Source organism: Typopeltis vanoorti, chromosome 19 (assembly GCF_054136105.1).
Source record: "Typopeltis vanoorti isolate ZY-2024b chromosome 19, IOZ_Tvanoo_1.0, whole genome shotgun sequence".
NCBI lineage: Eukaryota > Metazoa > Arthropoda > Arachnida > Uropygi > Thelyphonidae > Typopeltis > Typopeltis vanoorti.
In genome coordinates, this window is record NC_143567.1 from 90,349,631 (window position 1) to 90,637,988 (window position 288,358).

The window sequence follows — 288,358 nt, forward strand, 5'->3', positions numbered from 1 at the left end:
TATATGCATATATATTATATATGCTTATAATATATAAATGTGAAGGATATTAAACAACTTTCAGGTGTAGGAAACCGTGATGAAGTTATAATTAATTTAACATGATTTAAATTTGTTGCATAGTTCATTTTTTAAGAAATAAATACCAAATAGACAAATGTGGAAGGGTCTGATTAACTAAGTGATCAGACATCAGTTAGTTAATCAGACGCAACACAACTTCAAAATTGACCAAAGTGTTTCTTTCTCTAAAACTATTATTACCATCTTTGGAACAGAAAGCATCTTATTTGGATAACAGCAAATTTGTGGACAATTCATCATATAAGACTCATGATTAAGCTATATTTTATTAAATAAATAAATAAATCAGCTAACATCTTTTATTCCCTTATAGGGAGTAGGCGAGGCCTTTATACCCTATCTAGCTTTTGGAGACTGAGTGGGCAATTCAATCTCCACTGGCAGCCAATCAGAGATAGCTGGCCCATATCTATCACTAATTATAGGCAGCCACCAATGAAGAGGCTGTCAAACAAGTGCTGCCATCTCTTGGTACCGAACCCTAACAGGATATGTTACTGTCTGAAATAATGTGGGTACTATGGTCAATTTTCTTGAGTTTATGGAATGAAAAACCCGACTTTCCAGGAGAAAAAACCCGCTTGCTCCTGCCAGAGATCAACTAACTTGGGAACCAGTCGAAGATAGGCTTAGAAAAAGTTCCTCCAGTCGACGACTAGACTTAAGCTTAAGTTTAATTTCAAGCGACCAAGTGCAGAGGATGCAAGCACCACTTCCACTGAGCATTAGCATTTTAATGTTTAGATTTTTTTATCTCGCAATCTTTGTTGGTATTTCACTTGTGTTATGCACTTAAAAAGAATTCCAAGAAGATGAAACTAGTTGTGCAGCTTATTTAACAGAAAATAGTGTTTCTATTTTTTATCTCTCAGCTTATAGTCATTTAATCTGTTTCAAAAATATGTCTCTCAGCCAAGTCAATCAGTTATATCATATATATATATATGTATATATATGCTCACTAATATATGTGACAAAATACTATACCTGAATCCAGCCACTGGTTGGTCTAGGGCTACTATAGTACTGCCACTATCACCTGTAGTTACTGTTGTTCCCATTGGTTTGGATGGCCATACAGGTGATGAATTCACTATTGTTTTCTGCATGAAGAAAAAGGTAAAGTCATTAAAATAATAAACTATTTCTCAGCTGAACTGTCATTTGTTTCAAGTAAAGAAACTGGAATTCTTATGCTGTAACTATTACATATTATTATTATTATCATTAGAGACCTCCATGGAGTCAGGGATTTATTGAGGAAGGCTATGCCTCACCCACACCAGCTGTCATTCCTTTTCTTTAATTCATTCACACTACCTGCACTCACCAACTCTAAAGGCAAGCCATTCCAATCACAAACTGCCCTTTCTTGGCTGCATTCTTACTCAGCTTGCTTCCAAGGATGCCCTCTCATCTAATCCTCATCTTCCTCAAAATGAAAAATTCCAGCTGCCAGCACCGTGTGACCCTTTCAGACATTCGTAGGCCTCTATCATATCACTCCTCTTTCTCCTATTTGCTAATGTCTGCCATCCCCAAATGCTCAATAGATTATCATCGGTATTCGATGAATCCTTCAATAATCTTTAATGCCCTCTTTTTTATCATCATCTAGAAAACTAAAAGACCATATCAATAGTCCAGGTGAGGTTGTACCAAGTCCTTATAAAAAGGAAAAATGACAGAAGGAAAGGGAGAAGTCATTAAAATAATAGTTTCTCATCAATTGACCTAGACCAATCAGTTTCTTCTAGCATAATGTAAATGTAAAGTGCATAACTTTACATTTACAAATATTGAACAGGCATCCTTTTTCACATGCTGACAATTCCAGCTTATTCAGATCAATCTGTAAGCCAGTCACATTCTTAATTACCCTGCCTATATCCCTGCATCATCAGCAAACAGCTGCATATTTCCTGTCAAATCCTTCCCAATGTCAGCAATGTACTACAGATTGAAAATCAAGACTGATCCACATGGTACACATTGATTTTTGCAGGCTTGCACCCACACCACTTTTTGATGACTGTCATTAAACCATCCTCTCACTCAAACTAATAACTTATAATCCAAACCCATAACCTCCAACTTATGCAGCAGGCTTCCATGCTATATCCTGCCAAAAGCCTTAGCAAAGTCCAAAATTATCGTGGTGCATCCACCCCCCCTTTGTCTAACTCAAATGTAACATTATTTTAAAATGTGAGCAAGTTACTCAAACAACCTTCTCTTAGTCAACCCATGCTATTCATTGCAAAGTATAGATTCTCTGTCTATATATCTATTTCTGCATGTGAGCCAACTTTTCCAAAATCTTATCCACCACTCCAGAGATACTGATAAGTCAACAGCTAGATGCTTTGCACCACCTGTGTTAAATCAGATTACCATACATTCTTTCCATGCCTGCAGAATCTTCTCTGCTCTAAGACTCATATTATACAGCCATTTTGGCTGAACTCTTTTAGCATCTATACTGATATCCCCTCAGTCCCCCCATTGCCACATATTCAGCTTATTCAACAGCTCCAGTATGACTATATATACACATATAACAACAGTAATAAGATTTTTTAATATGTTCTAAGTATTTTTTATATTCGTTCTAAGTATCATTGGACATCGTCTGTACAGTTAATTCAAACAAAACTAGGAATCAAATCAGTTAGGATGCATGATAAATGGGACATATATATATATTATATATTACAATGGCATCCCTCTATGAGTGCAGTAGCGTGTTATAGAATTAAATTAAAATATATCTGGAGAGAATAAAGAAAAAGATTACATTAAAATGAGATAACATATATAAATTATTTTACACAATTTAGGATGACAATTTCCCAAACTTTAGGGATAGTAAGAATGTCATTACAGTTCAAATTGGGTCTGTGATAGGGCTTCAGCACTTTATATAAATGATCATGTTTATATAAAGATCTATGTAGAAGTTTGGTCTTTTTCCAATGGATCCTATAGTTTGGGTTTTCAATTCTGCGTTGCGCAAGGCCAGATTTCTGCAGTTTGATAAGACGGATATGGTCTTGATGTTCCGAAATGCGTTTGCTAATGGATCTACCTGTCTTTCCATAGTAGGACAATTTACAATAACATGAGACCTTGTACATGCCAAGTAGCATCAGATTTAAGAGTGTGTCTTTAGGTGAAAGTAACCAATTGTAGATCTCATTGATTGGTTTGTAGGTAGCAGCCAATTCATATTTCTTCATAATTTTTGAAAGACGTTCGAAGATGCTTTTGACATAAGGTATGGGAATCCTACGGGCTTGTTCTTGTCTAGGTTGATGTGTGGGGGGAAGTGACTGATGATTTTTTTTTTTTAGTTGTTTTTTGGATTGTATCCATTTTGTATGGCTGTATTTTTGATTATTTCCAATTCTTGGATTAAAGATTCTTTGGAGGAGCAGAATCTGTGTGCTCTAGTTACTAATGATTTAATGATGCCAAATTTTTGAGATGAATGATGAGCCAAAGAAATGTGAATGTAGCACCCTGAAAATGTCGGATTATGATAGACAGAAGTGGAGATAGAACTATCTTCTTTTCTTTGGATGTGTACATCCAGGAAGGAGATACCCTGTGGAGATTCTTTTTCTAGTGTGAATTTGATGCAATAATGAAGAAGGTTGAATTTTTCTAGAAACAAGTGTAGTCCTTGTTCAGAATGACCCCAGACAGCAAAGACGTCATTCAAAATATTATAGCCAGATTTTTGGTTTAGGATTAAACGTGGAAAACTTTTTCTTCAAGGTGTTCTAGAAAAAGATTGGCTAAGTTTGGTGATAAGGGAGACACAGTTGCTGTTCCTTCTTCTTGCTTGTATTTATCTTTCCAAGTTAAGTATCCAAAAAGAGAAAGAGGGAAAGAGAAAATTTATAAGCAAGAGGAAGGAACAGCAATGCGGTCTCTGTTATCACCAAACTTAGCCAACCTGATGCTAGCTGGCATGTACAAGGTCCCATGTTCCTGTAAATTGTCCTACTGTGGACAGACAAGTAGATCCATTAGCAAAACATTTTGGAACATCAAGACCATATCCGTCTTATCAAACTGCAGATATCTGGCCTCACACAACACTGAATTGAAAATCCAAACAATAGGATACATTAGAAAAAGAGCAATCTTCTACATAGATCTTTATATAAACCATGTTTATATAGTTAGTAGTTGGAAGGGACCAATCGTTCGATGCTGTTGGCACACTCTCCCTCGATGAGTCTTTGGATCCCTGGAGGTGTCAAATAATAATAATAATATAAAGAAAGTGCTGAAGCCCTACGTCACAGACACCCAATTTGAACCATAATGACTTTCTTACTATCCCTAAAGTCTGGGAAATTGTCATCCTAAATTGTGTAAAATAATTTATATATGTTATCTCATTTTAATGTAATATTTTTTTTTTCTCTTCGGATATATTTTAATTTAATTCTATAACACACTACTGCATGCATAGAGGGATACCATTGTAAGCATGTGTCCTAACTGTATGTGATTCCTAGTACTGTTTGAATTAACTGTACTGATGATGTCCTATGATACTTAGGATGAAATATTTAATTATTAAAAAATCTTATTACTGTGTATGTTTAGTCATGAATGCTCTACAGGTTTCATTATACAACAGCTCTATTTGTTTATACTGGGTTGATAGCTTTTAGCAAAATGAGTGCTCATTAGTTGAATAATCTCTTCTGCATCTGTCATTTATACTATCCATTCAGTATGGCTATTTTTTCACATTCATTCTTTCTTTTACTTGCAGCATAACAACAGAATTGTCCTTGGTTCATGGAGCTAATTAGTTTTTCTTACAATACTAGCAACTTTTCTGGCCTGAATTTTGCAGTTGTCATAACTGAAGCCATCCCTAGTATTTTTTCGTGCTTCCCATGTACTGCCAATATCCTTCCCATCCAGCAATTCGTACCTGGAACTGAGCTCAGTATTCTCCTCAGTTAGTCATAATTTTCTGCTTTAAAATTCAGCACAACTTTTTGTATAATGTCTGGGTTATTGTTTAATATAATCATTGATTGAATTCTGAGAAAAATTACAGGTGTAGGAAGAAGAATTAAATTATTATGATGATGACAATGATGATTCAGAATGTCACAGGCCTCTATGTGACTCCATAGAGGCCTGACAAGACTCACTGTGGAAGATCCATCCTAGAAAACACAAAGACTATCATATCATTCCTGGAACGCATTGACTGTTCATGCTCTCACCACTCTATCAGGCAATGCATTCCATGGTTCAATGACCCTTCATGCAAAGAGACCATTCCTCACCCTCTTGCTCACAACTTCCTTTCATAACTTCCAGGGATGGTCCCTTGTCCTTGCTCCTTCTCCCAGTTCCACCAAATGAAAGACCTCCCCAGTGTCAATTCTCTAACTACATCTCAACAATTTAAAAGTCTCAGTCAACAATTCAAAAGTCTCAATCTACTAAACTCTCCAGTCCACATTCCCCTCAGCCTATCTTCATAACTAACATGGTATACAGTCCTGATAGAATCTTTGTTATCTGCACTCTTTCCATGGTTAATTTATCCCCCCCTTCAAGTCATGGGATGGCCATGACTTGAAGGGGGGGACCAAATTTGAGGAACCAAATTTGAGCACAACAGTCCAAGTGTGGTCTGATCACAGCTTTATACAATGGAATGACAACTCTATTATCTCTGCAGGTCAGAGTCCTTCTTAGTATTGCAGCATTGCTCTGAATTTCAGGCTTCTATCAATCACCACACACAGATCTATTGCCTCTTCCACTTCCACCAAATTTGAGGAACCAAATTTGAGCACAACAGTCCAAGTGTGGTCTGATCACAGCTTTATACAATGGAATGACAACTCTATTATCTCTGCAGGTCAGAGTCCTTCTTAGTATTGCAGCATTGCTCTGAATTTCAGGCTTCTATCAATCACCACACACAGATCTATTGCCTCTTCCACTTCCTCCAGTACAGTTCCTCCAACAGAGAACGCAGCCTCCATCGATGTATCCCAAACTTCAAGAATTTACATTTAGCTGCATTAAACTGATACCCTCCATTCATTTGCCCATCTGTCCAGTTTATTCAAATTCTTTTGCAGGGCTACCACATCTGCACTATTACTAATAACCCTTCCCAGCTTCACATCATTTACTAACAACTGAATATCCCCACCCCCTGCAACCCAGTACTGAGCCCTGTGAGAACCCACTTATAACTTTCTGCCTCCTTGATACTGTTCTTTCATACACAACTCTCTGATACCTATCAGATAGCCAATCCTAAATCCAGTTCACTAACCTGACATCTAAATCCATGTGCTGCAACTTAAATAACAGGTAATCATGTAGTACCCTGTCAAATACCTTTGTAAAATAAACTAATATAATGGAAGCATTAAGTCACACAATGTTTGGTGGGGGGGAAGCATTTGAAAATTACAGTCAATATTCAAAATCAGTGTTCATTGAAACTCTATTACCATTTTTATCCAACAATGTCATTCTTTCACAATCATTTCTCCTCTTCTTACTGGCTGCATAACAAAAGAATTCCTTAGGATTTTCTTTGGATTTCAGGCCCAATCTCTTCTCATATTCCAGTTCTGCAATCCTTACCATACTAGTCACTCTCCTGGCCTATCTTATATTTTTGCATGAATCTGCTCTCCACCCCTCTCCTTATATCTCCTCCATAACCTCTTTTTTATCTGCAGTTTCCATTTGATACTGTTTGTCATCCACTTGTTTCCAAATTGTGTTCTCTTCTTTACTCGCAGTATACAGCTTGCTATTGCTGCTAATAAACATTCCTTCACAAATTCCCAAGCACTGAAGGTATCTTGCCCTTCCAATTCCTCCCTGCATGGAACTGCCCGAAGTTGATATCTAAAACTATCATAATCACCTGCCTTATAATTCCACATATATTTCTTTCTCTTTGATACTCCTGCATGTCTATTCATCTTCCAAGTCAAAACCACATAATCACTCTCTCCAAATGGGGGCAGAGATGTCATTTCAGTTATAATCAGCTCTTCTGATGTTATGACCAAATCTAAAACCCTAGAATCTCATGTTCCTTTTTCTACATGTTGCCTAAGACATTTGTCCTTCAAGAATTACAGAAATTCCATTCCCTAACTACTATATGCAGTTTCCTCTGCCCAATTTATACTGCTGTAGTTAAAATCTCCTATAACAATCATTCTTCTTGCACTTGCCTAACACAATTGCTTCACTAAATATTCTATCCTGCCCACCTCTACCTCACAGGATATGTTATCAAAACCATTAGTGCCATTGGTTTCCAAATCCTCCACTCTGAGAGGACATAAGTCATCACTTATCATAAGCAGTACTCCACCACTTTATTTTCACTTCCTATCCTGTAAAAAAATGCTTTACCCTGCTAATTTTATTCTGTCAGTATATCATCTTCTGTCAACCATCTCTCAGAGATCCCAATAATTCATTTTAGAAATTATGGACTTTACAACCGTGTTATAAATAACTATTTTAATTTCCTGACGTTTCAAACTTCATATTAAGATCATCATCTGGAGTATACACAAATATACAAGGACAAGCCAAGTTACATTTCACACAGTATGCTAAAGGGTTATTCTACTGGCATGACCTTTAGCAAAAATATAATATATAAAATTAAATAAAAAATACAAATAAAATTAAAAAATTAATTAATTAGAAACTACATCAAAGCTATATTCTATTTAAGATAACATCAGAGAAACATTCTTTAATATAGATATAGATAGTTTTCTTACAGTAACAATGATGTACTAATTTAACATGACAATTGTTATATTAGATTTAAGATTCTGGATTATCTACAGTCCTGTTTATAGTTAACTCTTAGGGAGAAAGGTTCCATGGGTAGAATATGAGCCTTCCATATGCTTGGGATTTTTAGACCATCATTATTGTTAAGATTACGGTGGTTGATGAGAATCTCACGGGCTTCCTTAAATTTATGTTCATACCATGTTTTGGTGTGACGTAAACAACTGGTGCTTTTCCGGTCAATTCTATGTAAAGTGTTCAGGGCATGATCAGAAAGGCCAACTTCACCGTAGTTATTATATTTAATGTGTCGTTTATGTTCCTCTTGTCTGACAGGAATTGTGCGTCCTGTTTCCCCTATATGTGGTATGCTACAGGTGCAATAAATATGGTATACTCCAGGGTGGGCCAGCAGAGGGAGTGGGTCTTTGGATGAGTTGAGTAAGCTTTTTAATTTTGCAGGAAGTTTAAAGGTGGCTTTATATTATATAAAGCTTTATAAAGGTGTCTAATAGGAATTGTGCATCCTGTTTCCCCTATATATGGTATGCTACAGGTGCAATAAATATGGTATACTCCAGGGTGGGCCAGCAGAGGGAGTGGGTCTTTGGATGAGTTGAGTAAGCTTTTTTAATTTTGCAGGAAGTTTAAAGGTGGCTTTAAGGTAGGCTGTATTTCTGTAGTATTCTGTTTATTTTATCTGATGTCCCTTTAATGTATGGAATAGTTACAGTTTTATCGTAATCTAGTTTTCTTTGTTTTTTAGTGAGGTCTTGTAGAGAATTTTGTTGATAGTGTTTTGCCTGTAACCATTTTTTTAGGAAAGTATTGGTGATAACTTTAAATTCATCTTTATCTTTAAACTATCAAGCACAAACTTGGCTTACCTGTTTGTTTGTTTGCTTACCTGGAAAAAAGGATTATAACCAAGTTTATAAAATTGCTTGATATCTTTAACGTATAGTATGCTCAAGGTAAAAACTTTCTACATCTTTCTCTCATCCTGAGATTTTTATTTAATAAGGTCAAGCACTTTGTGGCAACTCATATAGGTAAAAATTATAAGTTCTGCATTACTTCAACCTTGGTATCACTACCTCAGGGTCTGGCTCTCACTGATGAAACCTCAGTAAAGGTCAAAACCAGTCTGGGTAGTGGCACTTCTTTTGATGCATAGCATCATACATCTCTGCAAGGAGATGTGCTTTGCATTATGGGAGATACTAAGGCGATCAGAGCTTATTTCACCTTTACCACGAGTTGCCTCAAGACCTGAAAATACTTCAGGTGCAAACTTGGCTTACTTGCTTGTTTGCTTACTTGGGAAAAAAGGATTAAAACCAAGTTTATAAAATTGCTTGGTATCTTTAACACACAACACACACATATATATATTATATTTTCACTAGAAGTGATGCCAGTAGAATAACGTTGATCAAATCATTGTCGCTTTAGCATACTGTGTGAAATGTAACTCAGCTTGTCCTTGTATATTTGTGTATACTCCAGATGGCGACCTTATTATGAAGGGCAAAATGTCAGGAAATTAAAATAGTTATTTATAACACGATTGTAAAGTCCATAATTTCTAAAATGAATGCTGATTACCGTGTAACACTAAAAGAAAAGATCCCAATAATCTTTGGATGGTCTGATGCTATTAGCACCACTAATTCATCTCCTTGTTTCCAGATGCTCTTGGCATTAGAATTCCATTATTCCAGATACTCTTGAAATGGTTAAATATGACTAAAATAAAATTCTTAAACTAAACAGAAAATGCCACAAAGAGATCAAAATCAATCAGCATGTGCTACAGAAAAAGTTTAGAATTTTACAAACTTGGGTGCAAATGTAGATGCTGAAAGTGGAACTTACAGGGATATAATGCAGAGACTGGCAAAAGCTAATACTGCTTTCAGAAAATTAAATAGTATATGGAAATCTTCAAAATACCATAATAAAACTAAAATGAAGATCTTCAATAGCAACATTAAGGCTGTTTTATTATATAGATCAGAGACACGGATGCTGACCAAAAAACTGAAAGCCAAATTAAACAGTTTTCAAACCAAATACCTGCATAAAATATTACAATATTTTGGCCCCAACATATTATTATTATGTTAGACCTCCAGGGAGTCCAAAGACTCATCAAGGGAGAGTGTGCCAACAGCATGGAACGATTGAGTCCTTCAAACTACTAACTGGGCTCAAACTTGCTTAACTTGTTGCGTGAACCATTAGTAGCAGAGGCTCTACCAATTGACCAACCTTGCTGGCTATATATATAACAAATGATGACTCATGTAAATTGACTGTGCTAAAAAGCATCACTGACGAAATTAAAAAAAAATGAAGATGGATTGGACACACACTGATAATGGATAGCAGAGAGAGATTCCTAAAGTGACTTTGACATGGATCCCAGAAGGTATATGAAAAAAAATAGGAGGAGGCCAAAATTGACTTGACAGAGAATGACAAAATAGGAAAGAAGACTGGCTGGCTGGAAGAGCTGGAAAGAAGCTGAACTCGTGTGGCTCAGGATCCGATGCTTTCAAACAGAGCAATCTGGAAGCATTGGATCTTGGCCTTATGTATCATTATTATTCGTGACACCTCCAAGGAGTCTGAAGACTCATCGCAGGAGGACACCTACAACTGTCTCAACCACTACACCGAACCTCTACTACGAATCATCTCCATCAACGCCATCTACCGCTCACCTCTACCACTACCACAACTAGTATTTTTTGTCTGTAAATTGCGTGTGTTCTGAAGGGCTGATTTGTCTGTATACGGGATGAAAAACCCGAGTTTCCGGGAGAAAAAACCCTGCTACCTCCGTATGAGATCGGCTAACTCACCTTTGATTGAAATCATTCAGATAAAGATTCCTCCCGTCGCAACGAGAATCAAACTTAGGCCTATTTCAATCGAAGGGCGCAATGTACCGTTGTTCTTCCAATTGCGCTACGGAGGCGCTGAAGACATGACAGTATCATGAGGCACAAAGAGAATAAGTAAGTAATGTAACCTTTTTATGAATGGGATATCCATATACATAATTACTTCCCAGATTAATACATTATGATCACTGTCACCAACCAACTGAAACTACCTCTGACACTATAATCAAGTCCAACACTCTCTGACCATGGGTTCCTTCTATCACAAGACGAATGAGGAAGTTGTCTTGCAACAGTTCAATTTTTTTTTTTCTATTTTGAGATAATTAATATCTCAAAATAATTATTCACCTGATGCCAATCAGGCTAATTTCATCTTCACCAGCAACTGATACACCAGGTTTGTAACAACATCCCACCATGTATTTCATCTCGTTAGACCCACCTCACACTAGATAGCTTCAAACTCATTACATGGAACACGGTTACTAACAATGCATTCATAGTCTTCTACCCTAACCAGATTCAAATCTTCTGTCATTAGCAGCATATCTCACTGTCCTTCCTAAAAATACTATATCTTTTATACTTAATTCCAGTTAGTATATCTGTCTCCAAAAGCTACATTACCAGTATTTTTCCACATACTGTTTAACAGTTCCTTATACAGACTACAGACATTTTATAAGATCAAAGCTAATTGTCCAGTGGCAGTCATCATGTCAGGAAGCAGAGACAAACAAATTGCATGATGTTAAGCCTGAAATTAAGCACTGGCAGTGTAATCAATGTAGAAACAGAAGTTATTCTTACTAAGCTCTGCATAGGTTACATTTATCTTACACACATTCTTATTTACTGAGGGATGATGACCCATCTGTGTGTGAAAAATACAACACGCATCTTACCATTTGTCATATTCTTGTGGGGTGTTAGCACTTCACATTAGAGAGGAATGAAATTTTTACTTATTTGGCCGAGCCATAAACACTCAGACAGATGTTATTGTTGGCTTGGTGTCTGAGTGAAGTACATTCTGTACTTCACTCACTTTACTCGGACAAACTGCATGAAATTTTTAACTTTTGACAAAGAATTAATTTATACAAGTGCCTTTGATTATAAATTCTATTTATATGTAGATACTGCATTGCTTAACTTAATTTTATGTACATACATATTATTTATTAATTTATCTCTTCATAACTATTTAGTAATACCTTGTGTACTGCTGTAACCTTTACAGTATGACCTTTGCTGTCCTTGTGCCAATAAACCTTAAATCAACCAACCAACTAGGGCAACAAAACTCAATCCCTTTGCTCCTGATTCTCCTGGCATTTGGATAACTTGCAGATTATATTCATATCTAATGCCTCACAGTGAATATCCTTATACATACCTAATAAGTCCGAACCTGGTGAGCACACAATCATCTTTTCATCATACTCATCTCCCTGACTAAGCACATTTGTATCATTATCACAATTACAAAACTTAGTCATTCTTATATATACATATTCCTCCTCTCGTAATCTAGTTTCTCCATCTCTGCACCTGCGAGAGCTACTCTACTTTTTACTTTTCTATTTCTCTATAGCATTTGACGTAGTAACAAGATTATCAGTGGATATACCCTCTTTTACCTTGCGACACCACAAGGTAAAAGAGGGTATAAGGAAGATGAGATGAGATAACTTCAACAAGTACTGATGGTAGGAAGGTAACAGAAGCAAACCATCTGGCACTGCAACATTTCCATCTCCACACAGGTGGAGATGTTGCAGTGCCAGATGTAACATTGATTGTGAGAATAGAAATAGATGAAATGGAGGTGCTTATCAAATTATAACACCTTAATGCAAATATGGCCATAGGATTAGATGTCATATTAACCTGTGTATTTGCAAGGATGTGCAAGAGATCTGACAGCTCCTCTGGCCAAGCCATTTAACTTAAGCCTCAGTTCTGGGAAGGTGTCTCAGGTGTAGAAAGAGAACAAAATAGTTCCTTGCATGAAGGAGGTTCCAAGATAGAAGTAACAAATTATAGGCCAATCAGTATCTCAGGAGTAGTGGTTAAAGTATTATAGAAGTTAGCAAAGGACAGAATTCGGGATTGGATGAAATGAAACATGACACTCTTGCCTTAGTAATCTGCCTATGTTTTATAAACAAGTGACACCTTAGATAAAAGAAATTGGGACCACTCAGTGATACGGCTGGATATGACAGGATACTGGGACTCTGTTGCATAAACTGGAATAAATGGAGATGGATATGAAGCAGGTAACTGATGGATAGATATCAAAGAGTAGTATAGGGGAGATGAGGTTGGAAGAAGATGGGTGACTAATGGTGTACTGCAAGGTTCTACTGTTTAATTTATACATCAGTGATATAAGAAATGATTCAAGGGGAAATATTCAGTCGTTTTTGCCAATGATGCAAAACTAGAAAAGCAATAATCAATGAAGAGGAGATGTAGAGATACTGCAGATTGTGACTATGGGCAAAGGATAATGGCTACCAGTATAATGTGGCCAAGTAAGGTCATGCACTTTAGGATGAAGAAATCACAAGCTGTGTACTACATTGATGTGGCAACTGTGGAAAGGGTGTTGAAATTTAGAGGGCATATTGGAATGGTGGCCAAAACAGCACCTCAGATCACATGGTTGTTGAAGAATACATTGACAAGAAGAGATAGGGAGGTTGTTATTCCCCCTTCATAAGGCTTAATAAGGCCACATGTGGACTACTATGCACAGATTTGGTCACTTGGTTTTTCAAAAGGATGAAGGGATACTGGAAAGGACAATTGATCAAGGTGATTTCTGGTCTCTGGAATAGTGAGTATCCAGAAAGGTTAAGAGAATGCAATTTGCAGAGTGTAGCAGATAAGAGGAGAAGGGGGTGGGGATAGGCAGACATATAAGTTGGTAAGGGGCTTTTATCAGATTAATATTGAAGAGGTTTTTCATAGAATGGTGGGAGAACAAGAGGTCATCCCTGGAAGCTGTATAAGGAGGATGTGAGAAGCAGATTTTTTGCATTGATAGTGGTGAATGATTAGAATGCATTGTATGTGGTGACTGCAGAGAATGCAAATGTATTTAAGGCATAGTATGATGGGCTGTGTGTGACAGAAGGACTTCCTATGATGATTCTTTAATTCCATGAAGATCTGAAGATAATAATAATAACCAATATCTTCAATGAAAAATAGCTTCTCAGAATCTACATCACTCATTGTTTTTGAACATGAATATGTTCCAGAACAATTATGAACTAAGCACCTATAAAAAATACAAATTTCTAAGCTATACTTCAATACCTGTTATGAAAGATGATTAAGGTGTTGCACTTCTTTTCAAAACTACTTTATACACTCCTGATGACATTAATATGAAGGTTTACACATGAAATTAATAATTTCAAGTTTTAATTAAAATTACTTTACTCAGAATGGTAGTTGTTTCCGAAATGTTACAGTGAATGATGCACATAACTTAATCACACTGACAGGTGGTAGTGTGCATTTCAACAAATATTTAAAATTTTAGAATATGTAACCTGCTGCATATTCTAAAATTTTGGCAATGCTGCACATGGTTTAATAAATGACTCAGAGTTCCAGTGGCCCAGGATTTATTAATCTTTGGCAGAGGGGGGGGGGGAGTTGAATGGATAAAAATATTTTTAATACAATGAACTTGCATTAAAAATATTTTTATCTGTTATACTAAAATCCGTTAAATTTCATTCATTCAATAAAATTCATTAGGCGATTATAAAAATTTATTTAAAGAATAAAATCCAGTTTTCTTTTCTTTTCACAAAGCTCTTGAATTATTTCAGTCATGGTTACATTAATCTCTCTCTGTGTATGTATATATATATAGCAAAGCCAGTTTTTAAAAGGTGTAAGTTAGAAAATGATCTTTCACTGACGCATGTTGTTACTGGAAGCATTGCAAATATTTTTAATAAGTTATAGATGTTAGGATATATCATTTTGTCACACTTTGAAACTGCATCAACAGCATTTGTGCATGGAGCTATTGCAAACGGTTTTTCAAATTTCTTACACAACAACTTGAATTCGGCATTCAAAATTGCTGGATTTGTATAAGGCAAATCACCAGCATAAAATTCACACAACTGACGAAAATCTTCCATTGCACTTGCTGTTGGAGCATCTTTTTCATTTGGTAGAAGAGAAAAAAATATATTTCAAAATGTTGCAGTGCTGAGTGAAACGATCATAAAGTTGAGTCAATATTTGGTCAACAAATGTAATGAAATAGTTCTCCTGAAATACTCTTCTACAGAATCGGCTGGCACATTGGACTTAATGTTTTTTTTGATGAAGTCCTCGGCTTTTTAATGTCAATATTAAAATTACTGGCTTTTATACATGCTTCATCATAAATATCTTTAAATGAAGACTCTGGTGTTTCACGAACGTATTTAATTGAGCCACAACATCATCAACAAAATTTGGGGTAATTAAGAGGTCACTGTCAGATTTTTGCATTATTTTAGACAATGGTAAGGTGCACGCAAATATTTTTTGCAAGCTAAATAAAGATATTATAAATCTTAAAAGATATTAATATTATAATGTTATAAACAACAAGGACGTCCTGTCTTTTAGGGGTATTGAAGAAATTGTGTACCTTTTCAATTATGCCAATGCAATTTCTTACTTGTCACAGATATAGCATTTCCAAGTGCCAAATTCAAACTATGTGATGCACAATGAACATATAAAGCTTGTCGATATTATTATTACATAACACCTCCACGTAGTCCAAAGACATATCGAGGAATAGCACCTACTCTACAACTCTCCGTCTTTACCAACCACAACTACGATCATCACCATCATCTACCAATGCTGTCTACCGTCGACCACTGCCACTGGTATTTTCACAGACAATCACAAACATCCATGTCCACGGCAGATTCGAACTCGCAGCCTTTTGGCTAGCGAGCCAAAATTAAAACAAAGCTTTAATTTTTATTAAACAAATAAATAAAATGATATAATTACGTTACTATTTACTTTTAATGAGATGGATGAGCTTCTCAACCTTGCAGAGTTGCTGGATATCTGGCTCAATATTGGTCGACTTCAGTCGAAGATCGGCACACACACACTAAGACGAATTCTGTATTTTGTTTTTAATTGAAGGAGCGATAAAAATCGTTTCTCGCAAAGATAGGTTGTAGAAAACTGCATGATGATTTTCGACTTCTTCGAATAATTTGGGAGATTCACTTCTCACTGAAGGCGAGATCCAGAATCGAGCCAAACCATGATCATGGAATTGCATTTTAAGCCCACTGTCACTTGAAAGCTCAATTAGCTGTTCTTTTTTTGATAACAAAAGGTCGTTCTCGTGACTGCAAGCCTAAAATGGATCGTGAAATCACAGAAATTTCTTATAAAAAGTTATTTGGAAAATGTTTCCAAATTCTGTTTAAGAGATTCGAGGTGGACACAAACCCTTTCCCAGTGGTTAAATTCTAAACTAATAAGTTTCGGGGCCCTATACAAAATAACCAATTCTATTTACCTTTTGAATACTCCCCAGGGAAGCTTCAAACCACCCCATCCCTTTCATCAATCGTTTGTAATTAGGCTACTTTTGATATTGACTTTATATACACATTCAAAACTGTAAACAATTGTTGAATAATAACACAATAATGTAGGCATAATTACCGTAAAGGTAGAAAAGTCACAAAACACAAAAATGTTCCTACAAACTGAACAGTTGCATTTACCTTTGAATGCGATCCACTGGTCGAGTGTCCAGCAAGTCAGCAAATCTTTCCTTTCGTTCAGCGTATTAATATTATTGCATTGCAACTGATGGGAATTCTGTGTTTCTGTGGATTCGTTACAGACCTCTTTCTCTTCAGAAACTACACACAAACTGACATTACAAACTCGTTTTGTATTATCACTGTCATCTGAGATCTTTTTCCATTTAAAGAAGGTACCAACGTACTTATCCATAATTGAAATACCATACTTACTTGCATATAACTCTCACCTCTCATTTTACTTTTTGAAAAAGAAATTAAAAAGTTTCGCATATATTTTACAAATGAAAAAAAGCTGAAACAAGTTCAGAGTAGGGTGATAGTAACTTGCTCCCACAGTAAACAACACACCCTCCCCCAATAGCCACTATATTGCAGAGGTAAGAAAAACAAGTACTTTTATTATGTCAGTGAATAAGGTATAAGCAGTCTGTGTAATATATTTCTCAACAAATAGTGCAATTAGAGACAACTGGGATAAAAACGTCGCTAATTAATAAATCACATGTCCCCCTCATACAGAAACTATGCTGTATATATAGAATGAAGCAAAACCATATGTTGCACCGGCAAACACAGTATCTAACTGAAAACTATTGTTATTAACGAGATTGTGTGAGTTCGCTTGGCAGCAATAAAATTCAACTGAAAGTGTTAAAATCCATAAATGTGTTAAAACTAAGATATATATATATATATAGTGAATGCCGTTATGGCAGTTTCACATATTATTGGAATTCGGTTGAAGAGAGTTAGCATTTCAATTCAATTGTCAGCTTGCTTTTCACATGATTTCCGAAAAATATATAAATACTGGAGTTAACTCACAACACATTTTGTCTAAATATTACTTAACACTTCTAAAGATATATCAGCCTTGATTGAAGGAGGAAACCTTCAACAATAAAAATCAATAAACAACAAGCAATTGGTTGAAATGTAGATAACACGTTCACTTCAAATCTGACAAAACAGCAAAGGAAGGTGGAAGCAATAAAACCATATTGTTTTTCACTTCACCCCTCTTTTATTACTTGTCATTCTGCTGCTACAAATTAAAATAGTGGCAGAATGTTAATAGAATGAACATTCTGCCGCTATTTTTTTTTTAAGTATTCATTTTATTTTAATCATTTTTACTTACTTATTCAATTTTAATTTGTTTTGTTTGGATAATTAAAATATATAGATTTATTTGGTTAATTTAAGCCTGTGGACCACTTGTCCCATCGTCGCAGACCACCTGTGGTCTGCAGACCATAGGTTGAGAAACACTGCAGGGTTCTCTCACCTTATGTGACCCCTAATTCATAAGCATTTCTGAAATAGAAGACATGACACAACATAAATAAAAAATGAATTTTAATTAGGAAAAGTATTTTGGAAAATTTTCTAGCGTTTTTTAACTTTTTTTGGGGGGGGGGCTTGACCCCTTCCCTGGGTGCACCAATGCTCAGTTCACTATATCATTTTTTAAATAATCTTATTTTATCACAGCCCTATATAAGAACAAAATAAGCAGTCATTTATTCAAATACTGATATTTTGTTGCAATCAAAATAATGAAATAGTGGCAACAACAGGAATCATAATCAAAAATGTCAGAACTTAAATGCTAACATGTATCCTCTAGAGGGCAGAATGTGGTCATCAAATAACAGTTCAGCAGTTGGACTACTACAAAAACTATTTCCACTGGACACTGTAATGTTATTTGAGCATTGCATCAGCAACATATTCTTTCCATTTCAAGGCAAATTCTTCATGCAGAAAAAAGCCTAGCAGCAATCTCATTATCTCATCTTTTAGTCAACTTATTTATGGAACTGTTTGAAAAACAGGCCTGGGGGTGGGAATTACAAATTATGACTTCAACTTTGGCTACACTATCTGGGTGATGTATTCATTATAATACTTGGTAAAACAACTACAAGATTTTATTGCACATCTTAACAACATTCATTCCCCCATGAAGTTCAGTGTCGAATTAGAAGACATATCTCTGCCATTTTTGGATGCCCTCATGGAAGTATTTAAAAAAAAAAAAGGCAGGATCTGTCTAAACAAAATATTAGCTATTCAGGCTAGAGAAAGCCAGCTTACACGGGAAGATACCTCCATGCAAAGTCCCACGACAATCTCACAGTCTGTAGTGAGACTTTGCATTTCAAAAAAAAAAAAAAAAAAAAAAATGCTGTTATAAAAATCCTATAAGACTGGGCACATAGCATTTCTATTAGACCAGAGAAAAGAAGCCAATAAAATTTGAATACCTCAGGCTTATCCTTCCAAAACAAAATATTCTGGAGGTTGTTGAAGAAACTTAGGAATGGAGGAAAGAGTGCTGTAAAAGGAGTTAGAGATGATAAAGGTGACATGAAAACAGGAGAAAAAGATATCCTTGAAGTATGGAGTAATTACTTTGAAAAACTGCTAAATGAAACAAGCAGTGATGACAGCACAGTGATAAAAAACACTGACCAGGCACGCAGTCAGGAATACATATCCATACTTGAAGTAGAAAAAGCCATCAAAGGCTTGAAATGTGGAAAGGCAGCAGGAGTAGATGATATTCGACCAGAAATGCTGAAGTATGGTGGTATAAGAGTCTTACAGTGGCTGCACTGCATAGTTCAGAAAGCCTGGACAGAGGGACGAATTCCCGATGATTGGAGTAGAGCTCTCATAGTACCCATATATAAAAAGGGAAATAAAACTGAATGTGAGAATTACAGAGGTATTTCCCTACTGAGTGTTCCTGGCAAGATCTATGCAAGTATACTTGAGAAACGGTTGAGAAGAATTGTGGAAGAAAAGCTTGGTGAAGAACAAGCTGGATTCAGGCCAAACAGAGGCTGTCAAGATCAGATCTTCACTTTACGACAAATAGTCGAGAAAGCATGGGAATATAACAAAGATCTGTATTTAAGCTTTGTCGATTTGGAAAAGGCATATGATAAGGTGCTGCTAAGAGAGAAGCTATTCAATACGCTGCAGTTATATGGTGTCAATGGGGCATTATATCAAGCAATACTTAGTGTTTATTTGAGTTGTAAGTCAGCAGTTAGAATTGAAGGAAGTACAGGAAGATGGTTTAATGTTAAATCTGGTGTGAGACAAGGATGTACATTATCCCCTCTGTTATTCATTATCTATATGGATCACATTATGAAGGAAAGTGGTATTAAACCTGATATCAAAATTGGAGATGTTAATGTCAGCTCTTTGCTTTATGCGGATGATGTTATACTTCTAAATAAATCCGCTACAAGTCTGCAAGATTCTCTGACTAAACTGAATAGCTGTTGTAATAGATATGGTATGAAGGTCAGCAATAAAAAGACAAAGACAATGCAAATAGGCAGAATCATTGAAAATGTCAACTGTGTTGTGAATGGAGAACCTGTGGAACAAGTAAAACATTTCAGCTACTTAGGCACGATTTTTACTGAAGATGGTAAATTAAATATAGAAATAGACAACAGAATCAGCAAAGCTGGTATGGTGGGAAGTCAATTGAATAAATTCATATGGAATAAGAGAGAAATTAATCGGAACACTAAATTAGCTGTATACAAGACAGTGTTCAAACCAGTTTTAACTTATGGATCTGAGAGCTGGGTCAGAAGTAAAACACTTGACCAAAGACTAGAGACTGCAGATATGAGAGTCCTGAGAAAGATTAGAGGCGTAAAGAGATGGCATCAATGGCAATATCATATTAAAAATGAGGATATTAGGAAAGAACTTGACATTGTCAGCATCCAGGAATGCATTAGCAGAGCTAATCTCAGGTGGTATGGTCACTTAAATAGAATGGGAGAGGAAAGATTAGCAAAACAAGTGTTCTCTGCCAGGTTGGCAGGAAAACGACCCAGAGGAAGACCAAGATATAGGTCGGGTTGATACGGTACAAAGTGCCTTAGACGATAGAAATATAAGATCTGAACATTCTAAATATAAGAACATTCTAAAGAAGTCCCTAAAGAAAATGATGGACAGAAAAAAAATATAGACAAGATCTCAAAGATACCATGTTGAAAAGGCTTTCTTCCCAGTAAACAGGATTTCTCATCTTCATTTTCCAAAACCTTCCCATTCACCAGTCAAAAAACCAGGAATATACAAAATTAGTTGTTCTGTGGGACAGATAGGCTGCCCAAAGAGATATACAAGACAGAAAACATAAATCAGCACATACAATAGACACAAATCATCAAGTATTATGGCAGTGGACAGAAATGGCCTATAATGATTACAAATTTTTCGTCCGAGTATTTAAAGAGACATTAGAAACATTAACTCTTCTCTTCTAATTAAAAGCACTGCAACCTAGACACTGTTGGTTCTAATAATGTCATGGTTTTGAGCAATGTGATAGCTTAAACTTTTTACATAGGTAATACCTAACTGTAGCAGGTTTGTGTGCTGTACCACTGTTTAGTTATGGTTTCTGTTTCAATGGGCAGTCTAGCTGTTTAAATTATTAAGAGAACAATTAAGCATAATTGAAACTGACTTCAAATAGCAAAAATATTCATACATAACTTAGCCAATTTTTTTTTTATTTAGAAGCACAATCTATGGTTCATTCTTGGTATTAACATTATAACTGAGTTAGAATTATAGGTGTGCATGATTTTTCTTTCAAAGAAATATCATATAAATATGTGTTCAAGATAATTCTGATTATACTGTATTTGTACAAGAAAGTCTTAAATGTTAATATGGAAATTTTCTTACAGCTTACTTGTTTAAAGTCGTTATTAATTCGTAATAACTGCCTATAAGCTTGAACACCTCTCTGATAGACAAGAATATTGCAATGGATGGATTGAAGAGATCTGTCCACATGTTCCAGAGTAAAGGAACAGTGTAGATTGTTCTGCCGCCCACTCCAGACATGTTGGAATGGTATTTCCTGTTTAAAAACAAAAAAGTAGCAACTAAAGTAAGACAAACATTTACTGAAAAATATAACTGCATAGTCATTATTTATACTCAAAATTAACTGTTAAAAACTGACACATCTCAGAGAGAGAGAAAGTTGACAAACATTAATGGTTAAAATATTTATTGTTAGTAGTATAAATAAAACAATATTTGAATTAAACAAATGGACAATATCGTGTAATTAAACAGCACTGCTGTACCATGAAGACCTTGTGCGAAATAATGTGCAAATGCATCAGGTGTCGACGCAGCTCATTGTAAGTCCTGAATGCATGTTTTATCTGTTCCAGTCAATCATTAAATTAATTAGGGCTTGTCATGCAGATGAGAAGTTGTGAAAGTTTTTCATTACTGAAAAATTTCCTTCTGCATTAATACTATGACCTGTCCCCCCCACCCCTTTGGTAACTTGTTTCTATCATATCCACTCTTTTCTGCATCTCAACCAATTTTTGTAACCCACAACCAATAATAGCTTATCACCAATCCACCCCATTCATTTCAAGACTACATTTTACACAGCATACTTCGGGATTTTGTGGTATGGGTTTGCGGCATGTACACAACCTGGCAGTTAGAAATGTGGCAGGTGATGGATCAAAGAGTACATGTCTGCAGAAAATGTAGAAAACGGGAAGAACTTTGTGATTTAGAAATTAGTATAATGAACCTCAGCAGTGTTATGTCAGAAACAGATGAATACCAACCGAAAGAAAAATAGCAGAATGGGAATGGTAAATAAAAGTAGGGAGTGTAGAAGATTTGAAACAATGTGGAGTTTTCAAAGGTGGTGTTAACTGTGTGAACAGAAAATCGGTGCAAACATTTACGGCGTAAGACATTTTGCATTAATTTTTGTAAATAATCAATGGATGATAAAGGGTATTATAAAATCATTAAAAACGTAAATCTTTATTAAGTGAATGTCAGCGATACATAACATAATGGAATCATTTTAAAATTGTGCAAATTAAAAGAGATGCTGCATAAATAATTAACTTTTTCTGCAGATCGTCAATTCAACAAATCCAGTAACTTTGCTCATTGGAAAAAATGCTAATGCTATGAAGCATTTAATTTTTGTGTTGAATTCAGCATCTGTTTGATAGTGTAACTTCAAACCAATAGCAACAATTTTGCAATAAAGATTTTGTGCCATATGAAATAAACAAGTTAGAAAAAGTGTTGATAGTTGCTTTCTGGAAGTCAACCGTTAATGTTTCGGAATCTAATGATGAATGTAAGCCCTTTAAGGCACTGAATAATCTGCTGTAAGTTAATTCTGATTTGCCAGGAAGCAAAGCAAAAAGCCGCCATGGAATCCTTAGGGGTCTCGTGTCAGTCCTAAGCCTGGATATAGGAGGAGGGTCAGTTAAATGAGTGTTGATGCTCTGACCATAAAGAAAAAACGTGATTTTTATTTGATGCTTATACGAACAACAGCTACAACATGCTGGCTCGGACATTGTCTGGATCAACCAGGTCCTCGATACCAATCAGGCGATTGGCGTTGGATCGAAAAGTGGGATAACCAAAGGAAACAGAAACTGAAACTAACAGAACTATTACCAGTAGGAACATGGAATGTATGGACACATTGGATGGCAGGAAAACTCAAATTACTTTGTGAGGAAATGAAGAAATATCAGTATGATATATTAGAACTGGTGGAATTGCGATGGACATCAGCAGGAAAGATACACGTAAATAGATGCGACGTCATATAATCATGGAATGATACCAAGCATGACATGAAGCAGGAGTTGGTTTCCTTCTTAACAAAAAAGCTAGAAAGGCACTCTTAGGCTACAAACCAGTCAATGAACAAATCATAGCAGCAAGATTTCAAGCAAAACCATTTAATATATCAATAGTCCAGATATATGCACCCACATCTGACAGCACAGATGAGGATACTGACTTATTCTACAAAGATCTGACAGAGACAATAGAAACAATACCAAAGCAAGATGTACTAATTATTGAAGGAGATTAGAATGTCAAAGTCGGAATATATAATGATGGTTGGGAAAGTGTCATGGGAAAATATGGTTTCGTAGAAAGAAATGATCGAGGTGAAAAAATGTTAGAATTTGATGTGGACCACAAGATGATGATCTGTAACAAAGATTCCAGCAAAAGAAGTGTAGAAAATGGACATGGCAAACAAATGATAGGAAAATCATGAACATGATTGATATGATTATGATTAAAAGAAGATGGATAACATTAGTACAGCAGTGTCGAACTTTTCAAGGAGCGGATATAAACTCGGATCATAGTTTAGTGATTGCAAACATCAAGTTGAAATTAAAAAGAAAATATAAATTCCATCATCAAAAATGAAGAGAGCAAGAATAAGCGAAGCACAAATAGGAAGAAGGTACAGAACAGTGTTAGAGGAGAAACGTAGAAGTGTGGACAAACAAAAAAATTTAATCTAAGAGTGAAAGGAGTAATGAAGGCGATAGATGATACAGTTGAAGAAACAGTACCAGAAGAAGAGAAATCAAGAAGAAATGGATTAGACAAGAAACACTGAAGTTAGTACAGGAGAAAAGAATGTTGAAGACAAGAAGGGATACATCAGAACAAATAGAGGAGCAATATAGAAGATAGTGTAATGGGGTGAAAAAAGCACTCAGCCAGATAAGATGAAATGGTTAGAAGCCCAATGCAATAATATGGAACAGTACTATGGAGAGCATAAAACTAGAGAGGTGTATATAATGATTAGAACCATTAAAGAAGGTGGCAACCAAAACAGAACACAGTTAAAGACGAAAAAGGCAAAATATAAACTAGATTTAGATAGCGTTGGGAAACTGACTGAAGCATCGAAGCAGATATCACCACCAGGTAATGAGTATGATATGGAATCGCTCGATTGGTATCGCAGACCTTGTTGTTCCGGGCGAGGTCTGACCGGCATGTTGTAGCTGTTGATTGTATAGACATCAGATAACAATCGCATTTTTTCTTTACGGTCAGAGTATCGACACTCATCTGACCGACTCTCCTCTTATATCTAGGCTTGGGACTGACATGAGACCCCTAAGGATTCCATGGCGGCTTTTTGCTTTGCTTCCTGCAAAGCAAAAAGCCGCCATGCACTGAAAACAGCAGATTATTCAGTGCCTTAAAGGGCTTACATTCATCATTAGATTCTGAAACATTAATGGGTGACTTTCAGAAAGCAACTATCAACACTTTTTCTAACATATTTACATCAACAACTATAACAGGTTGTTTATTTCATATGGCACAATCTTTATTGCAAAATTGTTGCCATTGGTTTGGAGTTATGCTATCAAACAGATTCTGAATTCAACACAAAAATTAAATGCTTCACAGCATTAGCATTTTTTCCAATGAGCGAAGTTACTGATGGATTTGTTGAATTGGCAATCCACAGCAAAAAGTTAATTATTTACGCGGCATCTCTTTTAATTTGCACAATTTTAAAATGATTCCATTATGTTATGTATCGCTGACATTCACCTTAATAAAGATTTGCTTTTTTAATGATTTTATAATACCCTTTATCATCCATTGATTATTTACAAAAATTAATGCAAAATGTCTTATGGCGTAAATGTTTACGCCGAAAATGTTTGCGGTGAATTTTCCTATGCTGAAAATGTTTACAGCAAATTTTCCTAGAACCGTTAACTGAGAGGATAAATATCAAGCAAGAGTACACAGCTCACAGAGAGGAGGGAGGGAGGGAGGGAGAGAGAGAGAGAGAGAGAGAGAGATGTGCTGAAATAAGAAGTGGAACGTATCAGGAACAAGTTGAGAACGTGAAAGAAGAGATTAGGCAACTGGAAACAATGGATGCAAAGCGAATCAGAGTAGGAGTAAGAGGGAGTTATGGGAATGAAGGAAGGGAAGAGCTAAAGAGAACCAGGATAACAGAAGGAATGAGAGAAAGGCAAGAGTGCTGACACCAGGGATGGAGAGACGACAGGTAAGTTAGAAGAAAAAAGAAAGAAAGTGTTAGAGGAGAGAGAGTTAGGGATGGGTGAACAAGGAAGAAACAGAGTGGTAAAGGTGTAATGTATGGAGACTTGATGATCTGTGGTGTACAGATAGAATGCAAGAGGAATGTTTGCCTTTAGGAATGATAGATAGAATGACTATGGCAAATTAAGCGAAGTGAAAGGATGGATGAAATTATTGTGATGATGGGTACGAATGACTTGAGAAGTGATATGAATCAAGTGGCAACAGATCTGAGGCTCATGTTTGAGGTTGTACAGAAGAAGAAGACAGAGAGGGAAAATAACGAGTGCATTGAGCAGGTATGATAATGCAGAGCTGCAGAGAAGAGCATCAATAATGAATAGTATAATAGCCAGAACGTATCAAAAGAGAGGCTTAGATTATGTGTATGCTTGAAGGGCATTTGAGGACAGAAAGAAACTGTATGCGAAAGATGCATTTGAATAAGGAAAGACATGGGCATGTGGAGAAAATGTTGTTCTCTGAAGAAGTCAGTGTGTCAATGCAAGGAAACTAGAATTATCAGGATGGATGGTAGTGGGGTGGTCTCTTGTGGGAATAGGCACTAGGGAGAAGGGTGAATACATCAGATAATGCTGAATTTATTGGAGTCTGAAGGGGATAATGATAGGTAGAGAAACAGTGACAATGCCTTGATTCTTTATAATTAATGCCAGGAGTATCCAGAATAAAGGAGATAAATTGCTGGCAATGAGCATCAGCCTGTTCAAAGATTATTAGGATCTCTGAGACATAGTTTACGGAAGATAATATGCTGACAGGAATAGAAGTAGCAGGGTATAGCATTTTTCAACAGCATAGGAAGGGAAAACGCAGTGGTGGAGTATTGCTCATGATAAGTAATGACTTATCTCCTCTCAGTGGCAATTTGGAGGGCAATGGCACTCATGGTTTTGAAAGCATATGGCATGAGATATAGGTGGCAAGGACAGGATATTTAATGGAGTGTTAGTATAAGCTAGGAAGCATAGAGGGTGAAGAAAAGGATATGTTTAGGAAGTTGAGCTTGGCAAGTACAAAAAGAATGATTATTATGGGACATTTTAACTACAGCAATATAAACTGGGAAGGGGAAACTACATGTGATGGTAAGTGAATAGTATTTCTGGAATGCTTGAGGGACAAATGTCTTAGGCAACATGTAGAAGAAGGAACATGAGGTTCAAAAGTTTTAGATTTAGTCATAGCATCAGAACTACGACTAAATCTAAAACTTAAAATCAGTCATAGCATCGCTCTCTCTGCAACTGACATGGTATCTCTACTATCTCAGTTGGAGAGAGTGACCATGTGGTTTTGACTTGGAAAATGAATAGGCATGCAGGAGTGTCAAAGAGATAGGAATGTATGTAGAATTACAAGGCAAGTGATTATAATAGTCTTAGATATAATCTTGGAGCAGTTCCACAGATGGAGGAAATGGAAGAACAAGATAATCAACAGGGCTTGGGAACTTGAAGGAACATTTATTAGCAGCAATAGCAAGTTGTATACTGTGAGTGAAGAGAACACAATTTGGTGTAAAGTGGATGATGGGAACTGCAGATAAAGAAAAGATTATGGAAGAGATATCAGGAGAGGGATGGAGAGCAGATGCATGAAAATTATGACTCAGACCAGAAGAGTGACTAGTATGCTAAGGATGGCAGAACTGGAATATGAGAAGAGATTGGCCCTGAGATCCAAAGAATCCTAAGGAATTCCTTTGTTATGCAGCTAATAGGAGGAGAAATGATTGTGGAAGAATGACATTGTGGATAAAAATGGGAATAGAGTGACTGATTCAAAGGACATAGTGGAGTTGTTCAATAAACACTTTAATGGGGTATCATATCCTGGAGAAGTAGGTTTTAATACTAGAGGAATAAGGCAGATTTGAGATTTAGAAGTGAAGAAGAGGACAGTGTATTTCAAATACTGAGTATACTCTGGATGTCAATAAAGCAGTGGAGACTAGATGGAATTTTGCCATGGGTTTTGAGAGAATATGCTAAAAATCTGACAGCTCAATAGACTGGCTTTTCAATAAAAGTCTCTGGCCATGGGAAAAGTACCGAAGGAGTAGAAGGAGGGTAAGATAGTGCTATTGCATAAGTGTCATAGCAGACTGGAAGTGTCAAATTGTAGACCTTTGTATTTCACCAGTAGTTGTTAAGATCTTGGCAAAATTAGTGGGGGATCATATACAATGTTGAACAGATGAGGTATCTGTGAGAGTCAGCATGGATTTGTTAAGGGGCACTCTTGCTTTAGTAATATGATTGCCTTTTATAATAAAATGATGAGTGGCTGATGAGGAAAGGCATATTCTGCCATTTTTTTTTTTTTATTTTACAAAGGCATTTGACAGATACCACATGATAAGCTGATATTTAAGTTGCAGCACATGAGTTTAGATAAGGTTAGTGAACTGGATTCAGGATTGGCTCTATGATAGATATCAGAGAGTTGTGTATGAGAAAGTAGTGTCAAGGAAGTAGGTTATAAGTGGGTTCTCACAGGGTCAGTACTGGCACCTGTATTATTTAACCTTTATATCAATGACATTGTCGATGGAATGCAGGGGGGATATTCAAGTTGTTTGCAGATGATGTGAAGCTGGAAGGATTATTAGTAATAGTGCAGATGTGGTAGCCCTGCAAGAGGATTTGAATAAACTGGAGAGATGGACAAATGAATGGGGGTATCAGTTTATTGCAGCAAAATATAAAGTGTTGAAGTTTGGGATACATTGATTGGAGGCTGCATACTCTGTTGGAGGAACTGTACTGGTGGAAGTGGGAGAGGTAAGGGATCTGTGGGTGATGATTGATAGAAATCTGAAATTCAGGGAACATATTGGAAAAGTGGTGAAAGTAACCCAGAGGAATACTGCAAAACTGAGAAGGACACTGACCTGCAGTGATAAGAGTTGTCATTCCATTGTATAAAACCTTGATAACACCACAGATGGAACTATTGTGATGTATGACCTACAGGATTTGAAGGGAATAAATTAATGATAGAAAGAGTGCAGAGGAAGATAACAAAGATGATATCAGGACTGTACAATATTAGTTATGAAGATAGACTGTTGGAATGGACTGAGGAGTTAGCAGATAAAAGGAGAGGTGATACGATTGAGAGTTTTAAACTATTAAGATGTAATTACAGGATTGACACTTGGGAGTCCTTTCATTTGGTGGAACAGGAGCAATGACAGGGGGGGGTCATCCCTGGAAGTTACAAAAGGAAGTTGTGAGCAAGAGGGTAAGGAGTGGTTTAATGGAGAGTGGTTGAACCATGGAATGGATTGCCTGATAGAGTGGTGAGAGGGTGAATTTGTTTTCTAGGGTGGGTCTTCCGATGAGTCTTGTGACTCCATAGAGGCATAAATTATAATAATAACAATTTAATGGAAATAACCACAAAAGGTTGCACTCAACCAAATTAAAAATAAAAAAAAGACAATGTATATGTCTAATAAAGTCTGGGTTCGATTCCTGTCAGTGGCCTAAGGAACATTTATCTGGGTCTCTTTTGACTAAAGGTGAGTTAGCTGGTCTCCTACGGAAGTAGGGTTTTTTCACCCAGAAACAGGTTTTTAGTTCCCCAGAACAAGCAAACTGGCCCTGTGAAAACATGCTTCTACAGACATAAGACCTCCAGGAATAAGGAGTAACCACCTATTCCGTAGGATTTCAGTTCCAAATGCCTACACTGTAAAATATGTAGGTCAATGGGTGAGTGTAAATTAGGATAGGATAGGAATTTAGAAAGACCCTCAAACAATTTCTGTTTGCGTATTATTTATACATTCTGACCTGTTTGGGAGTGGAAAGCTGCTGAGATGCTCAAATATTTTGTGCAATTTTATTCTTCATCTCATCTATATTTATTTCTGTAAGACTCAGATAAAGAATTATCACTTGGAAATCTATATCTGAATGTAGACAGGATTTTGATCTCGTACTCTTGTCACATGTACTTAGTTATACATTTCACCACATGCACACTTCCTTATTTTTTAAACTTTAATACACTTTTATTTTAACTAGTGATATGAAATATATTTGCATTAATTGCCAATATCCATTTTGGGGCCCACAAAATGTTTTTTTTACTAAGCTAAAATGCAACCTGCCTGAGTTCTTTTAATAACAGTGTGTGTTTGTTTATTTTATTTATTTTCAGTGAATAGATTAAAAACTACACTTGTGAGCCAAAACATTATGAACCATACAGCCTGTTTCTGGTCAACCAGACTGCATGATTGGTCAGAAATAGGCTGGTGATGGCAATATCCTCGTATGGAGATTGTTCTTACGTACATCACTGGGTCTTTTCATCCCCCATTGAAAACACTACTAATTCTTACCTGGGAATTATTTCAGACTAGGTATTGCCTTACATGATGGCACTATGGCCTAAGGAACCTGAACTCTATCAACAAGACAATACCCCATGTTACAAAGCTCATTGTGCAAGGTGGTTCAAACAGCATATCGAAGCATTGTGTGTTTCCCTGGCTGCCTAATTCTCCTGCTTTGAATCCCAAATGTTTGTGAGATCATGTGAAACACAGCTGCAACCAGTTGATGTGTCACCTGATCACGGGTCTCTTGAACATTATTCTGTCTAGTTGGTCCAGAATTCTCAGGACATCTTTCATGGTCTAGTGAAGTCAATATCGAAATGGGTGCAAGTGTTTATCTTGGCCAAAAAAGGACAACATCATACCAGGTAGGTGATCATAATGTTTTGGCATTAAATTCAACTGATATTAAACTTTCAATCTGTATTTTTTACTTACTTTTAATAGTTAAAAAAGCAAGTTTAATCATTGTTGGCATGAAAAGTTCAATTTGAAATTCTTGACAGGATTCAAAAAATTAATTTCAGATGTTTGCCGATTTAATGTCAAGTTGACTAGCTCAATACACCTAATGAAATGGCAATTAAATAGATAAAGCATTTACTAATATACAAGAGATATGTAAATAAGGCATTATATTGCAGTATAAAGCTTATACTTAGTTGTAAATCAGCAATTAGAATTAAAAGAGGTACTGGAAAAATGTTTGATGTAAAACAGGTATAAGACAGAAGTACATGCATTCTGTTTCCATTGCCATTCATCTATATGGATTACCCTACACTGGAAAGTGGCATTGACATTATATTAACAGTAGAGACATTCAACTTAACTTGACTTTATAATATCATGTTACAAAAAAGATGTTATACTCTTAAATTTATACAAACCTGAAAAGCTCTTTAACTGAATTATATATAGAATAAGCCAGGGGTCAGCAACCAGCGGCCCAAATGTGCATTTTTGGCGGCCCATAAAAGGTTGACCATACTTACATGGCACGTGGCCCATATGTTGAATTAGTTAAATAATACATTTTATAATAATGAATAATAAATTAAAAACAATTTTATACCTATACTTCATGATATCGCCGTGCAACTTGGCACGAGTCAACTGTGTGAGTCATCAGGAGTGGGGATAACATAGGCGACTTCATCTGACGACAACCGAGATTTTGGCGCACTTTTGCAGTCGCATTCCTTGGTCCGTATTTTAATATAATTTAATAATTCAATAACATGAACTATTATTTTCAGAGGATGTATATTTATTAGAAATAATTTTAAAACTGGGTTCAAGAAAACATAAAATTGCAGCTGAAGGAAGAAGGTTTAATGATGAATGGAATAGCAAGTACTTCTTTATTGAAAATGGGGGTAAGCCCCTTTGTCTTACTTGTCATAAAAGTGTTGCTGTTATGAAAGAATATAATATCAGACATCATTACGAGAATGAACATGAAAGCTAATACATGGATTCAAACCGTGAACTTGTAAAAAATAAAATTAATAAATTACAAACTTCTTTGACTGCTCAGCAAAACATATTTAAGAAGCGAAGTATTCATAATGAATCGATTGTTCGTACTAGTTATGTTGTAGGGGAACTTGTTGCGAAAGAAGGAAGGCCTTATACAGATTCAGAATTTATTAAATGATTTTTATTAACTGTAATTGAACAAATATGTCCAGAAAAGAAGACATTATTTCAAAATATTAGTTATCTGCCAGGACTTGTACAAGGCGAGTAGAAGAAATCGATACCAGTTTATTTGAGCAGCTTAAATTTAAAACAAAATCATGGATGAAAGTACTGAAGTAATAAACACTGCACAGTTAATGATATTTCTTCAGGGTATCGATAGTGAGTTTAATGTTCATGAAGAATTGGCCAGTTTGCATGGTTTAAAAGATACTACAACTCGCAATGACTTGTTTATAAAGGTAAAAGAAACCATTGATTCTTTAGAATTGGACTGGATAAAAATTATATAGTGTGACAACCAATGGTGGAAGAAATATTTGTGGCTCTAACACCAGTGCAGTAGATCGAATGTGTGCAGAATCACAGAATTTAGGTTATGATAATCCAATGGTGTTCCACTGCATCATTCATCAGGAAGCACTTTGTAGCAAAATTTTATCATCAATGAAAGACATTATGGACATTGCGATAGCAACTGTAAATTACATCTGACGCAACGGTCTGAAACACCGCCAATTTCAAGAATTCTTGATAGAAATAGAATTGGAGTATGAGGACGTTATCTACTGCTCAGCTGTTAGATGGTTAAGCAGAGGTGCTGTGCTAAAAAAGATTTTTTTAATTTATGTGAAGAAATAGATATTTTCATGATGGAACACGAAAATATACTGTCCCACAACTATCGAATAAAAAATGGATTATGTCTCTTGAATTTATGATAGATATTACAAACATACCTTAATGAACTTAATTTGAACCTGCAGGGCCAAGGTAAATTACTAGCAGAACTGTTTTCTGACATAAAAGCTTTTGAAGGTAAACTATGTCTGTTGAAGAAACATATGATGGAAGAAGATCTACATCAATATATTTGTTGCAAATTTGCATCTACAGTTGAATGGCAAACACAAAAGGAAATTTTTTTTGTTGGTACTATTGAAGATTTACAAACGGAATTTTCAACAAGATTTGTGGATTTTCATAAAAATAGCATTTAAATGCGATTATTTCTGAAACCTTTTAATGTCGACATTGATGACGTACCAATCCAACTACAGATGGAAGTTTTGGAATTACAACACAATGAAACATTAAAGAACACATTTTCGTTAGAAAATGTCCAAAAATTTTATTGATGCTTACCAAAAAAAGTTGAAGGATTACTCAGTTTCGCAAAGAAGATGATAGTTGCATTTGGAATCACATACATTTGCAAACAAGCATTTTCTGCCACGAGTTTTAGAAAAAATAAATTTTTCTTCTCGACTGACTGATGAATATTTGCATACTTTGATTTGAATTTGCACCTCGGGTTATAAAGTGGATCTAGATAATTTGGCTAAGAGAAAACAATCACAAAAGGCACATTAATCAGGGTGACACATATTGTGACCCCCATAAACTATCTTACTTTGTTTTTAGGTGATGATAATTTTTCATTGAGTTTCATTTTCATGCTTGTTTCATATCTTGTACTTGAAATATTTCTGTGTTTTTCAAGATTGATATCATAAAAATTGATAACTTAAGTATTTTTTTTTCACTCACTATTTTCTCTTAATTAAAATGCTTGCAGCCCGATTATTAAAAATAAAAGTTGAATGTGGCCTGAGAGTTTGAAAAGGCTGCCGACCCCTGGAATAAGCAATAAAAAGACAGAACAATGAAAATAGGCAGAGGAACATGGAAAACATCAACTGCGTTGTCAATGGAGAATCTACAGAACAAGTAAAATATTTAAGATTAGTTCACAATGAATTGTAAACAAGATTTTTTTTTATCTTTTCATCTTTCATTTCTTTCTATCTTTATAAATTTCCTAATTATGTTTTTTTACTAAGGCAAATTTAACATTTTAATAAGAGACTTTTGCCATAAACAATCAAACAGTTGATGTTTTCTGAGTTTATATATTCATAATTCATAAACCTTATAAAAATGTGAAACTGTTTTTCCTCATTAATTAAAGAGCACATCATAAAAACTGAGTCATGTTTAAAAAAATATCAAGCAACATAAGACATTACTTGGTAGTTAGCACCAGGTTTACATCTCCATCCAGGTCCAATATCTTCTAGACAGAGGCATAGGTGTGCTCCCCCATCCTGGAAAGGCATTGATTTTGGATGGTCTACTAATCTACCCCCAAGTTTCTGCTCCACTTGTACAACACCCTGTTGGTAAAATTTAATAATTAGAATGATAACTGAAACAGAATAAAACAAATTTACTTCATTGACTTTCCCACAGTTAAGAATTTTTCTTAACCATGTTTTATTACAGTTCAGTTAAAAAAAAAGTCTGAAGCTCACTTTATTTTAAATGCTTGATCATGTCATCCAATGAACATCTTTGTTCATATTTCTTCAAAGACCAGTAAATTAAGCATAACAGAATTTGCACAAACTGATGTCAGTGGACTTTTTAGTTCTGTACTTAAGTCTAGGGAAAAAATCTACTCCTTACTCTTATACAACTTACAGGGCCATTCTCACAGAGGGAGATTCTGTTGAACCATCTGGAAAGCAACTGGTTCAACAGAAAGTGTATCAAAGCAGTCAAAGAATAAACTCAGCTTACTGCAGATGGCTTGCATCAAGAACCACAACTTCATACTCTTTATGTCAAAGCACAGAACAAATGCTAAACAGTCATCAGCAGATTTAAATATAATTTCATAAAGGCTGACAGCAGAAAGAAAACTTGCCTCCTGTCAGAATAGAAAGTATGCTTTCTGGTTCCCTGCTAAGGTCATTGGTTGCAGCTTCTGCTCACCTGCACTTCCACCTCTCTCTCTCATTGTGATGGCACCACTGTTACTTCACCCAAGAATAAAGCTAACTGCCTAAAATCACTCTTTTTCCTCAAATTCCTGAATAGATGATCAAAGGAAATCACTTCCTACCATACCAGAATCTAAGCAAGTCCTGTAGTTTTTCAACAAAAAAAACATGAGAAAATTACTGAACAACTTAGACACCAATGAGTCTTCTAGTCCTGATGTCATCTTTCCAATTGTCCTCAAACAATGTGTTCCAGAGTTAACATTATGATGGAAAATGATACTGTCCTGTATCGTCTCTATAATTTATTATACATAGCAGATGCTTATCCCAATGTGTGGAAGTAATTCGATATCCAGCCTATTCCAAAAAAAAAAAAAAAAAAAGGGAGAGAGAAGTCTACTGTCAAATTAACAACCAACTGCCATCACCTCAAACCTCTCCAAAATAATGGAGAAATTCGTCAATAGCCAACTTCTCCACTACCTAGAAACCAACCAATTAATCAGTGACCACCAATATGGATTCCACCATTCAAGATCCAAACTGACCTCTTACCTTACATCACCAACCACTGGATATGTGCTGTGAGAAGGTTCAGAAAAACTTTTGCTTGACATTTCCAGAGCTTTTGAGTGCATCAAGGCCTGCTAAACAAACTGCCATCCTCTGTGATTAGGTTGTCAGCTTCCTCTCTGGTGGTTCACTGAATGTCTCATGGTAGATAGCTCTCTCCCTCTCTCTCTCTCTTTTCGAGCTTTCACCACTAGTGCAGGAGTACCTCAGGGCTCTATTCTATCATCCATTCTCTTTCTCCTGTACATAAATGATCTACTTTCAATCACCACTAATCCTATTCACAGCTTTGCAGACAATAATACTTTCCATTAATTTGACAAACCTTGCAGTGTGCTGACATCCTGAGTATGAAGGTTATCTACAACCAGTGCCTTAAACATTGATCCCTGTATCATCCTTCAATGGGATGAGGGTAATTTGGTCACCTTCAATGCAGTCTTGCTTTTCTCTCACTAAAGAGATATCAGCTCATTTATCCTTACTCTCATTAATAACAAATCACCAGACAAGATCAGATATCTCTGCTTGGACTTACACTTATTTCCAGTCTTCTTGCCATAAACATATCATGTGAGTAGCTTCATCAGCATCCAAAAAATTAGGCATTCTCATCAATGGCATCTCTCCAATTGTCCTCAAACATTGTGCTTCAGAGTTAACAACTGTCCTGTATCATCTCTATAATTTATGGTCATCTCTATATTAAATGGTCATTGCTCCAAAGAACTGACAACCATCATTCCTCCATATATAGTAGTAGCTGCCCAGCACCCCCTTTACCAATCATTAACCTGGTTCTCTTCTTCCTCTTTTATTCCATCTACATCCATCCTCTGAGAATACTTCTTGCAAAATGAACAACCGCAACTTGCATCTTTTCAAAAAAAAAAAAAAAGAAAGAAAAAAGGGAGCAAACTTTTGTCCCAGTGCTCACCAGCACTCCATATGTGGTACTGATGTGTTATTGATCATATGGCCTCTTGTGTAGAGAATCGATATATATAAAATAGTTTTTTGTAGATCTACAGGCTACCAAGAAGGCAGCCAAGCATTTATTATTATAATTTAATAACTTATGTGTTTTGTTTTTTCCCCTTAAAAAAGTGATATCTAATTTCCAACACACAAATTTAATCTGGTCCACAATCATTACGTTTTCTCATATTAGCTTATCCATATACTGTGTACATACACACACACACACACACACACACACACACACACACACACACACACACACACACACACACACACACACACACACACTAAATATCACTAAAGAAATAAGAAAGAAAGAAAAACACATGTGTACTTACTTCTAGAGCAGCTTGTGTATCTTCTACACAGTAAACACGAATATTAAAATCGATGGCAGAGTGAAGAGCTGGAGCAAAGGCAGCGAGAGTCAGTGATTTAACTGCTTTACATTCTGGAAGTGACTCGCCAACAAGAGTATAACGAGCTAGTTGTTCTATCATAAGATGGCAATGCTGCTGATCCAGCTGGCAGTAGATTGATGTGTTAATTGTTTCACAGCCCAGGGTGACTACATTCTGGTATATATATAAAAAAAATGTATGTATTTATTTAGGAAGACTTCTACATTAAATACAGGTGGCAACTCTATTTAACCACTTGAGAGAGGGATGGAATGGTGAAAATATGCATGCAAAAATCTTTTAATCTAATAAAAAAACAACAGCATAATAAATTTATAAAAACTGTTAGCTAGAATCGCATCCCATCAATTTATACTGAAAACAGATTCTTCAAAGAGAATGAATATAAAAATGGCTAAATTCTAAAATAAAATAAAAAATTTAACATATATCATTAAGTATTACTTGAATAAAGCATAAAAGTTGCATTTTAGAAACAAATTATATGAGCATGTATGTCTATTTCCATCCTAGATTAAGACTTTTTTTAAGACAGCTTGTACAAGAACCCCTCTTCCCAATATATATATATATATATATATCATCATCATCATCATCATACATATCAAGGATTTAGGCCTAGCATGGCCTGTTCCGGCCTTAGAAGTCATCGTTGAATCGTTTAAGAGGACGTCCTGAATTTCTTTTTCCTAATGGCTTGTACTTTAAGGCTTGTTTTGGTAATCTTTCTGTTTTCATTCTTTGAACGTGTTCCATCCATTTATGTTTATATTTTTTAATTTTTTCTATTACTGGTTCTTGGTTTAATTCTTTCATAATATCTTCATTTCTTTTGTGATCAAATAGGGTATACTTTGCAGTTTTTCTCATAAACTTCATTTCTTATATTATATATATTTTATAATATTATTTATAATTTTTTATAATTTATAATTTTATAATATTATTTATAATATTATATATATTATATAAAATTTATATATATATATATATGTTAAAAATACCAAGCAATTTTAAACCTGGTTTTACTCCATTTCCCAAGTAAGCAAACAGAAACAAGTCAAGTTTGCGCCTGCAAGTGATGCAAGTCTAGCTGATCCTACCAGTAGTGCAAGACCAAGGCAACTCGTGGTAAAGGTGGCATAAGCGCCAATCACTAATCTTAATATTTACCCTTAATGCCAAAACACATCTCCAAGGAGGGGATGTTATATATATGTTAAAAATACCAAGCAATTTTAAACCTGGTTTTACTCCATTTCCCAAGTAAGCAAACAGACAAACAAGTCAAGTTTGCGCCTGCAAGTGATGCAAGTCTAGCTGATCCTACCGGTAGTGCAAGACCAAGGCAACTCGTGGTAAAGGTGGAATAAGCTCCGATCACTAATCTTAATATTTACCCTTAATGCCAAAACACATCTCCAAGGAGGGGATGTATGATGTTTTATATTAAAGGCACTACCCAGACCGGTTTCGACCTTTACTGAAGTCTCATCAGTGGGAGCCAGGCTAGAAATAGCAAGATTTAGTAATACAGAGCTTATACGTATTTTACCAGAACAAGTTACCATAAGGTGTTTTAACCTTAATAAATAAAAATCTCTGGAGGAGATATAAATGTAGAAAGTATTTTACCTTGGGTATAATAAATGTTAAAAATACCAAGCAATTTTAAACCTGGTTTTACTCCATTTCCCAAGTAAGCAAACAGACAAACAAGTCAAGTTTGCGCCTGCAAGTGATGCAAGTCTAGCTGATCCTACAGGTAGTGCAAGACCAAGGCACTACCTGTAGGATCAGCTAGACTTGCATCACTTGCAGGCGCAAACTTGACTTGTTTGTCTGTTTGCTTACTTGGGAAATGGAGTAAAACCAGGTTTAAAATTGCTTGGTATTTTTAACATATAATATCCCCATGGTAAAATACTTTCTACATATATATATATATATATAAATTTTGTATTTCATTTAACCAGGTTGTCTTTTTCTGGATAGCACCAAACATTGTTATGGAAGCATTTGATTACTACTCCAAATGCAGCAATAGTTTTTAAGGTTGGATCAATTTGGGATTTACATAGAAGGTGTACAGATTAAAAGTGCTGTCTTGAGCAGAAAAGAGCTTTACTGGAGGCCACTAAGGTGGATACGGTGTGTTTATGAAGGGCTAGAAATGCAAGTCAATCGAAGAAGAATAACCTGATCTCACCCGGAGATCACAAAATTATCAAACATAAAGGGAAATGAAGTGAGATCTCTCATGAGATATAAGACAAGACTGCATTCTAGTAGCATTAAAGATCAGTTATTTCAGAAATTATCCTCATCTCTTTTTTGTCTCACTGTAGAATGCAAGGAGATAAGTATCTAAAGCACTGGTTATGGCACATTTTATATTGTCATTATAGCAAAACTATGAACAGCTGAGATTAATAAAAAATGATCATATTGTATAAGAAAAGGGCATCAGAGTGGAAAGAGTGGAAAGCAAACACAGAAGCTTGGTACCTATGCCAAATTAAATCAAATGGCCCGGAAATTTCAAGAGAAATAACACAACCTTGTCAGTGATACCTGTATTCAAAGGTAAATACTGCTGACTTGGAGATCTGCTATGGACTGAGAGTGACATAATTTATATTGGTTGGTGGTCACTAATTAACTGGTGGGCCTCCAGGTGGTAAAGAAGTTGGGTGTTGTTGCCCTACATTGAAAACAATGAGGACAATAAGTAACAATAACAGAACTGTTGTTGTTGAAAGAAGTAGCACGAAAATATAAAAAAATATGAAAGAGATAATGATTGCCTAGCAAGTGATATAGTGTGGTGATTCAAAATTATTTGAGGAGTGGTTAATGAGAATGCACAGGATTTGTTTTCTTGGCAGTAGATTGAGGTATACAAGGAGTAAGCAAGCAAAAGAGTTGGTAGTAATAGAAACAAATGACTTGGTTGGAAACAAGAGAATGGATATCAGGATGTTGTTGAGGAGAATAAGAGATAATACTATGTGTGACAGGAAAGCGTGTTAACCAGGTATGACAGTGATGAGCTGAGGAAGACAGCAAAGGTTAGAAATGATATGTTAACTATATATGTGAAGGAGTAAAATTTGTGAATGTGTGGGATGAGTTTGAGGGACAAATGGAACTGTATAAAGAGATGGAATGCATTCCAATGGTTTTGGCATGAGTCATTTAGAGAGGATAATTATATAGAGAAACATGTGGAGAATTCATGACTAAGTTTAACACACGTGAACCACAGTAGTAGGATTTTTTATTACATAAATATTTCGTCCTAGATATCTTAGGACATCATTAGTACAGTAATCAAAAATTATTTTTGCTATTTCTACTATTTTGAAATAGCAAAATAACAGAATTTTGCTATTTCTGCTGTTTTGAAATAGCAAAAATAATTTTTGATGCCAAACCTTCAGTTTTAAACATTCCTCCATCAGAATTGAAAGCTCTTACCTCCTTAAAAAATAATAAAAACATAATCATCACCAGAGCTGACAAAGGAAATACTACAGTAGTTCTTGATACTGTTTCATATGACCAAAAAATGAATCTACTACTCCGAGATTGAAATACTTATGCAAAACTGTACTATGATCCCACAAAAAAAACAGCTGAAGAAACTGAACAAGCTACTCGATGAAACAACGTCATTAGATGAAGAAACTTCAAAAAAACTCAAAACATACCATGCCAGACCCCCGAGAATATACGGTTTACCCAAGCTTCACAAAAACAACATCCCACTCAGACCTGTCATTGATTCAATTAGCAGCCTGACTTACAAGTTATCAAAATTTTTATCAAACCTGCTCTGTCCCCACATAGGCCATTCAACCTCTTCAATAAAAAACTCCACAGATTTTCAAACCAAAATAAAAGACATTAAACTGCTGATAACAGACATGCTAATTAGTTTCGACATAGTCTCTCTCTTCACCAATATCCCCCATAAAGAAACTGTAGACCTATTAAATCAAAAATTTCCTTCAGACATTGTTGAACTGTTCAGATTTGTTATTACTTCTAGTTACTTCACATAGAAAGGAAAAATCTACAAGCAAGAGGAGGGAACAGTAATGGGGGTCTCCCTTGTCACCCAACTTGGCAGATCTGTTTATAGAACATCTAGAAGAAAAAATCCTTGCATTCAAACCCAAACCAAAACTCTGGCTTCGATATGTCGATGATATCTTCGCAGTCTGGAATCATTCCGAACAAGACCTACTTCAGTTTTTAGAAAAAATCAACATTCTTCGTCCACGCAACAGATTTACATTAGAAAGAGAATCCCCACAAGGCATCCCCTTTCTGGATTTACACATCCAAAGAAAAGAAGAGGGTTCCATCTCCACCTCTGTCTATCGCAAACCGACATTTTCAGGCCACTACATTCACCATACTTCAGCTCATCATCCTTCTCAAAAATTTGGCATCATTAAATCATTGGTAACCAGAGCACACAGATTATGCTCCTCCGAGGATTCTCTAAAACAAGAATTGGAAATAATCAAAAACACAGCCACTCTAAATGGTTACAATCTCAAAACAACTTAAAAAATTATCAGCAATTTCTCTGCACTTCAACCTAGACAAGAACAATCACATAGGATTCCCATACCTTATATCAAAGGCATCTCTGAACGACTCTCGAAAATTATGAAGAAATACAATCTTGCTGCCGCCTACAAACCCATCAACCAGATCAAAAACTTGTTACTCTCGCCTAAAGACAAACTTTCACCTATGCTACTACCTGGTGTATACGAGGTTCCAGGCTCCTGTAAACTCTCTTATTTTGGACAGACAGGCAGATCAGTTTTTAAACGCATTTCGGAACATCAAGACCATATCTGCCTCATCAAACTACATAAATCAGGCCTTGCTCAACATGGAGTTGAAAACCCAAACCACAAGATCCATTGGAAAAAGACAAAACTTCTACACAGATCTTCATATAAATATGAACGCTTATATAAAAAAAGTGCTGAAGCCCTACTCCACAGATCAAATCTAAACCGCAGTGATGTTCTTGCCATCCCTAAAGTATGGGAAATTGTCATACAAAATTGTGTAAAATAATAACTTAACTGTAATTAATTTTAATTTAATTTAAGTTCAGGCCGCAACGTGCCACTGCACGCAATTTGGATTCCTTTGTACGTACGCGCTCTTTCTTTTGTCATTCCTAGTATTGCCTTACTGTACTGATGATGTCCTAAGATACCTAGGACGAAATATTTACGTAATAAAAAATCCTACTACTGTGGTTCACGTGCTAAACTTTTTCATTTAGAGAGGATGCTGTTGGAAGGGAGAGTAATGGCTGTGATAAATGGATCTGAGCAAGTAAGAAGTAATGTGAAAGAGCAGAAGGAAAGAGGGAGGACTGAAGGAGTACTTATAAATGGAGAAGTAGCATGAGTGATAAGAAAGAGACCAGGAGTGAAACAGACAGGAAAACAGGAAGAGTTAGAGTGGGAAGGTGGCCAGATCATAAATAAGGTCAATGCTCTGGAAAGAAGAGGAAATGAATGTGTGTGAGCAGACAAGAAAGAAATGGGATGGCCTGGGATGTGGAGGGGGGGGAGAGCAACTGCTTCTAGAATGGATAGTGAAAGAGAAATGGTTGGGTAAGGAGTCAGACCTAAGCTAGGAAGTGATATCAGTGAAACCTGTTATAGACCCAGAAATGAACTGTTATGTTTGCATATGAATACTAGAAATAAGACGGAATGAAATTGTTGTGCTGATTGAGTTCTTCATCCAAAAGTTGTTGGAATAATTGAGATGCAGTTGGAGGAGAACAACATCCTGAAAGGAATAGAAATTAAAGGACAAGATGTTTTCCATGAAGACAGAAAGGCAATAAAGGGAGATGAGGTGCCATTGATGATAGAAAAGGAGTTGTACCCATGCAAGGTAGAGGTGCAAGGGGCAAATAATTGCAATGGTTTTAAGGTTGTATGGTGTGAGTGGGGTAGAAGTGGAAAGAATGAAATATTTAGTTGGATGTTACTTTAGACCCTGTAATGTGGAGGGCAGTGATAATGAAATGTATAAACAAATTAGCAAAGGAAATAGGAAAAGGGTGATCATTATGTGTGACCTTAATTATGATAATATAGTTTGAGATGACAGGGTAGCATCCGGAAGTAAAGAAAATGAATTTCCCATGTTTTTGAGGGAAACTTCCTTAGGCAGTGTATAACAGAGGGTAAGTGAAGATATCATTATAAATGAGGTGCCAAATCTCCCTCCAGTGGTGAGAGTGATCATGAAGTGATTACCTTGGTGACTATCAGCTATATGAGGACTTTTATGCTAGTGATTCTAAAATGTCAGGAGACAGCTTGCAGCTGTACATTGGAATGATATAAGATTACATATTCCTATGGCAAAGCATACAATGGTCAAACTGGAAGAAGTTTTGAAATCTGTAAAAAAAATAACAATTGACCAACATATAAAAGCAAAGGTAAAAGTAGCCTCACCTCACACATTTCCTCAGAACATCATGAAATGAATTGGTCATCTACTTCAATGGCTTGCCTAGAATACAATCTCTTGTTAAGAATGTTTAAGGAATTCTGTATGGTACATGTGATCAGATAGATTCTTACATAGGAACCAGAGCCTCATACTACATGACATTTGGAAGTCTCTTACGAAACAATGCAAGTTATCAAACCATACATTAATAACCATCTAAAAGCCTTTTGGATGGTTATTAGTTCTTTGCACAACAAAGAACTTATGTTTGATAAGTCAAATGACTTAAGTGGCAGTTAATCCATGTTATTAGTATTTTGAATTTCAAAAAACTCAATTGCTGTTCAGAAGTTCTCAGATGTGTTTTGCACATTCTCCAGTATGTTAATCTTCCTGACAAAGCTGTTAATCAGCAGACAGTGAAACATGTAAAAAAGTTTATCTTTATTTTATGGCTATCTTATTTTTGATGTTTCTCCAAAGTGGGGGATGTGTGTATATAACCTGAAGATACAAACAATTTGATGATGATTTTCAAGGAAAAAGGTTGAGAGAAATGGAATAGTTTGGCTGATTTTTTTTATTTATTTATTTTTGCAAAATGGGCTGAATACAGACTTGATTATATGTTGTAAGGTAAATGCCAAGAGTATGAAAGATTTTAAAGACTACACAGAAGCCAAAATTCTGGATACTTCCAGTTCCATTCATAATTAAGTTTAATTGAATGAATACCCACAGATAAAAATAAAAAGTTTAAGAGCTCTATATTTTGACTGGCACATAAACATCATCAAGGATACAATATTAAAATTGTAATAACACACACAAAACAATAGGTGGAAGAGACTAGAAGCTCTAAGAATTAAAGTTTCCGAAATCTTGGGAAGCTTAAACTAACCATATTTATTTAGATGGGGTTAGTTTTTAAAATCTGCTGCTGATTCTAAAAAAAAAAAAAAAAAAAAAAAAAAAAAAAAAAAAAAAGTCTTTAAAGTTTGTACTTGCTTCATGCATAGTAGTTCTTTTTTCCATTTTGTTATTTTCAAAGTATCCAAGGCATGGTCAGCTAGACCTGACTAACCATAGTTGTGGCAGCAGATGTATTTCATGTGTTCTCCAAGGCAGATGTTGGCAGATCTCCCAGTTCGACCATAATATGATAAGCTGCAAGAACCTTGTACAGGGTGTTCGGGATAAATTTGACAGTTTCGTAAGGAAAAAGAAAATCTTCTTTGTATCTATTAAATTTAATGAATTGACAAAAAAACATTACAGGCAGAGTTAATTACAATACTATCAACAAGATTTACTCAAAATAACCACCATTAGCATCGATCACAGCTTCAATTCTGCTTCGGAACCTCGAACAAGCTGATGCTACAGTCTCCCTGGGAAGGGCCGCAAAAACTGTTTTAATTTTATCCATTAACTGGGCTTTTGTATTACTGGAAGTGCGATTGGTGTCTTTTTCAACTGCGCCCCATACAAAATAATCCATGGGGTTAAGGTCTGGGGAGTTTGGAGGCCAAACATTTGGACTGGTGAAGTCGTAGAAATTTTCAGACAACCATTTTTGACTTTTCCCAGAGGTGTGGCAAGGGGCCGAATCCTGCTGCCATACATACGGCCTACCATTGGCTACCCTTGTTATCCAGGGCTTGACTACAGTTAGCAACTCCACGAACAAAGCCCGAATTCCAATGCCAGGGTTCTTCAACACCTGTTCCTGCAGATTTGCGAGGAATTCTGCTGTACGAACACAATCAGATCGTCTGCTAGGGATCTTTCTTCTTGCTACATCCTCGTAGTCACCATTGCAAGTCTCTAGTTCATGCCTGATTGTTTTTACTGTATTCAGGGAGCATTGGGCAGCAGTTGTAATATCCTTATTTTGATGGCGGGCACGAATCATCATGATACAAGTTATTCTCTTCCATGATTCAGGTGGGTTCCAGCTATCCATCCTTTCTGACATCTTGTATATGAATGAAGAAGGGTCCAAACTTTTAAATGAAGAGAAGTGTGTGTTAATACATGTAACTTACGGAAAAATATAATTAATTATAAATATGTCAAATTTATCCCGAACACCCTGTAAGCACCTGGAAACAGAGGGAAGGGGAAGGAATAGATAGCAGATAATAAAGCCAGCTTCAGATGAAGTTTGAAAGCAGTGCAGATATATTTCTTTAAAAATTTTTCTCCATTATCCACAAATGGATAATGGAGGGAAAAAAATGCCAGTCTGGTTTGCCAAGTGATTAGCATACTTACACTCCAACCAACAGGTTGTGGGTTTGAATGCTGCCATGAGAATGAATGTTCGTGATTATCTTTAGGTGGGAGATGAATTTCATCGTCTGATGTGAGACCACTGCCCTGCTTATTGGAAGTCTGAGGTGGCTTGTAAAAGTTCCATGTTTAGTCTCTAGAGCAGGATTTCTGGACTATGTAAAAAATAAATAAAAATTACAAAAGTGATAAACAATAGAAAAATATCCTTAGCCCACCACACAGTACAAGACATACTATAGGTTTTTTCAAATAACCTTTAAAATAAAATAACTAATACATAAATAAATATAATAATAATAACATGAAAACCTTTTTTTTGGGGGGGGGGATCTACAACTGCTTTAAAAACCATCCATGCCTTAATAAATAAAAATGCATGTTGTTATGTGCCATCCAGTCATTTTCAATTCTTCATGATCTTGTTAACAAAGGCTCTCCATCCCACTCAGCCTCTTTGTCCTTTCTTTCAGCAATTGTAAGTTCAAGTTGGTAAGTTCTTTTATGTTGTCCATCCAACTCTTTTGTCTTCCCCAACATAACTGCTTTTACTAATGATTCATCAGCTCACATAATATGTCCAAAGTACATCAACTTCTGTTTAGCCATCATCACTTCCAAGGAGCATTCTGTCTTTATACTCTCTAAAACCTTATTGGTCATTCCTGAAGTTCATGGGAATCTTAATAGTCTCCTCCACACACATAATTTAAATGAATCAATTTGCTTTCTGTCTTTACACTTAATTCTCCAACTTTGACATCTATACATCACTACTGGAAATACCATATTTTGACAATTCTAACTTTCATAGCCTTACTCACTTTCATAACTTTTGTCAGCTTTAACATAGCTTTTTTACCCCATGATTACCCTTTTAATTTCATTTTCACATTTACCATCACTTCTGATTCTGGACCCCAGTAAACAGCTTTCAGCGATTTCTATTTTATCTCCCTCTATTATAAAATCACTTAAATTGCCAGAAGCCATCAAGTTTGTTTAGCTGATGTTTAAATTAAGCCTAGCGTTGTTATTTCCCCTCTTAACCAATAGAATAAACTGCTCCAGATATTCTTTAGTTTCTGCTATGAGTGTTGTATCATCTGCATATTTTAAATTATTTATTTTTCTACCACCAATCTTAATTCCAGCTGGATCTTTGTCTAAGTTAGCCATTCTCATAATATATTCATTATAAATATTAAAAAGATAGGGTGATAATATACAACCCTATCACACTCCTTTTATCCACTCGAACACAGTCTTTTCTCTAAAGACTGTTTTTACTGAAGCTTCTAGTTGTCATACAGCTCTCTTATCAAGAGAATTAGATGCTCAGGTATTCCCATTGATCTCGTTACAATCCCCAGTCTGTTGTGATCCATGCAATCAAAAGCTTTCTTATAATCAATTAAACAGATAAATACTTCCTTCTGAAATGATCTTGTTCTTTCCATAATTCATCTCATGTTTGCTATTTGGTCTCTAGTTCCTCTGACTCTCCTAAAGCCTGTCTGTTCTTGTGGCATTTCTCTATCATACATGGCTCTAGCCTTTGTTGGATCACTTTTAGCATAACTTTAGTTGCATGTGAAATTAAAGTGATTGGTTTGTAATTCTCACAATCTCTGGGATTTGATTTTTTTAGAATTGGGATGAATACTGATATTTTCCAATCTCTAGGCCAGTATATTTTCTTCCAAACATTGACAAATTTCAGTCAATATATTCACTCCTTCAGCCTCATCCTTCATACTCAATAATTCCACTGACAAGTCATCGGCTCCAGGAGCTTTTACTTTTGGCAGATGTTCCATTGCTGATATCACTTCACTTTTCATTATCATGGGTTCTTCAACAAATTCTACTTTAATAATCTTTCTTGTAAAAATCCTCTACATATTCTTTCCATCTTTTTTTCACTGCTTCTTCTTCCATAAGATATTTTCCCTGAATTGCTTTTTAAAATTCATAATCTAGGGATAAACTTCCCTGTAACATTTATTTTTCTAAACAGATCTCTTGTTCTATCCATAATACTGTTTTCTTCAATTTCCGTGCACTTTTGTTTAGATATTTTTCTTATCTTTTCTAGCCTGTCTCCACAAATCTGCAATCAGTTGTCTAACCCTTTCTTTGTTTCTCTGAAGTTTCATTTTTCTTCTTTCCTCCTATTTCAATAGCTTCTTCTGACAACATTTAGAATCATTCTTTTTTGTTTCTTTACATTCTGTTTCTTCCCACAGTTCTGATAATTCTCTTCCTGTCTTCTCCAAACTTTTTAATTTCTTTCTGACTTCTACTTAATGTTTCATTTATATGATTTAATCAAATCTATATCGTCCTTTTGTTTCTTCTTAGCCCTTAATTTCAATTTAGCTTCAGCTATCAATAATTCATGATCTGTCCCACAGTTTGCACCAGGCTTGGATAGCGCATCTCCACCTTCTTCTGGCAACAATATAATCTAACTGATTTCTGTATTCACCATTAGGTGAAGTCTATATGTACAATCTTTTTTTATGTTGTTGAAAGCAAGTGTTCACAATAAAGCAACTGTTCTCGACACAAAACTCCAACATTCATTCCTCAGTCCTAAATCACAAATTTTCCAGTAATGCCTCATTCTTCTTTTTCTCTCATTTTTGCATTCTAATCACCTAATATCAAGAAAAAAATGGGTTTATCAATACTGTATATAACTTGTTGTATACTGATGTAAAATTCTTTGCCCTCATCTTCACTTGAAATTTTTGGTGGTGGGTGCATATACCTGTATGAGTGTAACATTCACTGAATGTACCTTTATTCTGATTAGAATTATTCTATTGGACACTGGGTTGTAACCCAAATTGTATTTTCTATATTCTCTTCCAACTATGAATGCTACTCCATTTCTTTGAAGGTTTCCATGTCCAGAGTAATGTACCTTGAAATCATCAGTATCAAAGTGATCTATTCCTGTCCATTTCAGTTCAGTGATTCCTAAAATCTCATCTTGAGTTCTTCTCAATTCTTTCTTTACCAGTTCTAGTTTTTCTTGATACATTCTTATTGAATTCCATGTTCCTATTTTATGTAAATCAGTAAAGCGGAGGCATCTTCTTCTTCTGAGATTAACTCTATCAGAAGTTTTACTTCCAGGAGGCTTTGATCCAACTTCATTAGAAGTGTTCATCTGCTATTCCCCAGGAGCCATTTTGATGCCTTACAGCCTGGGTGTCCCATCTTCCAGCACTATAATCACAATAACTTAAGCCTCTGTTCATGAGATTTTCTTGTCAAAATATATACAGAAGTGGCTTGCCATTTCTTTCTTCCTGGGCGAGAAGGCAGACTTCCACTAAAAGAGATGAAGAAAAGTAAAATAGGAAAGATGCACTCCTAGCCCTTGAATACTCTAATAGTATTGGGTGAAAGGAGCAAGCAGGAAAGAAAGAAAGAAGTGTATAGACAGATAATATAACAGATGTATATTACATGAAATAAGGCATGGTCCAGCATCAGGTACATTGGGTTTGTCACTTCCATGCTCACTAAAGTGAGCTCTTGAGGAGGAAAGATGAATTATCATTATCATCATCATCTGATCTCCATGGAGTCAGATCATCGTGGGAAGTACACTATTCGACACAATGATCATCCAACCATGCCTTAAACTGATTCAATGTGTCTACATTCATAACACACTCAGGCAATGCATTCCACTCACCAACCACTCTCCATGCAGAGAACATGCTCTTCATGCCTCTGCTCATACCCTCTTTATAGTTTCCAACCTTGTTCTACCTTCCCTCTAATTCTATGAAAAATCTTCCATGTCAACATGATAACAACCCCTGACTTAGCTTATATGTCTTAATCATATCCCCCCCTCTTCCTCTAATTCACGAGGCTTTGCAACTTACATTCTCTCAATACTCCATATTCCAAAGAACACTGGCTAACTTTGTGAATCTTCTCTGGACCCTTGCCAATGTATCCTCGTCATCACAAAAACCCAGCAACCAAATATGTGCATAATAATCCATATGAGGCCTGATCAAAGCCTTATACAATGGCATCATAAGATCTCTATTTCTGCATGTCAGGGTCCTCCACATCATTGCCATTATCTGATGTGATATGTTCACAACTTGTACAACATGGCACCTGAATTTCAGGTCCATATCCACCATCACTCCTAGATCTCTCATCTATTTCCTTTAAAGTTTCCCTACCAAGTGTATACTTCACATCTCATTGTTGTTTACCAAATCTCAAAATCTTGCACTTTGCAACACTGAACTGACAAGTTCCACTTACCTGCCATTCATGTAATCTATTCAAGTCTTCCAGTAAGACCATAATATCCCAATTTTATTTCTGTATCCTGCTTCTCACCAATCTCTCTAGTACCCTCACCACAATCCAGATATACAGATTGGCCTATAATTTGAAGCTACAGCCTTATTGCCACCTTTATGCAGTGGAACAATTTTACCCTCCTTCCACTCCCTTGGAACCCATGCTATTGTAAGAGTCTTATTAAACAGGCATGCCAATGCTATTGCCAATTCCCTGGAACATTCCCTTAACCCAACATTAGTAAGGTGGCAGCAGTAAGGATCTTTGGGGCCTGTGACACCCCACCTCACTAATGCCGGATTAACATGTGTAGTGATATGTCATCAAATCCTATCGCCTTATTGACATCAAGATTATTTATTTCCTCAAATACCTCCTGCTCACTCACAATTAAGCCATCCTCTACTATGTTCTCTACACTTAAGTTCTTCATGATTCCACCCTGATCAGGATGAAATACCCTTATAAATTGATCACTGAATACCTCAACAAAGCCTTCTGCAGCAGTTACCATTCTACCATTTTCATCATTTTACCATGATCATGCTTCCTTCTACTTGCCACATATCTAAAAAAAACTCTCTGGGGTTTTTCTTCACCTGATTTGCCAATTTCTGCTCATACTGCACTTTTGTTTTCCATACTAACTGAGTCACTCTCCTGGCTTGTCCTTTATACTCTTCATGTAACTGATTATTACCATTATTCATCTTGTACTGTCTCTAGAGTACCCTCTTCCAGATTCATGCTTAAGCTCCTCATTCATCCATTTTACACCTATCTTATTCAGCCTTTTGGCCTTTGGAATACATTCACACATTAATACTGTTATGTATTTTTTTGTCAGTTCCCAAGCAGCATTTATTTCCTTACTGCTCAAATCCTCATTCCATGCATTAGCTCCAAGCTGTCTCCTAAGCTTGTCATAATTACCACCCTTATAATTCCACATATATCCTTTCTTCACAAAAGTTTGCATATGGCTAGCCACAACCTAGGTGATCACTCTTACCAACTGGAGGAAAGTGTGAAACCCAACTCACAATTATATCCGCTGATGAAATGATCAGATCTAAAACTCTCGCTCCTCATGTGCCCCTCTTTATGTTCTGCTGAGATAGCTATCTCTCAAGAACTTGAGAAATTCATTTTCCTTATTCTCTTCATTCCGATTTATACCACCATAATTAAAATCACCCATAATAATTACCCTTCTTTTGTTCATTAATCCAAGTTGTTTATACATTTCTTCATTACTACCCTCCACATTTCCAGACCTATAGCAACATCCAACTAATTATGTCTTCCTTCTCAACCTCCATTTTACACCACCCTGTCTCATAATCATTGCCACTATTTCTCTCTTTCATGTCTGTCTTATGTGGACATAATTCCCCTGCTATCATAATTAGCACTTCCCTGCCCTCCCTTCCTGTCCTTTCTATCCTCATGAAAAATACTGTATCCTTCCATTTCTATTCCCATTAGAATATCATCTTCATTCAACCATGTTTCATTTATTCCAATGACCTCTTCAAAATACAGGAGAAAATAATTTTAAGACTTCCCAGTCAACAACAAAGGCAACTCATATGATGATGCTCTTCCTAGATTTAAAATCTAGGTTTCAGTATGGCATTTCCACTTCCTTAGTACTGTCGTTGTATATATTATAGACAATGCTGAGGAACTGGAAATGAGCATATGATGTCTCTGTGATAGATAGAATACTGGAATCATTAGATTGGTTTGTAATAATATTATATAGATACATAAGTTTAAAAAAAAAAGGAAAAACAAATATGAGGTATACTCCTGATCCCCAAAATAATCAGATTCTACTCTATTATCAGGGACACTGTCAGAAGAAGTGAGAACCCTTATCTTTTAAATCCATATTTGTCCTAAAAATTATATTTTTTAATAAAGTTCAAGCACTAAGATATCAGTAAAGAATTACAAAAAATATCCTACTGTTTAGCACACATGCTTTCTTCACCACCTCTTCAAGGGAGGAAAAAAATTTAAATACAGTTACTTGAGTACTCAACAAAACAAATCTTGACAAGCCCTGAGTATTATATATGGCTGAAACTATCTTGAAGTTAGCAGATAAACACTTACCTTCCACACTGGACTTTCCTCTTCAGTACTGCTATCACTGCTGTGGATAGAAATGTTCCAGTTGTCTAATTTCAGTGCAGCACAATGTTGGAAACTAATGATAACTGGTTTCTTAAACCGAAGGCTTGGAGGGCCACACAATACAACAGGACTTAAAATAGTCTCTTTATCTGCAATGTAAAAGTTTTATTCACTCTTTTTTAGTTATATTATTCATTCAAAAATATTAATATAGTCAACTTTCATTATAGCAAACTCACAAGGGCTACAGAAATAGTTTGTTGTAGTGGAATTTGTAGTTTTCTTTAGAATATAATTGTGCTTGTAGGGATTTAGTCAGCAATTTTTGTTAGATTGTTATAGTAAGAGCTGGCTATAAATAAATTGCAATAATCCACATATTTATAAATGGAGTGAATTGTATATATTTATTTTTTTTTATGGTAATCCCACACTTGAGATATTCAGTCCCTGATAAAAAATAGAAAAAAAAAAAATCCTTAGCTCACCCAAGTATAAAATGTACTATAGGTTTACAAATTATCTTGCATGAGAGGGAGCAACATAGAAAATAATAAAAAAAACACTAAACATCTTTTTTGTCACACATCTACTACTGCTTTAAAAAATCATCCAAACGTTAATGAATAGATGTTGAAAATTTTTTTTGCTTGGTTACATGGCAGATTGGTTACTATAAATTAAAGATGCCAAGAAATTATATTCTTGGTTTAATCCTTTAGCGAAGTGTAAAAAAACAAAGTTAGTATGTGAAGTATTATAAAAAATGTATTGTAAAGGTAGGTTTTTATGTAGTTATTATTTCTCAGACTGCACTAGTTAAAAAAAAGATCTTGCTTATCTTATATTTAGTCCTCTATACTGAATCGACTGCACTGTTTCATAAAGCTTGTCTACACTACGATGTTATTTCCCACATCTTAATTTGCAACCCCCCCCCCTTATCTTCCAGCTCTAGCCATTTGTTCCTATTGTATGTGTAGCAGACTCTAAGTATAGTTATCGCTGGCTAAACGATTGCAGTTTATTCAATCTCTCACACTCTCCAGTCTAACAAATTTATTTGATTTACGACTGTGCCAGTCAGACTGAATTAACTGAGAGTGAGGAATCGAAAACTTGATTAAAGGCAATATCTAGTCAAATTTCTCTTATCCATATAGCAAGTCAAGGCAATATCAAATTAACACACAGGTTCATAATTTTTATGAGACAGTGCATTGGCAATGATCAGAATCAGAATGTTGTTCAACAAAGCATTTATTCTAACTAGAAAAATTTTAATTACATACTAGACAAGTAATGGGAAATAACTGTTTCTCCCAGCATAGCTAACTCCAGAAAATACATTACACAATTAAAACATATACATTTCTGCCTTCATGTAACTCTAACACACTACTTAGTACTATACAATTTCAGGACACACTCTTGCTTAACAAATACATACAGTTGCACATATCTACAACCCAAGGATATCAATATGATGTGGTTACTCACAGTTTTTCCCTTATGAACAGTCCTTTACTATGAACAAAGTTTCCATCAGAATATCTCGTATCTTTGCCTTGATCTGGACACTTCTTTTCTTAACTTGGATGTTTCAGTACTCTACATGCCACTGCTGTTGTTCTGGCCTGAGTAAAAAAAGATATTCATCCTTCTTTTTCTTTCCTTTTTTTTCCCCTCAGCTGTGTATAATACTATGCATTATGGGAAGGGCCACTATCAGACCGGTTTCAATCTTTATTAATGTATGTTAAAGTGTGTGGGAATACCTCTCCAAAAACTCTGAGTGATCAACAAGCTTACATGGTGATTCAATCTTAAAGTTTGCGTTTGCTGATGGGATCACCACTTCTAGTTTCCCAGGGGCAAAAATTAAAGATATGACAAATGTAATTGAAAAACAAAAGAGAAAAGTAAAAGAAATGGTAGTTCTGGTAGGTACTAATAATTTAAGTGGCAACAAATAGAGTATGAGAGAAGATATGAAAGATCTGTTGGAAGAAGTGAGAAAGAAATGTGTGAAAGTAAAAATTGTACGTTTGCTACCCAGATATGACAGTACTGAGTTGTGATGATAGCAAATGATTTCATGTGTAGGCTGTGTAGAAAAAATTATGTGTGGAGTGAGTTAGATGGCAGAAAAGACTTGTATAAGAGGGATTGCCTGCACTTGAATTCAATTGGTCAGGAGTCTAGAAAAATTACTTTTTGGTATGAGACCTAATGCAGAGAGTCAGGGAAACTAAATCATTAAGGGAGGAATAGGAAAAATGTGTGTAAAAGTTCAGCTATGGTATACAAACATCATAAAGATATGAATGTCTTTGAACATGGTTATGCATGTGCTGAATGGGTGGAAAAATATGCTTTGGGTTCCGATCTTTTAAGTATGTCTGGAGGGGGGGGGGAAGAGAAAGTTCTACAATAAGGCCAAATAGATTGCATATCTAATTATAAGGATAGATTAGGTGTAATTTATTATGTCTACACACAAATGCCAAGAGCATCAAAAACAAAGGGGTTTAATTTGTTGCTTTATTGAATATGATGTGGCCTAAGATTGTTGGCATCAGTGAAACTGGCTATCAGAATCCGATATGATAACTTAATGGGTATACTATTTTTAGCAATTAGAGATAGGAAAGGAGGAGTATTAATGATATCAGATGGCTTAAGTCCAGTTAGCTCAACATAAAAAATTATATGTTAAAAAACGTTTAATTTTCTTGACCAAAAAGCTCTGGAAAGACTTTTATTGGGATTATATTGATCAAGTGCATATAATAAACAACTATGTTATACCAACTAGTTTCACCAACTAAGGCTGTTGGCATCTTCAGGGTACATAACTGATGTAAGGCACTAAAAAGTAAAAAACTGTTGCAAACTATAATCAACCGATTCCAATTATATTAAACAAAGAACAGAGTGCATACAATACATGCATAGAGTGTGCATGATATCACTTGTTGTTATTTAGGAATGTTCTATAGTTGGCACTATAATTCAGTTCTGGTGAGTTGAAGGATCTGATAAGGGTCTTCCAGATCATGGGCAAGATTAGTCCTTAGTTCCTGTTAAGGTTTTGTATACAGCGGGCAACTGTTGTGGCCTCCTTAAAAATTCAGGAGTGGAAGTCCTCCTCCATGTAACGAATTGTGCTTCTATCCCACTCTATGGTATGGTTCGTTCTTGAGCAATGAAAAGCTAACCTCGATTTTTCTTCTCTGTTATTATTGATGTCACCTATGTGTTCTTTTTGCCTAATTTCAAGGCTCCTTGAAGTTTGGCCGATGTAATTCAAGCCGCACAAGCAGGGTATGTTATAAACTCCAGCATATTTGGAGAAAGGGTGGCTATCTTTAGGAAATCTTAAGAATTGTCTAATTGTTTCTGTGGGTTTAAAGGTCACTCTTATTTTATGTGGTCTAAGGAGTCTAGCAATCTTATTGGAAACTGTCCCTATGGAATGACGATGGCAGAAATATAACGTATATCATCTTGTTGTCTTTGTCGGGGTTCAGAAAAAAGTATCTCGTGGACGAATCTTCGAGGAAATCCATTCATGGTAAGGTTGATAGATATCAGGGATAGTTCTTCCTGGAGGTCTTGTTGATCTGTTGTAAGGAGAGAGGCATGGCTCTTCAACATGTGTACAATACTAAGTTTCTGAGAAATGTGGTGACAGGAAGTGAAATGTAAATAAAGTCCTGTATTGGTAGGTTTGCGGTAAACTGAGAGGTTGATACCATCATTCGGAAGCTTCTTAATTAAAGTGTCCAGAAATGATAATTGGTTATCTTTTTCAAGTTCTAGAGTGAATTCGATTGTGTGGTGTAGAGAGTTGATTTTGTTAAGAAAGTCGAACAGCTCCTTTTTTGTGTGGTTCCAAATGATAAAGATATCGTCCACGTATATCTTTATCGTTTGATACTGTGGGTTTTCACCATACTGTTTGAGTTAAGATTTTACTTTCAAAATCCTCCATAATGAGATCAGCACAAGATGGAGAGAGGGGGCTACCCATTGCAAGGCCAGTCAATTGCTGATATATGGTTTTATTCCATAAGAAAAAGTTTGATGTTAAACAATGACGGAACAGAGAAGTAATGTCTTGTGGGAGCAAACTTCCTAAAATGTTGATGACTTCCTCCACAGGGATGTTAGTGAATAGAGATGTAACATCCAGGCTGGCGAGTAAATCTGTATTGGAGATAGAGATGTTGTTCAGTTTCTCAACGAAATGTTGCGAATTTCGTATATAAGTATCCAAATTATGGATGTGTGGTTTGAGGAGGCCTGCCAGGTGTTTAGATAACAGATAAGTTGGCGAATTGATTCCATCCATAATCGGGCATAGTGGTATTCCATTTTTATGTACCTTAGGAGCGCCATATAGTCTTGGTGTTAGTGGATGTATGGATTTCAATCTTCGTTTTAAGTCTATAGACTAGTTCACCATGTGACGTATTAAATCGTTGGTATCATTGTGGTTCTTTAGTGTTGGGTCTGTGACTAGGACACGGTAGGCTGATATCCAACAATAAGCTGTTAATCTTATCTTCATAATCACTGGTTTTTAAAATCACTGTTGAATTTCCCTTATCTGCCTTCAATATAATAATGTCTTTCTTTTTCTTCAAACTATACAATGTTCTCTTTTCCAGAGTAGTGATGTTTTTGTTAGGAGTTCTGGAAGATGAGAGGATGATACTACTTTTTAATCTAATATCATTAGCTATGGGTTCCAGTAACGACGAGACTGCCTTTTCTATATTACAAATGATATCCACTTTAGGGACATTATGAGGTGTTATCGCAAAATGAAACCTTTTTTAAGTATATTGATCTCTGGTTTTGTTAATACATGATCCGATAAATTAAAAATAACTTTGCTGTCTGGTAGAGAAGGTTTTGACTTAAAAAACGTTTTGTATAAAGATTGTTAAATTTTTTTATTTGGTTTTGTTTGCTTGTTGTAAAGGCTTTATCATAGCTAATAGTGACCATTCTATCCAAATGCGACCATATATCTTGGTCTAAAGTACTAGAAATATCTTCATAAATCTGATAACAGTCTAACTCTATTTGGCTTAAAAGAAATCTGGTATGCTGTATCCATTCACGTAGAAGTGCCAAAGATGTTTTAAAATAAATATGTTTCGCTCGTCTTGAATGGAATTGTTCTTTTAAAAATAGAAACTTTGGAATAATCTTCTTGTCTCGACATCTTTTCAAAAAAGTGAGATGATTTAATAGTTGGCTTTTTTACGTTTAAGGAGTTCAAAACGGCATACCTTTCTTTTGGTTTCCCCATGGATTCTATTTATTTTAAAAAACGTTTAATTTTCTTGACCAAAAATCTCTGGAAAGACTTTTATTGGGATTATATTGATCAAGTGCATATAATAAACAACTATGTTATACCAACTAGTGTCACCAACTAAGGCTGTTGGCATCTTCAGAGTACATAACTGAATGTAACAACCCCTTACTAACTTGTTAGTCTCTATCATATCTCCCCTCTTTCTCCTGTCCACCAGACTTTTCAAGTTGCATCTTCTCAATCTTTCCTCATACTCGACATTCCAGAGGTTAGAACTTAGAAACTACCTTAGTTAGTCATCTCTGGACCCTTTCCCACATCTCTTCGTCCTTCTGAAAAACCAGGTGACCAAATCTGGGCACAATAGTCCATGTGTGGCCTAATCAAAGCCTTATGCAATGGAAAAGAAACTCCCTACTTCTACAAGTCAGTGTCCTTCACATCATTCCCAGAAACCTTTGTATTGTCTTGACAATTTAGGCTATGTGTCCCCTAAATTTCAGATCCTTATCCACTATCACTCCCAGATCTTTTATTTCCTCCACCTTCGACAATATATCCTCAACCAAGCATAAATTCTGCATCCCATTTTTGTTTTCCAAATTTTAAAACCTTACATTTTGCAACACTGAACTCACATCCCCATTCCTGTGCCCAATCACTCAATTTATTCAAGTCTTCTTGTAAGGCCACAACATATTCTCCACTCTTCATGGTTCTTCCCAACTTTGCATCATCTGCAAACAACTGAATATCTCCATTCAAAACTTCACCAATATCATTAACATATAAGTTAAACAGCAATGGCCCTAAAACATGCAGGATATTTCACATAGAAAGGGAAAATATACAAACAATTAGATGAGAAAGCTATGGGCTCTCCCCTTTCCCCCCTTTAGCTAACTTCTACATAAAACACCTGGAAAAACTAGCTATCGATACAGCCACTCTCAAACTAATGCTTTGGCTATGCCATGTTGACAATGTGCTTGCTATTTGGCCACATGGCCCAGGCACATAGGATACATTCTTAGCACATTTAAATAACCAACACCCAAAAATCCACTTTACAATAATAATAACTGTCTGTCCTTCCTGGATACACTAATCACATGTTTTCCAGTTAGTTCCTTATCATTCTCAGTTTTAGAAAACACACACATACAGGGAGATATGTACACAAACAATCACCCTTCTCAACAGTATGGTATCTTAAAAACGCTAACCCACAGAGTGAGAGCAATCTGTTCCAATGACAATGCTCTTACTGCTGAACTGGCTCACTTATACCACACCTTTTTGGCCAATGGCTATAATCCCCATAAGATAAACAAAATACTAAATGCTCTCAAGAAACCCCTCCCACTATCCACCACGGAGAACTACAACAAAACAGTTACCATCCCATACATTAGACACACATTGGAAAAGATATCTAGAATTCTCAATAAACATCAACTATGTACTGTATTCAGATCGTGTGTCAAATTAGCAACTCTCATCCGTTCACCCAAGAACAACATCTCTCCTTTATCACATCCAGGAGTCTATGGAGTACCCTGCTTGTGTGATCAAGCTTACTACGGTCAAACAGGAAGAACTGTGGGCATCTGCATCAGTGAACATAAAAGATACATCTGGCACTATCGCTATGGCAAATTGGGCCTAGAAGACCATGCTTTGGATACCCCTGCACACAGGATCAACTGGAAAAAAATAAAAGTACTGCACAGAAGCTTTTACAGGTGAAATGTACTCCGAATCTCAACAAATATGGCTGTATAAATTTACCTAAGATTTGAGAGACAGTCATCTTAAGACATAACTAGGTACCTGCTTTCTGTTTTTTTTTTTTTTTTTTAAGATAGAGGGCACCTAATTAGGACTTTAGTCTGTGTTGTTGCTACAATTTTTTAAACTAGTCCCTTTGTTACACCATGTTGTTGTAGTCTCACGTAATGTGACAAACTGTGTTTTTGTGCTCTGAAGATGCTAATTATAACACCAGCAAAATATCAGCAATAAGTCAATAAATAATTGATGAGTCTATCTGCAGTGAGTTTGAGTCTATCTGGTGTGAAGTGGAGGCTAATAAAATGAACTATATGGTGAAGTGTTGCTACAGACCTGGCGGCTCAGTTGCAGGGGATGAAGAAATGCATCATTAATTTAGCCTTTGGGTACCAAATGAATGATCATTATGGGTGGCTTTAATTTTCCAAACATTGATTGGATAGATGAGAAATCTTGATAAGAAAGAAGAGGAATTTATTGAATTGTTGCGAGACAACTTTCTCAAGCAACATGTGAAAGAAGGAACTTGAGATCAAAGAGATAAAAAGCTGGAAATTATGATCAACTTAGGAGAATACTATCTTTGGTCCCAGGATATCAGTTACTGAATGGGAAAAATTACAGCAATGCATGGAAATCTTTGAAAAACTGCTTAAATGAGGTAGTATCTGAATGTATCCCTAGTGTTCGAAGAATAAATTGGTTGGAAGTGAAATGGATGTGAAACCTTATTAATCAAGAGATCCACAAGAAGAAGATGATGTCGAAAGCATATCGTGAGAATAAGAGTGAGAGAATTTATGAAATACATAAAGCTCAGGCCAGAAAAGTAACAAGTATTGTACAGAAAGTTAAATCGGAGTATGAAAAGAAATTCAAGAGAATTTTATCATTATGCTGCAAGCAAAAGAAATGAATGAATGTGAAATAATGACTTTATTAAATTCAGATGGTACTCTAGTGTCAGATGCTAATGAGATTGTTCAATTAATGAGCACTCACTTGGATAAGATATATCAACCAGGTGTATTTGGTGCAGAGTGCTACTGCTAATTAGGTTTGTCAATACAGACAGATGGAATATCAGCACGTTTGCTAAAGGAATGTTTGGTGAATTGGTTAAGCCTTTCACATATTGTATAACTTGAGTCTCAGCTCAGGAATGATACCACAAGAATGGAACAAATGTATGATAGTTCCATTGTACAAGGGTGGTATAGAAACTGATATGTCTAACTACCGACCTATCAGTATCTCTGGTACTGATAGGTCGTACCAGAGATACTGATACAGATACTGATTTTTCAAAATAAGGTAGTGAAGATTTTAGAGAAGTTAGTAAGCACTTGCATACAGAAATGGGTAGACAAACAAGCTATACTCTGCAAGGAGCAAAATGGGTTTACTAAAGGAAGATTGTGTTTTAGCAATTTGCTCATATTTTATAACAATGTTATGGCTGAGTTGAATAAAGTGAATGGATACACTATGATAATGTTGAATTTTGCTAAGGCATTTGATAGGATACCATACGAAAGGCTGTGTTGCATAAACTGGAGAATATGGGATTGGAATATAAACTCTTGACTTGGATCAGGGTATGATTGACAGACAGATATCAAAAAGTGGTATACAGTTGGTGTGAATCTGGCAGATTTAAGGTGACCAGTGGTGTATCTCAGGGTTCAGTTCTTGGCCATTACTGTTCAATCTATACATTAATAACATCAGGTGGGGTCTAACATCAGATGTGCAATCATTTGCCGATGATGCAAAGATAGGCAGAGCAACCGGGGATGCTACTGATATTCAGTGCTTGCAAATTGATTTGGATATGCTGGAAATGTGGGCAAACGAAAATGGCTATCAGTGTAATGTGAGTAAGCATAAAGTTATGCACCTTGGCATGATGAGATTTCCAGCAGCATGTTATATTAGCAGGGTTATGCTACAGGAAACTGAGGAGGCAAGGAATCTTGGTGTATTAGTGGATAGGAATTTAAAGTTCAAAGGTCACATAGCAAAAGTTGCAAATACAACTTAGAGGATAATTGCAATGTTGAAGCGAACCTTGACATCTAAGAAGTCATTTTGTCTTTTTATAAGGCCTATAAGACTCCTGGATTGTTGTGCGAGGATCTCCAGGGCTCCAAGGGAATAAAGAAGCTGTGGAAAGAGTGCAAACAAGAGTTACAAAGATTATATCTGGATTATGGGATTTAGATTGATTGATAATGAAGATTAATTTAGATTAATGTGATATGAAGACAGATTGCGAGTATATGGATTACAGACCCTGGTTAAGAGGAGAAAGAGGAGTGATATGATAGAGGTCTATAAATCTTTGAATGGGTGTTACAGGATATCGTCTGATGAAACTTTTTGTTATATGGAAGGTTGGGAGAGAACACAGGGTCATCCATGAAAGATAAGTTTGTTCAGACTCAAGAATGGGGTAAGAGCTAGGTTTTTCTCTCACAGAGCAGTGAGAGTGGAACAGTTTGCCTTTAGGGGGGGTAGTGAGTGCATCTAGTGTGAATGAATTTAAGGAAAGGTATGCTGGTTTGGATGATTTATAGCCTCCCTCGATGAGTCCTTGACTCCCTGGAGGTCTTACATAATAATAATGATGATGATGATGATAATAATACATCTCATGCTGCATTGGTTGTCATACAGAAGTATATTACAGATTCGTGAAGAATGTTACAGTCTCCAACCAAAGTCAGTGATATTGTGAATGAGGAAAATACAGAAGGTATAGGATTAATCTTAAAGGGGGAATTTTACATAGGCACATGGAATGTTCAGAGTCTACAGATGGGTACTCCTGAGATTGTTTGTAAAGAGATGGAGAGGAACAAAATTGATATCCTGAAAATTACAGAGACCAGATGGAATGGAGAAGGTCACTTCAAATGACATGATGGTAAGGCTGTTTACTCAGGAGGTGACTCAAAGAATCATGGAGTGGCTGTGATACCGAAGACAGTTGAGGCAAGAACCCTTCTTGGTTATAATTCATTAATGACAGAATACTTTGTATTAGACTTAAGGCTCATCCTATCAACGTGTCAATCATGATAGTTTATGCACTCCACATGGATAGGCCCGATGAAGAGAGCGAGGAATTCTATGAAAACTTACAGACTGTTTTGGACTGCCTACCAAGGAGAGATGTACTTATGGGATTTTAATGCAAAAGTGAGAGTATGAGAGTTCAGCATAAGTGTGGCATGTTTGGTGTGGGTGAACATAACACCCATAGTGAAAGCTGGAATTTTCATGGTAAATGCAAATTAACAATTTGCATTTACCATGGGCAAATTTTGCTTTGGAACTTCCTGCACTTAGGCATGAAGTTGAAAGAGCAGTTAAGCAGCTTAACAGCAATATGACTCCAGGTGCAGATGGAATCCCTGTTTCACAGATTGAATACAAGAATATGGGAGACAGGATCGTGGCCTAGAGACTGGAAGATGTTGGTTCTCATATCACTACATAAGAAGGGAGATATGAAGGATTGCAAAAACTATGGAACTACTAATTTAATATCTCATGCAAGCAAGATTTTATTGAAGATACTAAATAGGATTGAGATCAAAGCTGAGGCAGAGATGCTTGAGGAACAAGCAGGTTTAAGAAAGATAAGAGAGCAGAGATCAGATCCTTGATCCTTCCCTTACACAGATCATAGAAAAGTATAAAGAATTTAGACTTCCTATAGTAATGTGTATCTTAGACTACTCTAAAAGTTTCTGACTGTGATTAGCATGCTAAACTGTGGGAAGTAATGAAAAGAATGGGTTTTCCTGCACTACTTGAAACAGAACATTGCACTTAATGGTTCTGACCCCAAGACAATCAGAAAAATTCTTAATACATCTCCTGCAACTCCCTTACTTAAACAAGATTTCAAGAATTCAAGAACGCTGCCTTACATCAAGAATGTTCACAAAGTTGTTGCATTGCTCCATGAGTACAACATAAAAGAGGCTTTTTTAACTTGGTTAGACTATAATAAATTTAGTTTAATCCTTTATCCAAGTGTAGGCAAACAAAGTTTGTACCTGAAAATATCTTCAGGACTGAGGCAAGGTGGTACATCTGTTGGCAACTCGTAGCAAAGGTGAACCAAGCTTTCATCACTCCTTGTCTTAGTATCTCCCATAATGCAAAGCACACCTCCTTGCAGACATGTATAATGCTATGCATTAAGGGAAGGGCCTTGCCTCCTCAGTTTGATATTACCAAACCGGTTTCAACCTTTACTGAGGTCTTGTCAGTGGGAGGCAGACCCAGAAGTGGTGATACTAAGGCAGAAGCAATGGAGAGGTCATATTTACCTATACGAGTTGCAAAAGGGTGTACCACCTTATTATTAAATTACTCTGGATTTAGAGAAAGATGTTGAAAGTTTATTTTGCACTTGGTTAGACTATAATAAATTTTGTTTAATCCTTTATCCAAGTGTAGGCAAACAAAGTTTGTGCATGTAAATATCTTCAGGACTGAGGCAAGGTGGTACATCTGTTGGCAAATCATAGCAAAGGTGGACCAAGCATTCATCACTCCTTGTCTTAGTATCTCCCATAATGCAAAGCACATCTCCTTGCAGAGATGTGCACATATATAAAGCATTATACATGTACATGTATAATGTGATGCATTAAGGGAAGGGGCCACTACCCAGACCGATTTCGACCTTTATTGAGGTCTCACCACTTCTGGGTCTGCCTCCTACTGACAAGACCTCAATAAAGGTCAAAACCAGTCTGGGTAGTGGCCCTTCCCTTAATGCATAGCATTATACATGTCCACAAGCAGATGTGCTTTGCATTATGGGAGATACTAAGACAAGGAGTGATGAAAGCTTGGTCCACCTTTGCTACGAGTTGTCAACAGATGTACCACCTTGCCTCAGTCCTGAAGATATTTTCAGGCGCAAACTTTGTTTGCCTACACTTGGATAAAGGATTAAACTAAATTTATTTATGGCTTTTTTAACTTTACAAAAAATATCAAGATTCCCACATCCACCAAAACCTCCACATCCATCTATGAAAAACTAAGCATCTATAAGACTCATTGCTCTTGTGGCATTTGTTATGTAGGACAGACAGGAAGGTCAGGAAAGATCCATGTGTCTGAACATGTAAAAGACATCAAAAAAAGAAGAGAGCATAAATCAGGCCTGGCATTCCACACCACTATTGGCCATCAAGTACTCTGGCAACGACAAAAATGTCATATATTGATAATAACTGTTTTACAAGAAAATTTAAAGAAGCCTCACAAATGTTTAGGATCCCTACACAATGCAATAAAAATCAAGGCTTAATATTACATCAAGTATGATCTGCTTTCATCAAAAATATAACTGCCACAGACCTAGGATACAGCATATGTGATACCACAGAACATGTTCCAACACACATACAGTAATGATATCATTTGTATTCTGGTTTATCAATTATATTTAACAGTTGTGAAGTTATCAAAAACATCTAATAAGTGTAATTAATTGTGAGGCTTTTGTTCCATAAAACTTTTATATACCACTAACCCTGATGATGTAAGTCTTATGCCGCATGAAACTTGTCAGGCTTATTTTTAATAAACTCCTTATTTATATCACAATGCGGTCTTCTCAATACTGAAAACTTCCTACAATATGTATCCATGTCTATATCTGATTTTATATCAAATCATCTTCTATTCCTTCAATTCTAATTGCTAACTTGCAACTTAAATATAGACTATGTATTGCTCTGTATAATATTCCACTGATACCATATAAGAGTTTTAAAAAGCTTCTCTGTTGGTACTTTATTGTATGCTTTTAAGTAGATGATTCTCGTTATATGTTGTTAAGTAAAAATCTGATCCTGATAATTCCTATTTGGTCAGAAGTCACTTTCTTCTCCTCCAGGTTTTTCTTCCACAATTTTTCTTCATCTATTCTTAACTGCCTTTCCATATTTCAAGTTTCTGATGGCCTTTACTAGTATTGATATGTTCTCTTGATTGTTTGAATGTTGATTGTTTTCTACCACTATTCTGTCATCTTGTTTCATTTGGCAGTCTTTCAAAGTAATTCACCATTATCTATTATTCCTCTGACAGTACTCTATCTGCCAATTTGTAGTTTCTTCGATAAGCTATATAATATTTTGCCATTTCATGATATTTGTTTTCCATATTCTTACCAGTCTTCCCATGACTTTTGTCAACTTTTGTACACAACTTAGCTCTCTTACATTTTCTCTCTATATTCTGAGCATCTGCAATAGTGCTTGCTAGGGACTTTTGATATTATTATTATAATTATTGTACGAGCACTTCCATGGAGTCTGAAGATTCATTGTGGGAGACCCAAAGTATGCATACAATCTATTATACCTCTTTTTGGACCCATTAGACAAAGCACTCCCAACTAACTCTAGCAACCATTCCACTCATTCACAACTCTCTAAGCAAAAAATCTAGTCCTCACACATCTACTAACCACACCTTTATTCAACTTCCAGGGTTGACATATTGTTTCAGCCCTTCCAGCCAAGTGGTGAAACATTTCCCCTGCATCAATCATATAAAGCCTTTAAGAAACTTACATTTTTTATCATATTCCCTCTCTTTCTCCTATCAACCAACTTCTGCAATCCACACACCCTCAATCTCTCCTCATAGAGAACATTCCAACAGACCACTCACTTCTTGGTTGCTCACCTCTGAATCTTCTCCACTGCTTCCTCATCTCCAAAGACCAGACCTGAGCACAGTAATCCAAATGTGGACATATCAAGGCCTTATAAAGTGGAATAACTTTCTTATCTCTACTTGTTAGTGTGTTCTTGTTCTTCAATGGTCAAGTAATCTTATAAACTACTTTAGCAATTTTGCAATATGTCCTCTAAACTTTGACTCTCTGTCTACCACCATCCCTAAATCTCTAGCTTCATCTATTTCCTGGAGTACAGTTTTATTGATGTGGTACACAGCTTGTAATCTATTTATCCAAAAATGCATAACTTTACATTTCTCCATATTAAAGTGACATCCATTATCTTTTGCCCATACCGACAATCCTATTTAAATCATCCTGCAAGCTCTCTGCATCACCTTGATTAACTATTACTTTACCTAATTTCATCAGCAAACAACTGAATATTTCCTTTCAGGTTATTTCCTATATCATTTATGCACAAATATTTCTGTTTACTTATGCTTTCTTCTTTTCCACGACTGCCTCTAACTTCTTAGAGGTAATGAATATATTTTCATATATTCATTGTCATGAAAGTAACACTATCAACAACAGTCAATAACTTTTCATTTTTCTTGTGTCTTTTCTCCATATGAATTTCTGCACATCTTTATGCTGAAACATGGTGTCAGTGATGACTAGTTTGTAGGATATCTGCTGTTTAGCTATATCAGATTATAGCTAAACAGCTGTTGCTAAAATTTTTAGCAACGGCTGATTTTTCTTGAACATTTCTTAAATGTATAGTAAAAATGCATTATTTTTTGTAATCAGAAATTTCTTTACTGATGTTACATAAAAGAGAAATCTTTATATAGTTATGGCTTGTTGAAAACTATCTTTTTAAAGAAAATATGTTTAACTGCTATATATTCATTTGCAAAAAAAAGGACACACTCCTCTTATTTAGTTTTTATATATATATATATATATATATATATATATATATATATATCTGTAACTTAAAAAAACCTTGAAATAAGAAAATATTTAACTTTCTGATGATGTTTTCATGCTGTTAACTATAGTCTTGTTTACAACAAACAATGATTTTACTTTTGTCTCACTGCCATGTTGCTTTCCATGCCAGCTAGTAATGTGCTTGTGTGAAGTTTGTACTTCCAAAAAATAGTGTGAAAATAATAGAATAAATGTTGTTTAACTGCTATATATTCATTTGCAAAAAAAAAGACACACTCCTCTTATTTAGTTTTTTTTTATATATATATCTGTAACTTAAAAAAAACTTGAAATAAGAAAATATTTAACTTTCTGATGATGTTTTCATGCAGTTAACTATAGTCTTGTTTACAACAAACAATGATTTTACTTTTGTCTCACTGCCATGTTGCTTTCCATGCCAGCCAGTAATGTGCTTGTGTGAAGTTTGTACTTCCAAAAAATAGTGTGAAAATAATAGAATAAATGTTGGTGTTGCAATGGATTAGAATGAAATATGTGCCTTTAAACTCTAGTTTAGGGAAGAAATAGAGTTTAAAGGAATTCTTAAGCCAAAAACTTGGAAAGGAGCATTATAAGGGAAACAAACAGTTATCCCAAAATTATTGGATGAATTTTTTCAAAGAAGCTAAATTGGAATCTAGATAAAGGTGAAAAGAAGAATTACATAGCTTCTCCCTAAGCAATGGACAGTTCTTTTTAATAAGTCAAATAGCAAACTTATTCTGGTTACTATTTAATACTTGAAAGGAACTTTTTTGTGTTCAATGATAAAGATATTTCCACAAGTAAAAGGAACTTTAAAATTATCTTTGTATTTCAAGGAAATAGAAAAGGAACTGATATTAAAGAAGATAAGAAGGAACAAAAACATATAGAAATACATCTTAATAAAAGCTGTGCACAAATTATCTTTTTGCTTTCAAAGTAAAATAGGTATGAGCTAATTAGTGTTAAAAGCAGAAGAAACTGTATTTTATAAGTTTGAAGTTAATTGCTTTTGTTTGTGTATTCAATGGGAGGATAGTGTGTGCGCTGCCTCGTTTTGACAATTACGAGTTAAGTAGACGAGCGATGATAATGAATGATATGATTGCAAGAATGTGCAAAAAAAAGGTCTGAAATTTGTTGATGTTTGGAGTGTGTTTGAAGGAAAAAGACAGTTGTATGCTAGAGATGGACTGCATCTGAACATGGAAGGACATAAGCAATTGAAGAAGTTACTGTTTTCTGAACAAGTAGAAGTAATTGGGCAAGGAAACTAATATTGAAAAGGTTGAGTGTAAGAGAGAAAAACTTTAGCACCGATTGTATATTTATTGATCCTTATACGCAGAATAAATTGCAGAAGAGAGGGGATGAAAATCGGCATGGGACTACTGAAATTAGTGACTTATGTTTATGCTAACAAAATTGTTCACATTCTAAATGAGAATGCTATGGGAATACTATAGCATTCTCATTTAGAATGTGAACACTATAATAAGTAAAGTCTATAGAGATAAAGGTGAAGGACAGTTCTCTCCAGAAAACCAAAAATAACTGTTGCAGTTTATTGTGAATGTGCCTATAAGACCTATAAAACCATGTGTAAATAAATCTTTGGTTCATTTCAGATAATATTCACTTTGAAGTAATAACTGTCACATATTTCATTGTTACTTAATCAAATATATACCTGAGAGCCGAGGTCGATCTTTATCATCTCTTAGTACTGCCACATATACTTCCACACTACAACCTTTCTTCAGAGCACCTTGAGGAATTGTTAGAGTAATACCTATGAAATAAAATTTTAGAATTAAATTTATAATCAACTGGCTTTAAAAGGCATAAAAATTCACAGTATAACAATTTTAATTAACAATTAAAAAGTATAACAAATAAAAAATAGATATAAGAAATATGCTGATTATTAAATGTGTAATGACAATGAATCACACTAAGTAGGAAAATAAACTTTATCTCTATTATTAAAAAAAATTCTGCTAATATTTCATGGCTGTGACAACCAGATCTTCAAAGCACACAGACCAAAACTAACATTAACTTGTATAGAAAATGTGTAGTAAAATGATATTTACAGAAAGGAATTATCAATTATACTTGCCAAAAAATTACATTCCTTTAATCCAAGTGTAAGCTAAAAAAGTTTGCACATTAAGTTATCTTCATGACTAGTCTACTTGTATATAGAGGCTGATGAGTTAACATAAATTATTTTAGTATCGCATATGGGAATGATGAAAGAGGAGAGAATATGATGAATAGGATAAGTGGAAGAGAGGGAATGAGAGAGAGTTATGGGAATGATAGAAGAGGAGAGAATGGAAAAAGTAGGAGAGAGGGAATGGTAAGAGGTGTAATGTACAGTGACTCAGTGATCTGTGGTGTGCAAGATAGGATTGCGTGAGGAGCGTTTGCCTGGAGGAACAATAGAAAGTGTGGCTATGGCAATTAAGAGGGATGAAAGTGTGGATGAGATGATTGTAATGGTAGGAACAAATGACTTGAGAGGTAATGTAAATTGGGCAGCAAGAGATATGAGATTCTTACTTGAGGTAGTATGAAAGAAGACGCAAAGAGGAAAGATAATGTGCATGTTGCCTAGGTATGATTGTGATGAGCTGAGCAGAGAGCAGTCATATTGAATAACATAATAGCTAGAATGTGTCAGAAGAGAGGATTGGCATATGTGGATGCTTGGACAGCGTTTGAGGACAGAGAGGAATTGTATGCAAGAGACCTCTTGCATTTGAATGAGGAAGGACGTAGGCATCTCGCGAGATTGCTGTTCTGAACAAGTCAGTGTGTCAATACAGGGAAACTAGAATGACCAAGGTGGATGGTAGCAGGGATGGCCTCTTGTGGGAAAGGGTACTTGGGAGAAGGGGGACAATATCAAGTAGTGGTGAGCCCAGTGGAGTCTAGAGGGGATAATGCTGGATATAGAAATAGTGGCATTTTTATGCTTTATACTAATGCCAGCAGTATCTGGAATAAAGGAGCAGAATTGGTGGCACTGATATCATCAGCCTGGCCATAGATTATTGGGATCACTGAGATGTGGTTGACAGAAGAGGATATAATAGCAGGAATAGAAGTAGCAGGGTACAGCATTTTTCGGCAGGATAGAAAGGGAAAGGGTGGTGGTGGAGTACTGCTTATGATAAGCGACGACTTATGTCCTCTAAGAGTGTAGGTTTTGGAAGGCAGTGACACACTAATGATTTTGAAAGCATATGGTGTGAGGTAGAGATAGGCAAGACATATTTAGTGGGGTGTTGCTGCAAACCAAGGAGCATAGAGGGTGGGGACCAGGAAATATTATTATTATTATTATTATTGTTCCGGGAAACTCCAAGGAGTCGACAGACTCATCGAGGGAGGCCCTAACATCATGTCTGGAACAACTATTCAACATTCACACAGTATCTATCATATCTTGCATTGAACTCATTCACGGTCGTAGCACCCACAACAGACTCTGGAAGCTTATTCCACTCATTCACCACTCTCCAAGTAAAAAACCTAGCTCTAACACCCTCACCATTGTCAACCACGCTCTTGCCCAGCTTCCATGCATGGCCCCTAGTCCTCCCACCACCAGTCATATTTTCAAAAATATCTTCTGGATCAATCTTATAAAAACCCTTCAGTAATTTGAATGTCTCAATCATATCACCCCTCCTTCGCCTATCGTCCAATTTCTGCAACCCACAAATCCTCAACCTATTCTCATAAGGTTCATTCCACAGACCTGCTATCATCTTGGTCACTCGTCTCTGGACCCTCTCCACTTCCTCCCCATCAGGAAGAAACCCTGGTGCCCATAACTGGGCACAGAAGTCCAGATGGGGTCTTATCAAGGCTCGATACAGAGGAACAATAACTTGTTTCTCTCTGCATGTTAAAGTATTTTTCATAAGCCAGGTGATTTGGTGAGCTGTTTTAGTTACTTTTGCAATGTGCCCCCTAAACTTCAACTCCCTATCCACCAGCACTCCCAAAAACCTGACCTCATCAATCTCCTGGAGTACGGTTCCGCCTATGCAATATACTGCTGCTGTTCTTTTCACCCCAAAGTGCATAACCTTACACTTTGCCACATTAAACTGACATCCATTTTTCCTAGCCCAGTCCTCCAAACTATCCAAATCATCCTGTAAAATTTTGACATCCTGTGCACTCACAATTGCTCTACCCAACTTTGCATCATCAGCAAACAAGTGAACACTTCATCTCAAATCCTTTCCAATATCATTGATGAACAAACTGAAAAGCAGTGGTCCAAGAACAGAGCCCTGCGGCACTCCACTAGTCACAAGACGTCTTTTTGACTCCACTCCCGAATAAACCACTCTCTGGTATCTCTCCTTCAACCACCCTCCTATCCATCTTACCAACCCTATATCTATCCCCATCTGCTCCAGTTTACTGATTAGGATTCCATGTGGTATCCTGTCAAAGGCCTTGGCAAGGTCCAGTAGTATCACTGTAAACCCATTATCCCTATCCAGTTCAGCCATCACTGTGTTATAAAACGTGAGCAAGTTACTGAGGCATGATCTACCCTTCACAAATCCATGTTGTCCCCCACACAATATCCCATTTTCATCTATCCAATCCTGTATTCTTTTCTTGACTAATTTCTCTAAGACCTTGACAATGATTCCTGATATGCTAATCGGTCGGTAATTTACAACAGCAGTCTTGGAACCATTTTCCCCTCCTTCCACCCGCTCGGGACTAACCCAGACCCGAGACTCAAATTAAACAAAATGGTCAAGGGTACTGACAATTCTTTAGCTGCTTCTCGTACTACATGAGCTGGTATACCATCCAATCCCACAGATGTATTGGCATTGAGGTTATGCAATAGACTACTCAGCTCCACTTCATTCACCACAATTCCCGTATAATCTACTGGTTTATTCGTTTCTGCAATGTCACCACCTGGATGACATATTCTTGCAAAGTGCTCACTCAGTAACTCAGCTATCTCAACTGATTCAGTTATTTCCCTACCATTGGCATTCTTTAAAATCATTCTGCCATGTACATTTTTCCTTTTACTTGCTACATATCTAAAAAACTGTTTAGGATTCACTTTAGCCTGCATGGCCAATGTTCTTTCGTAATCCTTTTTTACTTTTCTTACCACACTCGTCACCCTTCTGGCCTGCGCTTTATACCGTTCATGTGCCTGCCGGTCACCTTTCTCCTTAAATTCCCTCCATAGTTGTTTCTTTTTTTGCAGCTCAAGCTTAATGGTGTTATTCATCCATTTAACCCCTACTTGATTTATTATTCGGACTCTAGGTATACAATCAGCCATTGCTTCATGCAAGCACTTCTTAACTACCTCCCATGCACTATCAACTTCTAGTCCTTGCAGTTGTACATGCCATGGCACTGAGCCAATCAAACTCCTAAGCTTGTCATACTTTCCAACCCGATAATTACACATGTACCCTGTCTTAATTGAAAATTCTACACCTTTAGCCACCTCCCAATTCAACACCCTATGATCACTCTCACCGATTGGTGGCAATGTGGTCATATTTGTTACTGCCAAATCCTCAGATGTAATTACTAGGTCAAGCACTCTCTGACCCCAATATTTTCCATTACATGCCATCGCAGATAGTTATCCCTTAATAACCGCATAAAATACAATTCCTTCCTCCCGTGTGTCCTCTCCTCACTCCAATCAATGCGACCATAGTTGAAATCTCCCATAATAATCACCCTCCTTCCACTCATTTCTTCTATTTGTTTGTGCATACTGTCACCACCATCTTTTCCATCACCTGGTCTATAGCAGCACCCAATTGTATATTTAGTTCTGCTAGCCACAATCTCACACCAAATGGCCTCAAATGTGCTCTTTTCTCTATCCTGCAATTCAACTTCTATTCTCCTTGGCTGTAGCTCATCCGCTATCATCAACAATACTCCTCCCCCCATTTTATTCTCTCTGTCATTCCTGAACACACTATACCCATTACATTCAATCCCACTAGCTATATCATCTACAGTCAGCCATGTTTCACTAATACCAATAACCTGTGGTCTGGAAGTGCCAACCATGGCCAAAAACTCTTCCTTCTTGTTCCTAATACTCCTAGTATTACTGTACATGAATTTAAGACCCCCCATTAGCCCCAACCCTACCTTGATGCCTTATATTAACTATCCCACTCTGGTTTGTTGTCCTTATTTGCTCTAGCATATTATATTCATTCTTACATTCAACTGCCTCCCTAAGGACTGTATATCTACTCCCCCCCCCCTTAACAAATCTAGTTTCCCTGAATTTGCACATCCACTACATTCAGCAACACTTTCTCAAGTCTTCTTACACCATAACCATTCAAATGCAAGCCATCCATCTTATATAGATCCTTTCGCCCATCAAACTCACTCCACACGTCCACAAATTCCACACCACTCATCATACATAACCCATGCATAAAGTCATTCGCAATTATGGCCCTCCTTTTAAACATTTCACTGTCATACCGTGGCAAAAGACTAATCACTCTCTCACTCTTTTCTTTTGCTACCTCAAACAATTCATTCAGGTCTTCTATCATTTCCATTTTATCTCCTTTCAAATCATTCGTACCTGCCACAACAATCATTTCTTTCACCCTTTCCTTTTGCTCTCTAATAGATTCAGTTACATCCTTTATGGTCACACCAGGTTGGTACGATTTTGTCAAATCCTCTACTAACATACCTCATACTAACGACTCTCCATACAGCACTCTATCCTTCATTTTGTTCATGTTCACATTCATACGCCTATTTTTCCTGTCATACCTTTTATTATTGGTTGGTTCATTCAGTCGACTTTTGTTCATGCACTCTAGCTGCTGTTTTGCCCTTTCTATCGCACCATTCAACAACGTGATCTCACTCAATGCATCTATCTCATCTTTTTTATTCTCTGAGAAACCATTAATACTATCATTCACACTCTCATAATTCTCATGTACAACCTTGCCGTTTCTTGTCATATCGCTAATTTCTTCATTCTGAAGTTTGACAAAAATATCACACTCACGATCCAAAATACACTTCAATTCCTCATTCTCCCTACATTTTCTACACATATTCAATCCTTTATTATCATCTATCCACACTCCAACTGCACTCCGCAAAGCGTACATTTCACAGCTAGTACACTGACTCATTTCTTTTATACTACCGTTCTTTGATAAAGATGGCGAACCATCATTACTGGCCGCCATTTTCCTTCGTACAGGTGCCATAATTATTGCAACGTGTTTTATCAAATAATAAGTTATAACACACCAAAAACACACAAATAGACGCACTAAAATACGCAAGGCAAACAAAACTATGCAATATTAAGTAATTTTATCATCGATAACTGAAAATAATACTTATCTTATCAGGAGCTTGCATGAACACTACACACTATGATATAACCTCAAACTCAATTATAGAATTTTTTTTTTTTTAGTTAAAATTTAGGGAGGATAAGAAAATTAAGCTGCAAAATAAGAAACAGCAAATCATGGAATCAGGTAAGTTACACTGATTGTAAAAAAGGATATCATTTGGTATGGTAACTATCATAAAATATGCTATTAATGAGTGGGTTACAATTTACCTGATTTTCTTTACTTTCTAATTTACCTGATTCCATGCTTTATTGCTTCTTATTTTGCAGCTTAATTTTCTTATTCTCCCTATTATATTTAATAGGGAGGGAAGAAAATAATCATAATCAAGTTTGCCCAGAGCAAAAATTAACAATATAGTACATGCAATTGAAAAAGAGAAAAGAAAAGAGATCATAATTGTAGTAGGTACTAACAACTTAACTAGTGATAAGTTCAGCATGAGAGAAGATATGCAAGGGTTGTTGGGAGAAATGAGAGTGAAGAGCAAGAATGTGAAAATCGTAAGTATATTACCTACATATGATAAAAATGAATTGAGAAGAAGAGCTATGATGGCAAACAATTCAATGTAGAGGCAGTGTAAAAGGAATGGATGTGAGTTTTTAAATGTGTGAAGTGAGTTTGAGGGAACATTAGATTTGTACAAGAGGGATAGCTTACACTTGAATGCATTTGGTATCTTGCATTTTAGTAGTCTTGAAAAATTGTTAATTGGTATGAGACCTAACACAGAGAGTCAGGTAAACTATATTATGATGGGAGGAATGATGAGAATCTGTGTGTAAGAACGACAATGTTATGCCACTGTGTTAATAATGGGAATGATTATGAGGAGGGAATGAATTAGATTTTGTGTTCATCCAGTTCGGACCCATCAAGCATGTGCAAAGATGCCTGCATAAATAAGATGTTACATAAGAACAGAGCTCTTCAGTTTGTCCAACTGTGTCATGCTAACTACAGACAAGAGTATACAAAAAAAAAACATGTAGGTAGCTTATTATGCATGTACACAAATGCTAGGGATAGCTATTGCTTTCGTCAATAGGTTGGGATCTCAGATTGTAGGCATTAATAAGATCTGGCTATCTCAGAAGTAGCCATACTAACTGGTATTGAGTGTAAAGGGTACAGTATTTTCAGGAAAGCCAGGAAGATAAGCGAGGAGGGGGGGGCATGCTACTAATTGTTACATTGTTACAGACCTAGTGGATCAGTTGCTAGTGTTGAAAAAATGCATCACCAAATAAAGATGATGGATGCAAAAAGAGTAATAATCATAATGGAGGACTTTAATTATTCAAACATTGATTGGGTAGCAGTAAACTCTCACGAGAAGAATGAAACTGAATTTATTAAGCTATTGCGAGACAACTTTTACAATCAGCACGTAGCAGAAGAACTCGAGGTCACAGTGTTAGATTTGATTATAGTGTCAGAGGGGATTTCAGTTAAAGGCATGACTATTCTGCCTCCAGTTGGTGACAGTTATTTATTTATCATGTGATGGTAAAATACAGCGAGAAACATAATACACCAATGTAACAGATGTATGACAACTAAAAACAGCATAAAAGTTTTACAAAGCAATTTTCAATTTTTCAAGTCAGTTTATAGCTTCTATTGTAATATTATGTATATCCTGTATAGTGCCCAGGGCCTCCTTATCCATTGGGCTAAATGGGCTACAGCCAAGGGGCACCATTGATCCAAGGATGCTTAAGAACTGAGTAGCTTTTTTCTATTGTGTGTATTTTTATAAATACAAATAAACTACCTTTATTATATTATAAATATTGTTGAATTAAATAAAAATGTACAATGTTGACATATTTTAAAATAAATTTTTTTGCAATGAAAATTATTTAATTAATTATGTGTATTATTTAATTATTGCTCAATCCAATGTAATTAAGGTGCCAAATTTTTTTAGCCCAGGGCGCTCAAACTTGGTAAGTGCCCTCAAAAGCATATATAGGGCAATTCGGTAAAATATGATCAATAGTTTGAGAGTGATAACTGCAGTCACAAGCAGGAAAATTGGTCTATTTCCATTTATGTAGATGGCGTTTACATCTACCATGACCAGTTCTTATGTGGTTTCAGGTTGTCCAAAAATGAAATGGTAGTCCAAATCCAGGTAGTTTAGATGTAGGGTCCAATATAGCTAAGGATTGTTATAAGGATTGTTATCTTTCAAATTGAAAGATTCACCTATTAATTCCTTTGCTGTTCTGCAACCAACTAGGATTTCTTGATTTTAGTCTCCTTGTAGGGAGATTTTCTGTCTTCATGGATTAGGTAGGTTAACATTCATGGTTAAATTTGTCCCTAATTTAGCAAGAGCTGCTTTTCTATATAAGTTAGGTGGTGCAAAGGTTACTGATGGCAGGAAGCCAGTAATTTGGTGTAGATCTTATAGTTCCAGTTATTCTTCTCATTGATTAAGTTGGGTGTCCATCTTAGTGGTATGAATACTATTGAGTCAAACTGGGGAGCAGTACTCCACAGTTGAATAAACCAAGGCCAAAGCTGATAGATGTAAGGTTTCAGCATCTGCACCCCAAGTTGAACCAGCCAGCTTCTGAATTATGTTATTACGAGTTTTTATTTTCTGAACTACTTTCACTAGGTGGTCTTTAAAGGTGAATGTTCTATCTAGGGTAACTGTTGTATCTCTGAAGAATAATGTATCTCTGAAGAAGACAGTAGGTTTGAAATTAGCCTGATGGTTATTAAGATGTAAGGTAGACACTTCAGTTTTTGATAGGTTTGGGTTTAGATGCCACTGTTTGAAATATGAGTTCAGAATTTTCAAATCATTTGTAATTATTTTTTCAGCTTCATTAAACTTAGTGCTTTGTGTGATTATTGCAAGGTCATCTGCATAAGCAAATTTCCTTGAACTGGTTTGAGGGAGATCATAAATATATATAAATTAAACAACAATGGAGATAGTACAGAGCCTAGAGGGAGTCCATTATTAAGCTTCCATGGTCAACTTTTTTAATTGCTTGCAAATACCTGTATCCATCTGTTATTAAGCATATGGTTCAATAAATTGGCAAGTCTTCTACATGGAATCATCTTTAGAAATTTAAATAGCAGGCCCTTTCTTCATACTGTGTCATATGCTGATGTTAAGCCAATAAATACAGCAATAGATTTCAAATCTCTCAAAACCATTCTCAATCATTGATGTAAGAGCCAGTACTTGTTCACAACATCCTCCTCCTGATCTGAAGACTACTTGCTCAGGAGGTATTAGGTTGTTTATGATGGGAGATATTCTGTTGCATATAATCCTTTCCATAAGTTTAAGAGTGATAGATCATATATCGTGATTCGGGACGTTAATATTACTTGGTTCTTAGTGTGTCTTATCACTACTTTTTTTGTGGTCAGGGATTGTAAGATTTTCCCTGGGTAGCAAACCCTAACAAATTTATATTTATACTGTGCCAGTTAGAGTTATTATGCCTTAGATATTTTTGGACCCTCTCATAAAATGTTGCAGTTATGGCCCCTTCTCTTTCCTATTGTAATATCTTTCCTTCCCCTTTGTCATGGTTTGTAGTTTAGTGAGTGGCAAATGTCGGTCTCAAACACAAATCCAACACCAGGATTTTAAATGATTAAACATAAAGTTTATTTTATACTAATAGGATACATTAAACATGAAATAATCAACTCGTCAGTTATCTTAATTAGATCAAACCACTTCTAAATAATATCACATGAAAATCTCATAAATTGACACATTTATCATCCCCAAAGAAAAGCATGCACTTGGGCAATTGATACAACTTTATCTAGACAAGAATCTCTGGGAAAAGAGCTAAGGTAACATTTACATACTAGATTTAGCAAGAATCACTTGACATGGCTCTTTGGACTACCAGTCCAATGTCCTTAAGGTTACTCCTACAAATAAATTAGTTTCAGTTTTCTTTTCTGCATCACAACTTAACATGTTTTCCCTCAGCGCTCTCACTTAACTTTAGAAAGGACAAAATTGTCTTACTGTTTCTGGCTGCTCACTGTTTCACTGAATCACCACGTGTGAGTCACGTGTGCATCCTGGTTGGATCCTTGTTCACACTATAGATTTTGTCTTCCTGTCTCATGGATTCACATACACTGATATTTCACTGTCATTGGGAACATCTGAGGTGCTTGTCTGGGATTTTTCTGCATCCTTCAACGGGAAAACATCCTGGTTCGGGTTTCACTTAGACCCAAGCGTTTCCCTTCTGGTCGGAGATCATCCTCACGTCCTGCCTCGTTTCCCCTCACCCACTTTCCCACTTTGTGTCTCTCACTCTCTGTCCCCACTTTCATCTCCCCTTTTTTGATCATCCACTCCCTTTTTCTTCCAAGGAGCTTACATTTACGTTCGCGTCAAAATGCTTCATTGCGAACGCATGAGAGAGCTCCTCTCAGAGAATTAGCTAATCCTTACTTGTAAGGATCCAATATGGGCTTGTCAAGGTCATGTCCTCAAGGCTCTTAGTCTTGAGGACAGGACCTTGACATTTTCCAGAATTTTTTAAGAATTTTCCAAATTTTTTAAGAAATTCTGGAAAAATTCCATCTTGTTCAACAGCTTTGCCATTTTTAAGTATTCTGATAGTGTCATTTACCTCTTCAATGGTAAACAGTCTGGAAAGGGTAGTAGGGTTTGGTTTTAAGGATGTCTTCAATTTCAACAGTTGAGTGTTGATGTGTTTGTGTGTTTCTTGATGTGTGTTTCATCAAGTATGGTCTGCAACAAGGACCATGCTTGTCTACTTGAATGTATAAAATTGATATTTTCAACAGTCTCAATCCATTTCTTTCTCCTTGCATTATCCAAGGAGTCCAGGAGATCCTTAGCTACTGTCTAGTCTTCTTTTTCTATAAATCCGTGATAGAGGTTGTTGCTATCACTATTCGAACCCAGAATATGGTGAGAGTGACCATACGGTACTCATTTGGGAAGTGGCTAAGTTTATGGATATTCCATTTAGGATCAAGGTTACATGCTAAACTACAAAGCAGGAAATTATGACCCACTGGATTCTGCACCATGGAATCAGTTGTTTGATGGCAAGGATATGGACAGTGCATGGGAAGCATTTCAACATACTTAAATGATGCAATATAAGAATGTGTCCCGAGAGTTCAAAGAATAAACAGAGTTGGAGTCATATGAATATGTACTCTTAGCAAGTAAGAGATTTGTAATAAAAGGATCATGTGGAAGGAATACAGTGTACATAAGGATGATGTCTGTTATGAAAATTATAAGCAGTGGACCAGAAGAGTCACAACTGTTGTACAGAAAGCTAAGTCTGAGTATAAAAAGAAACTGGCTTTACAAGGTAAAGAATTCTATTGATATGCTGCAAGTAAAAGAAAGAATGAATATGAAAGAATAACTACTGAATGCAGATGGTGTGAGGGTGAAAAGTGCAGAAGAGGTAGTTCAAGTAATGAACAACCTAATGAAATGAATATAACCATATATTCTGGCTCATTAGCAGTTGGTCGAGTGATTAGAACCAGCAAATAGGCTGCAGTTTTGTATGCCACTGTGAGCATGGATATTTGTGATTCTCTTTAGGTTGGATAAGAGTTTCATCATCTGGTGTGAGATATATGCCCCACTTACAGGAGGTCTGAAGTGGCTCAAAAAGTTGTTTGGTATCTAGAGATGCAAAGATTATGTCAAAAAAAAAAAATACAATCTCTTAGCCCATTCACAGTACTAATGTACTATAAATTTGCTACCTTTTGTAAAAAAATTAAATTTACAATTATTCTTTGACTGCATGGGCAATCTATTTAAATCATCCTGCAGAATCTCTACATTCCTATATTAACTATTGCTTTCCAGTTTTGTATCATCAAATTCCTGATATGTGTTTAAAGAGTATATACAGGATACTAAGATAGTAATAATGTAAACTTTTTCATGTGGTACTAACTTCCTATTGATAATTTTCCTCCAAATCAGACAGTTATCTATCAGGACTCCAATACTGTCAGTTCTTACATTTCAATCTTCTAAAGCACTTGGTACTGCATTAATCCATCCAGAATTTGCAAATATCTTTTTCTCAACCTTTCTTCTTCCATTCTTTTTAACTAACCATATCACCTAAGATTAGTTCTGCTCACACATTCCTGCATGCTAACAATGTTTAAGTCCCTTCCTAATATTGTCCTTTTAAGGATTCTACATTGATGCATCTGTTCACTTCCCTATTTTTTTTTCCGAACTCTCACATCTGCAGTCTCCAGTACGTGATCAATTGTTATTTGTAACAAGCTGTCATAATCCATAAGTTAAAACTGGTTTCAACACTGTCTTGTATACAGTTAGTTTGCTATTTTGACTAATTTCTCTCTTATTCCATATCAATTTATTCAGCTGACTCCCTACCATACCAGTTCGGCTAATTCTATTGTCCATTTCCATGTTTAATCCATCTTCAGTAAATATTCTGCCTAAATATCTGACATTATTATTATTATTATTATGGGCTGCTCCATGGAGTTCTTAAACCCATTGAGGGAGGCCCTAAACATCATGTCAAGCACTATCGTGCAGAAACTACCATACTTTGCCTCGAACTCAACCTATTTCACTCATTTACTACTCTTCAAGCAAAAAATCTAGTCCTTATATCACTGCTAACTACAATCTTGCTCATATTTCCAAGAGTGCCCCTAGTTCTCCCACCATCAGACCTGTTCTGAAAGATTTCCTCTGGATTAACCCTGTAAAAACCCTTCAGTAATTTTTATGTCTCAATCATATCACCCTTTTTCCACCTGTCAACCAATTTCTGTAACCCACAAATCTTCAACCTGTCATCATAAGGTCCATTCCGTAGACCCGCTACCATCTTGTCACTCACCTCTGGATCCTCCTTACCTCCTCCTCCTCATTGCCAAGAAACTCAGGTGACCAGATCTACATGCAGAAATCAAGATTGCATCTTACCAAGGCTCAATAAAGAGGTATAATAACCTGCTTGTCAAGGTATTCTTCAGTAACCAAGAAATCTAATGAGAAATCCATTTTTGCAATATGCCCTCTAAGCTTTAACTTCCTATCTGCTAACACCCCTAAACCCTGGCTTTGTCCATTTCCTGGAGTACAGTTTCATCAATGTGGTACACAGCTGGTAATCTTTTTGCTCCAAAATGCATAACCTTACACTTTACTACATTGAACTATTCTCCAAGAGTACAAGCTGACTTATTTGCCAGGAACGTTTGATATGCTTTCTTCTTTTCCTTCACTACCTCTTTAATTTCCTGGTTCCACCATAGAGTTCTGAGTTTCCTGTCCTTATAGACAATCTCACCATTCCTCTCTGGCTGAATCAATCAGTAACTGTAAACCCATTACCTTTATCCAACTCAGTCATCACTGTATTATAAAACAAACATGAACAAGTTACTGAGGCACACCCTATCCTTCACAAAACCATGTTTCCCCCCTTACAGTACCATTTCTATCCATTCATTCCTGTATTTTACTCTTGGCTAATTTCTCTGGTACCCTGACAACAACTCCTGATAAGTTGATCAGTTGGTAATTTGCTACATCAGTCTTGGAGCCTCCTCTATGCAATAATCCTGCAGACTTGTCCTGGATTTATTTAAGAGTAAGCATCATCTGCATAAAGTAAAGAGCTGAGATTAATATTTCCAATTTGATTTAATGTCACTCAATTCGAGCTTAATGCGACTTCATAATGATTTCTACCGATGGTGGAGATAAATGCACTCTCATCAGATTTTATGTTAAATCATTTTCCAGTACTTCCTGCAATTCTAACTGTTGTGTTACAACTCTATATATAATATAGACTATATATTACTCGATATAATGTCCCATATAACTGTAATGTTCTGAGTTGCTTTTCTCTTGGCACCCTGTCGCATGTTTTTTCTAGATCTATAAAACTTAAATACAGATCCTTATTATTTTCTCAATTATTGGTCTTAAAATGAAAATCAGATCCCGATAACCTCTGTTTTGCTTGAACCCAGTTCTTCTACAAATTTCCTTTCCACAATTTTACTCAGCCTTTTTTCAAGAATGCTTGATGCTTGATTTAATCTTACTTGAAATAAGAAAATACAATAAGGAAATTCCTCTGTGATTCTAACATTATGTGGTCACCTGTATTATGGAATTTATTCCGTCATATATAACTCTCTGATTGTAGATGTTTTTTTTTGGGGGGGGGGTTTACAAAGTAAATGATAGTTTCACAAGTAGGCTGTTTGTATATGGAGGTAGATGACTTCACATCACATTCCCTAGTATCCCATAACCATTAGACCTGTGAAATATTGAAAGCTAAATCAGTGTAGAACTCATATTTTCTGCAACAAGAAGCAAAATAGTGTATCAGTTGTCTAACCAAAAAAAAAAAAAAAAAACTTTCTACAATTATCTTTAATCCAGTGCATATTAATGATAGGGTGCTTTCCACCCTCCCGCGATGAGTCTTTTGACTCCTTGGAGGCCTAAATAATAATAATAATAATATGGAAAATACTATGTTAGAGGCTTAATGAAGTAAAACAGCACTACGAAATGATTAAAAATATTTAATTCTTCCAATATTTCACCTTAGTCACCAAGGCATTGTCAATGAGTACAACATGAGACCTGTAACACACACAAAGGCAATACAAAACTAAGTGAAACACAGACAAAAGACTAGAGTCCTAACTAGGTGGGGAATCCTCTGTGGGCACCTATTTGGCAGCCTAGGTTGGAAACCGAGATCTCAAAGTATTAGTGCTCCCATATTTTGGGAATAATGCAACCATAGTTATTCAAATTAGGCTGATTTCTAAGAAATTTTGAAGAGAAAGACTGTTTTTAGAATCTATAGCTGTTTTCCTAGACTGAAGGAGAAAATTACAGATGAATCTATATCATGAAGGGTAGTAAAGGTATTAGAGAAGTTGTTTAAAGACAGAATTCAGGAATGAATGGATGGGAATATGATACTCATTGGGAGACTGTATGGCTTTGTGAAGGGGAGGCTTGTCTTATTAATTTACTTTCTAAAATAAGCTCTCAACTGTGACTTTCTAAAATAAAGTGACAGCTGAGTTGAATAAAGAAATGGTTACATGATATTGTATACTTTGCAAAGGCATTTGGCATAATATTGAACAAAATGCTATGTAAATTAAAGCAAAGTGGAATGGATAAGGGATAACTAAACTATTTCTTATACATTATGAAAAACATGGAACCAACTACCGTGTTAGAGTAAAACACTTTCGTTTAATATAAACCAAAATAAACACTCAACATGAAGGAAAGGTAAATTATTTCTTCTGTGATCTCCCTTCTGTCATTCACCTTCCTGTTATCAGCATTCATTAAATTTATCCTTCCATAATCATTCTTCTTTTATGTGCTATTTCCTCTTGTTTCCTCTAATCACATCTCCTCTTATTTTTATGCTTCTTTTTCAAACTCCCCATGTTTAATTTGTTCATTAATGATATAGGAAAGGATCTGAGAGGAACAGTTCATTTGTTTGTGGATGATGCAAAGTTGGGTAGGGCAATAGTGAATGCAGATGACGTCAAAATTTTGCAAGATGATTTGGATAGATTGGAGGTCTAGGCTAAGGTGAATGGATGTCAATTTAATGTGGCAAAATGTAAGGTTATACATTTTAGGGTGAAAAGATTAGCAGCAGATTACTACATTGGTAGAACTGTACTCCAGGAAATTGATGAGGCATGAGATTTAGGAGTGTTGGTGGATAAGGAGTTAAAGTTTAGGGGGCACGTTGCAAAAGTGGCCAAATCAGCTCATCAAATCACTTGGTTGCTAAGAATATGTTGACAAGCAGAGACAAGCGGGTTATTGTTCCTCTGTATCGAGCCTTGATAAGATCCCCATCTCGACTACTGTGCCCAGATTTGGTCACCTAGGTTTCTTCTTGATGGGGAGGAGGTGGAGAGGATCCAGAGGTGAGTGACCAAAATGATAGCAGGTCTGTGGAATGAACCTTATCAGAACAGGTTGAGGATTCTTGATGGGGAAGAGGTGGAGAGGATCCAGAGGCGAGTGACCAAGATGATAGCAGGTCTGTGGAATTAACCTTATGAGAACAGGTTGAGGATTTGTGAGTTGCAAAAATTGGTTGATAGGCGGAGGAGGGGAGATATGATTGAGACATTCAAATTACTGAAGGGTTTCTATAAAATTAATTCAGAAGATATTTTTGAGAACAGGGCTGGTTGTGGGAGGACTAGGGGACATCCATGGAAACTGGGCAAAAGTGTGGTTAGTAAAGGTGTTAGAGCTGGGTTCTTTACTTTTAGAGTGGAGATTGAGTGGAATGAGCTCCCAGAGTCTGTGGTGGATGCTGTGACAGTGAATGAGTTTAAGGCGAGGTATGACAGATACTGTATGAATGTCGAATAGTTGTGATGAATGTGATTTGGGGCCTCCCTCGATGAGTCTAATGACTCCCTGGAGTTGCCCATAATAATAATGACATTTCCCACAGAACGTTCACGGAAAAATAAAACTAACATCCTTTCCTTGTAGTTCTTAAGCCATGACAGTGCTCTAGGCTACCTTCTAAGTTTGTCACAATCACTAGCTCTGTAGTTCCACATATCCCTTCTTAACTGAAGATTCCATATTTAGCAACCTCTGACAAGTAAGCATAATATCTTAGGAAGGACCTCCCACGATGAGTCTTTTGACTTCATGGAGGCCTGAATAATAATAATAATCTATGGAGCACTACCTTGGTTAAGGATACATCTGATGCTATTACCAGATCTGGCACTCTTAAACCTAAGGTCTCCACATGTTATTTCTGGTAATTATCTGTGGTTTATCAAAATAATATAGTTTTTATTTAGATTCAGTTTTTTAAATAAGCACAGCAATTAAGTATTCTCATGCTTAAAGTAGTAATCAAGACTTCAGGGTATCACAGGATATTGAAAATAAAAGAATGGCTGACTGAGAATACCAGATAGGCATATTTATTTATTTATTTTATCTTTTAACTAAATAATGAATAGCTGGCAACATGTTGATGACAGCTAATACCTGTTCTTCAAGAAATACTTGTGCCATGAGAGGTTTCTTTTAATTTTTAAATAGCTAATGAAAAATTAATATTGCAATATTCCCTCAGTTATACTATTGCATTGTTTTATGTATATCACACGGCTCTTACTTTTTCAAATCAATCAATTATTCGCATTCTACCTTGTAATTAACTATCATTGCCACTGATAATGGCCTAATATTCAAGCTGAAGTATATGGCCTTAAATAAATAGTATTACTTATCCCTTGTGTTTTTCATGTTAATTAAAAGAAAGAAGAGACAGGTAATGCCACTGATTAGTTTAGGGAAGCTCATACTACTGTAATAAATAACTTTGATAACTTTATTATGATATGAAAATGAACTACAACACTGTAATTAAAATTACTAAATTGAAACTAAATATATCAAAACAACACCTACCAGAACCAGGCACAGAGATCAATGCACCTGCCTTGGTCACAGTACCCCAAGAGACACATTCAATGTCAAGATTTGATGGTAATGCTGCTGACTTAACAGACTGTCGTCGAGATGGAGATAATGATTCATACAAAGATGACTCAAGAGATCCTGCAGACAAAATTAACAAGATATCAGCTACGACACTAAGAAAGAATTAAGGATAAGTTAGGATACTGTTTCTCCAAATAGGAGAAATAATATAGAAACAATATATCTATAATTACAGATATAAAACAGGTCCATCTGTCAGATGGACTCGTTTCAGTCATTTATAAAAGAAAAACTTCAACATACCTACACATATAAAAAATGTGAGAGAATGTTGGTAAAAAAATAACTGGAACTGCTTGCCTTGATAAAACCCTTTATGAGTGCTGAATTTATAAATGCAGAATGCTACAGTATCTCAGCATTCAAATGACATTTAAAAGACAATTCTTTTAAATGCTATGAATGATATATGAATGAAGAGCATGAATGATATTTAGTGTGAATGGCCTTGGTGTTCTACTTGAAACACATGATCTCTGGGAACTCCTTTAATTCTACCCTTATCTCTTGGTATACTGTGCAAAATTTTGCTGCATTAATACAGTACATACTCTTCGCCACCTTATGTCACAAACATATGATCCTTCTTTCTCCTATCCACCAGATTCTGCAAATGGCATTCCTCAAACATGTGTCATATCCAAGATACCAGAAATCTGACACTACCTTAGTCACTCTTCTCTGGACCCTTTCCAAAATCTCATCTCCTCAAAGGAGGCTTCATAGCTCGTTTGGTATCAATGAAGCCCTTTGGTTGGGAAGACATGGGTTCAATTCCCATCTGTTGCAAGGAACCTTCATCAGGTTTTTTGACTAAAGGTGAGATAGTTGGTCTCACATACTTCTTCTTTTAATCCTTTTTATAGCCACTTCTGGGTATAGGTGTCTCCCAATTCTCTCCATCTATTGATCACATATATCTAGAGACAAAGAATGCTTCAGGGAATGACAGTACCTTCCCCCAGCTAACTTCAACCCAATACCTCATCTTGGATCCAAATGCCAATACTCAATACTCCCACATGCTAACAACATCTCCTTGAAAAACCAAGTGATAGAATTTGTGCATAGCAGTCCATATGTGGCTTCATCAAGACCATGTCTAGTGAAACTATACAGGCTTTACTTTCAATGTCCGTCTTATCATTGCAATAATCCATTGTGTTGTCCTCCAAAGTCTAGCAATGGAGTGCCTAAATTTCATGTCCTTAACTATCAATATCCCCAGAACTTTAATCTTCGTGTTATTTAACACATTCCCACTAATTTTATAGATTCCATCCTTGTCTTCTATATTTCAAAACTTTGCAATTTTATAGATTCCATCCTTGTCTTCTATATTTCAAAACTTTGCAATTTTATAGATTCCATCCTTGTCTTCTATATTTCAAACCTTATGCTTTGCAACACTAACACAGTGTTTTTGCACTGTGTTAGTGTTGCATGTCATAAAAGCAATGGCAGTCAGTTCCTTAAAACCATAACAAAATTTTGGTCATCTAAGTTGACTTACTTTTGTCTTCAGCAAGTGGAGCAGTAGATTTCTTCAGGTGGAAGAAATGAGTGTTTGATAACAACCAACTTTACAGAAGATAATTATTATTATTAAAAGAGACCTCCAGGGAGTCAGGAACTCATCGACAACACCACTCTATGAGAAAAAAACTAGATCTCACCCCCTTCTTAGCGGCATTCATTCTCAGCTTCCAAGAATGCCCTCTTGTTCTTTCCCCACCCTCCATAAAAAATTTCATCAACTGAAATCATGTATGACTCTTTCATAAGTTTGTAAGTCTCGAATCATATCACCCCTCTTTCTCCTGTTTGTCAGCATCTGCAGTTTACAAATTTTCAATCTGTTTTCATAATCAGTATTTCACAATCCTGATATCATTTTTAACACTCTCCTTTACATGCTCTCCATCATATCAGAATCACAATTGAACCAGACCTGCACACAATAGTCCCCAAATGAGGTCTTTTCAAGGCCTTGTAAAAAAGACAAAATAACATCGTTATCTTTACATGTTAAAGTTCATTTCAGAACTGCAATTATCTTTTGAGTTATATTTGCAATCTTTGCTACATAGCCCCTGAAGAGTGTTAGTTGACAGGAAGTCAATTAACACTCCAAAATCCCAAGCCTGATCAGTTTCTCCTAGCATAATTTCACTAATATAATATGACATTGGATATCTAATCACACCAAAGTGAATGACTACATTTACTGACAATGAACTGACATCCATTTTCCCATTCCCACAATTCCAGTCTATTCAAATCATTTTGCAAGTACTGCATATTAACTGCATTCTTGATTACACTATCTATCTTTGCATCATAAGCAAATAGCTGTATATTACCTGTCAAAACTTTCCCAATGTCAATGCACAGATTGAACAACAGTGGACCAAGGACTGATCCTTGTGTGAATTATTATTATCCACGCTAATATTTTATAATCCAAATCCATGTTCTCCAATTTATGCAACAGTCTTCCATGCTGTATTCTGTCAAAAGCCTTAGCAAAATCCAAAAGTACCATGGTGTATCCATTTCCCTTGTCTAATTCAATGGTAACAATGGTAGCAACTTGCTCACATTCTATAATAATGTTGCTTCCCTTAGTAAATCCATACTGTTCATTGCAAAGTAGGGATTCTCTGTCAACACATTTTTAAGTGCGAGCTCTAACCAACTTCCAAATCTTCACCACCACTGCTGAGATAATGATTTGGCTGATAGTTGATTACATAGATCTTTGCACCACCCTTGTGCAATGGGATTACCATACATTCTTTTTACTTCTGCAGAATCTTCCCTGTTGTGAGATTCAAATTATATAGCATGATTAAAGCAACAACCAGTTCAGATGAACACTCTTTTGACACCCATGCTGATATCCATCAGTCCCTATTGCTTATTCAGTTTGTGCAATAGCTTTAATACCTTCTCTTCATATACCTGAGTTTCTTCATCTAGTGAAGAGGTAGCAGTGAGTTCAACATTGCATATACCAAGTTGATAGCCAGGTGCGCACCAGCAATATGTGCAATGTGTGCGATGCACACAGGCACCAAAGATTTCAGGTGAGAGAAAATACTTTAAAAAATATTATTCATTAATTATATCAAAATAAATTACATTTTTGTTTAAATTTTAATTATATTTCATAGATTTCTCTTAAACAAATGATTTATAATCACTTATTTATTATTATTCCTTAAGATCTTATTTTATTCTGATCATAGTTCTAACAGGTAGTTTAGCAAAAACAAGTAAAAACTTGAACTTGCTTGAGTTTACTGTTTACAGGATGACGCACATTTGAATTTGTTTAATCTTGTTCACACTAGCATTTGCTCTAAACATATATAAGAAAATCTGCTGCAGTTTTTAACTTTATTCTATATTCTGTTGTTATCAGCAGAATATAGGCAACATCTTGCAATGTACTTGAATCGACATGAGAAAAATTTAAATCCTTTGAACAATTACAAGAAATGGACAGAATTAAATTACATCCTTAAAAAATAAAACTTGTATCGATCATTTGCAGCAAAGTTTTAGATAATGAAAGAAAATGTTGATATGAAGTTATAAAAAGAATAATTTTTGTAGTAGTTTTTAGACAAACAAAATCTAGCTCTTTGTGGTAAAAGTAATAAACTTTACGATCGCAACAATGGCAATTTTTTAAAATGCATTGAGATGTTAGAAAAGTTCATTATCAAATTCCTGCCATGTACTCTCAAGGGATGTACAGGATATGATAGTACTACATGAAAAATTTACATCATTACTAACTTCCTATCTACAATTTTCCTCCAAATCAGTCTGTTACTTGTCAAGACTCCAACATTACTAGATTTTATATTTCTATCGTCTAAGGCACTTTGTACCGTATCAATCCACCTATATCTTGGTCTTCCTCTGGGTCGTTTTCCTGCCAACTTGGCAGAGAACACTTGTTTTGCTAATCTTTCCTCGCCCATTCTGTTTAAGTGACCATACCACCTGAGATTAGCTCTGCTAACGCATTCCTGAATGCTGACAATGTCAAGTGCTTTCTTAATATTCTCGTTTTTAATATGATATTGCCATTGACGCCATCTGTTCACGCCGCTAAGCTTTCTCAGGACTCTCATATCTGCGGTCTCTAGTCTTTGATCAAGTGTTTTACTTCTGACCCAGCTCTCTATCCATAGGTTAAAACTGGTTTGAACACTGTCTTGTATATAGCTAATTTAGTGTTCCAACTAATTTCTCTCTTATTCCATATGAATTTATTCAATTGACTTCCTACCATACCAGCTTTATTGATTCTGTTGTCTATTTCCATATTTAATTTACCATCTTCACTAAAAATCGTGCCTAAGTAGCTGAAATGTTTTACTTGTTCTATAGGTTCTCTGTTCATAACACAGTTGACATTTTCAATGATTCTGCCTATTTTCATTGTCTTTGTCTTTTTATTGCTGACCTTCATACCATATCTATTACAACAGTTATTCAATTTAGTCAGAGAATCTTGCAGACTTGTAGCTGATTTATTTAGAAGTATAACATCGTCTGCATAAAGCAAAGAGCTGACATTAACATATCCAATTTTGATATCATGTTTAATACCAATTTCCTTCATAATGTGATCCATATAGATAATGAATAACAGAGGGGATAATGTACATCCTTGTCTCGCACCAGATTTAACATTAACCCATCTTCCTGTACTTCCTTCAATTCTAACTGCTGACTTACAACTCAAATAAAGACTAAGTATTGCTTGATATAATGTCCCATTGACACCATATAGCTGTAATGTATTGAATAGATTATCTCTTGGCACCTTGTCATATACCTTTTCCAAATCAACAAAACTTAAATACAGATCTTTGCTATATTCCCATGATTTCTCCACTATTTGTCGTAAAGTGAAGATCTGATCCTGACAGCCTCTATTTGATCTGAATCCAGCTTGTTCTTCACCAAGCTTTTTCTTCCACATTCTTCTCAACCATTTCTCAAGTATACTTGCATATATCTTGTCAGGAATACTCAATAGGGATATACCTCTGTAATTCTCACATTCAGTTTTATTTCCCTTTTTATATATAGGTACTATGAGAGCTCAAATCCAATCATTGGGAATTCGTCCCTCTGTCCAGGCATTCTGAACTATGCAGTGCAGCCACTGTGAGACTTTTATACCACCATACTTCAGCATTTCTGGTCGAATATCATCTACTCCTGCTGTCTTTCCACATTTCAAGCCTTTAATGGCTTTTTCTACTTCAAGTATGGATATGTATTCCTGACTGCATGACTGGTCAGTGTTTTTTATCACTGTGCTGTCATCACTTCTTGTTTCATTTGGCAAATTTTCAAAGTAATTACTCCATACTTCAAGGATATCTTTTTCTCCCGTTTTCATTTCACCTTTATCATCTCTAACTCCTTTTACAGCACTCTTTCCTCTATTCCTAAGCTTTTTGAACAACCTCCAGAATATTTTGCCACCTTCTTGATATTTATTTTCTATGTTCTTGCCAAAGTCCTCCCATGACTTTTGTGTAGCTAGTTTTACACACTGTTTAGTTTTTGTACATTTGTCTCTGTATTCCCTAAGAGCACAAGCTGACTTATTTGCCAGGAACTTTTGATATGCGTTCTTCTTTTTCTTCACTGCCTCTTTAACTTCCTGTGTCCACCATGGAGTTCTAATTTTTCTATCCTTTCAGACAACTTCACCACATGCCTCTCTAGCTGAATCAATCAGGGTTTTCTTCAAGGCTTGCCACTGAATCTCTAAGGTTTGGTTCCTGTTCTCAAACTCTTTCATTTTTCCTTCAATAATCTTTGTGTATTTTAGTCTACAGTTCACATCTGAGAGCTGCTTAACTTTTATTCGCTTTAAAACTTTCTTACATGTTATTCTTTTCAATATGAAATTCAATTTTATCCTACTCAAGACTAAATAGTGATCACTTCCAATTTCAAATCCTCTGTACACTCTGGTGTCCTGCACCAAGGAGAAAACATCACTATCAACAATAGCATAGTCAATGAAACTTTTCTTATTCCTTGTCTCTTCTCTCCATGTGAATTTGTGCACATTTTTATGTTGGAATATGGTGTTAGTAATAACCAGTCCATGTCCTGAGCAGAAATCCAACAGGTATTCACCATTATTATTAGCTTTGCTCTTTTCTCCAAATTTTCCCAAAACATTTTTGTATGTCTCACAATCACTTCCTACTCTGCTATTTAGATCCCCAACAAGGACCAACTTTTCCTTTTTCATTATGTCAGTAGCTTTCTCTAGAACCTCAAAAAATTCCTCCACTTCTACCTTAGTAGAACCTTCTGTGGGACCATAGGCCCAAATAAGTCTCATTGTTCAATTCCCCATTCTGATATTTGCCCAAATCACTCTACTTGACACTGCCTGCCATTCTAGAAGATGAGCCTCGTATTTTGTGTTGAATACTATGGCTACTCCTTCTTTTCCTTGATTGTCATTACCTGAATATAACATTTTGTATTTATTGCTCAGAAAGATCTCACCAGTTTTTGTCTTTTTTATTTCAGTCACCCCTGTTATGTTGATCTGGTACTTATCTAATTCCCCGCTGGCTCCATTTCTTTGCCATTCGGGCATCTTATGTTGATAGTACCGATCTTTAACTCTGGTGATGTTGAGTTGGGGTGTGTTTTCAGATTTGTTCCAGTAACTGACTTTTTGCTGTTCACTCTGGTTCCCTGGTGAAAACATGGGGGCCTTGTTTAACTGGGCGACGCTCCAGCCGGCATGATTTGTCATGTTGTACCATCATTTTGTATTTTCGTTTAACCAATAGGAATACAATTTGGTCGGCTAAATCCCAAATTGCCAACCCATCCTTGTTCGTTCAGTATCCAGGCAGATACCCAACAGGGTGCCCCACGAGAAGGTGAGGATTGGACATTAGGTCAGATAGAAAAGTTTGATCCTTTTATATCAGAAAACACGTGACACGTAGCTAATGATCCTGACTTTAAAAATATGCCCTCCTATTTAGGAGATAAAATTCAAAATGAAATACTCACTTTATTGGCATCAAATATTAAAAATAACGTTTTTATAAAGTGACATTCTGATATATTCTATCATTTAAGCATTTTTGAAATGCTTCCCATGCATTGTCAATATTCTTCCTATCCAGCAACTCATACCACTGTGCTGAACTCAGTATACTCCTCAGTTGGTCATAATTTCTTGCTTTGTAGTTCAGCAGGCAATTATGTAGGATTAACTGAAGAACAAAGTTCAGGTCCTTGTGTGTTTGTCCTTTCAACTGAAAGAAAATGCGTTCTTGGAATGTTAACTCACCATCCCTTTTTTAATGAATAGCTAGCCCAGCACACACAAAAAAAATCCATATCTCAATATGGACATCCAGGTTAAAATAAGTCCCAAGAAAATAATTATTAAGTTCGATCTTTGTGTACTTGCCATTCATTTTTAATATTAAAATAAATGTGGGCACAACCCACATTTATTTTTGGCTTTCAAATGACAATTGAAGAAGGCCTAAGAAGGTGATATAGACAGTTTTCTGCAATATCCTGCAAAACAACAAGGTGGTAACCAAACTGAAATGGATGAGATTGGATTACAGACTAAGTCTGATAAGTGATTGGCTATCAGATAGGTATCAGCTAATTTAAAATTTGGGTGTAGTAATCCTGAAAGAGAAAAGTCATTAGTGATGTGGCACAGGGATCTGTTTTGAGACCACTGTTGTTCAACTTGTGTATTAATGATATTGGGATGGGTATAACCAGAGATATGTAACTGATGCAGATGATGCAAACAGTTGCTTGTCTATAGTTCAACCAGGTAAGTGAAACTGTTAGTTAAATATTGCAAAGTGTAAGGTTCTGAAATTTGATAAGCAATGATGGGATGCAAAGTATATAATTGGTGGGGAAACTCAGAAGGAGGTAGAAGAGATCTGAGAGTGGCTATGGACAAGGACCTGAAATTCAGGGCCCACACTGCATTAGTTGTGAAATCATCACACTGGATTAGGGCCCTTCTTCAAGCAATGATGCAGAAGACCTTGACATACAAAAATAGCAAGGTTCCATTATAAGGTCTTGATAAGGCCTTATAATGGATTATTGTGTATGAATTTAATCACCTAGTTGTGATGAGGATATGTCAGAAAGGGTACAGAGGAGATTCATGAAGGTTGTAACTGGTCTTTGAAATGTGAGATATGAAGACACATCAAGGCTTTGTAAATTCCATTCCCTCAGAATGAAATTTGCAAAGCCTCTGTGTCTAGGAGGGGGGGATAGAGAGAGAATATGATTGAGACATATAAGTTGATCAGGGGCTGTTACCAAGTTAACATGGAAAAAATTTTTTATAGAATAATAGGGAGGATAGAACAAGGAGGGAAGAGCTGGTCCTTTGCATGAAGAGTGGAACACATTGCTTGAAAGTGTTGTGAATGCAGCTGCATTCACCATATAAGAATGGTTTGATGCTTTGAGTGTGACAGTGTGCAAATCTCACAATGAGTCTTTGACTACATGGAGGACTGGCATTAATAATAATAAATATCTTGAGTGAATTGGCTTCACCTCCTGTAATGAGTTCTGCACCTCCACCATTGGAGGCACCACATAATAATATTTTAGGAAATTATAATATATTTATATTGTATTGTATTATATTATATTAGGCATCTCTAGAGAATCATTAAGGGAGGGCCCTGAAAAGTATAATTACTGGTAGCTAATCACATCTATCCTTAAAAACATTCACCAAATTCATTCACTACATGCCATGAATTCACTGTAGACACATTGAATCAGTTTAAAGTACAGTTGGAATGAGCATTGTGTGCAATAGTATGTACCTCCCATGATGAGTCTCAGACTCCATGGAGGTCAGCATTAATAATAATTACTAAACTCAGCTATTGACACCATTCGACACTTCTCTGCTGTCTGTATTTACTGTGGTTATCCTATGATGTTATTCTTTCCTTTTACTTACTACACAGGGAAAAAATTCTCTCAGATATCTTTTAACCTGTTTATCTAACTTGTCCTCGTCTTATTTCACCTATTTCATCACAGCTGTCACTCCCGTGGCTTATTTTTTGTACTGTTCATTATGTTTAGCATGACCATAACATTTTCATCTATACTATTTTATTATATAATTTGAAGCTTTTAGGACTCAAAAATTAGCAGTACTAATGAAAGCAACGAAAAGCTTTGCGTTCACAATACATGTTATTTATTTTCACGGCAGTGATGAAAACACAGAATGATAAGAAAATAATATTTATTAACTTATTTGCTGATATTTCGTTGGTATTATATCCAGATGCCGGATAATATAATACCAGCGAAATGCTCGTTTTTATGAAGCATTTGTTCATGGATGGGAAATCCCTAAAAAAAAGTCGTAAACATCATTCATTTCACTCACTGTTTGTTTTTCTCAATTACACAAAGATTTTCATTTACTCAATCAGTAGTAAATGAAGACTGAAATGGCACCATACGCTCTTGAAGTGAACCCAGCTTGTCAGATAAGCAATATGTCAGAGAGAAATCAGTAGCAGTACATATACCTATTTTCTGAGAGAAGGTCTAATCTTCATAAGAATGTTTCTGAAGGGGAGAAAAAAATCACGGTCACACAACTTTCTAACAGATTTCTCAGCAGTGCCGTAACGAGGGTGCAGCGAAAGAGGCGCCCGCCACGGACGCAACTAGTTTTGGGTGCAAAACGTAAAAATGTAAAAAATAAAAATAAATAAATAGATATAAGTCTGCTATTTTATGTTGTATTTTTAAATTTCGGCAATACGCTGCTTTAGACACACAAATTCTGCACACACTCCAACTCATTTCGATGGGGTTAATAGTAACTATTTAACATATTGCATTTAGTAAAATTTAACTTATTACATTTAAATTTTTCAAACATTTTGTCATTTTGGGATTGGGGGGGGGGGGAGTTAGATACTTGCCACAGGCGCTTCATACCCTCATTACTGAACTGTTTCTCAGGATTTTCAATTTGTCTTTTTGACTTCATGAGAAACTGTAATGAGATGGGAGTAAGCTAGCCATTGTTAAATTAGTCTCATGAAATCAAAGAATGATATTTACAGCAACTTTTTTTTTAGCCTGCTACAATTTATATCAGAAAATTAGGAATATTATCATTATGTAGTATTATCATAATAGTTACTCTTGTTGGAAAATACACATCAGGAATGTATCATAATTATGACTATAAGAAAACTGTAACCATCTCACAAATGAATCTCCAAAACAGCTAAAATTCTAAAATATCATTATCAATATATCTAAAGATCAAGGATTTATCCAGTTTCCTGCAGTTACAGATTTGTCTTCTGGTAGGACTACAAGCATTCTAATAGCAGATCATATGGATTTTACAGTTCCACAATTATATAAATTTCAATGTTTTTTTTTTTTTTTCAAGCTGTTTCAATATAAATTTATATTGGAACAGCTAAGAGAGAAACACTATTATTATTATTATTATGAGACACCTCCAAGGATTCATTGCAGGAGGGCACTCTACAACTCCCCATCTCCACCATTTAATCCACCAACTACACAGAACTGCTGCTACCATCATCTATGCACACACCGCCATCTACTGTCTACCACCACTTATTTTGTAAACTACATGTTTCCTAAGGCCGATTTACCTGTATGCGGGATTAAAACCCCGAGTTTCCACGTGAAACCCTACTACTTCAGTATGAGATCGGTAACTCACCTTCAAATGGAAATATATATATATACAGTGGCGCACCCAGAGGGGGGGAAAGGGTCTTCCCCCACTAAAGAAAAAGAAAAAAAAACTAGAAAATTTTCCAAAAACTTTTCCTAATTAAAATTCATTTTTATTTTATTTGTGTTGTGTTGTGTCTTCTATTTCTATACTACTTATGAATTAGCGATCATTGCAGATGCTCAGTCATAGGTTGAATTGTATGCGATGCATAGTGTCAGTGGTGTAGCTAGAGCTTTTGCCGCCCCTCTCAATACACACCAAAAATACTACAAAAAAATAAGGAAATAAATTAATACACTATGTTTATTTTTGAAGTAAAACTTTAATTTCAACATTCTAAAATGTTATTTTTCTTGCTTTTCTGTTAGCAAAATCGTCGATGATATTGGCGAAGTCTATTTCATAATAATGTAGGTAATTCTTAATCTATTTTATTTAGAAAAAACTCCTCTCACAACTAGCAACACCTATAGCAATTGTGAGGAAAATTCGCAGTAGTATTACAATATTTGGAAATGAATTCTCGAGACTGTATATTAGAATTAACTGCAAAAGGTTCAAAGTGCCGTCCCTCCTCTCCTCTCTAGCCACGCCTCTGCGTAGTGTGTATTCTCAAATCGTTTACTAAGCTCGTCCCCCCCCCCCCCCCCAAGATTAAATCCTGAGTGCGCTACTGTGTGTGTGTGTGTGTTTGTACACACACGCGCGCGCGCGCGCGCACTTCGTCACGACGAGAACCGAACTTAAGCTTTTTCCATCCGATGGGCGCAAAAGTACCGTTCCTCCATGCACCACGTAGGCCCTTTTATAGGTATGAAAGATTGCAGAAACTCATCAACAAAAAATACCACCCAAATCTCAACAAAATTTGGATACAAAAATAAAGTGCAACTGGAAAGATGAAATTAATTTACGCATGTTTTTGCAAGAAGATATGATAGGCCTACACCATATCCAGCAATAACTAATATAGCAGCGGTACATATCACAATATCAACGAAATATATAAGTGCATAATAACAGTCACATATCTATGAAATACTCATCCTAATTTTGCCAACAACAGCATGCGTTTTTAAAGATGCCCAGATGGTTCCCTTTAGGACTGAACGCTTCGTTTTAAATTGTATCAGACCTTCCTATACTGGCGGGTGCAAGTTTCTACATACCTATAAATGTTTTCTGATGATTTCGCTTTTGACTTGACATTTTGATGAAACGAAATAGAGTAAAGAATAATTAAAGTTTTTTTTATAATTACTATATATATATATATATATTATATTATATATTATATATAATTGTATATTATATAATGTATATTACAAATATTATAGTATATTATACAAATGTATATTATATACATGTATATATATATCAGCTTGAAAGAAGGCATTACTGTTAGGAATTTAAAGCGAAGATCATTTATTGCATGTAATGATGTTTTGGAATTACGGCTGAAGCAACTGGGGCTCTAAGATCAATATGCTATGCCTGTTAATTACTAGACATTGGGTCATTAGTTTATTACGAACTGCAAAATTAATAATAATCACTAATAGTAAAAAATCCCTAAAAACAACCAAATTTCAAGCCAAAACAAAACAAAAAAATAATAATTTCCACATTCATTTCACCAACATCCGTGGCCTCAGTGCGAATTAACAAAGTGCACCACTACTTACAAGCATTAAAAACCGATCTGTTATTTCTTACTGAACGTTATTGACAACATATTACATTTCACCTCATCTATCCAAACTACACCCTGGGCGATGGCTTCTGTAAGAAGAATGGAATATCTACTATGTCATGTTTGGCATTCCGTTCTACACCAAAGGTTTCTTAAACCTTGAATCCTATCTATATAATCTATTCTGGTTGCCTTGCATTACTTTGTTGCCTTCCTTTAATGACCTGACTACTCTCCGAAGTAAGATGATTATGCCCTCTTCGATTCATTATCTCTGAAAGTTTATCACATATAGTTTAATTATACAAACAGTGAAATATTCCTTGGAGACTTCTGGTGTTTATAATTCAAACTAGTTCCTCTGTCCTCTAATTTCACAGATCAAGCTGGAAGCGAAGGCAAACTATTTGCGATCAGTAATGATCTAATAAAATTGTACACCTACCTACCAGAATACCAAAATAATACTCCTCATTCATCCAACATCCTGACCTTTACATAACCAGCTCTCCCTCTGAATACATTGCAGATGTCTACTCTCTTCTTGGCAACTGTTCAGAGCCTTTTCCACTCCATTTCTACAGTTCGATCTGTTCTTTTACTCATGTCCTATACCATTACAACGGCGCCAACGGGATGATTTATAGATTTATATGCCTCTTTCCTCGTGATCTAAAGTTGTTTTCGCTCTCTTAATCCAAACATCTCGCTCGGCCAAATAATGAAAATAATCCTTGCTGGAATGCGTACCTTCATTCCTGCCAGAGGATGATATGCACACTCAAGTCAGACTTCATAATGGTATCATATGTAAAAAAGCTTGCCTCTTGCTTAAATGGAAGTCAAGTCTTTTCCAGTCCTTCCATAAGGCTGTTGGTCGCAACTTCATCGGTTACCTATTTCTACCTTCTCACATCCTAATTGCACTATGGTGCCAGACATAAACAAACAGTAGACCTCTTGTATCAGACCTTTATCAGATCTTGTAGTAGACCTCTTCCTCTAACTCTTGTACAGATGAGCAAGACAAATATCCTCCTCCTCACAGGAAGGATAGCTGATCAGAAGTAAATTTTAGTCGATCATAGCAATTATTCATCTCCTGACGGAATTCTTTATTTCTTATTCAGAGCGGGGTCAAATGGTAACAGTGTCATCGACAAAATGCATCCACAAACATGACGAATTTTTAATGGAACTTGTGGCATGATAACATGTATTTAGACATACGTATTCTCAAGATATAGTAATTTGATTACTGCAAATATTTCAACCAGAAACTAACTGGTCATCATCAATGCATCAGCATAATCACAAAACAAAGCTACATTCTGAACTGAGCCACGTGCCGAATGCAACCTAGTGGATGGTTACAATAAAATAAGATTACAATTAAGGCCCAAATTTAAAATTACGTGATTTGAAATAAAATTAAATTTAATTAGATAATAAAATGGCAAAGCATTAAATTAAATTTAAAAAATAATAATTAATTAAAATGATTAAAATACCATTTATGAGGATGACACTCTCCCAAATCTTGGCAACAGAGAGACAGTCATTCCGATTTAAATTTGTGCGGTGTAGAATAACCGCTCAAACTCATACCTGCACTGATGTAAAAGGCGCTTATTGGACTACCGGATATCATATACAAAGATATCTGGTCTTGCTTAGTATGGAGTGGACACTCCATACTGAGCAAGACTAGATTTTTCAGGTTTATTACTGTTAATATAAGATCCTACTTTGGACAAAGGGGACATTCTGTTGAAAAACGACTACAAGAACACCAATATAACTTGTATTCTTATAGTCGTTTTGGTGTTCTTGTGTTCGACTACATATAGCGATATAAGATTGGTGTCTTATAGTGGTTCAGGTATGTTCTTGTGTTTGACAGCAAGAATACCAGTATAAGACTGGTGATCTTGTAGTAGTTTTTCAACAGAACGTCCTGTTTGTCCAAAGTAATCTTATATTAAAAGCTAACATCAATAAACCTGAAAGATCTGGCCATGCTCATCATGGAATGGATACTGACCACGATATCCTGTGGTACAATACTCTCCTTTTATATCGGTGGATACATTTAGGTTTGAATGGTTACTAAAGAGAGTACTGAAGCACTTCTACACCACCCAAATTTAAATTGGAATAGATATCTCTCTATCGTCAAGATTTGCAAGAGCCTCATCTTCATAAATAATAAGCAATAGTGTTTTCCCATTTTAATTATTATTTTAAAATTTAATTTAATATAATACTATCATTTCACTAACTAATTAAACTTACTTTTATTTCAAATTACTTAATTCACTTACTTAATTTTAAATTTTGGCCTTAATTGTAATCTTATTTTATTGAATCATCCACTAGGTGGCACGTGGCTCATCTCTGTAAATAGGATTAACATTCTTTGTTACAATGACAAATCCTTTGCCTTGTAATTATATGATGACCCGTTAGTTTCTTGTCGAAATATCTGCAGTAATAAAATTACTAAAATCTACGAATATGGTTGAGGATATATAACTAAACATGGCTGATCGTTTCAACGATTTAAATAACAATTTGCTAGAAGGGGAGATAATGGATTTCTTATCGCGATGCTCATGATTTGTTCAAAATTTTTCTTTATCAACCAACCAGAATGCATGGCAGAAATCAAAAATATTAACTGAATCAAGTGTGAAATCCTGAGAATGAATATGAAAAGCGTTTGTTAATGGTATGTTAGTAAATGATCAATATCAAAGACTGGTAACTCAAAAATGAGCTGATTTCTTGTGAAGTAGTAGAAATGGCCAAATGATGATCATGAAAACCGCATTAATGCTTTCATTTTATTTAAGTGAGATAATGTATGCAATTCACGATCAGGTTTAAAGGGTAATCATCCTTTTGATCTATCGAAGGCCAGCGGACGGATTTCCCAAAACGTTAGCGCTTAAAGAATGTTGTTAGTTCTTTGAGAAGACGTTTGAAGATTTATTATGCACTCTTAAAGACTGTAGTTCGGAGTTTTATTATATTTTAATCTAAGCATGTATTTGTTTCTCAGAAATGAAAAAGTATACACAGTAACATCACTTGACTTGGCATTCTCTTTACAATCAAATACTAAGAAATTTATGCCTTACCAGAAGAAGATGCTGACAGTACAGATGCACATGACCCGGTATGGGGAGGCTTGCCTGTTGAACTCGGCGTCTGAGATCGTTGGGCATCTAGAAGAGGAACTCTACTTTGTGCAGGACTAGGTGAGATGTTTGAAGGGTAATGAGCGGCAAGCAAAGGGGTGATAGAACTGCATCCCAATCCACTTAAAGATGCTTTTTCATTAGTAATATAATCACTCTCAGAAGCTACATGTCCCAGGAGGTGAGGAGAAATGTTCAGGACATTCTGCGTGAGGTCGGGTTGGACAGGAATTACTTCTAGAAAAAAACGAATTTTGTCATTGACTCAAATAAATTCACCTTCATTCACAAACATCTAACCGATACGAATATTAATATTTTAGAGAACAGGAAAAAGTAAACCAATTATTGCATCTTATAGTCGAATTCTACTACGAAATAATAGAACTCAGATAGTTGCTACAGAATACATAATCATAAGGTGTTACTTTTTCAAACCAATTAAGCAGAATGATTAAAGTGCGGAAGATGAAACTCTTCTACCACCCACAGAAATGTAAAAGAAAGCTTTGAAAAAAAATATTGAATTCATGAATATGAAAAAAACGAATCTTTTTACCATCTTCTGCATTCTATATATAAGAAAAAATGAACATGGAGTCAATTTCTTTTTCACACATACGCACACGCACACACTTTTAATTGGCAAGTCAATTATTATGGCAAATAATCTCACCTTATAATATGAAAAGAATTAAGAGCACTGAAATATTTTTTTATTGTTAAAGAAAAAACAACGACAAAGTTCATCGTTCATATGAGAACGATGCAGACTGCGCGAATGAGGATTAGATTGCTTGTATTTACGGATGAAACAACTAAAACTATTAGGCCAATGTATTAGTTGCTAATTGCATGGTTTCTTTTAGTAGACTGACTCCTATTTGTTGGATAAAAAAAGCCATGTCGGTATCAGAATGAATAACCCAGTTTAATCCAGATATTTCCAACAGAGAAACAAATGTCGCAATATTCTCGCGAATTGCAAACAAGGGACAGGATAATCATTCCTAAACTTGCCCTATCTGTGAAGAAATGAAAATCATTAGATTGGTTTATTAAGCTAGGAGCTGGTAAGGTGTCAGTAGGGGCTCTCCCGATTCTGCAGTATAAAAGAAAAAATGCTGATATTTAACACATATGCGACCGATTTTAAATTAATCGGCCAGTAAAAAAACCTATTTGCATTTTACTAAAGGTGAATTCACTAGTCTGAACTAATTATCGTGCTGTGATTTAAACAGCCATGGGGGAAAGTATGCAATACTTCTTCAACATTATGAAATTAGAGGAGGTTGCTTTTAGAACAGATATACTGCTTGGGGAATTATGATCTATAAGAGGGATGGAATAAAAGAGAATGAGAGAAGCTAGTGAAGATTTGAATTTCAAATGTGAATGGATATTTATTAGCAACTACTTGTCTTTTTTATGCTCAGAGAAAATTGGAAAAATATGAAAGTTAGGTATAAGTATGAGAGCTAGTTTTCTACTGGTATTTTTATTTGTGAAAATGCCTCAAATTGTGGCTGGAGGAGGGAAAGTTACTGGGATAGAAAACCCCGACACTTCTGTATAAGATTAGTTAAAAGGGATGAAAAAAAGATGAATTGTTAGGTAATTATGTTTGAAGGATTTAAACTGATGATGATAAGTGGTTGAAGAACAAAAATTTGACCTCTGAGGAAACAGATGAAGCGAGATATGCAACCTTTATTGTGGCATATATTTCGAATCTATCTTGAACGCTTTTCTCTGATTTGGCACCCTGCCAAATTAAACACTCGTAATAATGACAATGAATTGTATCATTTAGTAATGGTATTCTTCCCCCCGTGTGAGATCACACCCGAAGAAAGACTTGAGTTCTAGTCTAGTCACTTACTAAAGGAACTTTTTATAAGCCTTTCTTCGATCGCTTCCCGAGATAGTCGATCTCTGGCACGAGTAAGCAGGTTTTTTCTCCATGAAAGTAGGATTTTTCGTCCCATAATACATAAGAAAATCGATCGCAGAACGCATACAATTTCAGATAATAACATATTGTATTAAGGTTAGGGCCCGCGAGATGGCGACACGTGGCAGTCATATCTTCGTCGGATTTCGCTTATAATTAGTGATAATCTTGGGGTAGCTACCTCTAATTGGCTACCAGTGAAGATTGAACTGCCCATTCAGTCTCCAAAAGTTAGATTGGACTAAAACGGCCTCGCCTACTCCCTTATAGGGAGTAGGCGAGGCCGTTTTAGTCCAATCTAACTTTTGGAGACTGAATGGGCAGTTCAATAAAAGGCATTAGATGATTTTTTTTGGGGGGGGAGTTAGACCACCTCTGCAGTTATGGAATAGTTGAAGTGGATTGAAAAGGCTCCATGTAAAAATAAATAAAAATACAATAATGTATATAAAAATGGAATAAAAATTCTTAGCATTTTTTCTTGCCAACAGTATGAATGAAGGAGAGCTTTTCAAAACCTCTCATGGACGGAAGCCACAGAGAAAAACTTTCGCTGCAGTATTTGCATTTAAATTGCGATAATTCTTACTTATTCCTCTTCACCAGATATTAAAACACTAGACATGTCACTGAATAATTCAATTATTCTCGCTACTGAAGTTACTTTCCTACTAATTGCATAAAAACTACATTTAAACTAATTACAATCTTTTAATCATTCTCTTTCTTGCTTGTTGCATAATGAAATAACTCCCTACGAGTTTTTTGGCCTAATCAACTAATTTTCTTTAAATCTGATTTGACAAGAATCTCAGGTGAATGAATCAGAGATCATGTTTAACACAAATACCAATTAAGATACTTCTAAGGAATCTCTGACCACGAGACAAGTGTACTGTCTTTTATTATTATATTTGATAGCTCTATACATTTGGAGAACTCACTGTAGAATGTCACTCCACAGTCCACCAACTTTGTTCCACTGCATAACATTAAATGGTTTGTTATTTTCTTGTAAAAATGAAAAAGTTCCTGGGAGAGAAAATCCTGTCACCTCCACTTCAAACTGATTAATTCACTTTCAGTTTGTTGAAATGACATTCAATATACACGTTCTTCATGGCTTAGATGGATTTTGAACACATGTCTTTCTCGTCAAGGAAGAGAAAATTGTTTCTTTAACGCTTCAAGGAAATAACCAATTAATAACAAAAAAAGAAACTTAGAAATATCTTGAACCAATTGGAGATAAACTAAATGAAACTTTTACTGCTATGAACTTTTTATAACAGATTACTAATCCTAACCACAGTCGTGGTTTCATGATAACACAAATAGGGTGGCTCATTTTGTTTGAAAATTGCTTTGCAAAGTACTCTACAATTTTCAGAGGTCGCTATGTTAAACACGCAGTATTCAAGCATTTAAACGGATTTAATACTAGTAGCTTTTAATAGTATTTGTTTCACAGACAGTTAATAGTGAATTAATATTGTCCACTGGTTGTCCCAGGCGTAATTTTAATTACAGATTCGTAAGACAGACGACTTTAAAACAGGCAAAAAAATTTTTACATTAACAAACTGAAAGAATATGCATAGCAAAAGTAGAAATAAAACAAACACGCTAAGATAATAAGGAAAAGCATACAAAATGTCTTTGTAGCCTTTTGGAAATGACGTTTTTTGCATCATTAGCGTTAGGTTCGGATCTCTAGCATGGTAGGGGGATTTCCCTCTTGGAAACTCGAGTTTTTAATCTGACAACTCAAGGAAATTAACCGTAGAACTTATAATTTCCTATAGTAATATATATAGTTTTAGGGCCCACAGGATTGAGGTATTTGTCTGTCATTTTCTCCTACAGAATGTCTATTAAAATCATTAAAATAACCAACTCGTCAAATTTTTATAAGAATTCAAATTTCAATAATATTCTCAAACACAGTTACATCAGTTATAACTTGTATACTACTAACGCTAAGTACGGGAATATGCATGTCGTATCAGTATTATATAAAGAAAGAATAACCTTCTTATCCCCACTTATCAATATCTATCTCAATGTCGGAGTTATTGTTTGTACTGTCTTTACCACTTTTGCAATACACTTCGAACTTCAACTCTCTATCCATAGAGCCTCCGTAGTCCAGTCGGTTTCGATGATGCCCTTCGGTTTCGAATGTCGTCTAGGATGAGAAGAACGTTTATCAGGATTTTCATTTGAAGGTAAGTTAGCCAGTATCATACGAAAGTCCAAGAATGTTACAGTTGCTTTGAAAATCCGAAACAAACTATCGACAATTCCTAAAAAGTGTCTCTCCAGTTTTCTATAATACAATCACACCAATATTAATACAGACAGGCTGCATTCTCTTGAAATGGATTTTGCTGTTTTAAATTATGGCCGAAGCAACTAAGGCAGAGAGACCAACATATTATGGCTGATAACCGCATATTCTTCTGGCCGTTTGCAGAAGGAAAAATCCAATGTCTTGAGCCCAAATGGCAAATCTTCTATTTGTAAACAATGATTGTCATCCATTCTTTTCTACCTACAATAACAAATCAATTATTCTTCCAGAAGACGAAAACTATATTATATTATAGTCATTCATTCCGAATCCTCTTTTATAGTAGTCTATAGACTTTTATAGAGAAACTTCTGTACATTGCTTTTTAACAATCCTATACAAATTAAGCAACAGGAAAACAAAGTAGAATTCGGAAACCACGCTGGCAACCTTCATTGTTATATATTTGATTCTGCATCTTCGTGCACTACTCTGTCAACCAGTCCCATTCTTCTCATGCAACCAACTTGTTATCCGTTCCCGGTGCCTCGACTTTATGCAGTAGCTTCCCATTATTTATTTCCACGAACACTTTAGCAAAATCAAGTGATGTTTTGCCCAATAACATTTCAATTTGGAGGGATAAGGATATTCGCAGTGAAATTGTTACTTGATTATGAAATACGAATAAGAATCATAAAAATAGATTACTGAAATAAGCACACTCCTCTTCATGGACGCCTTCTATTCTAATAAATAATAGTAAATTGTAATTTTCGTATTACAATCAATGTAATTCTTAATTCTAGTCCACTAATATCTTAAAATACTTGTAGTTCTGGACTACAATTTTCTGGCTCAGTATTGGCGTCGGCTTTCTGAGAAACTGTATTATTGAGTTCATTTTTAAAGCATTGATATCCCTTCCCTGCATTTACATCGATTCTACAATCTCTTATTTCTTTTATGCTTTTCGCTATATATTTCCTGTTCAGTATCATAAATCACATCATTCCAATCCATGTGTAATCTACATTCATCAGTTATTCTGCCTCTTTATTTTTTAATGAATCCCATTACGAATAATAATAATGTAAATCCCATCACTATAAATGTATAGTGCATTTGTACTATGGGTCAAGTAAGCTAGGTATTAGATAACTGGAGAACTCTACTCTAGAGACAACCTCGAAAATTTTCAAGTGTCTTCAAGCCTTTATAACCAGCATAGTAAATTCAAGTATCAAATAACAGTAGTAGTCGAAATAAATAATCCTTTAGGATTTGGGCTTGATGAATGCATGTACACCTAGTTTTCTTTCACAATCTAATATTACCTTCCTTATCATAATTATTAATCTTCCAACCTTCTCATGCACAACACATTTTTCTCTAAATTCCCTTCCCACAAATATTTTTTAAGTAGTTGCTGCTTCATTATTTCTTTCATTCAAACAGTTCTTAAGCTATTTATTGTCGTAACTCGAAATGCAATCTGACAAAGCTACCATTAACCGTTTCTTCAAGGCGTTAGCGGATTTATTTACTGCGTATTTTATCCTCATGCACCTGGGATTTCCTTCTCTAGCATGATTTGGTACTTGGCATCGATCCACGCATCCTTCGATGTTTTATAATTTCTTGCTTTGCATTTTCAAGCATATCTTTTTAACTAAAACTGTCACACGCTTAGCTTACCCACTGCATTATTTGAATAAACCTTTCGTGGGTGGAAGCCACATAGAAAAAGAAAATTTCAATTGCATTCACTCATCACAATATTTTATTTATTTAAAAAAAAATTACGTGTTACTGGAATATAAATAAATAATTCGCTAATCAGATTAAATATTTACAAGCCGACGTTTCACCGTCGCAAGCTAGCATTACCAAGAATATTTACAATTTTGATATGTCCAATTTTGATGCAGTTGTATTATGGTCCCTGTTGTATGTCTGAACGTACCTTGGGTTGGAAAGATTTTGTAAAAAATAATAAGAAAATAATAAAGCTTTTCGTAAGAATTCAACTGCACAGCTGTCTAACGAACCGAGAAGTAAGATATGAATACTATATTTCCATTAACGTGTTGTGTTGTGTTGTTTAGAATTAACGTGAAGGAAATTAAAGCCATTACATGAATCGCTTTACGTAGCGGCTGTACATATGTTCAGATCGGTTCGTCTGTTTTGCAGGAAAAAAAAAAAAACTGCCTTAATTATGACGTGGGCATTAACAAGCAGAGACGGGAACTCAACACCAAACACACAACACACTTTTTTTATGTGTGTTTTGCAAAACGTATTAAGCACTTGTTCGATTGTTTTGTCTGTTACACATGCTATTTTTCTGCACTGATTTCTATTTTTAGTAAAATATATTTGAGACCCTCATTCGTTGAGCTCTCTCAATTTTGCTTGTAATCGAACCAATTTGAGTGACAAAATTTGGCAAAAACCTATTGAAATGATAAAGAATAAAGCTTTGCTCTTTCTGGCTGACATGAATGAAAATAAGTATTTAGATCTTTAGTTGAATTTATGTCGACTTGGTTGGCCGAGTGGTTAGCGTATCTTCTCTCCACTCAAAAAAGCTACGGGTTCGAATCCCACCCTGGACACAGATGTTCGTGATTGTCATACTGCGTGAAACGGTCAAGTGCAACCTTGCGATTTTTTGTAGCAGAAGGCTTCGCTCGCAAAAAAAAACCAAGTGAAATGCGGGATTGACCACACGGCGTTCGTCGAGGTCACATTATCCAATTACTTGAAATTTTGGTCTTAACGGAATCATGTTAGTAGTTGGGAAATACATGAAAAAGTAGGAAATTATGTTGTAAACAACAATAATAGACTACACAAGTCTAAAATGGCTTATGTAAATTTAAAAATAGATAAGCCATTCTTGGTGAGTTAAGTCTGAACATTGGATTAAGTAAGTAATGCAAATTATTGGATTAACTAATTCATAGAAATATAAATCACGATAGCCAACCTAATCATAATGTCAGGAAAATATTATGAAAATTCCTGCAGAATTACTAAAAGTAAATAAGTAGAAAGAAAGAAAAATTAACTTAATATTACGAAGACAAAAGTTATTTCTGGACATTACCAGAAAGTAAATAATAACGCTATTAAACATTAAAAACAAAACTAGCAGTGGCTGGATAACTTTCGAAAAAATAAGCGATTTTAATAAGAAAAAAAGAGGAAGAAAAATGTCCTGAAATAGTTCTATTTTATTTCTAAAAATGTTAAATTTTTTTTCCACCTTCACCTTCGTTTTGACGGAGAGAGAGAGAGAGAGAGAGAGAGAGATACCTTCACAAAGAAGGTAAAATAAACTGGAGAGCACGGGAAAACAAGAACTGACTACGTTTTTCACACTCCTCTGCACTAAAAAAAATAATCTTGTGTGGCACATCCTGTAGCATACGTAACCTATATGCACGGTACAGACAGGTCTCGCAAGAGATGTGTAGGCAAGAAGGTAGATCATTAAACTTCTGCCAGTAAAGAGGACAGCACAATTTATGACCTATCCGTCGGGTGACACCGGGCATAAGGCAGGAAGTGGCCCGCTGCCACCTTCCTAATGACTTACAGTTTGAGAAAAGCTTAGCGATGGGTTTATCTACCCACGTGATTTGGGTCAATCCCAGCATTCGGAAACGAGTGTTGGGAAGTGATAAGAATTCTTCATATATTTGCTAAACGTCTTTTTTTGTCCTCTCCGTCTGTATGTTCCCTCCTGAGACCAGGTGACTCAGTTGAACAGAGTTCGAGTAATTTCCAGTTAGAACAGCTGCTCTAGTGTCTAAACAAACCGGAAAAGTTCATTCGACTAGCGAAACTAGCTTACCTGCAGAAACTAGTATGGCATACTAGTTTCCGTAAACTTCTTTTAAAGAAATATTCATCAATGAAATTTACTTTGCCCTAGGGAGAAGAGTAAAGGATGTGAAATGCAATTTGGCTGTGACAAAAATTATTGAGAAAATATCGTTGTAATTGTCGCTATTTTTCCATTATTATATTTGTATTTGAATATTCCGCTAGGATATTGATAAACACCAGACGAAGCGGTGCAAATTAAAATAATTTTCTACCAAAAAAAAAAAAAAAACGATTGAAATTCCAATTTATTTTCAATAAGAATCAAGTGTGAATATCAGAAAAAAATGTCAAATAATACAAGATGTCAAACTCATACCTGTCAAACATGGTTTACATTCGAATAAATTATTTTGCTTCAGTTCAAGCACAATGATTTAAAAAATGGCTATTTGCAGTGGGAAAGGGGAGTCATACAACCATACGTGTTTTTGACGCATTCTCTGTCGTATGAAATAAATAATATTTGTTTTATATTTTCATCCATTTCGTCATTGTTTTCTTCCCATTTTTTATACTTCACCTTCTATTTTATACATTTCCCTAAATTAATCATCACAGAAAACAACGAATTCAAGTCAAAATGTGATATACAGTTGATCCTTGAACTGTGCAGATCCTTATACGCGGATTTTTTTCAATAAATAAAAGTTAGGTATGTCGTGAATGCATAAAATACTAGTCTATTTTATCATTTAATACCATAAAGTATACACAAATCCATTGGCGCACCCAGGGAGGGGGCCAAGGGGCCCTGGCTCCTCCCAAAAAGAAAAAGAAAAAAAAAAAAACTACACAATTTTCCAAAAATCTTTTCCTAATTAAATTTTTTTTTTTTTTATTTATGTTGTGTCTTCTATTTCTATACTATTTACGAATTAGCGGTCACATAAGGTGGGAATACCCTCTGGCTCCCGGAAAGCACAGCTGTTGTGAACGCAAGTCGAACGAAGTAGTGCTCGGGCGATACTATGTTCGCCCGAGCCAGGTCAGAGATCACAACAGATGCTCAATCATAGGTCGTATGCAATGCGTAGTGTGTATTCTCAAATCGTCTACCCAACTCGTCCCCCCCCAAGATTAAATCATGAGTGCTAGTCTCCCCCCCCCCCCTTAAGATTAAATCTTGAGTACTCGGCCCCCTCCAAGATCAAATCCTAAGTGCGCCACTGTGACAAATCTATTATAAAAAGTTAAGATTTATCAAAACTTACTCGCACAAACACTTACAGACCGTACATGGCGCCATTCTCAGAGAGAAATGTAAACAAACGTAAAGATGCAGTATTAAATAATCACTACATAAAATTAACCGTTATTAATAAATTAGTTAAATTTATCTAATAAATTAAAATAAAATAATTTTATAACGATTCATTTATTAATATAAAACAATCACATTGCTCCTTCTTTGTTATCAATGCATGAATCGTTATCCATCCATTCCATCCATTTTCAAGGCCCACCTTTCCTAATTGGGTTGTGGGGGCAGCAGCTGCAAGAGGGACTTCCAATGGTCACGATCCTCCGCCACCAAGCTCAGGTGTTCTGGTGGGACTCCCAGATATGTCCACCCAAGGTTTTGGATATAATATATCCAGCGAGTCCTTGGCCTTCTACATGGCCTCCTGCCCTTTGGCTTGGCAAAGAGGGCCTGCTTAGGGAGCCTCTCTTGTGGCATTCTGACCAGGTGCTCGTACCATCGTAACTGTGATCTCTCAACGCGGAGAAGCAGCAGTTGAGTATTGAGGGTTTCTCAAATTGCAGAATTCTGACTCTGTCAAGTCGTGTCAGCACCGCAACCCCCTCGAAGGAACCTCATTTCAGCCGCTTGGATTCGTGTGCGCATTCTTTCAGTCATTACCCAACTCTCATGACCATAGGTGAAGATGGGGACATAGACTGTATTGAAGACAGCCAGCTTTGTCTTCTGGCTTAACTCCAACTTCAATACTACCGAACAGCCAAGCTCAAGCAATATTGCGCTTGCTGAGCCGATTCGAGTATCAAGCTCTATGTCCCACTTTCCATCACTCGTGAATATGGCCCCAGGGTATTAAACTTCTCCACCTGCCTCAGTGGGACTTCACTCACATATAAAGTGCACTGGGATGGTTGTCTTGAGACCACAAATGTTTTCGTTTTGGCCACACTGATCTTCATCCCTGCTTCTGCACAAACAGCTACAAACCTATCCAGGGTCCAGTGGAGGTCATCTGTGGAAGAGCTAAGTAAAACTAGGTCATCTGCAAAAAGCAGACGTCCAATGCTACATCTTCTCACTGTTTCGGCTGTGTCTATCAATCCAGTCCATAAATATTATGAAAAGGAGGGGTGACAGAACACACCCTTTGCAGAGACCAACAAAGAGTGTGAAAGGTTCAGACTTTGTGCTGTTTACCTTGACACAAAACTCCGGGGATTCATACAGGGACTTCATGGCAGCTAATAGTTAGCCATCCACTCCATACTCCTGTACTACTTGCCAAAGCTTATCCCAATGAACCCGGTCATATGCCTTTTCCAAGTCCACAAAACATGTGTAGACATTCTTGGCATATTCCCAAGATTTCTCAAAGACTTGCCTTAAAGTGAAGATTTGGTCAGTTGTGCTTTAACCAGGACGAAAGCCTCATTGTTCTTCTTGGAACTTTGATTCAACTATGCTCTTGCACCTTCTTTCCAAGCACCTAGCATATATTTTCCCCAGCAGGCTGAGCAGAGAGATGCCACAATAGTTGCTGCAATCTCTCTGGTCTCCCTTCTTGAAGACTGGCATTATTATGCCTGTCTGCCACTGTTTTGGTGCTGGCTCAGATATCGAAGCAGCTTGACGCACATGAGTCAGCCAGAGAGCACCATCTCAATTTTGGCTTTTAGCATTTCTGGCCGAATTTCATCATCACCAGCAGTCCTGCTCGATTTTAGCGATTTTATTGCTAAATGGACCTCTTCTGCTATGAGACTAGTCATCGCCCTGATCTGCACCACTTGAATGTCTTGAACTGCCAGGCCATCCGGGTTAAGAAGGCTTTCCAAGTATTCCCTCCATCTGTGGAGGATATCCCTCTCGGTTGTTAAAAGTGCACCATCAGCGGCCTTAATTGCCCTTGCTGTGCACAATTTCCTCCCTTGAAGGTGGTAGATAGTCTGTCAGAATACCTTGTTTGCATTTGCATCGGATGAGTTTAATCTTTCTCCTAAGGATTCCCAAGCCTTTTGCTTTGCTGTCTTTACTGCCTCAGCAGTAGCTTTTCGCGCCTCAGTGTACCGGAAACGCATCTCAGGTGACCTGACCCTAAGCCATGTTAGGCAGGCCTCCTTTTTTGCCAGGAAAAAAGGAGGCCTGCCTAACCTTTTTGGACCTCTTAGTTCCAAAAAGGTGTCCTTTGCTCACTGGCCATCGCCACACCGAGCCGCTTTCTGCCACAGCATGAGCGTGCAGAGGCAGTGACAGCTATTCCGAACAGCTTCCACTCCTCTTCATTTGCAGTATGTCTGAGAATCTCTTTGAACCTGGAGGTGATGTTATCTGTAAATTTCTTCCTTACAGCCTCATTTTCCAATGCCTCCCATTTCACGCGGTATAGCTGCTTAGGTCTACCAGCGTTGATGGTAGCATTTAGTTTTTGTAGCCGTAGAGTGCAGACAACAAGGTGGTGGTCAATTGACAGTTCTGCCCCTCTCCTCACACGAACGTCCAGCATTGAAATGAAATGAAGCGCAAAGAAATAGTTCTGAAAAAGAACGAAAAATGAATCGTTCTACCTGTAAATAAATATGAATAATTTCTTTTTCACATTATCATTTCATTTTTGATGTCTAGTATTAGTAATACGTATAACATGTACAGCGTTTTGTATCATATAAGACAATATTAATATGGGTACTAACAGACATTCGATTTATATTGTAAACAGACGACGTAAACTTACGGTATCGATAAATACAGTACTATATTTATATCAGTGGCGAATTCTCCACGCTTGCTATGCTTACTGCACAAGCCCATTAATTGAGAAAGAAGTAATATTTATTTGTTAATAAATGCATGCATTTATAAGCACATCATTTAGGCTTTTATTTATGTAGACAGAAGACGTTTTAAGCTTGCGCGACAATAATTGAGCTTTGCGTTGTGTATCGAAGGCCGACGCTAGTCAAGCTACCTTGGCTTGCTCGGTTGTGGGAGCATCCAGGTCCTCGCTTCAGCACTGTGATTTCATGTGCGCGCATAGCCATTTCCGCTCCCTCCACGTCATCTCACCCTGTTGCTTAAACACGGGCCATACGCAGTCAAAATAGCTCTAGCCAGTGAGCTTCAGCCAGCCTTTACAAGTGTGCGTGTTGCTTGGGAAAATTAAATTACAACCAACTTTTTATGACGATGTTATTGACTAGTTCATAAAGAAGAACTGTAGGGTAGAATTTGTATTCAAATAGCTAAATTGAAAAAGATAGAATATCATTTGTAAAATAAATGTTGTATTTGTATGATTAACTGTGCATAAATTTCTAAACACAGTACATAGTTTTAAACAGTCAGTAATTCATTATTCCGCTAACCATACTTCAATCACACCTCTCATTCCCTGAATCATAACAAGAGCAAGATTGAATTTCAAGACCAGCATTCGCCCCTGGTGTTAATCGGGCTTCCGGTCAACAGTAGGCTATTAGTAGTTAAGTTTTTGGGGAGGCAAAAGTTATACACAGATTGTCGAACAACGCGTGGGGTCGGCGTGCCTAATCCCCGCGTTGTTCAAGGGTTAACTGTATATTGATTGAAGCTTTGAATTATATGTAACAGCTACTTTAAGATTCTTATTTTTAATGCGAATAGTCGAGAACTCATAGGAATAAAACAGGATTCTGTATATTTAGGTTTTGTAGATCAGAAAAAGGCATATGAGAAGGTACCGGAGACAAATTCTTCCAACTTCTACAATTATATGTTGTAAATGGGACATTAATGCAGTGCAATACATCATTTAGAAATTTAAAAGCGACTAATGTATAGGATGGTTTGTTGTGAAATTAGGTATACATCAGGAATGACCATTAAAAGTTATCTCCTCTAGTGTATATGCTAAATGCTTACATAATAGAAAACAGAAATAACATAACATTCATAATCAAGTAGGATTTTTATTATGCTCCGAATAAATAAGAATATATGTATGTGATTGCAAAAAATAGTTGTCATTTTAGGAGATGAATTAATAAATTTACAGACTTAAAATACTATGGGGTACAGTTGTATGCAGATGGAGACAGTGGTTTATGTGGCGAGTGCCCTCTCACAATAATACTAAATAATATCCTTAAAAATTAAAAAAAAAAAAATCCTGAATTACCGTACACCGTAAAATATTATTTTTATTTGTCATCTAATTCAGCCATAGCCGGTCCCCAAGCCCGGTTGAAAAAGGAGGAGGGTAGTGGGAGAAACCTGAGTGGGGGAAAAATACATTGTTCCCGTCTCAGAAAGTAGGGTAACCAAAATATTAAGTAGCCTGATCTTCTTCCACAACAGCGAGTATCGCTGTTGTGGAAGAAGTTCAATGGTAGACGCTGCAAAGACGGGCACCTCTGCTATGCTAGAACTCTTTATGCCATTCACCTGTGAGATCGAATTGAAAATGATTAAAAGACTTCAAAGCAGACACCAAACCGAACGGAACTATAGGATGACGACCTGGCGAGGTTTACGGACGGAACGTGGAATGTTCGAATGAGAAGATGAAGTTAAAAAGGCTTTGAGAAAGAGAGAGAAGTAAAATGGAACAAACCAAAAAACTCACACAAAATAGGAAAGAATGGAGGGCGGTCTACAAAACCTCGACAGTGTAAAGGTAGAAGAGAGAGGAAGATTAAGTAAGTAAAAATTTGTCACCTAGATGTGTGTGTGTATGAGGCGAATGCCATGTGAAATACAAAAGTAGTATGGAAACAAAATTATTATTATACAACACCTGCTGGAGTCAAGACTCCCCAAGGGAGGCAATAGCAAGATGCATTCTAACAGAGATAATGCTTATCATACCTCATTTTAAATTGGTTCAATGCTTGTGCACTCACCATCTCATTCGGCAAAACATTCCACTCACCAACCACTTTCATACAAAAAAAAGTCTTACCGCACTCTGATGCACTACACCTTTATGCAACTCCCAAGAATGACCGCTTGTCTCTATCCCCTTCCCTCCTTCAACCCTCTGAAAAATATCCTAGTTATCTATTTGATAAGTATCCGTTAACAATGTATACGTTTCAATCATATCGCCCTCCTAATCCCTCTTCCCAATTTAGCGTCATCTGCAAACAGCTGAATATCCGCTTGCAAACCACTCGCAATATCATTAATAAACAAATTTATCAGCAATGGTCTTAGAACGGAAATCTGCAGGAGCCTTCCACTGGTAGCCCTCTTCCTCAGAGACATGGCACCTACACCACAGTTTGATATCGATTAGAAAGCCAGTTCTTATCCAATCAACCAAATGATTATCTAATCCCATTTCCCATAATTTACACACCAATTTATCATGTGGTAACATGTCAAATGCCTATGCAAGATCCAGAAGTATCACCGTATATGAATCGCCTATATCCAGAATTGTAGTCATCGTATTATAAAATGTAAGCAAATTAGTAAAGCAAGACCTCCCTTTAACAAACCATCTTGGCCTCTATACATAATCATTTCCTTATCCAAGCAATCCTGTATTATATTCCTAACCACTCTCTCTCCAAGACTTTTATGAAGAAATGCAAATTGGCAAATTCATCTAGTCCAATTCACATCAAAATGACTTAAACAATTATAGACTTCTACTTCATTCACCTTCAAGGAACTGACTTGAAGTACTGATTCCTCAACTCCTGCTTCCTTAGAAGAGTATCATTGCCATATGAACCACCTTAGCAAAATGATCACCGAACCACTCCACAATAACTTCTTTGGTCACTCTTGCATCATCTCGATTCAGCAGAGTTATCCTCCCGTAATCATTCGTTCTTTTGCTAGTTGCGTAGAAAAACTCCCTTAGAATTTTTTGCTAGCCACGTTACCGGTCATTATGGATCAAATACGCATCCTCATAAGTTTCGTATCCATCATATATTTCAATGTAATATCAACGATATTACAATCTTAATATGCATCGCATCCATGATAACCTTGACGTTTCTAGACGTCTTGACCGGTAGTCTCCTCTCATAATCTAATTTTCTTGTTATACTAGTTAGGCTTTGAACTTGGGAAAATGATTATAAACGAACGTCGAATTTATTTTTTACTTCAAAATAAACTAAAATACCAAACTGTAACTTAAAATACAGCAATTTAGGGGGAAAATGATGATTTATCAGTTATTGATGCGAATCTTTAAGCTTTGTGATAGAAATGAGAAGGAGGAAGATGCATATATTCAAATATACAGAAAGCAATGAATCATATCAAATATGTATTTCTAGAGATTTGTAGAATTGATTTCATTATAGTAGTGTTTTGTAAATAATCAGGTAATGTTTGAAGGTTCTTCACAAATGGATGACTACAGACAAATCTTCGAAACAGTAAGTGGGTTTATCTCTAGTCCATCAGCTGGTCACAGTTTCCTATTAAAAGATCAAGGTGTTAATCTTATTTTCTACGATTAGTAGGACCTGTTCGACCTCCAAAAATAGCGAAGAAATGATGATCATCTTGAATAATTTTTGAATATGATTCTCAAATATCGGATGGCTATTTCTGGCATTTGTTTTTCACTGAATCTATTATATGATATTTTTGATTAATTAATTATGTCGAGGATGGAAAAAAAATGATTTCCTTAAATAATTGATGATCTTTGTTGCAATCTTCTTAATACACTTCACATATATAAGGAGTCAGCAATATCATCTTCAATTGACAACGACAAGTGTGGTTTCACGTATCTTGAGGATGACACAATGACAAATCTGTAACAGAAACTAATGATAATGTACTTGTTGAAGCTTTTGAAAAATTGGACTTACAACAAAGGATGGTCACTGATACGATTAGCAAAGTTCTCAAATACGGAACGCTGATCTACAGATCAAACAGTGTATACTTTTAAAATATACTTCCGACCTTAAATAGGATGATGGTCTCACACCGGATGACGAAAATCATTTTCCAACTGATGACTTTCGCAAACATCCATGCCACCGTCTGATTCAAAATCAACTGTTCTCGCAAAATTGAGACTATCTACTCGGTCACTCGAGCAGGCCATTTTGAATGCATGCATGTACACTTAGCATTTCCATTTCCCCGACTTGACGCCACAGAACGATTTTGATATTCTGTCCATCTCAAATAAAAAGATTAATAGCTTGTAAAATTATCTTGCCACTTATGAAAGGTCATTGAGAATTGCTTTTAAGTTAATTCAATCCATCTCTTTCTATCTCTTTTCACAGAATTTACAACAGATTTCATTCGAACAAGAGAAATAAACTATATCTTGTGCATATTTATTATTATCTCTTGTCTGAATAAGGAAACGACTGACAAATAAAGCCAATACGCATATTTTTATCTCAATAATAAATGTACTACAGTTCGTCTCTGAAACCTTCCATTCAAGTAATATTAATTCCACTTTACAGTCCCTGCTCTGTGACGTAGTTGTGTATTTACGAGAACCCATGAAATTTTATTAGCTGCATTTTAAGTAGACAGGGTTCCTTCCTTATTTAATCTATGTGAGAAGGCAGAATAACCACCAAAACCTTGCATCCCTATTCCTTGTTATTCGTGTTGCCCCTTTATGTGCGATTACTATCTGGAAACTTAATGGGCACAGTTGGATACATCAAGTCCGAGTAAAGTCAGTCAGCCTGATAGTCCGGAAAGTGCTGTCTCTCGCGCGCTCTCATAACACTTTTCGTAGGACTAGCTAGCCATAAGGGAAATGACGTGTCAGCCATACAAAGTCTGCTTTTCATGAGTTCTTATTCGATGACATCCACCACTTTAGTGGGTACTTGCTTATGCTATATGGAGCTTCAAAGGAAACATGGTAACGTTCAATAGTTTGGGGGAAGGCGCACTCCATTATCATTGTAGACATTCACAATACAATTGGGCAAGAATACCAAGACCTTGGTTCTTTGTTTCAGAGGTTCGCTTCTCATTAATGCGAATTTGCAAAGAGCAGCTATTAATAGGGTTTATATAATTCAAGATAAATGTCGCATAATATGCTAAACATATTTTAACCTAATATATATTTTAATTATACGTTTTAATCAGGGGAGGCTCGTGCATAGGAACTGCGGAACTGCAGTACCCCCAATTTTTCTCAATATATAAATATATTTATTAATTTATTTATATTTGCTTGTAATAATACTTAATTTTATCATCAACAATCCCATACAATTCTCTTATTTTGTATAAAAAATAATTAAAATTCATCTCGTAGCATTGTGTTTACCAGAGTGTCATATTGCTACGCGCGCAAGCATATGCACGTCATAGTGAGATGCGAGCTATTAGCGTAATGCGGCACTGTCCGTCACGCTGTTCCACTGTTGTTTATATGCAGTTTGCGCCAGTAGTAGAGTGTTCGTAGTGCTTATTGTGTTTACTCTGTCTCTTTAAATATTTGAACATTACAATTAAAGGATTTATTCTAATGTCCAAAAATTGAAATCCATTCCTTTAATTACAATTAAAGGAATGGATTTTATTTTTAAGTAATTTTGAATTATACTAAACTGTATAATTTCATTCGATAATAAACAATATTTTTTCATGTTTAATTTTTTTTTTTTTAATTTTTACCATAATTTTGATATTTTATCCAAACACGTATACACTGTACTTACAGTGTGTATGTATATTTTGCAGCACCCCACGATTTCAAGACACGAGCCGCCACTGGTTTTATCATCATTAACATAGGTACAATTAGAAGTGACTGATGAGCTTGCTTTTACAGATACGGCATAAATAAACCATGACTTACAACCCACGATGAGAACTAAAGAGGATCCAACGTAAATGGTGTTGTACCATAGGTGAGAAAGAGTATAAAAAACAGGACCTATTTTTGAGGTTGGATTCGATTCGAAGAGGATGTAAACCTCTACCCCATTCATGTGAGACCAGCTAACTCACGTTTGGTTGAAAAGCCCTTTTAAGTCTTATTTCTCAACTGCTAGGCGGGAATTTAACTCTGGTCTTTCCAACCCAAGGGTATCACCAATTCCGACAGAGCTCGCAGGTGTTTTATGATAATAAAACTGTGTCACCCGCAAAATTTTCTAAGAAACTACGTTTTAACATACTTAAAAAGATTGCTGAATACAAACAATCATTTTAGCAATCCCACCCACGAAAAATTTGAAACGATAGGACACATTAGTACTACTAGTAATCCGATTCTTTCACTAAAGACTATACCACTTTAGATTTCCAGTAAGCAGGACAAGAATCACCATCCTGCTTATTGGAACATCACTGACTCTTGTTTGTTTCAACTGGTACCAGATTCGACCTTTAGGCAGAAAGACGAACTTTTCAATCTGACTCTTCTTGAAGAATCAATCCTTCAAGAACTCGATATTCGCCATCGACTAAAAGGAATTAACAAAGAAAGAAAATAGCCTTTCACTTTGCCAAAAAAAAAAAAAAAAAAATTAAACGGAACAGTTCTTATCAAGTAAACTATCTACCTAAAGAAGTCAAAATGTTGGGCCACATACGGGTTCCAGTAGTAAAATGGAAAGACGTACAATTTATGATAGGGTATTGTAGGTTCAGTTCTCATCATGTAAACTACACGAAATGATGGATAACAGCCCCAAGAAGAAAAAAATGAGTTTAAATAATTTATGTTTTTTCTCTGGTCAATTACGATGGTTACGCAAAATTTAATGGTGATATATGCAATGCATCTTAGGATATATGGTGATAACTACATAAATCAGAGCAAGAGATACTACGATGGCCCGTAATCTTCGGGTAATGAAATGTGGATGCCACACAGCGTTTAGTAGAGGCAAGTGCAGGAGGTCCAGAGAAGAAGAAACTTCTATAATTCAAGAGTTATCCTCCAAACAGGAGGGAGGAAGGGTTAACGTTTGGATTCCGGATAAGCTACAGTGTCCCTACTCAAAACGGAGCTGTATTAAATTGTCGTAGGCCCAGCGTTGTAAATTTGTAAGAACATTTTCAAACATTTATGAAATTAGGACGAAAAGCTTATTATTAAATGATGTGTCAAAAATGTTTGTAGGGAGAAAATTTAGATACAACTGACAGGGAAATTTACTACAATTGATTTAGTCATTTTTGAATATATTTATATCAAATATCCAAGTTTCATTTCAAAATATGTGGATTTGTTGTCTATACCATTGGAAGTTGCACAAATAGAAAGAAACAATGTCATAAAATGTTCATTTCTTCTTAAGAAAAAAAAAATCATTTTATAGCACGTGCAGCCTGAAGCGCTACCTACTGTAATAGATTTTCTGACGTCAAAAACCTACTAAAAAAAAAGGAGACATCCTCAAGATTCATTGCAGTTAAAATGAAATGGATATTTTTTTTGCATCCTAATTCTCGAAATTACAAAGCTTTTAAGGGGCCCAATAAGAATTATAAAGTACTTTACTTTTTATTCGTTCAGTAATAACCATTTAAAAATAGGCTCATCTATATAAGAATTCATTTCTATGAAAAATCAAATATTTCGAATGTGAACAAAAATTCATTTATGAATTAATTTTGTGAAGACTTTCCAACATCAAATTTCGTCGCCATCGATTCAATTCAGCAAATGTTGAGGATGATAAACTTTGCATTTGTAATAAGATGCTGCACGTTGTTGCAAAACGTACCAAGAAAGAAAGTAAAAATAGAAATGGGTTCTCTTTAATACAGGGTGTTTCAAAAAGAATGTCCCGATTTGAAAATTGCATATCTCTGCAACCACGAACCACAAATGAATGCGACTTGTACTATGTGAACGGCCTTAGCCCAGAGTTTGATATGACGACCGCTAGATGCCACTACCAGCGCCCAAATAGTCGCTACGCTTAGTTAATGAGAAGATGGTGTTTTGCAACTGTACCACATTTTCATTATTAAATATAATTATTTGAAATGGAGTCATTATTTTTGAAACACCCTCTATTTCGCTAATTTTGTAATATGCTTTGTTTATTTTTACACTCTACATTATTTGAACGTAGACTCATAGTTAATCACTAAAAGGGACATATGGATGAAACATATCAAATAACTTAGGCTTCATATCCAGGTTATTCAGAATTCAACTGTTATTTCAGTTGCTATGGAAACACGACAATAAATCCAGGCATTTATTCATATGTAAACTTTTCAAAGCCAGTGGGATGTTTGATCTATTATTGATTGAAAAGACTCATAGGGGACAAAAAATGAAATAAAGACATCTTTCTCTGCATTAAACTTGACAGAGAAACAAAACTGTCATTTATGGAACGGAGGAAATGTTCTCTAGAAATCCGAAGGGAAAAAAAAAAAAAAAATCGGCTTTACTTCAAGATTGTCTATATTTGCAACAAAATCGCAAATTGAAAGGAATATTTTTGAAAATATTCCTTTCTAAATGTTGTTTTGAGATAATTAATAGGTAGAATTAATACTAAACATATTTTAAAAGTATAAAAAAAACAAACGAAAAAAAAACTATTCCAATGATTGAGATTGAGTCGCAACCTTGAAGATGACGAAAGAAAATTTATTTGAGTAGAAAAATTTTTTTATTCTCGGCCTCATCAGCACGAAAATGGAAACTGATCTTCGTGCGTCATTTGCAAATGGAAAAATCTTTTTTTTTTTTTTTTTGTTGCTAAGGTTTCTTCTTTGGTTGAAGGCCGTGGCTCTTTTGACAGAAACCGTGACCTTTTTAACATGCCGAACATGTTTATTATTTATGTGTGCCTCTTCCCTCCCCTCTCACTTGTCATCAGCTAGCGCAAGTCTTATTTCTAAAGTATGGTAGAAGAAACGGTTTGACGGTTCAGCCATTCCCTCTCCGACAATCCTTCACGGTTCCGGATAGCAGTGGAAGTCAGCATTTCTTCTCAGCAAATAAATGACGGAGCCATCAGTCCAACAACATACAGCAGTAGCGTCATTATCCCTGCGAACGCTTCTCTCATCGTTCTTTCTTACCCGCTCATACTCTCTCTTTCATCCCTCACTCTCTTTCTACTGTCTCGATTCCGTCGCTCCGACAATAGTGATGCGGAGGACAGATCCCGCCCGCATCACTCAGCATCCCACACCATCGGCTTTTCCTTCCTTCCGGAGCAAGGGTCAGTAGCGTCAATAGACTCTCGCATCCGAGGCACTTCTTAGCGGCTCTGTCCTATGCTTACAGTTGATGAGCCCAAACAGGAAATTACGGGGGCAGCGAAAGGCTCGTGCCAGCTCTTGCAGCTACACCATAAATTTGTGATCTACAAATGGGTCTCGTGGAATGAGCCATGAAATTTGAATTTCAGATGGCCAAGCTCAGCCGATGGTGGCGTCGCTAGATTCGCCTAAGTCGAGTAACGTAAGAGGTGCAGAGTAAATGAGCTAAGTAGAAAGAAAGAACGAACGAAAGAAAGAAAGAAAGGTGCATCAGAACAGAAGCAATAGAAAAAGCATTGGAAACTGGGAAATACTTTTAACCGTTGGTCATTATTCCAGCGCCCTTGGAAAAGAATAAAAAAACAGCATTGCAATACTTGCTCACTCGCAATACGAATAATACAATACACTGGGTTTTGTTAAAAGTTAAACAATGGAATTTATACGTTAATTAGAAACGCGAACTTGAAATAAATATTTTTGCCTTCAAGATCCTTACTTGCATTAGAAAAATGGAATCGTTTTTGAATAAATGTTCATAAAATAAATTAAGAATCGAAAGATGCTTCTGGTTTGATAGTTATATCCGAATTTTATCCTCATATTTCCTTATCCCCTGACTTTTGTGTTTTGTTTTGATTTCTATCTACTAAGCGGTCCATTTTTTAAGATCTTACAGTGGTTTTCAACATGTCTAGAAAGTATATAGAAATTACATAAAAGGTCTCTGATAGATACAGAGAAATCAGCACAATATATTTGTTGGTATTTGGTTTAACAGTGGCTCGAAGAATCAACTCCATTTCACTTGCCTGGTAACTTAGGGTAGTTTGCCTCTGTCTGAAAGTGAATAACTATAGACGTCATGTAAAGACATGTAAAAACATTTCATTCTGCCTGGAAACATGTGCAGTTGTACTATTTGGTATGAAACAACGTTCCAAAGATTTTAAGACTTCTTCAAGCGGCCTTAAAATATAATGATTCATTGAAATGATTTTGGAACAGAAAAATTAGATTAGAATTTCAAACTTCCATCGGTTTCAAATGATACTAGATTATTCCAAAAGGATTAAAAAAAAAACGAAACTTCCATTTTCTGTCCTCATGATAAGATGAATCACTCTAAAATCATCAACAGGTGTGTGTTAATGTTTATGTTAAATCAATGGTAAGGGGAGGAAGTATGCTTACTTCTTAAAAGTACTCGTATTTTTGAGAAGGGATCCAGCTAGAAAATATATTTTTTTAACTTGATAGTGACCTGCGATGTGGCTACGTTTCCAAGTTGTTAGAATGTTGATCTGTAATTGTGGTACACAGAGCTAAGCAGACTGATAATGGATGATAAGCATACAAAGAAGCCATGGTTGTCTAGCTCCTCTTAACGGAGGGACTAAACACAATCGCGAATAATCAATGAATTAAGAAAATGCCATTTTCTTAATTCATTGATTATTCAATGAATTAAGAAAATGAACAGTGAAGGTTGTCATGTGATGCAATATTCTTAGTATGCAAGTTTTAAGATTTTCGCTTACCTGCAATTGTTCCACTGTACATGCAGGGGTCCCGTCCTTTCATACGACGAACAACCATCACCATAGCAACAACCACCACCAAAAATACAGCTACAGCCACGAATAATCCCACATAAAGTGCAATATCGGCATCAGCTTCTGCAGGTGTTGCTAAAAGAGGTAAAGAAACAGGGGGAAGATATGTAATTGTGGATTACAGATGCAATAATACATGCACAGGACAAAATTTTGTATAAAATAATTAAAAGAACTATTGCATGAAATGCTTCTTCAACTATTCATTGTCCTTTTAAAAATCTATATCTGGAAAAGCGAAACATTTTTTCTTATCTAGAAAAATTTTATAGGCGTCTTTGCACTGCATGACAGCCTTTCTGCAGTTTCCATTACATGCGAGTCTTTCTCTGCAGAACGAGAAGGGTTTAGGATCCATCTTAATGTCAGGAATTGAAGAGGGTTCTTTGTTGAAAATTAATCACCACCAAGCACTTCGCGACCACTAAATAAGTATTGACTATTGGTTAGTCAATGCTCATTTAGTGCTGCAACGTAAACGACAATATTATGCTAATGGTATTGCAGAGCAGACAAGAGAAGAGGCACATTCTGAATATACTACGCTAATTAATACTTCGTAGATCAATAATGAAACAGAAATGTTGTTGAAATCCGACAAGACAGAGCTACAATATTAAACAGAACGTGATATCACAAATCCAAGTATTTCTGTATGACAATGTACAATATAAAGAAATATAAACTATCTTAATGATGTATCTTTTTAGCTATGCCAGACAGCCGAAAAAGATAAAAGCTTAGAGATCTAGCGATTTTCTTTCTTTTCTTTAATCCTCCGGATCCCACTAAGCATACATTAAAATACTTTCTTGGAGGTTATCGATAGTTGTTAAGTCAGAGAGAACTCCGAACATTATTTGTTAACAAAGAATAGAAAGATGAGAATCAGTCTTTCCTTGGATTTAATGGTTCATGATGATAGTTGACGAAGTTGAGATACTGGAAAGCATCGTAGGATTTATGTTAATTTCAATACAGGAGTATTGGATGGGGTTGGTTGGAATTAAGTCAGTATATGAATATCATCGCCCGGTGTGAGACCATTACCTTGCCTATTAAAGGCCTGAAGTTGTTTGAGAAAAGCCTCGTGTTTGGTCTCTAGAGTAGATTTCCGAAGTCTCTATCCTTCACACACCACCATATATCCTTTACACACCACTGTTGTACTAAAATATACTATAGGTGTCTAACCTTAAGTGGTTAGACATAAAAGGTTAGACATAACCTTAAGTGGGATTGACATAAAAGCAAAATGACGGCTGAACCAGTTAAGGCTATGAAGCCAGTGCATTTCTCTTGTAATTGCTTCTGTTTTGCGGGATAGAAAAGCTCACCATTATTAACAGTATAAAATCGGTTATCCGTCCACTGTACTTGAAAAGCTTTTGTAAAGTTTCCTTACATCCTAGGCGGAATTCCAATCCAGGTCTTTCCAATCCAAAGGGAAATGCCGCGACGTCCTTGAAGACTTTGCCAAGAAATCAGGAACGGAGTAAAATGATATTGAAAAGGATGGTGAAAACAATGTAACGTAAGAAATAGATTGACTTTTGAGTATAGTTTTCCGGCCATCTCTTTAGAAAGGTTTTAAATTAATATCTGATTTCGCGTTCATCATAAGGATCGGTTGTGTATTTGTAAGCATTGAGAAACTGACTGCGTATAACTGCTATTTTATACAAAGTAGGTGCTAAGAATTGTAGTTCCCAATTGATAATTCTGGACGTGCAGAAGTTTCGTTGGTTTTATGGCAATGTTGGTGAAGTTATCTGAGGTTTAAGTGTCAAATAAGAATTTTCTGTGCGTAATTGGTTTTATTTGGTGAAGAGGCAGTGTGTTGAGGAAAGGTGTGCGAGAAAAGGGTCCACCAGTGGTCTTAAAGTTCTTCCTTCGCAAATAGGACAAACCTGTCTGTAAATTTGGTTATTGAAAAGAAAGTAGTTAACTGAAACGACTGTTCCATGCAGCTGAAAAGCATCATCACTTGAATGCAACTTGTTGCGGTGTATTAAGTTCTTATTTTTCAGGGAGGGGGGATGTATGATGTTAAGAGCAACCCTGATGTAGAAAGAGTATTAAATTCGGAATGTGGTTGATTTATTTGTTGGGCTTTATTTATTATTTTATTTATTTATTGCGTTATCACGGGATGGCGATTTTTATTATAGAATTTGAAATGACAGACAGTAGAAGCTGAGTTATATCCTAGAAAGAAATCTGGATAAGAAGAAGATGGATAGAAGTTTCCTTTATTTTTTCTTTCAACCAATCACTTTCTTTCCCTTCCAGTATCAAGTCACATGGAAGTGATTCCCTTCTTCCATTTATCTTCAGATCTGAAAACGCTACATAGAGAAAATTTCCCTCCTTACCTCTTCCTTTTCTAAACTAATGTCTTGCCATAATCCTTCCTTTCTCTTTCACTTAACCATCTTTCCCTCTATTCATTCTTACCCGCTTTCCAATTTTCTTTACAGAATTCTATTTCAGATTAATATACGTCCCATCATGTTTCCCATTCTCCCTGTTTTGTATATGAGCGACATGGATCCTCTAATCCAAGGTAAGATACTTTATCTTTCCACATTCTTTTAATAAACGATTTAATATAAAGCTAGGGAATTTCACTGTAGGGTGAACCTTCAAATATTGCGTTCGGAGGATATGACTTAAGTGTCTTCTACTCACCATAGTATTATGTACTGTGTATGTATACTATGCACGTGAATGTTTAGAAATTTCTTTCTTTGTATAATAAAACAATAACAAAAAAAGATAAGGGTGAAGGTTAAGCTTTCACGCGTGCTAGTTAATATTGATAGCATTTTTTTTTTTTTTTTTTTTTTGCTTGTTGCTTTAGGCTTCACAACAAGCAAAAAAAATGTTGCACTAGCTAGCGAAAATTGCATCACGTTTTTCGGCAACAAACTTTTCAAAAGCGGATGAATAGCCTTTCAAATGCAGTGGTAGATCACTTCGTGTTGTTCTGTTAATGAAGCAATAGAGTATATTCACTCTGCATATTATTCTGGTTATCCATTCACAAAGATCCAATAATATTACGACTAATAAACCTGTATGATATCCTTAGAAAATACACATAAGAAAAATTAGAATTTATTCTTAATTTATTCTAAATTTTCTAATTTTATTCTTTATTCTACATAAATAGTAGTTATTTTTTTCCCCTAAACACTCAAGCTTGTAAGTTTGAACATTCTTGAAGAATTAACTCCTCTTGTAATTGCAATCTTAAATTTCAGATAACATATGTACACTATTTTTTATTCAAAATTATGTGCAATAGTCAATCTCAACAATTTTTTCGAGTTAAATAAAAGATTAAATGACTCTCGAGATATAAGCAAAAGCAGCGGTCAGTTGTTCTTCACCAAAAACGATTGTACAGAAACCAAACGTGTGCAGGCGCATTGGCAAGATGAAACAACCATTTCCGTGTGCTGCAAAATTGGTTGCTTTTTTTTTTTTTCCTGATTGTTGTTTCGCAAGCATTTTACCTGAAATGTCTAACGCCTCCAATGCAAATTTAGCCTGCACAAACAAATCACTTTCACTGGAATAAAGTAATTCATTATTATATTTCAACCAATATTATTATTATTATTACGTGACACCACCAGGGAGTCCAAAGATTCATCGAGGGAGGACAGCTACTCTACATCTCTGTCTCCACCACTCAATCCACCAACTATAACTAACCGCAACTACAGCAACGCCCCCACCACCTATCTGGATTTCTTTAGACGTGATGATTATTTTACTTTTTTACTGAATTTAAAACAAAAGTAGATGCAAACTTTTCACTCGTTTACAATTATAATAAATAAATAAATATATATATTATAGAATTCCTTCTGACTTTTATTTCCTTGGTTTTGTAACACTAGTTCACATAGGAATCTCTTTAGTGATTCTTCTGCGCACGCGCAGTAAAAGTGTGTGGAGGAAGAAAGAAAAAGGCAAAAACTATTATTAAATCACTTGCTTTGCTAACCATGACACGTACTAGTGCAATAGCAAGGCTTCCAATTTTTATTTCAAACTTAATCTCGTTGCATTTTAAAAACTTAGTTCTGTCACAAGTATCTCAAAGGAAGGCTCCAAAAATTCATTTAAAAATTTCCTTAGACAAAAATAACAACGTCATACTATAATCTTTTTTTTTTTTTCAAGACAAACTGCTTTGTTGTCAGAAGCAGTCGAACACCAAGAAGAAAAATAAAATTATTGAATGTGACACGTTTATTTTACCAGCTGAATTTTATATCCGTGTTTTTCAATTCGGGTACTGTATTGTATATCGTAAACGAAGTCCGAAAGTTACGAAATAAATTCAATGTGGCTTTCCTATTTGTCTTTAAATTACAACATCACAGCTTTGCGTCTGCCACTTCGCTGACGTAAATGAAATGCGATGGCAATGAATAAGTATTGTCATTTAGCTTGACAGTACAGATTTCAGCGACATCTCTTGGTGAGTAAAACCGATAAGCGAAATGACTTTCTTCACGAACAATTTTACTTATTATTTTTTATTGCAAAATTGACAATATTCATGATTAATGTCTTTAATTTCAAGAGGTGTGTATCTTCAACAGCGTTTGAATTCAGACATGAGTCAAAGCAGACGATATATTAATGTCTTGAAGATAAACAAGGTTTTTTCTAATATGTAATTTAGGATGTATTCTGTTAATTGTACCGATAGGGGGAAAAGGTGGTTAGTCAAAGTTTTATTAATATTTTAATTTAATTAAAATATTAATAAAATTATTAATATTTTATTATAATTTAATTTATTAGATTAAAAACAAATATAAAACCATTATAAACAGATACAATTTTTAACATAACAACTGAATTTTATTCATGAATAAGCATATTACGTCTGTTTATTTATGAAAGATGAAACGATTTAAGAACTTTATTTGTACGACACTACGATGCAATCCTCGAATTAAGGTTTAGATAGCATAGAATTTCTTAAGTACATTTAATAACAAGCAATTCATATCTAAAATTAGAAAAAAAGTTACTTGCATCTACGATATATTGTTTATCTATTTTTGCGAAAGTGTTGATTTATTTTTGGCAGATGTGTTTCTAGTTATGTTTTTATGCATGATAAGAAATTAACTTTTTTTTTGAATAATAGAATAATTCGTTATATTATGTGATATAACAGACGCTTTGTTACAAAAACACCGATCACATGGACGTGAAATAACAATGGCTGAAAATGATGATAAACAAAACTACAAATATGATTTCTAGAAAAGCAAGTTTAATGGACAGAGCAATAAAATCTTTTTTTTTCTTTTTGGTTTTTTGCAGAGATCGATAAATATATTACTGTATTAAAACATTTTAATAAAATGTATTAAAATTTTATTACTTAGTAATGAAGGATTTTTTTTAAATTAAATACTCTGGAAGAATATTGTCCACTTTTTTGCGAAACCTCAAATTTTTATGGCCAATAAAACCTAACAAAACAAACAAAAAAAAAATAGAGGTAGGCTGTCAAAGACAGGTGATCAAAAGAAAGAAAAGTATGGTTCAGGAAGAATAATAAAAAAAAACACTTCGCAAACTAGGCTGAAAGAAACTGCCAAACATTCACCTTACACTCCATTGACACTCCTCACCGACAGACTTGGGACCGAATAGATACCAGAAGGAAAGCGGGTATGGTGATAGTGTAGTTTGTCCTGGTTGTCCCAACATTAGTCATATATGTATCAGTGCATTGTTATTTGTGATCTTTCACAGCCCGAATTCGAGCCGATTTCTCGCTTCACTGCTACCAGTCAATGGCCACCCACTGAGAGTGTGTTATCAAGTTTACGCCTGGGAGGGCGAAGTCGGTAGTGATGCACGTGCCAAAAGAGCATTCTCTTCTACTGCCACCACCAACTGGGCCGTAAGTATGTAGAGAAATGACAGAGAGATGCTGAGGGAGATTATCCGGAGTGATGGCACAGAGGAGCAGAGATGGCGAGATACGGAGTTCATTAAGGCTACGTTCATGTGCAAGCTGGCAGTTACAGACACTGATAATTTCTCATGTTCTGGTTTTCTTACCTCTCTTTCTAATGGAGTTTTGTGGGATTTTTTTCTTTTTTTTTAAACAGTTCCACTCATACATATGTGTATATAAAAAGCGATAGCAGAATAAGATGGAACGAAGAAAGTAAGAGGGAAAAGTTTTTGCAACATAAATAAATGTTAAGCAGACCAAAAATTGAAATCACAAAATGAATCACATCGGATATGGAAATAAAAACACATTTTTCCCCTTTGTACGAATATATAGAAGCCAATTTCCTAAAGGTAACCATGCATATTTATTTCCAATCTGATTTATATAAAACTTTAATCTTCCAAGTAAGAAACCGTAAAGAAAGATTCTTAAATGCCGAAAATTTTTTTAATGTAAAACTGTTCATTTTTAGGTAAGATTTCATTTGCATCAAATGAGGATGGCAATACAAAAAAAAAAAAAAAAAACATAGAGCTAAGCTTCTATAATTATCCTAGATATGTTATAAAACAATTCATCTTTCTCTCTCTATATATAGAAAAGTTTTGTTTGTTTGTTGTAGATTAAGACACGTGACATCACTCTGTCATTAAAGATTCAAACAAATAGCATGTACAAGACAATTAACGTTATCAGTAACGAAATAGGTGAAAGATGATATATTTGCAACATCCTATCACCCTTTTATTCATGTGTAGGTAATTGCTATTAGAGCGCTGAAGATCTATATTATTATTATTATTATAGATATATTATATTATTATACTATGATATTATAGAATAATACTAACAAAAAACCCGATCTAGAATGGAAAAATAGCAACTGCTTGATTTGATTACAATCATTTCAGTAGAATTGTATAAATATAAATTGTTTATGATGTTTCTGTTGCTATGAACAGGATGTTAATTACAATTTAGTCCGCAGCACACTTCTTTTGCCAGTTAAACTATAAGGTACAAAAAAAAAAAAAAAAAAAAAAGCATAAACTATAAGGCACAAAAAAAAAAAAAAAAAAAAAACATGGAAATATTGACTAGTGAATTCTACTCTGATTTTGACAATAAGCTTAAATGTTGACATCGCAGATTTAAGAGACAAATTGGATTCGTATTGATGTTAATTTTGAAAATATTAAAGAATTTTGAAGCAAGCCACTGTACTACTAAACTATCTTCGACATAGACTGAATGTCCGTGAATTAGTCAACTTTTTATGGCCGCTTATTGTGGATTTGCGATACTCGTACATTCTATCAACTTCCAGGAACAAAGAAGTTTACAGTGAATCCTAATCTAGCATTAACTTTAGGCTAAATACAAGCGGTGTTGTGTGGGATACTTGCCAAGCAACACTACAATATAAAATATCGTTCAGAGTTACATAGGCAAAGTGTATGTTAGATCCAACATTATTTCAAAGCCGAATGTTTGCAGAAACTATGAAAGTTTCGTAAAATTGATCTGAGAGCTCACGAGAATACAATCCTCGGAATCGGAGTTGCACTACTTAAAAGACACGGTCGCTGCCCAAGCGTCAATATATTCGCCTTTTATTAGTGCATTTTTAAGGCTTCACTGGCTGATAGTCGTTTCGAACTGGTCGGTTCTCTTCAGAGACCAGGCAGTAACTTTAAGAGATCAAAAACTCTCATTTAGTACTAATGAAATCAAATGTCAGATAAATGTATTTCTCGTAAGTGAACTCACGGTCGGCGCGTAAAAGTAACTACTTAAGTTCATAAATTTAATTTTAAAACTGAAATTTTTAATTCTATGGAAGATGAATCTTCTAAATCGAACCCGTATTGGCCCTTTTTTTAAGTAAATGGTTCAGAGTTGTTCAGGGCAATTCTAAATCACAAAGCAATTCAAATAATATTTTATATTTAATATTTTTTTAATGCTTTACGAGTTGAAAAGAATTTTATAAAAATTTAATTTTAAAACTAATTTTAAATTTTATCGAAAATGAGTTCCCTAAAATCATTGAGTTATATTTTCATTTTAAAATGAAAATTTAGATCAAAAACGCATCTATATATACTTAATAACAGAACATTTCTAATATCTCTATTCATTTCTCTCGGTGAAATAAAACAGTTGTTTATTGGTTGGTTAGATTAAGATGGCTGTGACGCGTAATTACATGTTTCCGTGACCAAAATAAGATCATGTACCAGGCGAGCTGTCTGTTGCTCACTAGTTAAGATACTCGCCTGCTACTCCCACATGTTTGTCGATCTAACTTTATCACGTAATATGCAGAAAGCGCTTCGAAGTAGTAGGCACTTATTATAACAGTGATTAGGGAGAATTCTTCTGAATAAATATAATGGAATTCGAGATTCATTACTCACAACCTAATTTTAGTATATGGATACGAACATTTAAAAACATTTTTTGAAACATTCAGCTACGAGCACTGTCTAAACTCTAATATACGATTACAGTTTCTTTAAAGCAATTCAACTATTATTCTTTAGAAATATTCGGTTTCAAAATAGGAAAGAGAGCTTAGAAATCCTCTATACTTGTGCTAACTGAATATATTCACTTGAATAAATGATGTAGTTAATTATTTAGCTTTAATTAATTTATTTATTTGCTAATTTCATTACAAAACAACAACAAAAAAAAACACACACACGAAAAACTAATAAAACTGGAATACATGCATTTTTGTGAGAAGTATTATTTAATTAACATTTCATTTATTATTATTACTATTTGCATATTTGTACATATTTTCACTATTTTTAATAACAAACATTTTTGTTATTTTTAATAATAAACATTTTAACAATTTTAATAACAAACAATTTAACATTTTTATTTAGTATCTCAGCAGAAGACAATTTTCGATGTTATCCGAAATATATTCACTTCCAAACTTTCTAGTATATTTCTATCATTCTATAACTATAGCTGATAGACCGATAGTTTCTGGAGTGAATATACTATGCAATTAGCAGACGACATAAATTTTGGCGGTAAAATTAAATTAAATTCTCAGAATCATAGACATTCGCATAATTATATTCCTACAACTAGTAGGAAAGTTTTCAAAAGAAATCCGATTTGTACTTGCTGTCGCATTCCAGGAAAAGTTTTCAATTGTTTAACATAAATTTCAATGAATGGTAGAGGGCGTTGTACAGTCAAACTACACAGTTCGACTTAATTAAAGTGTTAATTTTGTACCTTAGTCTAACTTCCTCCCACCACAACCAATTTCCTGAACTTGTTCTGTACGATTAAATCCGAGATTTATCTGAGGTGGCAATTTCACCAATTATGTGAAAAATTAAAACAATTTCGCTAAAGGTTCACCTTCTTCGTTCAGTTCGTAATTTGTCTGCTACTGAAACCAGCACCGCCTAGCATTAGATATTCTGAAGACTGTGGCTATTCTAACATGTTCTGCCACTCCCGCTTCATTAACTCTTGTCATTAACAAGACTGGTGAAGTAGACACAACAGACGTGATTTGTGTGCTAGGTGGTTGTCCCGCTGTCGTTGTGCTCGAAGCAGCCGGCTTTATTCCGCAAACAACGTGGATAATCTCGAAAACACGATCCATTTAATGCTTGTTTGTTATTGGTTGTCCGAGTGAAATTACGTTGTTAGGCAAGACAGTCACGTTGATTATGACAACAGTAGTTTCTTGTACATGCGCAGTCCTGCTGATTATACTGACAATATAATACGTAGCACTAGTTGGGGAAAACTATTAGTTATCGGTTAAATTAGGTTCAGTGACTGGAAGTTTTTTCAGTATAACAGAAAATGGGATATAGAAATCCGTGATGTTGAAATCCGAGCACAAGATAAAGGCTTAATCATATACAGTGAATCAGCGCTGTTTACTGAAATTTTGGGATGGGAGTGGGGGGGGGGGGGGAGTTAACTGCATTTATTATTGATAAAGTGGATATTGAATCCAACTTTATTTCTTAGCCGAATAAGAAACTCAAAGATAGAAAATCTATCCAAGAGTTTCATACCGAATATAGAAAACTATAAAAGTTCGGCGAGTCCAAGCCAATTATTAGAGTTGCCCCAGCATGAACCCACCTGTTGGCTTACGCTTGGACTCGCCGAACTTTAATAGTTTTCTATATTCGGTATGAAACTCTTGGATAGATTTTCTATCTTTGAGTTTCTTATTCGGCTAAGAAATAAAGTTGGATTCAATATCCACTTAATTTGGATAAATTTACTTCGCCGAAGTGAAGCCTATTGGCTCTTTATCTCAGTAACATATTCAAAATATAAATCTATTATTCTGACGGGCATTCTGTTTCTTTTTTTCATACAACTGCCTCTTCTGCAAATTTTTCTGCTTCTCTCTTCACAAGGGCCAGTCTCTAAGCATTGCTACTTAAAAGTTTCGGTTGCACGAAAAATATTTTAAATTTGTTTCTGTGAAATCTCTTTGGGCTTGTCAGTGATTAAATTTTCTTCATATTCTTCAGGATCTTCCCGCTGTGCATCTAAATTTAGCAGGTCGGAATCACTCAGCTTCTCAGAGTGAGATAACTTAGATTCATTTGAAAAGCCTCTAAAATTATTTGTACAATGTGGAAGAATGTGCTTCCAAATGGATCGCATATTGCTAGCAGTAATTTCATTCGACTTTGCGACTTTATAACCAAGCTAAGATTTCTCCGATTTAGCCAGAAAAGTCTTGGAAGGCATTGGCTTCCAAAAGAAAAGGGCCAGTCTCATCGACATTAAATATTTGTTGTCACAATAGCCGCCTTCTTATACAGTTTTCTTCAAATCTCTGGATAATTTGCGGCCACCTCCTTATCGGCACTTGCAGCTTCGCCTGTGATTAGAACATTATGTAGGCTATTTCTCAAACCACCCAGCACTGACGTGGAACTCTTCTTTTCCATCATTGATAGCCCTTTCTTTCCAGGTTACAAAGAGACAATGCTTTTGATTTAATAAGGTCAGTGCTTAGCAGGATCCGTTTTTGGTTACAATCTTCGATCCGTGTACAAAGAAGTCTCTCTAATTCAATCATTATAATACTTTGTATTTAACAGCTTTGCTTAAAATTGCTCTTGTAGTTGATTCGCCCATTTTTGTGTTCTTGTCTTATCTTTGCTCTGGACTCGCCTTGTTCACTCTCTTTATTATTTCAAGTTTTTCTTCCAATGAGATTACTTTTCGAATCATTTTCACACTTTCACTTGTTTGCTCACTGATTCTTTTACTCATGATGAAAGGTTGGGAAAATACTTTAAAATAAAAAATAAAAAAATGTAGGAAAATAATTGCAAAGGAGGTACGAGATATGATCAGGAAAATGCTATGCAATTAGTAGACGACATAAATTTTGGCGGTAAAAATTTGGAACATAGTATTCATAACGTACATGGAAATAGTGGTATGCCATTAAAAATAACTTTGTAAAATGTTTTAAATCGGAAACTAAATTATTTCATCCTGGTGAGTGATTTTTTAAAATAGTTAGCCATAAAAAATGTATAGATAGAAAAATTTTTAAAATCTGCAACATTTATTTTTACGAAGTATATTGGCACACTAATCGAATTTGGGTATCGAAAAAAATCACTCACTAATCGAGGCGCATTAATCGAGGGGTTGTTGTATACGTGTTTGGATAAAATATTAAAATTATGGTAAAAATTAAAAAAAAAACATGAAAAAAATTGTTTATTATCGATAAAATTATACAGTTTGGTATAATTCAAAATCACTTAAAAATGAAATATGTTTTTCTTGTTTTGTTTCATGAAAAAATATTGTTTATTATCGAAAAAATTATACAGTTTAGTATAATTCAAAATTACTATAAGAAATGTAATGTCTTGAATTGTAATGTCTAAATATTTAAGGAGACGGAGTAAACACGATAAGCACTACGAACACTCTACTACTGGCGCAAACTACATATAAACAACAGTGGAACTGCGCGACGGACAGTGCTGTATTATTCTAATAGCTCTCATCTCACTATGACGTGCATAGGCTTGCGCGCGTAGCAATATGACACTGTGGAAAACACAGTACTGATAGTGTCCTTCGCCCTTCTAAGTGCTATAGGGATGGATTTTTATTATTTTTTATACAAAATAAGAGAATTGTATAGGATTGTTGATGATAACATTAAATATTACAAGCAAATATAAATAAATTAATAAATATATTTATGTATCGAAAAAAAATTGGGAGCGCTGCAGTTCCGCAGTGCCTACGCACGAGTCGCCCCTGCAAATAATTCACAAAGAACTGAATCTATTCGCTATGGAAGGAAGACGGGCTAATTTTAAACATCTGAAGTAATACTGATGTAAAATCTGTGCGTATATCCTCTGTATAATGATCTCTGCCAGACGTTTAGCGGTATTATGCTCTTTTTTATCGATTGAGTAAAAATGACATCAAAAAATGACATTTTCCAATATTAAAAGATAACATCAAAACCATACGTCACCCCCTTGTAAAAGACGGAAGTGACGTTTGTCACCAGTGGAACAAAACGTACAAAATGTGCCACCACAAAGCATGAGCCGAAGCACAGAAAACCAAGAAGCTGTAACGGAGAGATACCAATGGTAGAGCCAATCTCCGCGTGATGGTGGTGGTGCGTGTGTGTGTGGGGGGGGGGATTGCGGTTAGTAGCGATCAGGGAGGTTTTATTCTTAATTTAAACTTTAAGTTCGGGGCGATTAACTTCATTTCTATTTAGACCAGTCAAGTAGGAATAAAAGAGCAATTATAAAATTTGGGGGAAATTATTTTACTTTAGTTTTCAATTTAACAAAGCTTTTATGTTGCGCCATACTAATTGTAAATACTGAGTCTACGAAAGGTTAAAAACCTATAATACGATAAAAAAAAAGTTGGGAGAAAGTTACAGGTGTGGGATGAAAATGATAAGTAAATGTAGGTTGCAGTTTTCGAGAAATACTGAGGGAGGAACTTTGCAGTGAGATGAATGAAAAAGAGAGTCAGCACGGCTACTTGGTCATATTGGATGGTGATAAGTAGCTGCTCGTGTAGTGATGAGTCTGAAGGAGAGGAGAGGGGCTAAAGATGCCAACCGAGTTTATCAATGCCCAAGGAAGTATATAGAAAAGGGAAGGCGAATTGTACGGTGAGTAAGAGAGCGGGGGAGAAGGGTCATTAAGCAATCTTTCAGAGTCAGTATCTCTTAAAGCATTGTGAAGGCTTGAATCCCCATTTTCAGATCACGTCTTATTTAGGAATATTGTAACTCAGGGTGTCCAGCCTGCGTAGAGAGATCAAATAATGATTTTAATTCAGCCCTTGAGAATATATTGATTATTATTATACAGTCAAATCATCAAAACACGCAAGAGTATTAAAATTTTTCTGGTATGAATTTGAGAAAATATAAAGTCGGGAATAGTATATCAGAGAATCTTCGCTTGGTGATTGAGAAATGTTTCATATTTGAAATTTCAACTTTAAAAATTATCTCAAACATTCCTTTTTATTTTTATTTATTTTAAACAGAATGGTGATGAGTAGTTGCTAGAGTTACATTCTGATATCTTTTAATCCTTTAAATGAATTTTACCAATGGGTTGATTTTTTTTTTTTTTTTTTTTTCGGTTATGAATATCGTAACCCATTTGAAAATATGGCCCTCCTGTTCCCAAAGTAAACTGTGCCGGTGTGTTGTTTACACTTTTAATATTTTATTTTTATCAATAAATGTCTGAATGAAATATCAAATGAACTCACGACATGATGTATACTTTAAAAAATTCAGTGAAAAACAGCGGATATTTTAGAAACATTTAGATGATGGGAGGGAATCTTCTCATAAACGTTTTCATTATAAATTTTTTTTATAATACTTTACAACTCTCGCTTAAAGCAGAAGATTATTATCTAAAGTACAATAAATTCACTATAAAATCCATTTGTTTGTGGATCGGAAGCAACCCGTTAAAGCAAAGATTAGTCAAAGTAAATGATGACGTGTTAAGCCAAGAAAGGTCTAGACAGATAGAAGCAATATTGACCAATCACGAACAAAGCCAAGGCTTGTGACAGTTCGCTTTAGTGAAGTGTCGAAACTATTTATGGGACGAATAAGCAATTAACTATTTTTCTGAATTATGCCTCAATGACTAGAATGCGTGTAATGAAAATCCAGGTGTACAGACGGATTGCGAAAATTTACTTTTTAAGAAAGAATTAAACTGGATTAAGGTGATGATTAAGTTAAACTGCTCGTTTCACAGAATGATATGGAGTTTGGCAATGGAAGCATATTCCAAGTTGGGAGAGAGGGATTAACTATCGAGTGTAATAGCAACCAGAGAGGTGATGTGGAATATCCAACTGGACAAACCTTAGCGCCATAACTAGCCGAAAGATGCTTTGGGAATTTCAAAAGAACAACCTAAGATTTTTTTTTTTTTTCACAACTTTCCATTGCATCAAAGCGGTGCTATAAGCAAGATGTCCACCATGAAGCTGTAAGAAGCTCCATGCTTCAGTTACACAGGGTGGACGAAATGAGGAGATAAATCGTTGGATTACAGATCTCTCCTTAGTGCGAATGTATTTATGAAAGGGGGTAGGCTGGATGCGACAAATTTCCAAGCTCCTCTAGAACTAAGGTTTTGAGAAGAGATGCCATCAAGATTCACAATTTTTTATATCCAGATTTCTCTAAATTCCAATTTCGTGTTTCAGATCACTGAAAAGTAATCAAGGCTATTTACGAATCTACCACGATTTTAAAGTTTTAGAATTTTTTTTTTAGTTTAAGATTTAATATATTAAGTTTATAGAATTTAAATTAAGTATAAGGTTTAATTTTTTTTAAAGCACTGGAGATGAGATTATGTTTCAATTTCCCATTCAAAATGTTACTCAGTCCACCATGTAATTATGTTATTCTTCAAAAATTGCGGATGTTGCCAAGATCTCTTCGTAATAAGTTACTTCTCCAATATATCCATATTTTATCCGGTGAGCTTATAAACAAGATAACTAATTTGCTTGGAGTTCTCCTTTTAATTCATGTTTGATTAATGATTGTCAAGTAAGGCTAAGAGGGGCAAATATTATGACTGTTTGGAAGGAAAACTAATTCCAGGAAGGGGGAAAAAACTCTCTTCGCCTTATAAGACAAGTTAACTCACCCTCAGATGAAAAGTATTCATGTTTCCTCGTACTTACGACGAGGTACAAACTCGAGTTTCTCCAACCAAAGGACAAAAGTCATTCTTTACAACTGTGCAGAGTTGTAAAGAGTGACTTTTGTTGTAAAGTATTAAATGGAGTGCGACTCCATATTAGCTACACTTTCGATTTCATTGACTTTTGTAGGACATTTTCAAAGCTACAGTCTTGTCTTAAACTTAGTAACTTAATTCAGGAAGTTTTGTATGTTGGTTGCATCGTCATTGAATGAAATTTATGCCACTTATCATACCAAGCAACCAAGATAATGCTTAAGTTTAGTTTGGACAGCAATTTATAACCATCTTTCTTTCATATTATAAGGTAGAAATATTTTGCATCTATCAAAGGGATATTTCGTGGTTAGAAACGTAATAGAGATGTTAGCTAGTCACTTTTACAGTGTCCTAGTGTCATTTTGAGTATTGAAAATTCAAATGTGGGATGTTTACAAACTCGATATCTGCAGTTTGCCACAGTAGCACAGCCTACTTCAAGTGTTCTAGTTATCTTATAAACACTATACACAGTATATAATATAAAGTAAATCAAACAACCAATGTAATTCACTTAGTCATAAGAAATAATCATTTACTGGCGATATCCAATGAAATTTTCCAATAAATGTTTAGTTTAACATATAGGAGTACAGTGTGAAGAACTTTTGAAATTACTCTCGTATTGGCTTATTGTTTATCAGTTTAATTGGATTTAAACATTAAAATATTTAAATTAAAATTTAATTGGATTTAAATATTAAATTAGTAATTCAAATCGTCAATATTTATTCATCTGAACACAGAAATGGGCTATTTTTGTATAACTCATATTCATAGCTTTTAAGTTTTATTCTTAACACAGAATAAATAAATTTAAAACAGTGTGAAGTTCTAAATGCATGACTGAAGGAGAAATATGTGCTTGATGCAGTGGGTATACACACAAGCTGAATGAATGTTTTTCCCAAGTCGGATATTACATAAGACGTCATTAGTACTGGCATTAACTCAATGCGGTCATTAGCCTGATAGCTTAAAAGCCACGACAGTTTCATGTACTGCTATAAGCGATGCCTTAGAAAGCGGTTTAGCCTGGAGCTTCATTCTTATTCGCCTTGGCTTAATTTACTACTTTATATTAAGGAACAGCATTTTAACTCTTTCTTTTCTTTAGGATTTTGTGTTTGCAAGCTTCGAGATCGTCTCTCTTTCCTTTATTTTATCTTCTAATACTCTGTTGGTGAGGAGTATTTCATAAAAGTCCCGCTAGAAGGCGGTTTATAAATCATTCCTACAAAAAAAAAAAAAAAAAAAAAAACCACTAAACTTTATGCTCTAGCTAACTACGCAGTTACTAATATCCTTCTGTATAAAAGTGCTATCAAAAGGCTTTTTATCGATGAAGTATGTAATAACCGGCAGTTTAAACGACAAGGTCAAAGGCAGGTATGATATAAACCGCTTTCCTAAAGGTTTATATCTAAATAAAAGCTTTCTTAATTCCGCTTCGTCTTCAAATACAACAAGTGATTTATGAGAAATAAAACTACACTAACGCCCTCTCAGTGATGTGATACAATAGTGAATTAATGTAGTAATAAATGGTGTTCGCTATAAATGGCCACTTGGTAAGTTTATATCGCCTTTATTTGACGAATCTCTTGTCCATCTAGTTTCTTTCTTTATATTCTTGTATAATATGACAGGGTGATCACTTTCCTGGCTGCGATATAAAACAGCTCCAGGGTGGTGTCATCCAAACACTCCGTGCTTCTTTGTTACTGTGTCATAGGTCTATCATGCAACGCCCTTGGATATCAACTGCATTTTACAAACGAGTATTTGTGTTGCTTTTTCAACTTGACTTTGATGTCAGTTTTTACCAGATTCCATACTCAAGGAAGAAAGATTGAATATTAAATGCTACGTTACAGTGGAAATAAAACCCCAAATAAAATAATCATGATGTAGTAAAAGCCACAACATTATCGGAGGGTTGGAAACCGAGAAAATTCTACATTTGAAGTAGCTTGGTTCCTTCTGACACTATGAACCATGGGTGCGTCCTTTCTCTCTCTCTCACACACACACATAGTCTCTACTTTGGTAAAAGCAATTGGAAGCTGTGCCTAGTAGAGACGGTAATTGACTGCAGGAAAGATTCATCTCTCTCCCGTGCCTCGCGACTGAGAGTGAAAGGCAGTCTGATTTGTTTACACCACTGCCTGCAATGTCAAGGTCTTAAGAGGATCCGGAGTTCCTTAAGGGAATACACCTTTAATTTATTTTCATTAGCTTCATCACCGAATCCTAGAAGTAAAAGGTGGAGCATTTTGACACGTAATTGGATAGATAGTTGGGATTTTTTCCTATAGACCAGCTTTGCAATAATCAATTCTACTGGTTTTAGTCTCCGTAACGAGTTTTTGGAAACTTTTAAGTAAGACGGTTGGGAATGATGAATGATATGAGGCGACACACGGCCGACACTGGCAATTTGTTCATCTTCACAACCTGTCGCCATTTGTGCATAACTTAAGGAGCAACTATTCGGATGGGGAAAATACCGAGCAAGATAATCCTTACAATGAAAATAAAACGGTATGTAGCCAATAGAAATTCAAGTAATTTATTCTCTCTCTCTTTCTTCTGAGAGATGGTTAGTCTTTAATAAAGACAATGGAACGTGTTTAGAGTTAAATATTTATTTACAGTTATTTAGAGTAAACAAAATTTATCTAAAAATCCAACGGATTTATCTTACAGGTACTATTGTCGATGACCTATTGCTATAATTATGTAAGAAAGCCTAAAATGATTCTTCGCTAACCTTCTTTGATTTCTTTATAAACGGGGAATTTGCCACAAGAGAACAGAGCAATAAATCTTTCATGATGCAATTAATGAATTCATGATTGAAAACAGAGCTTTGTACCAAAAGATAAACATGAACACGGAGAAATTCTGTGGCTTCTGTTATAGAATCACACAAGACATTTCAGTTGTCAATTTTTTATAATTCACAGAGATGCAGTCTTAGATTAACTTCCATATTACGTTCATATTATTTCATACGATTGATAAGCAAATGAATATTGCATTTTTCCTGATGATCAGTCAACTTGTAAGTGGAATACCAGGAACTACAAAGGAATGGAGAAGCAGAAAAAACATCATGGCCATTGAAAATTATTTTTCTACATCGATCAAATAAAAGCGCTTCATATAAAATTCACTATCACGTATGATAGAGACAACTATCGAAGAATCAATCCATTACATAGATATTTTTAATGGATTCCTTCGCGAGTTTGTGTTGAGACTTTTATTATTTTTCATGTGAAACTATAATCCACGATGCCTTTTACTGTTATAAATTCGCAACTCAATTTCAGATTCATTTCTTAACCTCAAAGTTACCAGAACAGTGGTTCTCAGGCTTGCATCGCTATTTCGCAACGAAAACTATAACTGGAACATAACGATGGCCATAAACCGTGATATAAAAGGAAGAAAATGCTCCCAAAAGGTATATGAAAACAAATCCCTCATCACAGGTATTGATGGATTTATTTATGATGGCGTTTTTCTTTTTAAAATAAATGGAATTTCTAGCAGTTTCTGACATTATCAAAGAACAAATCAAAGGGATGTACACTCAAAATAAGTTTATATAGACAGAAGAGTAGAGTCTCAGTGCGCGCTAAAATATCACAAATTTTGTTCTTAAAAGTGCATTCCGCTTAAATAGAAATAAATTAATTTCTATTTATTTATTTTTAAAGTGCGGGAGTTTATCTTGACACTGATCTACGGATGGCTTGCCTACCTCGCTCTTAACGAACGGCAGCGGAATTCAAACGGTTAGAATCGAATATATTACTAGATTGCCAAAAGTATTGTAACACCCAAGGAATACACACAGGGATTAAAATACTAATTTTTTTATAAGGTGTACCTTTAGCCCACGTCACAGCATTTGGTCTGTGCGATATACTCTGTATAACGTTTCATGGAAATTAATCTCCGGAAAATCAAGAAATCAATCATGCCGAAATATCTTGAGTTCTGAGGTGATTTTTAGAGCTTGGGACAACTGCTTATACATCATTCAATTTCGTTTCATAATCAGATTTATACCGAATAAGCAGACTTACTGTTCTAGGCATAGTTATCCATGAACGGTGTCACAGTAGACAGCTATTTCTGATAGAGCAATAATAGTCCGATACCTTAGAATTGGAGTGTTATCTAGAATGTGGGAATACATCCTACTATTCATGAGAATGCTTATGAAACTAGTGGATGAATCCCTTACCACTAAATCCATCTAATATAATAACATTCCACCAGGGTACTTTACAATCGAGACAAATGCAATTCTTCGCGTAGCGTTTTCTGGGCTGTCGCCATGTTCAGGTTCATCCATTCGATGAAAACAGATTTTAGAAAGATTTCTTCACTGCAAAGATTTCTTTTCCAGTGGTTCTAAGTCCGCTTTCTGTGGTTTAAGAGCCACCGTGGTTAATTACAGATTCTTACATAGTAGCTCTACGCACTATTTGCATATGATTTAAAAGCATGAGGAAAATTTACACATTCTTGGATCTCGCAGTGATTTCATTGTTGGATCTTTTTTTCCCTGAACTACAAAACAAATGCTACAGTCCACAGACGTGATATTTCTAGTGAAGATACAATATCCCACACTGTTGTGTAGGAAAGTTTAGCAAACCATAAATCCGTCTTATTTTCATATATAATTATGTCTAGAACAATAAGTATTTATTCGATCTATATCTGATTGTGTTCAATCAGATTTAGATCGAATTTAGATTCGATCTAAATCGAATCTAAATTCGAACGATGTATAAGCAGAGAATAAGTCTTGCCTTCCTGGTTGGCCGAGTGGTTAGCGTATCCGCTCTCCAGCCAATTGCGGGTTCGAATCCCTCCGTGGGCATGGATGTTTTGATTGTCTGTGAAAATACTAGGGGTGGTGGTCGGCAGTAGATAGCGTTGGTGTAAATGATGAAGGTAGTTGCGGGTGGTGGATTGGTGGAGACGGAGAGTTGTAGAATAGGTGCCCACCCTCGGTGAGTCTTTGGACTCCCTGGAGGTGTTACATAATAATAATAATAATAATATACCATCCAGCATCCAACATGCCATTTTAGTTCTAACTGAACTTGGCATTTACTAGCGTCTTCCAAGACTACTCCGTACATCATTTGCACACCATTATTTGAATATCTTTTCATCATTTACATTTCCAGACGTGCTAAAATACAACGTGGTGTACTGTTGCCATGGAAAACACAAAGCATAATAATAATCACATCCAACTTAGTGAAACGCCAAATTAACGAAACTGTATATTACGGATAGAGAAAACAGTTAAAAGAAGGCTAATCAAAATAAAGCGAAAAACAAAATGTTAGGTTGTATTGCAGTAACATTCAAGTATTAGTTCACACCATTTTAATGAATGGGCGATGCACCGCATTTGTATCAGTACATTAATCTTGTACAAATCGGATTTTTTAAACTGCAAAACCTATTCGATGAAAGTTGCAAAAATTTATTGTTAAGCTAGACTACTTTATTATAATTTTGTTGGTATAAATTTCACCAATGATGTATGGTGAGGAGAATGAACCTTTTTATCTTTTTTGGACATAATTATTTTTAACGAAGTATCAAGTTTAAAACTGGATTGAGATCAGGACTGGGGACGTTCCATTCATGGATGACACGTACTCTTACATGCACCCTACTCTGTTCGGCATGGTTATTCAAGCAGGTTACACCATTCTGTCCCTCCGGTACCAAGTGGCTTAAGTGTTAGGAAAACATGTTTAGACCATGAACCTTTTCGATACCGAAGACTCTTTCTGCTGGGGAAGAGGGAATGGCAGTTACTGTGTTGATAGTAAACTATGGTTACTTGTGATTGAAAAATCAACAGCAACAACCCCCCCCCCATACAGAGTCTGTAAAAGTCGGGAATTAAAGTAGTTGGAGTTTTCCCATCCCAGCATGACGTTCTGAGTTCTCATAACGGACCAAAGCGCAGGGATGGTTAGTTGTTACCTTGACAATTAGTATCGAAAAAACTACTGTTACCACGATCCTGGACAGGGTTTATAGAGAAAAATAGCATATGACAGAAACCCTTCAGAAAAAGAAAGTGAAAAAAGAAATAAGTTGATAACATTTAAATACGTGAAATTATTCTGTTAAAACTAATCGTAAGCAACGATATTTACATAAGGCTAAAGGAAATAATGAAGAACACAGCGGTTCAACCAATTATCATGATTGTTTTAATTCAATGTATAATCCAAACTTTTGCTCATTTAATACATGAAGAAACATGTCTCTTAATTAGTGCCAATTAATCCGATGGTGAGGAATGTATTCTCATAAGCTCTGATATTCTCATAAGTCAAAAATTTCGTCAAATTTCTACATCTATTTGGCTTTGAAATAACGTTGGATATTTAATATTTTTATTTAAAACTTTCTACTGTCTTTTTATTCTTCCTATTTATGATACAATGATTTAAGCTTCACATAATACAACATAGAATCATTGCTTATTTCATGTTCGATGTTTCCACTTTTCTCTTCAATAAATTTACTCCAAAAAATGTTTAAGTTTATTTATGGTTTATTATTTAGCAGTAAGTTTGACATTTATATATGAGAACCGGAAAAAAAAAACCACTCTACTGCTAGGCGGGTCTTCCCCCCCCCACCACCCAAAAAATTCTTATGGTTTCGGTGGGTAATATTAGTAAAAATTCAGGAAGGCTTCCATAGCTCAGTCAGAATCGACGATGCTCTTCAATGAGAAACGCCTGAGTTCCGATTCCGTCTTCAGAAGCGAACAACCTTTATAAGGGTTGATGGGTTAGCCAGCCTCATACTGGTGGGACGAGAAGATTTTTCATCTCACAAAAAAAAGGTAAAACAGCCAGAAACACACACACACACACACACACACACACACACACGCATAATACACTGAAGTCATAAAAATTATCTAGAACTGTCCTAAATATCTTTAAGTTATGATATGCTGTATTGTTACGAACACACTGGATTATAAATATTTCATATCCAGCACACGTCTCTTAGTATTTCTACGATTAATCAGTTCGTTTTATGTAAATCTCGACCACGAAGGGCTGAAATTGCAATAACACATTATTATTGTAGGTAGGTTAAGGGGGGATAATCCGAAAACCCTACTCAGGGACCAAAAATGAAACTTTTCCAAGCCACTTAAAGTCTCCAATAAGCAGGGAGGTAGTCTCTCGGTAGGCGATGAAAAATATTACCTAAAGGCATTCGCAAACATCTGCACATGAAATAAACCCTGTGGCCTGCAGTTTGGAGTGCTACTGTTCACTTGGCCAGCCAGATCGGCAATTGCATGTCTGGTAGTCATGTCCATGACTAATTCCAAATATGAGACGATCTGGCAGTAGGATAATAGTACAATATGCGCTATTGCATTTTTAGGAATGATCTCCATCAATTCATTTCCATAGAAAGTAAAGCGGATCAAGCATGCTCTGTTGTAATTCTGACTAATCAGCTAAATCTCAGGATATATAATTTCTTCTGGACCAACAATGACTATACAGATTACAGATTGCCAATACATGTGACTGCTGATCGGTTATTACAGTGGAAAATCGAAGCTACTTGTCTATTATTTAACAGAACATCTCACAAATCTCATGGGCCTCCATAGCGAAAGTCCATTACTTCTTAATCGAAGTCCACTTATTTTTTATATTATCTTCAACTTTTATGCTGACTACTTCATTCCTCATCCACTTCCTTTATGACATTAGGATATGTGAATTCTTTATAGGCTTCAAATATATGTCATTAGCGTCAGTTTATTTCCCAAGTTGGTTTGCCGCAATATCTGATATACCTGACCTCTGGTGACCATTTATAGAACTAAAATGAAATTAAGCCGTTATAACTTCGTAAAAAAAAAAATATACGATTCAACGTCTTTCATAAAAAAATATTTAACTTGTGTATAACAGTATTTCTAAAAGAATTACTTTTTTTCCAAAAGTTCGAGAATAATCTGACATAAACCAGAAAGTTTTAATAGTTTAGTTACTCTAGTAAGATAAAAAAAAAACTTTTCCCATTTTAATGTGGACAATCTAGTGATTGTTACAAAATGGTTCTTTCATCACGAAGTATTCAGTTCTCGTCAGTTTTGCAATAAATGGAACATCCTGCCACTCTCGTGTGAAAGCTGTATGTTTAGAAATGCCGAGAGCTTGGAAATAAATGTAAGGAGGTCTAATCGAATGTTAGAAAAGTGATGACCTAGTTGGAAAAGAAAGAAGAAGAAACTGCCTATTGTTAAGTCCGAAACTATCAGTAATGGCTGATAATGGTTCTCAGTCAATCTTTGATTTATTGTCGATACCTTGTTCCGTCTTACCCATCCCCCACTTCGTTTTCTGCTTAATGTTATTTCTATGGGTTTGCTGAATCCAATAATTTCTTTCATTTTTTTTTGGGTGTTGTATAGAAGAAACCAAAGCTAGCAGTCTTTTTTTTCCCCCTAACGGTTTCTGTTGTATTTCCCCTCTTACTTCGTAACTTGTCTCGTCTCTGTAGCCTCTCTTTCTCTCCCAGTGTACGAATCCCCCATCGCTCTCTCTTGGCGTCCTGCGGGACGCTTTTGTAAATCGCATCCCCGACTAGCCGTCACTCCGATGGTCTATCCTCCATACATCTCCATTACACAAATCAATAGCACTTTGTCATAAACCTCGTTCTACGGTAATCGCCTGTGTCCTGTGACAATGCGACCAACATGTATTGTAACATAGGCTAAATGCTCCTTACTGTCGTGAGCGCACCCAAGAATCTTTTGTTTAGGCGTGCATGGCCGTAAAAAAAAAAGTGCTTTAAAGTTTTATGGAAGAAGCCAAAGACGAACGAACAAGAAGAATAGAGAAAAAAGAGAGACGGTTGATAAATTCTAACTAATATGTCAATCTCAAGGTGTGCTAAAGACGGGGGGGGGCATTCTTTCACGCACACATAAATCAGAAATGCTGGTCCAAAGAGTTGAAAATCTTCCACACAGTTCAAATTGCTCAAATCTCACTGGAGGAGGAAACGATTCAGCTTAAGAGCAGAATTTTTTTGCATCCTAGTTATAATATCTCTCCAACACCCACCCATCGATAGACTTGCAAATGGAGATTGAAATACTTGAAAAAAATTTCATCTAAATCAATCCCGATCATCAACCTCAATTCTTACAGATCTATCACGCATTGTGATACCAACGGTTAAAATGAAAAATACTTTATAAGGATTCGCTATTGACTATGAATCCATTACCGAGCTTTGTAGTAATAATTTAATTAACTTCTACTGTGGCCAGAAAGGTCTAAAATTGCAATATGTGTGAATATATCTAGAATATCGTGATATTCTTTTATTAAACGCAACAGATGAATTCAAACAAAGCTTAAACTTACTTTCGAATAATTCTATTTTAAAAAGTCAAAAATAAACAAGCGACATTTATAGATATTAAAAACAACACAAATTGTTGTTTATGGTTTGTGAAACTGTAAACAGTTATCTAACTTTATCAACCTACATGTCCACGTAGTTAGCCTAGTGGTTGTGCGCTTCGCAACCATATGACTGGGGAAGGAGTGTCCTAGGTTCGATTCCCGTCAACGACGTGAGGAGTTTAACGATCTTCCTTAGCCATAGCCAAGTTAGCTGGTCTTGGGCGTGGACAGTAGGGTTTTTTCCCCCAGTTTTACGGGGGTTTTCATCCCGCAAAGCAGGCAAACCAGCCTTGAAAACTCAACATTACAGAACGTAGGATACACCGGGGCGTAGGGCTGACCACCTTATCCTGTTTCTCGATGCCATGATTAAAAAATAAAGGTCGTTAGGGGGTACGTGGCAATTTTAGGCTATGCATAATTAAAGGAGTCATTATATTTTTCAACAAACAGTGCAATTAGAGACAACCGGGATAAAACGGCACTAACCAATGAATCACATCCCCTCTCCAACAGAAACTGCTGTATAGACCAAGCAAAACCATATGTTCCACCGGCAACATATGGTTTTGCTTGACACCACTCCCGTCGTTAACGTGTTAAAACTAAGAAATATATAGTGAATGTGTTTCAGATGTTATGGAATTCGGTTGAAGGGAATTAGCATTTCAAGTCAACTGTTGAAATGCTAATTTGTCGTTGGTTCGCGCGATCTTTTGTTAATACCGCACCAATCATATGCAGTTCTTCGCTGCTCTACGTATCTCAAGTCTTGTAAATTACTGGTGATTTTTGCTTGAAATAATGGGAAAGAAGATAACGCTATTCGTGTAGATGACTTTGACGATGCACGCAAAGAAACTGTTCTCGATGCCAAAAGTAGTGATAGCGAGTAGGAGCTTCTTGGTAAGTTGCACCATTTTCAGTTTTTGAAAATGGTGCGACTAAAAACTGAAATTGGTGCGACTAAAAAATCGCAACCCAATTTTTTAGCTTTAATTTTGGGAAAAAAGTTAGAGTTATATTGATATTGCATCTGGATCAAATGAAATTGATAAGAGTGTGTCGTCTGACATCACTAGAGAACCAAAATTTAAAAATAAATCATATTTTTTTGTTTACATGAACATATAAATTCAAATAAATAAATATTTAATTTTAATTAATATTTTAAATTAATTTATTAATATGAATTAATTAATTTATTTATTTTTAATTAATGAATGGATTTATTTTTTAATTAATAATTAGGGGTACTTGGTAATAACGAAAATTTAAGAAGGGGTACGCGGATATCTGAAGTTTGAGAAACTCTGCCTTATAAGGATAAATAAATCCAAAATATTTGTGAATTATTCTATACGACTTTTATGCTACTCAACAGAGCAAATATTCTAGTAATACGATATTTTGTTCCCTCATTTAGTAATAAGTTAACACAATTAAATATTTCATTTGCTTTATAATTGTATCGCAGTACCAAAACTTATCAATGTCAGAATTTTGCATGCTCTCAATTATCCACAAACATAAGAGATTTGTATCTAGGTATGAATTGACCAGCAAATTATAATGCACATAAATAATTATAAATAAATAAAACTGAATACACAAAATCGGGACTTTTCCACAATTGTAGGAGTTCAATTTTAGGTCTTTAATTCTTTTATTTCTCATTGGATATTCTTTCAACGAAGAATGTCCGTTTTGACTGATGGGGAAAAGTTATAAAAGAACCCTCAGAATCTTGTCATGGTTTGATGATATCACTACCACGAAACGACCTAAACTCCCGGAACGAACAAGATACGAGTTCGCATTCAAGAGGGCAGACGATCCTCTAATATTTCTCTTCTTATCTCATTCTTGAAGCGACCCTCAATATGGTTGATCCGATCTATTCACCCTACTTACCATGCAAATATCCAGCTGTAACACAGCTCTTGACTTTTGCGACCTTGTTTCAGATACACACACTCAGCCTCCAACGATACGCTCACTTTGCAGATGGAAGTTACTTTATGATAGTCGAGGACACTCTTCCCCCATTTAGGGCAGTGATTGCATTCCCCTATTTTCCCTAGAGGCTCCTTTATCTTACCCTCCTTAGAGCTCTTCCACGCAGCAGACAAACTACTTTAGTTGCGCACTGTGGTTAGATAAACCACGAGATATAAGAAAATGAATCACCCACAGCAAACGTTAAGCATACGTCTCTTACGAAATCCTAGGAATTATATTTGACACGAGTTTAATTCAACTAATAAAGTTATTCGTACTCGCATATAAAAAATTAAGATACAGAATGAATTTAACTACTCTTAAATTCAATTGGATAACATCGCTAATTATATAGGATAAGCCTTCATTATGCCAGTCTTGAACATACTATTTGCAGATTTTTTTTTTTCACTTGGTTACAAAGTAAATCATATTTGACAAAAAATTGCATTTCTGTTTAAACCTTAACCCAAATGAAAGCAAACGATGTTTGTGGGTGTAATATCTTCACGACTAGGCTACTTGTATATAGAAACTGTTCACTTCACATCAACTGCCTCGCATTCTATAATACAAAAACTTTAAGGTTAAAACCCAGACCTTTCGACCTTTATTGAAGTGTCGTCAGTGAAAGCCGACCCAGGAAATATATGATTGAATCAGTACAGAAGTCAATATGTTCCTTATACAAGTAGCCTAACCGTTAAGATAATTCACATATATGCTTTAATATTTTGTCCAAGTAAGCAAAGAAATGAGAATATAATTACTCGTCAGATAAAATTTAGTGTCAGAATCAGTGGAAAAAATCTTTTGTAACTGGCTTTAATCCTGAGAATCTGAATAATATGATAATACACCTTTATTGTTACTATATATAAGAAATATATGAATTATGAATTGATTCAAATGTGTAAAAAAAAAAAAATGCTAATTTTCTCCGTGTGGTGGCCGGGATAGGAATAGCTTCACTGCAGCCCATGTATGTCGTACGAGGCGACTAAAATGGGTTCCCAGGGAGGGCAGTGGACGGCAATGCTGTAGCCAATGAAATTCTAACTGACGCCCGGCTACTGCTGTTACCCTCCTGCCATGATCAGAGCTTTACAGCTAACGGGGAATTGAAAAGCATTCTTGCTAGTCCTTTTCAGGACTTTGAGGAAATGTGTAAAAAAAAAACGTGTGCGTTTTGTGGGCCTGCCTTTCCAATGAAATTATACCACGGTATAATTTCACGTGCAAATTTGCTTACACTTCAGTAAAACGTTAAACAGAACATAATTTCGTTAAATGTTAAATATTATAGTTAACATTTAACAAGAAGAACCTCTGAAGCTTCAAAAATGTTTCATAGGCGTATTATTTGGGCTACAAAGGATAATTATTATTTCTCTTTAACTTTTGTATAACTGCCATGTGATCAAGAATATTAGTTACACGACCAATAATGCATTATGCATTTTAGTCTTATACGTTGCTGTGGCTATATTTTTAACTGTTCCTGTTTATCTATCGTATGATGATACAATGGCCATGTTAAAAGGTGATGGATTAAATACACGAGATTTAAAATTTCATGCCAGATGAGTCCATTAACAGCCTTAAGACCCCAACCACAATCCAGTTAATGTACTCTCGGATAATGCAAGCTTACCCAAATGTATTGTACTACTCTTCCTAGCTTTGTTGTTGTCAGTTTTCTCATTATCACCAATGTCTTGCATGACTGTCGATATTTATGCAGTTCACTCAGCATGGCAACTGCTCTTTCGCTGAACCAGAATGTATAACTTTTAATATTGCCATCTGTTCAGAACCCTGCCGTGAAATTAAAGGGATTGCCGTAAAAGTTGAAGAGTCATTTTGGAATAAGCAATCGTCTTAGTCAGGGTCACGTGCCAGAGGAGAAAGGGGGGGGGGGCGGAGAGACACCGCATCATTCGAAAACTCGGAGTGTGTAACGGAATTCATACGATGACTCACTAGGACTCCGTCGGCGGTCCATTCGCGTGGAACAACTACTATTCTATCGGCGCTCTCTCGTACATATACAAGCACAGTAGCCTTTACAGTCCGACTCCTTTTCTTCCCCCCTTTAAATCCCCCCCATTGATTCGGCGGAGTAGTAAAAGCAGTACTGTCTAATGATACATAGACAGCTGGAAAACGGACCCTCCCGGTAATTAAGAGGATAGCGCGGATTAACATCCATAATGCTTCCCATCTCTACACACACGTGCATGTAGAAATATTGACAATCCTGAAAGGGACTGACTTATCTCTCATTACCTAAAGCACAGTTAATGCTATTGCTTTAATAATTCCTCTAAATGTGCCTCTTTCTAATCATACAAACACATGTCAGATGGGAGTGTAGTTCCCTTGACATTGGGGCATTACAAACCGGAACTATTTCAGTTTGCGAATTAGCATTAATATCACAAAGGGGGACATTGGTTTGGTTTAATAGTAAAACTCGTAATCAACACTGTGCGTAAGTATCATTGTAGGAAACTGGTATTGGCTAACAATTCATAGGAACTTCTCGATAGGCATTGATTTAAAATTTGTGTTTAAAAAAATTTTCTAAGTCCTATTCATGCGATTTCTGTAGCGAAGTGTTAAGAGGAATGGATTAAGAAGAAATACTTGAGTGTGTGTCCGTTCCTTTTAAAAATAAATAAATAAATAAAAGGGTATAAGGTTGAGTCTCTCCCTTGCACAACCGATCTAATATCTGCCAAAGGCAAAAGCTAACGAGATTGCTTTCAGTGCTCGGAACCTCAATGATAGAGAAGATAATCACCATCCAGTCAACATTCTGGCTAGCTCAGCATCACTAGAGTTACAGGTCAATCAAATTACTTTGTAACTGGTCCATATAACTCTTCGCAATGCTGGTGATTAGCCGCTAATCAGATACTGTAGATAGATAACGAAATTGTTTAATCCGTAGTTATAGGATTATATATGATGAGTGTGGGGAGAAATACGGCGATTAATTGAGGGGAGGATTGAAGTAGTTTGTAGGATTAATAAAGGAACAACCTGTCACCGGTTAACTAAATGCGATGGAATGGGAGATCGTTGCATTCAGCCCGAAGTCTCCCATCTACCCGACCCGAGGTACTAATGTGTGATAAGTTTACAACTTTTCGTACGTGAGGTTAACATTAAAAAAAAAATTGGAGAAGTAACAGCTTACAAGTTGATGATATAAAGTAATAAAACTGATTTTAATGATGATACTGTTTAGAATTGCGTTATGTTCATCTGGATAGGTTCCTATTTTTAGAATTAGAATGTCGAGTTTCCGGGAGGAGAAATCTCTTAAACCTAACTCACCTTAGAGTTTATTGAGAGATTATATCAGTGCTGAGACCTGTTTTAACCCATTTCGATTTTCTACAGAAATAATGGCATATTAATACAATTATTATCTCGACCTCCGCATGCGACCGGCTAACTCACCTTTAGACGAAAGAGACCAGATAAAGGTCTCTTAACATCATGGACGGGAATCGAACCCAGGTCTTTCCGACGAAATGGTTTCGTCTATACAGAAGAAGAAAGCTCTCATAAGGCAATAGGCAACAATGTTTCAGAGGTAGAAATGCATCTGTGATATAGACAGTAGTGTCAACATTCGATAAAAGATGGCTCAGCCCCAGTTACAGAAAATATAATTTGAGGGAACGACGAAGTTGTATTCTAAATATGTAAAAATCGTGGTTTGTTAAAATGAATTTCTTTATACAATGTATAATATCCTATAATTTTCATTGTGTTCAATGGTCGGTTTGTCTGTATGTGAGAGGAATCTCTTACAGCCTCGGTCCCCCGAGACCGATTAACTCGGTATCAATAAGAAAAAAAAAAAAAAAAAAAAAAACAGCTAAATTTGCATCTAAGTCCTTTCGCTTAGTTATGCTACCGGGGACGACGTAAAACTTCTCACTTTGGTTATTTGTACTCACACTTCTACACGGGTAAAAGCACAATCGTATTTGAGATGTTGCCTCGCAGTATGCTGTTTGATAATGCAGAAGAGCCAGCGCAATACAACTGCCGACACAAACAGCATCCCAGAAAGAATTTCAAAAGTGTTATTTGGTTAGAATACACCAGTTTTGATTAAAAGAATGTACGTTTTTGTATAAATCGTGTTTTCTACTGCTTAATTTATTTTTTAAATGAAAAAAAAAAAATCCACTAACTCTGACAATATTATAGCGCCCTCTCACAGTCAATGCCCACACTACTAAGTATAAAAAGTAATATTTACTGATATAATCGAATTAAAATAAATCTGGTTTCCATACAGATTTATGGTTAAGTCCATACATGCAACATTATTGAACTGTAATATTCTAATACGTGAATGGATAGAAGATTGGGAGAGAGAAAAAATTAACCTTATTAACACATTAGATCACAGGGTTATACGTTTAGAAAACTGCTCATCTGAAATATCCAGGAAAAAAATATTAGTATTATAAGGAAATAAAATAACAGTATCTTCCTTCCATTGATATTTAGTGGGCCTGCAGCTACTGTATCGTACTCCATTGTATATTCGGGGCTTCTAGAAATTATTTCCCCTTCAGGGTGTTTTTTCAGTGGGGAAAGCGGAAGCGCAGGAAACTCTATAGACGCTACTACACTTTGATAAGAATTTCTGACACCCACATTACGCGTTGTGGTGGTGTAGCATCAACACACATTCTTATTTATACTAACAGTAAACTTGTTAAGGGTAGTGAAGCATTATACTGTACTTAATAGTAACTAAGAAATCCGTCTGATCATATTCTAATGGATTATACCGTAGAATGTGAAAATTGTTTCTATCCCGTAACCCCCCATCATTTCCAGCTGGCGATTAACCGCTTTTCTCTTTCGACAAGTCCACTAGCACTCAAATGATTTATACACCGAGTTTTTGTTTATGTTCTTCATATTATCGTTGCAATAATCATTTGAATTCAAGTAGTCTAAAATCTATGGCTACAAAGCAAATATTTTCCGCATATGCTGATTCAACATGTTTATAAGTAGCGGCAATTATATTTTCCTTGACAATTTCAGCCACTCACTATTCAAATCTGTTGAATGTGCAACCTACTGTAGGAACGTCACATACGAAACGAAATTATTTTATTAATATAGAGGGCGTGCTGACCTCACTTCTCTCTTCTTTAACGCACAACGTTAACAGGTAAATATTGAAAAATATTCAGGGCTACAGTGAACTAAACTGAGCTTATCGACAGTTTTTTAAATCAGTTATAAAATCAAAATAAAATACCTCAAGAAAAATTTAAACTATATTTGCATGCCAGCTGTTACACAGTAATACATTAGCATTATTTCTTTTCTTTAAAGCGTTTGTTCCAAAAAATGTCGAAAACTTTGGAAAAGTTTCCTGAGAAAGAAGGCTATGCAAATCTTATTATAAATTCAAGATGGCTGCAAACCTCGCATATGGTGTGTCGTCTGCATTATGATTATAAGGGAGATTTTACGATTAATATTTAACGATTAACTAATGCTGAAAAGACTCGTGTCACATTGGAAAGAGAACCGTGATATGTAATACTATGAGAACGAGAAGAAAATGTATTAAATATATATAAAAATAAAGCAAATATTATATTAATTTTATCCTATATAATTTTCAATCTGTTTGACGAAGTTAAAATTATATTTTGATAGTTTTAGCTGCACAGCATTTATTCAATAAAAAAGATAATATTTATATTTATGTTTTGTGTGTATTAAACTCGGGTCCAGAAACCTGTTTCCAAGCCTGATCGTTTGCCTGAGGACATTATGGACCTGAAAAGAGCAGAGCTAGGAAGAGATTTCATAACACTCGCGCTCCTCAAGACAAGACAGTGCTCAATAGATTGAATGGAGCAGTAAGAGATGCACTTAAAACTCATTGAAACCAAGTTTGGGATAAAAAGTTAGCCTCTATCTCACCTATTGATCACTCTATCTGGGGACTACTGAAAAACATCAAAAATAGAAACAGAATAAGGCAGAAGCCATACTAAAAAATCTTGAGGATCAGTGCAAACCTTCTTATAATAACTTAGATTTCAATCATCTGTACAAAATCCACAGACAGGTCAGGCATGCATTAAACCTCCCAGATACCAGTGCTGACCATATTGCACCCGCATCACCTGTTGAATTATATATTATTAAAAAACTTAAGAACAATAAAGCTCCTGGACCACACAGCATCTCAAACAGGGTGATCAAGCTGCTGCCTCGAAACGCTATAGTGCACCTGACCAGTGTAATAAATGCAATCTTAAGACTTCACTATTTTCCTTCCACCTGGAAACTGGCTGATGTGATTCCTATACATAAGCCCACACTTACCGCAGAATTATCGTCCAATCAGTCTCATCTCCAATCTGGGAAGGTTGCAGAGAAGGTCATCCTCTCACGACTCCAAACCTCAGTAAATGACCTAGCAGTTTGGTTTTCGCCAACACCATAGTACTACCCAGCAAATCCACAGAATTGTCGAATATATCACCACCAGTTACAACTGGCGCCAGTGCACAGGAGCTGTTTTCCTAGACCTATCCAAAGCATTTGACAAAATCTAACATTTTGGACTCCTGCACAAACTTATCTCAGCCGGTACCTTACCAAAAATGATTCAGCTAATCCATTCATATCTTCAGAATAATCAATGCAAGTAAAAATCAACGGTTCTACATCGTCCCAGCGCCATATCTTTCCAGGAGTGCCGCAGGGATCTCTACTGGCTCCACTGCTGTTTTCTGTATGCATGTCAGACATCCCGCACAATCCGATGACTTCCATTTTGGCCATGTATGCAGACGATACGGCAATACTAACCAGATCTCTCAGATCCCATTTCATTACCAGAAAGCTTCAAGAAAACCTTCTAAAGCTGGAGGCTTAGTTCTCCAAGTGGAGATTGGAAGTCAACCCCCTGAAAAGCTCAGCCGTTCTTTTCTCAAAAAGGCCAATGTCTCCTGTAGGAGATGTGTTACTATTCAATACTAAAATTCCCTGGCAGACAGAAACAAATTACCTGGGTGTGATTCTCGATAAAAAGCTATCTTTCAACCAACACATCAAATCTGCGTGGGCAAAAGCATCTAAAGCCATAGCTCAGATCTATCCGCTAATTAATAGAAATAGCAAGCTCATCAACGGGATCAAATTGCAGCTATACCAGATGACGATTAGTCCTATAATCACGTATGCCTCTCTGGCCTGGAGCCACACCTCTAATGCTAACATTATCAAAATACAGCGAGTGCAGAACAAGTGCTTGAGAATGATTCTGAACGCCCCGTGGTATGTTAGAAACAATCAACTCCACAGAGACACAAATATTCCCTATATTCTCTCTTTTCTACAATCTTTTGCATCCAAGTTTTTCCTAAAGACGTCCACACATTCCAACGATTTGGTTCAACAAGCTGCAACATACGAGCCAACGGACATACTCAAATATAGAATACCAAAAGCTATATTAGCCTCCTATAACGATGCATAATCTCCATGCCCATTCAGAGCGAGCAAACTGCTCGTAAATTTTACCCTCACTGTAACCACAACAGATAGCGGGGAATATGAAAAGCATTTTGCTTCACCCCTAAAGACATAAATGTCAATTGTCAATTAAACTCAGGGCATTGGATATTATTTATGAGGATAGTGAATAAGTGCAGACAGTGTTCTTCTCAGGCAGCAGATCAAGGTTTTCCAAAGAATAGGTAACTCGAAGAAACAACTACTATCAACCGGAACAGCAACGGACCACCGTGATCAAGAACTAAAAGTGTAATGAATGCACCTACCAAGGGAAGGTTTAACGAATTCAGTTTAAGCTCTGTAGATATAGAAATTTGCAAAAACATCACAGCGCCAAATATATGTACACGCTAGAAATGGAGAGCGTTAAAGACTTTCTGCAACACGTGAATAGAGGCCAAGCTTTAGAACTATTTAAAATACTTCTACAAAAATTCGACACGGAATGGCCGAGCTTCCTTAAACTGTATACACAGGCAAAGGAAGATGAAGATATCACAGAATGAAACAACACGACCCTCCGAGGACCACAGACAGATAGAACCCACAGAAGAACACACAAGTAAAAGGTGCAGGACCGCGGACAAACCCACGGAAGAAACGCCCATACAAGCAGTCTCGGGGAATAAAGAAAAGGTACCCCCGACAAACAAAAGTGGACCTTAGTTTCGAAATCCCTCAGAGAACAAAACATCAACTTCTTCTGGGACAAAAACAGTGTGATAGAAACACAGATGAGAGAGTAAAGATCCAGCCTGAAACAGTCACCGATTACCGCATGATGACAAAAATGCTGGACAACTCCATGCTGCCTTTTCACATATTTGCACTGGCTAGTGAAAAGAACCTGAAAGTGGTGCTCAGAGGGGTTGCCGAGGGAATCACGACCAACAGACAGACAGTAAAAGTGAGCAGAATGCTGAGATCGTACAGAAAACCGATGCCACTCGTATTGGTGGAAATAACCAACATCCAAAAAAGAATATACGAACTAAGAAATATATGCGGGCTCAAAATCACAACTGAGCTGCTAAGAAAGAAGGCATCGGCAGGACAATGTCATAGATGCTAAAAGTTTGGGCACGCCCAAAAACTCTGTAAAGCAGCCTACCGATGTTTAAAATGCGACGAGGAACATCAGACTAACACCTGCAACAAGCCGAAATCAACACCGGCACGCTGTGCTAACTGCAGACAACCCCACTCCGCCAATTATAAGGGGTGCATTTCCCATCCGAAAAATCGTAGGATAGCAGGAACTAACCTCACTTCTTCTCCCCACAAACGACTCCACTACCAGGCAGGCAACTTACCCCATCTCGAATCACCTCAGCAACACAGGAGAGAATACAGCCAACCAACACGGCAAAAACGTATGCAGAGGCTGCACGATCTAAGACCCCCACATCCTATGAACAGCACGGCCCCAACTTAGAAACAATCTTGACTCCCTCGCTCGCCACCATGCTGCAAGAATTCAGCAAGACAAGCCCCTCACCATCCTCCCGAAAGAGATTCCTACAAGGAACCCAATCCATCTTAACAGCCCTCTGCCATGAGTAGAAAATTCAAATCAAACTCACTGAAGATTGTAGCTTGGAACGCAAATGGAACAACAAACAAATCCTGGAAGTCCAAGACTTTACGTACAGATACAAACCTGACATCATTTTAATTAATGAAACGCACTTTAGACCAGCAAATAACCCAAGACTCCGAGGCTTTACCATGTACAGAAATGATCGACTTGGCGCAAGAGGTGGAGGCACAGCCGTCTATACCACAATACGATACCCGACCCCCCAACTACGAACCGAGAGGTGACCAGAGTGGAGGTACACACCAGCAACGCAGGTAGTTTAAAAATTTATGCAGCTTACAACCCTCCTAGTATCCCACTACTGATATCTGACCTGGACTCTATCCTTGGATCCAAAGACTCCATGATCTTAGCAGGAGACCTCAACTCCAAACATACAGCCTGGTTTAGCTCGTCCATTAATACTAAAGGTCACACATTATATAACTATGCCATGCTCAACTTTGCCGTCGTGGCTGGACCTACTGGAGCCCACTCATCACAGCCCAACAGGAAATGCAGATGTTCTGGACATCGTAATCAAAAACACCCCATACCAATATCAACTAGAAACAATATAAGAACTTTCGCCAGACCACAACCCCATCCAGCTCAGGCTAGGCACTCAAGAACAACTCTCACCCCAGCGCTCCTTTATAGCATGGGACAAACTCACAAAAATTCTATTAGAGTACATCGCCCACCGTCCATCATACACAAAAAAAGAAGAGATAGACATAGCCATAAACAAACTAACAATCCAAATGCAAAAACCAATAGCCACAGTAACAAACCACTGTCCACCACTCGACAATAGAATTCCAGAAGAAATCATGGACATGCTTAGAACCAAGAATAAAGCAAGAAAGAGATACCATAATACTAGAGCCCACAGGACAAAACAACACCAGAAAAGCTCTGTAAAACTCCGAAATCATGAATGGAAACCAAATTAGCCATAATCAACTCAGAAGACCACTCCATATGGAAATTCCTAAAACTCTACGCAGCAAAAGTCAACTCCTACCTCCCATACAAACCATACAACGAATAGCTCATACAGATAAGAAAAAGGCAGAAGCCCTTATAGACAACCTGGAGCAGTGCAGTCCGTCGTACAAAAACCTAAACATTTACTTCATCTATAAAATTCATCACCGGGTCAGGAAAGCATTAAGTCATCTCACTGATAACTCAGAACCCATCTCTCCCACTACTCCAGGGAATATAGCTAAAATCAGATTTCAGCACTTCCCAACAACCTGGAAAACAACAGATATCATACCTATAAAAAAAGCCAGGCAAGACCCTCCAACTTCCAGAATCAAGTCTTGAAAAAGTCACCGAAAAGATTATCCTCACAAGGCTGCAAGCAGTCACTGACAAGCTCGGAATTATCCCAGACGAGCAATTCGGATTCCGTAAAGAACACTCCACAGTACAACAAATACACCGATTGGTAGAATATATCGCAGGAGACTTTAACTAGAACCTCCACACAGCTGCAGTCTTCATCGATATAGCGAAGGCCTTTGATAAGTTATGGTCATCAGGGTCTTCTCTACAAAATTATAAATTTTAAGTTTCCAATAAAATTAGTTAAACTAATTAAAGCATACTTGAGCGACAGACACATGCAAATCAAACTAAACGGAACAGTGTCAACCAGACGTAAGATGCCTGCCACAGGGCTCACTCTTAGCACCTCTCCTGTTCTCGATCTACGCAGCTGATATCCACCTCCCCCCCCAAACCCGAGAACGTTCATAACAGCACTTTATGCGGATGACACCGCGATGCGGATACCTGATTGAAAATGCAGTTGGCTGTTGTTTTCCACTTCCAGAGTGAATTTTATCTTGTTATATATTGAGTTGATTTTATTCACAAACGATTTTAGGTTTTCTAAGCTGTCTTGCCATATAATGAAAATATCATTTACACATCTCCACCATATAGATGGTCTAGGGAAGATTGTAGAGAAAATTTCTTTTTCAAGTTTTTCCATGAAAAGGTCTGCACAAGATGGTGATAGCGGGCTTCCCATTGCTAGGCCTTCTAATTGTTGGTATATAGTGTTGTTAACCTTGGAGAAATTAGACTGAAGGCAGTGTCTAAACATCTGTGTGATGTCTAGAGGAAAGAGGTCTTGAATGATGTTTATTACCTCTTCTACTGGTACATTGGTGAAAAGGGATACAACATCAAGACTGGCTAGCATGTCTGTTGGTGCAATCTTAATGGCTTGGAGTTTATTTACAAAGTGCTGACTATTCTTGATATTGCACTAGATTGTTTACAACGTTTTTATGTTCCTTTCAATTTGCATTCACTAGTTTTTTTATGCTTTTCCGTCAACGCCTTGAAAATGCTAGACAGTTTGCTAGCGAAACTGGTAGGCAAAGAATGTAAGATGTTTGTACGCATTACAATATGGTCAGTATTAAAACAATAAATTTGTATGTTTAAGTAACACTTTTTTTGAAAAAAGAAATAAATATGTTTGGAATGGTAGAGGAACCAATATCTATAATTGATTATATTATTATTAATCAGAAACTAGCTCCACGTGTGAAATATGTACAGGGTGTCCCAAAATTCACGCAAGATTTAAATTTAGCGCCATTTGTGCGGTAAAGTGTTGCCAACGAGAAAAAAAAGACAGCGTGACAGCTGACAGTTCAGGGTTATTAAAAATGGAGCGCTACACGAAAGAACAACGCTTGAATGGATTATGGAACAACAACAAGTGGATGCTTATTTTTCGAACAAAATCATCTTCAGCGATGAGGCTCATTTTTTCATCTTGATGGCTTCGTTAATCGACAAAATTGTCGCATTTGGGGTTCAGAAAATCCACGAGTGATTGTTGAGAAGCAAATGCATCCACAACGTGTCACTGTTTGGTGCGGATTTTGGGCTGGAGGCATCATCGGTCCATTCGTCTTCGAAAATGCCGCTGGTAAGGCGATAACAGTTAATGGTGCTCGCTATCGGGACATGATCCAGTTTTTTGTGCCTAAATTGCAAGATATGGATGTGGACGACATGTGGTTTCAACAAGACGGTGCCACATGCCATACAGCCCGAGAAACAATTCAATTACTGCATGAGTCATTTCCTGGTCGTGTAATTTCCCGTTTTGGTGATCAGAATAGGCCGCCCAGATCATGTGACTTAACGCCGTTTCTTTGGGGTTTTTTGAAGTCTAAGGTTTATGCCAACAAGCCCACGACCACCCACGCCTTGAAGGAGGAAATTGAGCGCTGTATCAACGAAATTCAGCCACATTTATGCAAAACGGTCATGGAAAATTTCGACAAAAGAGTGCGTATGTGCCAGCAAAGCCGTGGAGGCCATTCACCCGATATGCTATTCCATGTATAACCCTAACTGTATACTTTATGAATCAATAAGAAATTACAATTTTTAATTAAAAACCTGTGTTTTCTATCAAAATTACTTCTTGCGTGAATTTTGGGACACCCTGTTTATGTTTACAGAGAAAATGAAAATTTTTTTCAGATCATTACTTAGTAGTTTCTAAAACAGAAATACTAACAAAATGGAAAAATGAAGTAAATAATAAAAATAAAAAAAAAAAGAAATAGAACAAGTATAAGTATATTACAAAGAAAGCATTAGAATGTTATATCAATTATTACGATTATCAATTACCTAAAAAAAGCATAAATCAGTGAGGATATAGAACAACGGAAAACTTTAATAAAGATCATCCATAAAGCAGCCTCTGAAGTACTTGGAAAGAAAAATAAAATATTAAAAAGAAAAACATTCAAAATTTGGAACACATATCTAGGAAATGCAATAAAAGAAAAGAGCCTCCGTAGCTCAGTCGGTAACGAAGCCCTGGGTTCCCGTCCATAACGTGACGAACATTTATCTGGTTTCTTGGAAACCCAAGGATACCTGGAAGCCTGTGGGCGCTTAGGTGCCTATTAAAGCTACTGACGGATGAAATAAAAGAAAAATAAATGGCACACAAATCACTCCTTCAAAAAAACATACAAAAGAAACAGAAGAACTACAAAAACCAAAGAAAAATAGTTAAAACCGTAGTTACAAAAAAAGCTCACCTTTCTTGGGACAGATTTATTAATAAAATAGAAGAAGATATACATACATTGGAGACAAAGCATAGCCTGCAAAATATTAAGGAAATTAAACAACGAAGAAAGAGATACAACACATATCAACATCATACAAGAGAAACAATGGACAGAACTTATAAGAATGTATGGTATGATTCAAATCTAATAACAGAAAATAATACTGAAGAAATCAGTACTGATATAAAACCAATAAAACTGGAAGAACTAAAAGGTATCAAAAACAGAAAAACAACCGGATTAGATGGCATAAATAAAGAGCTTTTGAAATATGGTGGAGAATATTTACATCACAGATTCTTAAAATTAATAACTGTTGGAGGAAAGATAAGGTGCCATCAGATCGGTCAAAAGCTCAGGTTATACCTATATTTAAGAAACGAGAGAGAGATGACACTGTGGAAATTACAGAGGAATAAGTTTGTTAAATACAGGTTACGAAATTTACAGTGAAATCCTGATTAAAAGGTAGAAATAATGCAAACAATCTGTTCTCAGAAGAACAAAATGGTTTCAGACATGGAAGATCGTGTATAGACAACATGTGTGTATTAGAACATAAATAAAATAAAAATAAATAAAAAGACGAGAATTTAATTTAGAGGCTCATTTCGCCTTTATAGATTATGAAAACGCTTTTGACAAGTTGGAAGTTTATTTTCCACTTGGTTAGACTATAATAAATTTAGTTTAATCCTTTACCCAAGTGTAGGCAAACAAAGTTTGCACCTGAAGTAGTTCAGGACTGAGGCAACTCGTAGCAAAGGCGGACCAAGCTTTCATCACTCCTTCTCTCAGTATCTCCCATAATGCAAAGCACATTTCCTTGCGGACATGTATAATGCTATGCATTAAGGGAAGGGCCATTACCCAGACCGGTTTCGACCTTTATTGAGGTCTCGTCAGTGGGAGGCAGCCCAGAAGTGGTCATATTTACTGGAAAATAAACCTCCAACATCTTTCTCTAAATCCAGAGTAAATTAATAATAAGGTGGCACACCTTTTGGCAACTCGTATAAGTAAATATGACCTCTCCATTGCTTCTGCCTTAGTATCACCACTCCACTTTTGGATCTGCCTCCCACCTGACGAAACCTCAATAAAGGTCGAGCTGGCTGTTAATATTTGCTGGAGGCAAAAATCCCTGGAGGGTAATGGATGGCAATGCTATACCAATAAAGTTTAACTGAGGTGCGGCTGTTGCTGTTACCCCCTGGGGCGCAGAGATTCGAGAGATTGAATCTCTCTCTTAAGGTTTTTGCCTTAAGGGAGCAATTTGAGTCTCTGGGAAAAGTGTTCTCCGGCACGGCCCACTGAGGGGCTTTGTCGGTGAATGCTTTTCTTCGGAATTTGAGCGGTTCTGCTCGGTGGTGGTGGCGTGTGGGTGGAAGGCCATCACTGAGTGGAGCCAACGCCGAGATGGACGGTCTTTCGCCCACGATTGAGTGACCTAGGGATCGTCCGAATTTTTAGAGACGGTTTTACCTTTAAATATGGCAATAAAGGTCGAAACCGGTCTGGGTAATGGCCCTTCCCTTAATGCATAGCATTACACATGTCCACAAGGAGATGTGCTTTGCATTATGGGAGATACTGAGACAAGGAGTGATGAGAGCTTGGTCCACCTTTGCTCGGAGTTGCTTCAGTCCTGAACTACTTCAGGCACAAACTTCGTTTGCCTACACTCGGGTAAACGATTAAACTAAATTTATTAAAAGCTTTTTACAAAAAACACAGAGAAAAATTATGGAATGTAATGAAAAAACAAGGATATCCATTGCATTTGGTACAAGATATACAACATTTGTATAAAGATACAAAAATACAGTTACAGTTAGTTAATAAATTAAGAGATGGAATCAGGGTGTAAGACAGGTATGTAGCTTATCTCCAACATATTTTCATAATCTGATCTATCTATCTATATATATATATATATTGATCAGATTATTAAAATATGGAAGAACAGCAATAAAACAAGGTATGCGGTTAACCAGGTGAACTTTTATCAATACAATGCTGTACGCAGATGATCAGATTATATTACAAGACAATGAATAAGACCTTCAAAAATAGTTTACGAATTAAACAAAATAAATCAATAATACAGTTTAAAAATCTCACAAAAGAAAACAAAAGCCATGGCATTTAAAGGTTGAGATCACGTAGTATTTAGTATTTTCTAAATAATTATAGAAAATAAAATCATAGAACAGATGATATACTTTATTCAGGCTGCATAATAACATATCTAAAAGCTAAAGATATGGATGAAAAAAAATCAAGAAATTTCAGGAAATCTGCGGAACAATTAAAAGGACACTGAATAAAAAAAAAAAAACCTTTCCAGCTGTATGTTGGAAAGACCAGTGAAGCCGGAACAGGCAATTGTCATAACAACACTTTTATAAATTATGTTTTCCTACGCATAATACATATTCATGTATTTGTAACTTCTGCGCCTGCGCTGTCAAATATGTATTTCTCCTGCACTACAATGCGCGCAGTGATTCAAAAGACACGTCCGTAGTCGTTTTTTTTTTTTTGATAACATTTCGATCAACACACTGCAAGTTTTCAACCTTTCACGAGTGGGATTGCTATTTAATTACAATTTCACTTACGTTAAGATATATCGAAGGATGCAAATATAGCGAAAATGGAATAAGCACAAAGCTATCCATGACAATGAGAATGGTTGAGAATATTTGGGTATTTTCACTGTTTTCTTGTTGGTGCAGTCGTGAAGGAATTATGTTCGGTTGCTAATTTATACGGTTTATATTTCGAGTCAACTGCCAGAATGAAAAATATGACGCTGTATACGTGATAGAGCTGCTAATGAAGTCCAGTCTCTAATTACATTCCTGTACGTGCATTAATTCTGTCGTAATTTTAGCATTCAACTCAAACAATTAGTCAAAAAGATCATAAAATGCTTTTAAGTCTTCGTATATATTAGGAATGGGCCAAAGAAAAATATGACAAGTGCTGTTCTAAGTTACGGCTAACGAATTATGAAATATTGTGATATATTTTTTAAATAATATCATAGACTATTTCTGCAGCGTTTGACAGCACTATGGAACCTTGACAGAAATTTTCTACGCTAAAGGAAACAAATGGAAAACATTGACTAATGTGCTAACATAGAACCGAAAGTCATTAATATAAATGATTGGCGAACAACATTGGAGAATGTCTTGAAAAGGGGAACAGCTACCTACTCTCTTGTCTTCTGCGGTAGGGGAAAAAAAAAAGAAGAGGGGGGGGGGTTCGTATACAGAAGGATCCTCCACCTCCATACGAGACCGTGTTACCGCTTTGCGATATGGGTTCGAATCCTGCTGTGGAATGGATGCATGTAAAGAATGTTAATAATGTGCTTTTTCCCCCCCTTCTCCACCGAGCAATATCAACGCTAGAACGCACGCACAATAATAAATACTAAATTGAATTCAGAATAGGATATGATTGAAATTGTTTACATATTTTCTTTTCTCGTCTAACAATTTCGTGGGAATGTATTCATCAGTTGCGATGGTATAGACAGCCTATTTACTGATTCCCAGAAAAAAAGGTTGAGAGTAAAATAATGCCGTCTATTTTCCTTTGGTGAATAAAAAGGTGTTAGATTTATTTTTTTTTCAAAAACAAATCTACAAACAAAATAAGATGTGTAGTCCAAGTGATCCTTAAGTAACTATGATAGATTCCCTGGGAGTTGAAACATGCAAGGGTTCGGGGGCAAAAAAATTCATCGCAAAAGGAGAAATTGGTGACAGTATTGGGAACAATAGCGTCACCAATTAGCGTTATAAATATGTCGAGGATATCCGTTTGCAAGTAGTATAAGTGAGTCTCTTAGCCTCCCCCTGAAAACTAATAAATAAATAAATCTGTTTTCTAAATGAAGTTGTACGGTGTGCAATTCCCATCAATCAAGATGCAAATGATTTATATTACTAGACGAATGTTGCGCACTCATGTCATTCAAACTGTTTTTAAGGATTATTGACAGCTGGTAACATCACACAAAACAGAAGCATAGAAATGCCACGAATAGTTTTGTAAAACTGACTAAAAAAATTCGCAAGTCGTATTGAAGATAAGAAGATAGACAGCTTGCTTGAACGATATTGAGAAATACGACAAAATGTCTCACCTATTCCGAAGGGATCTCGACAAAAAAACAAACAAACTTAAGTTGTTAAAAGACGAGGAATCTATTATAATATAAGCATAACTAAGAAATCTACGTTTAGAATTCAAAAATACAGCTTTATAAACAAAGTTGTAATTAGACATGCGACACCGGGACCAAAATAACTATGCCCCCTCCACAAAATACGTTAATAAGTAAAATAATCTATATTTTTTGCTCAATTTTGTATAAATTATGCAACTACACTTACGGCATATATGCTCAACAACTCCTCCCCACCAAAAAACTAAACGAATTGCGTGATATTTTAAATTTGGATTGCATGTTTTTCAATTTTAATAGAAGAATATCTCGATGATTTCCGGTTGAATGAGAGAGAGAGAGAGAGAGAGAGAGAGAGAGAGAGAGAGAGAGAGAGAGAGTACTGAATATGAATACAAGCATGCTTCTCTATATTTAAATGAATATAAAAAAAAGGGTTTGTCAGGTAGGCATTTTAAAATAGTACATTAAAAATTAAATTTTGTGCAAGTGCGAAATATTATATTTCCTACTTTCACACCAAGATAACTTAAATCACGCTAAAACCAATAAGGAGCCTCCGTGCTCAGTGGGTTTAGACGAGTCCTTTGTTTGGAAAGACCAGAGTTCAAATCCTATCTATGACATAAGGAACCTTTATCAGATGTTTTCAAAGCGGTGAGTTAGCCTATCTCATACGGCGGGAGAAGGCTTTTCCCTCAGGAAACTCGGGTTTTTAGTCCCTCAAACCAGCCTGAAGAAAAAAAACTACGCAATGTTAAATTGTGAACGAAGATATTTATAATTAATAATACTTTATTCATAATTAACATGACCTACCATATCGTAAGCAGGATTTATTTAAATTTATTTTGTTAGTCTCTTGCTTATAAAATGTTATTCATGAATTCCTTTTTAGTTTTGTTAGTTAATTTTATTTATGTAATTTTTAAATATATTATAGACATGAAAAGCCTCTATATTAAAGTGTCATTGATTTTATTTGCTTTGTTCTTTTAAAAATAATATTAGAAACTGTAATGTATGTAATTTTAATATATTCAGAAGATTCTTTGTGATATCATTTGATTGGTTGTTATGAGAGAACATGCAAATTTCTCCTAGCGCGTGCTGGAACGTGAACTGCTATATACAAAAGGAGAAACAAGTTTGATTAGAGCTAAACCGGTGAGAACCAGATTTTGGCGAGAAAAAGATCGAATTCTTGTATAGACAACCAAGGAAAATTATCTCCTACAACACCATGAACTTCTCACAGCAAGCCTCCTCTGATCTTTCTCCAGAAAGACATTAGAAAAATTCTCATTGGATTTGATACTGATAAGTCATCTGGTCCAGTATTTCTCCATTTGTGCTCAAATCCTGTCCAGAATTAGCACTCATCCTGTATCGTCTATATAAGCTGCCATCTTCACCTAACATCTCACAATAGTATGCTCCATTCAGACTGTACCCAATAAGAGATAAACAGGCCATTAAACTATTGTCCCAGTGCTTCACGAACGAACAGCTTTTTCGTCATCGAGAGACCTATTGGTTAATTAGGGATTAGCAATATGGATTCCACCATTTCCGTCCTACATCACCACCACCTTAATATACTAACCCATCCTTGAACACAAGCATGGAAAGATTTGAAGAAACCACTGTGGTCATTGATTTTTCTCTTTCTCGACAGATTTATCAATGCTGAAATAAGTTAGAGTTCTGTACTTTCGCCTATGCTCTTCTTCCTATATATTACCATCTCTCGTACTTCAAATCCTATCCATAGTTGTACTAATGACAGTCCTCTCCACGTATCATCTTCGGAAGATAAACATCGTGGGTAAACAAATAATCGGTTACGGAATACGTCGAACCTTTAATGTCTTAAACACTGGTTTGATTTCTTCACCATTCTGAAGCAAGGTGAAGATAATGTAGCAAATTTCAATATTATCAAAACACAGTTCCGTCTTATTACAGGACGAAAGATTTTATTTCCGCTTCGTTTACTTTTGATTATGTCCTGATTTCCAGTCATGTTTTCTTCAGCTGACTTTCACATTTTGCTTATCCTGACATGAATATATTTTAATCATAACCTCCTCAGCCTTCATAAAAAAAAAAGAAAAAGAAAAGCTTTTTTGTTGTTCAAAACACTGTTCAATTCTTAACACTATAAATACGACAGACCTTAGAATATTGTTCTCGCATTTGGGATAGCGCACCCAAAACTTCCATAAGAATTCTTGATAACATGATATTGAAGAGTGAAATCCGCCTAATAGATGACCCATTCTCTTATAAGACAACCTCCAATCACTTTCTCATAGCACTATTTCTGCAATTATGTTTTTATAGATACTTTCCTGGGCATTGTTCCATCCAAATGGCCAATTCCTCAGCTCTCTAATGGTGTAAGAACACGTACAGTCACTAATCAACATCAACACACATTCCAACTTCTGTTGTTTTTGAACACTTTCAAAATCTGTTTTTCCCAACGAATACAACCCAAAGCCAAAGTTTTCTTAAGAAAATTATTAATAGATTTCTTCTTTCTCCTTAAAGGTTAGTTTTTGTATATACACGGTATAAAGCTGAGATTTAATTTGATTGGAGGGTTTTGAAAGGATTACAAAAAGTAGATAATTCTTGAAGGGAAAGCAGAAAACAATCAAGTGGAGTTACATTTAACTTTCGCTTGAGTACAGTCTGAGAAAGTGGGGGGGGGGGGGGACAGAATGAATAAGGATTCAGATGTCAGACTATCTCGAAGCACAAATTATCCAATAGAAAGAAAGAAACAGATTGTGATTTGTCTTCGTAAGGTACCCATGTGTTTGGAGGGAGGGGAATCAGGAATCATGTTAAAACTATCTTTCGGTGTGTGTGTGCGCGAGCACACACACACACACACACACACACACACACACACACACACAGCAAACAACGATATGATCAACCTTAATGTCGTATCCGTTCAGCGTTCACTGTTTCAGCCGAGATCGAACAAAAGCAGACACGAGCTGAATGAATAGCCACACACACACAGCAGAACAATTTACGGATGCCTCGGAAAAGAAGAAAAAAATCGATGGGGATGGAGGGGGGGGGGCGAAAGAAAGAAAAAGGAATCAATGAGCCTAATATCACTCCACAGAAGGGGGAATAGGAAGAAAGTTCGGCCTCGCTGTTTGCGTAGAGTTCACATATTTGAGAATCGGCCGTTAATTATGTGTAATTGAAACATGCACATCGACGACACTCCGCCGTTTCGGTAGTGACCCGGGAGTGGTTGTCAGCTCGTGATGAATATGCAAATCATTCACGTGGGGGGGGGAAGACGGCCATTGTACTGAAAAGCGCTTTACTAATCAATAATACCGCGAAAAAGACGGTCGAAGTGTCTCCGCCGCTAAAGCGTCAACATTCTTGAAAGAGCGGGCGATTCCGAAGAGAGAGCGCGCGCATACACACACGGGCGGCTGCCGGAGACGAATTTCCCCCCATCTTTTCGAATCGACCACATTCTTAAAATAGATTTTAGTGTATTCTTAAGAGAGTGGGCGGTTTTGTCTCTCTTTCCGCTCCATCCTCAGCGATTGCCCCACTTTGTCCCGAAATACTGCGTTTGGGTGGAATTGCTGCAGGTAGAAGGACTAAAAGGGATGGGGGTGGAAGAGAAAACCCACAGAGGGATGTTTTCATGAGTGGTTTGTTTATAGAAGACTTTCAATCAGTTCGCATTAATGGAAGTAGTCTTTAGTGGAGTTAGATATACCCATCCTGGCTGTAAATGAAAATGTCAGCGACCGAATGTTGTTTTCTTTTAAGAAAACAAGACCTGACCATAGAGCTGGACATGTGCAGTCAACATGCTGAGGAATTTCCTCCTTAAAATAATACATATCTGTATCGGTGAGTTGCATCACCAGAGGGAGATTTCTGTTTTGAAATCCTAAGGTTTATTGCCGTGGACACTTCGCAATATTTATAATATAAAAAAAATGTTTAAAAAAAAACAGACAATACTCACCTTAAGATTGTCTACGATACTAAAGTCCCAACCCTAAATCCATTGTTTACTCTACCATTTTCTTTTAAATAAACATACTGTAAGATATTATCTTGTCTTGGAGACTTCACAAACATCCTGGCCTTACACAGGATTTGAGCTACAACACTGAGAATTAGTTCTGGCCTATTAAGAATCACAAGCTCTTTTATATAATTTATTTTTCTAGTAACCATTTGAGATGGCAATATTTCAAATTGCCGATTCAACTGACTAGTTTACATGCTTTTTTGTGCGTTATTTCTTTGTTTTAGTAAACAAATTAAAAGTTATAGTTTATAACTAAGTTTTGCTTGTTCGTTGATATTAGCTAGCTTTTTTATATGGTTGTGTTTAATATCTATAAAAATTTTCTTTGTTTGAAATATGAACCTGATGCATACTAATTTGCACTACGCATATAAATTAAAATTACTATTTATAAAAAACATAATGATATAATATAATATTATCAGAAATATTTTTTAAATGTTTTGATTATTTTAAAAAATTTGTAAATTTGTAAAACAAATAGTACACCTTGATTTATTAAAAATCAAAATATTATAATTATTTTATGAGAAAAAAAAATTGCGAATCTCATAGGTTATTGAGATACTTTTCTTTTTTTGAGAATTGAAAGTGTGAATGTGAATATTAAAAAAAAAATGGTTATTTGGTTTAAAAGAAAAACTGTTTGCTTGGAAAGAAGACCTGAGATCGAATTCCGTCTAGGATGTGAAGAGCTTTTTAACTAAAGGCCAGTCAGATAGAACTCGAGTTTTTAATCCCTCAACCTAAACACATAGTTAGCTTACATATACGGAGGTTTCATAGCCCTAGTTGCTTCGACTACAATACAAAACAACAGTACCGTATGTGGTTCAAACTAACAGAATGGTCTTTTCGTAGTTGCAGAAGTCTGTACTTGATGTTCGAACAAAAATAACCTTGTTTAAGCAGTCGTTGGTTGACACAAACTATGAACTGTTATGGAACACGATTGGAAGTAACATGACCTTCGGTAGACAGCCTTCTATCCAAGACACTCGGCCTTTGCTTGCTCAAGACGTCCCGTCCATTAAGGCCATCGATAGAACCGAAGCGGAAGTTTTAAGAACAGCCGCGGATGCCATTAAGTTAATGCAGGAAGACAACCACGTCGGCTGATGTGTAGCGAAAATTGTGAACAGCGAGCGACTTGTTTGGTAACTGCACTAAAGTCTTCCTCCCTCCCCCGTTAGATAGCCTCCAAACGCGTTCTCTAGAAGCCCCTTTTAATTGCCCTTCTTCGTTCACTTAGTGAAAATTACAGCGTGTGAAATCTATCGCGCTACTTGAGGGTTGCCATGCATAACGACATTGTGTGTGGGGTGAAAATCGGGAAACTGGAATGGTAAATATAGCTTTGAGCTCCTTGTACAACTAACACAGACATTTCCCTTCCCCCCTATTAGTAGATGAGTTAAGGGCGCACGCGTATACACAGACGCAGTTGTGTTTGTACGGAAATAATACTCCCCAGTGAGCCAGAACAATGATGGTGGAGTCCGCAAGTAAAAGAGCCCTATGGACAACTACCGCAAGAGGACCACCATCCAGATGCTCCTGCAGGCTTTCAAAACGCGTCATATTCTAAGGGATCGATGCAGCTTGATGTGGTTTATCTTGGATAGTACTAGTGTGAGGCATGTACAAATGTCAGCATTCCATTGTCACATTTCTACAGTCTTTCACAGGCGCCCTCTATAATAACTGAGTACTTGCCTTATTCTTATAATAATTGATAATAATAAATAATTTATTCCAATAAATTTTATTTTTTGAGTACTAACCGTCAACTTCCAGAGGATCTCCTGACATAGATCCATTCTATTATCTCTGTGATTAAAAACTCCGTTCAGTACCTGTTGTTATACTGCCCCTGCAGCTTCAATACTTGCACAACTCGCTCGATTACATGTTCCAACAATGTACCACCTTACCAAGTACGGTCACGTGTCACATACAGATGAAATGTCTACTGTTTTGTTAGATCTCTTATATAATATTCAATGTGTTTTGACTACAAAAAAGCCAAATCAATTATAACTACTAAATTTATACTCATTCCCCTGCAAGGTAACAAAATGACCTCACTACGTATGCGGGTCTTCACGGGGAAAGCGTACTGAAAGTATCACGATTCAAATATATATTACTGCTGCATTACAACATGGAATGTGTCCATGAAATCAAATAGAATCAAAAAATTAAATCGCAGCGTTATAATGTCAAACTAGTTTATAACTTATTTCCGCTATTGAGACGTCATGGGATTAAAATTCAAACGTTAAAACGTAGACTAAATCAGATTTTTCTCTATTACCAAGTAATTTTATAAGCTTGGTTATTTAACTCCTAATCCTAACTAAGCAAATAATTAAGTTTCCGCCTGAAACATAGTTCAAGTCTAAAGATGGTACAACACTAGGGCAACTCATTGTAAAGGTGGGTAAAGCTCTGATCACTATTCTTAGTATTTTCCCATAACATAAATTACATCTCACTAAAAGATGTATATATACCGCAATACATCATGGGTGAGGTCCAGACCGGTTTCAACCTTTTTTTGAGGTCTCCTCAGTGAATAGCTAGACCCTAAATATACCAAGGTTAGTCCTTATAAGGACTGGCTTAAAGGGGCGAAGCAAGAATGCTTTTCATCTTCCCCGTTATCTGTAGAGAACAGTGTAGGGATAGGGTGTTATTGAGCTATTAAAGCTCTGATCATGGCAGGAGGGTAACAGCAATAGCCGAGCCTCAGTTAGAACTTCATTGGCTACAGCATTGCCATCATGGGTGAGGTCCAGACCGGTTTCAACCTTTTTTTGAGGTCTCCTCAGTGAATAGCTAGACCCTAAATATACCAAGGTTAGTCCTTATAAGGACTGGCTTAAAGGGGCGAAGCAAGAATGCTTTTCATCTTCCCCGTTATCTGTAGAGAACAGTGTAGGGATAGGGTGTTATTGAGCTATTAAAGCTCTGATCATGGCAGGAGGGTAACAGCAATAGCCGAGCCTCAGTTAGAACTTCATTGGCTACAGCATTGCCATCCATTACCCTCCAAGGGTATTGGATTTTGGATTGATTGAATCAATCACCGCATCTCACGGTCGATTGATTCCTTCAAGCCTTATCAATTTTACCTATACAAGTTGTTGCAAGGTGTTTTTATTTTTAATAAGAATCTCTGGAGAAAATATAGATGTAATAATTTTTTTAACTTGAGAATACTGTATATTAGGGTTACCAAGTAATTTTATATGTTTGCTTTTATATTACGAATACTCCATGGTTTGTCAGAAATGTTCACATTAACTGGGACACAGTTAATCTCCTCATTTTTTACACTCACTAACAGCAAACGTCTTCTTTAAAACGGCCACACATCCTTATGAACTGGTACAACAAGCTGCAAACTACAATGAAAAAGACCTCTACAAGCATAAAAGGTCTAAAGCCATTTTGATCTTAAATGAAGATACGTAACTCCCATGGGCTCACAGGGTGAGCTAAAAGCTCATAATTGTTTCCCCTTCATTGTATCCTAGGTATCAGACAACGGGAAGTATAGAATGCATTTTGCTTCACCCTATGAAACAGTAGTGTTCTGAGTACAGTAAATGCATACGTATGAATATGTATATGATCAGTATTACTACTTCTGTCGCCACTACTAAACGCGTTCTCTGAATCATACATAGAATTTCATTCTCTCTCTCTCTGAGTATTGCAAGTGCCGAACTCAGCAAAGCGCCTTAAAACTGTCTTGTTCCTCTTGAGTTATTGCTAACTTTGAACTTTTTGACTCGCACGCGAGGCACGTATTCTCGCTCCCACTTTCTCTTCTTCGATGTGATCGTATTTTTCAATCCATTAGGGTTCGATACCTTCCGTTCTGGGAAGTGAACTATTTATAGAAACATTGAATTTTTCTTTCTTTCTTTTTTTCCAGTTGCATTCATTAGCGAAGCCTTTCTGTGCTTCGATTATGGAAATTCTCGTGGTTTCTTTGAATCTCAAAATCATTTACACACTCCGAAATTCGCAATGATCTATACAAAGAATTCTTCGCCAATGGGCAGAATAATTTAAAATTCTGGTTTGACTTGCTTTTTAGCCTTATTTGCTTACTTATAATAAATAGTTTTACTCGCTTCCCTCTAATAATTAACCATATATAAAAAAGTATTTTACTTTTAAAATAGTTAGAATATTATACTAAATATTTTTATTAATTTAAAACTATTTTTAAAAACAAGTGGTATAAAGCAAACACCATTTCATATTTTACAATAGGTTTATATAAAGTTACAGATCGGAAATTTTCCGCAAGAAGGCGCTACTTGTAAAATTTTAACAATGCAGGAATGTTAGAACAGGTGATCTTAAAATTTGTATTTTATTTGCATTGCCCGATGCTATGAATTATAGAAATAATCAAATACTTACTGTTAATTGGAGACCATTTATTTCTCTTTTCTCAGGCGGATCTTTTGAATGTGTGTTGAACGAAGTTTAATTACTTCATGCAAATATGTCCATTATCTTCGGTGTTGTGTCACAAATATTAATATTATGTTTATTAGTGGAACAAAGAAAGAACCGGATGTAATCGCGTCAGAGCTATGAACTACGATGACAGTTATGCAGCTGACGCAAGTTTGTTACATTTTACTGCGGAGAAAGAATTTAGGACTCACCCTCTTCATGTCTCTCCAAGTCATACACCGGAACTGTCTCCTTGCTTCTTGATGCTGTAGGAAGGAAAGAAACTGCGTTACACACAACAGAATATTTAATTAACACTGCAATTTAATGTAAGTTATGTGCTCAGATCAGAGCTCAGTGGAAATTTTCTTTTTATCACGAAAAATAAACACGAAGATTTATCTTTTGAGAACAACTTTAATTAGACGCAGTACGTCCAAGGGAGGAGAATGACACCTGCTTTTAAAAACCGCGTAGATGATAAAACAGTATGATAGACGATTATTGTGGATTGTATGCTTTGGGCCGTTTTAATGTAAGTTTTCACAATTCCTTATCCGTAAGACGTGTTTACTTAAAATTATCTATTTCTTTAAGGGTCTAAATAAATGAATCGTTAGGCTTAATTTTCTTCTCACTTATTCGATGTTGAAATAGCAACGAAAGTGACAAAGAAGTCTGATCTAATCATAGTAATCAACGAAACTTCTCATTTGTTAAGAAACCTTTTTTTTTTTTTAATATAAAAAATCAAGTGAATATTAAATCCAACATTATTTCAAAGCCGAATACAGAAACTATAAAAGTTTCGTATGAAATTTGACCAGAGAGAGCTTACGGGAATACACTCGCCGACATTTACGAGTTACCGTAGCCGGACCTTATAGGAGACACGATCACTATGCCCAAGCGTCTGTATATTCGCCTCCTATTGGTGCATTTTGATAAGGTTTCACTGGCCTGACGGCTGTTTCAAATTGGCTGGCATTTGGCCCGGTGTTTAAATAAAGGGCCTCTCTAAAAATTAGGCGATCCCCCGGACCACTCCCCCACGAGTGACCGAAAGATCGTCCAACTCAGCGTTGGTTCCACTTAGTGACAGGCTCACCCTACCACTGAGCAGAACCGCTCGTAGTCCAGAGAAAAGCGCCCACCGACAAAGCCCCCCACCTCCCACTGGTCACGCCGGAAAACACTCACCCCGGAGACTCAAAATGCTCTCTCAAGGCAAACCCCCCTCTTCACCGGGAGCAAAAACTCTCAGTACTAAGGAACTTGAAACGTCGGAGAGATGTATATTTCGTAAGCGAACTGTCGGTCGGTGCATAAAAGTATTTACTAAAATAAAGAGCCAAAAGGCTTCAATTCGGCAATACAATTTTTTTTTTCATGATGGAATCCTTATTCTATCATGGATTTTTCTCAGACTTTTTTCTTCCTCTTCATCATGACTGAGACATACTACGTTTGTCAATGGTTAAACAAGGGTTCTGTTAAGGAATAGTTTCTAGAGATTTTTGATTGGGACGACCGATTAACTCGACAACTGGGTTAATCAGTCTCAGTCTGATGTGCATACTTATTTTTATCATGGAAACTCTTTTTTTTTATTTTCTGCCATAATAAAGACACGCTACTTGTAAACCAAACACAATAAATTCACCTTGGAGTTCACTTTTCTTAAATCACTTTTTCCAAATGAGTAAAAGGGAAGTAGATTCTAAGTCAATGTTTCTGAAATCGTAGTTTCCTAGAATCCTTTATGGGGTGGGGAAACTTCAATGAATTTTACATAGTCCTATACTGTTTTATTGAATTGACTTATTTCTAGAACTTGTTATACCCTCCTTCAAATCATTTTTTTTCAGACATGAATATTAATATCACCTTATATATTAAGGTATTAAAAGCGAGAGAAATACCCGTTGAAATGGAAACTAAATCTTGGAACATTTCTCTCTCTGTAAAGCTTTAACAGAATTCTCCACTATTGGCTAATGCTGTTGTTCGTGATTGAAGGAAGCGGAGAGGATAAAGTGTCGGTTTCATTGTCGTCTTCTACCCACATCATGAACGAGAGCAGTAAGAGATGTGGGAAACTTTCCAGATGTCTGCTCAAAGAACGGAAGCTTGTATTGGATCACCTAATCTGGCAATGCTGCAACGATATGGAAATGCTCCCACCAGATTAAATCTCAATTATTTGGCTACGACTCCATTGCATTGTGGTACAAACTTTTATTCCATTCGCAAGTGGATTACGTCACATTTCAGGAAACATCTCTCTCGCCTTCTGTGTGAAACAGAAGCACATTTATTTACGCACTCGTCACTATCGAGTGTTATTAGCGTATGCAAATCTTTCAGAGAAACACAAATATCCAAATACATTATCGATCATAAATTTCTTAGTTCGCTGCTGAAATGGAATTTTCTGTCACCAATTTCTTTCAACAATGTCACCTTAGGAGAGATGAGATGCATTAGTAACCATTACCACGGCTAAATTATTTTCATTTATATTTATATAAGAAAAATTTTGGTGTCCTCTACATAAAAATAAATCCATAATAGCATTTTGCTATTATTTACAGCTAATTTAAGAATTAAAAATATAATTAATTATCAAATTTCATTAATTTTATTTTTTTTTTAGAAAAAGAGACAATAACTATTCACTGTTATTTTATATTGTCATACAAACAATGAATCTTAAACTCTTCTTCAGAGTTTCCATAGCAAATGGAAGAACAACGGAATGGCGCCCTTCGAATGGAAAAGACCTGGTTCAATTCTCGTCATGACGAGGGGAATATTTATATGAGCTTTTCACTTGAAGATGAGAATATATATATATATATATAGTAACAGATTATAGTTTGGCATAAACAGACATGCGTAACATAAATCATTATTTATTATATACTAATGATTACTCAATATTTTGGTAGTGCAGTGTAGTCAAAAGAGTCTGCAAGTACTTTTTCTGCATATGTAAAAGAAGGGAGAGTAATCTTAAGATTCATCACTATGGAAAACTTTGTTAATTCCTTTCTTTCTATTTTTTTTTTTTAATTCTTCGTTCTTGATTGAGTTGTTAACCCTTGGTCCAGGAACACTGGTAATTACTTAATGTTAATTACCCGATCCTTGTCTACAGATATCTGAACTAATTAAGAAAATACCCGAAATTGTCTTGTTGCTCAAAGGGGAAAGAAGAGGGATAAGAAAACTCGATACACGCAACGCTAATTAGGTCAAAGCCTTTAGGGTAACTTCCGAAGTTTTATTTTCACTGGCGTTGACAAACAGAAGAAACGATGAATTTTCGCTAAGTTCTTTAAGAGAACTGGGAGATGGACTGAGTCGTTGACGGGATAAAGATCCCGTCATCATGAATGAATAAAATCTGTGTGGATGGGGTGTTATTGAGCTAACAGCTCTAGTCATTGCTGGGTAACGGCAATTGCCAAGCCTCAGTTAAAACTTCATTGGCTACAGCATTGCCATTTGCTACCCTGGAAGTCCTAAAAAAGGACTTATGATTAATCGAATTTTCATTGGTTTCAATGCTGAACCAACGAAACTTCATTGGTTCAGCATTGCCATCCATTACCCTCCAAGGGTATCAATCACCCTGGATTTCGCTAACATATCTCGGAATGTCTCAAATACTAAATACATCCTATGAATAATATGGTGTTATTGAAGATATCTATAATTTGATGTTAAACTTGTTATTAATATAAATATTATAAATAAGAAGCATACAGTATTTCAAATCCCTACTTTTTAATAAAAAATTTATTTCTAAAAGAGTTTTTTTATTCTTTCTCAGACCCATCATCTTTGTGTCGCGTCCAGATAGTCATTTTTTCCCTTGAGGCATCGTTTCAATAGAAGAATAATAAGTCTCAATGTCTCTCCCTCTATCAATCTATCTAATCTATTTATCTGTCTATCTGTTTATGTAGCCGCTATCACTCAAGCTCAACTCAATAACTTTCTTTCTTGACTTAGTTTTTATTGCCTCACGTTCAACTCGCAGATCTTTTCTTCCATTTATCACCGACATCATAGAGCAAGTACGGCAGGGCTCGTGTAGCCATCACCGTGGCCCCAATACTCTCGTCAGAAGAGACAAGGAAATGATTGCCTCCAGATCAGCATCTCATTATGGGGTAGACTAAAGGAATATCTTTCTCACCATTCTTAGCCTCAATAAAGTATCGTCTCAAAGACAGCGTATTTATTTATATCCTCACGCGACTGGTGTACAGAATTTTGGTTTCTTTTTCTTTTTCTTTGCTTCTCCTTAATGATCTGGAACTGACTTTTCCGTCTGTGATGTTTCTGTTTAACCTCAACACCAATTCGCTACACGATTCTTTAGTGTCGTGTTCTTCCAAGCCTGACTTCCTTTAAGTTTTCGAATCTTATAAAAAGCGAGTGTCCTTATTACGTTTTTTTTTTTTCTTGTTAGCATTAAGATTTATTCTTTTGTTACGTGCTAGAAGTTCACCTTCTAGTTGCCATGTTTTTTTTTTTTTTTTAGATTGTACTGACAAACTCGGCTAGTGAGTTTGATGTCGACAGAACGGAAAAATCTGAAGGGATTCTAAAGTACTGGAACGAAGAGTGTTTCAATTAGACACACTCCAAAGATTCCTATTATATTTCTCTAATAGCAGCCTTTCAGCTGTGAGAGTTTTCATGCTACTTCTCCCTTCTTTCTATCGCTAACTTAGCAGTCGTTCTATCATCAGATTATTTACGTATAAATTAGAAGCTACCTATTTACAAGAGTTTAAGATTATCGTTAGTTTGTGTCTAATTATAACTGTTTTAGACAAAAACATCAGTTTAGGAGAGTTTAAATGCGATGTCTAAAGGCTTCTCTTTCTCGTATATTCATATACAAGTTTTTCAAGGTTTTTTTTTTTTTTTTTCATGGATTGTGATCTTTCCTTTATGTTTCTTCTTGTACTAGCTAAGCGGTTCATCATCTCCTGGAGAAAAAAAAATCGACTCTTACTAAAAAAAAATCTTAGCATTATTAAGACAGTGCTAGCGTATCCTATATTATTAAGAATACGCTAACCAGCTGTGGGTTCGAATCCCGCTGAGCATGGATTGTGATTATCCGTACCGGGGAAATGAATTTCGTCACCTAGTATGAGGCCATTGCTCAGCTTAACGGAGGCCTGAATGGCTTGAAAAGTTGCATGTTGGGTCTCTAGAGCCAGCTTTTCCAGACCAGATTAAAATGAATAAATAATAATAATAACCAAAAAAAAAATTGTTAGTTCACTTATAGGTTTATAAACTTTCATGAGTGAAAGTCACACAGACGCACACAATTACTTTTGTAATTGTGTGCGTGTGTGTGTGTGTTAAGTACTGTTTAGAATCAGTGGACGTAAACCTACTTTCTTCCAAAAGGTAATTTCAATTTAAAGATACCGCCCTTGAAATAACAATGATCATTATCTACAAGGTGTGTCAAAAAATGTCCCGATTTGAAAATTGTATATCTCTGCAACCACGAACCACAAATGAATGCGACTTGTACCATGTGAACGGCCTTAGTCCAGAGTTTGATACAAAAAAAAAAAAAAAAAAAAAAAACAGATTCTCGTGCTAATCTGTTAGTGGACATGGAGGACGACACCTTCCTACAAAGGTTGAGTTTTAGTGATGAAGCAACCTTTCATGTTCGCATATGGGGACTTGAGAATCCACACGAAATTGTACAACATGAACGTGATTCACCAAAACTTAATGTTTTTTTTGCGCGGTTTCTGTTAGAAAGCTTTATGGCCCTTTCTTTTTTGAGGAAAACACTGTTATGGGTAACCCCTATGTTGAAATGCTGCAGGACTGGCTACTTCCACAGCTGAATGAAGAATCTGAAGATTACATTTTTCAGCAAGACGGAGCACCGCCACATTGGAACCTCCAAGTTCGTCGGCTTCTAAACGAAACATTGCCTCAGCGTTGGATTGGACGCACGGGACCCCACGACTTGCCACTACACTCTTGGCCTCCAAGATCCCCAGACATCACACCTTGTGACTTCTTTTTTATGGAGATACGTAAAAGACTGTGTTCATGTTCCTCCATTACCCGCTGACTTGGATGAGCGTAGAACCAGAATCACGGCTGCAGTAAATTCTGTGACAGAAGACACTCTCAGACGCGTTAGGAATGAATTCAACTATCGGCTTGATGTTGTCCGTGCAGCAGGTGGAGGGCACATTGAGCATTTATAATTGTGGTGAGTGAAACTTTAGGCCTTACTTCATACTTGGTAATTTATTTTGTAACTATACCACATTTTTCATTATTAAATATAATTATTTGAAATCGGGTCATTCTCTTTGAAGCATCCTGTATTAGGTTTATTATTTATACTGTTGATCTGTAGTTTCTTTTGCATTCTTTTTAAAAATACGTTCGTCTTCTATAAGACATTTTCATTAACGGTTTGAAGAAAATGAATGCCAAATATAGTTTTAAATATAGTTCTTTATGCATTTTCGGATTTTACAAAATTTGAAGTCAGAATAATATTTCGGAAACAATGAAAAAAAAAATATTTACAAACATCATCAGTTTTTTTTTTTTTTTATCGCGTACATTAATTTTTTTTCTTTCTATTCCTAAACGAATGGGGGAAAAGTACCTACGGATGGAGATAATTTATTCCCCATTCTATCGTGTATGAATAGAAAGAAAAGAAAAAAAAAACTCGACTTCGAAACAGAAGAAAGAAAATAAAAAAGAGGTATTTGTGTGGTTTGGGTACCCCCCCCCCCCCCATAAAAACTGGAAGAATTAAAATTTTGGATTTCAGACCTCCTGTGTCTTATCACAGTCAATCAAATAAAAGCAAATATAGGGAAAACTTTTAGTAGATGATTCGAACACGGGACAAACAAACATTGATCTTTATATATAACATAGTTCCAACGCACTATATTAATTACAGTATTCAAAAAAAAATATACTAATAAAATGTCATTCTTTTCTATCATTTGTCAAGATTTATTTCTCTAAAAACTTCTGGCAGCTAAGAAGTTACAGACACTTGATTTATTGTTAGCTACAATTTCACTTTTAGTTTTTGTAAATTAATCTCTCTCTCTCTCTCTCTGAGTGAACGTTGGTGAGTGGCCGCTGGCTTCCATTGTCGTAATGAGAGTGGCTGCCCGTGTCTGTACTGGAGAAAAGTGACACTCCACCATTCCAAACTCGGTAGACACTGACGTATTAGGAAAGGACACGAGTTACTATGGTTGACAGAGATGGGTAATGTTTTGTGACGTGCGTCACTTCGAAAATGGCAGTTAAGCAGTAAAAAAAAAATCGAGAAATTACTTCCGCAAAATAGATATTCCAAGGATCAATTTAATTTATGTTCATCCAGTTCCTCTTCACGCGTCAAAGATGATATAAGCCGAGAAAGTAATTGTTGTCTGAAGAGGCGTTGAAAATAACATTACCGATGAAAGTGATAGAGACAACCTTTATTTCGTATGTGTACGTGTGTGTGTGTGTTCACGGAATAAATTGAAAGTGCAAAATGAATTCAGTCAACGTAATCGATTGCCAAGATCTCGATAAATTAACTACACTTCAAAAAATTTTTTTGCAATCTACTTATCTAATAGAAGTTACGCAGAAGAACGATCCAGTGAAGATGAACAACGTAGTTTTTATGACTTATTTGACCATGAAAGGCCTATCAATACATTAACAAAGTTATTCACTCTCTATAAAGCCATTTAGGGCATTTTTGATTGTGAAAATGATCCGAATTTCGCTAGCTGACTTTGCATAGTAAATGCTACGCAAAGTCAGCTAGCGAAAGATGAGTCCACTGATTCAGATGAGTTCCCAAAATCAGAGAAAAAAATGGATTCATTTACTATTAATTTGATTTTTTTTATTTTAGTTTTTACCGTAACTCCACACATAAGACGTTAAGAAACTTATGTTAGTTCCGTGACAAATGGTTAAGAAGAAAGGAGTCTTATATATCGATGTTTCTTTTAAACGGCTTTAGGATGTAGCACTGAGGGAAAAATATGAAAATATGGTTCGGTTTGTTTATTATTTGTGTTTTTACAAAGCATATAGGAAAGTGAATGAATGATGATGATTTATTTGGTAGAGGAACTTCTTGAAAAACCTACAGGAAAAACAAAAAACAGTCCATGAAATGCGATTGGGAGGAATCTGTGAATGAGTTCATCAGCTACTGGATTACCATCCTTTACGTAGCAATAAGCATTTTTTAGAGATTTCTGATGAACCCGACCAAAATGCAAGAAAATTTGCTAAAGTTGCGGGATATGTGAGTTAGTTATTGATGTCTTGAATGGAAGAGGACTCCAAGATTTGCTGAGGAGGTCATGGATGTGATGTGTTTGTGCAAGGAAAAGTATTCAGCAGTTCAACAAGAACAATCCCATCCTCAATGGAGAATTAAATATTATTAAAAGTAAGAAAGAATGAAGAAGGATGTACCTTCCAGGAAATGAGATAGGGGTGGGGTAAGTTTTAGTAACACTGAAGTTCATTATGTTGTCCTCTTTTTAAGGGAGAATGGTAACGAGGTGTAAGATATTGATGTGGATGATTTAAGAAGTGTGCACTAGAAGGTTTGCTAAATTACAAAGAGGAATGAAGTATCACCGCCCACACAGGACACTGGAGATCCAATCACAAAGGGCAGAAGGTAGGCCATACCTGATGAAATATCCCTAGAAATGTGAACAAAGTAGTTGATACAAGTTAATTTAATAAAATCTGATACCAGCAAAAAAAATTCGAAATATTCGTACTGGAATACGTGCTGCCTTCTTTCTGAGTTCTACATTTTAATGTCTCGATCCTTTATCTGTCACGTTACTTATATTTTTATTTAATCTTTTTTAAAGCAGCTTGCCACTAACCTTTGCACATTCCTCCTGTACAGTTTGCTGTCACCATGTCTTTTCCTGGACAATACCGACCTCCGCTAGATGGTGATGGGTTGCTGCACGAACGTCGACGATAATTCTTGCAGTCGGGACTACAGGTAGACCAAGAAGACCAGCTTGTCCAACGTCCGTCGGTTGCTGCAAAATAAAAACAAAACAAAAATCAAATTGGGTTCAATTTGCATGAAAAATAACTTCAGTATATACTAAATTGGATAGTTTATTAAATATATCATCATCATCCATCCAATTCATCGCTTTCGGCAACTGTAATCAAGTGATCTTCCACGTGAAATAATATTGGTAGACAAATACCGAAGGATTTTGTGTGTGCAGCAGATCAGAGCCGAAAATGGGCCAACTGTATGGCTTAATGATTTTGAGCACAGTATGATAGTCGGACGTAACGCTTTTTCTAACAGATATCTGCCGTAATTCAGGATAAAACAAATGGTACATGATCTAAAATGCATTAATTATTATCCCTATGGAGCCGTTTTCAGCACCTTGTGAAGTTCATGTCTTGAAATTATTCTAACGGTTAAAGGGAATATATTAGTATTAGGTAAGTGCACCTAATAATTTGACTATTCAATATATACTGTAAGCAGAAAAATTTACAATATTTCCAAAGTTGTTGTTTTTTTTTTCTTGGAAAAAAATAATAAATTTTTGCTAAAATTTGAAACGTAAGATTATATTTAAATTTACAAAACCAGTACCAACAAAGTGTATCTTGACATTTTTATTGATTTATATAAAGTGTCTAAAAAACCAAAATAATGATTGAACACTTAAAATGTTCGGCTCGTCTGGCATATTATGTCTGACAAACAAGATCATTTAGGAGAAATACTGAAAGAATATTTCAAAGTTATCAAGAAATACAGATTACGTGACTCAAGCCTAGCCCATCATGAAACAATAAAAAAACATTCAGTGATCTGGAAACTAAAAACAATTCTACTAAAAAAATTGCCGTATATTGACTTTAATAGTTATATTTCTTATGCCATCATTATATCCAATAGTTATATTATGAGTTCAAAAGGGAATGCCGAATATATGATCCTCAGAAGCAGATTCACTTAACCTCTCCTTTTTAATCCCATTCTCACCTCCACTTGAGCAACCAAGTGGAGGGTTGTATATCAACCTCAGTGGAAAGCTTGGCTGGGTACAGACTAAAGAAGGGACACTTCGAATAAATCGAAGCCATCCGCAACCTATTTTAGTCGTGAAGGATGGTCGGTAAACAATCTAGCCGAATTTATTTCTTACTCCAAAGTCTCAGGAAACATGTGCTAACCCATTTTATTTTTATGCGTAAAGATTGCCATAAATTCACTTCAGAAATATTAAACGTAAAAAGTATAATGAAGTGTATAATAGCTAATAGGAAAGCTGCTAACATGAAACTATATAATAGGGGGTATTCAAAGCAATTGAGAAAATCCCCAAGAAAAATCAAGATGGTTTAAAATTAACCAAATCAATGGAAAGAGAAATCCCAGGAATACTTTCGAGTTCAACTCTTGGATGATAAAAGTATTCGTTACAATTTGCAAAGAATAAATGGAAAACAAAAATAGATAAAATGAAATTATGATATATAGATAGGATGGAATAATTTAAAAATACTAATAAGTATTGGAATAAAACAAATAAATGAAAGAGAAATGGGAGAATAAGAAAATGGGATCAGAATATTGAAGCAATAATCAAAGACAAGAAAGAAACATGCAAAGGATGGAAAATGCTTAGAAAAATAATAATAATAATAAAAGATCTTTAACAATATATTGTAACACCTAATTATTTTAATAAAAATAATTAAATATTTATCACTTTCAATGCATTATAGATGAATTATTGCAGATATATTGTAACACCTAATAATTTTAATAATGATAATTAAATATTTATAACTTTCAATGCGTTATGTTATATATGGGGCGGGCGATTGATTCATTCAATCCAATACCCTTGGAGGGTAATGGATAGCAATGCTGTAGCTAATGAAGCTCTAACTGAGGCTCGGCTATTGCTGTTACCCTCCTGCCATGATCAGAGCTTTACTAATAGCTCAATAACCTTATCCCTACACTGTCCACTACAGATAACGGGGAATATGAAAAGCATTATTGCTTCGCCCCTTTAAGCCAGTCCTTATAAGGATAAGGACTATGTTATATATGTTGGTAATGAACAATCGACCGTGAGATGCGGTGATTGAGATTGATTCATTCAATCCAATACCCTTGGAGGGTAATGGATGGCAATGCTGTAGCCAATGAAGTTCTAACTGAGGCTCGGTTATTGCTGTTACCCTCCTGCCATGATCAGAGCTTTAATTGCTCAATAACACCTTATCCCTACACTGTCCTCTACAGATAACGGGGAAGATGAAAAGCATTCTTGCTTCGCCCCTTTAAGCCAGTCCTTATAAGGACTTATGTTTGTTCGGGATAAATTTGACATATTTATAATTAATTATATTTTTCCGTAAGTTACATGTATTAACACACACTTCTCTTCATTTAAAAGTTTGGACCCTTCTTCATTCATATACAAGATGTCAGAAAGGATGGATAGCTGGAACCCACCTGAATCATGGAAGAGAATAACTTGTATCATGATGATTCGTTCCCGCCATCAAAATAAGGATATTACGACTGCTGCCCAATGCTCCCTGAATACAGTAAAAACAATCAGGCATGAACTAGAGACTTGCAATGGTGACTACGAGGATGTAGCAAGAAGAAAGATCCCTAGCAGACGATCTGATTGCGTTCGTACAGCAGAATTCCTCGCAAATCTGCAGGAACAGGTGTTGAAGAACCCTGGCATTGGAATTCGGGCTTTGTTCGTGGAGTTGCTAACTGTAGTCAAGCCCTGGATAACAAGGGTAGCCAATGGTAGGCCGTATGTATGGCAGCAGGATTCGGCCCCTTGCCACACCTCTGGGAAAAGTCAAAAATGGTTGTCTGAAAATTTCTACGACTTCACCAGTCCAAATGTTTGGCCTCCAAACTCCCCAGACCTTAACCCCATGGATTATTTTGTATGGGGCGCAGTTGAAAAAGACACCAATCGCACTTCCAGTAATACAAAAGCCCAGTTAATGGATAAAATTAAAACAGTTTTTGCGGCCCTTCCCAGGGGGGATGTAGCATCAGCTTGTTCGAGGTTCCGAAGCAGAATTGAAGCTGTGATCGATGCTAATGGTGGTTATTTTGAGTAAATCTTGTTGATAGTATTGTAATTAACTCTGCCTGTAATGTTTTTTTGTCAATTCATTAAATTTAATAGATACAAAGAAGATTTTCTTTTTCCTTACGAAACTGTCAAATTTATCCCGAACACCCTGTATATATATATATATATATATATATATATATATATATGGGATGGTTAATCGACCGTGAGATGTGGTGATTGATACCCTTGGAGGGTAATGGATGGCAGTGCTATAGCCAACGAAGTTCTAACCGAGACTCGGCTATTGCTGTTACCCTCCTGCCATGATCAGAACTTTAATAGCTCAATAACACCTTATCCCTACACTGTCCTCTACAGATAACGGGAAAGATGAAAAGCATACCTGCTTCGCCCCTTTAAGCCAGTCCTTATAAGGACTATGTTATATAAAATATTGCAGATATAATTTAGCAATATGATTTTGCGATTTAAAGTTCATTTATACGTATTATTGGAAATATTTTTAAAATTCAAAAACTAAACGTTAAAAAATAAAAATTCACAAATTCACTAGGAGCAGAAATTAATTAATAAACGCAAAAGAGTAATAGCAATTCAGGGAAAAAAGAAAACAGAAAAACAAGAATCACTTCATAGCGAAATTGAAAAATATCTTAGCGACGAGACCCAACTCGTAAAAAAATATTAAGAAACATTAATAAAGAGGTCAAATAAAAAATTCAATTTGATATAATCAAAGAGAAAACCTGGCTAGACTTATTCTGAAACTTATGGCAAGATAGTGATGAAAAAAATTGGAACGGACCACTAGACCTAAATCCCTGAAAAGATTATACCGATAACAAGCTATATTCTCAAATTCAGAGACGTTTTCACGACTTCCCACAAACCATCTTTGGTCGACGTACATAACAGAACGTTCATTATAGCCAAGTTCACAGAATTTGGCTATAATGGACAATATGCAGCTCAAATCAACAATGAAACACGCCTACGATATGTGAAGCATATCATTACTTTTTAACCTTAATTCTATTAACGCTTTTTTATGTCAGGAGATTTATTTTACATTTATATGTAATTATTTTTATTAAAACTAAATATTGCTGAAAATACTTCAAAATGTTTAGTAAAATAATACTAATAATAAAATATCTTTAATAATATTCTCTAACACCTAATTATTTTAATAATAATAATTAAATATTCGTCACTTTCAAAGATGACTTATATTGTGGAGGATGATGTTTATGGATTGAAGAATCCAATACCCTTGGAGGGTAATGGATGGCAATGCTGTAGCTAATGAAGTTCTAACTGAGGCTTTGCTATTGCTATTACCCTCCTGCCATGATCAGAGCTTTAATAGCTTAATAACACCTTATCCCTACACTGTCCTCTACAGATAACGGGGAAGATGAAAAGCATTATTGCTTCGCCCCTTTAAGCCAGTCCTTATAAGGATAAGGACTTATATTGCAGGGAATACATGAATGCCCGCTGTGTTTTTATGCTATGCTAAAAGTTTTGATAGAGAAGTTGGGGTTATTGGGGTTATATTTCTACAAATAATGGTCCTCAGTCATTTTTGGAATTGTGGTGCGTTTATTTATTATTTATTATATTATGTATTATGCGTCTCGAAGATCATGCAATTTTTGATTCAGTATTCTTGCCAGAACAGTACAGTCTTATAGCAGTGCCGGTAAGACTACAACTGCACGGTAAGCGGTTTTTTTTTTTTTTTTATAAGATACTTCACATTGACAATCATGGAAAAACAGCTAAATGAGACATTATTCGAGGAGGTATATAAAGAATTTATGACTAGGTGAACTACTTAACAATTGGCAGGGAAAAGTGAAACTTTACGACACGTTTCCCCCGGAAAGTGTCGCAGAAGGTCAGTCAGAATCGGTGCCTTCTACTCCTTCAGACTTTGTAGAAGTGCGCGCACTCAAAAAGCGAACAACAGAAGAACCGCACAATGACAATAATGAAATGGAACAGGATTCTCAGGGTTCGGACGCCGCTATTTTTCCCAAAGAAAAGGTGCCTCCGATCATCCTTAGAGAAAAGCAGAAGTGGGCAGCTTTAAGATCCACAATGTCCAATCTGCACATTGGCTTCATTAAGGCCAAAAACATGGATGAAGGCATAAAGATCCAGCCAGCAACAGTGACAGACTATAGAAGGTTGACCAAAGAACTGGACGACAGAGGCATCCAGTCTCATACCTTTGCGCTCAACTCCGAAAAAAACTTAAAAGTAGTCCTTCGTGGTGTCTGTGAAGACATTGACACAGCAGAAATAGCTGCTGACCTGAACTCTCAGTATCTGCCTCCAGTCAAGGTCAGCAGAATGTACAAAGCAGACAAGACTCCCATGCCATTAGTCCTAGTAGAGATTCACAAAATTTACAAGGATATCTACAACTTAAAAACAGTCTGTGGTCTCATCGTCACATCAGAACCACTCCGGAAAAGATCATCTTCTGGGCAGTGCCACAGGTGCCAGAAGTTTAGCCATGTCCAGAATCTATGTAGAGCTGAACATAGATGTTTGAAATGTGGGGACAGCCACCCAACCAATACCTGCACTAAGCCTAGGACCACCTCGGCCAAATGTGCCAACTGCGGTGGCCCTCATCCTGCGAACTACAAAGGATGTACTCAGCACCCAAAGAACAGACGGATGGAGGCAGTCAATCAGCCCTCCTCCTACAATATAAGAACACCAGAGGCCCAGGAAACAAATCCGGAGACTCAGCGGCCACAATCGGAGACCTCCAAACATAGAGACACCCAAAAGCAAACATGAAGTTATGCCGATGTGACCCGCACAAATAGACCAATTCCAGAACAAAATCAACCAACAGCACCTAAAAATCTAACAGCTGTTATTACGGCCGCACTAGTAAACATGCTACAAAATTTCAGCCTATCAAACCCTACTGAAACCTCCACTAAAAGATTTCTTCTTGAAACGCAGGTCATCCTCAGAGCTCTCATAAATGAATAGTAACAAACTCATTCCAGCATCTCTTCAGATCGTTGCTTGGAATGCAAATGACCTCAAAAACAAAATTCTGGAACTCCGAGATTTCACGTATAGGTATCAACCAGATGTTTTATTAATCAGTGAAATTCATTTGAAACCCTCAGACAAACCTAAAATAAGGGGTTATCGCCTATACAGAAATGGTAGATTACTCTACAGAGGCGGTGGCACTGCCATCTTCATTAAATTTTATATTAAGCACCACTCTTCAACCACTAACCTTGAGATCACAGGCGTGGAAGTAGTCCCCAGTTCTGCTGGCAGATTGAAAATCTACTCAGCTTACAACCCTCCCCCAAAATCTCTACTACACTCTGACCTAAATTCCATCTTATGCGTCAGAGAGCCGACCATTATAGCCGGGGATCTGAACTCCAAGCACCCTGCATGGAATTGCTCAACCACCAACAAGAATGGTTGCATCCTTTCCAATTACTTAGGATCAAGCAACGCTGTTGTGGCAGGCCCCACCGAACCAACTCATCTCAGTACGTTTGGCACTGCTGATATCCTGGATACAGCTATCCTGCAGGGTATCAAACTCAATACAGCATTATATCCATGGATGAACTATCATCCGATCACAACCCAATTCTACTACTGCTGGAAAAACAAGAATACCTGTCTTGTCCTTCTCACTCCTATATAGCATGGGAAACATTGTCAACAGCAGCACTGAAGGATTATATTGGACCTGTTCCTTACATACGCACAAAAGAAGAAGTAGAAACTGCAGTTAAAAATCTCACACAACAAATTAATTCTGCTATAACGGTAGCTACCTCCTATAAATCTGCCCGCAAGCCAGATCGTTTGCCTGAAGACATCATGAACTTGATCAGAGACAAAAACAGAGCTAAGAAAAGATTTCATAACACGTGTGCGCCACAAGATAAAACAAATTTAAACAGATTAAATGGAGCAATAAGAAATGCGCTCAAAGAGACCAAGTATGGGAAGAAAGGTTAGCCTCCATTTCACCTACTGATCCATCTGGGGACTACTGAAAAATATCAAAATCAAAGTCAGATCCCTTCCCTCAATATTCTCTGACCAGGGCCTTGCTCACACAGATGTAGACAAAGCAGAAGTTATAGCATACAATTTGGAGGAGCAATGCAGGCCTTCGTATGAAAACCTTGACTTTGACCACATATATAAGATTCACAGCAAGGTCAGACACTCACTCAAACTTCCTATCACCAGCACTGACCATATTGCACCAACATTACCTGCTGAGATATATGACATTATTAAAAAATTAAAGAACAAAAAATCTCCTGGGCCAGACGGCATTACTAATCGGGTGATTAAACTTCTGCCCCGAAAAGCAGTAGTGCACTTGACCAGTATAATAAATGCAATTTTAAGATTTCACTATTTTCCTTCCACCTGGAAACTGGCTGATGTAATTCCTATACATAAACCAGGCAAAGACCCACACCTACCGCAAAATTATCGTCCAATCAGTCTCATCTCCAATCTGGGTAAGGTTGCGGAGAAGGTCATCCTCTCACGACTCCAAACCTCAGTAAATGACATAAACATCCTCCCTAAAGAACAGTTTGGTTTTCGGCAACACCATAGTACTACTCAGCAAATACACAGAATTGTCGAATACATCACCACCAGCTACAACTGGCGCCAGTGTACAGGGGCTGTTTTCCTAGACCTATCCAAAGCATTTGACAAAATCTGGCATTTTGGACTCCTGCACAAACTTATCTCAGCCGGTACTTCACTAAAAATGGTTCATCTAATCCACTGATATCTTCAGAATAGATCAATGCAAGTTAAAATCAACGGTTCTACATCGTCCCAGTGCCATATTTTTGCTGGAGTGCCGCAGGGAAGTCTACTGGCTCCATTGCTGTTTTCCCGTATACGTGTCAGACATCCCGCACAATCCGATGACTTCCGTTTTGGCCCTGTATGCGGACGATACGGCAATACTAACCAGATCTCTCAGACCCCATTTCATTACCAGAAAGCTTCAAGAAAACCTTCTAAAGCTGGAGGGTTGGTTCTCCAAGTGGAGATTGGAAGTCAACCCCCTGAAAAGCTCAGCCGTTCTTTTCTCAAAAAGGCCAATGTCTCCTGCAGGAGATGTGTTACTATTCAATACTAAAATTGCCTAGCAGACAGAAACAAATTACCTGGGTGTAATTCTCGACAAAAAGCCATCTTTCAACCAACACATCAAGTCTACGTGCGCAAAGGCATCTAAAGCCATAGCTCAGATCTATCCGCTAATTAATAGAAATAGCAAGCTCAGCAACAGAATCAAATTGCAACTATACCAGATGACGATTCGTCCTATAATCACCTATGCCTCTCCAGCCTGGAGCCACACCTCTAATACTAACATTATCAAGATACAACGAGTGCAGAACAAGTGCTTGAGAATGATTCTGAACGCCCCGTGGTATGTCAGAAACAATCAACTTCATAGAGATACAAATATTCCCTATATTTTCTCTTTTCTACAATCCTTAGCATCCAAGGTTTTCCTAAAGACGTCAACACACCCCAACGATTTGGTTCAACAAGCTGCAGCATACGAGGCTACGGACATATTCAAATATAGAAGATCAAAAGCTATATTAGCCTCCTATAGCGATGCATAATCTCCATGCCCCCATTCAGGGCGAGCAAACTGCTCATAAATTTTACCCTCACTGTAACCACAACAGATAGCGGGGAATATGAAAAGCACCTTGCTTCACCCCTAAAGACATAAATGTCAATTGTCAGTCACTTATTGCAGGAGGGACAGGTTGAGATGCGGTGATTAATACCCTTGGAGGGTAATGGATGGCATTGCTGTAGCCAATGAAGTTCTAACTGAGGCTCGGCTATTGCTGTTACCCTCTTTCCATGATCAGAGCTTTAATAGCTCAATATTATAAGGACTTATTGCAGATATATTAGCAATATGATTTTGCATCACAGGTTCATATAAACATCACTGGAAATATTTTTAAAATTCAAAAACTAACGTTAAAAAATAAATATTCACAGCATTCAATGCAAAATCAATATGCAGCTCAAATCAACAATGAAACACGCCTATATGTAAATCATATCATTACATTTTTAACCTTCATTCTACTAAAGTGTTTGATGTTAGGAGATTTATTTTACATTTATATGTAATTATTTTTATTAAAACTAAATATTTCTAAAAAAGTACCTGAAAATACTTAGTAAAATAATAATTATAAAATAATTATAAAAGATTTTTTATAATATTTTACAACACCTAATTATTTTAATGATAATGATTAAATATTTTTCACTTTCAATGCGTGGTAGCAATATGATAACAATATGATTTTACGTCGTTTATACGTATTATTGTTGGAAATATTCAAAAACTAACGTTAAAAAAATAAATAAATATTCATATTCATAACATTCAATCATCGATAAACAAGTTGGGAAAATATCAGAAAAGAAAATCTAAACATGACCACGAACTCAAGGTGCTCATTTTAGAAATCTCCCAAGAACGGCTTGCGCAATCTCACTAATGACAATTTCCCCACCTCATAATGTTCATTACGGAGCAAATGCTTTTCTCATTACAACCTCTTCTATCCAAAGAGAAAACTACGTTCGCCATTTAAGAATTCCTTCTTTATTAATAGTGTTCCTGATAATCAGAAAACAACAGTAGCTTTAAAAAAAAAAAAAAAAAACGTGTTTGAATTATTAGATTCTCTTATCTGTTCTCATCCAGACCATTATTTTCTATTTTACGAAACCGCCTGACAATCTGTTTCTACAAATAATTCAATTTGTTCCCTTAGATGTAATTTGTCTGTTTAAATATTAAAACCACTACCAAGACACTGAGTTATAGGGTCTCTGCAGGACGTTGAAGATTCGATTTTTCACATGGGAATGTACCGCTGGTTCTCATTTGTCGCACTGGCTGACAGCTTAATCTCTCTCGGCTCCGTTAAACTCCTGTTGTTCAGATTGTGCAGAGCACGTGCTATCCGGAAAACACTGCATCCCCCCCTCCTCTCTCTCTCTCCCTACTGATATGCCTTAAATCGTCTAAAATCAAAAAAACATGGAACAATTCCCATCATTATAATAACAAGTTTTTAGTTGTTTATTACAATAATAGCACAAAATATTAATCTGCGCATGCGCAAAGATTGGTTTTCGCCACTGAGTCGTTTAAAACAAGTTTATAGTTGCACAGGCATCTTTGAGATACGATTGACAGCTTCTCCTAGCGTTCAACATCTGTCTCGTTCGCCCTCTATAGGAGATCGAAGTTTTCAGTGGCTAATGTAAAAACGCAGTATCTGGATTAGTGACTCTTCGATCACGTGACTGGAGACTTGGGGGGAATATTGAGCTAAGCATGATAATATCCATTTATCAATGCGAACAATGGATTAAGTAGTAGTCACTAGATGTCGCCTGTAGTAGCAAATATAAAATATTTGAATTTTGCTATTGATCTTTTTTTTTTTTTTTTTTTTTTTTTTTTTTTTTTTTTTTTTACAAAACTGATAATTATTCTCTTGTATTATATGAATAGATTCATCCCCAACAAGATTTACTGCGATTTTCTTTACGGTCAATCAAAAGAATATTATTAAGCCTGTTGTATTACTTAAGACGTCAGATACAGTTACTGAGAAAAGAAAATAATATACAATGGAGAACGATCAATACTTAAAAAAAAAAACAAAATAATGACAGGCATCCATAACAAAAAAAAAAACAAAACTTTTTTTTTGTTTTAATGGAAAAGAACACGAAGACTTGCGATACTAAAAAGGAAGCTTAGCTTAATCACAACAAAGTGAGATCAAAGCAACTGCTTCAATTCTGAATTTTCTCTAAACTTTCTAGAAAACTTGAAGACATAAAAAAGAAGGGTCCATTGTTGCGCTCAGAACTTTGGAAAAGTGAATAGTCGTAATAAATATCTCCATCCGTCAGAGAAGAGGATGTTAGAGGCAGGAGGCGGAGGAGGATGAGGATGGAGTAGGATGCTTGACGAGAGAGAACAATAGCAATGCGCCCATCGCTTCGGCACTGCGTCCCCATCCATCACGAGGCGATGAGCTGGCATTCTCCACTATATCCCCCCCCCCAAGCATCCCTTCATCTTTTCCCCCTCCCCTCCATCCGATTCGGTCGATGTCTTCTGACTCCGTGCCAGCGATGCGAAGTTACAGGTCCTGGGATTCCTCCGAACCACGTACTGTGGCTGAAGACAGGATGTTGTGTTAATGGTCGACTTATTTCTGAAAGATGTTTTGACTTCGTAGTCAAATAAAGACGCTCCGACGAACGTAAAACGACGCGGAAAATGGCGCCATCTATCTATTCTGTGCCGTTTTATAGAAAGATATGAAGGAGAAAGTAATAAATGTGAAAGGGAAGAAGGGTCGGGTGAAAGGGATCGAGATGAATGTTGAGGAATCATATTCTGATGCAAGATTTTTCTCCTGTTGGATTTAAGAAATTAACAATCTCTTTTATTTTTATTTTTATTTTTTTTTACTTACGCGACGCCTTCCTCCTTGTTAGAAGAGTACCGAGAAGCGGCACATCTTCGACCACTGTTCGGATAGCGTTTAAGATGTGTCCCGCAAAGTAATTTAGTCATTAGACTCCTATCTCCGTCTGAATCGTATGTCTACCCTGGGTGTGTTATCTGCACGTGCTCACGAAGCTTTCCTCTCCCCTCACCCCCTCGTCTGCATCACTTATCTTAAAACATAATGAAGGACAAGATGGAAAGTAACAAGAGGAAACCCCTGATTGATCGAAAGAAACATACAGGGGCGAGAATGATAGAATATCGGAAAGCATATTCATGATTACGTTTGAAAAGAGGCGTTTTTTTTTTTTTTTTTTTTTTTTTTTTTTTTTTTTTTTTAGTGACGGAAGAGATACCTGTGGGGATTCAGATACCTCGTGAAAAATATCGCACCTTTCTAGACTATTTGGTGCTAGCTTTGGGTATTAGAAACATCCGGGCAACAAGCTGTTTTAGACATTTCGGGATTCTACTATTCCATAATTTACATTGCATTAAAGGGCTGGAAAAACTCAAAGACATCTGATGAAGGTCCTTGTGAGTTGAACGGAAAGAAGTTGCAGCAAGTAAAAAAGATGATTTTGGTTGTCTTGACGTTTGCAACGCAATGTCTTCATGCTCCAATTCTCTTACACTAAGACACCTTCAAGGTTAGACAAAAAAAAAAAAAAAAAGATGGTAATCTTAATTACTTGATCCATGAAATCCAACCTGGTAAGCCTTCGTTTTCCAAACCTTAATACGCAGTAAGAACAACGAAACATAGTTAGTTGAAAATAGGCTTTCAGAGAACTTTTTACTGTGCGTTTCTACCGAGGTTGATCTAATCCGTTTCTGAACAGAAACGTTATTTATTAGCAAGATTAGTTCTTTGAGTATACACTCAAGACGATTATCTTTAAAACGCCTCCTATTGCAGCTAAAACTAACGCTATGAAGATATGTTGAGGATTCGTTTTCATTCGCTTATATCTACAATTTCTAGGGGGTTTGCAAAATCCAATTTGTTTATCATTATTAAGGAAATAACGTACAACAAAAAATTGTATTAGTATTCTGTACTAACATAAAAAAAAATAGAAATTTAAGCATGGATGGCCTTATTCTAGGTTACATAGAAATGCACCCTATTAGCATACGAAGACATACAAACACAATACCCCCCCCCCCCCCCACACACACACTGCGAACTTGTTCGTGCGATTCGAGACTCCGAAAATAAATAAAGAAACATTACTATGGCTATAATAACTTAGTTTCCGAAAAAAAAATTACTTTCAGGTTGTGATAGTCAAAAAGAAGTATACTCTATTATTTATTTATTTTAATTAATTATTTATTTTTTATAAGTATTTTTTTTGTATAAATATTTTAAAACATGTTCGCATTTTTTCTATAATAATGGTGTAGTTGTGGCAGAGGAAATGACTCATGTTTTTTGTGAGCCATTCTTGTTAGAGATTTGATAGTTGTCTTTAGAATGTATAAGCATATTGCTGTCAGAGCTTTCCAGGAAAAATCAAGTACTTCATTCGGGTAGTTTAACGAATAAATAAAAACGAGAAAAGAAATTAAAAATCTAAGAGGATATTATAACCCGTGCATATTATGTTCTCTATTATTACAATTATTATTCCAAACTATGTGGAAATTAACAGTCGCAATAAAAGGCCTTTATTTGTAGTTTGTGCATTAAATTCATACACCAAAATTTTATTATTATGTTTATGAAATGAAATTACTAAATTTCATAAAAGTCTGTCCATCTGTAGTAGCTTTACAATATTTACGTAAATTTAAATTTATCCGCTTTTGAGAAAATTAAATGTCTACAAATTGTTAATCAATGAAACAGAAAATCGGCCAAAAATATAAGCCACTTTACACTTAATATTTTCTTTACATCTGCCTTTGATTTATTCCATCCTTCCATTCATATTTTCTTTATATTTCCGTAAACATCCTTTGCGCTATTGAGTATGACTCATTTCCAGCTGTTACGAATACGTGATGAACACGAACAATAAAGCAATGGCATTTGTATCTTATCCCTAATACACTCATATATATATATTTAAAAATCCTAAGAATTGAACTTAAACTTTGTTATAAGAATTCTGGAATTGTGTGTATGTGCGCGCGCGCATGTATACTTCCATATATTAATATGTAATAGTAGGACCTAACAAGTTGAATAATCTAATCTAATATAATTAATTACGAATTTAATTATTATTATCAGAATTAATAAACTTTTATATTAATTAAATAATGAATTTAATCATAAAATAAATCTTAAAATATTTTCTGATTAGTCAAATGAGGTGATATGAAAATTAAGACAACTCCTGCAGGGAAACCAGTGGATTTTGTCTCTAAATTGCGTTTTTTCTTTTCTTTCTTTTTTCTTTTTGTTGTTTTGTTTTTTGGCAGGCTATCTTATCTTCGTCCACCCGGTTAGCCTAGTGGCTATGCGCTTCGCAAGGGAAGAAGTGTCCTAGGTCCGATTCCCGTCGATGACGCGAGGAGCTCAAGGATCTTCTTCAGCATAGCCAAGTTAGCCAGTCTTGGGCGGGGACAGCAGGGTTTTTCCCCCAATTTATCTGGGGTTTTTTCATCCTTCAAGCAGGCAAATCGGCCCCATGAACACACAGAATAGAGTCATAGGATATAGTACGGCAAGGAAGGCAACGAGAAACCACCTTGCTCATAGCCATTTTATACGCCACCTAGATGGTGGCGTATATAATGGCTATAAGCTTCCTTTAAACAGCCGAAAGGCTATAACCACCACAACAACAACATCTTATCTTCATTTGCAAAACCCTGATAAAGATTCTTCGCGTCCTAGAGTTCGTTTAAAACCAGAACCAAAATAGTATATACAGACTGATACAGATCGAGTTAAAAAGTCACCTTCAAAGGATTAATGTATCTGTATCCATTTATCGAAATGGAAGGAGTAGTTTGTAATTCATTTTTAAGTTCGTTATTGGCAATTAGAAATTCTTCCTAATGGATAACTAGATTAGTACTGTTGTTAATCTAGTTATCCATTAAGAAGTGTTTCTAATTGTCGATAACGAACTTAAAAATTGTTAGCCACTAGTTAACGATATTAATGTGAAACTAGAAACCATCTTTACTAAATATAGACACACATACAACTGACCAGCCTAACTGTATTTTTGTTAAAAAAATGAACTTTGGCCACCGTATCCTTTGTAAAGTACGTAAGTAAAGATATTTCGGAGAAGCCAACTGTAAAATGAAGCATTTTCTTTCTCTGAGAGCATAGGTAGCCAAAACAAAACCTTGATTGGGTGTGTTATTGTAATCTGAGGCAATATCTGCTAGCAAAACTAATTAAAATGAGTTTTATCACTAGATGTCGCTAACGTATGTATTCCTTATGTTTACAAAGTATAAAAAAAACTTTGAATTACTTATTAGATATTTGTTGGACCACGCTCTTATTAATTCTGTCTACAAGGGCAATTTTTAGATCTTAAGCACCAATCTTCTATCATTTTTAATCCTTTTTTTTTAACCCTCGTACCTTCCAATAATCCTTTTTAATTTCCTTTTTTTACGGGGCCAAAATTTTTCAATTACGCTTTAAGTTTTCGTTGGCGGTATTTTGTTGAAACGCAGGACACTAAAAAACGACCAGTTTGACAGTTATTTCCAGATCTGCTTATCATCTACACGACAGTGAGTGTTGCGAGCGCCATCTACCATAAATTTTCTCTCTTCGGAACATAAAGTGGAACTGTTTACTTTACTAACTTCATTCATTTGCGTAACTGTAAAATAGAAGAGCAGCTTCAAATTAGATATGCTATTTATTAACATGGATAGGCTTTCACAAATATTTGTATAAAGAAGAAAGAAAAACGCTCGCAAATATACATAAATATGGACAAAGAAGAATATTAAGCACAATCTAGAAAAGAAATTAAAAAAATTACAGAAGCTCAATTTGTGTAAATTTTGATGTATTGCTGAATTCGAACAATTATTAATACATTGTTGTTTAACCATTGTTTACAAATGCATGCATTTTATACGCATTACAGTAACACATGTTGTACTGGCATCTGCTACGCTAATGTTTTGAATATATTCGAGAACAGCATCTGCTATGTGGTTATTATAAGTACACATTGCATAACAGCTGTTGCACCGATGTCGTAACTACACATTCGAAAACAGCATCTGCTATGCTGTTGTCAATTTGGTTACACATGCCAAAACAGAATCTGCTGCAACATGTTACAGTTGTACATTTCATACCAGCATACGTTACGCTGTTGTCATGGTTGCATATGTGAAAACAGAATCTGCTGCACCATGTTACAGTTGTACATTTCATAGCAGCATACGTTACGTTGTTGTCATGGTTGCACACGTGAAAACAGAATCTGCTGCACCATGTTACAGTTGTACATTTCATAGCAGCATACGTTACGTTGTTGTCATGGTTGCACACGTGAAAACAGAATCTGCTGTACCATGTTACAGTTGTACATTTCATAGCAGCATACGTTACGCTGTTGTCATGGTTGCACACATGAAAACAGAATCTGCTGCAACATGTTACAGTTGTACATTTCATAGCAGCATACGTTACGCTGTTGTCATGGTTGCACATGTGAAAACAGAATCTGCTGCACCATGTTACAGTTGTACATTTCATAGCAGCATACGTTACGCTGTTGTCATGGTTGCACATGTGAAAACAGAATCTGCTGCATCATGTTACAGTTGTGCATTTCATTGCAGCATACGTTATGTTGTTGTCATGGTTGCACATGTGAAAACAGAATCTGCTGCACCATGTTACAGTTGTACATTTCATAGCAGCATACGTTACGCTGTTGTCATGGTTGCACATGTGAAAACAGAATCTACTGCACCATGTTACAGTTGTACATTTCATTGCAGCATACGTTACGTTGTTGTCATGGTTGCACATGTGAAAACAGAATCTGCTGCATCATGTTACAGTTGTGCATTTCATAGCAGCATACGTTACGCTGCTGTCATGCCAAAACAGTATCTGCTTTACTGATGTTATAGCATCACATTCGAGAACAGAAATTGTTGCTATTATTTTGATCCGCATTCTTCTCTGGCATGTGAAAAAAAAAACTGCAATTACTGATTTTGATTATTTAATCTGCATTTAAGTCACGTCTTTCATTACATACTTTTGCACATTCATGGAATACTTTTCAAAACTAAAGTTAACGTAATGTCACCCATCTCTAGCTGATTTCAAGATTGTTTTTTATACAAGAAATTCCGAATTGCATTCGCGTTTTTAAGGCGATTGTTTACCAACTTTTCAAAAACCTATCGATCAAAGTATAGTCTTCTTTTTACTCTTGTTATCAGCCGGAAATGCCTTCAAAATTATGAAAAGTTGGCTTCGGTCATTTCACTATTGCTTCTTTTCTTTACCTCCAGATAATTGATGGAAATCTTTTACGAAATGACTAGATAACTTAATAAGTTGCTGTTCTCCCGGAACGGGGAAACATTTGTCAACACAAAAGCGCAATTGTTGGCCCCGCTCAAACTTGGCAGCGAGCCAAGATGATTTCCAATACACAGCTAGCCATAGTAGGAAGATACAGGAAATCAAAAACTCACCCTACGTTCCAGACACCAAAAAAAAATCCACTCTTTTTATTAATATTTATCAGGATTTTTCATCTAGATCTTCGAGAGATAAGAAATAAGAAATAATTTGGGATGTAATCGTTCAATAGAAGCACATCAATTGAGCCATAATTACATTCAAGTGCTTTTTGTGGTTTCCTGTGACAACGAAAACTGTCTTTTTTTTTTTTTTTTTTTTTTTTTTGTGGACCAAGTTGGAAAAAGTGAAGAAAAAATACATTCTTTTATGAAAACTGCAGAAGTTCCGGAAAGTTTGTGGTCGCGACATGGTGATATTGTATCGAGGTCTTAGATTGTGCTGTTAAGACCGTGATACAAGTAACATCCGGTTTCAGAAAAGTTCACTTCCGGTAAACTACTGACCAATTTTTAATTATTTATGTTTTGCTAAATAGAATGGTAACAACAAATATCTCTAAACAGACATTCCATTTTATATTAGCTTTTTTTTTTACACTTGTCATAAGGATTGGAATACTTGCTATACAATCTAGTTGCGTTGAAGTCAAGTAGCTGGATTGTTTTATCAATCCAGCTACTTAACCATATATTGCAGTCATTTCTGGTTGGCCACTTTAGTATTATTATTTCGTGACCCCTCCAAGAATTCCGAAGGCTCATCGAGGGAATATTTTTATTACTATTATTTCATACTTAATTGAGATTTGACTGGAAATATTTTATATACAAACGGAATCATCTTTTTCAAAATACTTACATTTGGTGACCCTTAACGAAGCTATGTCCCAGTAGACTAGCCAATTTTCATGCCGTGTACTATTAGTATCACCCGGGGAAAGTTTTGCTTATATAGTGTTGAAGTTCACTGAGACGTAGGTGCTATCATAAGGTCATGAAACAATTTTATCCCTTTTGAGTAGTTTAAAAGGATGGTCTCAGTGTTCTCACTGATCAAAAATATTTGCTTAATCCGCGGGAAAAAAAACAAACAAACATGCAGCCTAGAAGTGTTTTACTTGTTATTCTAATAATACTTAACATGACAAAATCTGCACATCTATGTGTATCGGTTAGTAAATATGATTTAGTGTCCAGAAAATTCATGCATCGAACATTTCATCGAACTATGGCTTAACATTTCATCACAGGAAAAAAAAAATAAAGAAAGAAAATAAAAGAATCCTCGAAGTTATACACAAAATTGCAATTGCTCTTCTGTCTACATATGCACAGAGGGATTTTTCGGCTCCATTGATTTTTATCTTTAATAGATATCCGTCCTTCCTCTTGTATGCTTCCACGTATGTCCACCCGTACCATGCAGGCTTTCGAAATCAAATGGTTAATTCTTATTCCCGTAACATCTTAAGTCTGTAAACTGCGTGTGTTCTTATGACCGGTTTGCCTGTTTAGCTGGAAACTCCCAAGTTTCTGATAAGAAAAATCCTTTGACCTCCATACGAGATCGACTAACGTACCTTCATTTGAAAATCCTTAAGGTTCTTCACACGGGATTCCAACCCAGCTCTCTCCAACCAAACTTCGTCGAAACCGACTGAGCTATAGAGTCTCTTAATAGAGATGTTTAACTTTATGAATTTTTAAATATTTCAAAAAATTCATAAATTTCTACATAGACATAAATATTCACTTGAAATAAAGACACTCAATTAGTTCGCATCAAATATGTAATAAATGTTCAATTATAATTATTTTAATTTACTATCTGCTTTATACTAACACGAAAATGAATCTCCAACAACCACTCTATGGAAGATTAATATCCTAAAAATAGAACAAACTTATTAAAAGCCTCGATGAACTCCTATTAAAATAATAGAGGTTCGCTTCCCAGCTTTAATATGACTAATAGTTTTAAGGCGCCTTGACTAAAATGCCAGTTGCTACTCCAAGACTCTTTGAGTACTTAACTAAAGGGTTCTTTATTGTAGCACCATCCGAAACTTTTCTTAGCGGTGCTACTGTCACAAAGACTAATTTATCAAGTCAACTGTCTGTTGAGTGATGCGATCGTCACAGCACTGCTGACTAATCTGACAGCCAATGTGCTCTTCCTAATGGGATACTCTATCTTCTCGCGCTTTCATTATGGAACCAGAAAAGAAACTTGTAATAATTCCACATCGGCTGAGAGCCTTTTATTAATTAGGTTAAGACAGCAATGGTACCGAAGAGAAAAATAAAACTGCAAACACAACGTTGGCTAACAGACGAGAGAGAGAGACAATAATTCATGGCACGTGCACTGAGATTACCCCTTTTAAGTGCTGTCAAGTAAATGTACAACCCCAAAATTCCACAAATTACTAAAACTATGCTTCTTAACAACCTCTTTTGGCTTACACATGGAGTCTGCTAATGTTACATAAGGGGGAGGGGGAGCAGAGTGATTCGAATCCCTTAATTACAGTACGGGATTCAAATCCAAGCTCTTTTATTTCCAAAAAAGAATTTGGATGTTGATTCTTGAGAAATTACCGATATTTAAAAAAAAAAAACTCAGATTTAGTAACATTCGTCTGTAGATGGCAGCACCTACCATTTACAAACTTTTTTTTTTTTTTTTAAATTTGAAAACTCACTTGATTCTATTCCACATTCCTAAGCTGTATTTGAATGATGAATTAGCATCTTCGTTCGTTTTATTTCCAGTCAAATATCTCAAGATGACGCCACCAACGTGTTTTTGTAGACACGAGATGTCAGGTACACTTTGGACATTAATATTCATATTTTGAAAGCTGTACGCAAAACTAAATGCTATCTGTTGGTTTCATCGTGTAGAAAATAAAAAAAAAAGTACAAATAAAAATGATCGATGGATATTTCAGATGAACATGTCAAGTACTCGTGCACATGCACAGTAGTCAACTCGGGAAGTCACTTCCATCTTCCACCCCCAAGGGGGTTGAGGGGTAATTTTTATGACAAATTACCATATGACAAGAAATTACTATACGAAGTATGAAAACTAGAAACAAAGTGATGTAGGGATAATATTTACCCCATTTGGTAGTAATATACAAACCCTTACTTTCAACAGAAGTTAATCGAAATTGATGACTGAAAGAAAACATAAATGAACAACCAAAGGACATTACAGGAAAACTTCGAGGGTGACCCAGACGTTCTATTTGAAGGTCTGTTCAACAGTAGAGTCCCACTTTAATACTTCCATGTGCATGATTTTCCACGCGTGAAATCAGATCCACAAATGATAAATGAGAAGCAACAGGACGTTTGTCACCTTAGTCACTGCTTTGTATCCAACTGCGCAAAGACTAAAAGACCTGTTTGTACACATCCAATTCAAATGATCTCCTTCTCGTTCTTACTCAGCATCTATTTTAAGGATCTCCGAGATTATTTAGTTATCGGGGGGGGGCAGGAGGGGAGAGACCAAATGAAAATTAAACTTGGAGGAAAACGTACGATCCAACCAGTCCAGGAATGCCAACGATAAATTACGATTACACATGGAGGTCATGTATCTTCTACACACAGAAAGAAAACAACACACAAACCTTTAAGGGGGGGGTGGAGTAATGACGGCAAGGTTATTGTATTATAGTCGAAGATCATCACAACAAATATCGGTAAAGGCCAAAAAAAAAAAAAAAAAGAACACGGGGTAGTTAGATTTATCGAACGGTAACCAGTTTAGGCTCGTGCAGCATAAACAACCCAATGACACCGTTGAATATGTACAAGTGTGATAGACGATGAAAGTTGGGCTTCTACGATTTATATTGTTCAAAGTATCTTCGGTTTTTGTAAAGGGTAATTGGAACTAAGGATAAATTTGGCAAGATTCCAAGTTAGCCCTTAATGGTAGGCAACGTTTGGGCCGTAAATCTTCGACGGCTGCATCCCGGTCATAACTTTATAACGTTATCTGTGCATTTCTTGTTCTTTTAAATCAATTATCCCCTGCTGCCAGAATGAATAGATCATCTTAATAGGGCTTTCGATTCTGTCTGCTTCATTAACTTAGGTTTTATATGTTTCCTGGTTTGTACGGTGGTTAAATTGGTTTTTCGTAGCAGCAGGGGGGGGCGGGGATGCACTTTTTGGTAGCTGAAAAGTAATTGCTTGGAGATATGTTTTCTACTGTAGTTGTTTGTTTTATTTTTTTTTTTTCTACGATGAATTTGTGTATCTTTTATGATATATCAATATGCGAGGTTGATGAAAATGACAGACAGACATATGTTTGTAAAAAAGATGGGAGGGGGGCTTAAATAAACATCGTCAAGATGGATTTTATCCCCAGAGAGAAGAATGAATAATGATGATGTATTAGCTAGTAATATCCCCACCCACAGAGACATGCATCGTTTAATTGCCATTCACAAGACTTAGTTTAAGTTGATGCAAAAAAAAAAGTTTGATTTCTTTTAAAAATTTTAACAGATGTCAAGGATATAGCTAATTACTTGGGTTTTTCCATTGTATAAAGATTTTTCCATTCATGTCTTTTCAAATAAATGTCAGTCTGTTCATTTAATAGCATCACACACACATCATTAAATTTTACCATCCATTTATACTCGGAAAATGATGATTAAAAAAAGTGTTGGTAAGTTTAAAAAAAAAGAAAGTGACATATGTTTGAATATATTCATTGTTACTGATAATCTGCATTGTTGGTCGCGCGTTTAGCAATTGTTGAAAACCACAGTATGTTTGTGAAAACGGAAATTAACAACTTATAAAGAAATGTATAGTTTAGTAGCAGAAATAGACATTCTCTCCCCCCCCACCCCACCCCGATTACTGATTTTTGTAAACAGACCATTTTTTTTTTTTTTTATCTAAACCCGATCGTTCATTTATTTGCAAGAAAAGACTTGCCTGAACATTGACTAGAGCAGTCAGCCCTCTGGACCCCATCTCCGATACATTGTTCTCCACCGTTTAGAGGTGCTGGGTTAGTACATAGGCGGGAGCGTGTTTCAATCCCTCGACCACATCTGGTGCTGCAATCGCTCCACGGACTCCAAGTGGACCACCCTCCGTTAACTGTCAAATGACAATGATCACGTTTTATAAACAAACAAAGATTTAAATCAGGAGGAATCAAAAATTATCCAGAAAAAAAAATAGCGCAATTTTAAAAAGCATACAACATGCAGATAATAAATATTATTAGAATGATCGCAAGTACTCGGTATTCTACTAGAAAATAGTTTTTAAGTTTTTAAAAAAAAAAAAGAGGGTGGTCTGGTGGTATGTTCAGGGAATGCTCTAGGTATTCGCTGTTTATGAAGGTAATTTCATCGGTTTTCTTAGGCACCTCTTTATCGCGTTGGAAGAGATGTCTTTTATAACTTCCGCACCGTTTAGTTGTGGGGTGAGGGGGGGGGCGGTATGAGGAATGTTTTAGCTGATTCATAACGGAGAATGAGTCGTGTACCGATCTTCTTGACTGATGATTGAGTATATTACAGCTAATAACCACAAATAAAGTCCTGGAATTGATGGAAGCCCTCATAAAATGGGAGACCTCGCATTATTTCTGTATTTATATTAAAAACCCACAAAAATTTCGAAGGTTTTGGGACAGCATCATAAAATTCGCATTCTTCTGAAGGTGGGGACCCTTCGGCTTGAATTTGGGATGTTCAGATCCATGGCAGGTTTTATGTCATTTAAGAATAATCTATACATAACTCGACTGTTTTTATATATAAGAAAAAAACGCATTATAATAAAATATAAATTATAAGTTGACATTAATATATAAATAGAGGTGTAAAATGTTGATGAAACTAAGGCTATTGGGCGGATATGTAGGTATATGTATTTGTGTGTTGATAAAATGAAATACTTCCGTTTCCAGAGGTAGAGTTATTGGAGATAACAAGATTTGATCCGGTTCTTTCCTACTCGTAGTTCTACTCTATACAATGCTTAAGAGTTAATTGGAGATAGTAATATTCTTGCTCCGGTAGATGACAGTGTTACTTATATTTCTGCTAAATAACAGAAATAATATTATTATATTATTTGAAGGAAAAATGTATTTTTCATAACATTTGAAGGATATCCTCCCAAAGTAAAATGGTGTGTGTCAGCGCTTTATATTTTAGATGTTTGTGGTACATCATGATGACGCATCGTCTGCTATGAAAATTTTAAATTTTTGGTCGAATGCGTTATGCGGTTAAAGCGAGGTAACAAACAGGCTTTAAAACGATTTGAGTTACTTCTTCAATATTGGCAGATGAGAGGGTTAATTCAAATAATCGGCTATTGTTATCCAATAAATGGTATTTGGTTTATAGACAGATTTAATGCATTCAATGGACTTATAGTACAAATGTAATATTTAAGAAATCTATTCGTGATGTTTTTATGATTTCTGGTCGTATTATACTGCTCAAATGCCAGATGGAGTAAAATTGTGTATTATCTATGTATAATCAAAATTAGCAATTTTTGGCACTCCCTGCGTATTTTGACGACGACATGATTTTTAAAATACGATTTTTTTTCCATAGAGCATTCCCCAATTATTTTTTTAGGTAGTTTAAAGTAAGCATGTGCAGTATATACCTAACATAACTCCGATTATAAGGAAAAGTGTTGTAAGATCATTGATCCTATCCTCAGTGTGGTCATAAATTTGTCTATATTGATTGGGAAAAAAAGGGGGAAGCTATAAGGAGGGTTGTCCTACAATTCATTTTTAACATAAATATCGCTCATGTCGTGGGGGGGGAGGAATTGCACATGCCTAGCTTAAGTTAATCAAGAAGAATGGTTTATATTTATCACAGTTAACATATTCAACTTGGACATGAAGCTCCGTCATCTAATACCAACTCATAGCAGACATCCATGATACTTTATAGGTTGTGATTCCCCCCCCCCCATGCATAAATCCATACTTGTTTTTCAATTAGTTCTGATTTCCTGACTTAACTATAGGTTGAAAATATGAATAAAACCATCCAAAGTCACCGCTTCGCGCTTACGACTGACTCGCCACTTGAAAGGCCAATCAGAGAATTAAAATTAATTTAGAATGACCAAGACAGCCAAACACAAAACAAATAGTGACATCATGCTCATATGTTCATAATACAATTAAACCACTGTCGTTTGTTTTATTTTTAAATCATATTTATTCTCCTATTACCACCATAAGGGACGCAAAACTATGCGTTCATAATGCGGCTGGTGGGATTCGTCTATTGCGTTCTTGCAAACTTAACCTCATTGCATGGCAATACTGAGATCAACTACATTGTCAAGAACTACTCAATTATAAACAGAACTCGCTGTTACTATGGAAACATGACATCAAGTATATCTCAGTCAAACAAACTATCATATAGACAGACATGTTAATTTTTCTCCTCTTTGTTGACAAATATATATATGGAAATAAATAAATAAATAAACATCCTCTTATTGGCATATCTCTAACGGAGCTTTGTGTTCAGGTATAACTATCGTAAATGTTAAAAACATTGTTACGCAACAATGAGTTTCCATACCAGACCAAAAATGACAATTAACCATTAGCATGACGTCACACCACGATTGTGACGTCATCGAACATTGAAGTCGGTTTTAATCTACTGTTCAGTTATACGCCTGCGTATGAAATCTAATCGCAATTAAATGTATGCGTCCATTATGATTAGCGCCACCTACCGTAAACTGTTAGCACAACAGTATCACTGAGACGCTGTCCAGCAGTATTTCTTGCACCACAAGTGTAATTGCCCATATCGGAGAGACGGATTTCACTGATTATCAGGTTCCCCTCATCAGCGATTTTGACATTTGAGTCTTTTTCGGGGTCCACACTCTCGCCGTTGTGCAACCAGAATACTTCAGGTAGTGGAATGCCATCTGGCGGCGTACACAGGAGTGAAATCTGACCTTCAATCTGGATGCTTGCACTTAAGGGATGACCAAGGAAGTGTTTTCTTAAATCTGTACAAAGAAACAAGCTATATGTATATGGGGGGAAAGAAAATTAGGGGGGGTAAGGAGAGAAAGGTGTGAATCGAGGCAGAAAACATTGATCATCCAAATGACGGTTATATTTCCCGCTTGTATAAATCTATTAAATATTGATATATTTAAGGATTTATATTGTGCTCGTTACAATTACCATTAAGAATCGGGGGGGCGGGAGATTAACTGGTATTAGATAAAAATTCTTATTCGCAAATAGACAAAAAAATATGATCAATGGGAATCTATGAAACAATACAGCCAGCACTGCTAAATAAGTAGCGCTCAACTGCGTTGCTATGGTTACCAATAGATGGAGAATACTCTTCACAGTTGGCATTAACCGGAATAAAAAACCATGGCGAGAGTTTTAATAGTTCAAACCGTCAAAGGGAAAAAAAAAAAAAGGTTAATATATGATTCATGAAAGCTTGCTATGGTATAGCTTAACGTAAGAAGAGAAAACACTCTAATACACTAATAATCTATTAAATTACGTGGTTGACCAAAATATTATTTACTAACTCATAAATACACTCGTACAAACAGATTACAATTCCCCTTCTTACAATAATAGCGACAATCCCACTCCACTTTGCAACTCGTTGCAAAGTATAGCTTGTCTATCAACTGTATGCAAATTCTTACCATTTTCTGATATCTTCGTCACCGCTCCAGAGATACTGATAGGTCGATAGTTGGACATGTCAGTCTTTGCACCCTCTTATGCAATAGGATTATCATTCTCTCCTTCCGATGGGATCTTTCCAGAGCTGAGACCCGAGTTATACAAACATGACAAGGGCCTTGCAAGTTTGGCTGAGCCATTCCTTCAGCGCACGCGCTGATATCCCATCTGTGTGTCTATTGCTTAATTAGATTCTACTCATTTCATAACTCCTCTCACTCTTATTCTAACAATATTTCTTCCACATCATCTAAATTAAAATGTTAATAAAAATTGAAATTAAGATGAAAGTAAAGTTATTAAATATTTAAATAATTAATACTTAAAATATTCTTTTTTTTTTAATGGATATCCACTTTTAAATTGCGTATATTTGCATAAATAGTATTTGATCAATTGAAATCGATGCATAAACATCTGGAATTACGTTTTGGGGGGGTAACCCGCATTCAAAACAGGATAGAAGTGTTCCGTACAATTTAAAATTGTCCCTCATTTGTTACGAAAAGCAAACTCTAGTGATTAGTCACCATTTTTTTGCAATCATCTTAGTCTTCCGTGTGTGTGTATAGGATTTGCCTCCTTTCATTTGTAATTCGACCACCGTCTTTAATCCCAGCATCCTTAAATTCCTGGCCACTTGACACTTACAGTCTATTTGAAGCCAGTCAGTGTTTTATAGCATAATAACAGAGTGCAGGACGAACAAATGTTTCACTTTATTGGTTCACCGGAGCTTTAAATTGACCTAATACCGCAATGACGGAAGATACGAATGACTTTTCGGCACTGCAGTTGAGCAGGAGAAGGTTTGAATGCGTTTACGAAGAAAATTATGCCTCTGGTTTTCCTAACAAGCCTCTTTCATATCGTAAGGAAGAATTCCAGGAATGTTGATTGTGATAGGAAGACCAAAGAGGCTGGAAATATTCTGTAGAAAAAGAAAAAACAAACAAAAAGATTTGGGGGGGGGTAATGATACTATTAAAACTGACTGTAGAGAAAGGGGTTGGAATAAAAGGAAGCCATAGTACCTTCTCTATTATCAGGGAAAGCTATTTGTCTTTTGTAGATTCTTAAATATTTAAGTGACATTTCCCTTGTTCAAATATCCAGTTATTTTTCCTTAATGCATAAGCTTCACAAAATAAATGACAATGTTAGATAATTCAACAATATTTTGGTGTATTGTTTAACAGATAATTGTTAGATAAATAACAATTAAATTTAAGTTTTAAGTTGAAACAATGCCGATAATTGTTGTATAATTAAAAACAGACTTAAGTCTGAAATTCACAATTTGTTTATTCGTTCATTATTGCGTAAAAACTTTTGCTTGTTACGTATTAATGCGTGTTATTACGTAATCATTACGTAATATATATACGTAATTATTCACAATTTGTTGATTGCGTTTTATTATGATGTAACAAACATTTGTTTATTACGTAATAATAAACACTATTCCATTCTTTATATATTTTTTTTATTCATACGTAAATAAAAGAGGAAAATTCTTATAAAAATTATGACAAAACTGGACAGTATTTTAAGTAAAAGTAATCGAAGTAGTACTATAAGCCTCGAGTACTCGAAGTATCACTTCAAGAACTGAAAATATTTGAAACAAATAGAATTTTACTTTTGAACAAAGGGATTATAGACCTTGATCGCACTGGTTTGGTACTTATGTGGTCCATAATTCAACTAGTAATGTAAATATTAATTAATAAATAAAGGCAATGTACCAAACCGTAGAAGATGGTGTCTTTTAAACAAGACAGCTCGTGCGAGAGAGTTATATATTCTCTACAAATTACTGATGGTTTCAAAACTTGTTTAACGGACTGCATACTTGATTGTAGTCTATAGAGTTCGTAAATAATTATGATTAGAACACATCAACTGTAGTTGTAAACAAGTCACTGTTTCTTTTTTGTGCCTCGCATATGATCAGTATTTATTCGTTTTGTCATGAAACTTAATATTTAAGCTTCTGTGAAGAAGAAAAAAATGCTGCATTCTATATTAAACTGAAGACGTCGCCATCATCTAAGATACGGAGGAGAGTAAAAGAAAAATGTTCTCCCCCATAATAGCATTCAGGGACTACTCTAGACTTGTTGCATTCCTCTTTTGACATTCTTCCACGTGATTAGTCTGTTGCGAATGTAAATTGAACGAAGAAAAAAAAAAAAAGGATTGCATGGTGATCTACATTACAACGTAAATAAAAGTTAGGCTTAGCTTTCCATTATAACTTAAAAAGCAATTAGGCCTATTTTTTTGTGAATTCGTTTCTGTAGAATTTTGAACCGGTCATGTCCTACCCCGGTTTAAAAATAAATAAAGAAATGTAAAGATAAATAAAAGTAGACATTTGCGTGATTGTCATCGTTTGTTCATAACAAAGAAAATAACACCGAAAAACAAACAAAAAAAAATGAAATTACGGCAGTCAAGTCATGATACGACCATTTAAAAAGCCAAAGCATCCTCAATTAGTGTTAGACAAGTCTTTTAAGTGGTTTCTATGAAAGTAAAGAATGTCAGTGGAACCTCTGACATGCTGGTTGTAATTGTTTTCATCATTAAAAACGTCTTCGGGAACAATTGGAAGCATTGAGGACTGGTGAAATGTAAACGTCCCGTGTTTAGACACACGAAGAACCTACAAGAATCAATTTCACGATGGAGAATGCGAAGAAAAAGACGCGTGGTAATTTAATGTCCCTGGTCTAGGATGAGGGGAGTGGGGGGGGGGAAACGATAGTAAATGAAGTCGAGGGCGTTAAGCACACCGCGATGACAACAATGAGATTCTTCTCATGTAAAAACACGTTGGTGGAACTGACCGTAAAAGAGGGCGGAAATAGAACGCCCAAGTCATGTGCCCCAAGGAAAGTTTGGGGAACAATAGCTGCACTGGGAGGGATGTGTGAAGGGGGAAACTTGAGTCTCAGTGAAAGGTCGTGTTTATAAATTGCTCATTGTTGCCAGCTGAAGAAGTTACTTATTTCTGTTTCTTGTCGGCTTTTCTCCCCCAAAAAATACCGTTGCGCACGAGCGCACAAAGCATTTCTTAGAGAATGCGAACGCTTTACCTTTTGATCTGTGACCATCAGGGAACGCGTCAACATCAGGACTGGAAGCCTCCTGGGAAACTGCAATTGTTAAGCCTAACGCTATGATACTTCTATTTGACATAAATCTCGTAAGGTTTGCATTATGACGTCTGTTCGTATTTAATCAGACAATGATATGCAGAATCCAGACTTCCCGTTATATATATAATATAGCTTAAGTAAGATTATAACTTATATTCATACCTTAATTGAAAATTAATGTCTAATAATCTTTCCTAATAAGTTTGTGTTTCTGCTACAGTAGAGCAGTTAGATTGAAAAAACAACTGTAGATTTAAATTGAAAAAAACTGAATTATTTTCAATAGTATAATTCTTAAAATTTTATGTAAGTATAATTTTTAGACAAACAATACAGTAGCGCATTTATTCGACTGATTCTTAAGCTAATAACACACGTAGGCTAATAATACAGGCTAACGATTTATTAGGATAACACTGGTAGGCTAACGATATTGGCTAAAGAATTATTAAACTAAATATGGACTACCGCTATTAGGCTAACAATTTATCACGCTAACACTGTTAGACTAGCAATAAGGACCAAGATATGAACTAACACTTTATTAGGCTATCAACATGGACTAAGAATTAGGCTAACAATTTATTATGTTAGCGATATGGACTATGAATTAGGCTAACAATTTATTAGGTTAAAATAATTAGGTTAGCAATATGGACTAAGAATTAGGCTAACAATTTATTATGTTAGCGATATGGACTAAGAATTAGGCTAACAATATAAATAATTCATTATGCTAAAATACAGACTAACAATTTATTAGGGCTAGCATTATAGATTAATACATTACGCTGACAATTTATTAAGACTAACAATATTAGGCTAGCACTATTAAGCTAACAATATAGTAACACGATTGTTGACTAAGTCATTGTTGTTCTAACAATATAGTAGCTTCACAGTTAAATAATAAAACCATAATTTTATATTTTTATTTCATGATTTCTTTTATTTAACAGTCACTATTGTTAAATAAAAAACATCATCGGTAGATTAATTAATAGAAATTACACGCAATCTACACAATGCAATATTTAATAAAACAGCATTTCAACTAATCATTCCCAGAATCTATATAATTAATAGCGTAACATTTATGTCAGTAAGCGAGCGGTCTCGAGACAATCACTGGAATGTTGACGAGTTATTTTTATGCAACACATCCGATACAAGTATTTGATCATTTCAATAGGAATTGTTATTAAGTTTTGACGTAATGATTACCACACAATAAAACCCCCAAGATACAAAACTCTCCTGCTGCGACTCCTTTCTTGAGAATCTTCAGATATCAAGTATGTTTAATGAAGGCATTAAAACTACATTTCGAGGGTTTGTGCTAAGCATCTATTAACACTTTGGAATCGCATCGCAGCTGTCAAAAATACCGACGAGAAAACTAATTAAGAACTTATTCTTTGAAAACTTTCCAAATGCTATTGTTTATCGAACAAAATAACTATTAGACACCCTGCTGGATTCCCTCCACGTGTCTATTGTAAGTAAGAAACGCAAATGGACAAGAATTTCATGAAAATTCCAAATCGTTCTGATAACATTGAAAGTCTAACGTTAGGAGAAGAGAAAAATAAAACGAAAATCCCAATCTGACATTTATTCTTCTCTCTATTCCGAACCTCTACCCCCTGTCGTAACCACAAGTTACAAGAGAAGATAAACGATGCCCAGCAAAGTTATTATGGTTCAGGGCCCATGTAAAAATTGCGAACTGCAGCTGGGAAAATAGCAATTAAAATTGATTTTTTTTTCGAGGGTGGGGAGAGTAGGGGGTAAGAAGGAAATAAAATCATTTAGTTTGTAATCACTCAGGTAATCTTTCTCCCCCCCCCCCTCTATGACACGAGTGTGGATATTTTATTTAATTTTATATCCATGTATGGAAAGGTCATTTGAAAGAGTTATAGATGCTCTCATGGTTGTTATAGCAACGGTGGCATCAGACAAGTAGCTCATTGTACGCAAGAAAAATAACTGTAGCGGCGGAAGATAGGATTTGATATTGTTGTGAGGGGGAGAAATTGGGCCCTGGATGATTACATGAATAAGTGATTTAATGTTCTGTGAAACTGGGGAAGGATTGGATAAAAATAAATAATAATACCGTTCGCCAGGAGAATGATAAACAGCAGGGGAGTGGTCTGTCATCCGGCACATGCTACTAATAGCCACAATACAGCGAGACGGAAGAATATCAAAGTGCATAAAAAATGAATTGAAAGCGGTGCATTATGGGAGGTACAAGAACCGCAAAGAATAAAAGATTAAGCTATTTTGTTTTCTCTATTGAAGCCATTTTATCCACTTAAGAGCCCTTTGTATCATGCAGTAATCAACCTTTCTATGACCAAGCGGTATTATTCAAAATAGTAGACGATCCCGAGGCCGTTACTCCGAAACGATGAATTAAGTGCGGAGGGGAGGTTGCAATTTTTACCTGAATGACAGCTGACGCTGTATGAAAAGAGATTAACGCACGATCTCAAACCATGAAAGTGGGTGGTTAGACGTTATGTTGACCTTGATTTGCTAGGACGACAGCTGGTCGGTAGCATCCGTTGTCTATTTTAACGACTAGTGTTTAATATCGCGAATGCGAATCCTCTCGTACGGGAAATTCGTGTTGAATGTGACTTGAGGAAGCATTGAGTGAAAAAAAAAATCAATAATATAATTTATTATCATCATTTAGAAATAGGAAGAAGTTTCTTGCAACTGAACTACTCAATTTTTTATTCTCATCTCTTCCAGAAAAAGGTTTCCAATGTTTTTCTGCCTTTATAGCGATTCCTCGTTTAACGAAAGAGATCGTCGAAAAGTGATTCGCTTAACGGAAAAGGTCATTCAATGAAGATTACCTTCAAAAAATTTGCTGAGTTATTTCACTATAAATATGGAGTCCTGTTCGCCGTAAAGGCTTTCTACTTATATTGAAAACTTAAACTATTTCTTTCTTCAAATTGACAGAAGAGATATTAAAAAAAAAAGTCACTTGAATATCACAAAAAAAATCGTACTATAATCCGAAAGGCATTATCTTGAGAGATAGTATTTCAACTTTATTATGGTATATTAAAAGATTTATCTTAAGATGGACAGGCAGAATACTTCAATTCATAGTGATCTAAGAAAGGATTAGTTAGTTGATTTACTGTCGAAGCAACTGGCCATTTGTCTATTTATCTGGGATAAAATAACCGAGTTTCCGGGAACGAAGAAACCCTTTCATCTCCGTATGAGACGACTTATCTTCAGCTGAAAGCCCTTATAAAGATTCTCATCCGATACGGGATTTAAACGCCAGTCTTTCCGATCAAAGGGAAATGTCGAAATCGACCTTGCTACAGAGACTCTCTAAGACAGGGCAAATAATACTTATTATCAAATGGTATTCGAAAATTTTCCCAATATATTAATTCTTTTTTATTTGCTATTAACTGTTTGGTTAACCGAGGAGATTGATTATGAGGTTAAGGTTTCGATGCGGTATCTGTTCTCGTCATCCTTAAAGGTTACCATTTGTTTGTAGTATCTGTTCTTGTCATCATCAAACCTTTTAGCTTTGGTTTAAAATCTTGTAAAAATGAAAGTCAGTTTTATTAAATATGTACGATCTTTACAAACAGTTTGAGAAAACTGATAACAAAGAAAGTGGAGAAAAGTCATATTTAACACCTGTAATCACACACAACACAAATAGCACTCGAGTGTGCATATAAAAAAAAATTTTTAAGTTTAACAGCAGAACATTAAAAGTTATACCATTTTGTATGCATGAGAGTATAAGCCATGACTAAAAGGCACTGGGCTGACATTGATAAAGTCATAAGTATGTGTGTGTGTGTACGTGGATAGGACAAGTTTTGAAGCATTGATAACTCGGAACTTAAGTAGTGGTTCACGGAGAACAAAGTGTACCAAGTTAACACTTACACTCAACTCTCTCTCAAAGATGACCTATGTTAGAACAGCTGTTGTGAATATTTAAGTGTGGCGTCATGCAGACGCTAGAAAAGATAAAGAAGAGACAAGCGCCAGAGAAAAGGGAAAGCGATGTCTACTTAGCAAAGAAACAAACAAACAAAAAAAAAAAAAATGCTAAAATTAACCTTTGGAAATCTAAGCGAGGGATCGGAACCAACACAATACGCCGTGAACTGCACCTGGCATCACCATTAATATACAAATGAATAATGAAAGAAAAACAGTGCAGTGGAAATAGAGAGACAGACGACAGTCTGTTTAATTGCCAAAGGAAACACATTAAGAACTCCTTTCCAAGTGATTGTTTTCGGCGTTCGCTACTCTCCATCATCTCCCCCCCCCCTCTCCCCTTCATCAGACTTTCATCTTGCATTTCAACTTCTGCTGAATCAGCTATCCTGCACCGGAAGTACTGCTTCCCTTCATAACGGCTTCCGGCGCTCAAGTCGACGGAAGAATGTGGGTTGGAGGGGGGGATTAAATTTTTCTATCGATTATTACATTTCTAGTAGGGATAAGTGCTGACTGGATAGTAAGCGACAAATGGGGAGGAAATGGAATAGAAGAATGATAAATTAAACCTCAGAAAAGCTATAGAAAGTGAAGAGGCCTATCTAGTCTAGTGGGTAATGGTAGATACTTAAAACCCATTTAGGATTTGTGATTTGCTTTAAGCCTTACTACCATTGTGTGCTGCATCATGAAAATACCACCGCTGATTTCGAAACAGAAACGACCAAAGATGGATGGAGAAACACTTGTCGATTGGAATTTGAAATGTGTACAGATGAAAAACTGTCCGGCTTCAAGTTGCAATCGAATCTTCTCTTCAATGGTGCGTTTTTTTAAGTGCGTAGTTATTTAGGGTCTGTATAAAACATTCTAAAAGCCAGGAACTTAAAGGATTTTTTAATCTTTTATCTGATAACACAGTCTTATTTACAACTATTTGTAGTTTGTTCAAAAAAAAAAAAAAAGAAAATAAAAAAGAAAAGAAATATACAGACAGATCGCAGCAAACTATGTCATCATAAGTATTATTACGCAATACAGTTACATAATCATGGTTGAGATAGTCTGTACATTTCTCTTGCAACGCTTGTCTGCGCATGACATTATTCACCCAACAATTGAAAGAATATACAATGATTTTACTGATCAACATGAGCAACTTCTAAAACTATAGTTCACCTTAAAGCCATAGGATGGCGCTGGAGTATTACGGAACCGTTATTGTGTTCAGCTAGCATTGAACGGAAGTAAACGAGGTTGAAATGAATACAGGGAAGCATAACATCAAGAGAAACGGTGCGCAAAGAGGTAAAGAGCTAAAGACAGTACAGATATTTACTGAATGAGGTTACCGTAGCTTTCATATACTATATTGTGGTGCTATGCAACTGCATGAGCAGGCTGGAGACATTCCTCAAGGGGAGGGGGGGGGGGGAGAATAGCAAGTAGATTGTGTTGCTATTGGCCGGTAGCTGGTCTGCTCTTGACAGTTGCCTTCAGATTGATTATTGGGCCATAGAACAGGGATGGTTTAATAACGGGGTTCCCCGCTCCCGGCCAGAAAAGGATCCCGGCATTAATCTGGGCCTCTAGGCGTGGCAGTTGTCAAACGCAGAACTCGGCACTCACGCTTGTTCTGTATACGTGTGGCAAGTAGGGGAGAAAAGAGAAGTTGGGGGGGGGGGGAGTTGACTTTGCCGGAAGCGGATGACTTTTTGACGACAGCAATATCAGCATGCCATTTCAAGTTACTATGTGCTTTCAAGGATAGGGGAAAGAACAGTGATAAAGGGGGGGGGAGTAGGAGGGAGGCCGTCGGCTGTATAAGCCGTCGTTTTCTTTACGGGAGTAAATAAAAAGGTTCAAAGAACCCATCTTGTCTATTTAAAGCAATCCAAATTCATCATCATATATTTCTGTGGAATTTTACGAGCTTGTGGGGGGACAATTAGACCCCTGTTCCCATAGCTTTTTACATGTCTCGCATATTTCCGTAACACTCTGCAAACATTTTCTGTGTGGGTCTTCTGTAGTAGTTTGTGGTTCACCTAATCACCAACACATGTCTCCGGTTACTTTTTTACTATCGCAGGAAATTAGAGGATACAAAATTAAAGGTTTGTTCAGACAGTAACTTCGATGCATCTTTCTGAAACTCCCGGTAGCAGATGGCTAAGGAGTGTGCATGAGTGGTGATGTATTAGGGAACTAAAACAAAGTGACAAACGCAAGGCTGGTAAGCGCGTTTGTATGTAAAAAGGAGGTCGAGTGACTGTGAATAGCAGACTTTTTTTTTTTAAATATATATATATATATATATATATATAAAGAAAACTGGCATCACATTTGAAATCTGCAAGTAAGCAAAAAATTTAGAAAAGTCTGCATTTGATAATTAAGTTATCTCCGAGATAGGGGAAAAGTAGTGAAGCAAGATATCAACTTCTCATGCACATTGATTTCACTTAGAATCCCTTCAAATATGACCATTCTAGAAATGAAATTTAAAAAAAAAAAATTCTATATTCAGCATTACTTTGTTAACAGTAAATATCTGAAATCTCTAATACAATCTCGAAACATATTGACTAAATAAATTACCTTCTCAACTTGCTATATATATATAATAGAAATCATATTAATAAAAAGGTGTACAATAAAATTTTTTATATTAGATAGAATTTCAATATTTATAATAAATTATTTGTATATATATAATATTCTATGATTTCCTTTCATATTATATTCAAAAAAATCAAATTTTTATCAATAATTAAAAATAATCCGTGTCATCTTACATCGAAGTTGCGTAATACGTATTTTTATCTCACATAGTATAAATACACATTTTTTTTTTTTTTTTTTTTTACTAGATGGATGAAGCAAGAATGTTTTCATATTCCCCGTTATCTGTAGAAGAAAATGTATGGATGGGGTAATATAAAACTATAAGCTCTGATCATGGCAGGAGGGTAACAGCAATAGCCGAGCCTCAGTTAAAACTTCATTTACCCATACGACATGCATGGGCTACAATGGGGATTTTTAAGTAAAGCTCTGTTTAAAAATTAGAACGATCCCTAGACCACTCCATAGTGGCCGAAAGATCGTCCAACTCAGCGTTGGATCACTGAGTGATACGCTCACCCTACCAGTGAGCAGAGCCGTTCATATTCCAGGGAAAGGTATCCACCGACAAGGCTCCACACGGGCCACGCCGGAAAACACCCTCCCCGGAGACTCAAAATGCTCTCTCAGGGCAAACCCCCTGAAATCTAATGCCTCCCCCTCACCGGGAGCAAAATTTCGGAAGAAACCTAAGAGAGCGAAACTCTGCGTCCCATTTTAGTTGCCTCTTACGATATGCACGGGCTAGAGTATCGCTATTCTTAGTACGGTCACCACACGTAGTCACAAAAAAAAAAAAAAAAAAAAAAAAAAAAAAAAAAAATTCCTTACATGGAATAATTATATTACTAATAAAAAGGTGTACTGGTATGTCACCTTTTATATATTTATTTATTGATATTTTAATAAATAATTACAATATATAAATTTGGATTATTAATTTTTATATTATTTTATGCCGGATAATTATATTGTCCTCATATTATATAACAGGATTTACATTTTAAGATAGTTGAGGATAAGTGTATTTCGCTGATGCTAATCTTGAACTCAATGGGCAAAAGAAAAAATTGAATTCCACGTCCCCATAGTACAATAAGAAGAATTCTGAACAATTCTAATCACAGTCGGAAACAATGTACAAAAGATGTGCGCGCGCGCGCGCTCACACACACACACACACACACACACGCGAGAGAGAGAGAGAGAGAGAGAAACATTTGTCAACTAATGTTTACGATATCCGGATGTAACCCCACGGTCCCCTGTCCCACTCCCCTTACGATGAGTGGGAGGAGTGACCACAAAGAAAACATTTTTCGATAGCTATCATCTGTAGTGTTAGCGCAAAATAAAAAGTCCCCTTCTTACGCGCGTGCACGTAAATCGTCTTCTTGTGACATTCTGAAAGAAGAGTTTTCCATTTCCACGATGACAAGGTCCCTTTAAGCCACTTTTGAAGATTAAGTCCGGTCTTCAGTGATGAGTTATTTATTTATTTCTGAGTCAGTCACGAAGATGCCTTCGTTGTACTAAGCGGGGCTTGTCAACCCCGAAATCGTTATTCTTTCTTATTGCATCCCACTTGTGTTCTCAGCGAAGACATCGGAGGACTCAGTAATGGCATTAGTGTGTCCTGTAACACGCCCCTCAGTCTTCCATAGGTCACATTAATCATTTATTTGAATTCCTGTTTTCCGGTTCTGTTGAAGGCTTTAAAGGAGCGATGTATTTAATTCAGCTGTCAGCCCTGAGTAACGTGCCACAGGTTAGCAGAAGATATTTGTGTAAAAATCAGGACATTTCTATTGTTTTTCAACACAACCAGTAGCAGAGTAAGTATACGCAACTTCCAGTAAGTCGCAGAAGCAGAGAAGAATATTTAAATATGGCTGCTAGCCACTTTTTGATGTTACATTTTAAAATATTAACATTTGGGATATAAACTGGATACAAATATTTTTATTATTAAGTTACAATCTATATTTTGATCGCCTTCTTTTTTTTTTTTTTTTTTTGGTAATTTGTGTTTAGAATTGAATATCAAACTGCATTCACGAGAACTCATCCACCCAACAGCACAATCAGGCAGAAATGAATTTAAAAATAATCGAAAAATGATACGACCGATAAAGCCAGTCATAGGAAAAGTAACTACTGAAAAAATGTGTACCGGCCTGGACGTCCATATACGCATGCGTACGTACACAGTTATACGGATGCGAAGTGTCCATTGAAATCAATCAATGTGTATATATATATATATTATAGAAAAAATAAGCATATATTTTTGATATCGTCCAGGAATAGCCGTTCTCATTGTCGTTTTTGCGCATGCGCACTAGTGACCTTGAAAGTGAGGAAAAAAACGCTTGGAGAGACTTTCTCTCAACTGACGTTTAGTTTAATAAAATATAATAAGTGGTTCTCTCATTATAAGCCGTTATTTTTGGATATCTCTAGCCCATATTTGATTTGTGTGGCCCATTGGTTGGTTACGAGAAAAATAAGCTAATGAAAGAAAAAAAAAAAAACTAAACTTACTTCTTTTATTGCCAAATGAAGAAATGGTGGGGGAGGACAATAGTGTTCTGGGTGGCTGGATTTACGTCCGAAGCAAGTCAGGTTATGGGGCCAGTGCATTGTCAATTAATTGTGGGTGTTCTGATAGATTTGCGTGTTTTGTGGGATGGGAGTGCAAAGCTTAATAGCGGGGGGAGAATGCTCAGTGACCTCTCCGTTAATGTCTTCTAACTATCCTGTACATAATCCCTAAACAGTAAATCCACACGATATGTCCACTCTAATTTAGTGGACATATCGTGTACGGTGGAAGTCCTTACGCACCCAGTGAATGAGGGAGGGAAATGGTCGTCATTTCCCCACTGCTATAAATTATATTCAAAAAATAGCATTTGACTTTATTCCAGTAATAAACAGATGGTTCGGAATAACCATCACTTCTGTTATTAAAAAAAAAAAAAAAAATGCTGAATATGTTTTGAAATATTCAGCATTTTTCAAAACGAATTTAAATTTATTTAAACGAATTTTTTTTAAAAAGAAAAAAAAAGGTTTACATCTCTGTTACTCCATTTTTGAAGATAAAGCTCATACTTAAAAGGTAGACGCGAATATGGAAATGATGTTAGGAAATTTAAAAAAACAACAAAAACTCCATATTAGCATTGTTGTCTAGTGACGTCACTTATTGTCATAGCAATTGAACTCAAAGCTTATTGGTTCATATACTGTATTTATGGTTTCATCAAATTCAAAGCGGTTATTGCTTTGTATCATTTCGAAATGTTCTGTCAAATATGTCCCAATCATAATGGTCTGGAGAATAGTCCGAGTACATTTTGAATTGGAGGAATCATATTATTAAAGTTACTAAAGCATATAAGCTAATAAATTATAAAAATAGGCCTAAATGGCCTCTCCTATAATTCATCCTTTTGGGGTGGATAAAAAGCGTTGGCGGATTTATTTATTTATAGTTAATTTTACTTTCTCAAATCAAATCCGAATTATTGTACAGAAGCTTTAAGAAACTAAATAATACAAAAAAGCCTTAGAAATTTCCGATTGTGTTTTTAAAATTTTCAATTACAAATCACGGGTCAGTCAAATGTTCAGTACGCTAGACAGAAGTTGCTCTAAAAAGGTGAATCCTGATGGAAATCCTTTTTCAGAATCTCCAGACGTAATTAAGAGCATCGTTACAGCAACCCTTACAATCTGGGAAAGGTGATGATAAATTAGCCTTGAAGAGTGATGAAGTTCTAGAAAAAATGCACTGGATAAAAAAAAAAAAATACAATAAATCTCTTTTTGAAAGGCGTTTAAAGATTAATATTTTATTATGTTTAATCGCTATTTTTAAAAGTTTTAATTTAGGAAAACTATGAATCCATCACAAGTGCGATCTATGAAAATCTTGCAATAAAATTTGCATATTGGTATAGTTCGCAATTTCTATCACAAAATGGACTTTAATTCTAATTTTGCCCGTTCATTTTATCACTTGTTTGAAACCTTGCAATCCTGAATAGTCTCCCATAACGTGACTGAGCTTTTTAAGAGTAACATCGAAATATTATTGCGTTAATTCCACTTTAACGATGCAATATATTCGTAGCACTTAGACTGTCTGTAATGCAGTGTATTCATTTTACATTTTTATGGCAGTGGGTGACACTTTAAGCACCGTAGCTTCATAGTTACTCCTACATGTGGATGGCGGAGATGGATGGAGAAAGTGGGGATCGTACGAAGTTGTAAATCCCCCCTTTTAAGACAAAGACTAGCAAGGGAGAGAGAGAAGTACTGCGGAGTGTTTTCTTAGTAAAGTAAATAAACCATTTAAGCTTTCAGCAGTGGTCATCTATTAATGTCTTGTCTTAGCGGGTTGCGAAGGAAAATGTTAGCATCACGAGTTATGAAAATCACGTGACTAAAGTAGTCTTTACACAAAGCGAATGATTATGAAAGATTGAAAAATTCCTGCTTAATCTCAAAACTAAATTTAAACTATTAAATTATATTATTATCAATTATTATATTTAGTTCTCAAAACTAAATTTATTAAATTTAGTTTTGAGAACTAAATTTTACATTTTACATATATATATATTTTGTGAGTTCAACAAACTTCATCATTGGCCTGTAGAGTAAGATAGGCTGAGAGTCAGCAAATAGTAGGAGAGGAAATAAAGATAGAGTGCATAGTGGTAGATTAGGTAAAAGAGGCCTCAGTTGACCTGTTTTCTCCCCCCCCTGGGGCGTTTCTAAAACGGTCGTTGATTTTTCACTTTAGAAAAAGGAAAAATCCTGAAAAGGAACACATGTAACAAACAGAAAGTATAACATAAGTATGAGAAAGCCAAAGGAATGGAAAACTAAATTTAGAGGTGGAGGAAGGATCTGGCCCGAGTGATGCAGCTCACAAGGAACTGCGCCGCCTCGCTGTAAGCTTTCGCCGCTCGGGTTCTCAGGTCCTCCCCCACCTGTGGGATCTAAAAACCAGTGAAGCTGAGTACAGAAAACCCACAAAGTGGTTACTGTATCTTTCTTTTGTTGTGGGCTGTTAATATTCTCTTGGCTACCTCACTTTCCTTGACCATGTCCAGTTTGCAGAGAGCTATAAAAAACGCCGAAACTGCCTCCTCATCTAAATCCATAGCTACATCAACTTGATCAGGGCTGATTTTGCTGATGTCATCAACGAAAAGGTCACCCCATTTTGCACTGACAACATCAGGTCCATGCTTCCCTGTAAGGAGGAGTTCAGGTTCTCCTAATTTTGCCATCGCTTCTTTGAATTTATCCGCCACCCCAGGGATACCTCTAATAAGAATGGCATAGAGTCTCCCTGCTTTTGCATGAGGAACTTCTGGGTGGGCGATCTCAGATAATTTAGCTGTTTTTGGTGTTATCAACTCTTCTTCTTGTGGGCTTAATGGCCGCTTGGAAGTGTTGGTATCTGCCTCCATCTTTTCTTCTTCCTTGGCTATATCTATATCAGTATTTGTAGCTTCTCTTTCTTCTACTGTAGTTATATCGACTGTTTCTTCTGTGTGGTTTTTACTGCTCGTTTCTGTTGTGGAAATTTTTTTTCCCTTACGGTTTTTCTTGGTTGTCTTAGAGGTGGAGGGATGGCTTTTTGTAGCATCAGGAGTGGCCTTTAAAGGTGGAGAAGCTTCCTGTGCTGTGCTATTTCTATTGCTTGGTGCAGTTGCGATTGCACCTCCCATCCTCTCTGCCAGGGTTCTTGATGGGCATGTGGCCCCGCATTTCAGGCAAGCTGCCTCACATTTTTCTTGATTGTGGCCTGCTTGGAGGCAGTTTTTGCACTTAACTCTAGGTCTGCCCCAAGGTGAGTGAAGGCACCACATCGGAAACACTGTTTTTTTACGCCAGGGTAGTTAATCATTACTCTGGCGGATCCGATAACAACAAAGTTGGGAACAGGCGTTTTCATCTCGAGGGAGATAATGACCGACTTCCATTGAGGGTTGTCTGCATCGTTCAGGACTTGTATGTTGCGTACAACGCCCCATTTTCCGAACACTTCATGGATGACTTTTTCGTCACTTTGTATATACTCCAAGGGGAATCTGGGGATTTTAAGCATTTTGATAATGCTCCCCACCATAAATGGAACAATTTCCTTTCCATTACATTGAAAGCCTTCGAGTAATTTGTCTCTAGTCTCAGCACTCCTAACTACAACTTGGTATCTGCCATCACCAAAGGGAGCGAATCCGAAAATCTGGTCCGCAACGACGCTGTCAATGAGGGCCTTGGCCAAAAGTCGGGGTCTCAGATCGGAGTCAGTCTCGATGCCGAGAGTCCGCGCGCGCGGCAAAACATTGGCCATAGCTGGCAAGGGGAGGGGGCCTAACTATTCCCACAACCAAGTGTTTATTATTGCCCAGGTCCGAGGTTTAGGAAGATCTGTAAATTTCCGATTGAATATCGTGAACACCGATGGGATTCGTACCGATATTAACGGTTAAGAACAGATACTACGAAATGCTAGAAAACTACACACTTGATCTAAGCCAAAAGGCCGAGAAGCAACTTAACAATAAGAAATAAGATATCTTATTTCTTTAAAATCATTTTTAGTTTTGAGAACTAAATTTAATAAATTTATTTAGAGAACCTTAGTCCTTATAAGGACTGGCTTAAAGGGGCGAAGCAAGAATGCTTTTCATCTTCCCCGTTATCTGTAGAGGACAGTGTAGGGATAAAGTGTTATTGAGCTATTAAAGCTCTGATCATGGCAGGAGGGTAACAGTAATAGCCGAACCTCAGTTAAAACTTCATTGGCTACAGCATTGCCATCCAAGGGTATTGAATTGAATGAATCAATCACCGCATCTCACGGTCGAACCGCCAACATCAAATTAATATATAATTAATTATATGAAAAATTTTACAAGGTGTATTAAATTTTTTAAAGATTTTTAAGAAATTAAAAATATTCTAAATATTTCTTAACTTTTTAGAATAATTTTAAGTTTAAATATATTTTTATTATAGAATTAATGCTTTAAAAATAAATTTTTGCTTTAAGATAACCTAAAATGTAATGAAAAAAAAAAGGTCAAATACATTCTCAAGCGTGCGTATATTCATATTTCAAGACTAACAGAAATAAAAAAAAATAAAAGTGCGATGAAACAAACAAGACTTATTACTGGTTTACTTAAACGAAAAATTCGATAGTTTTTTAATTTAAAAATCACCTACAAATAAGCAACTACGGATTACAGTTTCTCAATTTCCTGGATGCTACTTAGATAAGTTTCTTTTACATCTGTAATAAGACCCAACTAAGAATACGGATTTAAGAAGATTACTTTTTTCTTATTCCCGTAAGAGTAAGCCGGTAGTCTAATGTATAGAAACTGTAATTATCGTTACTTTTTTTTACTAGAAATTTGGCCCCTAGTTTAATTACTTGACCAGCATTTATGGCCTCTTCCTGATGAGTTGGTCATTAATTTATCCACATCAGATCGATCCAGTCCGTATATTGTGTTGCAGCTCGGCCTATTGTGAAGAATCTCTATTAGATCTTGTCAAATGAAGGTTTGCCAGCAGTTTCACGTGAATATGCCAAGATTTTTTCCAAGGAAACTAGAGTTTTCACCACGCAAACCAGGTAAATCCCCCCCCCCCCAGAATAAAATATGCAATCAACATACAATGCACCAGCCTTATAGCCTCAGTTGCTTAGGCTGTGATAGAAAAATCCCCATACTTTTCTCCGTACGCAAAATATATTTGTGGAAGAAATAAAAACTTTATGCAAATAGCACTATATATTTAACCAAATACAGTAATAGAAACTGAAGTATTATAAGTTGTGCATATTACTATTGAAGAACATTACCGAACAGTATCTTTTTAAATAAATCAAATACATCAAAGTTTTGAAACGACTCTATTTCTATTTAAAGATGCAAATTATCAGACCTTATATAACTTAAAAATGATTTATATCCTTAGGTGTAATAATAATAATAAAACTGTGGAACATCTAATCAGTGTCTGCAGCAAATTAGCTGAAATTGATTATAAATACCGCCATGATCAAGTGGCCAAAATAATTCATCTGCATATATGCAAAATATATGGCTTTTTTACATTTGATAACTGGTGGCAGCATAAAATAGAGACAGTTTTGAAAAACGAAACAGCAAAAATTCTCTGGGACTTTCGAATACAAACTGATCGGCATTTGGAACAAAATAGACCTAACTGTGATGTTAGGTCTATTTTGTAATCCAAACCTGTCGAACATCGACAGGTTTGGATTATTGATATCGCAATATCTAGTGATAACAACAAAGAACTGGAAAAAATTACTAAATATCAAGATCTGGCAATCGAAGTTGGCAGGCTGTGGCTTAAACACACCAAAGTCATCCCAATAGTTATCGGTGCAATTTCAAAAAAGCTGTCCAACTATTTACAGCAATTCAACATCAACGAAGTGACCCCATATGATATATAAAAACAAAACAAAACAAAACAAAACAACAACAAAAAAAAAAAACAGCATTACTTGGAACAGGCCGTATTTTACGACGCTACCTGACGGACTATTCTTAGATTCTTGGGCAGAATCTGAATTGCTCTCTATTACTACTCAAATTGTTGTTTATATGATATCTTGTTTTGACTGTGTATCAATTATGTGAATAAAATAATAATAATAATTAGATATATGAAGAGCCAAAGGCTTCATTTCGGCGACATATGACTTGTATAAGTTAAGGGATATTACATCCCATATCGCTTCTTAGCCGAATAAGAAACTCAAAGAGTTTCATGCCAAATATAGTAGAAACTTTATATAATTCACTCCTTTTGCCTCAGCTTGCACTACCTTTAGGGTCAGTTGCTGCGTATCCATGGGGGAGCAAGCTCCGATCGCTATTCTTGATATTTACCCATAATGTGAACTTAGCTCCTAGGAGCTGTATTACTGTTCTACATTATGAGAGAAGGTCACTACCCAGACCGGTTTCAACCTTTATTGAGGTCTCATCAGTGAGTAGGTAGACCTAATTAACACTCAATAAAGGTTGAAACCGGTCTAGGTAGTGACCTTCTCTCATAATGTAGAACAGTAATACAGCTCCTAGGAGCTAAGTTCACATTATGGGTAAATATCAAGAATAGCGATCGGAGCTTGCTCCACCTTAGACATGAGTTGCCTCAGCTTGCACTACCTTTAGGGTCAGTTATGCGTATCCAGATATTTTGCTTACGCTTGGAATCGCCGAACTTTATATAGTTTCTACTATATTCGGCATGAAACTCTTTGAGTTTCTTATTCGGCTAAGAAACGATATGGGATGTAATATCCCTTAACTTATACTACTACTACTAATAATAATAATGATAATAAGAGACTACTAATAATAATTTTTACTAATTTTTTGACTACTAATTTTTAAATCAATTTAATTTAAATCAATTATGTGAATAAAATAATAATAATAAGAGACATTTTTAAAACTGACAGGAAACAAACAACTCCAAAATCAAACTCCTTCTCCTCATCCCCTCCAACTGAGTACCCATTGATTGTTTGCTGTTTTCGGTATTTACGTTTAACCCGAAGTTAATTTACTGCACGGTCCGAATGCGTTAGGTGAGTCTCCGTCAGGTGTGACAGACACGTTAGCAGTTCCTGTTATCTAGATTTCCGCAGATTCCAAGCATTAGCAAGCACACGGTTCGTGTAAGCAGGTGCAATGGCTCGGTGTGGTTTCAGGTGCTAGCGACGTGAAGGGCGTCACTTCATTGACCTTATTTACTGTACAATCAACGTGTACGGGAGATCAGCGGGGGGAAAGGGGTTCACGCGATTTCCCCTGCGCTAATTTGATAACGCGAAATAGGCAGTCGATAGAGCAAAAGATAGGTCTTTGGGGAGCCGAAGATTGTTTTTAAGGCTATGATGAGTTCATCTGACCAACATTATAAGTGACTCTTAAGACTTCTTTCTGTCTTTAAGCATCTTGAATTTCTTTCATAAATATAAGTTCTTCACATGGACGCCTAGTACCGTAAGTTGCCACACGAGGGCGCCATACACGTCTTTTAAAGTTACAATTCATTATAACGTACTTATCTTTAAGATTTTAATATTTAATCAACTACTTCAAATTATTCTCGGACATGTCTTTAAATTCTTTAAGAACCCCGTATAATTAGCCACTAAGCTTCTGCCATATCGCCGGTTATGGAGCGAGAGATCTAATTTACAGTTATTAGGCTCATCGAGGTCAATGTCTTTGATGATTGAAGCTTTAAATTAGAGAGAGAGAGAAAGGGTGAATAACTGACCTGTGAATTAATAGCAGGTTTAAAAGGAAGGAACCTCGACTAAGGATAAAGTTAAGAAAAGTTGTATAATTATTATCATAAATATTCTTTGAAAATTAACTGCTCATTTACAAACTAACCCTAACCCATCTTTTTGCCTTTAAAAAAACAAATTATTTTGATGATAGAGCACAAAACATGCTTTCAAAGAGTTTGAAACAATTATAAAAATTGACAATTGACAATTGACATTTATGTCTTTAAGGGTGAAGCAAGATGCTTTTCATATTCCCCGCTATCTGTCGTGGTTACAGTGAGGGTAAAATTTACGAGCAGTTTGCTCGCCCTGAATGGGCATGGAGATTATGCATCGTTATAGGAGGCTAATATAGTTTTTGGTCTTCTATATTTACAATTATAAAAAAAACTTTAATGGTTTTATAAATAATATGTATATTTTAGAAACAGAAAGGTGTATTAAACTTCTAATTAATTTTTTATTTTTTTAAAAATAATTATCGAAATTTTGAATTTATATTAATTATAATAAAGTTTACAATCTTTTAATAAATAAATATATTATATAATGTTTTTTACATAGAATAAACAATCTTGTTCTTTCCAAGAGTTGCTATTTTCAATGGTTTTATTGCACGTAGAAATTCAGAAAGGTTTTTCACATTTCGCTAGGGGCACAAAGCACACAGAACAAAAAACAGTGTGTAGTGAAGAAAGACATTGTTTGTTTGTTTTTTATTATGCTACGAAAGCAAGTGCTCAAACATCAAACCACGGTGAGAGAACAAAGCAAGAAAATCCCTTGTAGTACCTGAAACACGTTTGAAAAAAATGCTGACACCTTGTTATATTTTGTTCTTACAGGAATGGTAGGAAACGCAGTGCACAACAGATAACAATCGATCGCGAACTGGAGAGTTAAAAAATGCAAGTTATCAAAAATTTTAAATAAAATTAATTATAGTAATATATAAAAAACTTTAAAGTAATATAATACATCAGTTTTATAGAAATAATTGGAATTAATTTAATTAAATTTAAGATAAAAGAAATTTATTTCCCAAGTCATTTATAAAGTGAGATATGTGGAATATGACAGTTTAAGACGAAAGGTTGGAGGGTAATGGATGGCAATGCTGTAGCCAATGAAGTTCTAACTGAGGCTTGGCTATTGCTGTTATCCTCCGGCCATGATCAGAGCTTTAATAGCTCAATAACACCTTATCCCTACACTGTCCTCTACAGATAACGGGGAAGGTGAAAAGCATTCTTGCTTCGCGCCTTTAAGCCAGTCCTTATAAGGATAAGGACTTCTTTTTAAAGAATTACCCTGGGAGGGTGATGGATTACAATTTCTAAGTAGCCAGTAGCCAATGAAGTTCTTTTTAAAGAAAAAAGGGTTTTCGGTGGCGATTTTGATGAGAATGGGCGTGTTACTTTAGACTGAGCCTTATTACATTGCATACAAGGTTTCTCAGTAATCTCACATTGCACTGGTGCCAACACAGTGTGATTCCTACTATCTCCCCCTCTGCACGAAACGTGCAAGAGGTCAAATGGCCGGCAGGATCCACCCGCAATGAGGACCAGTGATGGTATTAAGGTTTTATAGGGAGGTAGGTTTCTAAACTGTGGCCAAGTGAGATATTGATACTCCTTTTCCCCAATTAGTAGGTTCTAAGAAGACTTTGCTAGTAGACCAACTCAGTCTACAGGACATTTGCTGGCAGGCTTCAAGCCCTGCGGGATTGTACACTGCTAGTAGTCCGTCTAGGTCTACAGGATACTTTGCTGGCAGGCCCCTGGCCCTGCGGGATTATTATACTGCTATTAACCAATTTCTGCTGGCAGGAAATCGCCAATTTGACATGGAAAACATCAAAGAACAGATCCAGATCCTTAACAAGGAGCAATCTCTAGAGGTACTCAAACTAATAATAAGCAAGTTAGAATCTGACTGGCCAGGATTCATAAAAGAATATATTCACTCTAATGATCAGGATGGAGAGGAGGAGAATGAGATCTCACAAGAGGAACTCATTGCTGCTCCGTCACCAAAATCCCCCTGTCAAAACATCTCTCAAGGGGAGCACTCTAACAAAAGAAGAAGAATCATAGAAGACCAGATGGATGAAGACATACCAACATTAGAAGTCCCAAGGAACATCAAAAAGATTCCACCAGTAATACTAAGGGACAAGGACCACTGTCACAACAGCCCTTAGGGAACACAAAATTGCATATTCCTGGGCTAAAAATCAAAATGAAGGAGTCAAAATCCAGCCGACCTCAGTCATTGACTACAGACAGCTGACAAGATTAATGGATAACAAGAGTCTTCCATATCACACTTTTGCCTTACCCAGTGAGAAGAATCTCAAGGTGGTGCTTCGAGGAGTGACCAAGGGTATCACCTGTGAAGAAATCACCACTGATCTTATGAGTCGGAGCCTAACACCAGTGAAAGTGAGCAGAATGCTCAGGGCAGATAAACGGCCAATGCCACCGTTACTCGTAGAAATTGATAAGACACAGAAAGAGATTTACGAACTCACAACGATATGTGGCCTCAGAATTTCTACTGAGCAAACTAAGGAAGAAGTCGACAGCTGGGCAGTGCCATAGGTTTGGCCATGCCCAAAAACTTTGCAAGGCAAATTACAGGTGTTTAAAATGTGGCGAGGGCCACCAGACCGTCATGTATACAAAACCAAGATCCACTCCAGCTAAATGCGCCATTTGCGGAGAACCTCACCCCGCAAACTACAAGGGATGCATTACATATCCAAATAACCGAGGGTTAGGAAAAACTACCCTTCCAAAACATTTCAGCGATGCTCAAGACAACCGTGCTAGTCACACCCCAGTCCAAACTATCTCTAGCTCGACAACTCAAGAAAGGAAACAAATGCCTAAAACTTATGCAGAGGCAGCACGAACAAAGGTTACTCCATCTCATGACCATATAGGCTCAAATCTAACATCAGTACTAACTGCCTCACTAGATACCATGTTAGAATTCAGTATGACGAATCCTTCGCCATCCTCCACGAAAAGATTCCTACAAGGTACCCACTCAATTCTGACAGCCCTCAACAATGAATAAAAGAAAATTCCATCCCAACTCTCTCATGATCGCTGCATGGAATGCCAACGGACTCAATAGCAAAATTCTAGAACTACAAGAGTTCTCTCACGGGCATAATCCTGACATAATACTAGTAAATGAAACACATCTCAGAGCAGCTAATAATCCCAAATTACGGAACTATACTATGTACAAAACAGATAGACTTACCAGCAGCGGAGGAGGAACAGCTATATACATTAAAAACTACCTAAGCCACAATGTTCTGACCAATCCCCAAACCAAGAACCTAGAGATAACAGGCATCGAAGTTCATACAAACAATGCTGGCAATATCAAAATCTATGCTGTATATAACTCACCCAGCATTCCATTGCTGGTATCTGACTTGGACTCCATTCTCGGCTTCACAGACTCCATCATCATGGCTGGTGACTTTAATGCCAAACATACAGCCTGGCATAGCTCCACCATCAATGACAAAGGTCGAACTCTAAACCATTACTCAACGCAACATCCTATTGTTGTAACTGGACCCACAGAGCCCACCCATCACAGCTCAACTGGAAGTTCAGATGTACTAGACATAGTCGTCCTCAAAAACATCAGATACCAATATCAGCTGGAAACAATAAATGAACTTTCGTCCGATCACAACCCTATTCTGCTTCAACTTGGTACACAAGAACAATTCTCCCCTCCCCACTCTTTTATATCTTGGGACAAACTCTCCAGAATCCTATCTGATCACATTGGCCCAGTCCCTACTATTCACACTAAAGAGGAGATAGAATTGGCTGCAAACAACTTTACCAGTCAAATCAAAAATGCAATAAAGTCAATTACCCAAACTACAGTCTTTCACCCTAGTGGTCGGATCCCCGAGCAAATCATGGATTTAATTAGATCCATGATTTCCTCGGGTTTGGAGGGCTTCACGGACAAGTCCGTGAAGCCCTCCAAAAACATCGAAACCAAGAATGGGAATCTAAGCTAACGAAATTAAACCCAGAAGACAACTCCATATGGAAGTTTCTGAAAGCCTTCCGCACTAAAAGACAACTTTTACCTCCAATTGAAACCACGAAAGGAATAGCTCATACTGACAAGGAAAAGGCAGAGGCTCTGGCCGACAGCTTGGAAACTCAATGCAACCCCTCATATGAAAATTTGAACATCATTCTCATCTACAAGATTCACCGCCGAGTTAGGCAGGCCATAACACAACAAAAAGATGACCTAGAACCTCTCACACCTACTTCTCCAACAGAAGTTATAAACATTATAACCCACCTGAACAACAATAAAGCTCCAGGTTCAGATGGAATTACAAACAAAATAATTAAACTACTCCCCAGAAAAGCCATTGTACATCTAGTCAACATAATTAATGCCATCCTCAGACTCCAGTATTTCCCTTTAACATGGAAAATAGCAGATGTCACACCAATCAAAAATATGGGGAAAAACGCTCAACTCCCCGAAAAGCTACAGACCTATCAGTCTCTGTCTAACCTTGGAAAGATCGCAGAAAAAGTAGTCCTTACTAGGCTCCAATCACAAACGGACCAACTACAAATAATCCCAAATGAGCAATTTGGATTCAAAAAAAACCACTCCACCGTCCAGCAGATCCACAGGCTGATCGAATACATCTCCGAAGGCTTCAACCGGAACCTTCATACAGCTGCAGTCTTTTTAGATGCTGCAAAGGCTTTTGATAAGGTGTGGTATCAGGGTCTTCTCTACAAGCTCATCACATTCAATATGCCTACTAATCTAGTTAAAATAATTCACTCTTACCTCAGAGACATGCAAGTCAAAATAAATGAAACTGTATCAACCAGACGCAAGATTCTGGCGGGAGTGCCGCAGGGCTCACTCTTGGCCCCCTTGCTGTTTTCTATATTGCTGATATTCCTCAAAACCCAAGCTCAACAATCACTGCATTATTAGCAAGATCTCTCAGCCCCAAACTAGCTATCAAGAGACTCCAAAATAGTATTCACACATTAGAAAAATGGCTGATGGACTGGAGAATTCAATCCAATCCACAGAAGTGCTCAGCCATACTGTTCACTAGAAAAAAGCCTCAAATCAAGGAAGATATACATTGACTAGGTGTTAAAATCCCATGGCAGAATGCAGTCAAATATTTCGGAGTAATTCTAGATAAAAAACTCCAATTCACCAATCATATAGAACACATAAGTTCAAAGACATCCAAAGTAATAGCGCAGCTCTACCCCATGATCAACAGAAAAAAGTAAATTCGATACTCAGAACAAACTACTCATATACAAGATGGTAATACGCCCAGTCATCACTTATGCATCTCCTGCGTGGAGTCATACTTCGAAAACAAATGTTCAAAAGCTGCCGAGAATACAAAACAAATGTCTGAGAATGATTTTGGATGCTCCGTGGTTTATCAGAAACTCCCAAATTCACAGAGACGTCAACATTCCCTACATCACATCTCTCCTTCACGACCTAGCTGAAAAGTTCTTCATCAAGACAATGAATCATCCGAACCCACTGATCAAGCAAGCTTCAGACTATAATGAAGCAGATTTCTGCAAATACAAGAGACCCAAATCAATTCTATGCTCAGCCGAACACAGTTAATCTCACTGCCCTTTCAGGGCGAGCTTAAAGCTCAATAATTCTCCACCCAAAGAACTTTCCTTTTCAGATGGAGGGGAATATGAAAAGCATTTATGCTTCACCCATCAAAACAGGATCGTTCTGCGTTCTTTTTAAAGTTTTTGCTATGTGACTTTTCATAAAGTATCGACTCTTTGGTGCTATTTTAAAGCGGGCAGTGAAAATGCGATTGAAATCCTCTTTCCGTAAAAATCCGAGTGACTAAATCTATTTACCTGATGCAAGCAAATTCAATTGTATCGAATTTCTCAGTTTTTGTCCTTACTTGCAAATCTCTCTCTTAACTGATTAGGGAGGAGGAGGGAAAGTTGAGAAAAGAGAAAGCGGTGGAAGTCAGAGTCCCTCTCTCTCTCTCTCTCCCCCACCCAATGTTCACAGATCACCCGAAAACAATTAATATTAAGTAATGGCAACCAGAGACGCTTTCAGTCCTCCTGTTAGGCTTAACGTCCAATAATAAGATTTGAAGAAAAGCTTTGCGTGTCGCCCATTTGGACGAAGCAAACCCATTAGAGAAAATTGTACTCAGACAGTTTTCGGTGCCCAAGATTTCTGGCGTCGCTTTTATGACCTGTGTTAGATTGTTTGCAAATGGGGGGAAGCATTGGGACGTGAACAGAACGGAAATCTCCGTAGATTGGTTGTCATACAAATTACTGGAAGTTGTGAAACTCGGTCGGGGTTAAAGATAGAATATTTGATTATAGTTTTGCGCATGACCTGTAACGTAACAGATATTTGCACTAGTTGCTACCCTTTATGAGCGAGGTATGCACTAAGTGTGAGTGTGAATGTGAACGCGACATATTTGTCAATGGAGTTCATTTCCCACTAGCTATTTTGCCTTTAATGTGTTAAATAAAGGGGGCGGAAAGGCATTAGTTCAGGTCTAGTGAATGAGGCAAGTTAGGTACGTCTAAAGTAACTGAAACTACTGTATTATGGTTGTTAATCGCGAGTGTGTGCTTTGGCTGGTTTGTCTGTTTTACGCCATGAAAAAAAAAGCCTGAAACCTATCAAGATTCTTTGCATTTTAGACGGGATTAGAACCTAGCTAAAACCCAATTAAATCCAAATTTTTTTTTAAACGTCGGTTTACAAAAAAAAGAAAATTTGAAAACCTTGAATTATTGTACTCTTCGCAAATAGAAAAATAAAAGCAAAATCGAAACTAAATGTCTGATTATAACGTATGATGATATAACGGCCGTGAAGCTCCTTTTACGGGGAGGTACCACCATCTCAATCTCCCCAAATTTTATCCGGGCTTCGGACCAGCATAGCTGACGAATCAGGCCTATGACTGGGACTTAAGTATTCCTGACTGTAATACGCGTGTGTTCACGGGACAGGTTTGCCTGCTCGCGGGAAGGAAAAAACCCAGATAAACTGGGGAGAAAAACCCTGCTGTCCACGCCCAAGACCGGCTAACTTGGCTATAGCTGAGGAAGATCCTTGAGCTCTTCACGTACCTACGAGAATCGAACCCAGGACACTCATTTCCCAGGCATATGGTTGCGAAGCGCATATTTACAGTAATGTCTGATCAGAATGCTGGTTCTGATGTTATTATCGTGGAAATATCTTTTGAATAATGGACCGGTTTATTCCTGTTTTCTAGCCGAGTCTTTACCTAACCAATCTTCAAGAATAGCTGGAAGGGTACGATGAATGGCAAAGGAAAAAAAATCTTTATGAAGGTCTAAAAAAAAAAAAAAAAAAACAGGTATTCTAATTAAACTACAATACAGTACTTCATGCGATAGAGTCATTTATTTAAATTGCGTGAAGGATTAGTTACAGTTTCTTACTAACAAGTCGCTATGCTAAATTATGTAAACTTGCTCTATGGACTCCGACATTAATGTCTTAAATCTGTTAATTCTGTGGAAAGAAAAACGTTTTAAATAGAGGGGTGAATTCATCCATCTCCGTCTAAGGCCGGTTTACTTATGTCTGTAAAAATCTAACAAGTACCTCTTTTGTTTCTTTACGACTACGGCCTTGACTTGATGGTCAGGAGGTTAACGATGACAATGATTTATTGGAAGCACATGACATCTGAGTTCATTAACAAACCTGCTACGTGGATCGTAAGGCGTGATTTTCAGATAGTGCTGCCGTTTGGGGATGTTCCGCTTAAACATATAAGCAGCTCGCTCACTGACCTTAAGGAGGAAAGCTACTATGATCATAGCCACGGCGGACGGGAAGAACTATTATGCAAACTCCGTCGAGTGGGGATTAGTAGGATTTTTTTTTTTTTTTTGAAATCATGACAAAGCATATGCGAAAGTTGATCCAATTCTTGATTTAAAATATTTGTCCAGGAATTTAGCAAAATTGCCTGAGCAAGAACTTACTTACACCCCCCCCCCCCGACACTGATTATCTGAATCCCATATCGGCTTTAGAATTGTGAAACCAAAAATATCATGAAAAAAAAAAAAAAACTACTTAACCACCGGATGCTAGAACAGAAATAAGACAGGGCCAGTTCGCAGCACGTCCTCCGCACTCACAGACGCTGAACGGCAAATGCATGATAGCAACTGACCCACTTTTCTCAAATCAAATATTCATCGATTCCTCTGGGTGTTGGTTAGAGCAAACATCTTGTGCCCCGGTAATTGCCGACTGTAGAGGAAAACGAGACAGCAACGAAAGATGAGGTCGTGTTACGATAGGCCAACAGTAGAACTAGGAAAAGATGACGCGACGATGCAGAAAAACAGGTCATAATGCAAAGCTCCACCACAAAAATCTAATATCCAGACCTCAGGGGCACGATACAGCTTAAGAGGCTCGATAATAAAAATATGACGTAAGTGCAGCAACGACGGAAATTCTGTCGTCCGCTAAATTTTGTCGTGGTTAGCGTTCTAGAAGAACGCGAGTGCATTTAACGGCATCACCGGAACGACTCGACAATTTCGGATTGCAATTATATTGATGGAAGGTTTTTATCGTCAGCATTAACTCCAAAATATAAAATCGTTTGGGGGGGGGGGGAGAGTGGTGTTCCCGTAAAGTTTACGTTAAGAATTCAATGTTCATTATAATCATGATAGCAGACGATGGCGCCATCTGGGAGGGTTATGCCAAGAGTTCGGAAATTTTGTTGACCTCTTAACCTCTACGCACTTCCAACTGCTTTTCTTCTTCCGTGTCATGTACCAGACGGGGGGGGGGAGAGAAGAGGATGATATTCCATTTTATTTTTAGTCTTCACTAGTTCTTTGTCATCATTCCTTGATAGGCTACTTGGCCAATGGCCAAGAGTGTCAAACAGATATTATTCAGACCCTCGGGGGGGGGGGGGAGTTTGTCACGACCTCGAATGTATCTAGAATTTCTCTAGCAAACCGATATCTGCAAGAAACATTATACTCCGAGGGTAGATTCAATCTCTCCGGACCGCTCGTGCAATATAACGGATTTGTTTAACGTCCAGGGAATCTTATTTGTACACACTGTCTTGGACCAAGTCTTCGAAGGGTTGTTCGATTGGTAAACACTAGAAACAAGTTATGTGACGTCATCTGACGGATGTATAAAGGATTGTGTAACTTATTTAGCTAGGATGCAATTCTTTTCCACCCCCCTTCGGGACGTGTGTTATCTGTTTTTGTAGACTGTTTTATTGCAAAAATTCGTGGAGTCTTTGTCTGAATACCCCCCCCCCTTTCCGCTTTATCGTTTAGTTTCTTCAGTTTCCGGTTTTTAGGTACACAGACGATATTATACCGCTATCAAATTTTGACCTTTAATATCTAATAGTGTAATGGAGTCGGATTTTTATTTAAAAAAAAAGTTAATAATTGGATTTTCTTAATCAATAATGAGTTAAGTTTAAAATATTAGTATTGAAAAAATATTATAAAATTTATTCAATTTTTTTTTTTTTTTTTCCAATTTATGTCGCAAACAAAGGATGAGAAGAGGAGTTAGGGAGAATGTGAACACGAATAAAATCTCGAAGCACTCTGCCACTTTTTTTTTTCTTTTATTTAATACTATCAGTACGTCGATAGGGTGTAGCATAGAGACAGCCTGCATCACGTGGCGGCTTAATAAGGGTGCTCGTTCAGCCATATTGCGGTAGGCGCCGTCGCTACGCCAACAATTCCTGTTAGCGTAGCAAGTGCGGAAAGAGATTTTTCCAAACTTAAACTGATTAAAAATGATTCGCAAACAGCAATGACCCACTAAAGATTGGTTGGTCTAGCAACTATATCGATAGAGGCGGACATAGCTTATAATTGAAATTTATAAGAGCTTATAAACAGTTTTATTGTGCGATATCCCCATAGAGCAAACATTTAATTAATTACTAAATATATAAAGAGCCAAAGGCTTCAATTCAGCGACGTAAAATTATTTAAATTAAGGGATATTACATCCCATAGTATCAAAATAATTAGAAAATCTTGTCAAAAACTACAAATAGTAATTAAAAACTTTTTATAAATTAAATTATAAAAGACAGTACATCTTAATGGAAAGCCATCCTATAATTGCATCAGCAAGACTATATTACATAATTGAGAACAGGTTAGTTTTCATTGGAATAGCGTAATGAAAATGGGATGACAATTATTTTATAATTCGACCTTATCTGGCTTTTGAAAGTTGCATTAGTGTTATTAACCACAAAGCAAGTTAAGGTTCGTTTAACTTTTCCACCGTGGGTGTAGAAAGACGCGACGAACTGTCTGCTCCAATCAGTTTATACGATGAAGACAACACATTAATTAATTATCCTTGTTATTCTATTCTCGAATCACTGGTTAAAGTAGTGTGAACAGCAATTACGAGATGCAAATGCACAGATTTGGTTAGTAACATAATACTATCTGTATTATGATTCTTATGTTTCTGTTATGTGTACCTATTTATACGTCGGTCTAGCCAAACATGATTTTCGCTTAAATTTGTATGCGAGTTTTCACATACATTAAGTGGAAAGCGTTAATTAGAAATAAATTGGAACTTTCTGCTAATAAATTGTTTCTTAAAAATACGTTAAATAATATTATTGAATCAATTCTGCCTAATACATTACAATGTAAAAGTTAATTGTTAGGTTAAAATTATTCTGTTTGTTAGATTGCTTCTTAAACAATCAGCACATAAAAATGTCTTTTGCACAACGAAAAAAAACAACATTGTTGAAATGGATCATCACTTTTATGTGAACAATGGAGTACTTGCGTCTTTCATAATTTATATTTGGTCATTGTTGAAAGTTTAAAACACGCGAATTTGTTGCCATGGTTACATGTATCTTTCTCAGCAACATTCTATCATTGGATAGTATTTTTTTTTTTTCTTGTATGAAAAGCAATACAGAATTAAATTTCAAATAACTACAATTGTAATCCTATTAAGCTGGCTCTTTTTTTTTTTTTTTTTTTTCTCATGCTAGATTCGTTTACACAATCTTATTTGCAAATAGGCAGCAGTTTCCAATGATAGCAGAAGACAAATCCGAAAATACTTAAACAATCTATTTTCTACAGCATGTCAGGAGGACACACACATTAAGAATTTCTTTCTTTCTTTTTTATCATTTTTGTACACGCTCTTGTTAAGATTTATTTATTTTTTTCCTTTCGAAAATCAAATACGTTTCCTCAGGCTTTGATCGCATTATCACCCGAAAAAGATTTTTACATAATTGATTGTTCGTCGATCGATGTAAACAAAAATGGAGGATATAAACAAAAGTACAGTTTATTCAATCTTGCATTGCACACACACACACACACACACACACACACACACACACACACACACACACACATACATACAAAATGAAATTATTTATGTGAGCAAAGATCTGTGGATGTAAATCTCATTTTTCTATATTTCTGTCTCTGTTCTTTAAGAAAAAACATAAACAACATAAAAATCGTAATGCAAGAGGCAAAAAAAATGAATTCTAGCAGCCCAAGGAAGCAATTCTATGCCGTCTTAAGAAATCAAATTAAATATTTAACTAAACGAAGTTTATTAATAAACACCGCTTTTAAGTTTAATCTAAAAGACCGATGACGTAATGTTTCCATGGCAGCAAGTTCTGTTTACTTCGTCAAGAACGAAATAGGCGATCATTCGGTAGTGCATTCAGTGCTAACACCCGCACGTTCTACCTTGAAGTCAGATTACGCCACTGGAATGTTTTTTTTTTGGAATGGGAAAATTAAAAACATGGACGAGACAGAATAATATATTTTAAGTTGGAGTGAATTCAGCGTACTGAGTTACTAAAAGCGAAACCTAAGGTTGTCATGGAAACATTATTTCAAATCTGTCAGTTTCCTAATGAAATTTTATAATTATTCTTAGATAAGGGTTATTACGATGTCGATATTTATATAGTACATTACAATTATTAAAATAATCAGTGGCGGCTCGTGGCTTGAAATCGTGGGGGCACTGCAACTTTCGAAATATACATACATACTGTAAGTACAATGTATACGTGTTTGGATAAAATATCAAAATTATGGTAAAAATTAAAAAAAAAAAAATTAACATGAAAAAATATTGTTTATTATCGATAAAATTATACAGTTTGGTATAATTCAAAATTACTTAAAAATAAAATCCATTATCATAACCCCAATAATGTTTTAAAATAAAAACTATAACAAATGTTAATGTCTTTAATTGTAATGTCCAAATATTTAAAGAGACGGAGTAAACACGATGAGCACTACGAACACACTATTACTGGCGCAAACTGCATATAAACAACAGTGGAACTGCGCGACGGACAGTGCCGCATTACGCTAATAGCTCGCATCTCACTATGACGTGCATATGCTTGCGCAAGTAGCAGTATGACACTGTGGTAAACACAGTGTTGCTAGCGTCCTTCGCCCTCCTAAATGCTACAAGATGGATTTTTATTATTTTTTATACAAAATAAGAGAATTGTATAGTATTGTTGATAAAATTAAATATTACAAGCAAATATAAATAAATTAATAAATATATTTATATATCTAGAAAAATGGGGGGTGCTGCATTCCGTAGTACCTATGCACGAGTCGCCCCTGAAAATAATAGGTGTTTTAACAGTTGAAGCCTCTTAATTTTGTGAATATAATGGGTACTTTACAAAACGGCATGAGTTGCCTGTTTTATATCGCCCTCTTCTATACAGGATGAATGTTTAGAAACTTTTTTTTTTTTTTTCAGTGCATCACTAAATATGTGAAAACAATATTCTTCTAAGGCGGAACGGCCAGAGATTTGTACAGTGTTAGGCGTAGCACAGGTGAGAAATAATGTCTTGAGTGGAGAAACGCCCTTATATATATATATATATATATATATATATATATATATATATATATATATATAAGGAGAGTATGGATGCGATGTGCTTATGCTAGGCGAGGCTTAGTTTAAAATTAGCCCAAGACGTGATATTCGATCTTGCTTGGAGATCTGGGTATTATCAAATATGAAAGGCGATAACTCTTGTCTAAAATAAGGCAAGATTGTGTTTTGTTAGCATTAGTGATTACGGCACCGATTAGGGAAGATCTCATAGATTGGGATATTTTGTGCTAGACGTAATCAATAGATAAACAGACTTTTGCGATGACATAGGGGAATACCAAGGCGACTCATGGCGAAGGCTATGTGAATTCTTTTGAGTATCCTTTACTTAAACTGTTATTATGGAACACAAAAGTATTTTGTCCACTTTTTTTTAATTATTTGTTTTTATTTAAAAAATCAGATTTAATTTTTTTATTATCTTAAGAAAAAAAGAGTTAAATGCAAGTACTTAAAAAGCTGGAGTTTGGATAATTGCATTTTTTTTTTTCTTAATTTACTACATAAATACTGAAAATTCCTGGAATTCAGAATCCTCAGATAATCACAGAGAAACGAGAAAAAAAAACAAAGAAAAAAAAAAACAACCACGTGACATGCTCCTTATCGAATGAATAAATTTCATTGAACCAATCTCGTTTATTTTTAAAGTGGAATTTTCTCGAAAGAACAGAAGTTGGAAAAAACCGCAAGATTGCACGCTGGAAAATACATTCTATCAGTTCACATTCATCGGTGAATTATTTAATTAAACAAATTTCTAGCACTCCAATCGGCAGTGTCGTAATACAGCGGAGGCGGTAATGAACAAGGCGTGGAACACAATAAAACGGACTCTCATTTGCACTAAATGAATCTGTTAGTTCTGCGAATTCATCTTTGGGGGGATTTTAATGTGCGCGTTGCCGTTTCAGAGATGGAGATGACAACTGAGGTCGGCTCGGAGGTTACGGGCTCTCTCCGTTACCGAACAAAATTGCGAATTTAAGAAGTGACATACAAATGGACAAATTTAAATCTCATCCTCCAATAGATAAGGAGGAAATTCGACAATTCTTTTATATAAATTAATAAAATTATCAAGACGATACCTTTCATTTGTAGGTAAAAGGTTAAACTTCGGTCGGAAGTGCGGAGTCTCTGCCCCGTCTATTTAGCGAACCAAATTGACACTTACATGCAATGTTTATCACTGCTCTTCTACTTTTAATCCTTCCGGTGGACGACCAGGCGTAACAAATGCATCCGTATGCTTCCGATCCCATGTACTTCTCTACGTCATTCCGGGTCACGTCTACCGAAACTTCCACCTGGCGAACTCCCGTCATGGGGTTCACAAACTGTTGGAAACTATGCTGGCGATGGTCGACTAGTTTTCCATTGCATTCGAAGTATACTTGCAAGGCATGTCTGGCTTTACACGAGAGGGTGGCTGCTTTGTTCCGGACTACGAAAGTGTCTTGAGGTTCTTCGAGGAATACGGGAATGCTTGATGGTTCAGGATCTTCGGTGGGTAGAGGATCGAGAATGAATCCTCCTGAAACAAGAGAAAAAAATATCTTCATTAAGTATTTTTATAGCATAGATGTATTATAGCACCTGGCATAGATGTATTTACATGAATGCCAAGACGCCCTCTAGTGATGGTTATTTCAAGAAAAGCAGTTCTTTATTTGGAAACCGAAGTACTATGGCAAGCAAGATCAGGAATAGGGACAAAGAAAAAAGTTTTTTTTTTTTCAGTAATTATAAACAGCTAATTATACATGGAATAACGAATAACAATGTCCCAATATTGCGGCAGAAAAATACAGAACAATATCACAGGAAAAACTATATAATGCTCCACCTGTTGAGTCCTATTTTTTGTATATCTCTAAAAACAAAAAAGTTGCGATAATTTTTGTAAAAAGTATGTGACGCTAATAATAATAATAATTTAATCTAATTTTATATTTTATATTATTTATTTTATAAGAAATAATATGTTTTGTATTTTCTAATTTTAAAATTAATTTTTTTTTTTAAATTTAAAATTTTATTAATACACCTTTTATTTTTTAGCATAATAATATTATTAGTAAAATTATGCTGATTAATGTTACACAGGGTGAGTGAGTGAATCGACCGTGAGATGCGGTGATTGATTCATTCAATCCAATACCCTTGGAGGATAATGGATGGCAATGCTGTAGCCAATGAAGTTGTAACTGAGGCTCGGCTATTGCTGTTACTCTCCTGCCATGATCAGAGCTTTAATAGCTCAATAACACCTTATCCCTACACTGTCCTCTACAGATAACGGGGAAGATGAAAAGCATTCTTGCTTCGCCCCTTTAAGCCAGTCCTTATAAGGACGTTACACAGTCCCACAAGAAACGATCATCTAAAAATGTTGAGACGTGTGGTATCCACATTAACTGTAAATTTGGTAAGAGATTTTCAGTTCATGTAGATAGTCCTTTTATTTTATTTATTACAGTTTATACCTCAAAGTTGTATTTCTCGAAGTGTGGTACGCGGAGCTTTTTTTTTTTTTTTCATTTTTATCGTAGATAGATAAGAGCAGGTGTATTCCATGAGTAATTTTTTGTAACTGAAAAATCAGAAGGAAGTTCTAAAATATGTATCATCTGAACCTCCGTTAGGGCGGCATCAAAAGAGTGGTTCAAACACTGCATTTAAAATTTTAATTTACATAGTTCGAACCATGTGGTCGAAAATCGCCACTAAATTTCATTCGTCTCATTATTTATTATTATTATTATTGAAAATTTAAATTTCGCAATTTTTGTTTCACCTACATAGTGGATTCGTATAATTAAAAATGCATTTAATATATATATATATATATTTTTAAAAAAAATAGTGATATCTGCATAATGTAGAAATCACCTATAACGTAAGTCATAAGTGAGAGTTATACATAATTAAAGTAAACATTCAGATAGTTCTTTATTTAATTAAAAAAAAAGTTCGGAGATTATCTACAACACATTGTTAGCTCATTCATGCTTTAAATATATTACTCAATAAACAAAAAGCAAGATTAGTGAGTGATTATGTTCATAGGAAACAATTAATATCCTGATAGATTAAAATCACCGGCGCCCAAGGGTGGCACACTCTGCGTGCTTTATCATTTGTGAATGGAAAAATACATTTTGATCGCCATGTAAAAACTGTAATTATTATAGTTGGAATCCAATCAAAATTGAAACCACTCAAGAATTTTCTCTCAACGTCTTAAAATATTTAATTTCATCCAAGTGTGAGACGAAGGTATTTTAATAGTCTAACAACAACTCAGGGTGTAAATGGGGGGGGGGGGGGAGAAAGAAAGAAAGAAGAAATCATGAAGTATTGGCTTCAAATAAATTTATCTTGTATGATTCTCTTCTTCTTAAACCCATCCGTCCTATAAGATGGGTACAGTCCTCCGATTAGAAGTGACAGCGAATTTATGTAGCCGACATGCTACCCCCTCAGCATTCCGGACAAGTGTTGAAACCGATTTGCTTGTTTTGAGGAACGGGAGAAAAACACTCCACCTCCTTATAAGACCGGTTAAGTCAACACCTGATAAAGGTTCCTGACGTCATTGGCGGGGTTCGAACCCGGTCTTTCCAATCAATGCATTCATCTCTGCAACCAGGGGCGAATTCTCCATGCTTGCTGCGCAAGCTCATTATTTGAGAAAGAAGTACTATTTATTTGTTAATAAATGCATGCATTTATAAGCATTCCATTTAGGCTTTTATTTTTGTAGACAGAAGACGTCTTAAGCTTGCGCGGCAATAATTGAACTTTGCATTGTGTATCGAAGGCCGATGCTTGTTCGTCTAGTCAAAGCTACCTTGGCTTTGACTAGACGAATTGTAGGTTGCTCGGTTGTAGGAGCTTCCAGGTCCTCGCAGCAGCATTGTGATTTCATGCGCGCGCATAGCCATTTCACGTCATCTCACTCTGTTGCTTAAACACAGGCCATACACAGTCAACGTAGCTCTAGTCAGTGAGCTTCAGCCAGCCTTTACAAGTGCGCGTGTTGCTTGGGAAAATTAAGTTACAACCAACTTTTTATGACGATGTTATTGATCAGTACATAAAGAAGAACCGTAGGGTAGAATTTGTATTCAAGTAGCTAAATTGAAAAAGATAGAATATCATTTCTAAAATAAATGTTGTATCTGTATGATTAAATGTACATACATTTCTAAATATATAGTTTTAAATGGTCAATAATTCATTATTCCGCCAATCAGACTTCAGTCACATCTCTCACTCCCTGAATGATAAGAAGAACAAGCGTGAATTTCAAGACCAGCATTCGCTCCTGTATACAACTAAACTACAAAGGCTCTTGTATGGTTAGTTGGTTCATTTGAAAAATCTTAACATATTAATTTAATTAAAATAGTTTAGATTACTATCTCAATTTTGATACTTTATAATTTTCTACTAATTGAATCATTAATTCAAGTGTAAAATAAAACTAATACAAAAAAAAAAAAATTCCACTTGATCGTATTTCAAATAATACAGGATCATTTTGGGTGCTACATTTTGGCAACATTTAAAAAGATATGTAAACTAGAATGGCTACGCTTCGATCGAAAAATAAAAAATAAAAAATGTCCTAGGTACTGACGGGCTAACGATGCAGAAAGAATCTGTCTCCATGGAAATTAGAGGAAGTTAAAGAAGTCAATAAAGAAGAAGTAGTGAACGCAAACATAAGAGACAGATAACTTTTTCATACTATCTGGTAAAAGGCGTGTAGTTAATGGCTGATAAGATTGGGGTTCGTTCCACACACACAAAAAAGTAAGGTTAGCAATGTTGAATGATTTTTTCCCCCCTCTTCTTAAAGTGAAATGTTCCCCGAGATGGTACAAGAAGCAAACAGGATGACAAAAGACGTCACTAAAGGCCCAATGTCGCAAGTGCCTCTGAATTACTTTCATTCTCTTGAGGGTCATAAAGCTATCGTCAGATAACGGGTTTTCCATGACAAGTGTGCACCGTAACCATAACAACTGTAATAAACACCAAGTCAAATTGATGTCAGCTTGAAACAAAACGAAACACCGACAGATATTGGGAATTTTTTTTTCTTTCTTGTTGTTGTTATTTGAATGCTTGTTGCAACTCTTTGAAAGGTATGAATTTTTCTTCCCGAATTAATATACCAGTTGGGGAAAAATTTGTAATTTTTTGACACGCTGCCCTTTTTTTTTTATCATATTTAGAATTCCATATAAAATTGCTAATGATGATTTTTTCCACTACATTACGTTTCGACAATAGACAGCTATAACAACAAATCTATTATTACGTCACTGCACAAGCTGTTCATTTGTTAGTATTACGTAAGCGCATTTATTGTTGGTGTTATTTACACTAACAATGAATGTATTTTTCTGTCAGTCACATCCGGTATATCAAATGGTGTGAAGCAGTCAGCAGGATGAGCCTACTGGTCCACTCAGGGTCGGACAGGATGACCCATTCATGTTATCAGCTCCGACTGCAGACCTCATGAAATATAATGAAAGCAGTGTGACACAAGGGAGGGATACTCCACTTACTTTATATACACATAAGGTCATCCATAAATTATGTTATTTTTTCCACTTTAGAACTCGTAAATTTACTTTTAACAAAGAAATGTGTACTGATAGAAGTTTTGGTCAACCACAAACGCTAAATATCCTTTAAAATTATTGGCCAAACTCTTTTTTTTTGGGGGGGGGGATATTTTATACGATTTCTACATGACATAACCCTCTAACAATCGTAAAAATGGAAAAGGTTCTATTGTGGGCATTCTTTCTTCATCAGGTTCTTAAGCTAGTCAGTCTTTGGCAGAGATAAGTAAGACTTTTCGCAAAAAAAAAAAAAAAAAAAAAGCAGGGGGGGGAGTAATCTAAAAAATTCTAAAAAATCGACTGTACATTGCATACGTAAGCCTCCCTGAGCTCAATCAGTATAGACGAAGCCCTTTGGTCGGAGAAAACCTGGGTTCGATTCCCGTCAGTGATGGGAGGAACTTTATCTGGTCTCTTTCGATTAAAGGTGAGTTAGCCGGTCTTATACGGGGGGAGGAGGTTTTTTCTTCCAGAAACTCGGGTTTTTCGTCCACCAGAACAGACAAACCAGCCCCGTGAACACACATGGATTACAGTCATGAATAATTCCCAGCCATATGCTGGTCCCGAGCCCGGATAAAATAGGGGGCTGGTGAAAGCAATGGCGGACTACCCTGTAAAAATCTTACCAGGAATATTTTGTGGGCCAAGCCTACAAAGTCACCTACGATCAGAAACGACTGAAAGGGAAAATCAGACATGATTACATACAAATAATTATCAGTTAAGATTAGGAACATAAGATGATAGCATTTAACACCTTTTACACGGCACGTTGGCAATTAATGCACTCAACTGCCGCGATGGTTCAAGTGGAGACGGTTACCCTAATTTTCGAAAGTGAGGACATATATAATGTACTACCTCTGTGTGTAGTACCCCCACACACAGAGGTAGTACTTATATACTTGGTTCATGAGACGTTTCGGATCAAAATATTGTTAGGCCTAGTTCTATAGAATTGATTTTCTATCTGCGGATTAATTAAAAGCAAATGTTGCTTAGTTAAAACAGTGAATAACATGTTAATTAGAGGATGATTTCTTATTCCCCCCCATTGGCAAACCAATTGTGGGGAGGGGGAGTTTAAGACCGGAAAAAGTTACTGCTGACAAGGCACCTCAATGGCTATCTGTGTCGCAGTCTTTCTGCCAAATTTGATCCATAGGAAATCCTGGCCGATGGCTTGTTGGAAACAACCCAATCAAGGGTTACGACCGCTGTGGTTAATGACCTGGATAAACGCTGACCTTTGATGTCGGGTTTCTGGGGATTGTCTTTTCTCGTATGACAGTATTGATTAGATAGGTAGCTATCCTCTGAATGGTGAGCACGAGGCAAACAGCTCGTGATGAAGATGTAATAAATAATGAACGGGTGTGCCAGCAAGGGTATCAAGAAGACAATCATCACTCCAGAAAAAATGTTTACGTCTTAGGAATTTTTTTTTTTATCCAAAGGTGACAAAAAATGACGACATACCACACAGAATTAAGTCGATTGTCTATTTAACAGATTACTTAAGTATAATAATGATAAATGAAGAGTGTTCTTGCTAAAGGTTAAAAAAAATCTAAGTTAATGAATGAATAGGAACCAACTATAATAACAACCGATTCTGAACAATTCTGTAGAAATCAACTGATCTTGACGCAGTCATCCATTTCAAGTAACCCCCCCCCCCCCTAAGAAGTATTCACCATTTACGAAACAGTCCTGGAACCAATATTTCCTACGGACTGTTGCTCCGATTTGCAATTTCATTTATGGCGTGATTTACTATCTGATAATGCGGTCCACCGAACCAGAAGTAGTCAGCATAATTAAAATGGTTATTAATTATAAATCTGCAGGCCTCGTTGTGTCCAAACGTTCATCTATCCAGTGGGAAAGGTGATTCTTCATCAACACACTTTACCAACAGAAATGAGTTAGTACATTTGTAAATAGATCAGCTTCAACAACTGTTCTCTCTCTCTCTCTCTCTCTCTCGGAGAGAAAGATAAATGTCGTAAACGTCTAGATTGGATACGGGATCGTCAAAGAATGCAACAAAGTAGTTAAAGTTGTCGTAACCAAACCCCGCACTAAATAATAGAAACAAAGCGACTTACAAACACACTAAGATGTCTCCACTATTCCATTGAGCAAAGAGCAATCCAAACTGCCTTACACCCCCCCCCTCCACCTCTCCCCTCCTTCAGTGTTCACAAGAACTCCAAAAAGGTCACACACACACACACACTTTATGGTAGTGATTTACGACCGTGATGACGACTGCACAGCATGTGTTTACATGGACGACACTTTCTACTAAGTTCGGGACACTAGGCTTCAGTACGCGAGAAGATGGGCCACCTCTGTGGTGACTTGCCAGGCATCCTGTATAAATAATCAGTGAACAAACAAGTCATTAGTCTCCCTCTGTCCACCATTACACTGATTTAGGAAGGAATGATGGCGTGAAGTAGTACCCAGAAGCTGTGGAAGAAAGAATATGAAGATGAACTCTCCATTCGTTTCTATGCAAATGAAATAATAACTGCGTGTATCTGCATGGATGCTAAGATGTTGGTGAATAGAATAAACAGTGAATAAATGATTTAACGTAATTGAACTAAGACTCGTTCTGGACAATAACTTTATTACTCTTATATATTTTATTATTTATTATTTTTGCATACTAATTAGCAAATTAACGTTTACATTAGACTTGTAAACGACAATTTTTTTTCATTGTTATAAATCGTATGAAATCTACTGCTCAATGGTATTGTTGCACTTGAAAATTACATATTTTCTTCCATTGTTACAAATCGTATGAAATCTGCTGCTCAATGGTATTGTTAGACTTGTAAACGACACATTTTCTCTCATTGTTACAAATCATATGAAATCTACTGCTCTGTGACATTGTTAGAATTACAATGTTGTGTTCCATTGTTTTTGCAAAATATCGTATCAGTCAACGGCATTGAAGACTTACGTTTTCTTTTTAATGTTTACAGAATGCATCATTTTCAACAAATATTATGATGTACACAAATCCCACTTTAGTCCCATGAAAACAAATACTTATCGGTGACCTCTAAGTTGACGTTGAAGTACAATTACCAACTAGCGCTCTTAGGGGTGTTGGAACAAGGGGGGAGGGTGATGGTTGGGGAGACTGGGTACGAAGGTACAGAGGAAATATTCCAGCTGTTGAAAGTTGAGAAGCTTTTGCCTGGATTTTTTTTTTCTATCTTTCTTTCTCTTTAATTAGTTCCCGCTTTCTTAATGATTTCTGTAAGGGTCTGTGAAGGTTGTGGGTGGGTTGAGGGAGGGTGATTTCCTGGTATTCAGTGTGGGGAAAAACAGAAGGGTGAAAAGCGGAGAAAGGAGTTCGTTACAGGTTCAAGCTAACCTATAAACATAGATCAAAGCGTTGCGACCTCTCGACCCCAAGCCACCATGTTGAAGTTCAGAGGTCAAACATACACTGCGGAAACATAAAGGACTGTTAAGAATAACCCTGAGAAAGTATCAAAACATTAGTAATGATTTTAAAAAAATGCAGTCATTACACTGCATTCGAGGTTGCTATGCAGAAATGTTAAAGGTCAGTTGTCATTGATACAAGTTCTTTCATTCGCTAATAGAATTATTAAATATAGTTAAATGTAGTCCTTATAAGGACTGGCGGGGCGAAGCAAGAATGCTTTTCATCTTCCCCATTATCTGTAGAGGACAGTGTAGGGATAAGGTGTTACTGAGCTATTAAAGCTCTGATCATGGCAAGAGCAATCGCCAAGTCTCAGTTAGAACTTCATTGGCTACAGCACTGCCATCCATTACCCTCCAAGGGTATTAATCATCGCCATATGTTAAGGTAAAGCCGTCTCTAAAAATTCGGACGACCTAGGCTACTCAATCGTGGGCGAAAGACCGTCCATCTCAGCGTTCGCTCCACTCAGTGATGGCCTTCTACCCACACGCCACCACCGAGCAGAACCGCTCAAATTCCGAAGAAAAGCATTCACCGACAAAGCCCCTCACCGGAGATTCAAATTGTTCCCTTAAGGCAAAAACCTTACGAGAGCGAACTCAAACTCTCAAATCTCTGCGCCCCAGGCGGTAACAGCAACAGCCGAGCCTCAGTTAAACTTCATTGGTACAGCATTGCCATCCGTTACCCTCTGTTTAAGTAAAGGGGTAAAATCTCAAAAAATCAGACGATCCCTAGGCCACTCATTCGTGGGCGAAACACCGTCCAAATCTCCGCGTTGGTTCCACTCAGTGAAACTGACCACCGAGCAGAACCGCTCATTCCGAAGAAAATAATTCACCGACAAGAACCCCTCAGCGGGCCGTGCCGGAGAGCACTTTCCCCGGAGACTCAAATTGCTCCCTTAAGGCAAAAACCCTAAGAGAGCGAACTCTCGAAACTCAGCAGGATAACAGCAACAGCCGAACCTCAGTTAAACTTCATTGGTACAGCATTGCCATCCGTTACCCTCTGTTTAAGTAAAGGGGTAAAATCTCAAAAAATCAGACGATCCCTAGGCCACTCATTCGTGGGCGAAACACCGTCCAAATCTCCGCGTTGGTTCCACTCAGTGAAACTGACCACCGAGCAGAACCGCTCATTCCGAAGAAAATAATTCACCGACAAGAACCCCTCAGCGGGCCGTGCCGGAGAGCACTTTCCCCGGAGACTCAAATTGCTCCCTTAAGGCAAAAACCCTAAGAGAGCGAACTCTCGAAACTCAGCAGGATAACAGCAACAGCCGAACCTCAGTTAAACTTCATTGGTACAGCATTGCCATCCGTTACCCTCCAAGGGTATTAATCATCGTATCTCCAACTCTTAAATTAAATAAATTAAATGTTAAATGTATTCTCTATTAAATGCAGTTATTATATATTTCATATACAAATAACTAAATGGTGTATTAGCATATTTTAAATTACTTTATATATAAAATATTTAGCTATAGAAAATTTCTTTTAGTATTCTTTCTAGAAAATGATAATATATAATAAAATATATACTTTTGCTTTAATTTTCTAACCGTGTGTAAAAAATCAAAGTCTGCGCTTGTGCAGACTTATGACTAGAAAAAAAAAATTAAAATCTCCATTTAGTAACAATAGGAACATAACATACGTAGATTTTACGTAACCAACAGATTACGTAAACCCCTGAAATTACTTAATTTTCCAATTAACCTCTCCGAACAAATAGCGAAACGCACTTGTTACATTTTACGTGCAACACAACCAACACTTATTCAACGTCGCTCTCCAAAACACACACATCCGATTCACCCACCCACCCACCACGCTAATGTTCCAATATACCCCCTTAAACAGCCACGTGCGCGCGCGCGTGAGAATAGGGGGGGGGGGAGAACAAGACCCCATTAAGCTAGTTTGTAAATTGACAAGTAGCACGTGCTTAACGTTGCTAGTACCGAATCGGGAGAACACGTGAAATTGGATATGACACGAGATATTTTAATTATACAATCAGGTGTGCTTCGGTAGCGCAACACATGGGAGTTCAGAGACGACGTGAGAATGGCGACCTCTCTCGAAGTAGAAATCCGCACTGGTGTGTTCAGTTATCTGCTCAATGTCTCCCTTAACACATGGTGAGGCCTATCAGCTATTACATGTTTGTGGGGGACGTTGGATGAAGCACTGTATATCAACATTGTTTTAGCATATATCGATGACTGTTAACAGCAGATCGTTTCTGTAATTTTTTATAGAGAAGCGATCATTTTAAACAGCTATGTAGTTAGAAATAGACCTTTGAAATTGACACGTTTGAATGCTATCCGTTTCTGTTTCTATGGTAACAGAAACGCAACAATATAATCATCTTGTTATAACATAATTTATCACTTGATTCATTGTTCTACTGTGACATCATAATATATCATAATTAGAACATCCAATGATGTTCTAAGCTTTAGAACATCATTGTAAGCCGTTTCTAAAGCTTAGAACATCAGATATTTTTAGGTCACATCCTTCCTCTAATGCTTTCCATTATAGAACTCTTTTTTTCTCCCAAATATTGGGCTAAACATTTGTTAGAAAATAATCGTAACGATTATTTTCTAACAAATTCTAACATACGAATAAATAATTATTTATTCGTATGGGGTTCCCCTGTTCCTCTACCGTCCCTCAGGGCTGGTTGAGCCCTTTTAGTGAGGGAGTAAGTATGTATTTTATGACTGTAGATCCGTATGTGTTCACAGGCCGGTTTGTCTGTTCTGAGGGACGAAAAACTCGAGTTTCCGGGTGAAAAAACCCTCTACTTCTGATAGGAGACTAACTAGTTCACCTTTAGTCGAAAGAGAGACCACATAAAGGTTCCTCACGTCATAGACGCGAACTGAACCCATGTCTTTCTAACCAAAGGGCTTCGTCTATACCAACTGAGCTACGAAGGCTCTAATAACGAACTAAAAATATAGCGTGAAATGCTTGCAGTCACGTAAAATCCATAAAAAAAGGTGAATAAGAAAGGGTCTGTAATTAGAATAGTTCCAACATTTGGGGGAGGAGTATTGATATAAGTCAGAAATTACTGGTTTAGATTCAGGAAACCGAATACTTCGTTCGCTCTTTTAATTATAAATTATAATAATATCAGTTCTTATTTTGAATTCAGTGATATTTTATTATACGAAGAAAGTCAACCAAGGCCAATTTGTCATTGTATCTATTAATAGGTATTAATTCTGGAAAAATTCCCATGTTGCTCCTCTAAGTAACATGGGAATGTTACAAAGGTAGGTCCGTTTTTTTCTTCCTACATATTCTTCATATATATCTGTCCATATAAAACATCAGTAATGCCCTAAAATTTGAGCAAAAAGCCAATGATATTATAAAAAAGGGGCACTCCTAAACAAAAATAGGCATAAAAATAATACCATCGATGTAGCTACCAAAATTTATTTTTTTAAGTTCAGTTCCAAACTGAAGGAAGGTCTCTAAAAAAGGCTCCAAAGCAGCCTACACTTGAGGAAAGGGGGAAGTTCGGAATTTTTTTTATCTATTGGTTCAACAGGATGATTCCCTACCCTACGATGTCACATACTCATTAGATCTTCACCCGTAAGCTAACCTCGTACTAAACAACACAACACCTAATGATAACTTCTATTAACAATATTCCTTCGCGCAGGAAGTGTACATTTTCCTGTTGAACACCCCCCTTATTTCTTTCCCTTGCTTTCTCCCCCTTTCTTTCTTTCTGTTGAGAAGGAGGGGGGGGGGTGGACAACATCACTAAGGCTTTCACACCACAAGGACCGCCGACAACTCCCGAGGCTATACAGGATGTTCAGAAACCGTCTGTAGCAGGTGGGATGCATCTCACGATGTTTTGAGGCTCCCGTAGGGCACGTGGACTCATGCTTTATCGGAAGGAGGAGTGGCAACGGTGAGTAAGCGGTGAACAAAGCGTGACAAAAGACTAAAGACGAGCAACTAGCCTGTCAACAAAAGACCCTTAGCGTTCCATTGACTCTCAAGAAAAAAAGGTCACCGTTTCGAAAATCTTGTCTGGGAGAGAAGTGCATTATAAGAGGGGTGGGGAATAGACCAAGTTCAACACTTAACCCTCACGGGGGTCCAATTCTTCGGCTTTGAATTTGGACACTTTGCATATTTTAATCCAACCGCCATTTCCAACGTCTTTCAGGTGTAGCCATTTTTGGCCTTCTAGTGACGTCCTTTAGCCATCATTTAATTGGCTATTGTGAAATTAAAGCGGGGTTCCTGTAAGCCGTTGGTGGGTCATCAATCTTAATAAAGTGTTATGATAGAAGAGGAAGTGATACGGATATTTACGGGGTCATTCCGAAAAGGTTAACCACACACACACACAACACCAAGAGAAATTCTTGAAAATTTTGCCCGAGTTGACGAAGGAAGTTTTCTTGAGTGAGCTGTTGAAAGTCGCCCGACTGTCTAATTAGCCTTCCGTCAATTAATTGACGGAAGTGAGAGAGCCCGTGTCGTTCAGGTATTCTTTAATTTCCGCAACGAAAAAGAATTCTAATTAAATAGACTTAATTAAAGGTTCTTAATTGAATTAAGTAGAACTTCGTGGGGGGGGTGAATGGTCTTGAAAAGGGAAAAGCTAGGAGGCGGCGCCCCGTAACATGTTGACGAGTTTTGGCTTACTTTTACAGTCTGCCACATCCGTAGTTGCGATTGATTTAACGGGCATCCCCCCCCTCTCTCACGCTAGGGGGGGTAATTTGAGGTTTCTTAGTCAACCTGTTACGTCCTTCTCAATCTTGGATTTCTTCTTAGAAGAAAATGCATTCGATGCAAATAATTTACATAACAATGTAATCATACGAATTGCCAACAATAACTATATCATCAGATCTGATAAACAATACGTTATATTGTTTGGGGCATTCCAATTGTTACGAATATCATACGCAAAGTTAGAAATATCCCCATGTTATGGTGGTTGCTATGGGAACTGTGCATTTCGATATAACTTATTTAAACAATGTCAGGTATTATCAACAATATTTGCATTTTAATTATCACTGTACTCTTGACAACAATGCTGGTTACTATAGAAACTAAACGGGTTTTTAAAATCAGTTATTTGCAACAATGGTAGGTAATAACAATACTTGCATTTTAATTGTCATTGTACTGTTAGTTGTGGTTGCTATGGAATCAAAATGTGCGATTCAAAAATAACATATTTGAAAACATTCGATTGAGAAAAAATTATTTCGAGGTTTTTAATGTTATTTTTTCAGTTGAATGAATGGAGAATATCCCAGTCTTTTAACACAGACTTCCTGTCCTAATTTCTTCAAAGCGCTGTATAAATAAACACCATAAGTATATGGGTCAAACTTAGCTATTCTTAGTGTAGTTTAAAAGTGGCTAAAAATTAACTAATGTGTCATGAGTATATTTCTGTAAACTTCTTTAAATAAATGCGCTACTATTAATTCATATAACTGATTATGATACAGATGGAGAGAAAATAATGAATTTTCTACCAATTTTAAGACGTTATCGTCAAGAATTTGTGGCTAAGGAAGCTGTGGCATTTTAAGCTTGGCGTTGTTATGGAAACAGCCGTTGATTGCTAATCAGGAACGCTAAGGAGGGCCGATGGCTTTTATGTTCGTTGAATATTGGAGTTTGAACTCGTGGGTAGGTGGCGCCACTCTAAAAAAAAAATTCTACAAGTTGGGATTTTCAGAATTGCAATTTAGTAAGAAATCTATTACATCATGGCGGTAGTCTAAATGAGTCAACGAGGGAGTGATTTCACAATACTTTGTGGATGGTTCTACGCCATCATTTTCGTGGCTGAATTTTCTGTTGAAGTCGGGATATTCCCTGTTTTTTTATTATACGCATTTGACCTATCTCTGAAAGTGAAGTGGAATCACACATCAAAAATCCATTTTTAGCAACAAGTATTATTGATATTCCGAGGTGAACGAGGTTTCAGACTATGAACTTTATCTAAGAGCCACTGACATTATATTGCCCCTTAACACGAATAAAGGCGAAGAACTACGTCCAAAAAGCTAATCAGATTTTAGATTGATGATCGCACTAGAATTAAGTGTGACCTTCAATTCATATATATATATATATATATATATATACTGTATATATATATATATATATTTTTTTTTTTTTTTTTTTAATTTTTCGTATCCTAATTTTTCGACTTGTATTTAAACAACACAAGCTAAGGTAATGTTCTAGACTTTGATTACGACTGGAGGTCATAAGATTTTAAACTTCCATGCAAAGAGTTCTCACATTACATGCTATCAGTGTTATTCGCATGGCATGGAATGTTTTTTTTATTGCACAAAAGAAGTTTTATGACAATGCATTTAAACATGGCTGGTTTAATCTCTATGCGTTCTGAAGACTACCATCATGTTCGCAATATTCCTACACTTATAGATAATAAAATAACATCAACAATTACTACGTAATTTTTATTATACTCAGCAGCTGTTGAATATACACATCGAGAGAGAATTCTGGGACTTACCTCCCTCTGGGTTGGCTAAGCCTAACGACCACGCCGTTGTCAACCACAAGAAGACGTATGCCAAAAAAGGGGTCAATTTTGTCATGGTGTTTGTTTCTCGCGGCTTCCTCATTACGACAGAACGTAGCAGCTGGAGCGAAAGTCGATGCCGGGACCTTAGGGAGGAGCAAATGCACGTGCGACGCAAACCCATAAGTCCATCTTCAAGTTTCTTCACGCGGGTTGCGGGAGGTTGCAGAAAAAAAAAAAAAAAAAAAAAACCGAATGAACGATGGAAAGAACGGGGGAAAAAAATGATCGTAACAACACAAGCACGTGGAGTCCTGTGAAGGAATTATCCGAAGGGATTGCGATGCTATGAACTAGTACGGCGGCGGTGGAGTCGGTCGCTTCAGCTTCTAGAGGAGTGTACGTTTTCCCTTGGGGGAGAGACGCACGTGGTAAACGACGCTCCCGACTCGGAAACGCAGCTATTCGCTGTTATCATAGGATTCCGATGAATCAATGCTTAGTTCCCACGATCTCGGAGCCTCCTTCCGTAACCCATCGCTCGTCCTGTATCTTCCGCTGCCACTGCCTCACTAACTAGTTGTGGCCCAAACTTATGTCGGTTCTCCCGGCATGAGCAGAAACGCTCCGAGCGTTGCCCGACGCATCCAGTCACAAGTGACGTGTGCAGCATTTACTCGGAATGCTAGACAGCGCGCCTCCCTCCGATGGCATTCGATTGACCCCTCCTTTCAGTCCCGCTTTCCACCCCCCCTTCCCTCGCCTTTCCCCGTACTGTTTTCCCCTGGACTTTCGTCTCACCCATGAGTCGTAACTCCTGGAAACCCAGGAGGGCGTTTTTGTGGTAAGTTCTTAGCAGAGATGTACAGATAGGTGGTAGGGACGTCCCGCGTTTTGTCTCGTGTTCTGATAAGAGAGCGTTTCGGGTAAAAACTTCTGAAACCTTCTTTGAAGCGAAATGTACCACGTGGTCTTGTTCTTCCATGCTCATGCTGCGTTTCAAAAGGACAACGCAAAGATGGACAAGCCACCATTGTTCGCATGTAGGGTGTAGTGTGACAATGGTGGATTTTAGGCCCACCGAATTAACATCAGCACGGAGAAAAATACTTCACTAAGTTCATTATTGATGATTTATATTCCTAATAACTGTTATTAGCGATAACAACTGATTCACGATAGCCTTTCTGTTAAGTGCGAAGGTTGAGTGGGTATTTTATCGGTATTAGAAACATTGATGGGAATTTATGTGTCATGTGTTTGGAAAAGCGATATGAAATGACTCGATTCAAGTAGTGGCCTAAGCCAGGAGGGTGGAAGGTCGTCCAAAAATTATTAATTCCCTTTTCGCACTTCATGTTATAGTTATATTGCATTATAATATAATATAGACCAATTATATTATAATTATAATATAACGGACTCTTGGCTTATTGATCCAGGACTGATTACCCCCCCCCCCCACTCGAGACTGCTTTTTATGAGAAATGCTTCACAGATGAATCGGCCTAGTTTAAGAATACGATGATACGGAATCATTTGGCAAAGGGACGCTTGAATCACGATGACGTCACTCTTACTAAGTAATGTGAAATGTTTGAACAAAAGAAAAGGGTCAAAGGAGTGAAATTTCTTACTATGAATCTCTCGTTTTCCTTTGTTCATTTTGATAAATGAATGTTTGTAGTCTTACAATGACTCTGACAATCCTACCTAAGGTTTGAAAGATGGCGCTGTAAGTCAGCATATATACCCAACTTAATGGAGTCCCATATTTATTTATTTTTCAATTCCAGTCTTAGCTCATTTCGTAATTTTACCCTAACTTGTTTCTAAATGAGTGAAAAACTAATTAAAATAATTATGGGATTTATTAAGGCAGTAAGACATCTCATTACTGGTGTTACAAGACAAGTTTTTTTTTTAAGAAATATTATTCTTGATAAATTAATACAAATTAATAAATTATGGGCTTCTTCATAAGAACAACGTCAGAGTAATTAATGGACGAATATTGGCATTTGGCCAACGGAGATCGATGGAATGCATTAAAATTACAATAAAGTACATCCTCTTTTACGACCATAATAAGTTTTTTTTCTTCTGTTTGAAAAGTGCAACGATGTTAGGCTCAGTATAATTATAATTTCCAAGAAAGGCATGTTTTCAATAGAATACGGATCAAAATTCTGATTCCAGACTCACGCATTGTGTAATGGGATATAAGGGGCATGAATAGGTCAAGAATGTTCAGGGAAGAATCACCAAGGAGAGAATCTTTTTAAAGTCAAAATTGATATATGGATTCAGATGATTATAGGCATTTTGTTTTGAAGAATTTAGCTAACCATTTTCTTCTAAAAGATTTACAAACATTTTTTTTCTAGAAGAAACCTTTTTTTATCTAAAAAGACAGAAATTTTGGGAGAAATAAACTTTTTTTTAATGAATAAACACAAAATCCCCCCCCCCGTAGAATAAACAGAATATTATTTTTCTAGAAGAATCAGAAAAAATTTAGAACAGGAACCATTTTTAAAATAAACAGATTTTTTTCCCTCCTAGTTCTAAGATGCACGAAATAATTTTTTTTCTGAATCAGAAAAAATTTAGAAGAATAACAAATTGTTTAAAAATACACAATTTTTTTTCGTAGACTAGAAGAATAAGAAAAAAAAATTAGAACAGAAAAAATGTTAGAATTACAGAATTTTTTCTAGAAGAATAAAAAAAAAATTTATATAGTAAATCGAATTTTTTTCATAGAAAAACCAGAATTTTTCTGTGTTTATTCAAATTCCAGAATTAGAATAAACACAGAAAATCGTTTTTCTAGAATAAGCACAGAAAATTTTTATAGAAAAAAAAATCTTTTTTTTCTAGAATAAACACAAACTTTTTATAGAAAATAATTTTTTTTTCCAGAATAAGCACAGAAAAATTTTAGAGAAAATAAAGAAAATCTTTTTTCAAATTAAGCATAGACAACGTTTTATAGAAAAAAAAATTAGAATAAGCAGAGAAAATTTTTTATAGAAAATAAAAGATGATTTTGTAACAAAAACAGAATTTTTTTTTCTAGAAAAACACAGACACTTGTTGGAATAAAGAAAGAAAATTTTGTTTTTCTAGAATAAACAAAAAACTTTTTCGAATAAACACAGAAACTGTCCTCTAGAATAAACAAGAAAATTCTTTCTTCTAGAACAAACACAAAACATCTTATTTTCCAGAATAACTCAGAAAATCTTATATATTTCAGAGAGACAATTTTTGGCAAACATCACACAAAAATTTCGCGAAACTCAAAGAAATTTGAACTGAAAAAAGTCAGTTTCGGGTTCAAGGATTTTATTGCATCCATTCTCTAAATAATCCACAGTCAACTGTGCAAAAGCTGTGATGCATGACGCTTTAAGAAAAAAAAAATAGCACATAATGGTGATAAGGGTTAAACATTACTGTTCTAAATTTTTTATTCATTTTTTTTTTAAATAAGCTTACTTTAAAAAAATGTTTGCAGTTGTATTCCATTGAGATTAAACATTACAAGAATGGTTCTTTTGAGTTTAATTTTCGCATGAAGTAAACAAATTCTTGTTTCGAGTCACAGCAAAAACGTACCAGCAACTTTTTTTTTTTATCTCTTAGCAACTACAACAGTAGCGCCCTCTTGAATTTTTTTTTAAAAAGCCATTACCTAATCGCCGAACAAAGAGTCATGCCTGTCTTAGTGATTACAGTTCACGTGCTGACGACCACACATCGTAGGATCAGATAGGGCGGTTAGGAGCAGAGGCGATACAGACGGGGGAAATTGCGGCATTAAATCCCGTTTGGGGAAAGAACTTCCCTTTTTATCTCATAACCTTAAGACGCACCGCGATTTTAGGGCAGTAAAACCTGATCTACCATTCTTAGGCCTTGTTCCAGCACACTTTCTTTACGCGTCTTTACTTTTGATGGTACCACTAATCCATGCTAGCGTTTGTTTCCGATCCAGAGAAAGTTACGAAGGGGGGGGGGGAGAAGATCATCTTGCAAGACTTTAATGGGAAGAAGACACTAACTCAAGTCGTTCTCTAGAGTTTCGAGAGTAACTGGAGAGAAAGGTTAAGACCGGACTTTTAATGATGAACCAAACAAGGCTGATCGGAACAAAAGGATGCAGAACAGATTCGGTCTCATTGTAAGCGAATTCGGATCAATCTGAATGACGCGAACTTGTGAAGTGCGAGTTTTTATTCTTTATAGACTTAATTATGTTATGCAAATGAATACATAAGAAAAAAATAATGCAAGAATAATACAGCAGGTCAAAATATCCCGTTTATTTTGTAGAAAAACAAGTCTAAACGTGTCTTCTCAGATGCCAATGTTTATTGTGTCTCGCTTATTGAAGGGATTTTTCTGAAATTTATCTTACATTAATGGCTTTCACTGCCGTATATACTTGCATTGAAAGGTATTTTACTATGCTAACAAACTCTTGTTCGTGTTTTTTAACATACTAAAACAGTCCTGATTCAAATACGATAACACCGTTGCAATATTAAAAGCAGGTATATTTGTTCGGAACATTACACAAAACGTTTTTGGTTTTAAATTTTTAAAATTTCTTTAAGTTTGTAAGTTATTTTAAAGAATGCATAGGAAAAAGTAAAATTTTTAATGTAATTTGAATAATTTTTATATTTTTTTCAGAATATTGCTCTAAAATCCACTACACCAAAAATATTAAAATATAAGTTTTATATAACAAAGATGTTTATACAGGCTGGTACAAGCTATGAGGGGAGGTAGAGAACATCAAAATCAACCATATTCACATGGGACACAAAGATACAGAAATAACACAAGGCAGTAAGTAGTGTAAAAAACTTTATTAGGCGTAACTGAACAGTTCAACAGTAGTTGAATGCATAATATTGTATACGAGGTGCATGTCTGCCATCTCAGCGTTAGTAAAACGACGCATGTTCTTCGTACGACGTCGAAAGCTTGAATGAGGAAGCCCCAATTGCTCACCTGGAGAGCTGGCGAACAGCGCCAACTATCACTTTCCGGTCATGCTTTCTTATGTGAATATGGTTGATTTTGATGTTCTCTACCTCCCCTCAATTGCACGTACAATTCTGAACCACCCTGTATATACTGTTCTTTGGCTACCCGTATGGTGACCGGGATAAGAATAGTCCCACTGTAGCCCATGCATGTCGTACGAGGCGACTAAAATGGGTACCCAGGGAGGGTAAAGGATGGCAATGCTGTAGCCAATGAAGTTTTAAACGAGGCTCGGCTATTGCTGTTACCTTTCTGCCATGATCAGAGCTTATAGCCCTATATTACCTCATCCATACATTTTCTTCTACAGATAATGGGGAATATGAAAAGCAGTGTTGCTTCACCAAAAAAAAAAACAAAAAAAAAAAAACGTTATTTGGTAATAATCGCATAGTCGTAATGTCTGAAAGCATTTTTTTATCATCTGAATGATTGGATAAATTACGTTAGGAATATATAATTATAATAAATTACATTAGAAATCACAATACATTTTAGTTGGAGTCGCAATATTTCTGTTCGAAATATGTGATATTTAACTTCGGCAAATGGTAAGTTTAAATAAATTCTAATTATATTATAAAACAGCATTTCTTACAAAAATTTAAACCATGCCTGCTACTATAACTCTTGAATAATTTTCATAAATTTTTAAATAAATCTAATGTATTTGTAATATTAAATAAAAATTTGTTTAAACAAAATCAGATACTGAGAACATCTTTCAAAATTTTTGCTAAAAATCTATACACCAAAAGTGTTAATATATAAATTTTGATATAAATGCATTCTTCTTAACGTTTCTTGAGTGTTTATTCATTCCTTCCATATAGTCCTAGGCACTTTTATACCGAATTGATAGTACATATTATAGTAGATGTTATTTCAGTCAATTTTTTTTATTTTAATGCAGAAACACAGCATATGCATTACTGGTATAGAGCATCTGTTAAATTCCGAAAGTTTTCTCGTTGTCATAAAAAAAAAAGAGTTTCTATCTCTTACCCTAACTATTTAAAGGCTAAAATAATCTCAATAAGAAAAAAGACGCCTCTGTGGCTGAATGGTTTCGTCACACTTCACTTTGTTGGAAAAGATACTCGAGTTTGAAGCCTGTTTTGTGATGACAGAAGTATCCCAAAATAGAAATAAAAATCTATTGTCTGAACTGTGATATCATACGATTAGTTTCGACGTGCTGAAACGCGTATTTTGTAAGCATTTATTGATATATGAAAATTGAACCTGGTGTTGCCATAGTTACAAGCATAATATACTATTCCTAGTAGCCTCCAGACTCCAGAAGTACATACTCGCTGCTCTACAACAATGGAAACATCCCACCCATCTTATTCAATGAAAGAGGGAAGTATTTTATTTATTTTTAGAATAGTCCGACCCACAAAAGATTGTAAATGCAAAGAGCATTAGTATTATGGATAGGAATAAAGTTAGATAATCCTGGGGATTACTAATTTTTCTTTTATTTCCCTAACTACTTCAGTCATGGTCAGTCTTACACCGGCTGGTGAAAATTATCTAATATCTGATAAAAAGAAATGTGACATTAATCATTCTGTCTATTTTACGCTTATGCATATACCCACATTGTACTATGTAGGCTTTTGAAACCAGATCCAAAGGATGATTAATGCTTTCTCGTAGTATCGTATATCTACATATTGCGTGTATTCTTATAGCCTATTTTGCCTGTTTTGTGGACGTAAAACCCGAGTTTCCGGCAGACAAGTCTTTCCACCACTGTATCAGACCTGCTACCTCACCTTTAGCCGAAAAGCCCTGATAAAGATTTTTCGCGTCGTAGACCGGATTCAAACCCAAATCTTTCCAATAAAATGACATCGTCGAAACGTAGTGAGCTTTGTTAATTGTCAATTTTTAATACTGTTTATAACTAGATTAAAGTGTATATAGCAACAGCGTGTTAAAGAACCACCAACAATAAAACCCCTACTCCGATTAAACACCACTTTAATAATAAAACCGCAAATTGTACTCAATCAAAATATAATTAAATAAAATTGACGATATGTCTACTCGTTTATCTGAACATGTGTTTAACCAGCAGCTGTTTCCGATTTTGACATTCATTGATAGAAGATTGACGTGTTTGTCGGGAAAAAAAAAACTCGACGCCAGGTGGAGCAAGTAGTTCAATGTAAAGATCCGCCAGGAAGTCACTGAAGAGGGACGCAACAACAAGGCACATGTGAACAGAAAGGAGGAGGAGACATATTAAAAACATAAGCGGAAACAGAAACAAATACAGTCGTTGAAAAGCGTGAAATTTGGGGCAAAGGAAAGAGACCGGGTAAAATAAGATGGGGGACAACAACAACGATAAGGAGGAGTTAAAAAAAAAAAAAAGCAAAAGTTCCGCACGTGTATTTAGTAACTCGTCCCGCGTCGACTTGACACAGAAGCGATCATATTACATGTATAGCTGTCCCAACCACGGTGATTAAGCTCCCCGTCCTACGCTTGTCCCTTTGTCACTATCCCTGTATTCCCTTCCATGCCAGTGAAGAGCAGTTACCCCCACTCCGAAGTTAAGGTATGCTAACCACCCGCTAGAGGGAGATTCTTACTTTAGAAATCTATTTATAGCTCCAGCACAGTTTAGCATATAAACAGAAATACAAAATGTTTTTCTCTTGCACGTAAATGGTAAACGAGATGCAAATGGACTGTACGAAATAAACAATATCTCCTGTACCCTGAAGCTATCTGCATCATATTTTACTCGGAAATAGACTTGAGGTACGCACCAGCATCAGTTTGTTTAGATAAGGGAGCGCGTGACATGCTAGTCTCAACAATGTGACGTCACTTGAACTACAACAATTAGCCATTTACTTTTAACAATAAACCAGTACTGTTATGAGATCGGAATTAGGCTCAGCATTATTGCGTAGATTGCAACAATACAAAAAAAAAAAAAAAAAAAAAAAAAACTACCGAAAACCACGTGACATCAAGTACCAATCGAATATATTTTTATCATTAGAATAATCTTCTTGTACACGATTTAATATTTAAAAAAAAAGTTATCTGACTCCAACTGTCGTATTGTATTTGGTAACCTAGTGACACTGACCTTAGTCTAATGCCGACAATTCTTTCATTATTAATTCCTAACCTTTTTAAAGAAGCACGTATGGTATTTCCTGCATTATTATTTTTTTCTTTTACTGCATTTCCTGGATGATATCTTATTTCTTAGTAAAGCAATTCACCAAGATGAATACTTGCATTGTGTAGAATGATATCACACCCAACCCTGAAATGTTTGTTTGTAGTCTTAGGGGAATGCATAACAGCCAACTGTTTACACAATTCTTTTATAACACAAACACGAGCTCTGAGAACAGCCTCTAAAACTTTAAGATCACATATTGGTCTTTCTTAAGGCATCAGTATGCTTTTCTTTAACTTGTTTTATTTCTTAGTAAGGAAGGAGAGCATCGTATTAGTCGACGCTAAGATTTTTTTAAGGTTGCAAGCTTAATTAGCATGCTGAATGGGACTAAGAATTTTTTTTTTAATTTATTTTTGTAATTAGAAAGACAACCCACCCTTTATATAAATCTTTAAAAAATTTAAAAATATTTTAATAATATAGGATTTTTTTAAAATAAATATTTTCCACTAGAAATGACATCCTTTTTAACTAGTGATCGTAAACCACCATCAATGTGGTAACCATAGCAACGAATGAGACCGAGTGTTCTTTAAACCTGATGAAGATATGAGTGGAATATAATTTTTATATAACTTCTTTTTTTAGTGCATTTTATGCAAATTTTTGATTTATTTACAATCTTTATGGGTTGGGAAGGAGTTCACTTTCTTTCTATAGTTATCGATGGGGAAAAAAAAAAAAAAAAAAGCTATTTCATCAGGATGGATTCAGGCCTCTGGTGACCTGGAAGGGTCAAACCATCCCAAAGGGCAGGAAATGTAAACAACAAGGACGCTCCATCTTGATCAACCGATAATCCCTTTAGTCTGTGGGGAAGGGTAGTGTGTCGATTTTCAGTAAGGGAAAGTTTCCGGCAGGAAATGGGAGAGACTGACTCTGAAGAAATAAAGACCTCGGTTAAATGCTTGAGGAAAAAAAAAAGAAAAAAAAGAAAAAAAGAAACTATGGATGGAACTGAAATATTAGATTTTATGGAGTTGAATACGATCAATGCAGATCCATTAGGAAAAAGAATAGAAAATTAAAAGATAAACATTTAAAGCTATTTTAATCAGTCATTTAACTGAACGCCACCAGATGTCACTAGTTGTGAATGTATCTTTTATGAATTTTCTCAGTGATCATTCACAACCGGCTATAGCATACTTTCAGTCGTGCTCTTATGTCTCATATAAGAGCTATCTGGTTGTTATTCAACTAAGACCTTTCTTAAGCAGATTTGATTTGTTATTTTTGACGTTGATGGTTAGTTACTTGGAGTTATTAATATCCTACTCTAGAGAAGTTGAAAACAAAAGGCACGTATTCGAATACACCATAAGGTGAGGAATGATATCTTATGGGATACTGTGGATCTTTAAATATATGAGATACCATTAATTTAATTGAATTAAAAACTAAAATTAATTAATTATCCATTACAATAAACTTAATAAATAAATTAAATTAAACTTTAATAGATCACTCCTTAATCAAAATATATTAAAATATTTCGGCTTCTTTTTGTTCTTTTTTTAAACTCATTCGCGACCTCCCGGACGATCGGAACCCCCAGTTTGAGGAGCCTTAACTAATCGCATAGTTTTAAGTAAAAATGAATATTAACTAAGCCAACAGAAAAAATAAATAAAGCTTACATAAAATGTACAAACGTACATTGTATATAACGTACAAATGTAGAAACGTTTTACATTTGCACTATCTTCTATGACAAGCAGAATTTTTCGTCCCTCTATCTTTACGTATTTCTCTCCTATCTTCACTCTTTCCGTTCCACAGCATATTTTTCTGTAGTGGCGTGTTTTCTGGTTGCCATGGAGTTGTCTCTTTCTGCGTCAGTGATTACCAGTAATTTGAAGTCACAGTTTTCAGAAAGCATCCTGACCTTGAACAAGTCAATCGATATCTCATCCTTGTTGCCGACAAAGAGCGCGCGCGCACACACACACACACACACACACACACACACACACACACACACACACACACACACACACACACACACACACACACACACGAGAAACTGACGAAATAAAATTAGCGACACCAACGGAAAAAATCTCCAACTATTAAAGCTAAAAGAACAAATTGATGTACTAAATCTATCTCTTTTGCTTCTACAGTTCTTTATTTATATTACTAATTCCTAAAGAATTCATTTATTTAGATTCAGTTTAGGTGTTTTGACAACAATGCGTAACACTTATGAGTATTTATGTCCATCCGTACGCATATAACAGAATAAATAATATGCAAACATATATACATTAAGATTAAATTGGACAGCGTTTATAAATACATGAACACGAAAGCTTCAAATATACCCAACAATGAAGTGATGATATTAGTGTTGCCATGACAACATATCACGCTAAAGTCATTACTATGTGGCTAAAATAAAACACAAGACACTTTTTGCACACCCGAACTTAGCCGATTACCGATCGAAACACGTGATTATAACCTTCGTTCATCGGAATTGTTTCTTCGTCTTCTTATACGGGGTCCCCTAGGGCATTTCGTAATGGTGGGTCCTTAGTTTCGGAGTTGTCATTTTATGGTTTTGGTGATGTGGAGATGCGGGCTGTAAATCACCGTATAACGGAAGATGTGTTTGTACTGGGAGGAAATATGACCTCCGTTATTTAAATGTACTGTTCTGTACAGACTTCCCAACTTCGGGAGAGAGAGAGAGAGAGCGAGAGAGAAAGAGAGAGAGAGAGTCATTAATGTAAATAGGGCAGGCACGAGGAAAAGTCACGTAAATAAAAGGAACGCGCTGTTCGCAAGGATCTAAAGATGGCAGCGGTTCGCTACCGAGGTCATTACTTAATATACATGCACGTGCGAAGCCATTTGAACTTTCATGAATAAAGTAATAGTTGGCATGTACTCCAGTATTACGTTACCACAAGGGGAGAGGCGAGAAAGGCATCAATCTGTCTACTCTCTTATATTTTTCCTTTGTTGGAAGAGGCAGAAATCAAGAAAGTCAATTAATCTTTTGCTAACACGACTTAGCTAAAATTCATTTTCGGGGGGGGGGGGGGAGGAGATGTTGGAGGAGAGGAAGACATGCATGCACGAAAAACTTAGTGATATAAAAGATAGGCGTACGTACAAATATAATAAAAGATCTGTGCACGAACAGATTTTTTTACCTCAAAGGTTTAAGTCATAAGAGTGTATAATTTTTATTTTTTTTTTCAATATTTTTATGACAATCCCACCTCTTCTAGTGTTAGGATTGTAGGAAAAATATTCAAGTCAAATTCCACTACTCACGGTACACATTAACACCATGGGAAAAGGGGGATTGGCCTCCCCCACAGTCTTAATGTGCATCGTGGGGAAGCTAATACTGCACTGCTATACTACCGAATCATAGTTCGAATAAGACATTATTAGGTAACAATTATAAAATTTCAGTGATTTACTATGCCATATTTATAGTAATACGACATCAGTGAAAAAAATGGAGAGTCATGATTGAACATAAAGAGTCCGTACGTTCTACTTTTATTAGTGATTGGACCAACTGTGACAGTTGTTTTGAATTGTTGGTTCTACAGAGACCAGGTAGAGCCCATGGTGAGAACAAACGGTTTTGGTGATGTTAAGATGCATTATCAGCTTTTAATCAAGTACTAGTACTAATAAAAGGAGCATATACGGGCTCCTTGGAGAGAGTTCGTGTCTTTTAAATAGTATAATACAAAGATAATACTGATGCAGATGGAGAGTAATGCGATGAAACTTCAGTTACCAGAATATAGAGATATTGTGGGAGCTAATTGTCATCAGGTATTTGAAATGAATATTTAAAAATTTACTTAAATAGTCGAAAATGAAGAAATATTTCTATACAAAGTTTAAAAAAAGGGCCGTCAATAAGCAACCTCATTTTTAAGTCATAGAAAACGAACTGATGAAACGAATCACAAGTTTCTGACGTCCAACAGCTGCTCTTCGGACCTGCGGCCCTGAAAAACTAACCCTACCTTATAGTTAAAAATCAGGATTGACTACTTCAACAAAACACCTCGTGCTTATAGTACTCGAAGAATAGCCTGGCGTTTAAAAGTCAGTGAAATGAATACTTTTAAGAAGTATTAGAAGGTGAAAAAAATATGTGTTCTACTCCGAGTATATGACATTGGGAAAATTTGACTGTCATAGCAACAAGGTCATAGAAAATTAATTTCTTAGGAAATGAGATTTGCTGATGAATTAAATAAGGATGGGAACTGGAAAAATTATGATCGTATATTCTATATTTAATGCAGTCCTAATATTACGCAGAATCTACATTCATAAACCATCTATATTTCGTTTACATGGAAGGTTTCGGTAAAATATTGTTACTGATAAAAACATCGGTCTCATGGAGAGTGATGGATGATCAGAAGTTTTGTTGAGACAGAAATGGGCACTGTTTCGCATGGTTGCTACAGGAAGGAAGCACAAAAGTTGGTGCTAAGTTGTCTTTATAGAAGTCTCCAGACTGTAGTCATAAGTACGATGGGTTTCTGATGGCCGATTTATTTGTCTGAATTGTTTGCGAATATAAGACAGTCATCATCGATCACGTTACAAGTCAGGATTATTATTACATATTATATTGGAATACGTTCCTTATGCATATGCCCTTAAAAATGAAAATTCCATTTTGTTTGTTTAAGAAATTAAACAAAGAAAATGGAATAAAATCATTTTACTGAAGCCGAGATAATGAAATCAACAAGCAATTATTAACAATGGAGTTCGAAACAATGTTTTCAATTATGAATGGCAATTGTTTAGAATAACATAATTATATTACCCATACGTTTAGGTTATTTTACGAAATTATGTGCTCTTTGAATATTAATTATATGTCATATTAATTATGTTATTTTTTATTTTATGTTCTATTCTTATTAAATTTTGCTAATATGTTTGTAGCTTTAACTGATAATATAATTTCGTTTTCAAAACAGATGAGAATCACGTGCAGTGAGTTTTGTAACATAAATATACTTTAAGATGACTGTGGTCAATATGGCATATGGTTAACTAATTGTTGAAATCACAGTTCCTTGCTAGAATGCCGATAACAATATCTTATCTGCCTTCAACAAAACCGTTATTACAGCTGCTACCTATTTAACACAGCGATATTCTTGTCTATAGATCAATCACCCCATGACATTCAATACATTTTGCTTAAAAAGAAACCTACACTAGACATCCGACACCAGTAAAGACAGCTAAGCCTGTTCCCCCCACACAAGCCCACGCTTTTTTGTAAAAATACCCACTCTATCCAATCAGCAGACCTCTCTTATGTTAAATCCCTTAAAAGTAAAAGACTGATGACTCTAACGTATCCCACTACTACGGAGCACCAGAAAGGCTTCTAGAAGCTGTTAAGGGCAAACAAGATGTAACACTTCTGGTCTTACGTCAGTGACCTGCTGAGTCAGGATCAGTGTGGGGAAAGGTGGCTTCTCTGTGTGCACTGAAGCCTTGCAGGAAAACCAAACTTTTGCCGAAGTTATAATGAGAAAGTATGCATTCTTTAATTTATTTTTAGTTATTCTCATATACAATCTATTAACATGCCTGTTTGTTGCGAAGAAAAATACGCGTGATTTTTTTTAAAGTCTGATGTTTTGTCAATTTTTATTATTTTTTTTACTTAAGTTTGTCAACGTGGTTAGCCTGGATAGTATCCAACTCTCTAACCTTGGTGGGAATCCTATTGTGTGCAAGGATATTTATGAATGTTTTGGGGTGGTAAATAATTTATGTGGGACACCACCAGTGGGATAAAGAAAATCAGATTTTCTAACTTAGTCCCCTTAATGTACTGAATGTATGATAGAGTTGGGATCTTCCGGGGATAGGAGAGTAAAATAACTTAAAATAGGAGAGTAAAATAACCTTATTTGACCTCGTCGTCGTCTTGAAACTGCCGGCCACCAAGAAAAGATTTCGGATGTTTGAACAGGTGAAAGTCGCTTGGCGCGAGGTCAGGACTATATGGGGGGGGGGATGATGGAATTGTTCCTAGCTGAAAGTGGCGAGACGTTGTTGTGTTACGCAGCTCGTGTGTGTGTTGGCGGACGTTATCATGAATTTCAGGGCGTTATGAAGCCAATGAAATTCAGCTGCTTTAACGTTCTTCGCATTCAAGAAACGAATAACTTGACTTAATTTCATATGCGGGCGATTCGATTTTCTTAGACATAATAAACACACACCAAGAAGCGTACGCACTGCGAGAATGTCTAAAAATGGCACCAACAACTTGCTAAGGAATCAACAAACTCAGCACGCATGCTCACCATTGCGATTGCAAGGCTTTAGTGAAAATATTTAAAAACGGAACTTACTTTCTGGACATCCCTCGTATAATAAATTCTAAATCTGATTTAATCGATTTAAAATCTATAATAAAATTTAGCATGGTTTTAATTAGTTGATTTTTATTGGCAAAAATTAGGCAGAATGACTTTAAACCGTACAATTACACAACAATAGCTATAGATTCAATTGTTGAGATAAAATGACGTCACCATACAAAAATGCCATTGTGAAATATACCTCTGATTGTCGCAAAAAAAAAAGTGTAGAGGCAGCATTGTTGAACGAAGCTAATCTAGTCAACAATAAAATTATCCTCACAATGAAATCAACAATGATGCAAGATCAGTAATGAAAGATCCAACTTCAAAATTCCCCAAAGGCTGTATGAAATATACATATCTTTTGTTACAAAAAAAAGTTAATTTATATATTAGACTTGGCTTTTAAGATATTATTACAGTACATGGCTTACGTGCTAAGCATTTAAGCAACGTCCAATGAGCAAAGTGCGTGGCCTCCATTCTTTCACGCTATAATAAACAAAAGCAAAGAGAGAAGAGTGCCATATCTTTTGCTTTCCTCTAAGTGTAAACAACTTTTGTGTGCACGAAAAGCCTAAATGCACACACACAGTTAAAGTGTCTGATCAGCGTATCGAGAAAGGGAAAATAGCACTAAAAACACAATTCACATTGAACGCAACTTACCGGGAGGTTTTAAGAGCCATACATTGACGACGTACTCAAACAGATGTTCGAAATGCATTTGGAGCCATTTGTTTGTCATCGTAGCAACGAAACGATCGGCTTCTTAAAGACTTTGCTGACTTGATCGAAACACATCAATCGATTATCGTTCATTGTTCGATTAACGCGTCTCAAAGCGAACGGAGACAATTTTACTGAGTTCCTAAAATGCTCGTGTTAGAAATAAATTATACTGGATGACGACCACCGTCATCCAGTATAGACGATTCAGTAAGACATTGATCTTAATTTTGTTAATTTATTATAATTTGTGAACTATTCATGAAAATTATAAGTAGACTTTTTCTCCTGGAAACTCGGGTTTTTCATCCAACATACAGGAAATCGACCAGAGAACACGCGCAGCCAATTAATAAGTGTTGACTGTGGATTACATGGAGTAGAGCGTCCTTCCGCGGTGAGTTCTTGGACTCCCTGAAGGTGTCACGTAATAATAATAATAATAAAACTATTATTATTATTTATTTATTTATTTTTAATAGCAATAACCAGATATATTCAGAATAACCATGTATCCTTAATAATCACATCTCGAGACTAATGATAAAATATTCCGATAATAATATTGACAAAATGTAAACATTTTAATAAGCAAAATTGCAGGAAAAATGCCCTTTCTTATCAATATCCTGAATAACTAACTATTATTCCGATTAGTAAAGAAGCCTTCGGTTTTTTCCTGAATAACTGTTGAAGCATCCTGAAACAAACTGAACTGTTTGTAATTTCTCAGGATAATAATGTGCCTTAAAGTGTCAATATTTTTTTAATTAATTCTTAAAGCTACTTTATGAACAGTTTGTAATATTGTAATTTTTAAGGGTATAACTGATTCTTCAGGCTAAGGATACCTTACGAAAATTAGATGTTCTTAAAGCTAAGAATTCTTTAGGATAATGATACGCTATGAAAACGAGATGTTATTCAGGATAAGTGTCCTTTTAAGTGTCACAATGTTTTATATTACTTCTTCAGGCTAATGATGCCTAATCAGAATTGTATGTTCTTCACTTTTAATGATGTACTCTTAAAAGGAATGTATTTTATAATTGATTCTTCAGGCTAAGAAGATCTCATGACAATTAGATGTTCTTCAGACTAAGCTTTCACTATAAGGATTCGGATGTTAATCAGAATAATGAAATGTCTTTTAATTGATTGTATTGGAACTTGCCCATCAGGCTAATGATGACTGATGAAAATCAGATGCTCTTAAAGGATCAAATTGTCTCCCTAAACGATATGGTTCATAATTGATATTCAGGCTAACGATGCCTTATGATAATTAGTTGTTCTTCAAGATTTTATTTATTTGTTTCGTATGATGATACAACTGTTGTTAGCCCCTTTTACTGGGTACGACACCATCTCAATCCCCCCCTAATTCTATTCGGGTTCGGGACCAGCATAGCTGACGAATCAGACCTATGGCTGGGTCTTAAGTATTCCTGACTGTACGTGTGTGTGTGTTCATGAGGTCGGTTTGCCAGTTCTGGGGGACGAAAAACCCCAGTTTTCGGGTGAAAAAACCCCAAGATATCGTTGTCTTCTTCAAGATAAAGATGAGCTTATGAAAATCCGATGTTTTTCAGTATAATCACGTGCCTTTAAAACTGACAATATCCTTTATAATTAATTGTTTCGGCTAATGATACCTTAAAAATCAGATGTTCATCAAAATAATAATACAGATATTATATATTATAATTGTTATTTATTATTAATGTTCTGTTATTGCTATTATCCTTGTTATTGACATTCTCTATATTCCAGAATGTCAATAACTTTATGGTATACCCAAATTACTGGAAAAGTACGCGATTACCTTGGATGTTCAACAATATTTTGTCTTGTAAGTTCTTTTTTTTTTTATTTTCTACTTTGTTTAAAAAGTAGCCAGTTAATGCCATGTTCACTTGCTGCCATCTGTTGAGAATTTATTTTTAAAAAAAATCGGAGAAATACAATTTCTTATTTTAGTGTTTTGGCACGTTAAATAGATCAAACCGTATAGTGAAAATTCAATCCACCAAAACTAACGAATTAGTTTTATCGATCCCGCTGGTGATATCGACAAATTGAAATTTACATTGGGTTTATATTGTTACGTTTCTCCACTCAAAGAATTTACCTCGCATTTTGCCGTAGATAACTTATTTTTGCAATATTCTGCGATCCGATGGCGTAATCTTTATAATGAATGTTGTTTGCCCGACCTGCAAAGTGTCTGATAGTAGAAGAATAAATAGAGCAATTACATAGGATTATAGAATACGGAAATCGATATGTGAATGTAAACACACATAAATTATATTAGTTGGTTATTTTCTTCCGTAGCACCTAGGGCTCTGAGTCAATAAATTCTTACGGTACGGTTTAGAATTAGCCGTCCTTTATTTCAAATTACTGACTAGAAGGAAGGTATCAGATATAATCATTAACATAATTGAATTCAATAGATATCGCTCTTATAAGCAATAAAACTATTATCAAACACTTAGATATGTTGGTAACATATTTTAATTTTTTCAGTTCAATGGATATATAAAGGTTGAAAACAACTTAACCTAAACCCACCGTGCATCAAATGCACGTCAATTTCATTTAAATCACACCCTAAGAAAAACAGTGAATTGCAAGCTCCATTGTGACGTAACGAACACGTGTCTGTGATTATTGTCGGCCAATCTAAAATAATGCTTTTATTCTGATTAAAAGCAACAATGTTTGTAGAAGGCTAACAACGTAAATATATTTTTCTACCTGTAAGATTGCCTTAAAATTTTCAACTACCCCCCCCCCCCTCAATGGCAACGTATACAAAGTTCAATCTAGATATCAAATCACACCTTCTGGCATTAATTTTTTTTAAATAAAAGTTAATTAACCGAGCATGCTATTCGACCAGATAATGAAAGTCACACCCACTGACATAAGCGTGTAACGTGTGGGTGACAAGTTCCACCCACGGATTCACTGATTTGAAGTCTTTTTTTTCTCCCCTCTTACACAAGGTTGAACGATCCAGTTTTAAGATAGGCGTGCGTTTCATTGCCATGACTGACATAAAAAGATCCCGAGGGTGCATTTAAAATGATGGTAAAGATCTACGATAACCTTTTTTCTATACTCGATTGCGGTGGGAAAAAATGAACTCCAACTTGGGGGGGGGGGAAGTCACTGAGATTTCCGTCAGTGGAATTTTCTATTCAATGTTTTCCTTCCTGAGTGTAATTAACCCCTCTTTTCTCCCTGACACCTGATCCCTTACGTTGAGTGAACATACGTCAGACACATGTAGCGTGTCTTGAAATAAGGACCACCGTGTAGGGAAGCTGAAGGTCAAGTAAAGTGAACCTCCAGGTGACGAAGATGAATCGGTGGCTTCTGATTGACAAGACTGAATTTAGACTGGTCGTAAGACCTAACTTAAAGCCTTATTAGAAGCAAAGAAACAGCCTCCTGTCTAATAAGGATAAGGTTTGATTGAGTTCTCATACGTTATTAGAATGTTAGTGTAGATAAAAAACAAACAAACACCTGCATGGCTTCTTTGCGTTGCCTCAAACACCAATAATTCTTCAATAAGATAAAGTCATTTGAGTTTGCGCAGTACGTTATGAATGGAATGTGTGTGGTTAATAAACTGTGGTAATGATAATTGTCTGTAACCAGTTTTGTTGGCATGATATTATCGGGGTATAGAAATAATGTTAATGAGACATTACTGTAAAGGATCACTTTGTCCGTCTGTCTGTGTATAGTAGGCCTGCTTCGAATGGATGGAGTTGTTTCAGTTTTAATAATACTCAGTATGGGATGACGTCATTGAAGTCGTGATTTGCCTGTGTGAGTGGATTAAGAAAAATATTTTATTATTATCATTAATAATCACTTTCGAATTATAATAATAATAATAATAATAATAATAATAATAATAATAATAATAATAATAATCTTCTGATAACTGGTGGCAGCATAAAATAGAGACAATTTTGGAAAACGAAACAGCAAAAATTCTCTGGGGCTTTCGAATACAAACTGATCGGCATTTGGAACACAATAGACCTGACATCACAATTATCGAACATCGACAGGTTTGGATTATCGATATCACAGTACCCTGTGATAACATTAACAACAAAGAACTGAAAAAAATTACTAAATATCGAGATCTGGCAATCGAAGTTGGCCGACTGTGGCTTAAACACACCAAAGTCATCCCAATAGTTATCGGTGCACTTTCAAAGCTCTCCAACTATTTACAGCAATTAAACATCAACGAAGTGACCCCATATGACCTACAAAAAACAGCATTACTTGGAACAGTCCATATTTTACGACGCTACCTGACGGACTATTCTTAGATTCTCGGGTAGAATCTGAATTGTTCTGTATCACCAGTCAAACTGTTGTTTAAATGATATCTTGTTTTGACTGTGCATCAATTATGTGAATAAATAAATAAATAAATAATGATTAGGATTGTTCACAATGTTGTTTTACCATTAAACTCAATCTCAAAATAATGAGACACTGTTTCCCAGTGGGCGGACTAGATTTGGCTTATTAGAATAATATTAAGGCAACTAAGGAGATGAAACGAGTATATTACGTCAACGATTAATTGCTCAATCGATTGTTTCAGTCTGTTCTCTACCATTTTACATATGAAACCTCCTAATTCACTTTTACATCCTCTATATCCTCGCGACCTATACGGGATTCGAACCTAGAGGTTCAAATACGGAGGTTGGGCGAACATGCAATCCATAGTAAACAATAGTTTTTCATCATGCTGTCGGGTTATTTCCATATTTATTTTTAAAATAAAGCCAATACAATAGCATTATACGAATACTTAAAAATGTACACACAGAACAATTTGGCCGAGAGCTGCTTGTTTTGAAAGCGTTATCACGTGACTCAGAGCCATCGCCCTGCATCATCCATCCGCACCTTTATTTCCTTTCTATATTTTCTTTGGCTAAGCTATTACGAGTCACAAAAACTATATTTTCAGTTTATTTACTTTTCCGTTTTTAGTTAAATCAACAGTTGAGACTATTTATTCTTCCAATACTACTGGCTGACATCCAGACAAGTCTTTCGTTCGAACGCAACAAAATTCTTCATTCTACTATTTGCACTACCACTCGGGGGATATATACAAATAGAGCTGCTGACAGATTCTCCTTCTTGTCTCCTCTCTCATCCTTCTTATTACCGTAGTCCTTGCATTTACTCATCCGTCTTAACACAGATTCCTTTAGGGAGGCTACCATCTTAAAAAGTGGATTCCTAATGATCTCACACAAAGGCAGTTGAATGAACTCATTACCCCTCAAGTCGCTTCTTTTTCTTTTAAATAGACAATATCTTTTGTCTTTTTAGTAATTTATTCTAAAAAAAAAACTTAAAATTTAAGAAAATTTTATGCTGGGCAATATTCATATCTGAAGGGGAAAAAAAACCTTTGTCGTATTGTGTTAGAACTACATGAGCTTTATTCCCAAAATAACAGTAATTTACTACATTTTGTAATTTTATTCTACAGTCGGAATGAGAGAAGACTTATGGACAAAGGTAAAACGGAAGAAACATGGTCATTCGACACGGCAAACAACACTGAATCAAATGAAAACGGATATGTGGATGACTGCTTACTAAGGGACTTGAAAATTAAACTCGTGCAAAACTAATTTCCGTTTTACATGCTAGAATTTCTTTCGTTAGTATGGTTTACAGTTGGTCGAGAAATTGGAGAGATCACCCGTTTCGTCATTTGAGGACGTATGGTAGTTATTTGTGTCTGATTGCATTTCTGGTTTAAATATCAAAAAATAAGTCAGTGAGTTAATTTTTTATTAACTATAGAAAAGAATAGAATATTGGCTGTGTAAGTAACAATAGTATTGATACTGAAACAAACAATTACTGTAACAATGGAAAATTAATTGATGTCATGCAATACCCATTGATTTCTTCGTCTATTACATCTCGCATTACGATTCAACAATGATAATCATGTATGTGAAATGTGAAGCTTTTATACAATAACAATATTTGAAATCTACCACAAAACGTTTTTTTTCGCACGCACGAAAAAAAAACACGTTAGAAGTTTCATACGAAATTAATAACAATATCTGAAATCTACAACAACGTTTGAAATCTACAATAGAATCTGAAATCTACAACAATGTTTGAAATCTACAATAGTATCTGAAATCTACAACAATGTTTGAAATCTACAATAGTATCTGAAATCTACAACAATGTTTGAAATCTACAATAGTATCTGAAATCTACAACAATGTTTGAAATCTACAATAGTATCTGAAATCTACAACAATGTTTGAAATCTACAATAATATCTGAAATCTACGAAAATAATATTTGCAATCCGTAAAATCTACTTTGTGCCATTTCAACAATTATTTACCTCTTGTAATCTAATTACATATACATGTTTTTTTTTTACATTTTATAAAAATCACAAATTATTGAATGTTTTATATTTTAAAAATAATTTTGCAAATATTTACATTTTGTATTAACTGAACCCATCATAAATCTAATTCTGAACTTATCAACACAAAATAAATAAATAAATATAAAAAAAAATAATAATAACGTATACGTTCCTGTTATTGGTGGACAATAACGAGCCAATCAGAGGTTGCATTCTCAGTTAATGACGTATTTATTTTTTACTAATATTTTCTACGAGTTCAAATGATAACAAATTAGAATTGAAGTAGTAAAGTGGCCCAAAAATGCTTGATTTTTTACACACAACACAGTTGTATTCGAATAAATAATAAAAAAAAATCCTTCTTTCTCTTATTTAGTTTTCTTTCTTTCACGTTGTTTCCCCCCTAGACACGGCATGACGGTCTTAAAGAATCCTAGCATGAAACATGCACACTTAAGTCTTTCGAACAAGAAACAAGGGTCTCTAATCGTGGTAGTATACCTACACAGAAACAGTTAGGGGGCGCATCGATCGTTCACCGAGAATCATTCCTATTCGAGGGCAATGATTCATCTGCTGTCTTCCTGAAGTCCTGCTGTAGCTAATGGGTCCATTAAATGACCGAGTGACATGGGATAATGGATGATGTTGGGAGGGTCTCTAAGCAACGAGAAGAGACCAGACTTGCTTTCTATGGCGACTTTACAATTGCCGAGTCTAATGGGGTTACTTGTGACGGAGTTTTGGGAAATAAAAAAAAGAAAGAAAAAAAAAACCTAAAGGATTCACAGACGTTATAAAGTTGTTTGTGGGCACTTGTTCTGTATAGTTGAATATCGTCTGGTTGTTTCTGTACTCAAACAAAACGCGCGGTGTCTCGTGTGCGAGTGAGACAGCCAATAAAGGATGACAATAAAAAGGAAATCGAAGATTTAAGCACGCACGCACGCACGCACGAAAAAAAAAATAACACGTTAGAAGTTGCATACGATAAATTAAAGACATCCGACCTGGAAGATGAGAAACACAGAAGAGGAGAAATGTCTGAATGAATCCGATAAGAGTTAAATAATCCGATAATGAGTTAAAAGACAAATACAGCTTGCACAGACAATAAAAAAAAAACTCATATAAATTGTGATAAACTAACGGGAGTAATGATTTCAACTAAATCAATCAAGACTCAAAAAGAAATGCCGATATTGGAAATTCGGATGAAGAGAAAGAAAAAAAAACACAATAAAAGAAATCTTTGTTCTATTGTTTATCCTTCTCTTTCTTCTCCATTCTTCTTTCTTTTCTTAATCATTCTTCATTACAACCCCAACGTCTTTGACCCTTTTCTTGGAATCATCTTATTTATTTTCTTTCAATCACACTTAATGTTAGTTACATCCCATATAAGTAGACATTAAAATGGACTTCATACTTTATAGCTTCGGTCTCGGATGTAAATTCAAATTTAAGTGTTTTCATTGGTGCACTACAATCACGTGATGTTCATGTTGACCTATGGGCAAATACGTGCTTGCTAATCTGATACAAAACAAAATATCTTTTTTGCTTAGTCAGTAACTTCGACCACTTTGGATGTCAACCCTTTGTGATAAAGAAGAGAAGATTGGAGAGAGATAGTCAAAGCCAAACGTTATCAGTCATCAAAAAACGGAATAAAAAAAATTGATGAATTTCTGATGTTCTAACTGATGAATATTATAAAATTTACGGCTCCCAAAGACACTAAAAAAACATCATTTGGGATTTTAATTCTTTCTTGATTTGAATTTAATGGCAGAAGCTATTGATTTGATAAATAAAATAGCGGAAAAGGCGACCAATAAAATATGTTTAAAGTAAGATGTTGGCATGCGATTGTTTTAAAACTTTTTTGTGGCTTCTCTTTCAGGTATATCTTAAGAGATGGTTGAATAACTTTCTCTTTAAAATACCGTGACTATGTCGCTCATTTCGTAGTCTATCCCCCCCCCCCCCCAACCTCCTGACTGACGCCAGTCAGCACGTCATCTGTACTTTACAGTCATTTCCACGTATCGGAAAATGAATGGTCTCATGGCTGTTATTTGCAGCTGAACTTTACGCGTCATCCTCAGAGGGTGTCTCATAAGGTTCTTTGAAGGAAAAAAAAAAAGAATGAGTAATGAGAAATTAATAAAGGATTTGTAACGAGTGCGTTCAGAGCACTCCACACTGTCTTCATAGGATAGCAGACCTATGAGGGTGGTCTGAAAACTTCTCGGCCTAACAATGAAAAAACGAATTTATAATTTCAAAATTATTTTTATTTTTCAACATAATCTCCCTTAAGACTAACACATTTATTACAGCGCCATTATCCCGTCCCTGTAGTGGATCTCAGTAGGATCTGCAAAATATCCCGCTACAGCTGCAATCACACCTTGATTCGAAGAAAACGCTGACCAGTGAGGAAGAGTTTTAGTTTTGGGAAGCGATAGAAGTCAGAGGGAGCCAAATCCGGGAAACAGGGTGGATGTTCCAACAATTCATAGCGCATATCCCTTAATTTCCCCATTGCCAAAACACCTTTGTGGGTAGGTGTATTGTCCTGATGAAAGATGATTTTTTTCTTCTGCAAACTGAGTCTTTTCTCACGAATTTTTTCGTCTAGTCTGGTTAAAAGATCGAAACAATAATCCGCGGTTATTGTTTTACCCTTTTCAAGATAATTAATAAACAAAATGTCTTTAGCATCCCCAAAACACCGATGCCATGACCTTTCCTGCTGATGGAACCGACTTTGTTTTCTTTAGCTCTGAACAACCGGCTTCTGTCCACTGTTTTGATTGCTGTTTGGATTCTTGTGTGTACTGGTGAATCCAAGTCTCATCCATAGTAATAAATCGACGCACAAAATCAGTTTCATTCTTGTTAAAACGCTCCAAGCACTGCTCTGAGATTTTCATGCGTGAAAATCTTTTGATCTGCATTTTTGATCCGCTTAACACCCATTTTGCGCCAAGCTTTTTCATTTGCAATTCTTCATGCAAAATATATCCTACACGTTCTTTTGAAATGCCTATAGTCTCAGCAATTTCACGCAATTTGACTCGCCGCTCATCCAATAACATATCGTACACTTGTTCGATGATTTCTGGTGTTGTTACACTTTTTGGACGTCCTTCACGTAGATCATCTTCAAAGGTTGGTATGGCCACGTTTAAACTCGGCAGCCCATTTCGTAATTTGAAAACGAAGAAGAGTGCCCAGAAACTTCTATGAACTTCGAATGAATTTCTTTGGGCGTTAAACCTTCTTTTACAAAGAATTTTATAACCACACGATACTCAATTTTATCCATTTCAAGGGTTACAGACAACACGTTTGCTTCAGACAGCTGTATAAAACAAACTACTTGATAGAATGACTTGCAATTTCACATGGATGCGTACGACATATGTACCAACTTAAGGAAACACCTTATCGATGGTGTTGCCATCTATGGTCGAGGCCGAGAACTTTTCAGACACTCCTGGTATGCTACTTCTCCATATATGAATTTCTAATAAAACTAGAATCTTGACGACCGAATGGACGACTTTCTTTTCCAACTAATCCCTTTGGTAGAGTGTACTGTTGTGCGTAGATAGAAGCACGAAGTAGTAGAAAATCCGGTTTTTATATCTGAAAATATTATCCTTCCGTTCTTGTCATTTATACCGCATAGTTGGACACAAAATTTCCAACTCATCTGCTGGCCGATATAAACAGTCCTACTGAAAAAATAACGTGAACATTAGATAATAAAATTGCCCATCTATGGGACACATCATTAACTGAATTAGAGTTAAGGACCACATAGTGGTAAGCGAGGCAGTAAACAAATCGAAAAAGCTGAAATATTCTAGTGGTAACCATGGCAACTCCCCTTCTTCCAGGCTAATGAAATTTGTATCATAGCATATGATATGCCGTTTTATCACTCTGCTGTGCAATTGACCGGTTCAATGATGACAGCTGGACATCTAAACTGGATATTATTCGATCTTATTCAAACCTTATCATTTCAGGTGCTGCCCTCTGACGGCACTCTTTCTCTTCGTTTCCAAAGTATTTTTAGGAAAAAAAAACGAATGATTTTACGTCATAAAATAAGGCTTTGTTGATGATTAATATAGATACGACCTATAAAACATCTTTTCCAAGATTTTCATGTTATTTCTGGCATCTGCCCAAGATTTGACATTATCTTAGGCAGTAATACGTACGAACTAATCGGGAATCCTCTTGTTTATCCCCCCCCCCCCCACACACACTTCCCGCTAAAAAAAAAAAAAGTGTTTCTGGTGACAGTGTTCCGGCTGTTGATTGCACATCCATAACCTTGTGGTTTGAACACGTCTGACATCAATCTTAACACAAATTCCTACCACTCACTCAACTCCTCATTTATCTGTGCCATGTCAAGGACCCCTTTAAGTTTAATAGCCTTTTCCTCGGCACTTATTCTACCCAAAAAGAGAAAGAGAAATCTCGAGAATATCCTTGGGGGAAAAAAGTGAACAGAAGACATTGACAATCTTGTTATCCAAACGTCTCTCTGCATATTAATGTCAGCAACGTAAAGAAATTCGTTAAACTAGATGGAAAAGTGAAACCTTTATCATTTTTAACTGAATGTGAGTTAGCCGGTCTCCTAAGGAGGCAGCTGGAGTAGATCTCCCCCCCCCTCCCCGCGGAAACTTGGGTTTTTCGATCAGCATACAGGCAAACTGGTGAGAAGAACACAC

General features: G+C 36.0%; 2 protein-coding genes and 1 long non-coding RNA gene across 3 annotated transcripts; all 3 read right to left on the reverse strand.

Annotated features, from left to right (window-relative positions):
- Positions 1-1,128: 1,128 nt before the first annotated feature.
- LOC150096329 (uncharacterized) lies at positions 1,129-33,802 on the reverse strand. The gene is made up of 3 exons (XR_016549940.1): positions 33,737-33,802; positions 21,420-21,590; positions 1,129-1,187 (listed from the first exon to the last, which is right to left on the reverse strand). It is a non-coding gene; the product is annotated as an uncharacterized LOC150096329 (long non-coding RNA).
- A 101-nt stretch (positions 33,803-33,903) lies between these two features.
- LOC150096330 (netrin receptor UNC5C-like) lies at positions 33,904-198,246 on the reverse strand. The gene is made up of 9 exons (XM_090409032.1): positions 197,994-198,246; positions 186,480-186,644; positions 124,512-124,661; positions 101,374-101,670; positions 85,605-85,754; positions 68,311-68,412; positions 51,757-51,926; positions 36,388-36,624; positions 33,904-33,915 (listed from the first exon to the last, which is right to left on the reverse strand). Exons 1-9 carry the CDS (start codon positions 198,244-198,246, stop codon positions 33,904-33,906), a joined length of 1,536 nt encoding a protein of 511 aa, XP_090265158.1.
- Positions 198,247-211,684: 13,438 nt separating this feature from the next.
- On the reverse strand, positions 211,685-261,811 carry LOC150096331 (netrin receptor unc-5 homolog). The gene is made up of 3 exons (XM_090409034.1): positions 261,701-261,811; positions 247,164-247,523; positions 211,685-211,983 (listed from the first exon to the last, which is right to left on the reverse strand). The coding sequence occupies exons 1-3, from the start codon at positions 261,783-261,785 to the stop codon at positions 211,685-211,687; spliced, it is 744 nt and encodes a 247-aa protein (XP_090265160.1). The 5' UTR covers positions 261,786-261,811.
- Positions 261,812-288,358: the final 26,547 nt, after the last annotated feature.

Excerpts from the sequence above, each read along its gene's own strand:
- LOC150096330 (XM_090409032.1), bottom strand. The coding sequence starts at position 198,246 with ATGATTCCTCAACATTCATCTCGATCCCTTTCACCCGACCCTTCTTCC. Across the intron at positions 124,662-186,479 it reads TACAGGAGGAATGTGCAAAG|CAACACCTGCAGAAGCTGAT; the intron begins GTTAGTGGCAAG and ends TACCTCTTTTAG. Across the intron at positions 101,671-124,511 it reads GTACAGTGGAACAATTGCAG|AAGTAATTCCTGTCCAACCC; the intron begins GTAAGCGAAAAT and ends GTTTTTTTCTAG.
- LOC150096331 (XM_090409034.1), bottom strand. The coding sequence starts at position 261,785 with ATGACAAAATTGACCCCTTTTTTGGCATACGTCTTCTTGTGGTTGACA. Across the intron at positions 247,524-261,700 it reads CTTAGCCAACCCAGAGGGAG|GAGGATTCATTCTCGATCCT; the intron begins GTAAGTCCCAGA and ends CTCTTGTTTCAG. Across the intron at positions 211,984-247,163 it reads AGCAGTGATAAACATTGCAT|ATTTAAGAAAACACTTCCTT; the intron begins GTAAGTGTCAAT and ends TTCTTTGTACAG.